General features: G+C 38.4%; 1 non-coding gene and 1 pseudogene across 1 annotated transcript; both read right to left on the bottom strand.

The window, feature by feature from the left end:
- Positions 1 to 34,517: 34,517 nt before the first annotated feature.
- LOC129403490 (uncharacterized) lies at positions 34,518 to 179,546 on the bottom strand (annotated as a pseudogene).
- Positions 179,547 to 242,112: 62,566 nt separating this feature from the next.
- Positions 242,113 to 242,273, bottom strand: LOC129403705 (U1 spliceosomal RNA). The gene has a single exon (XR_008629402.1). It is a non-coding gene; the product is annotated as a U1 spliceosomal RNA (small nuclear RNA).
- Positions 242,274 to 277,977: the final 35,704 nt, after the last annotated feature.

Below are 277,977 nucleotides of genomic sequence, written 5' to 3'. Positions count from 1 at the left end.
CCTTCCTTCCTTCCTTCCTTCCTTCCTCCTCTCTCTCTCTCTTTCTTTCTTTCTTTCTTTCTTTCTTTCTTTCTTTCTTTCTTTCTTTCTTTCTTTCTTTTTCTCTCTCTCCCTTTCTTTCTTTCTTTCTTTCTTTCTTTCTTTCTTTCTTTCTTTCTTTCTTTCTTTCTTTCTTTCTTTCTTTCTTCTTTCTTTCTTCTTTCTTTCTATTTCTTTCTTTCTTCCTTCCTCCCTTTCTCCCTCCCTCCCTCCCTCTCCCTTCCTTCCTTCCTTCCTTCCTTCCTTCCTCTCTCTCTCTCTTCTTTCTTTCTTTCTTTCTTTCTTTCTTTCTTTCTTTCTTTCTTTCTTTCTTTCTTTCTTTCTTTCTTTCTTTCTTTCTTTCTCTTTCTTTCTTCTCTTTCTTTCTTTCTTTCTTTCTTTCTTCTTTCTTTCTTTCTTTCTTTCTTTCTTTCTTTCTTTCTTTCTTTCTTTCTTTCTATTTCTTTCTTTCTTCCTTCCTCCCTTTCTCCCTCCCTCCCTCTCCCTTCCTTCCTTCCTTCCTTCCTCTCTCTCTCTCTCTTTCTTTCTTTCTTTCTTTCTTTCTTTCTTTCTTTCTTTCTTTCTTTCTTTCTTTCTTTCTTTCTATTTCTTTCTTTCTTCCTTCCTCCCTTTCTCCCTCCCTCCCTCCCTCTCCCTTCCTTCCTTCCTTCCTTCCTTCTTCCTTCCTTCCTCTCTCTCTCTCTCTTTCTTTCTTTCTTTCTTTCTTTCTTTTCTTTCTTTCTTTCTTTCTTTCTTTCTTTCTTTCTTTCTTTTCTTTCTTTCTTTCTTTCTTTCTTTCTTTCTTTCTTTCTCTTTCTTTCTTTCTTTCTTTCTTTCTTTCTTTCTTTCTTTCTTTCTTTCTTTCTTTCTTTTTCTCTCTCTCCCTTTCTTTCTTTTTCTCTCTCTCCCTTTCTTTCTTTCTTTCTTTCTTTCTTTCTTTCTTTCTTTCTTTCTTTCTTTCTTTCTTTCTTTCTTCCTTTCTTTCTTCCTCTCTTTTCTGTCTGTCTCTCTTTCCTTTGGGGCATTATGGTTTGCAATACAGATACTGAAAGGTTATCATGTATACCCCTTTACCTACTTTCAACACTCAGTTCTTGTCCAGTGATCATTTCTAACTACTGTCAAAGTGCTCCCTTCCTATCTTAATTTCCCTTTTGCCCCTCCCCCACACACACACTTGTGGCAAGCTTCCAACCATTGACCAGTCTTCCCAGCTCTCGTTTTACAGGGCCTTGGATATTAGTCTCATACTATTTTTAGTATCCCATAAAGATTTTATTTATTCTGTATCTGTCCCTATCCTTTTGATGAATTTTACTCAGCATGATATTCTCCATGTTCATCCATTTATAAACAAATTTCATGACTTTATTTTTCCTAATTTAGCCATTTATGCTGTGTCAACCAGTTTCTTCCTTGTTAGGAAATTCTTCCTGCATAAAATATGAAGGTAAACCTATTTTTCACCTTTTGCTGATTAAAGATAAGAAAATATTTGTGACCATATAGTCATGATTATTATTCATGCTCCTCATTCACCTTTAGTTTCCTTTAGTTTACAAAATAATCCCAAATTCATTTACTTTATCTGATTGACATAACTATTTTGTTTTACCTTATCTTAATGATCTTTGACCTTCTTAATTTTTTTTAAAACAAAGGTTTATAACTAAAAAGGAATTTATCACAAAGCTGAAGAATAACACGAGAAAGTAGGTTGCTGAACTCATAGGCTAACATTCTTTCTTCCCCCCACTTCAATCTGTTTTCCCTTTGTTCATAGAACGACATCTGGTGTTTCTAAAATGCAAAGCCGAGGCAGGTAAGAGTTTTTTGTTGTGTGGGTAAAGGAGAGAAAGTGGTTGGTAGGAAAATGGTTAACTGTTTTATTATTTTAAAGCTTTGGATTAAAATCAAAACCATGATGGCTTTTTCCATCGTTCTTGAGACAAGCATTTTCTACTCTATGATTCTTCACAGAAGCAGGGCGTGTGAACCCAGCTGGGGTTGTTGTCCGGCTGGTGTAGATTCAGGGTATCTCATGACATAAAAAGCAGTCATTCTTGTCTCATAGGATTGTGGAAGTCAGAGAGTCATCAGTTCTTCTGGCTTTAACTCATGTTCCATGAGTGTATCCAATGCCACGGACAAAAAAATCCTCTTCACCTCATTCAACACCTGCTCTGTAACTTTACTCATAATAATAACAGAGCCAACACATATTGAGTGCTTAAAAATGTTTTATGTATTTCACAAAGACTGAGTGATTATTAAGAAACAAAGTATAAATAAAATAAATGTGGTGCATTTAGTATATTGTGTATATATCTATATAATGTTTGTATATAAATATATATATATATTTATTGACATAAAATATTATTGACATAAACTTATATAAATACATACAAACCTATATATGTAGAATAGGTGTAGCACAAAATAAAATAAAATTAACTGATAATGCAATGTTGATGTGATTGTTATTATTTTCTTCATACTTCTCTTTATTTTCAAATTGTCTGAACTAAGAATATAGGACTTAGTTATTTCATTAAAAAAAAATCAAAGGGTCATGGAATAGGGGTGATGGGCAAGCTGGTGATGGAGGGGTAACTGTTTATGCCAAGACCATGATATAGCAAAACCATTGTAAACACATTACCTTAATTATCATAAACTTTAAACACAATTAAAAATAATGATAAATGAAGCATTAACTGGGGCCAAATAACAATAGTGAAAATAAAATGGAGGGATCTTAAAGAAGGAGCAATATTATTTTTGTTATTCGAATTTATGCTCACAGTGTCATTCAAGACTTAGGATTTTTCTTGTGATTTTCAATATCAATTTTTTGGCTCAATAAATTGGAAAGAGTCTCTTAAAAATAAGAAAAACACAAGAGAAATATAGATTTCAACTACACAAAACATTTTAAGGTTTAAAAATTTGTTATGTGTATTGTCTCTCATGTATATATGTCCTATTAGACTATCTAGGAAGATCATGAGGTAAATTTTGTTTTAGAAACTCTCTGTGAAATATATGTAAATATGTTTGAATGATGGAAAATGACAACTTCAGTAATAGATAATTCCAGGGCCTATTATTAAGTGAGGTAGCTGTATTTGTGCAGTGTAGAGCTAGGGAAATAATAATGTGACCAGTGATAAGGAAACTAATTTTATGAACCAGGCCATAACAGTTTCATATATATTTTTAATGTAGATAGTTATTATGTTGGTCCATCACTTAAATATTTTAGATTTTTTTGTTTTGAGTAACACAAATTGGTTAGTCTAAATTTTAAGAAGTTCTTCATTATCAGTGTTTGAAATTCTAGTATAAATTCCACCTCTAAAAAAAAATCTTAGAACAGTAACAAGAATTATGTAGAACCATAGATAAAAGAGAAACAAAAGCTCTTTTAAAACTAAGAAACAAATAAATATAAAGAGTTCCAAGAGTAACTCCTCTTACATTTAAAAAAAAAAACACTTCTCAGTTTTCAGTGAAAATAACTCTTAGGGATTTTTATATTATTGTTTCTTATATTAAAAATTATTTGCTGTAGGCTTTTCTCCCTATTATTAAAAATACCTCAAGTCAGAAGGGTCTGTATAGCTATTTGTCAGTTTGAAGTGATAAGAGAAAAAACTTTAAAGGCATAATTTTAGGGGAGAGCATCCTGGAGGGTAAAATGGGTGGGAGGCACCCAGAGTTGAAAGGTCAGTGATTCAAATTCTTAAAATCAAAGCATATGCAAGGTACTAAGTATGGAGATAGCCTAAGAAGAATGTGTACATTCTTTCCCCGTGTTAAATCCATCTGTAGGCCAAGAGTGTTTAACTTTCTATCTGCAGGCCACGTGTTTTCTATAAGTCTGAGACTCAAACATCTACTTATGCATTTGGCACTTCTACTTGGATATCTCACAGGCCTCTCAAGTTTAATATGTCTAAAACAGAGCCCTTAACTTCCCCCTCAAGCCTGGCTCTCTTCAGCCGTTTCCATCTCTGTAATGGCACCGCCATTGACCCAGTTACCAAAGCCAGAAGGCTAAGAGTCATTTTGACTCCTCCCTTTCCCTCATCCCCAACATCCAATTCATCAGCAAGCCCTGTCAATTCTTTCTCCAAAATATACCTCATCCTCATGTATTTTCTCAGTCTTGAAAACTCCCACTCTATCGAAATCACCATCATGTTTTACTCAGACTTATGCAATAGCCTCAAGATTGCTTTCTTCATTTCCATTCCTGCCCCTATAATTTATTGTCCACATGAAAGCCAGTGGGGTCTTTGAATGGTCTGCTTAATTCTAAAAAAAAAAATCTTTCCTACTACACATTGGTGCCTCCTACCTTGCATTGTCAGGCTTATTCTCCTCTACATCTTGTTACTGACTATGTTTTGAAATATACAGGAGATTTAGCTTCTACTTAAGTCTTGCAAATCACCCACCTAATTTAAGCTACAAGTCCTTCCTTTACTTTTCATTTGCCTCAAGTATTGTTACCTAACACTGGATCAGGTCTTATGATGCTTTCTTTTACTATCAGCATTCTACTTACATTCTACTTCATCCAAGATCTTTATTATGACTATCCTATGGAGAGATGGACCTTTTTCTCATTCTGTATCAAGACACCCTCTAATTTTCTTGAAGTAGTGATAACAGGTAATTATTGAAAATTATTGATTTGTTTGTGAGTAACCAGCCTCTTTTACTTGAATGTGGGTTCTCAGAAAACTGGACCTTTGTTTTCTTTGTGAAAGTCATACTCCCATATAACATATGGCTCATAAAAGTAATTAATATCCTTGAGATAGATTTGTGGACTTGCATCACATCCAGTGGAAAACTTAAAACACAATTTGACCACTGCTATATCACAGACTAAAGATTAATGATTTCAGACTAAAGATTAATGATTAGTAACTGCTTTGCAAATTGATCTTGGATGCATGACTGTTAGAGAGTTAAGCCGAATAAAATCTTGTCCATTAATCTATTACCAGACCACTATGTGTTGACAATGCTTTCTTTGGATTAAATTGGATCCCAAATAAGTGTTTCCTAGTATTTCACAGGCATTTTACTATATTAGTTATAGGTCCAGTGTTCTGATATTAAAATTTCTGGGTCAATATGGATGCATCCACTATCTCTTGTGTAGAATATAAAACATAATTTCTAAATCTTCCCAAAATCATTTGTATGAATTTAGCATTCCATGTCTATTTATCTCTCACAAGTTCTCATGTGTAAAATAATACAGGGGAAGGGTATTTGGAAATAATTTTTCCTCAGATCCTGCCAACTTTAATATTTTCTAATTCCAGAAGAAAAATTCATGTACAATTAACCACAGTACAAGTTTGGTACACTAAAATATTGGACCTTGTTGTATGTGTGTATGTTCTCCAATTTGGAGGCATTTACACATGCCATCTGTACTTGTGATTTTTTTTTGTTTTGGGTTAATTGCTTTATATGAAAATACAATCCATAGGTATAATTATAATTATAATTTTTAATTAAAACTAAATGTATTAATCATATGAATCTAATAATAAGTTTAGCCTTAAGCTCTGATATAATAAAACAGAACTAAATATCATATTAAATATGAATTAAAATTTTAACTCTTTATAATCAAAATGGAAGGAATTGGAAAGTTTTTGAACATCAATTTCTTCAGAAGCAATATATATAAGCAATATGTATATAATCCTATGTCTGTCTCTCACTGTATATATATATAGTGAGAGTAATCTTATGTCTATCTCTCACTGTATATATATATATATATATATATAGTGATATACAGACATAGGATTTATTGTTCAATTGGCAGATCCAGAAACTGGATAATTAGCAAGCCAAAGAAAACTCAGAGTTATTGCTAGACTGAACAGCTAATGCAAAAAAAAAAAAAAAAAACCAGAATGAAATTTAGAGAGGAGAGAGACAGAAAGAGTCAGAGACAAAGAGAGTCAAAGTGAAGAATGGGAAAGAAGCAAAGACAGATTATTTCTGGTATATTGTTGATGGTAGAGGTCCCTGACTTTGTATATAAAACACATAAGTGTTCATAAGAACTTCAGAAAAATGTGAAAATTAAGAATAAGCCATTTATTGCAACCTGGAAACAATATTCAAACATTTACTCAATAAACAACCAAGATTTACATTAAAACTAATTCATATGAAAAGTATTATAAGATATTGGAAAGTTTCATTGTTAATGCAGCTGTTTAGAAGATCCACATATTCAAATTGCTGCTACCTATGTGGCTGCCTCCCATATATTTAGCAGGAAGGGGATCATTTGAAGAAATAGATAAAGGATAGATACATAGCATAGAATAGTATAGAATAGCTATAGGAACCTTTGCAGGAAATGGCTCAATTTTGAGTGAATTGTTTCCTTCTCATCCTTATATTATGGTGCAAACAAGATTGGCTTGTGTGGCTTTTATCCATTGCATTAACATACTTAAAGCTTTAAAAAGTATGAGAACCTGAAGCTTGCTTCAGTCTGGTAAGTAGTTTCAAGCTAACTTTGCATATTCTCCATGCAAAATGTTTAGCTGTGTTTATTAGCACACACCGATCAATTCCCTCTGGCTCAATACTTTTTTTTACCCAATACTCCTATCTATTGAGCATGCATGGTAGTCTTTGCCAATGATGTAGACTGTAAGGATAGAACTAACTTTTAAGCTCCATTGAATTAGATAATGTCAGATATAGAAAAGAAGAGTTGTACTACAATAGAATTTCCAAAGTTGCACACGGTATATATAATAATTATAAATAATAACTCTTCACTGAAACATTATTTTCCTATGTTTGTCCATAAGTACCCCCTGAAAAACATAGTCAAAAATAAGGTTTTTTCTTGCATGTGTTCTTCCATTTCTGCTTCTTCACAGTAAGCTGGATTCTAAATCTCAACTTAACTGCCAAACCCTTGGCCCTGTTAATATTTTCTGTCTGGTAAGTTATATTCATCAGAGTGAAATGAATTTGAAAACCTTTCTAAATGATCTTTGGAAGAAAACAGCTCCTGGCAATTAAAAAAGAATAATTTGCAATCATCATATATTGACTACAATTGGTCATAATATTTACAAATAACCATAGAAACACATGACTAACAGGATCTACACAGTTACTTCCAAAACCTTTTCCAGCACCAGGGGAATCACATCACACTTATAATCTGAAATGTCAGGTGATGGCAAATATTACTTAGAAGAAGATAGAGAAGAGACCTGCTGGATTAATTATTTAATGCGGTTACCTTTAGCCTTGCCACACTCACACAATGTCCTGATGACCGATAATAGATGGTCTCAAGTCAATCCAACTATGTTCACTTAATTGTGAAGAGGGAGTAGACATATGCAAACTATAATTACTCTCTATTCCAGCTATATGGTACTGGAGGCAACCTGTACACTTGAAATGGAAACCATTTATTTAGCCTAAAAATGAATGGAGGAATTGAAATCAAGATATCTTGTGAAGCCACATCACTAAAGAGTTGTGGAGTTAAGTGCTTGACCTGGGACCAGCGCTTTATGAAAATGATACTTTTGCCTAATTAGGATGGCTTAAGAAGTCACATAGGGAAATATATCGCCCTTGCATTACTTACCCAAGAATAACTTCCAGATCCTGGAAGTAAGAATGGTCTGGAACTGGATAGTAATAAATGCGAATCTGCTTTTCAATATGAGTTGCCTAAAAGCATGTCTATTTTTGTTCCCTAAAACTATGTTTACTGATCCAATTTCTGTTTACTCAACAAATTTCTATCAACTTATTTGTATCCTGAGTTCCAAAGTAAGTTACAATGGACAACTAGGATGGTCCTGGCTTAAATATGTGCGGGATTATTATAAGTTTAACAACTGACCTCAACAATTGTCCTTAATTTAAGACATTATTACAAAAACTAGAAGCAGTATTAGTAGACTGTATTTGGTGTAAATTAGTCTCTTCATATATTTCTTGTTCTTGTTTTGGGGGTCACATCCGACAGTGCTCAGGGGCCACTCCCAGTGATGTTAAGGGAATTATCAGGTGCTGGGTATCACTTCAACATCGAAAGAAGTCTCCAAGACCTGAGGTATTTTTGACAGAATAGAATGATCATGTTAGAAATCTTTATTATTTCTTTATTTTAATCTTTTATGACAACATAATTCTCTGTGAGGTTAATAAAACCTCACATAAATAAAGCCATAGACAAGTCCTCTGTATTTCAGATGATAAAATGGAAATAGGGGTTTACACTTATAATCTGAAATGTCAGGTGATGGCAATTATTACTTAGAAAAAGATAGAGAAGAGACCTGCTGGATTAATTATTTAATGCGGTTACCTTGCAGGCAGCCTCACCACACTCACACACTGCCCTGACGATGTGGATAGGGGTTCTGAATTTGGAAGTCATGTACTTCTAAGATTGCATGGAGTAGGCACTAAAAAAACACTCAAAAAATTAAAGAAAATGGATCCTCACCCTGGCTTTGAGGATGATTTCCTTGGAATGTGTGAATGGGAAGCATCTTGCAATGTATCCAGAATTCAGATGTGCTTTTTTTCTCAAAGTCCCACACTGCACATTAGAAGCAATGCTGAGGGCAAGTTATATATTACAGGGTCTAAGTCACTTGTGTTTCATACAGTTGATTCCAGTTTTATCCCTACCACTGGAAATGGTCCCCTAACATTGCCAGAAATGATCCCTGGGCACAGCTAGGCCAGGACTTAGGGCCTGAACATGTCAGAATGTGATCCCAAAACAAAGCAAATTAAGAGCAAATTAAGAGTAATGCTGTGTTTCTCTTATTGCTTCTTAACTGGAAAATGGGTTTTGAGATACTAGAAACCACACATATGTGACTATATGTCATAAAATATACAACTTTTGTGCACTTACATTTCTCCATTATAAAAATATGAGTATGAATCTCACAACTTTGATAGAGACTTTGATATTGCATGTTATTTAGTCTGAAATATATATGAAATTCTCAACAAATTTTGTTATGAATCTTCCAGAACAGGCCCTCAAAATTATCATTATCTAAATCTTGATTCTCTTGGACCTTATCAAGGAAACAGCAAAATTCTTGTACTTTTAAATTCGTTTTAGAAAAACATTTATCAAGGAAGACTTTTTGTCTGCAATTACTCCTTTATGGGCGGTTTAGAATCAACTAAATCATTCAGTTCATTAGACCAATCTTGTTCATGATAAACCACAGAACTTGGATCTGATATATTTTAACAGTACAATAAATAAAAAAATTAATTCCCCTGAAAACATGAGTAAGTCCAATTTGCACGCAAGAGAAGGATTTGGGTGGATCTTCATTTTGAGAAGTCAATTGAAATGCAGGAGATACATATTTAACCATATTTACCCTACCCAGTGAGATTTTATTAGTTTTAATGGTAGAAATTGCCTCACAAACTACACATTGGCCACATTATTCCAGGATTTTGGGTTTAGAGCTAACACTATATCTTAATAGGCTTAGTGCGTGTTCCATGCAGGAATCATGCACTGAATTCCCAACACTCCGTGGTGTCCTGAGAACACTGATTAAGGAGCCCCAAAGCTCTGCCAAGTGAGTTCAAATCCCGAAACCGAAAATCAATACAAAAATCTGTGTTTTTGCATTTTATTTTGCTCTTGTAAAAGAAGACACATTTTACAGGAATTTTAGATTCACATCAAAATTGAGCAGAAAGTGCCAGAATTTCCCACATGTTCCCTACCACTGAATATGCATGCGTGTCCTTGATATCAAAATACCCATGGGAATTGTAGCTTGTTGCACTTGATTAATCTACACTGATCCATTATCACTTAAGTCTATAGTTACATTATAGTTCCCTTTTGGCATAACATGTCTTCTGTATTTTGATATATGTATAATGACATATACATATATATGTATATATGTATGTATATATATTTGATATTTAAAATGACATTGCAGTATCATACAGAGCATGATTTACTATCTTCAAAATTGTTTTTCACTGCCTATTCATTCCTCCCTCTTTTCTTTTTTGAATTACACTAAAATTTATTTTCAGAAACAAAAGCAGGTCGGGGTAGGGTGGGGTGTGCAGCATATAAATTTGCTTATTGTCTCACATATCACTGTTTGAATTCCTCCCTCTTTCAACTTCTGGCAACCTCTGTACCTTCTTGTCTTCATAGTTTTAACGTTTCAGAATATCATGTATTTGGAATCATATGTCATGAAACTTTGTCAAAATGTATTCTTGAATAGAATGTGTATTAGGTCTATGCCATATTTTTTCATGGTTTGATTGCTAATTTATCTAAGGATTAAATAATAAATTATTATCTGAGTTCAACAATTTGCTTATTTGTTCAGTTACTTGAGCACATGTTGGTTGCTTTCTTGTTTGGGAAACTATGAAAAAAGAAGCTGTAAATATCGATGTACAAGTATGTGTACATATGTCTTCAACACAATTGGAAAAGTGTCAAGAATTTTTGCTCATATATTTATAAAGAAACTGCTTACTTTTGTAAGAAACTGCTAAATTTATTCTAACGTTTCTGTACTATTTTTTTTCTACCTGTGATGGATGATAGCACAGCGGGTAGAGCATTTGCCTTGCACTCAGCCAACCCGGGTTTGATTCCTCCGTTCCTCTCAGAGAGCCTGGCAAGCTACTGAGAGTATCTGGCCCACAAAGCAGAGCCTGGTAAGCTACCCGTGGAGTATTCAATATGCCAAAAATAGTAACAAGTCTCACAATGGAGACGTTACTGGTGCCCGCTCGATCAAACCAATGAACAACTGGACAACAGTGCTATAGTGCTACAGTGATGGATAAGAGTTTCTACTAACCACTCCATGTATTCCCTAGGGTTTGATGTTTTCAGTACTCTTAATTTGGACTATTTTAATTGCTCTTTGAAAAATTTAAAATAACATTATTAATTTTACAATTTTTCAGTTTTAAGAGGTCTTTGTTCATTTAAAATATCCCTTATCTGTTTCTTACAGAAAACTCTCTGACTCACCTCATTCTTTTGACAGTCTTCAACACAGTAGAAAATGTTGGTTTCAGTGAAGTTTGCTTTATAAATTATTTATTTCATTAACTGTGCCTTTACTGGTGGTGGGTGTGGTGTTGGAATGATGTATGCATAAAATTTATTTTGTATTGTAAATCATGGCTCCTCAATAAACATGGAAAAACACTATCTATATATTTAAGTATATACCTAAGTTTAATTTTGCTTTTTATTCTAAGGGACAAATAGTTTAATTTATATTAAAACATATGAGTCACTGTGCCAATAGGAACTGTGGTAAGGAGGCTGGATTCATTTCTTGCACATCCAACAGAATAATAGATTTATAAATCTAAGTCTCTAGAACAGACAATGAAGGTGCAGTCTCATGAGAAGAGGTGCTGGACATTGTTGGAGATGGCAAGACAACTGTAGTACTTTTAGGCAGTCAACCCTGGTTGGATCTCCAGCACCACATGGTCCCCAAGTTATTGCCTTGGAAGACCCCAAGCATTGCAGGGGTCGTCAGAGTAGCTTCTGGGAATCACAAGGTACAAGCAATATCACACCTCTGGGCCTTAGCACTGAGCCTCCAGTCCAGCAGGCTGATCACTGGAGGATCCTCAAGCCTCCTGAGCACAGTTGGGGCATAGCTCTTTGCCCCCAAAAAAGAAATCCAAAGAAATCCATAGCATGATTTCATCTGGTATACCATGTAGACACTATGACTCAATAATGGGAAAGGCCTTGTGAAATGTAATATTTCTTGATGAATACTTACTACCTGGCAAATGCATGTGTGAGAGTAATGCACATAGTCAGGTATGAAAACAGACTTTTCTCTGGGGTGTATTGGGATACTGAGGAGTATAAATCCATGACTGAGTGCCAGGGGAGGGGCAAGTGCAGATGCTACCACTCAAAACAAGCAAGGGACCAGAACTGAAGGGTAAAGCAGAAAAAGAAAAAGCAAAGCCAAAATTAGAAGAAGAAGGAAATGCAAAAAGCCAAAACAGAAATAAATATTAATTGCAAAAAATCATTGCAAGATACTTATGATAAACTATAGTTGCTTGTACAAAAGAGTCTAATTGACAAACTTTTGGCTAGCCTTATAAAGCAAAGAGGAGTAAAAATATTCTAATAAATATAATCTATAATCAAAAATAAAAAAGGATAAATTACAGAAGATAGGTGCAGAAATACAAGGACAATAAAGGCTACTACTTGACAAAATTTAGTATTTTATAAGACATAGAGGTTTTAGAAAAATATCCATCCTATCTAGATTGTACCAAGAAGATATAGAAAACTGGCATTGACTGGTCACAAATACAGCAATTTAAATAGTAGTTAAAAAATCGCCCAGAAAAAAAAAAGGTGCAAGAAGGACTATATGACTTTATGAGTAAAGTTCAAATAAATTGAGCCTATTAGTCTTACGGAGCGGGTGGGCTCCAGCTTCCCTCCCCGCCCTGAGCAGAGCTCCCTAGGCCAAAGACTTCTGAAGCCTAGCCACAGCCATGCTGAAGGCCCCTCTCCACACGTTCAGACAAGCCTCACACATGAAAGTACTGGCAGAGGAACCCAGGTGTGTGGGACCCGGGGTAGAGACCTCCAAGCCTGCTTGGATCAGGACTTGGGCTCTTCCGCACAGATTTCCCATGTTCTCGTAGCTAGGCGGTCACACCCAGGGACTGCCCCTGGCGCCGTGTAATCCCACCAACAGCCAATATCCAGAGATTTAAAACCAAGCTCCTGGAAGCAGCCACAAGACATATTATAGCCTACTTCTCCCTCTGGGAGAATCTGCCAAACTACCGAGAATTTCCTGCCCATGTGGGAGAGCCTTGCAAACTCCTCATGGTGTATTCATATGCCCAAACCAGTAACAATGCTGGGTCTCATTCCCCTTACCCTGAAAGAGCCTCCAATGTGGCATCATTGGGAAGGATGAGTAAAGAAAGGCTTCTAAAATCTCAAGGCCAAGACAAATGGAGATGTTACTGAGACCGCTCGAGAAATTCAACGATCAATGGGATGATGATGATGATAATTATATTAGTCTTAAATTCCTCAAACATATCAAAGAACAGATAATAACTCCAAATAAATTTTAAGAGACCCAACTTACCCCACTATTGAAACCAGGTGAGAATAGTTCACACACACACACACACACACACGGAGACATACACATAGAGTCACATGTATATGCACACACATGCATTACAGACCAGTATCTTTGATGAACATAGCATTGTAGCACTGTCCTCCCCTTGTTCATTGATTTGCTCGAGCAGGCCCCAGTAATATCTCCGTTGTGAGACTTGTTAAATTTGTAAAATTTAACATTTTACATGTGTTACTTCACATATGTTGTCATAGAAATAACTTGTAAAATTTCTTAGCAAATTCTAGAAAAATGAACTAAATAATATGTTTAAAATATCACAAACCATGAATAAGTAGGAATTATTCAAGAATTTGTCCAAATTTGTGATTTCTTCAAATTGCTTAAGTGTGACACACTATATTAAGAAAGAATGTAGCACTGTTATCCCGTTGTTCATCAATTTGCTCAAGCAGGCAGGCACCAATAACGTCTCCATTGTGAGATTTGTTACTGTTTTGGCATATCAAATACACCATGGGTAGCTTGCCAGGCTCTGCTGGGCGGGCGGGATACTCTCGGTAGCTTGCTGGGCTCTCCGAGAGGGACAGAGGAATCAAACCCGGCTCTAATACAAAGAAAATATTTGATAAGATTTAGCACCTGAAAAATTTATATACATAATCATGTTTTATTTGAAAAATGTAAATAAAAATATAATGAGAGAGCACCTACCTTTAGGAGTAGTTAACATCTAAAATGCACTACAACAAAAATTAATGAATAAAGAATTGGTTTACATACACACTGGACTATTATTCAAGTATAAAATAAAAGTTTTTTATTTTCCATAAACTAAAAGAAAACCAGGGAGTTATGCTCTGTGAAATAAACATTTCAAAAGGCAAATATTAGGTTATTTCACATATGTTGTCATAAAAATAACCAAAAGTGATAAATGTTCAAAACATAATAAGAATAGTGCCTGGAAAGAACATTGACAAGAACACTAAGGTTGCCAGAGGGGAAGATAGTAGGATGAGAAAAAATTGTATGGGATTTGAAAGAGGTCCTTGGAATTGATGTATTTTTCTGTTACAAAAGAAAGAAGGGCTGGAGAGTGAGTACTGTAGATTAGCTTGCATGTATCCTACCTGGGTTTGATCTCTGGCACCACAAATGACTCCTTGAGAAGCAGAAGGAGCAATCTGTGAGCACAGAGTCAAATAAAACCCAAGCATTTCTGGGTACCGTGCCTCAAAAATAACAAAAAATAAGGCACATCAAACATTTTGAGTTGTTTGGGGGTCTGTGTCTAGATTAATTGCTGTTATTATTTGTATGTAGATGTCCAGTTGTTCCATCAGCATTTATTATAAAAGCTATAATTTCTGTATTGTATTGTCTTTATTCCTTTGCCAAAAGTTTAGTTCACTATATTTATGTGGATCTATTTCTAGGCTCTCTATTATTTTCTCTTGATCTGTTTCTTTGTTCTTTCACCAAATCTCTGCTGTCTTGTTTATTGTAGTTTTAAAGAATTTCTTGAAGTTGAGTACTTTCCTGATTTCCATTTTTGTGTGTGTGTGCGATCAGGATAATAAGTCATATCAATGCTAGTTCTAGCTAGGATGTATTTAGGGGAATTTCTTGCATAGAACCCAGCCCAGGAAAATTGAAGGAAAACCTATAGCTAGGAGTGAGACCATAAGGACAGGCTAAGTGGCCGAGCACATGTCCAACACATCTTATTTTGTTCTTTTCCTGAAAAATTCTATCCTAGCTATTTCTGTCCTTTGAATCTTTGTGTTAACTTTAGAGTAAAGTTGTCAGTATTATGAGAAACGTAGTATAGGAGTAAAAGTACTTGTCTTGCATGTGGCCGACACCAGTCTAATCTCTGACTAACATGGTCGGGGGAGGGAGAGAGTACATGGATTAAAACACTGGCACTGGGTGTGGCATATTTCTGTTAGGTCTGTGAAATCAGTGCTGGAAGTGATCTCTGAACATAGAGCCTACAATAAGCCCTGGGAATAATCCTATGTGTCTGCTTCCCCCAAGATGCTTGTCAATATACATAAAAAACACAAAAGGCTTTTGGGATTATGCTGTATCTGTAATAAGATGGAAAACAGACCACTTGACAAATTGAGTCTTCCTTTACAGAAACATAGAATATGTCTTCATTTACTTCCTTCAGATATTTTCCATTAAAATGTTGTGGTTTTCCTCATTTATACACAGTCCATAATTTTAGACATACTAAAATTAATATAATTTATGATAATATAATATTAATTGGGGTGGAGTGATAGCACAGCGGTAGGGCATTTGTCTTTCACGCAGCCAACCCATGTTCAATTTCTCCATTCCTCTCAGAGAGCCTGGCAAGCTACTGAGAGTATCGAGCCTGCACGGCAGAGCCTGGCAAGCTACCTGTGGCGTATTGGATATGCCAAAAACAGTAACAATAAGTCTCACAATGAGATTCATTACTGGTGCCCACTCGAACAAATCGATGAGCAATGGGATGACAGTGACAGTGACAGTGATTTATTATTTTTTATATTTATGTTCTCATTTGTTTTATTTTTAAAAAATTTATTAGTGAATCACCATGAGGTACAGTTACAAACTTAAGAACCTTCATGTTTGCATTTCAGTCATACAGTGACTGTTTACCTATCCCTTCACCACTGCCCATTCATCTCCAGCAATGATCCCAGTATCCCTCCTACCACCCCCACCCCATCCCCCACCACCCCACCCTGCCTCTTTGCAGCAGGGCATTTCCCTTTGTTCTCTCCTTTTGGGTGTTGAAGTTTGCAATAGAGGTATTGAGTAGTTGGGAGGATTCATTCAGGTTGAAAGATGTGTGCAGAAAGTAGACTATAAAGTAAACTATAGACCGAACATGAACATGAATTTTTTAATTTTAGTTCCACAGAACAAAGATGGAATATAAGAAAATTACTTTTAATATATTAATCCAGAATCATGTTATCTTTCTGTAGTTACTTCTAGGAGTATTAATTTTTGTTATTTCTTTTGCATTTTCTTCATAGACAATTGCAACATTTGCATACAGAAACATCTTTATTCCTTCTTCTTAATCAGTCTGTCTTTATCTTTTTTCTTCTATTGCAGAGTCAAAACTTCATGAATGGAACCAAAAAGAAGTGGTGAGATGAGCCATCCTTGCCTTTTATCTTAGAAGACAAATATCATTTTGTTACCACCATTGTATTAGTTGCATGCTTTGTGAATTTTTCTTTTATCAAGTTGTGGGAATTTCTCCCTCTATTCCTAACTCAGAAAGTTAATGAGAATGCATCTTATTATGAGACTGCGTTTTATATCAAATCATTAAGTGCTTTTCGTATGTTACCAGTTACTATCTCAACATTTTCTTTCATGTTAGCTGCTTTTGTAAAATCTTACCATCAGTATATCACTTTCCACATTAAGAGGTAATCTTTGGAAACGTTCTTGTGAATTGCAGAGCGCATGTGTGGTTGGAACAAGGCCGTGAGTTAAATGCCTGGCATGGAAGCCCACTGAAACATACTGGATGGAGCCTCTGTGATTCTCAAGTCTCACAGTACCTGGCCCTTATAAAGGTGTCTTCAGATATCACCGATTTATCTGCTTCTTTTTAAAGGAATATTTCTAGAACTCATTGCCTATGATTGCTTTCATCTCTTATTTGACTATGTCTCCTCCCCACACCCTTGAGACATCTCTTGTTGAAGTCACCAGTAACCTCCACCTTGTTGAACACCGGGTTCATTTATCTTTAATCTCTTTGACCTCTTTGAAGCACTTAACCCAGTGAATTATTGTATTTTCTGATTTAATCTTAGTGTTTATGAATCAGTAGCAGATACCACATTTCCAAGTATGAGAGCAAAATTTTGTGTTGTCTTTTTTCCTGGTGTAGACTGATACCTGTCATGTGCATGCTCTGTAGAACAGCACAGTAGCACTGTCATCCTGCTGTTCATCGATTTGCTTGAGTGGACACCAGTAATGCCTCCATTGTGAGACTTGTTACTGTTTTTGGCATATCGAATGCGCCATGGGTAGCTTGCCAGGCTCTGCCATGCAGGTGGGATACTCTCGGTAGCTTGCACGGCTCTCCGAGCTGGATGGAGGCAGTTAACCCGGATTGGCTGTATGCAAGGCAAACATCCTACCCACTATGCCCACTATGCTATATCGCCAGTCCAGCATATTTTATTAAATGAATGAATTTTCTAGAGTATGGTTGCAGAAACTATTGTCTGCTTACTGTGCTTTATTTCACGTAGAAAATAATTTCTAGGCTTCTCATGAGAAAGTTTACTATAACATTTTCTTTACCCAGTAAATGAGAAAGAAATTTTACTTACACGGGATGTCTGAGTATTTGAACTACGTTAAAAGAATTATACTATACATGATGCCAAAATACACAGAAAAGATGAAATTGCATGTTTGCTGAAATCTGCATGGAGTTGGGGTGGGGGGAGCATGCTAAGTATATGATTTGCCACTATGAAGCCAATCAGTTGGGCATGTTCAACTTCTTTCCAGTAAGGGCTGGTTGTATGAAATAAGACACCCCAAAACACGTGGAGACAAACACACAAGGACTGTCTGACCTTAAGGGTTGCTTGGGCAGCCATCCGTGAGCTCATAGGCTGGCAATTTATTTAATACAGCATCCCTCCCCCTTGGAAAGCTAGAATTAGGTAAAGGTATGCTGAAAGTCAGTAAAGAAACAAACATGATAACCTCTCAGTACCTGTGATTGGCAGCCAAAATGCCCAAAAGGAGAGAAAAAAGATAAAGTGCCTGCCACAGAAGTAGGTTGTGTGTGTGTGGGGGGGGGGGGTCGGAGACGGGAAACTGGGGACATTGATGATGGGAAATGAACACTGATGGAGGGATGGGTGTTGGAACAGTGTATGACTGAAACTCAACCATGAACAGCTTTGTAACTGTGTATCTACAGTATTTCAATGAACAAAACAAAACAAATACAATCTCCCCTCCCTCAGGCTTCAGTCACATGAGCCATTGTTTAAGCTGACAGAGACATTAGAGCAGTTAGTAGACGCACAGAAATGTAAGAGGCACATTTAGATCTGAGGGTGAGATGTTTCTTATAGCCAAGTAGCCAGAGCCCTTAAAATAGAAAGTGGTGACAATTTCCTATTGAAGTTCTGCCTGTGTTTCCCTCTGCTTCTGAAAGACCCAAACTGCTTTATTCTATCCTTTCCTAGGTGTGTTTGCTTGCACACAGCATATTCTGGCCCTAAACCGTTTTGCCCAGAGGACTATATAGACCTTGGAGTTTTTAATTAGGAGACAATTTGCCACAGCTAAGTGGAGTTAAGGAAAAAGGTGATCACTGATTTCACTCATGGGCAGAATATAAAGAAACAGGTTGTTGATGTAATTCTGTAAAGTGGCAAATGCCATATGTGGATGTAGATTGTTTCTCACCAAGTGTGGTGATAATTAGGTGGCTAGCACATAATCCATTATTTTCCATTTCTTCTTAAAATTGTAACTGTATGTAAAGGTATATACCTCTGTGTGCCTTGACTTTATAAGCAAAACCTACTAATTCAACATACGGACTTAAACTCTAAGTAGAATTATGATTTGTCATGGCATGATTAAAAAGGTAATAATGATATCCTATTCAGAAAAGAAATAATAGATAATAAAGACTGGAGAGATAGTACAGAGGGTAAGGTACTAGTCTCTCATGTGAATGGACCCAGATTCAATCTCTGACAACACTTAATTTTCCACCCCAAGCATCACCAGGAGTGTCCTGGACACCTAACCATACCTCCTTCGTCCCTAAAAAGTATAGACAATGTATTTAGTATCAGGTGAACTAACTTCAGGATCAGTTCTTGGTGGTAATGACACATGGATTGTCAAAATAGGCATTTGTGACAACAAAAGGTGAATGAAAAGAATAACTATTGAGATATATATCTTCTATTAAGAATACCTTTATAGGGGCTAGAGTGATAGCACAGCAGGTAGAGCATTTGCCTTACACTCGGCTGACCCAGGTTTGATTCCCAGCATCCCATATAGTCCCCTGAGCATTGTCAGGAGTAATTCCTGAGTGCATGAGCCAGGAGTAACCTCTCTGCATTGCTGTGTGGGACCCAAACAGCCCCCCCAAAAAAGGAATACCTTTGTAGGATAAAGAAGAATTTTATCTGCCAAACAATTTTTTAATAGATTTGACAAAAATATAATGAATATGCTTTATAGCAAAGACTTAGATACCATAATAAATCATTTAAATTTTAAAACATGGATATAAAGCAAAAGATAGTTACAAGATGGTGTGACTCATGCAGGGAATATAAATTATCAAAGCAAAGGCTGTTGAAATACAATAAAAATGCCCTTTAGATTCTAAGAAAAATGTGGTGGTTAAGAGGCAAGAGGGAGGGTGTGGGAGGACCATAGAGGGACTCAACTGCATAGTGTGATGGTAATCAGAGCTTTGGTGACAGGTGGATCGAACATATACAGACATTGAATGATAAAACTGCATTCCAGAAGTTATATAGTATTTCAAACCAATGGTAAATAATAAGATTTAATAAAGTCTGCTAATATATTCAAAATTATACTAAATATATTCAATTATGATTGATTTCATTAAAAGGCAGACCCTCAGCCCATTTCTAAGGGTAGGATGTGGATACTAAGAGGAGTAGCACTGTAGCACTGTAGCACTGTCGTCCTGTTGTTCATCGGTTTGCTCGAGCGGGCACCAGTAATGTTTTCATTGTGAGACTTGTTGTTACTGTTTTTGGCATATTGAATATGCCATGGGTAGCTTGCCAGGCTTGCTATGGGGGTAGGATACTCTCGGTAGCTTGCTGGTCTCTCTGAGAGGGACAGAAGAATAGAACCAGGATCGGCTACGTGTAAAGCAAACACCCTAGAAGCAAAAGAGATAGTATGGCAGATAAGCAGCTTCCCTTGACCATGGTCAAGCTGGGTTTGATCTCTGGGACAATGTCAGGACTGATCCCTGAGTGCATAGCGAGCAGTGAGAGTCCAAATGTAGATTCAAAAAAAAAAATCATGCCACAGAGGGGTAAAGAGTCAATTTGATTGTAGCAATTTTTAACATTGCTCCTTCAGACTTTGTGGTTTAACCTTTATGTAACAGCATAATATAATCACAATTTCTTCCTCTTTTTTGTTTAAACAATTTATTCCATGCAAACTCTGTTCTCCTAGTCTTGATATTGTTGTTTGTTTCTGTCTTTTTGCACAAATGGTTGTCCATGCAGTTTCCTCTAAGATGTTCTTCTTCGCTTCCTAAATTCATCAAAACCTAAATGAAATGTGCTGAGAAGCATTCCCTGTGTATGACCCTGTGCGCCCTGTCCCATGCTAAAAAACAAACCAAAAGTATGGTTAGTTTCACTTCATCTAGCCACTAGGCTCTGAGCAATTAGAATCTAGAAAATAACATGCCTATTTTCAAATAAAAGGAGGTGGTAGAAATGATAGCTTCCAGTTCTACCACGTTGCTGCAAACTGCATGATTTCATCATGAAATGTAACTGTCTGGGACAAAATTTCCACTTGTTTTAATATTTTATAAAAGAGAAGAGGACTGGAGAGATAGTAGGGCCTGTAAGATACTTGTCTTTCAAGCAACCATCATAGGTTCCATTCCTAGCACTACATATGGTCCACCAAGCCCCACCAACAGTGATCTCTGAACACACTTGGGCAGTGTGGCGGGGGGGGGTGGAGGGAGAGGGGAAAAAGAAGGTGGAGGAGAAGGAGAAGAAGAAAATCAGCAAAAAGATACATGTACATATTTGAATAGTCAGCAATTGATAGTACCTCTGTAAGGTATATATATATATATATATATATATATATATATATATATATATATAAAGATAGTCACTAGAAACTTTGATTCACTAACATTTTCATTTTACTGGCAAACATGACATGTAAGCATGCAAACTTTGTCATTGTGGGTTTTCTAAAGAACTTCATTAAATATTCAAAATATACTATCAAAATTAAACAGGGTTATAAATAATACAAAGCAATTGACAGGCATTCAGAAAACATATTAACAATTCCTTTTCTTTTTTCAAAGCAAAGGAAAGAAAATAATTTAAGTCCTATAATTTAACCTTGAATTTGTGAATTTAATGCAATAAATGTTATTTCATTGGAGTATCATCTTCTATCTGACTCACACGCCCATAAAAGCACAAAGTAAAGCATCTCAACCTCTGACACCAGCAATTTGAAAAAAACACTCTTCAGCTGTTATGACAGCCTCCGTCTGAGGTGTGTGTCTTGGTTCCCAGATGGTTGGCCAAACATAACCTGCAAACCCAAACCCTCTGCCTCACTTTTCTGACATCTGGAGATATGCTGATGTTTGATGTCCCGACCCAATCCATCAAAGGCCTTGTACAGAAAACCACCTGTCTATGCTATTGTCTGTGTAGAATTAAAGTGCACAGCACTTTGGCCAAAATAATTTGGCAGATTCAGGAGCAAGAAAGAAGAAAAATGATGGTAGCTTCAAAGTGACCTAAACCCACCCTATGCCTTGTTTTGACATGGCTCAGCTATGCAGGGGCCACCTCGGATCTTCTGGAGACCCAAATCGACCCTCTCGATGGCTCTATGAAAGTGATTTACATGAAGTAGAGGAATATCACAATACCAGTTCTGTGGTCAAAGTGAAGGGAATTTTAACCTTCGTACTGTGGGTTTGGTTTGTCAATTATACAAAGAAGCTCCCAACAGTGTACTTGCCCTTCAAATATTAAACACTTGGCAATCTTCCACATCCTGTGGTGTAGAGATCTTTCTTTTGATTTGAAAAGCAGTATCATAGTTGAGTTTCCACTGAATTGACTTTCAGCAGCCTTTGAATTTCTTAGAGTTGAATGAAAATATGTTTTACCAGGTGTTTTCCAAACAAGCTCACTCAGGAGCCTGCCAAAAGAGTTGGGAACTAATTTGTTAATATGTACAATCATGACTGGACTCACCAAATTCCAAGAAAAATAATAATAAAGATATGAAATTATAAAAGATCTGTATGAGGCCAATTATTTATATTTTTATGAGAACACATTAAACCTGTATCCAAAACTTAAAAGAAGCAAAGCTTTATTCACTTAAAATATACCAGATAATGGAACTCGGGGGAATAGGATTTTTTTTTGAGCACTCTTTCTGGTAGAATAAAAAATAACAAGAATTACCTTTCATGGGTTCACGCTTAAAGCAGCTTGCTAAAAATGGAAGAAATCAGTAAGAGCCTTCTGTTCTAGCTCTTTGAGACAGAGGTAAGTATTGGCAGGGCTCCAAAACCTCTTTCTATTCAATACCTATTTTCATGACAATTTGTTTGTTGGCCCTAGTGTACAGGTACACAAAAAGTATGTGAATCAAATGTTTGTCAGTACTAAATAATGAAGAACTTTATTTTAAAACATTTTATTTATTTAACTTTTTAATTAAATCACTGGTGAGATAGATCACTACAAAGCTGTTCATGATTGGATTTTAGTCATACAGTATTCCAACACCCATCATTCCATCCTTCCACCAGTGTACATTTCCAAGCACCAGTGTCCCTAGGTTCCCTCCCATCACCCCTCACCCTCAGCCTGCCTTTATGACAAGCACTTTTCCTCTCTCTCTCTCTCTCTCTCTCTCTCTCTCTCTCTCTCTCTCTCTCTCTCTCTCTCTCTTTCTCTCCATTTGGGCATTGAGGTTTGCAATATTGATACTGAAAGGTTATCAAGAATATCCCTTACCTACTTTTAAGCCTCAGATCTTGTCTAGAGTGATCATTTCCAGCTATTATTGTCATAACCGGCTCTTCTCCTCTATCTTACCTACCTTCAGACCCCCATCCACTTGTAATTGGTTCCAACCATTGACCAGTCCTCCTAATCCCTTTTTCCCTGACCATGGATATTATTCTCTGACTATATATATATTTTTATATACCACAAATGAATGCAGTCATTCTATATCTGTCACTTTCCTTCTGACTCATTTCACTTAGCATGATACTCTATGATCATATCCATTTATAGATGAATTTTGTGACTTTGTTTTCTTGACAGCTGCATAGTATTTCATTGTGTTAATGTGGCATAGTTTCTTTATCCATTCGAGTGGTTTTGGGCACGCAGGTTTTTAAACGTAATTTAAAGATTGCTTTCAACTTCCACATTCAGTGAAACAATCCCATGTGTCATCAAGACCCATAGTTTCAGAAGCTAGGGCAAAGAGCATCACATTAATTAATGATGATTTTTGTGGTGAACATTTGAAGAAGAGTAAAGCAGAAGAATTGGCTACAGGGAGAATTTAGATCTATTTAGTTCTATACCCTGAAGCAAGGGTATGCATTTCTTAAGACAGTCCTTTAAAGATAACCTAGTTGGGATGAGTGGGCAGCTACATTTCTTTTTTTTTTTTGGTTTATTATTTTTTTATTAATGAATCACCGTGTGGGTACAGATTTACATATTTTCGTGCTTGTGTTTCGTCATACAATGCTCGAGTACCCATCCCTCCACCAGTGCCCATGCTCCTCCACAGATGACCCCAGCATACCTTCCACCCCCCTCCTACCCACCCGCCACACCACCCCGCCTCTGTGGCAGGGCATTCCCTTTTGTTCTCTCTCTCTCCTTTTGAGTGTTGTGGTTTGCAGTGGAGGAATTGGGTGGCCATCGTGTTCAATCTATAGTCTGCTTTCAGCACGCCTCTCCCATCCCAAGCGGGTACTCCAACCACACTTTAGTTGGTGTTGGGCAGCTACATTTCTATAATACCTTCTTGAAAAGTCTTGGATCAGTCTTAGGGGAAAGACAGTCTTCAGCAAAAGTCATCCTCAAGGAAGGTTGAAATAAAGGTGAATTTTTATTGTACTCCCAGTAAATGTAGTAAATGTAGCTATTTATTTCTATAGGGAATATTTGGGCATTAAATGGTCTATCACACTACCTGATTAATTTAATCTTTTTCTAGAAAGATACATTTCTAAATCATAGTTGCCATCTTATATACCAAAGTATAAAGTGATGATCAACGTACCATATTCACAGGTCATTTTTCTTTTTCTGTTTACAAAGTCATATTGATTTGAGTCTTTTACCATATATTATTTTTGGTGTATTCATTGAATTTAGCATACGGGCTAAGATTGGGGATGCTTTCAGCAAGGTCCCTCTCTTCAGGGTGCTCACAAAATATGTGATTAATCAAACCAATAAAACCCTAAAATAAAGCAAGTGTTAGCATGTTTTAAAAAGCTTATGTGTCTGCTGTTTATCTTCTATATAAAGATCTTAACCTTTATCAATTTCAGACTCTGGGTTTTTTCTTTTGAGTAACTCTGGATACCACATTTCAAACAGAACCTGCTGGACTTCTGCCAACGTCCCCACTGTTTCATACAAAATGCTCTGATTTCACATATGGAATTATGTGAGATAATTAAAAGGGTGGCATTTACCTTGAGAACTTTATTATTAAGGAGATTCTATCTCAAAATATCAATATTTTCCCCATAAATTTTGTAGCACATCATCTTTCCATTTCTCTGAATATTAATTAATTTTAGTGCTAGTGATAGCACAGTGATAGGGTGTTTGCCTTGCATGTGGCTGACCTGGGTTAGATTCCTCCATCCCTCTCAAAGAGCCTGGCAAGCTACCAAGAGTATCCCGCCCACATGGCAGAGCTTGGCAAGCTACCCATGGCGTATTCGATATGCCAAAAGCAGTAACAATGGAGACGTTACTGGTGCCCACTCAAGCAAATCAATGAACAACAGGATGACAGTGCTACAGTGCTATTAATTAATTTTAATTCTTAAAAATTCTTGAAGGTTAAATAGCTTTTAATTATAGACATTGAAAGTTAACTACCTGTATATATGTATTTGGTAAAAACAAACTATCCCCAAGATGGCTTTAATTGATAAAAGAAACTAATCGTAGTTTCTAATTCTATGGAAATATTTTAAATATTAAAGGCAATCCTTTCTATTCTTTACTGTTTTGTGATATGTGTCTATAACAGAATTAAATGAAAAAGTTTGAAAAGCAATCAATATTATCCTACTCTGGATCATTTAATTAATAGGTCAATTTTGTGGCAAAAAATATTTGTAATTCTCATAACATTAATCACCTGTGTTGGAATATAGCTCTAACATTTTAGACTTAACATTGTTTTGTCCTTTCTCCCTTGCCACAGGTAGCTTAAGTTTATCAGGCTATACACGTCACAGTGCTCCAGAGACACTCCCGTTTCTTTGTTTATTGGAATATAGCTCTAAAAATGTTTAGACTTACCATGGGTTTGTACGTTCTTGCTAGTTGTAAGGAGTTTAGGTTTACTGAGTAATACCCATTACAGTGCACCTGAGACACCCCCATTCCTCTGTGTTTATCTGCAACCTCTTTCTTTGTGCTCTGATTTCCCAACCAGTCAATCAACTGTATCCCCTAATCAGACTTTGTTAACTTGAAGGTCAGATCCTTCTAAGGACCTTGGACTTGTATTCATAAGTGAAATATTGCCTTTCTCTTCTCCTTATGTCCTTTTACTTCAGAGCTATGTCCTTTTTGTATAGACACAGGAAGACAGTTAATACTATGCTTTTGTAACTTGGGAGTTAATTGACTCCAAATAATATTCATTTCTGTGCATCTGTTTTCTCAACTGAAGCCTCGGTTTCCCTTAGTTCCTAACACCCAAAAGCAGGGTCCTGATGAGGGACTGGATGGACCCAGGGTAAGCTGTGAGCTACCCTAGCCAAGCCAAATGGGCCAGGCCAAAGTGCCATAATATTTTACTATAAGTTAAGAGCATGATCATGAACAAATTCTGCCATGATACAAAGAGTAACAACTAGATTAGGACCCTGCTACGGTTAAGAAACACTAATCTGGCCTGAACACTGTAGTCTGAAATCTATAGCGAGATATCCCCAGGACGGCCACCCCATAAGCTTAATGTATCTCTTCCTGTGTCCATAGAAAATGACTAATATTATTAAGAAGTAGAATTAAGATGAATGTTTATATGATTATTGGACTAAGGGAAGGAGAAATGCACCCACAGATGGTATTTCACGCTTAGGTGGATCGTCTTGCTGAATGAGAATATGTCCTAGAATAAGTTTCCCCTGAGGGTAGGACTTTACATCTGTTGATTGGATGACTACATCTATGTGTAATCTCCAACCCCTCATGCTTTGTGGTATAATTAAGGCTATTAGAGTGGGCAAGGGGAGAATCAGGAGATGGAGGATGGAAAAGAATGTAGGAACAGGATTCTAGAGAGGAGGAATGAAGGAAAGGAATTTCGGGGAAGGAGAATTAGGAGAGAACAGAGATGAAAATGGAGTAAACTGAAATTGATACCAACTAGCCTGGCCCTGTCCCCTCCTTCATCTGCCCATTGCCATCGGTCGCCCTGAGGTGGGGAAAGCAGTGCAAGACCACTGAATGCAAGTGGAAAGAGAGTCGAGACCCTCGTATTTAAATTTTTTGAATACACACCTGCTACAATTCACTCATTCAATTTCTATTTCAGCCGAATGAGTGGAATGATGGATCTAAGTCACGTGATTCAAAGTCTCTGCTCTGTTTTTATGCCCAGGTACTGGCTCACGGGTTTGTGCGATAATGGTGTAAGAATGTCAAATGTCATTATAAAAAACAAGAGACATGATAATAAAACTAAAATTTTTCACAGACACTGCTCTGGTTACTAGTGCTGTGTGATACCTCCAAAGCTATCAACTTTAAAAGCTATTATTTTTCATGATTCTTTTAGGAAGTTGGGCAGAACTCAATGAGGATGATGTTTTTACTGCTCCACATTGTCTGGGGGTGACTTGAAAATTTTGGGACACAAATCACCTGGAGGCACCTTTTCCTCATGCCTGAATAAGAATAGACTGGAGACACTGTAGAGCAACTGCCTATAGAGGCTATTTGTTGAGTCTTCTTAAATGAGGAGTTTCTGTACTTTATTGTAAAAATATAGCAGCATTTATTTATGATTCAATTGATAATTTTTGTTTCACACTATTAATAAAGACAATATGAACATCTGTCTATAAGTCTTAGAAAATCACTCATAAAGCCATTGGTATAACATAGGCAGTCAAAAGCAAAATTCCAAAGAAAAAAATAGATCTTATATGGTACAATGCTGCAAAGCTATATTGTCATGTGAGGGGATTTCTGTGATATTCCTCAGCTGGCATGAAGACCAGAGAAGCTGGAGACTTTTTTAAAAAACTGATAAACGTTATTTCCTGAGGAATGAGAAAAACACTATGAACTAGATAAATATTTTGAATTATTGCCTCTTGCTAATCAAGGTGAGATTATGCAATTCTATTTCTGTGATGCCCAGCTGCTCAAATTTTCAAGTGAACTAGATGAAATAAACCAGATACTTCATGAAATTGATTACAATCTGGACTATTTTACAAGGGTTGCAATTTCACCTAAGTACCATATAAGTGGTTTGTTTAAACATCTGAACTATATTTTATGAGTTAGATTTCTTCTGTAATTAGGAGGGAGACAGAGCCATTAAGACGTGCTCTTTGGCACTGTCACCAATATTTCCATTAGTTTGTCAAATTAAAAATTATACAATGCTATTAAAATGGTTGTTTGTATTAAACTAGTTTCTCTACAATGTAAACAAATGAACTTTATTTCTGCTAATAAAAGTTTCAGGAATATCAATGTAAGACATTGATTCTTCAGGTGTGGTCCCAGAACTAAAATCATCAACTTCATTTGAGAAATTGTTAGAAATGAATTCTTGAATTCCACTTTAAACCTTTTGAATAAGAAACCTAGGAATGGACATCAAGTATTTTGCATTTTAATATGATCTTCTAGACTTGGATAAACACTGAGGTTTGGGAACCACTGTTGTAACTGATTGTTTTTTGATCCTATCTATGTGTTGGATGTACAAGTGGGCCTTCAGAAAATATGGAGACGCTTCTCAGGGATTCCTATTGGATGATTCAAGGTCATGCAGGAATTGGATTTCTGAAATTCCCTGAAATAGTGTGTGGCCAAGGTTAAGAAAAATTCCTATCACAGAACTGAAAAAAAACACATTCTAGATTTAATAACTGCTGATTGCAGGTGTAATTTGAGCTGAGAGCTATCATGTGCATTTTGAGATAGGTCACTGAGATTGTTACTGTTTTCATCTGAGTCAAATTAAGAAAATTTAGTGTGTTCAGAAAGTAAATATAATTTTGTTTTTAGAAGTGGCTTCTTTGTCTTAGGTTAGTATAAAACTCTTCAGTAAATAATTGGTTCATTGTTATATATGAGTAGAATATTACACGAGCTATATCATTAAATGGAGAATATGCTAGAAATCAGAATCAATTCTAAATCCATCCCAGGTACAGAAAGTGTAGATGGGATGATTGTTTTTTAGAGCGAAATAATGAAATAAGCCTCTATTATCTACAAATTACTTCTATATTATTATTTTGGAGTCATTCTTGGCAGTGCTCAAAGCTTACTCCTGATCCTGTGTTCAGGGGTCACTCCTGGTGGTGCTTGGGGAACCATATGAGTTTAAACCCAGTATAGCAGGGGTCAGCCTCATGGAAGGCAAGCACTGTAACTCTTTTACTATCCCACTGACATTAATTATTAATTTTAAGAGCAAACTCAAATAGTGAAATCCATGTTGCCATTGTGTTATAATGCTATTTACTTATGGGTCTCAATGGGAATAAGAAGTCAGAGACACTGATAAATAAGTAATGGATGAAGGATCATTCTCTGGACAAAATGCTGATTTTTACATATTGGTGAAGACACACAACTGTTAGTTATTTGAATAAAAGGGAAAAATCATCAAACAAAGGGTATGCTAATCTTTATAATGGCTCTGTTACTAATGTCAAAAAGAAGTGTTAAAACCAAACAAGAAGGATTGTGAGCAGGTATTATGGAAACAGTTTTTCTATAATATATTATAGAAAAAAACATATATATATATATACACATATATATATATATATATGTTCTGTTGTGCTGGAGCAGAGAGTCTCTTGCCCTCATACCTGGCTGTCTTCCCAGGGTCCCCTTGGAGGGGATGGGCTTCAGCTTCCCTCCCTGCCCCGAGCAGAGCTCCCACGGCTGAAGACCTCCGGAACCTTAGCCACAACCATGCTCAAGGCCCCTCTCCACACGTTCAGACAAGCCTCACACATGAAGGTACTGGCAAGCAGAGGAACCCAGGTGTGTGGGACCCGGGGCTGAAACCTCCAAGCCTGCTCAGATGGAGACTGGGCCTCTTCTGCCCAGATTTCCCATTTTCCAGTAGCTCGGCGGCCACAACCAGGGACCCCTTGCTGTGTAATCTCACCAACAGCCAACACCCAGAGACTTAAAACCAAGCTCCCAGAAGAGCGGCTTTGTGGCCGCTCAACATCTTATAGCCAGGCAAGCTACTGAGAGTTTCCTGCCCACAAAGGAGAGCCTCACAAACTCCCCATGGTGTATTCATATGCCAAAACCAGTAACAATGATGGGTCTCATCCCCCTGACCCTGAAAGAGCCTCCAATGCAGCATCGTTGGGAAGGACAAGTAAAGAGAGGCTCCTAAAATCTCAGGGCTAGGACGAATGGAGATGTTACTGAGACTGTTCGAGAAATTCAACGATCAAAGGGATGATGATGATGATGATGATGATGATGATGATGATGATGATGTGCTGTAGTGATAGCACAGCTGGTAGGCATTTGCTTTGCACACAGCCAATACAGGTTTTATTCCTCTGCCCCTCTCAGAGAGCCTGGCAAGCTACTGAGAGTATCTCACCCGCACATCAGAGCCTAGCAAGCTACCCATGGCATATTTGATATGCTAAAACCAGTAACAACAAGCCTCACAATGGACTTGCCTGCTCAAGCAAATTGATGATCGATGGGATTGCAGTAATATAGTGATGTTCTGTTGAATAATTTTGGATCTCCTCTATCACTGTCAGAAAACTATAAGCAATAAATTGTACTAACATTCTGTCAGCTAAAGCATCTCAATCTTTATAACAATAAACTTTGCTAAGACTGACAATCAATTTGGTTCTCCTTTCTCTCTTTTTGTCTACACTGATCATAGTCAACTCTGTGAAGACTCCCTTAAGATTTGAGGTGATAGAGTTTGTAAAAAATAAATTGAATGCCATAACCCAGTTCATTACAGGGTATTCTAAATCTTCTGTAAATATTGGCAATCTAATGTAGATCTTAACCAAAATGTGAATCATGATCAAGATGACACACTAACAAACACCCATTAATTTCTCTCTACTCGGAGGTTTACTAGTAAATATTGACATGAAGACAAGCCTTTAACAGTTTCAGCTCTTTTTTTTCTGTCACACTCGGTGATGCACAGGGCTTACTACTGGCTTTGCACTCAAGAATTACGCCTGGCAATGTTTCGGGGACCATATAACCCTGGTCAACTGTGTGCAAGGCAAATGCCCTACCCGCTGTACTATCGCTCCAGCCCCACAGTTTCAGCTCTTCTTATTAGAATTTCAGTCATGAGAAAGAAGATTCATCTAGACAAATTTTCATATTTATATAATCTAATCAATTATATGATCATGAAAATAGTAGTGATTATTCTAGTTATGTAAGCGGATTTCAGCTGCCTATGATTATTCTGGTTTTCAGAGATATGATTTCTTATTCCAAAATAGTTTAATGGCAATAGTGTAGAAATGTAGAGATAATGCTAATATGCTTGTACTTCAAATATGCATTAAATATGTACCATTTAAAATTTATTATAATCTTAGTGTACTATATCTAAACTCTCAGAGAACTTTATCCATGCTTACCCAGGAATTGTCGCTTCATTATACTTCCTGTCCCAATTGTCCCAATTTTTCAGGGTGTTAGTTCCTTATAGTAAAGATATTCTAATCAGCCTAGGTATCGTAATGGCAATGAGGTATCAGAGCGCATCGTACCAGTGAGAATAACCTACATAAAAAAAATAAAAGAAACCCATCTAGAAACAGTAAGTGACTACAAATATGTGGCAAAAGAGAAAGGAGTTCTTACAGCTGGCAAGACTAATATTTGGTTCAGCTTCTGTAAAAAATGGTTTAGAGATTTCCCCAAAATAATTAAGAATAGAGCTTCCCTTTGATCCTGCAATTTCACTCCTAGTCAAATACCTCAAACACCAAATTATAAATCTAAAGGGACACATGCACACTTATGTTAATTGCGACTTTAATTATTGTAGCCAAATCTGGTGGGGGAAAACAACTGACAAAAACATGAATAAAGACATTGTGCCAATATGACCCAATGGAATAGCATTCAGCCAGGAGAAAAGATAAAATCATGAAGTTGGTATAATTTGGATAGAACTGGAGGGTCCTGCTAAGTGAAGTGAGTTAGAAAGAAAGGTAAAAATATTGAGTGATTTCATTCATTTACAGATTATAAGGAAACAAAACAGGGATTAGACAATTCCCAGTGGAAACTATTCTGAGAGATAGTCAGTTGAACTGTAAATATGTTGGTGATGAGAAGGTAGTATGGGAAGGGATATAAGGGTAAAGGCTGAGGAACCCAGCACTCTGTAGGGTGTAATGAAGCACAATGAAGTAAGCATGGTGTAGTGATTATCAACAGATAAAATAATAATATTATTCTCAGTCAGTCAGTCACAGTCATCCCGTTGCTCATCCATTAGCTTGAGCGGGCACCAGTAATGTCTCCATTGTGAGACTTGTTTTTATTGTTTTTGGCATATCAAATACACCATGGGTAACTTGCCAGGCTCTGCTGTGCGGGCGGGATAGGATACTCTCCGTAGCTTGCCGCGCTCTCGAGAGGGGCGGAGGAATCAAACACGGGTTGGCTGCGTGCAAGGCGAACGCCCTACCGCTGTGCTATCGCTCCAGCCCAATATTCTTCTATTGTTAAAAATATTTAGCTGAAACAACAAAATTTAAAATGTGCCTCTTAAGATGGGAGTTTGGGTTGTTGGGGGTAGGGAGGTCGGGAGAACCTGGGGAAACTGGTGGAAAGATATTGACACTAGCGGTGGACTGGTGCAAGTACATCATATGCCTGGAACTCAACTATGAGTAACTTGGTAAATCATGGTCCTTTAATAAAAAGAATTATAAATCCCTAGATTATGCAACTTGACCCCAGTTTGATCCTTGGCATTGCATAACATATGGTCCTCTGAGCATGGCTGGGAGTGACACTTGAGCACGGAGTCAAGAGTAAACTCTGAGCACCACTGAGTATGAGCACTCCAAATAAAAATAAATTAATGAATCACTAAAATAAATAAAAAGAAATTGTTATAATCAAATCAAACAAGATCTATTTTCCATTAACAATAAGAAAATATTCCAGAGTGACCTCAGACTATAAACATTTGTAGGTTTCCTGAAGAGAGCTCATTTGAAGATACTATTCTAAGTTACAGAAGAAAAATACTGAATATTTTACTGCTTTTATGACAAATTAGGAACTGAGGAGGCCCATGTTTTTGTCACATGAGTCCCACTAAGAGAGTGGTTAACCCAGGCCTTATTTTAATTCTGATTGTGTAGCATGTCTAGTGGGTAGTTTCACTGATATTTGAAAGGGAAAATCTAGCCATTTTTGTGTCCAACATCACCCAAACCACCAACAGTAATGTTATAAGACTCTGGATGCAATTTATTTTAAATGAGGAAAGTCCTGATATTTTAACATATAGCTTTCATTCTTTCCTGACATTGTCAGAAAGAAAAACACGGGCCCTGGGAACCCTTGTTTCCTTCTTCCTACCAGTAACTGGGTGGTCTGGCCCAGAGCATTTGTTAAACATTATTGGAGGTGATTGGACGAGGATAGACACTTCTTGGCAGGATCAGGAATTAGGTAGTGGTAGCTGCCATATCCTTTCAGTGAAAATGGTCATATGTATCTTCATTTAAGTTTTTTTGTGATGATGCTTCAAGAGGACAAGATTCTCTCAGATAATGAGGAATGATTTCTGGAAAAAAGTACCTCTTGTTTGGTATCACTTATTGTATTTTTGGCCCCACCATTTTTCCCATTGAGAGAAATGAGGCATGTATCTTTGGGTGCTATGTAAATTTTACTTCTTATGTATTACTGTATCACTGTCATCTCGTTGTTCATCGATTTGCTTGAGTGGGCACCAGTAATGTCTTCATTTGTCCCTGTTGCGTGTTAGTATAGCTCAATGGTGTCGGCTCGCTCCAGGAAAATGAAGAGCATGTTGTTGTTACTGTTTTGGGCATGTCAAGTAAGTCATGTATGTCACGGGTAGCTTGCCAGGCTCTGGGTTGCTCTGTCGGTTCCCTCATGAATGAGGTTCATCCGAGTGTGTGGAGAGTGGCCTTGAGCATGGCTGTGACTGGATTCTGGAGGCTTTTGGCTGCCAGGGCTCTGCTAGGGGCGGGGAGAGAAACTCAACCAGTCCCACTCCGAGGGGCCCTCAGTGAAGACAGCCTGGCACAGGGGCAGGAGATTCTGCGTTGCTCTCATCAGGCAGCTTTGTTTTAGAGTCTCTGGATCTTGGCCGTTGATGAGATTACATGGTGCTGGGGGTAGTTTGAGGGCGTGGCTGCCAAGCTACTGGTAGAAGGAGTAATAACTGAGAACTTTGTTCATCTCTGGAGAGAGGCCCTGAACAGATTCCAAAGGAGGTCTGAAGAGGACCAAAAGAAATAGAATCAAACAAACCCAACACTTAGAGTAACCAAAATATTAAAACCAAAAGACACAGACAGATTACTTAAAGCAGCAAGAAGGAAGAGACACAAACACTAGGGAAAACACATGGGCTGGCCTCTTCAAAGCAGTGACAGACACTCTTCCGTAGAGCACAGGGAGCTTTCTCTTTGATACGGCATGTATGAATTAGGGCCTAATTCCAACACACAGAAATATGCAAGTAGAGAAGACTACAGAGCCTGCAAAAAGCCTCCTAGAAACAATATATCAATACAACAAAGTATCTGGCTACAAACCCCACACACAAAACTCCCAGTCTGATAGACCAAAAAATGAATCAAAGGTGAAATCCATCAAGGAGATTGTCCTACTTAAAGTAGTATTCAAGGCCATAGCGACAGCCCAGGACCCCCGCCCCCGACGCAGGAGCCCCCAAGTGGGGCTACGGCACCATGGCCTCTTCGAAGCGCCCTGCTCGCTGGCCCTCCAGGAACCGCACCCAGTCTGTTCCCTGGGGGAAGCACTGTGGGGTCTCACTAGTTTGCCTGATGGACATCTATGAGGACAAAAAGTAATCATCGTCTTTGCCCTTCCCTAAGGATATCCAATCTACTAACATCCTGCCCATATTGCAGGCTTTTTAAGTTATGAATTTATTATAGTATTATAGTAACTTGTGGATATACTTATTTTTACTTTTTAACTTTCAATCCAAATGTCTGGCCTCCAAGAGTGGGGTTTACGCTTGTATATTCTAGTAATTCCAGCATAGGACAAAAAAGTGCCCAAGAAGAGATTGCCCTTTTGAAATCTAAAAATCATTCTGCTTCTAAGTACTCACATGCTTTTTTAGCATAGCTAAAATAACTTTATATGTGACTGCAAGTGTAATTCCCATTAAAGCCATAGGCATGTGGCCTATTATAGCTAAGACATAAAAAAGAGATTATTTGGGAAAACTTTATAGTAGAAGATCAAAGTGTATCTAATCCTTTTGTTCCCAGCTCAGAACTTTTGCAAAATCAATACTTCTGTAGACAGAAACCCTGTTCTCAAAATGTTCTACATTAGTCATTCTCAAAGTATTTCAGACAGTCATCTCTATAGCCTGTGAACTTGTTATACATGAATTATTGGTCCACACTTAGATCAATAGACTTAGAAAATGTAAGACTAGATCCTAGAAATCTTTGATTCATAAAGTTCTTAAAAAGCACAGGAAAGCTTGGAAATCCTTACTTTGCATAATAGAGGTGAGAGTGAGGGTTGAGGGAGAGTATGCAAGGAAGTCTCTTTGTATATGAATCAGTAGCCACTCCCATTTTAGGGAAATAGCCTATTTAATAGGGTAGGAGGGGCTGGGGTAGCACTCACTGGTTCTATAATGAAGAGAATTTAGCTACTGAAACAGCTGTCTGTTATTAAGCTAGGCCTCAAGGGAGAGGGAAAGGATTCACAACCAGGCATCCATAGTCATCTCTCATAAATGTTTCCTACTTTGTTCTAATTTATTATTTTTTCACATGTGTGGAAAATGATGTGCAGGTAGATGTAAAACTTTCTAGGGCACCCAGATCAGAGACAGTAAAGTACTAACTCAAATCTATGTAGTGCCACTGTAGGTCAGTGGTTCTCATACTTGGTCAGTAAGTACTGTGCCCCATTTTAAAGTTAGCCCTAGACCATGGCAAGGTCTCTGTCTTCCCTATTAACCCTTCAAGAGATGTTGATACACTCTTGAGTTTGTGACTGACAATAGTTCTCAGTCTTCACTGGGAATACAAAGAAGCACAGGGCTAGGTTATACCCCCAATAATGATATTAGAGACTATATCTGGGGTCTTGACATTCACATTTCTCAAAACTCCCAGTGATAGATTAGATTATTGCTCTCTACTTTATTATTATTTTTTATTTTCTTTTCATAAAATTGCTCACAATAACGTATTACATTCAATATTTTAACACCAGTACAACCACCATTACACCTTCCCACCACCATTATTTTGAATTTTCCCCACCACCATTCAAAACTGCTATAAAGGCAGATTCTAGGTAATTTATTTTGTATTACTTGTTATGAATAGCATAAGATGTTGTGCACCTAGAATTCTAAAATTTTAGATAATTAATGTCTGGAGTCTTGCATGTGGCCTACCCGGATTTGATTCCTCCTCCCCTCTCGGAATGCCTGGCAAGCTACCGAGAGTATCCCGCCCACACGGCAGAGCCTGGCAAGCTACCTGTGGCATATTCGATATGCCAACAATAGTAACAAAAAGTCTCATGATGGAGACATTACTGGTGCCGCTTGAGCAAATTGATGAGCAACAGGATGACAGTGATACAGTGATACAGAATGTCTGGAGAAATCTCTGCAGCGAGCTGCTTGGTTCCAAGATTCTTTTGTGTATCTCTGGATCATGGCCGTTAATGAGCTTAAATAGCAGCTATAGGAACTTTGTGGGCATGACATGCAGGGTCCCATAGGGATGGGGAGATGAGAAGGACCGGCCGTTCCCTATCTTTTGAAGCCTGGAGTTTGCCAACACTGATCCTGTGTACCTGTGCTTTTCATTGGTTCTGGTTTTCAGTGGCCACCTGGATTCCTAGGGGGCAGGTGGGGGGACAATGCCTTCTCCCATCTGAAGCACCTCAGTTAAATTGGCCTGGCACAAGGACCGGAGGCATCTCTGCAGCAAGCTGCTTGGTTCCAAGATGCTTTGTTTTTCGATCTGTACTTTAGAGTTCATGGTCCTAACCAACAGGAGAAAGTTACCTGCTAGTAAATTGCAAACAACCTTGAACCATATCTGGCAGGTTATCAGACTTGATTAATGTTTGCAAATTGGCAGTATTCTGACGATGCTATACTTTCCAAGATTCTCTTTACTTAGCAAAGTTTTAAAATTCTCAGTATTTTATTCTTCCTGTTCATTTGGAAAAAATTCTTTTTCTTTTTGGGTCACACCCGGTGATACACAGGGGTTATTCCTGGCTCTTCACTCAGGAATTACCCCAGCAGTGCTAAGGGGACCATATGGGATGCTGGGAATTGAACCTGGGTCGGCCGCATGCAAGGAAAATGCCCTACCCGCTGTGCTATCACTCCAGCCCCAATTTGAAAAATTTTTAATTGAATCACATGAGATACACAGTTATAAAGCTGTTCGTGATCAGGTATCAGCCATACAATGTTCCAACAACTCCCTATCCCTCAACCAGTGTACATTTACCACCACCAATAAAATTCTCTGTCTTACTCTAAATACTGCTCACAGCCTCTTCTTTTAAGTCCTCTGGCTATATCTGGAGTGCTTTGGACTCAGAGCTTTCTCATTACTCCCTGGACATTGAGGATTCATTATTGCTACCAGGCAGAGTCTACCTTATTCAGCTGTTTCTTTCAACAATTTATTAAAATCTCTTTCTTTCTTTCTTTCTTTCTTTCTTTCTTTCTTTCTTTCTTTCTTTCTTTCTTTCTTTCTTTCTTTCTTTCTTTCTTTCTTTCTTTCTTTCTTTCTTTCTTTCTTTCTTTCTTTCTTTCTTTCTTCTTCCTTCCTTCCTCCCTCCCTCCCTCCCACCCTCCCTTCCTTCCTTCCTTCCTTCCTTCCTTCCTTCCTTCCTTCCTTCCTTCCTTCCTTCCTTCCTTCCTTCCTTCCTTCCTTCCTTCCTTCCTTCCTTCCTTCCTTTGCTCTTCCTCCTCCTTCTTCTTCTTCTTCTTCCTCTTCCTCCTCCTCTTCTTCTTCTACTTCTTCTTCTTCTTTTTCTTCTTCTTCTTCTTCTTCTTCTTCTTCTTCTTCTTCTTTTTCTTCTTCTTCCTCTTCTTCTTCTTCTTCTTCTTCTTCTTCTTCTTCTTCTTCTTCTTCTTCTTCTTCTTCTTCTTCTTCTTCTTCTTCTTCTTCTTCTTCTTCTTCCTCTTCTTCTTCCCCTTCTTCTTCTTCTTCTCTAGCTTTTCGAGTGATCTTTTTTGAAAAAAGGTATTTAAATTTTTTTCATTTAAAAACCATAGCTTGGAAAAAGGGGTTATAATGTCATTCAAATTTTATGGTATCAGTGTGCAAAATTATTTTGTTTATTTTTGGTTTGGGGGCCATACTTGTCTGTGTTTAGGACTTACTCCTGGCTCTCCACTGAAGTATTATTCCAGGTGGGACTTGGGGGACTAACCATATGGGGGGCTGGGAATTGAATCCAGGTTGGCCACATGCAAGGCAAGTGCCCTACCTACTGGACCCTCTCTCAACCTCAGACATGCAAAATCATTGCATCCCACCACCAGATTGCCACGACTCTCCATCAATCACTATATCAGTTTTGCTTCAATATTTTACCCCATAGTTTGAGACAAATCCTGCTTCGTTCAGTACAATGTCATATAGTAAAAAAATCCCAGAGACAACCACTGAGCTGACCTGAAAAAGGAGTTAATTATATGTCTGCTGAAGTAATGTCTCCTAAGGTGTTAATGACTGATTCTGTCAGGTGTGTAACTTTTCCAGTGATTTTTTTTTTTTTTTGCATTTAACCAAAGCTGCCCAGGGCGACCAGGCAGAGTGTCTTACTTGCACAGACCACTCTGACCTTTCAGAAAGGGCAAACTCCCCACAGCGCTCTTTAATCTCACTTACTTGTAACTGCACCCAGCTTCATGCCACAGCAGACCCTATTGTTCTCCTTTTCCCACCATCAAAGGGGACTCAAGGACAGAGCAGGTGTCTTACTTTTCCTGGCAGCTCCAGAGGCTCCACCTGCAGCCCCGTGAATCTGCCTCTCGCCTGTATAAATGTTTTTCGTTTTCTTCTTGCCAATTTCTGAGAGGGCTTGCCCTGGATTTGGAAATGATGGGGATTAAAGACTGAGTTTCCAAATCAAACACCTGAATTGGCACTTGATTCTTAATTACCCATTGGTTCTCAAAATAGCCCAGGAACTCCACCAAACAGAAACGGGAAATGAGCTTACACAGGCTACCGGATGGATGCTATTTGAAGGCGTGCTTTCAAAATTTCACTCTGGTTTTAAAGATCTTTTACTTGGAAGGAGGCAAGTACTTGGCACTATTATATTTTAATGAGGAAATAATGGTAGAGTGTTGGTGTTTTGCAAGAGCATTTATTTTACTGGAGTGTTCACACTCATCTCAAACTGACATATTTTCTAAACTTGACGGGTGTCATTTAAAGATCAATGCTTCATTTCAAACATTTTGCATAATGGATTACTTCTCTGATTTGCGAACTGTCCATATTTTTATTGTGCATAAAAATCACCTGAGAACATAATAAATAAACACTGGTATGCCAGGCCTCACAACATGGTCTTTGGTAAGAATTAGTCACCTGCATTAAAACACTATCATTATCACTATCATCCCTTTGATCCTCAATTTGCTTGAGCAGCCCCAGTAACTTCACCATTCATCCTAGCCCTGAGATTTTAGCAGCCTCTCTTTACTTGTCCTTCTGTATGGCGCCCCATTAGAGGCTCTTTCAGGGTCAGGAGAATGAGAGCCATCATTGTATTTGGCATATAAATATGCCACGGGGAGCTTGCCAGGCTCTCCCATGTGGGCAGGAAAACTTCGGTAGCTTGCCAGGTTCTCCGAGAGGGAGAACTGGGCTATAAAATATCCATAAATGTCCATGGGCTATAAAGTATAAAATGGACATTAAAACAAACAAACAAAAACTATGCTGGTAAGCTTGTGACAGTCAAGGCAAAACTCCTATAACAGAAATAAACAAATTTGAAATTAATCTAATAATAAAGATAATGGGAATTTTAGTTTGCCTTAGTCTCATTTATTGCAAGAAAAAAACCCACCTCTTTTATTTTATTTATTTATTTATTTATTTATTTATTTTTCATTTTGGGTACATTATGCAGCTTTCAAGCAGTCCTGGATTTCTGTTTTTGGGTTATTCCTGATGACGCTCAGTAGATCAAGTGCTCTGGAGTACCAGGGCTCTAACCTGAATCTCTTGCAACATATCCTTTGAGCAATCTCTATGGTGTCCTAGTCACTTTTTTTAACTTGTCATCTACAGTCTTACTTTTTATGTCAATGTAAATAACATTTTCATAATATTGGGGAAGCTGTAAAATGGGCATGCATTTGTATTTTAGATTAGAAATTAAAGAAAAGCATTCAAGATTTCTGATTTATAATAAGGAGAATGAACATGAACTAAAATGTTCAAGGATAAGGCCAACAGAAATAAAAGTATTATTTTATTTCACAAAAAGATTAATGAAAATTATAAGTGCTAGACATTGCATTTTGTCTCTTGAACATCAAACAATAGATGCTATGCACCCAAGTTAAGATCCTTTTGTTACAAACAAAAGAATTCATTTCTGCTAACTCAAGATAAATGAAATGTAATAAGAGAAGTTATAGTATGAAGGAAAATACCAAAGAAGTAGAAGCAAAACAGAATCAGCTGGAACAAAATCGGACATTCCAGTGAACAAAAGCTTAATATGCAATCGGTTTTTTGGAGGAAGATTATCTTGAGAGAGATGGAAAGACTCCAGTTATTCATTTTTTTCAGACTTTCACTAATCATTTTAAAGGACAAAGTCCCAAGACAGAAAATCTAGTTTGTGCAGCTTAAGTAATATGCTTACAAGCTCGGCAGGGAAGGCCAGGCACCTTGATTTATAGTTTCTTCAGGACTGAATGTAATGAGGAGTAATAATCTCCCAGAAGACTGTTACTAAAAGGAGGTGGAAAGGATGCTGGCCAGCCAAAAAAATAATCCTTCTGCAGACTCTTATTAAACAATTTTAGCTAGATATATAAGATGTGATGTTTAAGAGCGTGATACTTTGGCCCAGTCTTTCTCATTTATTCCTACACAAGACTGGAGATGTAAATTCTGTTATTTTAAGTTTAGATGGATAGTCTACAAATTAATGCACATAGTCATTCAATCAACTAAGGTTACAGAGTTGACAAATGTCAATTCAAAGGTGTAAACTGAAAGCTGTCAGACTGTCACCACACACTCTCCCTCTTACTGACACCTAAGAAGTCTGAGAACATTAATATGAAAGAGCACCTGTGAAAGATGATAGGTTTCAAGGGAGGAAAAATCACTTTCTCTGGAGAAATTGCAAAGACCTTGAGACAGGGTGGGATTTCTAGAAACACAGTGAGCCAAAGGAAGCCAAAAAAAGGTAACTGCATTTAAGAGAGCAAGAAGAGAATGAGTCAGAGATTAGAGGCCGTTCAGAAGAGTCAGTTGTGGAAATACTGTCGTTTAGGTAGGATTCATAGACTTGAATTTATTTGCTGTGGCGATTTACCACAATAAGCCAGTTGGCTTGGCACCTTTGACCTCTGGTCCTGTAGGTACAATTGATTGCAAAGAATGAGACTGTCCAGGTCACAAGGTAGCCTTGCCTGTCTGGAACAAAGGGAGAGGCTGGCAATTTATTGAATACAATTTCTGCTCTTTCACCTTGGCTCACTGCGTCCAGATATGTGACAATATATTTATTGTTCATGATAACAGGTATATTAAGAACAGTTAGCAGGTACAGTAAGAGCAAAGACTAGGATATTTATATAGCTGTGCCCATAGGATGAAAAGCAATCAATCAGCAGGCACCTTTAATGTGCAGTATTATTGTCATGATAATTCTCTATTCTATTGTAGCAAGACTTTTTTCTGCCTGCACCATATTTGCAGACCTCATTACCTAAACTAAGCTAGGATGATTATATCTAAAGGACTACCTTGGTCTGGGAGGTTTCTTTTTTTTTTTTTTTTTGGCCTTTTGGGTCACACCCAGAGATTCACAGGGCTTACTTCTGGCTCATGCACTTAGGAATTACTCGTGGCAGTGTTCAGGGGACCATATGGGATACTGGGAATTGAACCTGGGTCAGACGCGTGCCAGGCAAAGGCGCTACCTGCTGTACTATCGCTCCAGCCCCAGGGAGGTTTTCTTAAGGGGACTATTTTTCACAATTTACTCAGTGGTAGGAAAAAGCCTAGAATGTTTTATCAGAGCCAAAGGAGAGAAATATGAGTAAATCTGTGTTTAAGCAAAACAGTCTGGGGGCCAGAGAGAGAGCATAGAGGTTAAGGTGCATAACTTGCATACAGCTCACAGGTGGCCTAAGCAATGTTGTGTCCTTCCGCCCTTGCATTCAGTCCCTAGCCCAATTGTCCAAGAATCACCAACAGGGGTACTTTCTGATCATGGTTTAGGAGCCCACCCACCACCCATTCCTGCAGAGAAAAGAAAAATAAAGAGAAGTCTGTTTCTGTGTATAGAATCAGTAGAGGTGTGAGTTTTTTGAGAGAGAAATGAGAAGGCCATGTGGTTTCGAAGGTGAAAGATGAAACCAGTGGAAGTCTGCTGGGTAGCTGTCAGTGAGTGGCATAGTGCTGAACGATTTTAGCTACTAGTTAAATTTTGGTGGTGGTGGTGGTAAGCATGAGAAAAATGTCACAGTTTTGCATCAAGGAGGCAAGCTGATGGTGATGGTGAAACAGTGTGGGGGAAGAAAAGAGAGTCAGGAGAATGAGTTCTTTTGATTGGTCAGTCTAAATTCCATATGTCAAAAGGTATCCAATCAAAATAGATAATGGGATTGTAGGTGGTGAGAGAGAGTAGAAAATAAAAGAAGGCCCCCATAATATAAAAGTCAGGCTCTTCCTCACTTTCTTTACATACTATTCCCAGAATAAAAGATAACTTGTACGCCCAGAGTAAGATAGCGCTTGTATGTGCAGAAAAATAGCAGAAAAAGGTAGGACTCTTACACAGAGACATTAGGATAGCAGGGATCTCTAGTACATATGATGTCATGAGACTAAGGAAAGTTAGGATGACAGGGAACCAGTGGGGTACAGTTCAAGAGAGGTTCATTGACAAGATTTCAGACTAGGAAAGTATATACTGTCTAGAGAACGGTGTTGGGACAAGATGATGTCATCATCCACTGGAGGTGAGCAGCTGGAAGGGATAGGTCTTAGAATGTCATACAATGAACCAGGTATCCAGAGACAAGATGAGTGATGTTGTACGTGGGTAAAAATGAGATGTCTGGACATGGGAGAGGCACCTGAACCCAGTTCCTTGAATTTAAATTTCTTAAACTTCTGAGTTCTGTACACAAATCTTTCATACAATTCTCAAGAATTCAAAAGTGCATGAAAAACCCACCACTCTCCCCTTAACTATGTATAGCATGCATAGCCAGGCAGAGGAACATGGAACATGACCGGGGTGTGTGTTGGGGGGGGCGGGGAAAGTATGAAACTGCCTAACATCTTTTCATCTTTCATAAACGGGAGACTGGCAGACTGGAGAGTATTGCGTGGCCTAGGATTGAAGAGGAGAAGTTAGCTGTGTAGAAATGATTCTTAAAGATCTTCTAGGAATCAGAGGAAGTGAGCTGGAAAGTGCATAAGGTTGAAAAATGACAGAAGTTTTCTACTTCAGTATTGAAATGTTTCTTAACATTAACATGACCAGACTGTACACATAAGACAAGTCAGAGCTAATTGAGGGTCAATTTAAAAATATATAAAAATCACTCTACTTTTTTAAGCAGTCACAAAAATATATTGTTTTGGCTTGACATATATCAGACAATTTCCACACATACTTCTCTTTATCTTAGCCCATTATTTTTTTATGTGCAAATGGGATAGATGAGATGGAAGAATTTTAATTATCTTCTTTACTACTAGCAGGTAGTTACTACAGATTAGTACAACAGTAGAGCTGGAAAATGCGCCATTGTTTCCTATTAGTTAATGACCTAGTTTCAGAAATGTGAAAAAGATATTTTTCTGTATTCTGACTTGGACAATGTAAGAAATGCTGGAGATAGCATCAGAAATGTGGCTGAGGTCAATGGAATTGTTCAGAAACTTGTAAAGTTGTCCATGAAATAAAGAAACACCCATGTTTCATCTCTGATTCCTCAGGTACTTGTGCTGCTTTTACTTGGAAATAAATGTAGAATACTCATATGTCTGCCTTAAAAATTAGATGGCCGGTTTTTTAAATTTTGGGAAGTTAAAATTATGTTTGCAAATTAAATATAGACTTAACACTAGTTGCCATTAACCAGGAACTAGGAGGATGCAAAGCTAGATCAAGGACATTCTGAGCTCCAAAGCCATACCCAGTAGGGAAGGCCTGTTATAGTTAGACTTTACTTTTGAAGTTAGAATCAAAATGGTTGAAAGTTCTAATGGGCAATGATACCTTAAACATTTAGACTACCTAATTTACCAGTAAAAAGGAATTTCTAGAAGTACCTCTCAGGTAACATGATGGCAAAGTGTGCAGGGGCAAAGTCTGTAATTGCATGATCACAGCTTGGTCTTTAAGTCAAGGACTTAAGAATGTAAACTTCACAAGTGCTTACAGGTTTTCCTCTCTGTTAGAGTCACTGTTTATTTGTTGTCATTGTCAATGTATTATATTATATCTCTTGGCATTTGGTGAGAGTCAGTGCCCCTTTGGCACAGAAGCACGATGACAGCCACTTGTGACTCTGCTAGGCAGATGAAAAGTCAACTGCATAACTCTTACCAACACTGGTCACTTTTCCCATCCTTCTCACACACACATAGGGCAGGAAAATAAACAAGAGCTTTCAAATGTTTAACAGTTACCTCCCCAAGCTTATCCCATAGTGCCAGGTGGCCAACGGAAGCCCTCTGTCGCTGCTTTGTCCTTCACCAAGTCGGAAGTTGTAAGGGATCATTGACAGTGCACCATTTTGAGAAGAATGCTGCATTGTCCAAGTCAGCCTGAACTTCTGTTGTTTGGAAATTTGTTTCCCCTGGACTTGTACGAATAAAAATTTGCATGATTTGTCTAAGCTTAGTTGCATAATTCTTTTCATCGGGAATCCACCAGTCATGGGAAATTTTCCTGCTAATACCTTTAGACAGTTTGGATTGAATGCAGTGAGCTAGATCGAGGTATTCTTCTTCCATGGGTCAGTTAGGTTTTTAATAATTCCCCAGCAGGTTAGGTTCTAGTTAACTAGATCCCCCGGAGGTGCTCTTTGTTAGGAAGAACTGTCTTCTGATATATTTCAAAATGATTCATTCCTACCCTTTTCCCTGCCCTCTTTTCAAACAGGAAGCATATTTTCTGTGATATTTAATTAGGAATCTGGAACCTGGTAAAACTCCTGGACATAAATGCCTCAATATTCTGTGAGGCTTTCAATGCTGATTCTCTGCAGAGTTTTTTGACACATGTTTATCTATTCTGAGTCTTCAACAACAGCACATGAGGAGTTGAACTTGACTTCGGTGAAAATAATGCAGTGCAGTCGCATGGTGATTTTCAGTGATGCATACCTGAATAATATAACGTCTTAATGTTTTACTTCTGTATAGAAGACATTTTTAAATTATGGTCCAGCGCTTTATCTCAGCACTGGATCCTGAGATGATTCCTGCTTCTCAGATTATGTTTTGGTAAATTGCTAATTATCCTATTTGCCAAATCTGGAGGTAGAAACTTGACTTTCCCTCTCTTATGGATCCAAAGAATTATAGGGGTTTTTATTGTTATTGTTTTTGTTGTTTTCCAGTCTGTCTGTTCAGCTGTTTACTTAGCAGGATGGAGTGAAAACTTCTAAGCTCCTTATATATGAAATCAGAATCTAAAAGCATCAACAATGATGTTTAGAAATGTTTAGAATGTTTATTTTAAAATAATTATAGGTATACCCAAAAAATGAAAAAGATACTGGTTTCTCTGTATCAGTCACCCAGTTCTACTGACATCTTACCAGTAAAAGTTTATCAAACATTCAAGGGGGAAATGCCCTCTAAAATAGAAATATTAACTAAATTCCCAGAGTCCCAGTGAATGGACATCAGTAGATTACAATCTTCATGAGACCATTACTAACCTAATTTATATTTTTGCTTTTATTTTTTTTTTATTTTGGGGGTCAAAAATGGGAAGTGCTTAGGGCTTAGTTCTTACTCTGTGCTCAGGGATGACTATTGACAAAGTTTGAGGAACCATCGCAGTGGCTGAGATTGAGCTCTTACTGGCCTTGAGCAAGGCAAGCACCCTACCCACTGTGCTACAGATCCAGCCCACATGCGCTCTCTTTAGATCAATAACTGATAAAAAAAGTGCAACCTGGGGGAACTACAGGCCATTCTTTTATTTAAATTTTTTTAAAAGGTACTTTATTTTTTCAAAATATTTAAAGATTTATTATCTGATTTTAGAAATGCAATGTATCAGAAGCAGTTTAAGAATCAGGGATAGGGGCTGGAGCGATAGCACGGCGGGTAGGGCGTTTGCCTTGCACGCGGCTGACCCGGGTTCTATTCCCAGCATCCCATATGGTCCCCTGAGCACTGCCAGGGGTAATTCCTGAGTGTAAAGCCAGGAGTAACCCCTGTGCATCGCCACGTGTGACCCAAAAAGAGCAAAAAAAAAAAGAATCAGGGATAGTTAAAATTTTTTTAATTGATGAATGTAATTTACCACATTAAATGATTAAAGTGGAAATTATATTATATATTATATTATCATTATAAAAATTTACAATTAAATTTAAATCAAGATACAAACTTTTAGTAAGAAATAAAAGGGAACTTTCTTAGTCTGATTAAATGCAACTCCTTAAATTAATTGCAAATATGCCATAATAAAATATAAAAAGCTTTTTTTGTGATAACAGGAAGAGACAAAATCTTTTCTTTTATATTCTAATATGCCACCTTCAAAAGAGAATTCTATTTTCGGACTCTTGGGCATTTTCCTTCAGGGAAGATCCAAAAATCAATGGACAGTATTCAAAAGTAGGCCTGCCAACAGGAGTTTCCTATGAAGAAATCCATTGTCTTTTAAAGGAAAGGGTTTGACCAAAAATGCAATGACCTAATCCAACTATTTTAAAGGACTTAATTGTATGTTTTGTTCTATTTGCATTGGATGGTAACTATGAAATTAAAGATGATGCATTTTGTTAATGTTGAAATTTGGCTCCCTGATGATTAATGTAATGCCTCATATTCCAGTCACATTGATTGCCTTCATCATTGTCCATCTCATTTTTCATGCATTAATTACAACATAAATTTGTATATTTTTAGTGGGCTGCCATTTTCTACACAAGACTAAGTTGTTGAGAAAACATTTCAGGGAACTTTCTGCTTTTTATCATTTATCATCATATATTTGTATCATTGAGTAAAAGTGATTAAGATTTTAATTTTCTATTATTTTATCTAAAATCTGGAACAATTCCTATATACTCAAGGCTAAGAGTAAACTTTCCCACATTTTGTGACTTTGTTCTTATTTCCTTGTCTATTTAATTTTGTTGTGACAATTTAATTTTGATATTTGAGTATGAGAGGTCAACAATGAACTTTTCCCCTAGAGTTTTGTAAACAGACTGTTTGAATAATATGCACTATTTTAAGAGGGCTCCTTTTTTGGGTTACTAAAGCATGAATTACTGGGAAACTCTTTTTATTTCTCAGAAGCAATTCTTTATGGATGAGTCCCATGTCTTATTTATAGATTATTTAAGCTTTCCTAGTTTTTTCTTAAGAGCATACTCACACTGTCACATTTTTATACTCATCATCTTCAACATGATGTTTCTTTTTTCTTTGTTGATTGTGTTTTTTCTCAGAATCCACATCACATCTCTTAAGTGACAGACAGTGCTATTTCCTAGGTGCCATATCAGACAAATAGAAGTAATTGAAGACCTTCTCAGTCATAGAGGATATGTTAGGATTTTTTAAAATTCATGTTTCCTGGACATTGACAGTGGACTCTACCTCTTTGTGTTTTTCTTCTGAAAGTTTCCATACATAAAAGAGTAAGGAGAGTTCTGGAGAAACAGCATAGGGAATAGCTCTTGCTTTGCCTGTGACTAGATTTTGGTTGCAATCCATGGACCACATGGTCCCACCGCTCTGCCAGTGTTAACGTCTGAGAACAGAGCCAGGATGGGCTCCTAATACCAAAAAACAAACATAAAAATTATAATAAAGTATAATCTTTCACCCCATATGTTTAAATAATAGGATACCAAACAGGTAAGTATATTGGTAGCAGTTTACTTCCAAGAAGACAGGAATGATTGTTTCTATTTCAATAGAATGTGTGTATGGAACCTAATCCCAAACTTGATATGTAGTTAGGTTTTGAGACATTTGCAGGGAATGAATAATAGGGGGAATAAGTGAGGATCTCAAAATATTCACATCTCTACCCAATAATGTTCCTTACTAACTACAGACACACCAGGACTGTGACAGGTCAAATACCATCCCTACCCATTAATTTTCCACTTCATCCTCAACCCCAGCAATGCTTCTCAGTTTGAGTCATTAGTGAGACGCCCTAGAGAGCACTGCAGGAGATTTGTTCATCGATAACTCATTAAATCTCTGCCACAGTCCCCTCCGTTGATTCCTGTTGCTTGGCAGTGTTGGATATTGCAGAGAGACATGCACAGGTTCTGGATAGAGATGAAAAGAATTGCTTTGGGGTTCTTGTTATGACGTGATTTATAAACATCTTGGTTTTGGAAAAAATAGAAACCCTCAGTTTTTAGATTATTTTTGTAAATCATTAACTGCTTTTATAGCAAAAGAGATGCTTATTGGTTCACTAATGAAAATAAAATAAAACTGAAATATGCACATAAAGATTTAAAAATACTCTATAAATCAATCAGTAAGGTAAAAGGAGGAGAGTAACTGATTTTTAATTAAATTTTTTAAAAAGAAATGTCATTTATGACTGGAGAGATAGTATAGCATGTAAGACACTTGTTTTGCACACAACTGACAGGGTTTCATTTAGGGCACCACATGTGGTCTCCTGAGCCCCATAAGAAGTGATTTTTGAGCTTAGAGCCAAGAGAAATCCCTGATCACCACTGGGGGTGGTCCCCTAAATACCCATGATTATACAAAAATGTCTCAGTCATAAAAGGTTGTAAGGGGAAAAAGTTTAAGATACTGAACACACACACATACATATGTACCAAAGTATATGTTAATCTATGCATATAGTTGTAAAATGTATATATATGTACCTGCATTTTTATAAAATTAAAATATCCATTTTAAATGATTTCAGTTACAGAACTGGGTATATAAATTTAATTTTAAGTTTAATTAATTAAAAGTTAAAAATATAAGGTTTCAATGACACTCTATTGTTCAAAGATTGTGCTGCTACATAGAGATTTTCTATTCTATTTTGCTTATTTTGTTGTTATTCTTGTTGTCTGGGGAGATTTGTTATTTTGGGGGGACGAACTCATTCTTGATCAGGTGCTACCCCAACTCTGTGTGTGGTATTGCTCCAGGCAGTTCTCAGGAGATAATGTGATATCAGAAATTGAATTTGGGCCCCTTTTATGCAATTGAAGTTGAGCCCTTTTTTTGCAAAGCATGTGGTAAGCATGTAAAAAGATTATAAAATATTTTGGATCTCTCTTTTTTATGTTGTTTTGTTTACAAATTTCAAAAACTGCTTAGAACAGCTATAGTAATCCAATGCAATTGAACTTCACTTATCCATATCTTTGCCACTATTTTAATGGTTTTCTATATTTGAATATATATATAAAGTAGAATAAGTCATATGAAAACCACTAGAGAACCAATAAACTCAATGTATTTTTACAACTCAAAAAAAATTGATCCAAGATAAATTTTGGTTTGTGCAAAAAGCATAGTGCATAGAACTGTTCTGACCTTGTAAAGAAATAAAGTAAATAGGGCATCTGTAGGGTTTTGTTTTACATTGCAACTCCAATTGGCTCTTAATTAGAGTGCTAATCACTTTTAAAAGATGGATGGGAAATAGTCTCAAAATGCACAATGCTACCCAATTTATATCTTTTAAATGGTAGATTTTTAAGAGAAAGTATTGCTGTCATTTGAGTAAAATCATACTTTTATTCAGTCATCAGCTTCATTCAGCATCATTCAAGAGGAAGTCCATGAAATTCAAATGTCTTTGTGAAAATTCTAACACATTTCTAATCTGAGTTTCTATCTAATAGACATTAGCATAGTAATAGTTTAGTCAGAACTGTTCAGATAAAAACCACTGGAAAATTAATAGTTCATGCTGATAAATCCTACATAAATATTAAAAACTTTTTGATAATTTTTTAATTTTTCAATCATCATGAAGTACAGTTCACAACATTTTTCATTATTAAATTTCAAGCATACAATATTCCAAGTCCAGTCCTTTCACCATTGTTTATTTCCCCTACCATTTTCTTCAGTTCCCTACCTGTCCCCTAGTCCACTTCTAGAGAAGAGGTGGACATCTTCTCCTCCACTATTTTTCTAGTGTTTTCTTCCCTAATTTATCTCTCCACCCCACCTCCATTCCAGTGGCAATTTTCCTACTGAAGAACAATTTTTCTGCTCTATATTTCTGTTGTCTTTTGGGTTTTGTTATTCCTTAAAAAAATTTTTCTTTATATCTTACACATGAGAGAGTTCACTCTGTGTCTATACCTCTCCCTCTCCCTAACATCATTAACATAATACTCTCCAGAACCATCCATATAGCAGCAAATTGCATGTGCTCATCTTCTCTTATGGCCGAATGATATTCCATTGGGAATCTGCATCATAGTTTCTTTATCCAGTCCTTGAGCACTGTGCTGCTTCCATATTTTGACTATTGTGAGTAGTGCTGCAATGAACATAGGGGTACCAATGTCTTTTATGGCTTGTGCTTTTGGACCTTTGATATCAGATTGGAATCCATTAGGTACATAGAGTAAAATATTGGCTGAATTCTCTGACATTGATATCTGAAGCATCTTTAGGGGTTATATGCCACTGAACAAGCAAGTGGAAACAATGATAAACAAAAAAGACTTTGTTAAATTAAAAAGCTAAGGAAAAAAAGAAAAAGAAAGAAAACCAATGATTAGATAGAAAGATATCCCACAGACTGGGAAGGACTTTTTGCCCACTTCTCATCTGACATAATTCTTAAATCTCTGGCCAGTTTGCAATTTGTAAATGTACAAACTCTAGTTCTTGTTTGATAACTAAATGGGACCTTTAAAATCTCTGCTAGGTGGAACCAGCCCCTCTCCCCACCCTGACGCGGCCCCGAGTTGCCACCCACAAACTGCTCCTCCGGCTCCTGAACAGCCATGATCCCAGAGGCACACAAACCAATTTCAGAACCCAGCGGCTATTGGCAGAAATTCCTACAGACTTATTACTAAAATATCAAAAGTCCAAAATCATATGCTCTTCATAGCCAACAATAGAAAACAAATTATCTACTAATGCCTTTTTGGCAGATCTGATTGTTGGGGAAAATTCCAAATAAAATTGGTGGTTCTTTTATCAAAATATTGAATGTAATCAAAGTGGAGAGAGAGTAAAGTGTAAATCATCTGCCAGACAGGCAGGGAGAAGGGTGGGATGGGGGCATACTGGGGTTTTTGGTGGTGGAAAATATGCACTGGTTAAGGGATGGGTGTTTGATCATTGTATGACTGAGACTTAAACTGGAAAGTTTGTAATTTTTCTCATGGTGATTCAATAAATAAATTTGAAAAATAGAAGAGTTCAACCTCAAAAAATTAATATCTGCTATACATATCTATGTTCCTTCATCAAACATAAGATCCTGCTCTATGCCTTTTATGTCCTCCATTTTTCTTTCTGTTTGAACTCTGAATTTGTTTTGTTTATGATAATATAAAACTTTCTAGTTGTATAATATCAAACTCAAAATTTTAGTCAGAATTATTATAATACATACAAGTATATACAAGTACATATTTCTCTGTCTCTCATTTCTTCTCTAAACACATTTACCCCTCTTGTTCCACAGGCCTGCCTGTTAGCTGTTCCTTAATATCTCAGATTTTCCTATATTATTTACTCTGACTTGTTTTTTTGCCTGGAGTGTTCTTTCCAGTTATCTGAATGCCTCTTTTTCTTACCTCCTTAATGCCTTTTCTCCAAATGTCATCTTCTCAGAGTTTCCTATTATGGTGACCCTTGTTAAAATGGCAATTACCACCCTAATCTTAATATTTACATTCACTCTTATGATTGTTTCTCTCTAGAAGATACATTAATTTTTTTTATTGGTTTCAACATAAGCAAGGTCAAGGATTGGAGAATTATTAAAGGGTTTAAGGCAAACGTCTTGCATGCTGCTGATGTTGGTCCAATCCTCTGGAGCACCCTGTCCTCCAAGCATTAGAGGAGAAGTTATGGAGGCACCTGAATATACAACACTGGTCTGGGTAATTCCCAGTACCCATGAGCCAACTTGGAAGAACCCCCCAAGAAGAATATAACTTCTGTAAGTCTATTTGTTCAAGAGTCTCTTGCCCGCACGCCTGGCTGTCTTCCCCGGGGCCCCTCAGTGGGGATGGGCTCCAGCTCCCCTCCCCACCCCGAGTAGAGCTCCCGGTGATCTAAAACCTCCAGAACCTAGCCACAGTCATGCTCAAGGCCCCTCTCCACATGTTTGGACAAGCCTCATGCATGAAGGTACTGGCAGAGGAACGCAGGTGTGTGTAATCCCATCAACAGCCAACATCCAGAGACTTAAAACCAAGCTCCCGGAAGTGATATCTTATAACCTACTTCTCCCTCTGGGAGAAACTGGCAAGATACTGAGAGTTTCCTGCCCACGTGGGAGAGCCTCGAAATCTTCCCACCGTGTATTCATATGCCAAAGCCAGTAACAAGCTGGATCTCATTCCCCTGACCCTGAAAGAGCCTCCAGTGTGGCATCGTTAAGAAGGCCCAGTAAAGAGAGGCTTCTAAAATCTCATGGATAGGACAAATGGAGAGGTTGCTGAGACCGCTCGAGAAATTCAATGATCAACGAGATGATGATGATGATGATGATGATGATGATGATGAAGTCTATTTGTTCTTAACTCTATTACTCAATAATATGTCAATAGTTTCTATTATATAGCAGACATCCAGAACATACCTGTAGAGCAAACAAATGAATTGAAAATGTGTAACTATTTTTTTAAAAGGTAAAAAGAATTGTAAAAGTTATCAGGGAATATTTAACCACTAATAAATTGAATTCTATGGAAAATTGTATGAGGAATTATAAGGGACTGGAAGGCCATATAATAGAAATTTGATTTATGAGTTGTAATTTTTTTTAAGAACATCAGGCTTCAAAGGGTATTGAGGCTCACAGGGATCTTTTTCAGGATTTTTAGCAAGTTCTGTATCGAAAACAATTTCCTACTGCAGCCTGGAAAATTAATGTCCCCAGCCATGGATTTCTTGGTAAAAAATTTGCAATGGGTACAAGCATAGATGATTGGAGAAAGAAACTATGAAAAATATACACAATGGAATATACTCACCTATAAGAAAACATAAAGTCATGAAATTTGCTGCTACATGGAGGGACTTGGAAAGTATCATGATGAGGTAAGTTATTCAGAAGAAGAGAGAACAACACAGAACAATATCTCATATGCAGGACATAAAGAAATATAACAGTGAAATAATAAATACTCAAAAGTAATGGAATCAGAGAATATGAGAACTAGTATTCAGTAGGAAACATGTCACTTGAGGGGGTAACGTCTATGGTGGAGGTAAGTGTAAAAGGGAAAGAGGAGATGGCACTGAAAGATGGTAAAATGTTATGTATGAAACCCTATCGGCAATAGTGCTGTAAACCACTATCTGTTGTGCACTGTGGTTGATATATTATATATGTATGTATAATATATGTGTTATATATATATGTGTGTGGTATATATACATACATATATATCTATGTATATGCAACAAGCAGCAAACTAGTGGGTGGAAGGCAAATGGTGTTGGATGGGGCATTGGTGAAGGGAAGTATACACTGGTGATGGGATTGGTGTTGAATTGTTGTAACATTGTATGCCTTGAAACCCAATTACTAATAATTTTGGAATATCACAATGATTAAAATATAAAAATAAATTAAAAAATTAAATTTGCATGGGAAATATTGGGGATGGATGATAGATTGGGATGCTTCTAGTGTCTTATGTAGGGCCATAAGGATTGATTCAGAGGAGTGAACCAGTTTAGATTTGTGTTTTGACATTAGGCATCTGATTATGAGTGGGACTAGGGACGAGTGAACACTTTAAAAAGGAATGATGTGAAAGCTGAGTTTAATAATGTTGCAGCAGAGGAAGAGAACTCATGTAAAGATTTGGGTCTATCTACTCCCACGAAAAGGAGATGTATTTCTCTTAAGTGGTCCAGGATTCTACAGAAGGTAGACTAAATGTTCTGACATCAGTAAGAAAATTAACCTGAAGCAAAATGTTTATTAGACACACATACAAGTGTAGGAAGGTTCCAGAGGAGAGGCAGCTGCCAGTGGTAGGCAGCAAATATCTTAGTTTTCTTCTTAAACTGTTGAGAAAGTTCATATTTTTTCTCTGGAGAAGCAGGTATATTCTTTCTCTCTCTCTCTCTCTCTCTCTCTCTCTCTCTCTCTCTCTCTCTCTCTCTCTCTCTCTCTTTCTCTCTCTCTCCCTCCCTCCCTCCCTCCCTCCCTTCCTCCCACCTCCCAACTCTTACTTCACTTAATAAAAAAGTAAATGAATATGAATAAGTCAAATGAAGTATTAAAGAAAATTTGATGTGTCCTCTAAGTGATGAAGCTGAAATATCTTACTTTTCTGGAGTAAATGCTCTCAAGTTGCTCTGCTTTGTTCTGCTCTCCTGTCCTCCCCCCCTTCTTCCTTCCTTCCTTCCTTCCTTCCTTCCTTCCTTCCTTCCTTCCTTCCTTCCTTCCTTCCTTCCTTCCTTCCTTCCTTCCTTCCTTCCTTCCTTCCTTCCCCTCTCCTTCTTTCTCTCTTTGTTCTTTCTTTTCTTTCTTCTCTTTTCATATTTCTCTTCTTTTACCTTCTTTCTTTGTTATCCCACATGAAAAGCAGGCACTATCTCCCTGGACCGTCTTCTTTCTGCAGCCATACTTACATATCACTAAAAACAATTTTAACTAAAAGTAATCAATTTATTATTCTTCATTCACTAAAATATAAAACAGTTGAGGGCTATAATTCATTGTATATGGACTTTGGTAGAGGATATAAAGCACCTTAATAACTTTCGTGGTAGTGGGGTGCATAACTGCACAATACCATAAGTTTAACATGTTGTAACTTGTTTCCTAATCTATGGTAAAAGAAAAAATAATACAGAACAGAAAGCAAAGTAGATTCCTGGTTGTTTTCAGGTACCTAATTGCCTCTTTTCTATCTATCCCACAGCTTCTGCTTAACCTGAAAACAACTTTAAAGGATCACTGGAGACCCTTCCACTGACCGTTTGATTCCTGCTTTCCTCTTTCTAGAAATCTATGTTTAAAATAACCAGGGAATGTACATTTTGAAGCTTTGAAAGTAACTGAAGTAGGTGACAAAATGAACGTTGAGTACTTTGAAAGGACAGATGTCATTGGAAACAGTGTCTCTTTGTTCTACAACTCTTACTCAATTACATATGTTTGCTATGAGAATACATCTTGCCCACTAGTGGTTTCCAGGCATTCTTAATTGATGCCCAAATAAAATAGCTCCCAGCCCCAAGGAAAGATAAATGTTTTTATAAGACACAGCATGATGCACTTACACAGAATTTCTATCTTCCCAATTAAATGTTTTTCAGTCTCTCTCTTAGAAAGTGCAAGACACAATTGAAATATCACAATGTACATAGTACTGTAAGTTTTTCAGTGAAATGGTAACTAAAGGCCATGAATTGTACTGCTGTCACAGATAAATTTTAAAGATATTTTAGAACATAAGCAGATAGCTGAAAAGCCATAGAATATATTATTTCATTAAACAAAGACAATTGTGTCACATTTCCTAAAAGTGATATTATCATCATAAAGTTTCTTTTGATAATACATGGGTGGATTTTAATGTATTTTAAACAAAAGGGTGGTCAACACTGTTTCAATGTGGGATATATTCAACACTAAATTGAATCACTCCTATCCTTTGTCATGCCACTTATGTTTGCCTTAAGAATATTGCTGAAGGAAGAAATACTGGTTACTCCCATTGTCCTGGAATTTCTCCAAAATGTTTTCCAGGCCCCACTTTGAAGAGTTGATTTATAAAATCTGATTGTCATTTTACTTAATATAGAATGAAAAGAATCTATGTCAAAAGTTAAATCCAAATAGAAACCTTCATGGGGTTTTTGGTAAAACCTGGGAGGTTTGTCAAAGTCACAGAAATGCATATGAACTCGCCCTCAAATATTTCTTAAATAATTAGGACTAAGGATGTTCCTTAATTTTACAAACTAATCATGGATACATTTATCTAAAATCTAAACTGTACAGAATTTTGCTCATAAGACAGGTTATTTGTTGACTTTATAACTTACCTCTGAGATAGTAGTTGGTGATTAGCAGTAGCTTAAAAATCATTTCTGAGTAATAATAAGTACACGTAAGAGGATAATCCAAGAATATTTTTAAATCAATAGCTGATACTAGGAGAACTACCGTTCAATTTATTTCTGACACTTACATATCTGCATTATCCTTTTTTAAATTTCCTATTGGTGGGGTTGGGAGTTTCCCATATGTTCACGAGATCCCAGGCCCGCCCAGTATTTCTCAGCCAAAGGAATAGATGTGCGAAAGATATGAATTCTTTCTCCAGAGAAAACATGAAGATGACCCAAGGGCACATAAAAACTCAACTTCAGAAGCCAGGGCGATTGTGCAGTGGGTAGGCATTTCCCTCACATGTGGCCGACTCTGGTTTGATCCTCAGTACTCCATCATAATCCGAGTACCGCAAGGAGCAATTTGTGAGTGCAGAGCATTGCTGGGTGTGACCCATAAAGCAAAACACACACATACAATAAAACACCCAAATAAATAAATAACCCACCCCCAAAAGTCCTCAACTTTAGTTACTATTAGAAAAATGTTCATCAAAATCACAGTGATCTATTACCTCATATGTTCAAGAATTATGTAAATGAAAAATATTGAAAGTAAGTAATGCTGTGAGGCTTTAGAGAAAAAGGCATTTGACACTTCTCTCAGGAATGTATATTGATATAACTTTTATAAAAAAATGCTTTGGATAATTATTTTTTTTAACTATAAATAGAAATGTCAAATAAGCCAGCAGTATAGCTTTAAAGCATTTCACTGACAACACTAATTTGAAAGGCTATTTGTACTCCTAAATTCATAACTGCACAAGTGGAATTATGTTTATTGTTTGTTTGGCAACATCTGGTTGTGCTCAGGGCTTACTTCTGGCTCTGCACTCAGGGTCACTCCCAGGACACTTGATGGACAATATGGAATGTCAGGGATTGAACCTGTGTTGGATGAAAGCACAAGTACTCTACTCTACTGATGTCTTCAGCAAGAAGTAGAATTATGGAGTCATCCTAAAGGCTTATCGCAGATCACTGAAAGAAGTGATTTATACTCAATGGAATATTACCTCCCAACTCATAAAAGATGACACTGGTCTTTTAATGACAGCACTGGTTCTTTCATGATAATATTTAGTGAAATACATAAAAATGAAAGATGATGATTGCTTACATTTATCTTCAATACACATAATGCAAACGAACTGGTAGAAAACAACAGAAATGACCCTTAGATTGAAAAACTATGGTGGTTACAGGAAAGCGGAAGGAGGAGGAGAGGAATGAGTAGAATTGAATGTTTTGATAGCGTGGTCCCACTAGTGAGTCTGCTATGATATGTACAGATAAAGTGATGTGAGCTTAAAATTAAAAAAAAATTATAGACGAAATATTGATATTTTAATTTTAAAAGTAACCAGTATGTAGTGAAGATGTTAGAAAGCAAAAAATAATCATAAACCTCTGAATTTTTGGAAAAGCAAATAAATATTACCTTGCAACTACACTGAAAAAGTTTTCTTTGATGTTACAAAATCCATTGTTGAAAAAATATTTCTTCTTTGATTCTCTGCAAAGCTTAAGGTTATAATGTGTTAATGTGCATGTCATTTGCTGTTCTTCCAAATAATAAGGGTACTATATTTCACAAAATATGAGTGATTGCTTTTTAGCTTCCTGAATTAATATCTGTTTTTATAAGGAATAGTATTTTCCTCTGTGTATGTGTTTAACAATTTTTCTATAAATTTTCACACGTTCACTAACATGATCATTTGTGACTGGTGATATATTTTAGGGGCTAAGGCACTTGCCTTGCAAGCATCTATCCCAGGTTTGGTCCCTGGCACTACATATGGTACCCGGAGCACTGCCAGGAGATCTCTGAGCACGAATCAAGGCCCTGAGTACCTGTTTGGTGAAGTCCAAAAACATAACTAAACAAATTTGGATGTAGAATTGATCTTAAAAAAAATAACATTATCACTATTAAACATTGACTATTTACAAAAGTTTTATCTTTTTAAATGTTTAACTCAAATATACTTTTGTTGTGAAATTCTAATTTTAATTCAATATTATCTAAATATGTAACCTGAGCACATTTTATTTTTGAAGATATTATAAGAATTATTACTTAATGATAGTTGAATTGGCATTTATTTCCATTAGATGAGCATGTATGTGGTGTGCATATGTAGCTATTATAAACTTATTTTAAACTTATTAAATTTATCTTTCCAACAAATTTATCTTCCTTTCCTATCTTCCTCTTAACATATCTTTTCTTCTAGTATTGAGAAATATAAATCTTTTTCAATTTACTTTAATTATATCAATATCATTTTAATCTTATTACATATTTTGAATATTCTTTAAAATTCTAGGCTATGGGGCTACAGAAACAGTATGGGTTTAACAAACTTTCTATAAATGTTTGCATGTCCACTTAAAATAGTAATAAAAATTAAGTGAAACCCTGATGGGTGTGATTTCTGAGCTCAGTGGCAGGAGCCAGTCCCAAATCACCTGGTGTGCTCCCATTTTGCACACACACACACACACACACACACACACACACACGAATGTTAAAATTCAAGGATATTGCTGGAGCAATAGCACAGCGGGTAGGGCATTTGCTTGCACTGGTTGGATTCCTCTCTCTCTGTCTTTCTGTCTCTCTGTCTCTCTGTCTCTGTTTCTGTCTCTGTCTCTGTCTCTCTGTCTGTCTGTCTGTCTGTCTGTCTCTCTCTCTCTCTCTCTCTCTCTCTCTCTCTCTCTCTCTCTCTAAGAGCCTGACAAGCTACCGAGAGAGTATCCTGCCTGCAGGGCAGAGCCTGGCAAGCTACCCATGGTGTATTTGGTATGCCAAAAACAGTAACAACAAGTGTTTTCTTTGTTAATGTTGTGCTGATGATAATTCTTTACATAATGGCCCCCTGAGAGGCTCTGAGGGATTAAGCTAGGACTTGCTCTTCTTCTCCCCTGTTTTCCTTCAACCAGTGACAGAAAGTATAAATGTGAGTTGTGTAAAGTGTGCTTAGTAGAGCTAGCACTGATCAAACAGAGGTGGGCCTGCTAAGATGTCAGATGTCAGATATGAAACTGATGGGACACAGCTGGAAGGAGGGGAATATGTTTCTGATTCCCCCAGGATGTCAGCCAGGAGCTTAACTTCACCTGGGGATTGGAGGAACAAGCAGAGGTCGGGAGATGTGGAGTTGGGTCTGCTGGAATATATAAATAATTTTTTTTGCCTTTTTTTTTGGGGGGGTCACACCCGGCGATGCACAGGGGTTATTTCTGGCTCTGCACTCAGGAATTACCCCTGGCGGTGCTCAGGGGACCATATGGGATGCCTGGGTTGGCCGCATGCAAGGCAAAAGCCCTACCTGTTGTGCTATCACTCCAGCCCCTATAAATAAATTTTAATGTCTCCCTTCCTTCCTTCCTTCCTTCCTTCCTTCCTTCCTTCCTTCCTTCCTTCCTTCCTTCCTTCCTTCCTTCCTTCCTTCCTTCCTTCCTTCCTTCCTTCCTTCCTTCCTTCCTTCCTCCCTCCCTCCCTCCCTTCCTTCCTTCCTTCCTTCCTTCCTTCCTTCCTTCCTTCCTTCCATCCATCCTCAAGCTACTACTCTATTTATAGTAAAATAAAATAAAATTATAATTTTTTAGAGAGTTTAAAAATTATAGTATGGTATTTTCCTTCTGGACTGGAGCGATAGCACAGCAGGTAGGGCATTTGCCTTGCACGTGGCAGACCTGGGTTTAATTCCTCCGTTCCTCTCGGGAAAGCCCCACAAGCTACCGATAGTATCTCGCCCGCATGGCAGAGCCTGGCAAGCTCCCCGTGGCATATTCAATATGCCAAAAACAGTAGCAACAAGTCTCACAATGGAGACTTTACTGGTGCCTGCTCCAGCATAATCAATGAACAATGGTACGACAGTGCTACAGTGCTATAGTGTCATGTTTTATAGTTTTATTTCATACCATGCTATGGAAGAAACTTCTATTTATAATTTAATAGCTCTTATTTTACATTTTTTCCACAAAGTAGGTAGATTACTATCTTTTTGTTTAAACATAAAATTAACTTCATTGTTTGACATAAATATTTTGACAATTAACAATTTGTCGGTTGTAGTGATAGTAGAGTTGATAAGACTCTTGCCTTGCCTGTGGCTGACCTAGGTTTGGTCTCAGGATCACAGTCCCCTGAACCTTGCCAGGAGTTATCCCTTAACACAGAACCAAGATTAAGCCCTATGCACCTACAGGTGTGGCCCCCAAAGCAAAGCAGAGCAAAACAAAACAAAAAATTAGCAACCCTATTTTAAAACACTCGAACTTCATATTTGAAACTTTATTCAGGGTAGGAATTTAAAATAACTGATTATTGTTACTCTTTGTTTTTAAGAGTTCATTTTTATCTTTATCCAGTGTTGCAGGTCTATGTTTTCCTTCCAATTCTTCAATAAGAAATTTGTCCCTCTATCACTGTGCCTGTGCATTTTGAATGAATCTCTGGGCTCAACCTTCCAAATATCACCTATTGCTTTTTGTGGAATATAGTTCATTGTTTATTTCACTTTTTTTGTTGGATTGTGGTGATTTTTATTTGCATAAGTCATTACAATTAGTAGGCTCTGTGTTTCATAAATATTAAGTTGATACTAAATTTGGATAAGATATTTCTCAAGGAAGAGTACTTTATAGTTAATATATGCTGTAATACCTTCATTAAGAAATCACTACTAGTTGGAATGTTGTCTGCTACATTCCCTACAAAAATTTGGAGAGAACTCCAAAAACTAAGAATAGAACTCTCATATGACTCATTGATCTCACTATGTAATATCTACCAAGACACAAAAACATTAATTGAAAATCTATATCCATACCTATTCTCATTGCAACACTTCAACAGTAGCAGTATATGAAAACAACCCAAGTGTTTTAAGATAAAGAAGTGGTAATATTGTTGTGATATATATATATGTGTATATATACATATACATATATATATATGCAGTGTAGTAGTGCACAGTCACAAGGAATGATGAAATCATGAAATTTCCTGCAACTTGGATGGAAATGGAAGATTTCATTTTAAATGAAGTCAGAAGCATAAGGATAAATACCAGAAGTTTTCACTGATCTGTGGTATATAGAATAACATACCTAGGAAATGAATAGTATCAAAAATTGGCAAAACATTGACACAATATTACAGAAACAGAAATGCCAAGGAAGATAATTGAGGAGACTCAAGTAGAGAAGGTTTAGAAGTAACATAGGAGTGGCTCTCCCCATTGATCGCCTCCGGGTGTTCAGGGGGTCGGTCCCTGGCGACTCGCCCAGCCCGAGTGGCATGGGCCATGGGGCAGACGGAGGAGGAAATGAGGGCTAAGCCGGTTGATTGATCAGTTGCCATTTATTCCATTCACTTCTATCTCTTTCTCTTTCTCTCTGCTTCTCTCCCGGCTCTCGATCTCCCCTTACCCCTCTTCCAGCCTAGTTAAATGCCCCCAGCATGATGGGTTGGGGCTTACACATAGGTGTGGTCACAGTCAATAAGGTTAAAGTTCTTTCGCTCAGGGGATGCTGCTTCTAGGACAGATTGTCTTTCAGCAGGACAAACCATCAAAGGGCAGAGTTTCTTTCTCCCATGAGTTTCTTTCTCCTCCTCTCGTCCAGCAAACATATAATATTATTATAATATTATAAGCATTCATAATATTAATCATTTTGTATGGAATAGGATGGAGCGATAGCACAGCAGTAGGGCATTCACCTTTCACATGGCCGACCCGTGTTTGATTCCTCTGCCCCTCTCGGAGATCCCAGCAAGCTACCGAGAGTATGGTGCCCGCACGGCAGAGCCTGGCAAGCTACCCATGCGTATTGGATATGCCAAAAACAGTAAGAATAAGTCTCTCAATCAGAGACGTTACTGGTGCCCTCTCGAACAAATCGGTGAGCAATGGGATGACAGTGAAATGGAATAGTAAGAGATGCATTAAGCTTATAGAATTGCTCTCCTGGGGCCATCTTGATCTCAGACTATAGTGCTCAGGCCAGATTAGTCTTTTCTATCCCTAGCAGGGTCCTAGTCTCGTTGTACTTTTGGATCATGACAGCATTTGCCCATGATCAAGCTCTTAAATTAAGAATTAGGCACTTTGGCCAGGCCCATCTCGATGCCAGGGTAGCACATAACTCACCGCTTGCCCTGGGTCCATCCCGTCCATCTTTGGGACCCTGCTTTTGGGGTGCTAGGAACTGAGGGCAACTGAGGCTTAAGCAGAGAAAGCAGATGCGCTGGAATGAATAATATTTGAAGCCAATTAAATCCAAGTTGCAAAAGCATATTTTCTTCTTGTGTCTCTATTCAAAAGACATAAGGAGAGGAGAAAGGCAATACATGAATACAAGTGAAATATTCTTAGAAGGATCTGACCTTACAAAGTAACAGAGTCTGGCTATGGGAAATGGTGAAAGACGGGTTTGGGAAAAGAGCAGAGAAGTTATAGATAAGCACAAAATAATGGGAGTGACTCGGGAGCACTGTGATGGGTGTAACCCAAAAAACCTAAGCCCCTGTAGCAAGGGAGAAAGGACAAGCCAATGTTATCCTACACCCTACTATAATTTACTATGTAAATTATGGTGTCAAAATAAAAATTAAATTACAAAAGACTTATATTTAATGTCTATATTTAGCATATGCCATTGAATTTTATGCAGAATGAATTATAAAGTATAGTCTATGATAATATAAAATGTCTGAAAATGGAAAGTTATATATTATTTGGATTATGAAAGTAAAAATAATACTCAGAAACTTATAGCTATACCTTTTATACTTTCTTCAAATATCTAATAAGGATTTAATATCCATGAGAATAGTGAATAATCTCTGAGTTTCCACTGTGCAGTGAAGTAGCTCAGACAATCCAACTGCTTTCTGCCCAGATTCCCTGACAACCTGCATCTTTGAGTGAATTTCTCAAAACTGTACATGAAGTTTGTCTTCCTTTTACTGATTATATTTAATTTTATTATTGGGTTTAATATAAAAATTACTTCAGCTGAATGTAACATACCTTAAATAACAATAGCAATAGATTGATTTCTGTTTTCCTTTCATAAGTTAACAAATGAATACTAAATGGGAAGTATATATTTCCAAGATTTAAGTAGGATTAGACTTCTAGATAATAGTCTTTTTATACACAGGAAAGGAAATTCAGGGTCCTAACAAAGATGCTTTTGCAAAAAATGCTTCAAGTCTAAATTGGACATGAACATTTGAGTATTTAATGATGTAGCTAACCCTTAGTTGGAATTCTTCTTTATAGTGATCTTTCTTGACTATTGAGCCCATATTAGATATTGTTGTCATAAGCAGTGGCTATCTGATCTGAAAGATTAGGTTTTGATTCTTTGCCAAGTACTGGCTAGAGGGCTTTATTCAGCAAACTTTTTCACTGCCTGCTTCTTACAAAGGTTAAAAACTGTCTTACATCATTATACATATTGGATACAAAAAAGAAAAACTTATGCAATTTGTGAAGCAAACTCTCACAGAGGAAATACTGATGAAATTTATTTATTATTATCAGATATAGTAACACTGTACATTAGACATTGAGTTGGTCATTAGTAGAAATAACATCTATCTAAAATGTGGCATTCGATAACAGATGACTGGTTAAAGAAACTTAGGTACGTCTATACAATGGAATACTATGCAGCTGTTAGAAAAGATGAAGTCATGAACTTTGCATATAAGTGGATCAACATAGAAAGTATCATGCTAAGTGAAATGAGTCAGAAAGAGAGAGATAGACCTAGAAATATTGCACTCATCTGTGGAATATAAAATAACAGAGTAGGAGACTATCACTCAAGAATAGTAGAAATAAGTACCAGGAGGTTGGCTCCATGGATTGGAAGCTGGCCTCACGTGCTGGGGGGAAAGGCAGCTCAGATAGAGAAGGGAACACCAAGTAAAATGCGGTTGGAAATCCCATGTAGGAAGAGAGATGCATGCTGAAGTAGAATAGAGACTAACATGATGGCCACTCAATACCCCTATAGCAAACCACAACACCCAAGAGGAGAGAGAGAACAAAAGGGGATACCCTGCCACAGAGGTGGGGTAGGATGGAGAAGGATGGGATTGGGGGATGGGAGGGATACTGGGTTCATTGATGGTGGAGAATGGGCACTGGTGGAGGGGTGGGCTCTTGAACATTGTGTGAGGGAAACACAGCACAAAAATGTGTAAATCTGTAATTGTACCCTCACAGTGACTCACTAATTAAAAAATAAATATATTTTTAAAATGTGGCATTGAGAATAGTTGTCTTATTTTGTCCATTTTTACATTTTAATTAATATCCATCTTGTATTCAGTGAAATGAAGACAATCAGCAACTTCCTAGAAACCTAATATAAGAAAATGCATGGCTCTATCTTGTTACTGAGAATTTCCAAACATAAAAAAAAATTTCTAAATCTAAATCTTTCTTTCCATTTGAACAAAATGGGGTATCTTAAAAAGTACAATGTCTGTTTTCTCTAGATCAAAATGCTCCACATTCTGTGGGAGTGACAGAAACACAAGTATTTCTTTGTCTTCAAGTGAATATAGTGTGATTGTTTGTCACTGAAATTTGTGGAAATGACTATTCTAACAAATACCATATAATCTGAAATTTAGTATCCTTATTTACAGAATGACTGCATATGCATCAAAAAAAAAGCAGAGTTTTAGAATGAAGTGAGGTATGCAGACAAAGTTATGAATATAATATAACTATTGGATCATAAAAATCAATTTAGTTTTATGCAGTAAATTTTCTTTCAATTAGTAGCTTAAATTTCTTGAATTCATTGAGAAATAATTGCACATTTTTTAAAATCAAATGTTTTGATTAATTTTCAGTAAGTGAGAAACAGTAGTGTCAAAATTACATTGAAAACTCCAGATTTAATTTTTCCCAAATTATATTTGTTAGTAAAAGCAGTAGAAATGATCAAATTTAAACAGTGGTTTATATACTCTTATATAGATTTATTAGAGTAATATCTTATTATAATACAATATTGGCACTAGGGTTCTGAAAAAGTTTTTTGTTGAAAGTCTTGCCAAATGAGAGAGAGTTTTTTTCTCATTTTTTAAAATTTGTTTTGTGGCTAGTGGTGCCCCACAATCTCCACAAATGCCCTGAACTGTAATTTGAAGAAAATATATACCCATAAAACATGCTTAAAAATATTTAAATATAAGGAATAACTGCCATTTCTTTTCTAAACAAGACATCCCTCATTATTTTCTATATATACATGTGTGTGTTACCTGTTTATGATGCATTGCATAGACAAGAAAGTAGTACCCAGACTGCTTAGAACCACTCAGGGAGTGAATTATGAGTACTGCTAAGGATTTATGACATAGCATCTTTAAAGAATCTTTTAATATTTTGTAGGACATTAATCTAAGACCAACATAGCATCTCAGGAGATAATGCTTTAAAATTGTTATAATTACCCCAAGAATTATTTACTTCTATGTTTTCATTTATATAAATAGAAAGGGTTTGATTCAATGGCATTTGAATTAAAACACTTCAAACATTGTATCTCATATATATTTTGAGAGAAAGGATATGGAGTTACAATACACCACTGATGAGGGGCATGTTAAAATAAATATCCTTTCACAAATATTTCCAAAAGTGTCAAAATCAGAGTATGAAAGGGAACTACTGAAAAAGAACTATTTTGTTTTGAAAAGATAAACAAATAAAGCTGTTGATAGATTCCGGTTGCAGGATCTACAAGTGCCAAGATGTCATACTTTTGAGTTTCCTTTAGACCCAGCATATTCACAGTCTAAAAATATCAATATGGGTTTTAATTGAAAAATTTACATTATAATATTAGAGGGATTTTTATAATATGCACATTTTTTGTGAAATTACAGTGAAATAATTTTCAAAAGGACTTAGCATTTCTGGCATGGGTTTTGCTATTTCTGAGACCATAAGATGGGCTTTGTATAGTTAGCAAAGGATGGTATAAGACATCTCACCACATTAATGTTACCTTTAACTGCAATATGTAAAAGGTATTAAAATATATTCTGCTTCAAGTAATCTATAATCATATACAAAGTGATATACACAAAACATGTCTTATCCCAAAGACTTCTTTTGCAAAATTCTATAGCAATACTTATTGTTGTAATATCTCTTTTGAAAGCAATATGCTGTTATCTTGAGAAAAAAAAACCTTTCCTATCCTTATGGGACAACAATTATCTAAGAACCATGCAGTGCAGGAAATATCATCTTGGGAACGATAGAGCTGGCCTGCACCATCAGCAAATATTCCTCCAGAAAATAGGTTCTCAAAAAAATCTGCTTTCTCACTTAGAGATTGTCTCCTCTTCCCACCCTCCCCCCCTTTTTTTTTATAGTGGACAGTCTCAAACCAGGTTATTCTTTATGTTTTCATCTCATTCTATAGTACAAAGCCATGGTGGGCTCACTTTTCAGACACTGTGGGATGATGTTCAAGACTCGACACATAATCAACCGTAAGACTGGCGCCCTAGCCTACAGAGTAGAAATTCACTTTGAAAAGGGATATCATAAACCTGGTTATGAGAATCACATTCAGGCACACATCTATAAAACACAACCTCTGCCCTCAGGGCTGACATTTGAACTATAATACTTTTGTATGAGAAATTATTCTCTGTTGTCCAAATGTGTTTCCGAAATTGAGCTGTGGAAAATTGGTGAACCTTTTCGTGTAGGATTGCATTTTCAGAAAACCAGGCTTTCTTGAGTTCAGTTTCATTCACTCTCATCTTTAAATTTTTAAAATTAGAAATTTAGGTTTAAAAGGAGAATATGAGTCTGTGTCATGTTAATGTTTACTTTCACTCTAAGAGGTCATTTATAGTCTTCCAGGTTCAAATAATCTTAAAGTCAATCATGTTGAGATTATATTTTATTTTTATTGTTCCTCATACTTCATAACCAATTTTCTTGCTTATCACCTAATATATGCTAAGCATGATCTTAGAGAGGAAACAACTTATTTTTTTCTAGTATTGTATCTTATTATTCAAAATGGAGTCATGTTATTTGGGAATAGGTGGGTGGTAGTTATGGTTTCCTCCTGGCTCTGTGCTCAAGGGTCACTCCTTGGAAGCTCAGTGCTGAAAAGAGAATCAGGATTGGCGATGTGCAATGCAAGCACCCTGCCTGCTGTACTATCTCTCTGACCCAAGATGGAACTATGTCATGATTTATAATTAAAATAAGTTAAATAACAAAGCTATTTTTGGTGTATCCTGATGAGAATTGTACAATTAATCTCTAAGTAAATCCATGGATTATCATATGCCCCCTGTGCTTCTTGGTTTGTGTGGCAAGAATAAAAATGCTATACAAGTTAAATTTGAGTTAAAGATGCTTCTTCTCATAAACAATTTGCTCCATCTCAGTAATGACCAATTTTTTACTGTACAAAGTAAATATAAGAGTTGGTAAGGCAGAACACTTTGGGAAGCATCAGAAATACAACACATCCTTCAAAAATATTGTTTTTTAGTTTTATATTTTTTGTTTATTTAGTTAGTTTTAAGATTAGGGCCATATCCATCTATGCTCAGTGCTTAGTTTTGGCTCTGTATTCAAGGATCACTCGTGGGGCTGATGGGCTGATGGGACTGTGTCAGTTTATAGCACACAGGCAACTCCCTTAGCCCCTGCACAATCCTTTTGTCCTCTCAAAATCATTTTTGACTAAAAAAATTGCAGATGTTTAAATAAATCCCAGGTTTTTTTAACTGTGGGCATTAAATGTAGGAATCATAAAAAATGTTAAACATTTATTTTAATATAAATTTGTGATTTATTATCATTAAAAGTTTGACTTGTAGATCTGCTTTGTATAATTCTATGCCTGAGGTCTGGTGAAAACTTACTGGTGAAAAGTGGTTGCAAGTAGAAAAGTTTATGAGGCTTCTGATCTCCGTCATGTTTTCAAGGAATCGATTTTATTAAATGTCACCCTGTGTCTGTGACTCCATCAATGGCTTATTTGCAGGAAGTATGGCCTTACTGGAGACTTGATTATTAAATTTGCAAGGTTCAGTGTCCCTAGATAGCAAAAAGAATAGCAAAAGTACAAAAATTTGAGCTCTTCATTTTCTTGATTTATGATGATGTAAAGTTTTAAAAAGGAAGAAGTCACAAGTATAGATTTTCAGTGATGTAGCTAGTAATAGTAGGGGCCTTTCCATCTGCCTTTAACCTCACCATTGTTTGGTCCTATGACCCAGCTTCCTGCAATCTGAGAACTTTCTCTGGTGGAGTCTGAACCAGAGAAAGTTCTCAGATAGCAGGAAATTAATGTTTACCCCTCAATAATATAAAGATAGAAACTTTGTGATCCACTGAATGCAACACTTTGGCAGTGCAATTTATGTATACTATCTCCTGGTTCCCTGTCATCTGGATGAAACTTCACTTAACCACACTGAACTTTTTCTTTTGGATAAACTGTTCATTATCTGCTGCCTTTCCTTCCATGTTTCACATCTACTGTTTCCTGGGATCACTTCACAGTGGAGCTTTTTTCTCAGACTGCTGGTATATATTCATCAAGATAAGACATCTCCATGTCCAAAAAGGTTCTGGAGGTTTAAGTCTCAATAAATTTTGATGATCTTTTTCCAGCCATAAATAAATTTCAATTCCTCACATACTCTATTCAACCTGATTGATTCTCAGGATTTAGACAGTACCTCCATTTACCAGACCACATTTCACCTTTACAATAATTAGTAATTAATGTCTACACTTTGTATGTGTGTAGAAAGTAATTGCTCAGAATAGCTTCCTTTGACATTCCAGTTGTGACTGATTTCCATTTTTGTATAACTCTTATCTATTAATCTTAATAGTATCTATAATATTTTATAACTATAGGATCAATATTTGGCTATCTAAACCCAAGGATACTGTAGAACTCTAAGAAGCCAAGACTTATTTCTGTTCACTCAGTATGTTTCCCTTAACTCCTGGTAAAGTACTTGTTAACTGCTTATTAGATAAATAAATTTTATAACAACTATCTTGGTTTTGTGTGTATGTATACATTGTGTGAGAGAGACAAAGAGACAATATATCTGATATTTACTTATTCATTTAATTTTGTATAACTGTACTTTCAGAAATTTTATTTAAGAGCCCTTTCCTCTAAGGGAAAAAAGAATCCTAGGACCATAATTCTCATAAAAGCTGGGTAGAAGTAGATCTCTGCAAAATCAGAAATTCTTATGTTCTAGAGTTTTTTTTGAGAAGGTTATTCCATGGACATAAGGACTGGTAAGTACTATTACAATAGCTATGATGTGCTGTTGGAAAATTGAGAAAGAAATGACCCAGATATTTGTTGCCAATGAGACTACAGTTCATAAGTTCAGTTTCAGGAGAAATCTGACTGGGTTTTAGCACTAGAGACCAAAATTCCTTTAATTTTTTTCTGATCCTGTTCAGACATTTTTATTTAAGGGTTCAGTTACCTTTTGTGACTTCCACTTCAGGATTGTTCAGTGCTCATTTTACTCTCTATATGAGAATTTATCTAGATCAGAATTGTACTTTCTAAGAATTTCCATCGTCCACTGAACTGTTCCTGGGCATGATTCTGTCTTTGGTACAGATGATATCAAACATAAATTGTTAAAAAGGACAATGAAAAAATGGATGCTGGACTATTCTGGAATCTGTGAAATCAGACAATGAAATAAAATTTGTATACAATTACACACAAAAAACCTGAATAAAATTAGTTGATCTAAAATGTGAATCAAAATGCATCATAAACGAAAGTTTTTCCAAAATTTTCAGCCATGTTCTGTTCTCTTTGGAAAGTGTATTTAGATCTCCCTAGAACAGAGAAAGCGTAGATTCTCCCAACTGACCCTCCAAGGTGCTGTATAGGACAATATTAAGCAACACAGCCCATGCAAATGAGAGGCAATGCCCCTCTTCCTCAACTTTGAGAGATTTATATGAGACGCTTCTTAACAATTGGGATGAAACAATTAACCTTTGCCAGACCTAGTCCCAGAAATCTTCAAATGTCTTAAATGGAATAACAAAATTGTTTCCTATTTTTCTATTTTGCTTGAACAATAACCTCATTCTCAACTTTGTTTTGTGGCTGTTGACATAATCCTTGTTCTCTGAGCAGTTGTCTACAATCAGCTGTGTCAATTAAGTGAATCACTCCCCCAGCTTGGTAGTCAGAAATGCTGGAGCAATTTTGGAATGAGCCCCTGGGGAAGGAATCAGATGTACAAATGGAATTATAATAATATCAGTGGAGAGGATACCTGGTTTCCCCCCCCCCTCTCTCTTTGTTTCCTAGAGCAAAAGGAACCTTAGGGGAACTGAACACCTGGTGAAATGGTTTGTTCAAATTCATCTGGTAATTCTTTTTTTCATTCCTGTAGGGGAATTAGCAAAGTGCTAAAGGTTTTAAAGAATTCAGATGAAAAGACATCTGTTCCCCGGGCTTTGTTCAATCTCAATTTAAGGATGGCTTTGGAGATTTCCTATTCCCTAATTAATTCCTCTAGATGATCTTGTGGGGTTAGCTCAATTTATTTTTTTAAAGATGGAAAAAATGCTCCCATCAATTAGTCCATTGTTATGCTGTGACTGAGATGGAAATAGATTTTTTGCCAAATGGAGTGCAGAGCTGAGAGATGTCTGTGTTTGCAGTGGCCAGGTGTCCTTTGTCATTAGGCCTGGCTTTGATGTGAGCACCATTCTCTGGGTCTTTGAGATAATTGGTGAGAAAGCACTAGGCCTTGAAGGAATCTGAGTAATATTGAGCCTAAAGCACTAAGGCAGGGAAACAAAAGCATTGAATAGGAGTCATATTATAAAGAACATAATTGTTCCAACAACTTTTTTTTTTATTACCATGGGTAATGCATTTCAGTGGAAGGCTCCCCAGTCTGGTTGTCTAGGATTGAGTTTTTAGAGTGAACAAGGCCTATGGGAACAACTACAGGGTTGAAGGGAAGAGGAAGAAAGTGAAACCAGAGAAAAGAGGTGTTTTGGGAGCACCCACTCAGTATGGAAGCTATGGCTTGGCAGTGTGTGATTGTGTAAATGTGAGAAAAATCTCCCTGCTTAAATTCTGTCAGCTTTCAGATTTGAATGCCAAAGTATGTCTTGTGCAGACATCTCCACTTAAGGAGAAAAACAAAAAGTTTGATATTTGGAAGCCAGATTGACAGTCCAAGGAGGTTGGGTGTTTACCTTGTATGTGGCCGACCCAGGTTAAGTATCTGGTGCTACATATAGTCTCCCAAAACTCCACCGGGATTGATCCCTGAGCACAGAGCCAGGAGTGAGCTCTGAGCATGGATGAATATAAACCAAAATAAAAACAACAACAGCAACAAAAAGTTTGATGTTCTCAATTCCATTGGGTGTGGAAAATGAGCACTCTAAGGTCATTATGAAAAGGACATTGGAAGAATTGTATTTTCTTAAAAAGATATCTGGGGGTATTGAGTTTTGAATATTAACTAATTGGTTTTTCTCTTCTAATGTTTCTGTTTCCAAATGTATGGGTAATTTTGTAGAAGAGTCATATCTGATAAACTTAGATCATAGGATCCTTGCCATGTAGTTTATACGTTGATGTTTAGCTTTGTGAATGATGCAGTGTAGTGGAGGATAATGGCAGCTTAGTCAGAGGGTGGTGTTGGGGAAATTCTCCTCAGTCCTGATATATTGTAGAAGGAGAAAAGAATCTATTGAGGAACAAATTGTCAGCTGCCCGAGCAATACCTTGAACTTTCAGTCTCAGATTCTGCAGGTTGTGTTTGCTTGGGTAGCACTGTAGCGATGTCATCCTGTTGCATCCTGTTGTTCATAGATTTCTTGAGTGGGCACCAGTAACATCTCCATTGTAAGACTTGTTGTTACTGTTTTTGGCATATTGAATACACCACAGTAGCTTGCCAGGCTCTGCCGTGTGGGCGGGATACTCTCGGTAGCTTGCCGGGGATAGCTAAGGGAAATAAAAATAAAGACTTATCACACATTTTCTATTTGGGACTTTGGTATCTAGTGATTAAATAAGGGCACAAATAAAAATCTCTTGGTCTAGAGAGTAAAAAATAAATTCACGTTTCACCTCAATCCCTCAACCCTTTCTCTATTTATTTTTTATGTTACTCAGGGTAAATTACACTACTGTGATTAAGGACAATGTGTATTAGTTTCTCTTCAAAAATTTTCTCGTACATAGACACCACTGTTTCTAATATATTTCTCACAACGTATTTAATACAACAATTGTATTTCTCTCTCTTTACCCTATTTAACCTCTGTTTCTTATACATAGGGAAAGATTTATCAAATAAATGTGAAAATTAATAAAAGGAATAAATATTTAGAGGAATGAGAGAAATGCAAAAGGAAGGAAAGAAGGGAAGTGAAATGAAGGGGAGAGGAAAGGAGTAGAGGAGAGAAGAAAGGTGAGGAGAGAATAAAGAAGAGAAATGAAAGAGGGAATTTGAAATGATTGAAGAAGAGGAAAGGGGAGGAGAAGCAGGGAGAAGAAAAGAAAGAAGAGAAAGGAGAGGAGAGGAGAGGAGAGGAGAGGAGAGGAGAGGAGAGGAGAGGAGAGGAGAGGAGAGGAGAGGAGAGGAGAGGAGAGGAGAGGAGAGGGGAGGAGAGGAGAGGAGAGGAGAGAGGAGAGGAGAGGAGAGGAGAGGAGAGGAGAGGGGAGGAGAGGAGAGGGGAGGGGAGGGGAGTAGAGGAGAGGAGAGGGGAGGGGAGGGGAGGGGAGGAGAGGGGAGGAGAGGAGAGGGGAGGAGAGGAGAGGGGAGGGGAGGAGAGGGGAGGGGAGTGGAGGAGAGGGGAGGGGAGTGGAGGAGAGGAGAGGGGAGGGGAGGGGAGGGGAGGGGAGGAGAGGAGAGGAGAGGGGAGGGGAGGGGAGGGGAGGAGAGGAGAGGAGAGGAGAGGAGAGGAGAGGAGAGGAGAGGAGAGGAGAGGAGAGGAGAGGAGAGGAGAGGAGAGGAGAGGAGAGGAGAGGAGAGGAGAGGAGAGGAGAGGAGAGGAGAGGAGAGGAGAGGAGAGGAGAGGAGAGGGAATGGGAGGAACTGGGAAGTGAGAGGAGCGGGGAGGGGAGGGAAGGGAGGAAAGGGGTGGGGAGAGGAGAAGTTATGCTGTTTGTTGGTAGTCCTTTGCAATACAGGAGGACTACACAATGATAATAGGGATCCATATAGGATAATACATATAATACATATAGGACCACATAATTACAGTAACCAATAGACCCAATTTACTTGAGACTGAGAAGTTGCTCAGGACATGAGTCACTGAGTGCTAAGCATGATGGAGTTGGTCATCTTAGGTGGAATGGAAGTGTAACAGGCCAAATTCAATAATGAGAAATTGAATCAGAAAGCAATGAGCTGTTTGTTTGGAAGAGTGGGTTAAGAAACTCCAACCACCAGTTATGAAAACATTTCTTGATTCTTACAGGAGAATTATGGTAAATCCTTTAAGAATAGAAGGAAGAATCATTTTCCATGGATGGGAACTCAACAATAAACAAGAAACTCTCTTAACTTCTAGGCATAGAATAATTTTCACCTAAAAGTAATGGCCAGCCGTTTGTAGGAGTGCCAGGATACTATCCAGGTCATGTAAGGTAGGCAGTACCTGAGAGGTTAGTCCCAAATCATTACTATTTCATGAGAAATTGCCAAAGACTAACTCCAAATAAGCAGATATGTTGATGAAGCTGAATAATAGCTGCCTCCTGATTTCTGTTGCTGCTTTGGAGTGACCAAATTAACACACACTTTCCCCTTCCCCCATTGACTTTTTAGTTTATTTATTTGCTTTTGACATCATCATTACAAAAATCCTTGCCACAATCATTAGCACCTAAATACAAAACTTTTGCGGATAAAATAAAAACTGATTTCAAAGAATTTTGACCTTCCCTAAAAGGGTACTGGGAAGCAGTAGTATTGTATGCATCTGACATCAGCAGTTAAAAATCCACAGATCAACTGAAATGAGATGAATTTCAGTTCTGTTTATTTCTTTTTTATGAATGTTATGTTAATTTTGAAAAGGGGTTTCCAAGCTTGTGATGATATCATCAAGTGCATGAAGGGGAAAAGCCTAACATTAAAACACATAGAATGATCTTGAATTATCATTAGTGTGAAAGGCAGGCCTCTGATCTGTTTCAACTGCTCTTGTTGGCAACCAGTCCTGATATATATTCTTTTTCAATATTGAAAAGCTGATAGAGCAGGGAAAATCCAGATTCTTTTTTCTAAGCCCTTGGCCTCATGACAAGCTATATTAGACATGGCCTTGTGGTGAGGGGATTAAAATATTACTAGCTTTGTTTTGAAACTGTGACAGAGTATGTTTTTGGAATCTTCCTGAGGTGGTTTGGGCCCTCAGCTTGCCTGGTAACCACAGCTTCTGGACAAATCCAGCTCAGAGTTTGGGAATTTCCAGTGGCTATTAACAGGGGCCTTGGTTTATGTAATTGTTTCTTGCTGCCTGCAGGTGACTGGACTTTCTTTAATCAGGAAAAATTATTTTACACTTCACTTCTAGGTAGCAAAATTGGAGGGAATTTCTGAGACCAGAGTGTATCCAACTTTAATGCACACACGGATATTGATAAATACTTAATTTCAGAGTGTGGTTTGATGCTATTAGTTCACAGTCCTTGCCTTGCCTTGCAAGGACTTAGCGAAAAATCCTCTGTGTTTATGACAGGAGAAAACTCTCTGCTCTCAGTCACTCAGAACTTTTTCATAAAAAAAGTTCTTGGGATCCAGTGCAGCAATCAATCCCAAAGAGGGCAAAAAGCTTCAGTTTAATAGTCTCATCTGAATTTACAGTTTATGAAAAATCATGTCGAGATTTTCTTTATTTATGAGTTTGTGGTTCTTTTATGCATTTGGTTGTTTCTTTTTCTTAGTTCAATTGGGAAGTGTTAATACTTCCCAAAGTATTTACATAAAAAATGATTTCTTTAGCAATGTTTGCTGTTTTTGCTTACCACTATGCAGAGAAAATGTTGATATTTACCAAGGTGTAGCTCATGGGATATCTGACTTGACCTAGCAATGAGATTATGCACAAGACATTCATTATATGCCCTCAGATTAAATGTAAAGGGTGGATCTTATTCAGGGAAACTCATTTCTCTTGAATAAGTTTTTAAATATATGTAGCTACCATTAAGAAAATAAATGTATCTTATTTAAAATTTTATACCTCTCAGAGAGCCTGGTAAGCTACCTGTGGCATAGTTGATATGCCAAAAACAGTAATGATAGGTCTTTTTCTCCTGACCCTGAAAGACTCTCCAATTGTTGGGAAAGACGAGTAAGGAGAGGCTGCTAAAATCTCAGGGCTGAGAGCAATAGAGACATTACTGGTGCCCACTCGAGTAAATTGAAGAACAACGGAATGACAGTGATGAGAGTGATGACTTTTAATTTATAAATTTATAAAAAACACTTTCAATTGATTAATTTTATAAATATAAACTGATTGTTAGAGGAGGAAAATATATATGGAATACTTTTGAGTAAAAAGGTGACTGATTGTACAGTGAACAATACTGTGAACAAGGTACTTGCCTTGCATATAACAGACGTAGGTTCAATGGCTGGTGTCCTATGTGGTCCCTGAGAGCACTGCCAGGAGTGCTCCTTAAGTGCAGAGACGAGAGTAATCCTTGAACACTGCTGGGTGTGACAACCATCTCCCAAGCAAAAGAAAACAAAAGACTTTTGAATGAAAAGCAGAAGCCTTCAGTTGTGAAGGATTTGTTACACAAATAAATCTCACAATATACTGTGTGAAAAAAGTAAGTTTCTGAAGAGCTACATGTAGACCTTCAAACACCTTATCATTTTAGACATCATTCTTCGATAGAGAGAGTCTCTTGCCCGGACACCTGGCTGTCCTCCCCTGGGCCCCTGGGAGGGGATGGGCACAGCTTCCCTCCCCACCCCGAGCAGAGCTCCTGGTGGCTGAAGACCACCGGAACCTAGCTACAGCCATGCTCGAGGCCCCTGCCACATGTTCGGATGGGCTTCATGCGTGAAGGTACCGGCAGAGGAACCCAAGTGTGTGTAATCCCATCAACGGCCAACATCCAGAGACTTAAAAGTGAGCTCCCAGAAGCTATATTTTGTAGCCTACTTCTCCTTCTGGGAGAAACTGGTAATCCTCTGAGAGTTTCCTGCCCACATGGGACAGCCTTGCAAGCTTCCCATGGTGTATTCATATGCTAAATGCAGTAACAAGCTGGATCCCAGTCCCCTGACCCTGAATGAGTCTCCAGTGCGACATCATAGGGAGGGCTGAGCTGAGAGAGACTTCTAAGATCTCAGGGAAAGGACGAATGGAGAGGCTACTGAGCCCGCTCGAGAAATCGATGAATAACGGGATTTTGTGATTCGTGATTCTTCTATATTTCCAGTGTAGCTCATTTGTTCCTACAAATTGAAACCTGTCCAATATTACTAAATTTAAATGAATCATTTCATGTGAACTTTCACCTGCCTTATTAACTGTGATGTTTGGTAGCAGCTTCTAATATTAAAATTTTTCTTTGCATATAGAAGAATGATTCTTAGCGAAGCTTATTGCTATGTATCTGTGTGGTTGTTAAACAGAAGATAAAGGAGCACTCACACCAGTCATTATTTGCATATAAAATAAAAACCTTGCAATAATGAGTGCTTTGTACTAACCAAAATAGAAAACTGAAGGGAACAGAGAACAGAGGATGGTGTAATTGTGAATGTAACGTGATAAACCTACATGAGTGTCTAATGAATGTGTTACTTTATTAATTACTGTATAAATTTTATACCTTTGCCGTAAGAAAGCCGTCAATTTCCATTTTTAAGTTATTTTGTCATCAAATCACAATCCGTTTCTTGCTTTTCCATGACTCCAACTGCTAGCTAAACAACAGGAGAGTTGAATCATAAAAGAAAAGTTAAAAAAAAAGAACAACTTTTATTTGTTTGAAGGAAATTTTTTCCATGTGTCCCTGCTTCTTCCTTTTGCTAATTTGGGTCATGTGCTTTTGCTTTAGTCATCTGTCCCAGGCAAAGAATGGCCAGGCCCCTCCTCCTCTCACCACAGAGAGGTCTGGAGGTCTACAAGCAGTAACTGAAGACTGCAGGACTCACCACATCCTACAAAACAGAAAAAAAAGAAAACGTAATAGCTGCTTTAGGCAGAGAGGTTCCACTGGAATTTGAGGCCAAGAACACAAAGTAAGCCAAGAACAAAAAGGTCTGTGAGGCAGTGAGTTGAGTGAAGGAGATGGGGGCAGGTAGGTGGGAAGAGTAAGACAGAATCAATATCAAGAGTGTGGAGAATGAACTTGGAGAAAGCAAGAGAGATCCTTAGTGGAGTAACAGAGGACTGGATTCCAGAAGAAACAGAGATCACCTTATTTTGAAGCTATTACAACTTCATGTGTTAGATGAACAGAAGGACTGTGCTTCAAAGTTTACCTCAGTTTTTAGCTAACATATCTAAGTCATACTCCCTTAAAGCTTAAGAGAAATAAAAGATTCCCTTATTATTTTCTGCTTTGACATTAAGAAAACTGAAAAATGGTTTTTTGGAAGCCATGTGTACTCTTGTACTAACTCTCCTCAATGATTAATCCCTGTAGGCCTTGTGCAACGTTTACTGTTTTTGCTACTTATTTGGCAGTGATTCAGGGTACATGGCCTTGGATGTCATTTGTACAGTTTTCTGCATTATTACTTTGTTTTATTAGCCTTCTATGAATTTTGTTCTATTATCTTTATTTTGGCTTTCTTTTTGACTAGGGGAGTTTGTTTGAAAACATACCTATATGTTCTTCATAAAGTATACTGCAAAATGGTATTGTATTGTCAAAAGCTTAAGGCTACAAAATCATAACTCACTTCTAAGAACAGGAAAAGGACTGAGCCCTGTAAGAACTTTGACTATCTTGAAGCCACAATGTTATACAGTGAATCCACACGTGAATACTCCAATTGGCATTTCTATCAGAGATCTGAGCTCTTCCTCTGCAGACACGATCTGTGCATGAAGATGCTGCTCTGGTCCTAGTTCTAGTCCCATTTTTCAGTGTCATCTTAGCTGAGGGTCCACACATCAAAGCATAAAGACCATTTACAGCTGTCACACTTCTCTATGATCATAGTGAAATGGATGTGGTTTTGCAATACTGTATTTTAGAGAGTTATATACAATAAAAGATGAATGAACGAATTACCAAAGGTTATATTTGCCTTAGTCTTCCAGATTGTTTCAGCCAATTAGAATTAGGGGCAGATTAGAGATTAGGGTAGAGGACAAATCAGTGAACAAGATAATGAGAATAAGAATTGATTTATCTGATTCCTTTTTTTCCTCTCCAGAGGTATCCTGGGCAATATCAGTGGGACTCCTCTGCTTATACCAACTCGGGTTTGATCAGGTATCTCTGTGTATTAGGCAATATCATGTGTAACTGTGTCTTTTTTATGGGTTCAGCTCCTGCCAGACAGTTCTTGAAATTATTTTCGAGACTGCCTGGAGGTGGCATGTTCGATTATGTGTTTGTGCTTACCACCTCCTCCTCTATGATTCTAAAAGTACTAATGACTTTCTGCCATTACTAATGTCTGAGTTGCTCTATTGTACCTCAATTTGACTTTCAGCTTTTCCTTTGAACTATATATTAATATTAAAATTATTCTGTTAAAGAAGCTATTCTCTTGACTGTACCTTGGTCAACACAATTTATACTGCTTTATATTCCCAACCAGGCACAAGAAGTATGCCACAGAATTGAACTGAGTGCTTTTGTATGGGGAGTCTATAGGAAAGCCATTTGATTTATGAAGTAGGATTGAACATTTCTTTATGGTATCACATTGATCCATTGTAATTCTCTGAAAGTTTAATATCTCATCTAATTATAGCAGAACATATACTTTTATATGATTTTTATAGGAGTTTCCACCTAGTTGTTTAATTCCTTTGTATGGAAGAGGAATAGATTGTTAAATACTTTTAGTGAGTTTTTAATTTGTAATTTTATTTAAGCCATTTTATGCTAAAAAGTGTATGCTTTCATTTAATCTTTTTTTCTTTTTGGGTCACACCTGGTGATGCACAGGGATTACTCCTGGCTCATGCACTCAGGAATTACTCCTGGCGGTGCTGGGGAGACCATATGGGATGCCGGGGATTGAACCCAGGTCGACCACAAGCAAGGCAAATACCCTACCTGCTGTGCTATTGCTCCGGTTCCTCACATTTAATTTTTAAGGGATGAAAATATAATGCTTTATTAGGTAAAAGAAAAACATTACTTTGAAATGTTTTATAAAATTCCTAGAACATATGCAATAAAAGTGTCCCCATATTTCTATATTCCTTTTATATCATTTTAAGACAGGTATTGAGATTCATGAACACTGCATTCTTTCTAACCTCAACATGTTACCTAAGCATGACAGGAGACTAAATGAGTCATGCTAGTAACAGAAAGGAAATATCTTCTTTTTAATTCTATACAATTTAGTTTGCCCTAGTAGGCTGTAGCCATTGCTCTGTAACCAGTGCTGTGTAATCACACCTGAATCAATATTCATTTTAGTAAGTGAAGTTCATATCACAAAATGAAAGCAGTAGGCTCACCCATCATATCACTCGAGCATAAATGTTCTAATCCATTCACTTTAAGTGCTGGATTTCTTGTTCCTTCCTAGGCATCTCATTCCTCTTATTTATTTATTTATTTATTTGTTTATTTTTGATTTATTTTTAAATCAGTGATCACTAATTCATTCCTTGTTAATGCTGATGAAGATCCTAACTCCTAGGAGGAAGGATGATGAGTTGCATATTGCTTTACAATAGCTGGGTGAATTATACTCAGCTTACAATTGCTGTATCCTGTCCTCATTGCCACATAGCCATGATACTAAAGTAAAAGAGGGAGCTGCATAAAGATACCTCAACTCAGATTTGGTCAGAAGCCTTCATTGAAGAGGACAACATGATCAGTCTCTGTCAAGGATTATCAAACACAGAAAGCATAATGTGATTAATTTTATTTTCAGGCTTCGAGAAGTCTCCTTTCTGAGAACACAAATAGCACGGCTTTCAGTTTCCTGATTCATCTGTTTCTGGGTGATTGGGAAGTTTTGGTCAATCAATTCAGTGTAAGTGACAAGAGCTGTCAGTTTAGATGCTGTAGAAATGTGATTTAATATGCTTGTGAAGCATTATTTGGACTTCTCATCAGCTTGCTCACACACTATGATTCATATGTGATGTCATTATAATGTTTATGATACAGGTCACTATTATCCTGTTGCTCATCGATTTGTTTGAGCGGGCACCAGTAATGTCTCTCATTGAGAGATTTATTGTTATTGTTTTTGGCATATCCAATACGCACGGGTAGCTTGCCAGGCTCTGCCGTGCAGGCTCCATACCCTCAGTAGGTTGCCGGGCTCTCTGAGAGGGGCGGAGGAATCAAACACCAGTCAGCCGCGTGAAAAGCGAAAGCCCAACAGCTGTGCTATCGCTCCCCGCTATGATACAGGTAACATATGTATCAGAACACTAACTTTTCCCATAAATATTACCTATATCATTCATGTGCACCCATAGTAAAAAAGTTCAAAATTAGAATTTTAAATATATTTGTCATTTAAAATTAGCATCTAAAATAGATTTCAAATTATATTTACTACTTATGGAAATATCTGAATGTTGTGTTATTAGAACAAAAGTTTCATCTGATGTAATAAAAGAATTGTTTCCATTGAAATTGATAAAAATATTTTAGATGTCAGAAAAAATACAGTAAGAATGAGAACTATAACTTCAGCTTATTTGTGTAGCACTGTAGCACTGTCGTCCTGTTGTTCATCGATTTGCTCGAGCAGGCACCAGTAACATCTCTGTTGTGAGTCTTGTTGTTACTGTTTTTGGCATATCGAATACGCTACATAGCTTGCCAGGCTCTCCCATGCGGGAAGGATGTTCTTGGTAGCTTGCCGGGCTCTCCAAAAGGTACGGAGGAATTGAACCCGGGTCAGCAGCAAATGCCCTACCCGAGGTGGCTATTGCTCCAGTTCAGTCTGATCGTCTTTTCACTGACCCAGTGAGTTGGGCGGGGGGGGGGGAGTGAGGGGGGTGAGCCCCAAGGGGCTCTCGCTTCTACAATAATCACAATCACGATCACAAAATCCCATTAATCATTTTTCGAGCGGGCTCAGTAACCTCTCCATTCGTCCTTTCCCTGAGATCTTAGAAGTTTCTCTCAACTTGGCCCTCCCAAAGATGTTGCACTGGAGATTCTTTCAGAGTCAGGGGAATGAAATCCACCTTGTTACTGAATTTAGCATATGAATACACCATGTGAAGCTTGCAAGGCTGTCCCATGTGGGCAGGAAACTCTCAGAAGTTTGCCAGTTTCTCCCAGAGGGAGATTTAGGCTACAAGATATCACGCGACCACTTTGTGGCCACACACTTCTGGGAGCTTGCTTTTAAGTCTTTAGATGTTGGTCGTTGATGAGATTGCACACACCTGGGTTCCTCTGCCGGTACCTTCATGCATGAGGCCTGTCCATACGTGTGGAGAGGGGCCTCAAGCATTGCTGTAGCTAGGTTCCGGTGGTCTTCAGCTGCCTGGAGCTCTGCTCAGGGTAGGGAGGGAAGCTGGAGCCCATCCCCTCCAAGGGGCCCCAGGAAAGACAGCCAGGTGTGCATGCAAGAGACTCTCTGCAACAATAATAATTTTTATATTTTAAATCTTAGGCATCATAAATGGTTTAAGGTCTATTTCAGTTTTTGGTTTGGGGAGCCATGTTTGGTAATAGTAAGGGCTTCTAGCTCTATGCTCAGGGATCATTGCTGGCAGGGCTCTGGGCTCTAGGAGGTACCAGGGATTGAACCCAGATCAGCTTCATGCAAGGGAAGCACATTACCACTGTACCATTTCTCTGACCCCAGATTATTTTGTGGGGCATATTTTAGATTTACATATAGTTTTATTTTTCATTGAATAGAGTATCAGCTCAAGAGTTGAATGGTTTACTTTAAACCACTTAAAAAAAATCTAGGTATGTGATTTGAGAAACTCTGAAACTTTTACTTTGTAACTTAAAGTTTTTGACAAGCATTACAGAAGGAAAAGTATAATACACCTAGCATGATGTTGTCATTGTTACTGTCACTGTCATCTCGTTGCTCATAGATTTGCTCAAGTGGGCACCATTTATGTCTCTTATTGTGAGACTTATTGTTACTGCTTTTGGCATATCAAATATGCCATGGGTACCTTGCCAGGCTCTGCCATGCGGTGGGGATACTCTTGATAGCTTGCCAGGCTCTCCGAGAGGGACGGAAGAAACAAACATGGGTTGGCCGAGTGCAAGATGAACACCCTACCGCTGTGCTATCACTCCAGCCCAGCATGATGTTAGGTCATAAAAATCATTTATATATTTATTGTTGCTTTGTTCTTCCTATATTATCAGGGTACGAAAATATGTTTAGCACATTTTTAAAATTCTGGGTTGTAGAATGAGAACTATTTCTTACAAATATTAAGTTTGTTATCAAATAATAAAAATTCCCTCACACTAATGCCACCCCCTGAGAAAAGTTATATAGACTCTCTGGGATTAATTGAGCAAAAACAGACTTATCTGAGACTTTTCATTTAGAAAATTGCGATAAACTCACCTAGAGGCAAACACATTATCATTGGGTTTTGGGTGGGCAAAAGCACAGAGCGCTACAAATATCTCTGTATTGATAAAAACTGAGACCCTACTGGCAGGGCAGTATTGGTTAATGACGGGTGTGCAGTAGAATCCTGCTCAACTTAAAATCATCATTTGCCTCATAATTATATGAAAAATCACACTGCTGATGTTTATCACATTTTCTATCTATGTGATAGATGATTATGTACGTCCCTTGTATGTTCTTCAGTTGCTCCTCTTTCTCCCTCATAAGTCTCTACGATTTTCTCTGAAAAACTTTAAAATATGTAAAAGCTGTTATGTTATCCTGTCTCCACTCAGCATAAAATCAGATCTTCATGTTCTGTTTTGAAGCCTGTTCTACAGGCTGTGCTGATTACATGCATCATGTCTTAGCTTAAGTTGTTTTCTTGCCCATAAAGTCACTCTTTTCTATTCAGTCATTCCTGTTTTTTTTGAATGACACATGGCAGTGACTTCACTAAAACTTCTCTTCTCTTGGGTGAAGTTCTTTTGGGTGAAATAACAGTATTGATTATATTTCTTCCATAGGTGTGAACCACTGTTCTCATAGCTTGTGGTTTAGCAGCTGGCCAGATATGGGGTCTTCAATTAAAATTGAACTGGTGACATTTCTGGGGACTTACACTTATTCAAGCAACAAATGCAAAAAAAAAGTAGCTATATAAGTAGCTATATAACATTCCTATTTATTCCTTATAGATTTATTTTGCTGATCATTTAATAATGCTTATATATCACCATATTTTTAAATTATACACCAATAAATCAGAAAATCTCTGAAGTTGAGGCTCAAACTTAAAAAGTATAGAACAAATGCACCTAGATAAGATCCAGAGTTGCCCTGCGCAAAACGGACCCTCTGCTCCTAAAGACTATGATCCGAGAGGTCTTCTAACCCATTTTGGCATCCAGAGCGACTTCTTACAGAAATGCATCTAGACTGTGAACTGAGCTAAAATATCAGAAATCCAAAATCCCATAGAGCTCATAGAGTCTTCATTCTCAGCAATGAAAAGAAATTATTAAATGATGCCTTTTCAGCAGGCCTGATTGTTGGGGGGAAATTCCAAACAATAATAGTGAGTTCTCTATTGAAATATTGAATGTATTAAAAGTATAGAGAAAATAAAGTGAAGATCAATAGCTACTTAGGTGGGTGGTGGGTGGGAGGGGGGTATATTGGAGTTCTTGGTGGTGGAACATGTGCACTGGTGAAGGGATTGGAGTTTAATCATTATATGACTGAGACTTAAACCTGAAAGCTTCGTATTTTTTTCACGGTGATTCAATAAAATAAAAATTTAAAAATAAATAAATAAAAAGTATAGAACAAAACAGGAAACAGTGAAACAAATTTATATGTATATGTCCCATATTTAAGAAATTTAAGAAATGTTAATATTTAGTCACTTTCATCTTGCTTAAATAAGAGAATTAAGGTCTTGAGGACTGTTTCCACTATTCCCTCTAATGTCCATTATTTAGAAGCAAAAATTTCAATGAATTCAGAGTACATCTTTTCTATACATGTGTTCATATTCTTCCTTTTATATGTTCATCATTTATTTGTAAATGATGCATATTATTTTCCTTTAAAATTTTACATATATACATCCATTCTGAATATATAATCTTACTAATATATTTTTCAATGAGAGAAGTGTTGCCATTTATTCCATGTGATGCTTATAGATCACATACATGCATAGACATAAATATATATACAACATTCATATGCTTTGTTAAGCATTTTATAATACTGTGATATTTCAATTCTATTTTTATTCATTCTGTTTTAGTGGGTGTTTTTTGGAAAAGTAAGAGACTTAGTAAGCACATTTTTACAACATTCATCTGAATACAAAGATGTTTTATATATATATGATGAAAAATAGATGTGGTAACAGATACTCTTATCTAAGTATTTCAATTATTTCACACCAGTCAATGCCTCAACAGTATGTCTTTTTCAAAAGTGTTAAACTGCAAAATGTTAGTTTCATAAGAATGTAGAAGGAAATAGTCTCCAAATTTTCTCAAAGTATGGTTCTTTCTAAAATGTTATTTATAAAACATTCTTTGTAGATGAGTAACATTTGATCTTTTTTAAATTCCACAGATATTACTTTCTCCAAAGAGACACCTGACAAATTTATATTCTATTCATTTTCTTTAACCTACATTAAACACTTTTGGTGAGCTACAACCGGCAGTGTTCAGGGCTTACTCCTGGCTCTGTACTCAATGATAACTTCTGATGAGGCTCAGAGACCATTTGGGATGCAGGGAATTGAACCCATGTTGTCCATATGGAATGCAAGCTTCCCACCGGTTGTACTCTTTCTCTAGCCCCTAATATGTCTTAAACATTGGAGTTGAAAGTACTAATTACAAATTTATGATTCAAAACTTTTAAATATTGTCAGTACATATAATTTCAGCCACTGTCACTGTCAATCACTGTCATCCCAATGCTCATTGACTTGCTCGAGCGGGCATCAAAAACGTCTTCACTGTGAGACTTGTTATTGTTTTTGGCATATCCAATATGCCACGGATAGCTTGCCAGGCTCTGCCAGGCAGGCAAGATACTCTTGGTAGCTTGCCAGGCTCTCTGAGAGGGCCAGAAGAACCGAACTCGGGTCAGCTGTGTGCAAGGCAAATGCCCTGCTGCTGTGCTATCACTCCAGCCCTTATATAATTTCATTAACTTAAAATATGCAAAACAGGCAAAAATAGGTAATATAGAATATCTACTTAATACCTGAAATAGGTTGAAATATAAATTATTATGCATATCACTATCACAGTATCACTATCATCCCATTGATCATCGATTTGCTCAAGCAGGCACCAGTAACATCTCCATTGTGAGACTTGTTGTTATTGTTTTTGGCATATTGAAAATGCCACGGGTAGCTCGCCAGGCTCTACAAAATGTTTTGATTTAAATAAGCACTATTTAAGACTTATCACACATTTGATACTGATTAGGCTATTTTTCAAACACAATGACATTAAATTCTTATAATATGCTATCACCATTTCAACTCTAAAAAACTCAGGCACAGAGAGAAAAATAATTTGCTCAAGATCACAGTTAAATGAGTTGAGAATTGAACTAAAAACCGCACCTCTTCCTTCATCCTTGAGTTATGCTGGTTAAAAACATACCTGTAGAGCAATCACAACAGCATGAACTCAGTGTGTTGATGAAGATATGCCAGGCTTTTAGAGACCATTGAACTTTCCTCATATGCTATTTCTATAAATAAGAAAATGTTGAACAAGAGGAAATGCTTAAATTCACTTAAGAATGATTTGCCTTGAGTTTGAGCCAGCATTTTGTAGAAATTGGAGTCAGTATTAAGGCTGGTACCATTTCTTTCTATGAGGTTCGGATGTGACCATTCTTGGGGCCAGAGTGTGGATAACAGACTTCAATTGCATTAATTCTAAACATAAGGTTTTTTTAAGCAATGTCATCTTGGTGTGTTCAGGTTTGGGCATGAATCCTAATTTTTCCCCTAATACTTAACATTTTTTTTAGTTTCAACCATAAATTCTACTATAAAAATTTTCATAGAATTTCTTTTTCTGATGAAATTCTTGAGTGTATTCTTTTTTTAAAAACCAAACTTGATTTTTAGGAAAAACTAAAATTGTTTTACCTAAAACAATACATTCCTTGAATTGTCTTACATTCTCTAAGACTTACTTTTATAGTTAATTTTCTATTTCCCCTAAATATTATGATTTTCAAGAAATTTTATATGCATATAAATATGGCTGTTATAAATGTCACCTACATTTACACATGCATGTATACAGATTAGACAGAGAGATAGAAAAGAACGAATCCCTGTGACTACTTCGTAGATGTACTTCTTTTCTCCATATGACATAGAGTTTCTGAAATAACATAGTTCTTTAGACCCAGCTACATTTGTGGCAACATCATCTGTACATTGTAAAATAATTGAACTGCAATTGTTTGTGGTAGTTCTGTCTGCCTTTGTAATATTACATTTGGGCTACATTACATCTGGTTACCATACAAGCTGTTGGCTGGTGAATGTGTTGTTTATTGTATCAGGAGGCAACTTGCCCAGAGCACGTATCTACTAGTTTATCAAAATAGAAAGAAAGCTTAATAAAGTAGTTTAATTTTAAACTTTTTAAAATGTAGTGAATGTTTCCGTTCATATATTATAAATATTTAGTCATTAAGTGAATGGGGATTGTCATTTATGGTTAACTTTAATGGCAAAGATAAGATTAGTGTTTAAGAGCTAATGGCAGATTGTTTCCCCCTAAACCTTGCAAAAACAATAGGCTATTTCTAAGATTAAATTTGTTGTAATTTTTTTTGAGCCTCCCACATGTTTAAAAGAGCAGGATCTCATCCTGGCGGTTCTTAGCCAATATGGCTGGTGGTCTAATGTGAGGGTCTAGCCTGTGTTGTTACTCAGTCTGGCAGAACCAGAGTTTATCTGGACCACCCCACTGGGATGCTCAGGTTCTCTAGCACTGGGCTACATCAATGACGCTTGGGGAACCATGCCATGCTGTGATTAAACCAGAATTGACTGCATGCAAGTCATATTTTTAAACTCTTATGTTATCTCTCTAGTATGTAGCTGTGTTCTTTCATTCTTGTTTTATTTTGTTTTGTTTTTGGTGGTGGGAGCAGTCACACCCGAGGTGTTTAGGGCTTTTTTCCTGGTTGTTTCTGGCTCTGCTTTCAGGGGCACTCTTAGTGGCGCAAAACTAGAATTAGCCATATGCAAAACCAGTACTATATCTGGATATCAGCCGTAGTCCCTGCATATTTTACAATATATTTGAAAAGTGCCCTTTGTTGAATAGCAGAAGATTATATATTGTGCAATGTTAATTTACTAAAACTGTACTCATATTTTTCCATAGCACAACATGTGGTCTCTCCATACATACACCACGTACACTTGAAAAATGTAGTTATTTACTTGTTGTCAGGCAAACCGTACTATCCTAATCAACTATCTAACAACAAAAGTTACAAATGTTATTTTTTCTAATATTTTATTTTTTGTTTTGGGGTCACACCCAGTGTTCATTAGAGTTTACTCGTGGCTCTATCCACAGAGATTACTCCTTGTGCTGCTCAGTTCTCAGTGTGTGATTCGGTAATATAAGCCAGGCTGGCTGCATGCAAGGCAAGCATCCCACCCATTGTATTATTCAGCCGTACAAAACTATTCTTATCTGCAAAATTCTTACTTTTTTCTGTATGTAGATACACTGAAAACAAAATTCATTTATTAGTTTTATTTTCCTTTTAAGCTCTGTCAATTTTGTTTTAGGAATTTGAGTCTCCATAATTGGTTTCATGGAATTCAGAAATTTCCTTAATTTAGCGTAATGCATATGTTTGTATCCATTTTATCTCCACTGATGTGTTATTTCCTCTACATATTTACTACATTTCCAAGTAATATTTTTAAAATACACAATGTACATCTTTGAAATATACTTTAGATTATATTATACTACTTCAGTTTAATATTTGAACTTAACATTAAATTTCTAGAATTATCTTGTCCCATTTCATATGACTTGCCATTCATTTCATTTCTTATTCATTTCTTATAAAACTTATAAGGTTATAAATTTTAAAATATATTTTTATTATCTTTCTTTAAATGGTAGTTAGCATTTACTTTTTCCAATGGAAAATATCTTAGTAAATATTTTAGGTTCTGCAGGTCATATTGGCTCATTAAAACTATCTTATTATATTGTTGTTTTAGGAAAGCAGTCATAAGGAATTAAAAAAAATGTGACTGTATTCCAAAAAAATTTATTTATAAAACTTGTCAGGATTCATATTTAGCCAGTATTCTATATATTGCTGAGTCCTGCTTTAAAAGATCTGTTTTATCAATTCTATAGTGAGAAATGGAATTAGACATTTATAGTCAACTTAATGTAACATTAATTCATTATATATTATTAATGGGACATTAGTTGACAATAATTCATGCCTGAAAGTTATATTAAATATGATATTGCTTCAGTTAAATCTGTTGGGCCTGAGACAATTGTGCAAGTTTTAAGGTATTTGGCCTTATATGTTCCAGACCCCAGTTTGATGCCGGCACCTATAGGTCCCAGAGTACAGGAAGATATATAAAACTAGAACTTTCATATGACTTAGCAATTATACTTCTTTCTATAAAACCCCCCGAACACAAACACATTAATTTAAAGGATACATGAACGTCTATATTCATTACAGTGCTAATTACAAAGCCAAAGAATGAAAACAACCCAATTGTTCAATGACTGTTAAGTTTAAGTATAAACACAATGGAGGACTATGAGAGAAGATGAAAATTCTGGGAAACTTGGATGGAAGTGGAAGATATTAGGATAGTTGAAGTAAGTCGTTGGTGGAAGAATTAATAGGGGGCATTCATACCCATTTGGTATCTGGAAAAACAAAAAAGGTAGTAGTATCAAACAATGACAAACCCGTGGCCTAGGATTGTAAAACTGAGATTATCACAGCTTTGTGCAGCTTTGTGGGAAGAGGGGAGTGAAAGATGCATTAGAAGTAAAATGAAAACAGTGGTAAGAATCTCATGTAGTTTGATGGTGGTGAGGTGCAGTAATTGTGTACATTAAGACTATACACATTAATGCTATTATAAACATGTAACATGAGTTATAATAATTTTTAAAAAGCTAAAGGAAAAATTAAATGCTAATTTTTGCTTCAAGGTGTTATTTATTTAGTAAAATGCCAATGACTTTTGTAGGGCTCAAGTCATTTTTAGTTAAAACAAACAACTTGACAGAGTGAATTGAAGTAGCGTTCCCCAAACTCACAGAGAAATGGAATATATAATTAAAATACAGAGAGGCTGACCCAAGAAACCTCTTCTTCTCCCTCAATATCTTTTATTTCTGTGCTTGATTTTCAGTATAGTCTTCCAACTGTTATCACATCCCCCAAGTGTCAACAACCTCCCAATTGTTCTTAGAATCACTTCCAATGCCCCCTACATACTTATCAGACTCATTTAAATTTATTTTTATTTTTATTTATTTTTTGCTTTTTGGCGATGCACAGGGGTCACTCTTGACTCTGCACTCAGGAATTATCCCTGGCAGTGCTCAGGGGACCATATGGGATGCTGGGAATTGAACCCGGGTCGGCCACGTGCAAGGCAAACGCCCTACCCGCTGGGCTATCCCTCCAGCCCCTCATTTAAAAATTTTAATTATTATACTTTAACACACATATTATAGTAATGTTAGCATTAGGTTTTCACATGTATACTTAACTCACCTCTATTCCATTAAAGCATACAAGGTCACCTAAGTTACCAAGAGTTCGCCACCCCACCACTTCCCTCAATTCTTTCTGTAATTTGGGCCTAGGCATTTGCTCATATTGATACCTTCCTTTCTCTTGTATTGCTATTCTAAATTATACAGATTATGTGAGAACACCCAGTGTTTTCTTTTCTTTCTCTAACTTATTTTGCTTGTTTCATTCAAGTTGCAGCAATCTGCATGATTTCATCCTTCCTTGTAGCTGCGTAGCATTCCACTGTGTATACATGCCCAAACTTTTATATCCACTCATCTTTGTTGGAGATTTGGATATTTCCAAATATTCCTAGATAATAACTAGATATTGCTTTCATATCTAGTTTTTGTAGCAAAAGCTGTAATTAACATAGGTGTGCATATTAATACATTTTGATCTCAAAAAATCTTTTAGTTTCTTTTTGTTTCTTCTCTTAATTTCAACCTGAGCTTTGTGGTTTTCTTTTAATCTTTGATTTTATTGTAAAAACTTCACTTATTTTACTATCATCTTTATTTACTATCATCTTTATTCTAAAGCCCTCACTTATTTTCCTATCATTTTTGTCTTCATTGTTTGTATTGAGAGATTTTTCTTCTGGTCTTTTTCTATAAGTCACTGATTTTTATGAACACTGCATTTGCTGTGGATCACACAGATTATATATTACATGTGAATAGAATGTTTTTGAAAATCTAGATTTTGTTGTTTATCTTTAAACATGTTGAACTTCATACAAGAAGACAATTAAATAACTTGATACTCCAATCAGTCCTTTTCATCCTTATTTCTAAGATTTTTTGGGGGGGCAACTCTATCACTTGTCATCATGCTGCTTTAGTTTTACAACTGAGATTAATATTTCAGGCTTTCTACTAAATGTAGCAAGTTTTCACTGAGGTTGTTATACTCTAAATGGCTAGAACTTGAATATCCTCTCCCCTTCCTGAATGCTTGGAATTCTTTCCTAGTATCCATATGTGCCATATAAATATTGTCCCATTGATATGAATCTAACTATTAAGACATGGGCTCAAAAACAAACTCTGTATTTGGTACCTAGGTATATGTAGTAGGCTGCTCCTCAGAGCCAAGTTATCTTATCTTTCAGCACTGTCTTTCACTTTGTTTGGGGCCATCTACCAATACTTGAACTCTGCAGTGCTGTAGGGAAATCTCTGACATGCCATTAGGCCAAAAAATGGGGAAGTACAGGACACAAATCCTAGATTTTACTTCTTTGTTTTGGGTCCATACTCAGTGATGTTCAGGCCTTGCTCTTGGCTTTGCACTCAAGAATCATTCCTGGCAGGCTCAGGGGATGGTATGGGGTACAAGGGATTGAACCCAAGCTGGCCACATGCAAAGCAAATTCCCAACCAACTGTAGTATCTCTCTGGTCCCAGTGGTTTTACCATTTTCTCTTCCATTAGTCATGTGCTGCTAGTTATTCTATTAAATGAGCAAGCCTGTTCTTTTATGTATTCTCTCTAGTTGTTTCTACTAGGAGAACAAGTTCCAAATATTCTAATATGACAAGCTGCAATTATCTGTGTTCTACTGTGAATATCAGGTTCCTATCCAAAAGATTTGAATTAACTGTGATTTGTAAATTCTGTCATAGTTATTTTCTTTATTTCTTTGTTTTCATGCCAATATGAATTTCATAGGACTGTTTACATTTATATAATTAGAGGTAAACTATTTTGTTCATTTGATCTTGGTGAAAAATTTTATCATTTGACTCAAGAACTTAAACCAAATTTATTTTTAAATTTGCACCTCAAACACTTAAAAGTAAAATGTAAAATTGGAGTAATACTATATTTTTTGCTGTGTTTAAATAGTGGACCCCTTGATTTAAAAAAATGTCTTTAAAGAGAGAGAAGCATTGTTATTTAGATGATGTTATGCTATTATATAGCCAGTAAGCAAAAATTTTTAAATGTGATCCTTTCCTAAGACAGTTTGATTCTTAATAACTCTCCTCTTGTTCTCTTAGAAAAAAAATAATTTAAACATGACATTACTATCCTTTAACTTCATGTAGAAAAGTAAAGTTCATATTGGCTCTTGACTAACATATTTTTCTCTTCACTGAATGCTTTGTTGGTCGTTTTAGCTCCCAATTTGTTTCATGACCTGTAAAATTGTCATTTTCAACATCTTGACAGCCACAGCTTATGGTCATAATGATGTGGCCTGCCTCTTGCTTTGACTATGCACAGATCATATGTCCATCATTGGAAGTATACAAAATGTGGTCTAACCACAAATGAAACTTCCAAGACAAAAATCACAAATAGAGATGCTCTAATTTAGAATTACAAGATATCTGTACCATCTGTGAATGCAGCATTTGCCAAAGATAATTAACTGGGAAATACATGGCTTTCCTTTTGAACTTCTCTATTAAAATAATCATAACATTGAGGTTATTGAACCACAAAATATATTTTAAAATAGTGTTGATTATAGTTCTGCTGGTTTTCAGTATATTATTTTCTTCTGTGATTATAGCCTAAACATTTTTACGCTCTCTATAAAATAACAAAATACAGATTGTTAAACATCTTCTTGGTAAATGACACCAAAACTAGTTATGAACATGATGGTATTTATATATTACTCTGCTTTTATACACTTAAAATGTAATCAATATGCTATTCCATAAGTTATAAATATTAATTATTAATAATTAGCAGTCTTTCTTGAAACAATGGCTTAAAGAATTACATAGTGATTGGTTGCTTTGCAACCATGTATTTATCATCAATTTCAAAGTAGTTTAATTAACATTGGGGCAAGGAAGGGAGACACTTATACAAAGCATAAATTCTACATTTCTTCACAGTTACTGAAATAGGAACCAGAGAGACAAGAAACCTTTGAGGTCTTTAGCCCTCAGACATTTTACATGTATACATAAAGTTAAAATGCATTTTAAGTTAAAACGAGCAGGTGAGGTGGTAAATGGGTATTTTACATTTTAGAGATTAACACATTTCGTAAATATCATATTGCATGCCTACTTCAATATAATTCCTAATATGAACATGCTCTCAAACTTTTACCTGTGGATTAGAGAATTTTTGTGGAAGTCCAGGTTTCCAGTGTAGAAGTTAAAATATAAAACTATTTGGATACTTTGGGGAGAGTAAAAGGAACTGTTTAACTTCATCTATATCTCTGCTTCCATAAGTGTCATAGCTCAAGGCCAAGAGAAAATTTCTTGGTTTGCAATTTTTCCTCATGGAAACCAAACTTCCCTACTCATGAGGGACGCCACCTTCCCACATCTAAAGTACTAAATTATGGTTTGCTGATAACTGAGGTCAGGTAGAAACTGGAAGAAGAGCAGACTGGGCTCGTCTAGGACATTGGAGGGCTACTGTCTTAGCAGCCTACAGGTCACAGATTCTATGAAAAATCCATTAGTGAGCTACTGGGGATGCTTTAGCTGTGGACATTCTCACTAACCCATAAGTACCCTCAGCATTCTGCATATCTAATCTATATATCACCATATATAGATTAGATATATATGGTGTTAAAACAACCTAACTCCATGGCTGTTCACCTGAACATGCTTGTAAAAGTTGAGAATGATCTGTGGCATACAGCTAGTTAGTGTGTGAAGCTTGAATATAAGGGAGACACCGCAAACCAGAGCTTTAGTACTTTCCTGGAGAAAGCAAATGGGAGGCTGCCAGCACTTGACCTGGTGTAGTGTAGGATTAAAATAAGGTGTACACATTTATGGATTCTGCCACAAGAGGGGACAAAAGAGAACAAGAGGGATGGAGTATAAGGAGAAGGCAGGAGACATTCTCAGAACCCTAGCAGGATTTTTGAAAGGAATTTATCTTCCCAAGTCAGTCAGTAAAAATTTCAGGAGGTGACTGCTACATCAGACATGAAAAAAAACGTGAAAAAGTTAAAAGGACATGAAAGAACAAGGATGCATTATGCCACAATAGTGTCACAATAATGTTCTAGTAACATATCAAATACATGAAAGTTTTTGATGTAACTGACAAATCAAATGAACTGTTTAAAGGAAGTTTAATTGTAGGAGAAAATGATAGGAATGATTTAATAAGATAATGATTATTACAAATTAAAGGTACTGGATTTACAAAATTATAAAAGGCACTGGAGTGATAGCACAGCAGGTAGGACATTTGCCTTGCACGCGGCCAACCTGGGTTCAATTCCTCCATCCCTCTCAGAGAGTTTGGCAAGCTACTGAGAGTACCCCACCCACATGGCAGAGCCTGGCAAGTGATGTATTCAATATGCCAAAAACAGTAACAACAAGTCTCACAATGGAGACCTTACTGGTGCCCACGTGAGTAAATTGATGAACAACAGGGCGACAGTGCTACAGGGCTACAAATTAATAAGTTTCATGTACACATATGTAATTCAATTAATAAAGTGAAAAGTGCAAAGAAGTTGCATTCGTGACTTTGGGATGTGATCATCTTCATCATGTGGTTGGTCCCCTAAGCATGGCCAAAAGTGACTGTACAGAAAACATAATGGGAGAAGCCCCTAAGCACCACTGGTTTGGTCCCTAAGTCCCTCAAAAAAGTAAAAGCAAGATTCAAAAGGAGCATAGCAAAAGCAGAATTGATGCAATTAAAAACTAGTTTTAATACCATTACCTGACATTCTATTTATTTCTTGACTATACAACTTAAAGTCATTCTAGAAAATAAAAAATCAAATATTCTCCTGTAGCTAAGTGATTTAACTACAAAATTCTGTACAAAGATCTATACATAAAACAATTTTGTAGTCTCAGTTTGGGGTCTCTAAAAACCATTTAGTGGATGCTGTTTATTTTCAAAAAGAAAATTATTCACTTGGGCAGTAAGGATAGTGCAGTTGGTAGGACTCTTGTCTTGCATTGTGGACATCCCAGATTCTAACTCCGGCAATCTATATGGTTCCTTGCGTGTATCAGGAGTAATTCCTGAGCATAGAGCTAGGAGAAATTCTTGAGCACATCCAGGTGTGCATCCCCCATCAAAAAAATTTAAAAAAAAATAAGAGGGGGAATAAACAGAAAAAGATTCTCTTTAAATAATCTGAGCATCATTGGATAGGTTTTACAAAATTATTTTGTGCTTATTATTGCAAGCACAAAAGTTTCACATAATTACAATACTAGACTTTTATTTTTGCTATTTGTCTATTAACTGAGCAGAAATTCTCTTCAAAACATTTTTTTCATTTATTTTATTTTTTTTTCATTTTTTTTATTGAATCAACATGTGGAAAGTTACAAAGCTTTCAGGTTTAAGTCTCAGTTATACAATGCTCGAACACCCATCCCTTCACCAGTGCACATATTCCACCACCAAGAATCGAAGTATACCTCCCCCCATCCTCCCACCTCTCAGCCCCCCACCCCATCTTTGTAGCTGATAAATTTCACTTTACTTTCACTTTACTTTGATTACATTCAATATTTCAACAAAAAACTCACTATTATTGTTTGGAGTTTCTCCCCCAAAAGTCAGACCTGCTGAAAAGGAAGCATTTGATAATTTGTTTTCCATTGCTGAGAATGAAGAGATATGAGGTCCTACGGCCACTATCATGGCTGCAAGGTTTTGGATTTCTGTATTTTAGTATTTTAGTAACTAAGTCCAGAGAAATTTCTGCCAGAAATTTCATCAATGGAAGCTTGTTCCTCTCTGCTACTTTATATTCCACATATGAGTGCAATCTTTCTATGTCTGTCTCTTTATTTCTGACTTATTTCACTCAACATGATACTTTCCATGTTGATCCACTTATATGCAAATTTTATGACTTCATCTTTTCTAATAGCTGCATAGTATTCCATTGTGTAGATGTAGCAAAGGTTCTTTAACCAGTCGTCTGTTTTTGGGCACTCTGGTTTTTTCCAGATTTTGGCTATTGTAAACAGTGCTGCAATGAACATAGAAATGCAGATGTTATTTCTACTATACCTTTTTGCCTCTCCAGGATAGATTCCCAGAAGTGGTATTGCTGCGTCAAATAGAAGCTAAATTTCTAATTTTTTGAGAACCGTTCATATTGTTTTCCAAAAGGGCTGAACCAATCAACATTCCCACCAGCAGTGAAGGAGAGTCCCTTTCTCCCCACATCCATGCCAACACCGGTTGCTTTTCTTCTTTTGGACGTGGGCCAGTCTGTGTGGTGTGAGATATCTCGTTGTTTTGATCTGCATCTCCCTGATGATTAGTTATGTTGAACATTTTCTCATGTGCCTCTCAGCCATTTGGATTTCTTCTTTGGGAAAGTTTCTGTTCATTTTATCACCCCATATTTTGATCGGGTCAGCAGTTTTTTTTCTTGTGGAGTTCAACCAGTGCATTGTATATCCTTGATATCAACCCTTTATCGGATGGGTGCTGAGTAAATATCCTCTCCCATTATGTAGATTGTCTTTGTATTTTGGTCACTGTTTCTTTTGAGTTGCAGAAGCTTCTTAGTTTGAGATAGTCCCATTTATTTATCTCTGTTTTCACTTGCTTGGCCAGTGGCATGTCATCTTTCAAGATACCGTTGGCTTCAATGTCGTGGAGGGTTTTGCCGGCCTTGTCTTCAATGCACCTTAGGGATTCTGGTCTGGTGTTGAGGTCTTTAATCCATTTTGATCTCACTTTTGTACATGGTGAAGGTCGAGATCTAAGGCCATTTTTTTTTCCAGTTTTGCCAGCACAATTTGTTAAACAAGCTTTTCTTGCTCCACTTCATATTTCTTGCTCCTTATCAAGGATTAGATGATTATATATTTGGGGGGGGTGTCAGAGTATTCAACCCTGTTCCATTGCTCTGAAACTCTGCCTTTGTTCCAGTACCATGCTGTTTTAATTACTACCACTTTGTATAGTAAAGTTGGAAGTTGGGGAGGTTGATTCCTCCCATTTTCTTTTTCCCAAGAATTGCTTTAGCTATTTGTGGGGGCTTATTGTTCCATATGAATTTCAGGAGTGATTGCTCCATTTCTTTGAAGAATATCAAGGGTATCCTTATGGGGATTGCATTGAATTTGTTCAATGCTTTGGGAAGTATTGCCATTTTGACAATATTAATTCTTCCAGTCCATGAGCAGGGGATATCTTTCCATTTCCTCGTGTCCTCTTTTATTTCCTGAAGTAGCATTTTGTAGTTTTCATTATACAAATCCTTTACCTCCTTAGTTAAGCTGATTCCGAGGTACTTGATTTTTTGAGGCACAATTGTGAATGGGATTGCTTTTATCATGTTGTTTTCTTCTCTCTCATTATTTGCATACAGGAAAGCCACCGACTTTTGGGTATTGATTTTATAGCCTGCAACTTTACTATATACGTCTACTGTTTCTAAGAGTTTCTAGGTAGAGGTTTTAGTGTTCCCTAAGTATAGTATCATATCATCTGCAAATAGTGAGAGCTTGATTTCTTCCTTTCCTACCTGAATGCCCTTAATATCTTTTTCTTGCCTAATCGCTATTGCAAGTACTTCCAGTACTATATTGAACAGAAGTGGAGAGAGAGGGCATCCTTGTCTTGTCCCTGTTCTTAGAGGGAAGGCTCTTAGTTTTTTCCCATTGAGGATGATGCTTGCCATAGGCTTGTGATAAACGGCTTTGAGTATATTGAGGAAGGTCCCTTCTATACCCATTTTGGCGAGAGTTTTCATCATAACCGGGTGCTGGATCTTGTCAAATGCTTTCTCTGCATCTATTGATATGATTATATGATTTTTATCTTTTATTTTGTTGATATGATGGATTATGTTGATGGATTTCCGAATGTTAAACCATCCTTGCATCCCCGGGATGAATCCCACTTGGTCGTGTTGTATGTTGTATGATCTTTTTGATGAGTTGTTGAATTCTAATTGCTAATATTTTGTTGAGAATTTTCGCATCTGTATTCTTCAGGGATACTGGCCTGTAGTTTTCTTTTTTTGTGGTGTCTTTGTTTGCTTCTGGTATTAGGGAGATATGAGCCTCATAAAAACTGTTTGGGAGGGTTTCTGTTTCTTCAATTTCCTGGAAAATCTTGAGAAGAACTGGCATTAAGTCCTCTTTAAATGTTTGGAAGAATTCGCTAGTGAATTCATCTGGACCTGGGCTTTTGTTTTTGGGAATACTTTTGATTACAGTTTCGATTACCTTGATATTAATAGGACTATTCAGGTACTCCTGGTCTTCTTGGTTCAGCCTTGGGAGATTATAGGAATTCAGGAATTTATCCATTTCTTCTAGGTTCTCTTGTTTTGTGGCATACAGATTTTCAAAGTAGTCTCTGATGATCTTTTGAATTTCTTTGGTTTCTGTTGTGATGTCCCCCTTTTCATTTCTGATTTGGCTTATAAGGGTTCTCTCTCTCTCTCTCTTTCTTTGTGAGTCTCGATAGTGGTTTATCAATTTTGTTTATTTTCTCAAAGAACCAGCTCTTGGTTTCATTGATTGTCTTTTGGGTTTCCATGTCATTGATTTCTGCTCTAAGTTTTATTATCTCTTTCCTTCTGCCTGGTTTGTACTCCTTTTTTGTCCTTTTCTAAGGTCTTGAGCTGTGAAGTCAAGTTATTTATGTGGGCCCTTTCTTCCTTCCTGACATATGCTTGCAGAGCTATAAATTTTCTCCTTAATACGGATTTAGCTGCGCCCCACAGGTTCTGGTAGCTCATGTCTTCATTCTCATTTGTTTCCAGGTACCTTTTGATATCTTCCTTGATTTCCTTCCTGACCCACTCATTGTTCAACATCAAGTTGTTTAATTTTCAGGTGTTTGATTTGGTTTTCTGCATCTGTACATGATTATCTTCTATCTTCAGTGCATCTGAAAAGATAGCTGATACAATGTCTATCTTGCTGAATCTCTTGAGTTATGTTGTGTGGCCCAGCGCATGGTCTACTCAGGAAAATGTTCCATGTGCACTGGAAAATAATGTGTATTCTTTTTTGGGGGATATAAAGCCCTGTAAAGATCTATTAGCCCTCGCTTTTCTATTTCTTCCTTCAAAGCCAGTATTTCCTTGGTGAATTTTAATCTTCTTGATCTGTCCAGAGGTGATAGGGCGGTGTTGAAGTCTCCAACTACTATTGTGTTGCTTGCAATGTTTTTCTTATAGTCTGTTAGCAGCTGTTGTAGGTATTTAGCTGGTCCCTCATAAGGTGCATACACGTTTAGGAGTGTGATTTCTTCCTGCTGTACATATTCCTTGATTAATAAAAAATAGCCTTCACTATCCCTTCTAATCTTTATCAACCTAATGTCTGTGTTGTCCAATACTAGTAAGGCCACACCAGCTTTTTTGAGGGAGTTGTTTGCTTGTTGGATTGTTTTCCATCCTTTGACTTTGACCCTGTGTTTGTTCTGGCTATTTAGATGTGTTTCTTGCAAGCAGCAGAATGTTGGGTTCAGTCTCTTAATCCATTTTGCCACTCTGTGTCTCTTAATTGGTGAATTAAGACCATTGACATTGAGAGAGACTGTCATGGGGTTTTGTGCCATCTTTCTGTAAGGGTTTGTTGTGCTTGTAGGGGTTTTTCTTGTCTTACAGTAGCCCCTTTAGTCCTTCTTTCAGGTTTGGCTTTGAGTCTATGAAGTTCCTGAGTTGTTGTTTATCCGCAAAATAGTTTCTTCAAGTTTGAATGAGAGTTTGGCTGGATAAAATATTCTTGGTGAAGAGTTCATTTTATTGAGTTTTTTCACTATATCCCATCACTGCCTTCGGGCTTGGAGGGTTTCCTTTGATAGGTCTGCTGTGAATCTAAGGGGTGCTCCTTTGAATGTGATTTCCTTCTTCGACCTTGCTGCTTGCAGTATTGTGTATCTATCCATTACGTCCATCATCCTAACTATGATATGTCTTGGAGTTTTTCTTTTAGGGTCTCTTTTAGCTGGCACCCTTCTGGCTCCTTAAATTTGGATGTCTGCAGTCTCCAGCTCTGGGAACTTTTCAGCAATGATTTTTTTGACCTTGGCTTTTTCATTGGGGTTGGTTACCTGTCCTTCTGGTACTCCGATGATTCTAATGTTTTTCCTCTTGAAATCATCCACTAGGATTCTGATTCTCCATAGAGCTATTTTGAGGTCTCTCCCCATTGATTGTTTTTGCCTGTAGTCTTCCTGCAGCTCATCTTTGAGCTCACTGATTCTGTCTTCGGCTGTACCCATTCATTTGTTGAGGGCACCCACTGAGTTTTTTAATTCATCTACTGAATCCTTTATTTGTGACATTTCCTTTTGTAGGTTTTTTATTTATGCTCTCATTTCTTCCCGTAATTCTGTCAGGTCCTTCCTTAACTTGTCAATCTTTCCATTGAGTTCATTGAACATCTCCAGGATTTCAACTCTGAATTCTTTATTGGAGAGCTCAAGTTTGTAGGAAATGCCTATTGAGGCATCTGGACTCCTTTCATAGTCCTCTCCTTGTGGCGGGGATTTGCGCTATTTCTTCATATTGTTGTGGTGGCATGGAAAAGGCATTCAAGTTCACCTCTGGTTGCGGAAAAAGGATTCTGAATGATCTTCGTCAGTGGTGGTCAATTTCTTCTGTAACCCCTCTAGAACATGTCTCTCTCTGATGTTCCTCTATTCTTTACCTTAGGCTTCAAGTGATGCTTTTTGAGAATGGGCTCCTTTACCTTTTGCTTGAAGAGCTGATCATATTCATTGATACTTTAGAAACTTGGAATTAGCTAGCAACCTATTGGCGAACTATTTTGGGGACAGCTAAGATAATACTCGGGGACATAGGTGATGAACACTAAGATGTACAGAATAATTGCTTGGGAGGCCATGCCCACTTTTGTTGAGGCCACGCCCACTGCTGCAATGTGGCTGGGTGCCTGTAGGGAGGGAGCAAACCTGCATGACGGTGCTGGAGGGTGGCGAAGGGCTAGGTGGGCAGTGCTCAAGCAGAGTGGGAGTCAGGGTTCGAGAGGAGCCGGCAGAGGGTTTGGAGGGGGGAAGGTGCAGGCGCAGATGACATGGCACTCGTTTCTGTCCACTAACCTGCAAAAGGGTCCAAAAATTTTTAATTAAACAAAAAGTTGTGAAATCTAGGTATTGGGACATGCAAAATCTACAACAGAAAATCTACTTTAAGAATAGAAGAGAAGGGAGTAAAGAGATGACAATAAAATTGTAAAATAAAACTGAACTTAGGAAGGGAGAGCTACTGCTAGAAATACATTGACCAGGGTAGCAGAAAGAAGGGGGAAAATGATAGGAAGTCTTTACAACTGGTCAAGGCAATTTGAAATTCAAGAACAAGAAAGACCCTATGAAAAAAATCTATAGCACAATTGACACAGAGTTAATCAGAGAAGTGTACAGATGAATATTGGGATAGTTATGAAGGATAACCAACACAAAAGCAAAGCTCTTATGGCCAGAGATACTTTTGAGTTCTCCAGTATCAGTAAGTATATAAAGGACAACCACACCAAATTTAGTAAGATGAAGAAGTTTTTGATATCTTTATAAGTGGAATTTGTAGGGTCATGGCTTACTTCACGGCATTGAATACTTACATGGTAGATCTGAGTATAGTACGGCAGAGCAAAAACAGGATTGTCAATAAAATCATTCTATAGTTTAAGAAAACTATATTTAAGAGAGTTAACATTTTTGATCATTGTTATTGCAAGTTGGTATAAGTTTCTCTGTATATGGAATCTAGACTAGAAATAGTTACTTTCTGGGTTACTAGGACTTTCTCTAAATTATGTTTAATGATTCTAAAGTCAAATATAAGAAGCTTTGCACCGGGGACTCTTGTTCTTAGGACATGTCCTCTTTAAACCTAATTGACATACCTGAGAGAATCACACTATATGTATAATCAGCAGATGGTTGTTCTAGCCAGCCTTCCATATTGTCAACACTAATCCATATCAATACAGCTCGTATAGCTCATAGTTTACAAAACATTGAAATTATTAGGGGTACAGACTCAGAAAGTATTCTATATCTACAATCCATTGTCTTCATTTTTCTAGTTCTTCAAAAGATTAACGTTCATAGTAAAGCATTATAAGCATTAAACATTGCATTTTATTGAGGATGGGGGTTTTAAACATGGTTATACTACCAAATAATCCAGACCATTACTTGCTATAATCAGCTCAATTGGTATGTGCCACTGAAGTCCATCTTCAAAGTGAAGGACTGAAAAAACAAAAGAAATTCGTGCAGTTATCTCATAGGTAAATTCATTAGAAAAACTGACAAAAATTATTTCTTTTATCACTAATTGCAGAAATAACCTGAGGATCTGATTGCAGATTAATATCTTATTAATATGAAAAGATAAATTATATTTGATTCAAATTAATTATTGCTACACTTTTAGTAGTGTGGATTTAGAGAACAATTTGAAGACAAGTTCAAGTTTAATAAAAAAACTTTAGTTTTATTCCTGAATGCAAAGAAGCTCACTAATAGGGAAATAATTCAATTATTTTTATTAGTTGACTCTTGTTGTATTAGGTCATTTCCAATAATCATCTGATGGTTTATATGCTCATAGAATTTGGTGAAGCACCTAACCATCAAAGCGTTTTACAACATCATACTAAAATTATATACCCTGTCTCCACTTCAATTTTCTCTTAATGGCTGGGAGTTACATTAAATTCAAATTATAGATATTTTATATTTTTGAGTTATTTTTCCTTATATTTTCATATGTACTCTTGCATAACCCCTGTTGTTTTGCAGAAATATTTTGAACCAGGAAACTTGAGATTCAATTAATGTTTATAAATCATCAAGATGATTTGTAGAAAACTAGGGAACTGTTTATTACTACATATGTATATACACATATAAACACATATATATGTGTATATATATACACACATATCTATGCATGAGGCAATGATCATAGAGCTGATATGGTTGGTGATTATAAATCAATGTGAAATGAACTCTTACATTGATGGTCTATTTCAGATATAAAGTAATCAAATTAAAAATGCAAATTAAATAAACTTTTGTGAAATTTAATGTGTTATTTGTTCTTTCTCTGCTGCCTAGCGATAAACATACCATCACTTTATTTTTCATCTATAAAAATGGTAAATCTGAGACGGGCACTTCAAAATGTTGGAATAAAAATTTCGACCACCTCCTCCCACAGTCATGGCCAATTTACAACAAAACAAAGATTAATCTGCATGGTTAGGTGCTGAACCCCGAACAAACAGAGCTTCCTCAGCAAGAGATGAAGAGGCAGAAACCAGGCACTGTAGCACTGTCGTCCCATTGTTCATCGATTAGCTCAAGCAGGTACCAGTAACGTCTCCATTTTGAGACTTGTTGTTACTGTTTTTGGCATATCGAATACCGCAGGGGTAGCTTGCCAGGCTCTGCCATGTGGGTGGGACACTCTTGGTAGCTTGCCAGGCTCTCTAAGAGGGACCGAGGAATCGGATCCAGGTCAGCTGCGTGCAAGGCAAATGCCTTACCTGCTGTGGCTATGCTATCACTCCAGTTCATAAAGCATAGACAGATCAATTTCATAGTCAAAGAAGAAATTTCACTTTAGTGACAACTGGGCATACTCATAGAGATCATTAAGGTGCCGAACTTTTCCCTGGAGACGGATAAAGGTTGTTCTTAATATTCCCGCCACCAAATTCTATGATCTATCATAGGAGAAACAGTTCTTACCACTGAAACTTCTGCACTGAAGTCCAGAAGGAAGAGAACATGAGAAATAAAAAGAGAAAAACAGGGACTAAAAAACATCCATGATAAACCTACAAGCTGATTCATTTGCCTTAGGGATGAGAGCAGTAACACCGTACCTGACCAGAGGAAAAAGAATTTCATATAATCTACTCGTAGCATTTCCTGATAGTAGAAAGAGGTCAGAGACATTGGCGAATGACATCTTGGCAAAATTTTATAATCTCGCTGATTGCTTCCACATTGGAACCCACCTATCCTCCATAGACAGAAAAAAATTTCAGTCAGTGCACCTCTCCTACCTGGGAAGAAGCCCAGCTAGCTGGTAGCAGAGATAACAACTATTAAGAAGCTTATGCAGGCTGACAACCATGTTTGGATCAGACTGTCTACTGGTGAGCAAAGCAGTCAACATCCTGTTGACTTTCCAAAGGCCAGTGAACTGCCTAGAGGGTCCTGCTTCCTGCTGTACATCCTGCTAGCTCCATGTCTGTCAGACACACTCTGAGCTCTCCGTTCTCTGCAACACCCTCTGGTTTGTAGCCTTAGTTGTGTAGGGATCCACCCATGTTTGTGGCCCATGTTTCAAAACAAGAGATACCAAGGGCCACCATCCCTGCAGTGACTATGTTCCCAACTTTTGAAGAATACCCAGTGATTAGGGTCTCAACTCCTCATTAAAAACGCTCTGTGAATGAGGCCCAAGAATTATCATCCTCACTGCCTGCCTCAGAGATATGGGTCAACTACTAGGACCATTTTGCACTTGCAATCACAGCTTCCTAACAACTCTCTCCTGTTTGGTGGCCCCCAAACAAAGTCCACTCTCCCCATGAGCTCAGTCTCCCCTCATTTTGGCAGTTCCAGTCCTTCACAAGATTCTCTGCACTTGAGGCCCAAGCCACATTCCCTGACTGCTTCTCTAGCCATGTAAAAAAAATCTGCATTCCCTGAATTTCTAAGGCTCTGACAAGGCTCACTACAACCATGGCCCCAATGGAGAACCAACTGGAAACAGATAATGTAATGCCCTAGGAGATGCCTTTCCTTCCCAATCTCACAGGCTTTTCTTCCCCATGGAGATAAGATTAGTTAGGACAGGGGTTGGGGGTAGTGTAGGAATTAAGGTGCTTGTCTTGCAGGCAGCAAACCTGATCGACCCAGGTACAATCTCTGACATGCATATAGTCTCCCAGCAGCACCAGCGTGATCCCTATGGAGTCAGAAATGAGTCCTGAACACTAATATGTTCAAAAATAAAAAACAAAGAGGGTGGAGGTTGTGGGAACTAGTTGAGACTAAATATTTCTGGGGGAAATTATGACTAGAAGTTCCTAATGCTCAACCAGTTAAATACCAACTTTTCCCTCACCAAACCTTAGAAGACTTCAGGATATTTGCTGGGTATAAATTTCACAACCATCAGAGCATAGGCTGTCCAGTTTTTGCCTAACCCTGAGAGAAGATCTTGGCTTGAAATTCCCGGTGAGATCAGAGCCAGGTTGCAACTAAGAAATCATTATTGTCGAGGTTTCTGAGAATTGTGGCCGATGGAATCTACCTCCAAGAAACAAGAATTACAGAACTTCTCATAAACTGAGCTGTACAGAACCTGGAGAGCTTTTTTTATTGGCAAAATACAAGAGCAACTTTTGCACTATTCATCTGATCTACCCCTCCTCTACCCTGTAGTCTGGGATCTTGGCTCATCATCCCACAGTGGCCCTTAGATTCAGTTACCCAGTGAGATTGTAAGGTTCCAGCCAATGCAACAGAAATCCCAGCATCTGAAGCTTAGTCATAGCCAATACTCTATGTTGCCATTTCAACTAATAGATAAATTAGAAAGTTAAGAGAAAAAAAAAAAAAAGAAAGTTAAGAGATAAATTAGAAAAACAATGCACTGTAGCACTGTTGACCAGTTCATTGATTTGATCAAGCAGGTACCAGTAACAACTCCATTGTGAGACTTGTTGTTAATGTTTTTGGCATATTGAATATGCCAAGGGTAGCTTGCCAGGCTTTGCCGTGTGGGCAGGATACTCTGGATAGCTTGCCAGGCTCTTGAAGCCGGGTCGGCTGTGTACAAGGCCCTAGGAAAACAATAGAAGAACAAAATAAGAAGCTCAGCAAGAGTATGAGAAGTGTCCAAACAGAAATCACAGAGCTTAATGTGGCAGTTGAAAATAAAAACAACTGATTGGTTCAATAGATGAAGGCATAAGGATGAAAATTTAAGAAGTAAGCTGGAAGACAGAACAGTAGAAAATATCAAGAGAAGCCAGCAAAAAGAAAAAATAAACTTTAAAAAATGATGTCATTTTCAGAGACTTATGTGACAACACCGAGTCCCTTCATATAGTACCCCAGAAAGAGAAGAGGGAAGAAATTATATTCAAATAATTAGTGAGAGGAGACACCTCCAAACCGAGTAAGCATAAAGATATTCAGATCTAGGAAACTCTTAAGTGTCTCAAGCAAAATGAAGTCAAATCAATATATTCAGAGACATATCATAATGAAGATGATAAAATTGTAAAACAGATGGAATGGAAAGGCAGCAAGATAAAAGTATTGCAGAAAGATAGACATCTACCTAGTAATGAGCTTTCAGGAAATAACAAAACCTAAGTAGTAACCCAAAGGCATGAAAGCCACATCCCTTTGAGATGCAAAACCTGAGCTCTTTGAAAACTGAGACACTGACGCACCACCCAGAGGCACAAAGAGGCCCCGTCCAGAAAAGCACAATCCCTTGACCCTTGGTAAAAGAAGCCACAGAAAAATCTGAAGGTCATGACGAGAGAGAGAGAGAGAGAGAGAGAGAGAGAGAGAGAGAGAGAGAGAGAGAGAGAGAGAGAGAGAGAGAGAGAGAGAGAGAACACATTACTAGTCTTACCTTGTGAAAAGACTTGTGGCAATTTACATAATATCCTTCCAAAAGCCATTGCCTACTTTCCTTCTAAACCTGTGTTTTCTCTTAAACACTTGTCCCCCTCCCCCTTTTCTCTCCTCTGCTTTTCCCCTTCTGGAGAAGCCCAGGTTCTTTCTTGAACACCTTACCCTGACAATCCCCACCTCCTAGACACCACTCCCCCCATACACACACTCCATAGCTCTACATTTCTTTCTGTATATATATATACACACACATAAATATATATACATAAATATATATATATATATTTTGCTTCACTATTTCACCTTCTCCTGTCTTTCTTTCTGCAAGAAAAGCAATGGATCTAAATGCCTGTGCAGAGCTTAGGACTGACTTGCCTTTCCTGCAAAGAGCAACTCCTTGCTCTTCTGAGTTCACAGATTATTGAAAACTCAGGTAGTGGGATTCTGTTCCCCATGCAGTGCCGAACAAATGAGCTTCAGGAGCATCTGGATGGGAATCTCTTGGGGCTGGTGGGTCTTGAACATCTGTGAGGTGTAGGTGTGCTGGGAGCCCACTTGACCAGTCCTCATACATGCCATGACTTTCCTTCAAGTGACCAAGGTGAGTTGGGTGGGGTGAAGAGGTGGAGGCTCTCTTTTCTAGATACTTCCTTTGATCCCCACTTTTTCAGCCACCTGCAAACAAATGCAATGAGTAATATTAGGGATTCTTACTTTAATATTTGCCAGCAGATTTCTCAGTAGAAACAATTCAGGACAGAAGGGAATATCATGATCTACTCAATAAGTTCTCAATAAGAAAAACCTCCAGTTAAGAGCGTATTATCCATTGAGATCATCTTTCATGGCTGAATTAGTGATAAAGAGCTTTACAGGCAAAATGTGAAAAGAATTTATCTCTATTAAATCTGCTTTGCAGAAATTACTAAAGATAATTCTGTAGAATAAAAACAAACCCCACCTATTAATAGTAAGACATCAGAAATATAAGATAAAAAAGAGGAAGTGCAGAATAATGGAAAAATCTTAGAAAAGAACTTGAGATTAACTTGCTTTTAATTTAAAATTGACTATAAACTTAGAAACTTCTGTGTAAACTTCAAGGTAACCACAGAACAAAAATAACTAAAATATATAAACAAGAAAAGAAAAAAAGAAAACCTAGACACCACATGAAAGCTAGACCTCAAAGAAAAAAATAACAAAAATGTAATAAATAATTTTATTTTAGTAGTTTCCCTAAAAATCAATGAACTCAATTTTCCAATGAGAAAGGATAGAGTATCTGGATGAATAAGAAAGCATATGAGGAACTTTTACTGCCTATAGAAAATACATTTGAAATTCAAATATAAGAATAGACAATAAGCAAAGAGTAATCTAAAGGCAGGACAGTCATACTTATTGGATTATACCCTTGAAGATAAAAATAAAAATCACAAGTAATATAAAAGACATTTAATAATATTAGTTGCAGACATATAAATGGAGGGTAGGGTGGCTGGTATTGAGGAGTTTTTTTTTCTCTTTTTCTTTTTTTTGGGGGGGGGCAAGAAATCACCTGGTTCTCAATATACCAGACACCTGAAGGCCACATTGCATTGAGATGCAAATACTTGATTCTTTAGAGATGGAGAAAATGAGGCACCTCATAGATATTGAAAGTGAGACAGCACTCACAGAAGGATGAAACCCTCCCTCTCAGTAAAGAAGAAGGTTTAATAGAATCTGAAGGCCAAGATAAGAACATAATAGGCCTACTTCCTATCTTTTTTATCGAGATGCTTAATAAAATGAATATTTAAGCTGATGCAATGTACAGAGAGTAGGGCACTTATCTTGCATGTAGCCTACCAGGGTTCAACCCCTGGCATTCCATATGGTCCCCTGAACCGTCCCACAAAATGAAATATTCAAAAAGCTGAGCTGAGGGATAAAAATAGGAATCAGAAGGAATATTATTTAGGAGAAAGTTCTGTTTTATTGATTCTGGCATTTCACAAACATAATGCCTTACTTTGGTACCATAAATGCATTTCCCTAGTTTTTATTTTATTATTAATTCTTTTAATAGGAGGTTTTACCTGGAGTTGCTCAAGGGCTACTCCTGGTATGGTGCTCAAAGGGCAATTAAAATATATATAAATATATATATATATATTAGGCCTATCTAGAGTCCAAAGCTTTTCCTCTGTGGCAATATTCAGATAAACTTTTATGCATGCAGTTATGTCCAAGCCAAGGCAGTTTGAAAATTTCCCACCTAAAAGCGAACTTTGTAAAGGCATGAGGAGCCCATCTCCACCCTAGAGTTTGGCCTGTATCTCAACTTAAGTTGTATACTCTCAGCTTTTTCCTCCGCTGGAGAAGACCGTATTCTCTTTTAAATACATTTCTCTTTATCTCACCCCTTACATTTCTATAGATAAATTTCTTTAAATCGAATTATTTTACTGCACTTGTTTGTCTTCTGAAATTCTTTGCTGTGAGGAAAGGTAATGTTCCTGAAAAACTGGCAGATTTTAGTGCAAAGAATAGTTCTCTAATCAAATTCGAGTCTAGAGTTCCCCTCTAATTCAGGGAATTGGAATCAGTTCCTGTGCTGTGAAGACAAAGAGGACTTCAGGAACAGCTTGACAGTAGAATATCTGTGTGCCAATAAATGGGAATGTTTGGGAGAAATAGAAGATTTCTTAGAATAATGAAGTCTTCCTAAATTCAATCAGGAGGAAATAGAAAACCTGAACAGAAAAATTGTATGCAAAAAAAATTGAAGCAATAATAAAACATCAGTCCCCCCAAAAGCGCTAAGGACCAAAAGTCTTGACTAGTGAAATATGTAAAATTTTCAAAGAGAAACGAATACCTGTCCTACTCAAACTCTTCCAATAAATCAGAGGGGGATATACTCTAAAACAAAGTCAATGAACTCAGTACCATTGTAATCCCCCAAAGCAGGTAAGTATAGCACACACGTGTGTGAGCACACACACACACACACACACACACACACACACACACACACACACACACCACAAACAAACCCCCCAAAATGAAAACTACAGGGCATTATTACCTGAAAGAAAAATGAAGTAAAAATCCTCAACAAAATATTGGCAAAGCAATATAAATACCACAGCTAAGGTATTATCTATTGTGATCAGGTAAGGTTTATTCCTGAAGTGTATGAGTGCTTCAATAAATGAAAACCATGAAAGCAATAGACCACATAAAGAGGAAAGATGAAAATTACAGGATCCAACAATAAATAGCACTATCGTCCCATTGTTCATCAATTTGCTTGAGTGGGCACCACTATCATGTCCATTGTGAGACATGTTGCTACTGTTTTTGGCATACGGAATATGCCAAGGGTAGCTTGCCAGGCTCTGCATGGGGGTGGGATACTCTCCGTAGTTTGCGGGGCTCTCTGAGAGGGATGGAGGAATCAAACCCCAGTCTGCCGCATGCAAGGCAAATACCCTGCCCTCTGTGCTATTTCTCCAGTACTACAATAAATACTGAAAAGTATTTCAAAAAAATCAATATATATTTTTTAATTAAAAAGTAGGATGAAGGGGCCGAAGCGATAGCACAGTGGGTGGGGTGTTTGCCTTGCATGCGGCCGACCTGGGTTCAATCCCTGGCATCCTATATGGTTTCCCAAGCACTGCCAGGAGTAATTTCCTAGTGCAAAGCTAGGAGTAACCCCTGAGCATTGCTGGGTGTGACCCAAAGGGCAAAATAATAAGTAGGATAAAAAAGAATATACCTCATTACACGTGTTGCCTGTAGATCAGTATAGTGGTGAACAGGGAGGTCAACTTGAGAAAAGAGAATTTCCGCCCCTCTGCTCTACCCAACAGATCAGGAAAATACCTGGCTTGGGTCAGAACTGAGGAAAGTCTGTCCTAACCTCAGCGCAAGCATTTTTCCTCACAGAAAATAATTTCAGAAGGATGCAAATAAACAAGATAATTTTTTTCTTAAAAAAAAAAAAACTTGCTTAGAAAGATGGGAGAGGAAAGGAAGAGGGGAATACATATTCAAGAGAGAACATGGGCTTCTCCAGAGCAGAAATGAGCAAGTAGGGAAACAGAGACAAACATGCAAGCATGTTCAAGGGAAGAACCTGGGCTTGAAGAACAAGGCCTGAATGATTTTCGGTGGAACCTTTATGCGCTTCTTCCAAATGTTTTCTCCTGGAGTTTTGCATATATAAAAGTAAATCCGGCGTTATAGCAAGAAAGTTTTGCACTATTGCTGTTTTTTTTTTCCATAATCACATCCCTTGCACTGTAGGTGGTCCTTTTATAATATCACAGATTCTTCTGTGACTTCTCCTTTTCTTAAGGATTCACTCTTGTATGTGTGAAGACTTGGAGTTTTGCATCTTGATGATGCCTCAGTTTCTTCTCCCCAAAGAGATCATGACTTGTATGCCCAAGGGATGTGTTCTTTGTGCCGCTGGCAATCTCTTTCTATATTTTATTATTTCTGAAAGTAGCTCTCCCCTGTGTGTTGGCCTGCATCATAATGAAGCCTATATATTGCAAATTCACAGCTAGTATCATATTCTATGGTGAAATTCTAGTAGATTTTCTCTAAGATATAGAGAAATAGGAGATAGATTTTCATTTTAACAACTAATTTTGAAAGTTTTATAAAGGGTGGGGGCTGGAGCAATAGCACAGCCGTAGAGCATTCGCCTTTCACGGGACTGACCCGTGTTTAATTCCTCTGCCCTCTCAGAGAGCCTGGCAAACTACCGAGAGTATCGAGCTTGGCAAGCTACCCTTGGCATATTGGATATGCCAAAAACAGTAACAATAAGTCTCACAATGAGAGATGTTACTGGTACCCGCTCGAACAAATCAATGAGCAACGGGATGACAGTGACAGTGACCTATACAGGGTAATTAGTAAAAAAAAATGAAATACAAATAAAAAATGAACAAGTAGCATAATTGTTATTTGTGGAAGATATAATAATATACATAGAGAACTCTAAAGAACCCACAAAATTACTTGGAATAATCAACTACAAAAACTACCTAGAATAATTTATTAGCAATTAATCAATCCAGTAGGTAGCAGCACATGCACACAAAGATGAATACACATAAAGCATTTACATTTATATGTGCAAACAATTAATTGAAGAAAAAGAATTCAAGAAAAAATAATCTCATTATTAATTGCATCAACAGACAGCTGCCATCATGTTGATTCATCCACCAGCCCTGCTCTGATGATTCGAAAATAAATCTCCCAGAAGATTCAAGCTAAGCTGCTAAAATTCGTGGAGCTGAAAAAGTCCCTGCAGTTGAAAAATCTGGGGAATCCTCAGGAGTCTGCCAGGCTAAGTATCCAGCCTGCCGAAGCCATGGCAGTGCACATACACTATTGCTGCAGCCATGCCAAGGATCAACTCCACCTCTTCACTATATTATCTGCAGAACACTAATCTGCAAATAATCTCAGCTACCCTAGTGCCCTGGACTGGAGCACAGCGGGTAGGGCATTTGCCTTGCATGCAGCTAACCTGGGTTGATTCCTCCATCTCTCTCAGAGAGCCTGGCAAGCTACCGAGAGTATCCCGCCCACATGGCAGAGCCTGGCAAGCTACCCATAGCACATTCGATATGCCAAAAACAGTAACAAGTCTCACAATGGAAACGTTACTGGTGCCCGCTCTAGCAAATGGATAAACAATGGGGCAACAGTGCTACAGTGTTATCTTAGTGCCCAGGCTAAGAACTCTGGTGTCTTATTGGAGTGGGATTGGGAAGCCTTCCTCTAAATCCAATATTTATGGAAGTGTCAGCAGCCATGTCAACTCATTGGCCCAGACCATAGGAAGTATTGAGACCTCAGGATATAATTTGTCAATACTGAAACTCCAGGAACCATCTAGTATAGTGGATAGGGCATTTGATTTGCACACAGCTGACCTGAGTTCAATTCCTAGCATTCTATGTGGTTCCTTATGTACCTCCAGAAGTAATTCTTTAGCACAAAGCCAGGAGTAACCCCTGGGTATCACCAGGTGTGACCCAAATCCACCGTTCCTATGAAAGTACTGAAATTCTAGTAGGAACACACCAAATTAGATAGGAAAGTTAACATAGAACTCTACTAAATTCAACAAGTAGAAACAATAATACAGAAGGTTCAAGTAGCAACCAACAACTTAGTAAATTCTTATAAAAAGGACTAATCACAAGAGAAAACAATTTTCTCATAAAAATTGATTTTGTTTATACTTATTGATTTTAATATTGGAAATTTGTTTTCTAACCAATTTCAACTGTAGAAAGTATCAATAGTTGTGACTTTTGTTTAAATTAAAATAAATTTTAAGAGTCGGGGCCCATGCTCGGCTCCGGCCGGCCGGGTTTTCGGCCCCGGGGCCCATGCCCCTGCAGAGCCGGTGGATGTGGAACAAGCGGGAACCAGAGACAGCTTTAGGAATTGGGGTTCCAGCAAGTGCTTGCAGCCATGTATGGAGACTATGAACTAACTTTAGCTACTGCTGTTCCAGGAAAAATGATTCATTTTGAAACTTAAATCTTCGAGGACTTAATTACTTAATTAATTACTTAAGTAATTATACTTAATTACTATAATACAGAAATTGTAAAGCGGCCGCGCGACATTTTATCTCTTCATTCTCATCAATGGAAAACTTATTATCAAATATTTCCCTATTAATAGAGCTGTATTCTTAGGGGATAAATTCCAACAAAAATAGTGAGTCTGTTTTGAAACTCTAACAGCAATAGTGAGTTATGTGGTGAAATCTGAAATGTAATCAAGGTAAAGAGAAAAGGAAGTGAAATTATCACTCACCTACGGGGTGGGTTGGGGGTTGAGGGGTGGGATGTATACTGTTTTTTTTTCTTTTGTCTGTTTGTCTGTTTTGTTTTTGCTTTTGTTTTTGTTTTTATTGTTGGTGGAATATGGGCACTGGTTAAGGGATGGGTGCTTGAGGATTGTGTAACTAAGATATAAGCCTGAGAACTTTGTAACTTTCCACTTGGTGATTCAATAAAATAAATTAAAAAAAATAAATAAATAAAATAAATTTTAAAAATTTGGATAATAAATAAATACAAAAGAAAAAATTTAAAAATGTTAAAAATACAATAGCATCAACAAGAATAATATATTTGGTAGCAAATCTACAAATGAGGTCAATGACATTAACACTAAAATTCTAATGAGTTCCTAAAATAAATAAAATATAAGACAATGAAAAAACTTTTTGTTAAAGAAATAACTTTATCAAAATGGCCATCTTACCTAAGGTAACCTACAGATTCAATGCCTATCTATATTCCAAAGCATTTGTAAGTCTATAGAATGAATACTGCTAAAATTTGTATGGAACTATAAAGCTGTACAAATAACTAAGGAAATTTTGAGAAAAATAAGACATCACATGCTCTGACTTTAAATCATATTATATATTTGTAGAATTAAAACTGTGGTGATACTAGAATAAAATTCTCATACCCATGAAGCAGAAATGACAGCTCAGAAACAAACCTTAAATGAAATGACAATTAATTTATGACAAAGGAGTAAAAAAGATCTAAGGGAGGGAAGAAATTTGTTTAGCCACATGGAAAGAAATGATACTGGACCACAATGCACACCATACCCAAAAGTTAATTAGTAATTAATTAAAGACCTTGATGTCAGACTTGAATCCCTAAAATACATCAAGAAAAACATCAGCAGTATTCTTCATGATATTGACTTTAGGTATCTGTAGGGATTTGATTTGACAGATGAATAAAACAAACCAAAGTAAAAACAAATAAAAGAATTGGAATTACATCCAAAATGCTGCTTTGAAAGAATTAAGGCATAAATAAGATACTCTACTAGTGGAAGGGGAAAATACTTGCATTCATGTATCTGACAAGTGCTAGATATAGAAAGCTTTCACAAAATTTATGACAGCAAAGAAAAAAATCAATAGACTCATCAAAAATGAGAAGTTAAGTTGAACGAATATTTCTCCAAAGATATACAAATTATAAACTAGAGTATGAAAATGGGTTAATTATCATTGATTTTAATGGAAACAAGTTCAAACAAGACCTAAAAAATGAGACATAGCAAAAGGGCTGAAAAAAAAAGAACACTGCTGGTGGAAATGTGGTAAAAAAAAACAACACTATTCACAGATGGTGGAAAGAAAATCCTGTTCAGCTTCAATGGAAGCTAGTACAAAGACGTCTTAAAAATTTTAAAATAGAGTTACCATATTATCTAGTAGTTCCAATCCTTGGCATCTATCCCAAGAACACAAAATTACTAATCTGAAAAGATGTATGTACTTTGGGTCATTGAAATACTGTTTACAATAGTCAAGATTTGCAAAGAACCTAAGTATGTTTGCAACAGATGAGTGGATAAATAAATTGTAGCATATATACACAACAAAACACAAGTCAGCTATAGGAAAAGATGAAATACAATTCAGTACACCTGGATAGAACTAGAAAGAGTCGTGTTAAACTAAGTCAGGAGAAAGATAAAAATACAGTATGATGATCTCACTAATAAGTGAAATATAAATAACTAAATCAGGTCAATAGAAAATAGACAATGGAATAAAATGCAAGGCTCCTAATAAAATACAGTTTATGAAGGGGAGATGATGGAGAGGAGATAAGAAGTGCAGAAGTATCTAGGGACAGTGATGGAGAGTGTGGTGCAATAATATTGTATATCCGGGGCCAGAGTGATAGGACCAGAAGAAAGGGTGCTTGCCTTGCATGCAGCCAACCCAGGTTTGATCTCCGTCATCCTATATGGTTTCCTAAGCAGTGCCAAGAGTAATTCCTGAGTGCAGGACCAGGAATAACCCTGAACATCTCCTGGTGTGCTCCCCCACAAATTAAAAACAAACAAAAATAATATTGTATACTGGAAACATAATTAGCAATGTTATTATAAAACGTGTTAGATCAATTAAAAATAAAATAAATTAATATGTAAAAATGTTATGCTTAAAAGTGATGTTGGAAAATGTGGATGATCACAGGCTAAAAGAAATGAGACTATATGATATATATAACATGATACACAGATATTTATTCAACTGGATTAAGGATTGGATATTAGGCCCAAGCCTGTAAAATATACAAAAGGATATAAAGTAACTCACTTCAGGACCTCAACATCAAAGATGTATTTTGCAACTTGTCTTCAATAGAAATGTAATGAAAAGGAAACATCAATAACCGGACTACGTTAAATAAAAAAGCTTCAACACAGCAAAAGAAACCAAGTCAAAAACAGACAGCCAGGAGTTGGAGCAATAGCACAGCAGGTAGGGTATTTGCCTTGCACGTGGCCGACCCGGGTTCAATTCCCAGCATCCCATATAGTCACCCCCCCTCCCCGAGCACCACCAGGAGTAATTCCTGAGTGCAGAGTCAGGAGTAACCCCTGTGCATCACTGGATGTGACCCAAAAAGCAAAACAAAACAAAACAAAACAAATAAACAAGCAAACAAACAAAACAGGCAGCCAATCATTTGAGAGAAGATATTTGCACATCATAGGTTTGACAAAAGATTAATATCAGAATATGTAAATAACAGCGCATGAACAAAACAGCAAGCATCTTTGTAATAAGTATCCAAAAGGACATAGATGCACTGTTTTGGGAAGTGTAAATTGGTTTAGCCTCTGGAAAATGACATACAGATCTCTTAAAAACACAAATGAAAATTACATATGATCCAGTAATATCAGAGGGATATAAAAACAATAATTTGAAAGTATATTTGCACTTCCATGTTGATAACAGTATTATTCATGATAACCAAAATATAGACTCTACAAAAATGTCTATTCACAACTGGATAAAGAAGCATTTTGTATATATGGCCAGTGAAAAAATATTCTGCTTTTGAGAAAAGGTGAAATCATGCCTTTGGGATAAAATGGATTGGAGATTGGAGTCATAATTCTAAACAAATTTAGAAAGCTAGAGTGAAATAAGAATAAATAAAGAAGAAGAAAAGAATTTATGGATATTTTATTCATATGTAGCATATAAATAATTAAAACAAACTAGCAGAAAACAATCAAATACTTAGATATAGTGGAAAATGGTTTTGAAATATATAAAATATTGTGTATGAAATATATAAAATATATGAAAAATATAGTGAAAATATAGATCTTAAGAAAATGGTAAGGAGGGTGGGAAGAATAAGTGAGCAGAAAGAACTTTTTGGTGTTGGGATGACATTGAAATTTTTTTTGAGGGTGGTAAGTGTTATCCACATATAAAGATATGGAAGTGATCCTCTGAAACTCTGCAATATTTCAAACTAATGATTAATCAATAATAAAATTTCATAAAAGAAATTGGTAGTTACCTTAGAGCACTTAGGAACTCAAATGGAATAAAAAGCATAGGGAATCTATACAAATGAAGATAGTAAACAGGCAACTCATGAAAAAGCAAAATACAGAAGTGAAAGACATAGTAAAAAAAAACTATAAAATGTTGTTAAAAGAAAGAAAACACACAACAAAGGATATATGTTCAGTACTCATGGATTAGAAGAATTCATTTATGGTAGTTGGGAGAATTAAGTATTTCTAAAATAAGCATTCTACCCAAAGCAATCTGAATATCCAATAAAATCCCTTTCCACATTTCTATGGCACTCTTTAAGGAAAAAAGAGTTAACTTAAATCTGTACTGAACACAAGCTACCCAAAACAGGAATAGCAGTATTGAGATAAAGATTATATTCATCATCTTCCCCAACTTTAAAACGCAGTACAAAATTATAGTAATAAGTATAGCATGCTATTGGAATAAAAATATTCATATTGGTGAGTAGAATAAAATTGATATTTCATACATATATAGGCACTTAAATTATGATAAAGAAGCCAAGACCATGAAACTTAGAAGGGAAATTCCTTTTAACAAATAGTGCTGGTAATAAAACTGGACATTCACTTGTGTAAGACTGAAAAACAATTCCACTAGTTCACACGTATACAGAAATTAATTAAGAATGGATTAATGACTTGAGTATAAAACCTTAAACCTTAAAGTATGTAGAATAAAACAGTGGTAAAGCATTTCATGATATTGTTTTCAATAATGGATTTGGGATCTAAACTCCAACAGCAAGACAAGAAAAGCAAATGCAATGTATCTAAAAGCAAAGAGGAAATGTCTCCAAGATTTCTGAAACTTGGATCATCTGAGAGTATCATGTTAAGGAAAAGAAGTCAAAATAAGGACAGGGGGCTGGAGTGATAGCACAGCGGGTAGTATGTTTGCCTTACATGTGACCAACCCAGGTTCGATTCCTAGCGTCCCATAAGGTCCCCTAAGCATCGCCTAGAGTAATTCCTGAGTGCAGAGCCAGGAGTAACCCCTGTGCATCACCAGTTGTGACCCAAAAAGAAAAAAATAAGAAGGACAAATTATTTGATAATCACACTCATCTGTAATAAGGAGCCAGACATATTTAGAACAGTGACAAAGTTCTTGCTTTGAATTATAACCAAGCAGTAGGGGAGGTAAGGAGAAGAATGAAAATGGGAACAGAGGTGACATAGGGTCAGTGGTACAGAATCATGAGCATTTTGGTGGTGGTGGTGGTGGGGAGAGTGGTTTCATAATGTGCAACAATACCATCAGCTTTAACATTATGGAAAACATATTATCTAAGCTAAAATTTAAAACAAATGAAAGAAAAGACTTGAAGAAGATGAGAGGAGTACAATAGTCATCAAATAACTATTTCAGCTAATTCCATATTTATCAAGAAACCAGATGCAAACTATTTTTATTTCTATAATGACCAATCATAAAAAGAATTATGTTGGAGAAAAAGAAAGTCTTGATGTGGGGAAAAAAGGGTCAATAATTCTGAAATCTTATTTTTTGAAGAAGACGAATAGCATCATTTAAGGAAAATAAATTAATAAATAGCATATATCCTAGACAGGTATTTTTTACCAAATGCAACACCTAAGAACTCAACAGTACTTTAAAGTTTTGACATCATAATAAAGCAAAAAGACAAGTAAAAGTAGCTGGAAAGTTTGAAAGAACAAGAGACTTTTCATAATATGTCTCTAAAAATTGACCAAGATATGGCAACTCATCTTCACAGTGTCTCTCTCTGAGATTTTATTAAAAATAAACCTCTTCACTAGTTCGAAGTCCAAATGCGCTTCTGTTAAAATCCCCTACCACATAAAACCCCCAACAGAATTCACTGCTGTCAATGGTTTCCTGTCCGAATTCTGTGTAAATTAACAGCTTGATGTTCTAAGACTGAGTTAAGTGGTCTGTTTCAGACAGGGAAGAATTTATGGCATGAAATACAAATGCTTAAGTAATCATAAAAGTATTCCATTTTCTGAAGCTGACTTTGCGTTAACACAAGGCCAATCCTAGAGCTCACCAGGTCTTCCCATGTAATCAGGAAGAAATGTGTTCTTTATCACAGAAGAGCAGAGAGAAGTTTGTCGTCTTTTGCACAGAAAGGATCTTGTGATAGGATGGAGGAGGAGGTTAAACAAACAATAGATGTGTAAATGTCATTGCAGGGTATACATCTGTAAACCATTCTCTTCTGAAATGTTGGAAAGATTGCAATATAAATACTGCTCCATCACATGTTTTCCTTTTGTCTAGTTCTTCTGTTGTCTGGAGTCTCGTGACATGAAATGTACACCAAGAAACAGCATCCCCTATGAACCACAGTGGGAGAATATTATACTCTTCTGTGGCCCTGCTTGCTCTATTTTTGCCCCCGGGTGTTTTCTTCTGCAGGTGCCAGGTCTGGTTCAGGGATGAAACTTAAAGTGGAAATCAAATCAATTGCATACACAGGTGGTTAGACTAGAATGTGTTTGAATCTAAAAACCAGAAAAATGCTTTAGGTTAGAGTGTTTCCAGAGAGTAGTAGGAAAAATCTTCAGGGTGAAATGATGCCAGTATAAACAGTCATGAGCTACTTCAAACGCAATTGACCCTTTCACCGCTCCCTCATTTCACACACTTAATTTGCTATTTTGCAGGTTTAACACAAAGCAGAAAAAAAAAACCCTGAATATTTTGAGAACAAAGGAGCATCAGTTATGCAGTCTGGGCATGAAACTTAAAAATGACAAAATTCCTTGCTCAGATTTTAAAACTATGTAAACATATATGATACCTGCATATGTATACTATGTATCTCTATAAGCAGTTGTAATGTTCCAAATTCAAGCAGTATGGGTTAGTCAGGATTCCCAAACCAGTGAGTTAAAGACAATTGGAAGTGATATAGCCTGTGGTATACACAAAAGGCCAGACACTACCAAAATAAAACTGTGAAGTCAATGTTGTCAGTTATTTTTTTATAAGAAGAAACCTTATATCTGAATCTGAATATTGCATATATGTGTAATTTTCTGAGATCTTGTTGCTTAATTTAACTCTCAGACAGCCAGAATGAAATCATATACCTGTGAGTGTATTAAACGCTCTTTATAGTTTTTATGTCTCACCCACCAGGCTCTGACTGATTAAGAGTTGAATGGGCAAGCTAATAGTTGCAACAAATTTTCTCATTATAAACTAGGTTTTTGTTTCTTAGTAAAACTCCAACTTATTATCTTTCTAAGAAGAAGGAGCATTTCTTTTAATAGAGTTGATATTTATAATAGAGTCTAAAGTTAATTATACATTTCAGAAAAAGAAGTTTTAAAAAATATTATTCTTGAAATCTTGGTAACCTTGACCACAGAAATTTTTTGTGAAGTGGTAATAAAATTTGAAGGGAGCTTAATACGGTAATTCAGGGAGCAGATTACCAGCATGTGAATTTGCAATTATTTGTGCTGATCTTGAACATAGCCATAATATTTGATCCTCAAAAGGGCATATTCATTTAAAAATAAGATGTTGCGATGAGGGCAATCTAGGCTATCTAGCACAATGCAACATTTCTGTTCAAAAGAGAATACTAATAATTTGATAAGAATTGCTTGATTGAATAGGTACTTCAATTGGACTCCCTCAACCCCACCAGACACAAGTACAAGGGCAGATGATCAGACATCAGGACTGATTCAGAAATCTGATAGATATGAATGGAATCCACAGCATAAAGAGCTGTAGATTTCTGTAACATGAGTTCTGCTTCTAGAGCCGCTCTTCTATTTCACTGGATTAGCTTCTTCACTCTTAATTTGAAACAAAAGAAAGTTAGTGTTGCATATATTAGAATATCTGGAGTATCCAGTCACATACACTTAGAGCATTATCAAGGTATTTGAAAGAAGTGCTAGTTTGATTGAAGACTAGATTTAGGAATTGATTCCATAAAATGCTGGGGTAGGGGCTGGAGCAATAGCACAGTGGGTAGGGCACTTGCCTTGCATGCAGCTAACCCAGGTTCGATTCCCAGCATCATATATGGTCTGCACAGCCAGGGAGTAATTCCTGAGTAAACCAGGAGCAACCCCTGTGCATTGCTGGGTGTGACCCAAATAGCGGAAAGAAAAGAAAGAAAAGAAAGAAAGAAAGAAAGAAAGAAAGAAAGAAAGAAAGAAAGAAAGAAAGAAAGAAAGAAAGAAAGAAAGAAAGAAAGAAAGAAAGAAAGAAAGAAAGAAAGAAAGAAAGAAAGAAAGAAAGAGAAAGAAAGAAAGAGAGAGAAAGAAAGAAAGAAAGAAAGAGAGAGAGAGAGAGAAAGAAAGAAAGAGAGAGAAAGAAAGAAAGAAAGAAAAGAAAGAAAGAAAGGAAGGAAGGAAAGAAAGAAAGGAAAGAGAGAGTGAAAGAAAGAAAGAAAGAAAGAAAGAAAGAAAGAAAGAAAGAAAGAAAGAAAGAAAGAAAGAAAGAAAGAAAGGAAAGAGAGAGTGAAAGAAAGAAAGAAAGAAAGAGAGAAAGAAAGAAAGAGAGAGAGAAAGAAAGAGAGAAAGAAAGAAAGAAAGAAAGAAAGAAAGAAAGAAAGAAAGAAAGAAAGAAAGAAAGAAAGAAAGAAAGAAAGAAAGAAAGAAAGAAAGAAAAAAGATGCTGGGGTAGGTTTGTCTGAAAGAATATTTAATTGCAAAGTCTAAAGATAGTGTAAAAATTTTATTCTAATATGACCAAGGTACTAACCATAACTTAGGATTTTTAATCTATATAATAAGTCTTGTGAATATAGATAGAGGCAGTACCTGGACAATTTTTTTTCCACCTTCACATAATGTTCTTACTTCTCAAGTACCTGAAAGTATCATGACTGTTCTTTATTTTGCAGAGTATCTCCTGACATCTATTTAGAGGTCACCAAGAAAATGTATGTGAATGGAAAAAATAACCAGCACACATGGAGAATGGAAATGATAACTAGCAGAAATTTCAAGATTTTTTTTCCATCTGCAAAGATCGACTTCTACCATCAAATAGATTCTGTTACGTACCTCTCATTGGCTCCTGATGACTTGTCTTTGTTTAGGTTTAAGGAAATATGGCAAGAGTTACTAAATTTGCAAGAGGACCTCTGGGACATAGGTCTCAGATTTCTGTTATCTATAAATATTTATCAACCATATGTAAGGCTTGGTGGAGTATGTGACTCTAGCAAAGGACACTGGCATTGTATGTAAACTCCAAAGTAGAAGGAAAACACATCAAGTTCACTCATGGCAAGGCAGATAAAAGTACTTCAGGAAGTGCAATGGTAGATGCTTCGTAAAAACACCCAGGGATATAGATAATGAAGTTAAATCTCCTTGAAATAACTGGGAAAAGAATGTGATAAAACATTGGAAAAAGTTATACATGAGCAATTGTTTTTCAGACTGGTAGTGCCTCTAATGGCCTTGCCTGCCCTACCTTATTTTAACTATATTGGATTTCTCTAGGGGACAGCCTTGTATTGCCTCACGGATAGCCATAGGCTCTGTATTATCCTCCCCCTAGAGTCACTCCATATGTTGTAGGACTTATCGCAATACTTTGTTACTATTAGTATTATTCCCTGTTCTTGAAAACACATCTTTACAGAATCTTGGTGAAATAAATATTAAAAAAAAGAAGAAGAACAAAATAATCCCTGGCATCTTGTGAAATCTTGCTTGCATGTGAGGTTTTGGTATGGGTATGAATGAGTGTTTGTATGTGTCTGTGCATGAGTACTTATGAGAGGGGTGAGTTAAGAGGATAATTTTCTAACTTCAGAACCAATACTTTCTAGCTTTTTTCCTTCACTTGGTGCTTCTTTTATATTCTAATCATACATACATGAACTTCATTCCATCCTTGTAAAGATTAAGATACTCTCCATTAAGATTATCTAATGCAAACAAGATTGTGTTCAAATATCTATTTTCAGAACAAGGGATATAGTATGGAGATTGAGGCAGCTGTTTTGTATGTAGCTAACCCTAGATCAATCCCTTATATCACACATCTTTTAGAGCATCATCAAGCATAGCTCTGGAGGCCCTCAAATACCATAGGATGTGGCTCTGGTCTTCCCAATATCCATATTCTCTGACCCAATTCAGTTGACTGAGAATCACTGGGAGTGGTTCCCAGATACTATTTGGGAGACCAGTACCAAAAAATCAAATATGTGCTTCTATATTTATTAGGTCTTAAAAAAGATACTTCTCTGTGATGCATATCAAAGCATAGCTTAGAAAATGGTGAGAGGTTATTTATGTTCAAATGTATAATCAAAAGGACAAAAAATAGGTATTTCTAGTGAAAATAGAAAAATAAGAGCATCACCAAATCAAAAACAAAAAAACCCACACTAGTGAAAAAAAAATTCAGCGTCCAATAAGTTTAACATTTTTAAGTTATCATTACAGTGGTTGTTTGGCAGTGAGCAAATAGGCCACAGTAGTTCAAGTTTCTGGCTTTGAGCTGGCTGGTCCCTGTCACGAATGTCACAGTTTCAATTGACATCTTTTCAATCCTTTCAAAGCCCCCAAAATGTCTAGTCAACATTTTTTTTTCACTGTTTTGTGTTTCACTGCAAGTGCCCAAGATTGGGTGCTGCTTGGGCTGTGAAGTTTGAAGGATTATCCAAGTCACCAGCAACGTTCTTGGATATCTCTAGGACAACAACCAGAAGTTCTGGGTACAGCGTTGGCAGGGGGGACCACACGGTGCCAAGATTGAACTGGAGGGACCCCATGGTGCAGAACTGAACTTGCATTTGGCAGATGTAATACATGTGCCTTAACCCTTATATTATTTCTCCAACCCTGATATAGAGCATAAAGGAATTGTTTCAATTTCACAAACCCTAGGAAACATTCTCACATATTTCCCATAGCCTGGCAAAGAGAACCTAAGTTCCTTCCTACAGCACTCCCTGTAAAGTTGAAACTAGCAATCATTTAAAAGATGTCAGTCTAAGCAAAGCTCTTTAATAACAGTGCTATTTGCTCAAGAAAATCATCAAAAATTATCAAAATATCCTGGCCTTTGATGAATTATTTATGAATCTATTTTCAATTTTCATTATCCTCTTCCTGGCTGGAGTGATAGCACAGTGGGTAGGGTGTGTTTGCCTTGCACACAACCGACCCGAGTTTGATTCCTTCACCCCTCTCAGAGAGCCCGGCAAGCTACCGACAGTATCTTACCCACCTGGCAGAGCCTGACAAGCCATCCGTGGCATATTCGATATGCCAAAAACAGTAACAACAAGTCTCACTTGGAGACGTTATTGGTGCCCACTTGAGCAAATCGATGAGCAACAAACAGTATGACAGTGACATGACATTATCCTCTTCCTACTCTGTGAGAAGATCATTTTAATAGCATATTAGAATGAAATCCATAAAGAGCAAATTGCACACATCATCCCAAAAAAACCTACATTAGAATCTCTTAATCAGTCACTTAACTATAAAATTCCCCTTCATAAGCATGGAACTCAATAGTTTTCCATTCTCTGCCCCAGAATGGGATGCATGTCACTGCCAACATTATTGCTAACATCTCAACAGAACACAATGCAACATATAGCCAAAAGTTTTGATCACATTAGCACTGTAGAACTGTAGTCCCTTCATTATCTATCTCTCTAGGTGTTTTTACACCAGTAACATCTCCATTATGCGACTTGTTGTTACTGTTTTTGGCATATCGAATACGCCACGGTAGCTTGCCAGGCTCTGCTATGCAGGAAGGATACTCTCGATAGCTTTCCGGGCTCTCTGAGAGGGACGGAGGAATCAAACCCGGGTCAGCCACATGCAAGTCAAACGCCCTACCACTGTGCTATGATCACATTACTAGACAAAATAATTGGTCCTAAAATGTTGCCTGTTTTTCTTTTTTGTCATTTACTGACAGTCAGTGGGGGAGAAATGACATAAGTTTGAAAGTTTAATAAGTTATAAATATTTTGCCTCTCAAATGCATTGCATATTGTTGTTTTTTGATGTGTAGCCTTGATATTCTCGAAGTTCAAAGTTTGAGGTTCTTAAAGTTCAAAGTTCAAGCTTCTCTTGCAAAAGACATTTCTCTTATCCAGGAATAGTCAATAAGATTTAATTTTATTTTCTAAACTTGTTTTATTTGTTTCAATATTTTTCTTTTCCTTTTCTTCTTCCTTCCATCTTTCCTTAATCCTCTACCTCCCCCATTCTTTCTTACTTTTATTTTGATTATGGAAGAAAGCACTTAAAAAAGATTCCTGTAAGAATCACTATTAATAATGTATGGTTATGAAAGAAGTCTTTCCTTTCTTGGACCCAATTCAAGTTTTCATTTTCATTGCTGATTACTTAAGGCTCTGCTTCTGATATGTTTTTGAAAAAAGAAAAAAACTATACAAAGGGAATTTTCTTTGGTTTTTAATGCTGCTTTTCTTGCTATTTCAACAATGTAGGACAGAGGACTCAGTGAAATACGGTTATTTTCTTTCAGTATTGTGATAGCATTCATTCAGTTACAGAGGCCTGAACAATACTGTCAGAAGCTCAAGACTGCGTGGTTAACATGCATTGAGCACTGAACTGACTATCTTACATGGGATGCACAAGACATATTGGTATTAACTTGCTTAAAAATAACACCTGTCCCATTTGACATATAAGGAATTTTATACCTAACCTAGAGAGCTAAAGTATTTTCTAAGAAGCTAAATTATAAATTTGTATCATAGAAAGATTTTGTGTCTATATATCTCTTATATATTGGTTTTTGTTTTAAAATATTAGTAAAGTTATTAGTTGAGGAAACATTTAAGTAAAGATGTACCTGGAGGGCAACAAAATTTGAATAGATTTACTTTGCTTACAAATGATAGATATTTTAGCATATCAACCCTAATAAGTTTCTGAAACATTAAACAAAGACAAGAAGATGAGGGGCCAAAGAGATAGTACAGTGCATATGGCATTTGCCTTGCAAGAGAATGACCCAAGTTCAATGTCTGGCATCCCATTTGATCCCCCAGCACCTCCAGGAGTAATTCCTCAGTGCAAAACCAGGAGTAACACCCTGAGCATCACCGGACTTGATCCAAAAAGCCAAAAAAAAAAAAAAAACCAGAAAAACCAAAAACAAAAGGACAGGAAGGTGATGTAAGTTTCAAGTATTTGTTGGAGGATCTGATGATTCAGATTCTTTTCTTTTTCACTTCAGTAGGGATTCAGCTAATGTTCGCTCACTAATTCTATTTAAAAATAAAAGGGGCTCAGTGCTCAGTTTGCATAATTGTTGATTTTGGAAATAAAGCCACCTCTCATTGTGTTGAGTGCACAAGGTGTTTGTGAAAACTAAAGCATTCTGAACTATGCATGCTATTTGGGGGGAAATTAAAGCTATTTAGATTACAATGATTGTTTTTCCCCACACCTGGCGATGCTCAGGGCTTACTCCTGGCTTTGCAATCAGGAATTACACCTGTTGGTGCTTGGGGAACCATATGGGATGCCTAGGATCAAACCTAGATTTTACTCATTCAATTCAAATTCTACTCACTGTACTATACTCTGGCCCCTAGAGTACAATGATTTTGCTTCACTTAGGAGACACTCTGCAGTCCTTTAACAATTTTTCCTTTCCTAAGGCTGTATGCTCAGAATGGAAGAAAAGAGGAATTGTTCATTTTCACTTATCAACATATGAACACCTTTCAAAGTTCTCCAAAGAAGTCTAAAGAAGACCCAAATCAGAAGTTAATGAGTTGTATTTATGAAAACGTATTATTTTGTGAAAATGAACCGTGCTATTGTTGTAACAACAGCTGCAGGTGGGTAAAATCTTTATCTCAATAATCAATTTTGTCAAAGGAAGTAGGGGATTTGTTCATTGAAAACTATAAGGTGCTTTTGAAATAACACATGAAGTCATAAAGAAATGTGTTCTTTGCTCATGAATTGTAAGAATTAACCTTTCTGAAATGGTCATCTTACTAAGAGCAATAAATAGATTGGCTGCAATCCCTACCAACATTTCAGTGGCACTTTCGAAGAGAATGAAATATATATTTACTGGATTTTGTATAGAAACATAAGAGACTGACTAAGAGGTAGTAATTTGAGAAAAAAATAAAACATGGGGCTCAGCTTCATCTTAAACCATAAAACTATAATAATTAAAAGTGATATCATCATCATCCCATTGATCGTTGATTTTCTCAAGTGGTCTCAGTAATGTCTCCATTTGTCCTAACCCTGAGATTTTAGAAGCCTCTCTTTACTTGTCCTTCTCAATGGTACCGTATTGGAGGCTCTTTCAGAGTCAGGGGAATGAGACCCATCATTGTTACTGGTTTGGGCATATGAATATGCCATGGGGAGCTTGCCAGGTTCTCCCATGTGTCAAAAGTGATATAGGAATAAAAAAGAACTTAAGATAGAGGGAATAGAATCGAATCCTCAGAAATACATCCTCATATATATGGGTAACTTGGTTGTTAGAGCCAAAATTAGAAAATAAATAGTATGACAAATTGGCAAATGAGTCAACAATATTTAGTTATACCTTTGAGGATTTGACACCAATGCCAAGAGAAGCAAAATCATAAATAGCAGCACACCCTGTGCACAAACTGGAGTGATCCCTGAGCAGAGAGTCAGGAGTGTGCCTGGAGCACAGCTAGGTGAGCCTCAACCCCCACCCAAAGTAAAAACTAAAGAGACTACCCCCCGCCAGAAAAGTATTCAGATGACCAACAGTCACATAAAAAAATTGCTTCTATTCTCTTATTAGTCAGAGAAGTGCAAGTCAAAATTACAATGAAATATTACAGCACACCCATGAGAATGATCTGTACTAAAAGGCCCAGAGAAACGTGTGGAAAAGGGTGTGGAGAAAATGGAACTCTCATACATTGTTGGTCAGAATGTCAACTCCTTCAGTCTCCATGGGAAATAGTATGGAAGCTTCTCAAAATATTAAAAATAGATATGCCATCTGATCTAGTATTCCTCTTCATAGGGCTCAATCTGAAGAATACAGGAACACTAAACTAAAATTTTATATGTACACTTATGTTCATTACAGATATCTTTCCAATAACCTAGATGTGGAAACAGTCAAACTGCCCTGATGAATGGAAAATAGATGTGGCATGTATTCATAATAGACTACTACTCAACTATAAAGAAAACAGATGAGATATTGCCATTTATGACATATGGATGGAACTAGAGGCGTGCATGTTAAGTCAGCTAAAACATAAAGGGACAAATACGGGGTGACTTCACTCATGTGAAATATAAATAATCAAAGCAAGGAAACAGAACAGTATGAGAGAAACCTTTGGGTTCTGACAGAAATGCGTTTTCTGAAAGTGGGACAGGGAAGGTGTTGAAAGAACAGAGAGGTCAAGTGAGCTGTGGTGGAAGAATTTTGACTGCTAGTGGTGTGGGGTGCGTAGTAGTATACATTTGAAAATGTATTAATCTGTAGTCCTAAAACAAGTACAGTATTGTAAATCAATATTTTTTTTAATTTTTTATTGAGTCACCATGTGGAAAGTTACAAAGTTTTCAGGTTTAAATCTCAGTTATACAATGCTCGAATACCCATCCCTTCACCAGAGCTCATATTCCACCACCAAGAATCCCAGTATAGCTCCACCCCGCCCCCCATAACCCCTAACCCCCCCACACCCCTAGCCCCCCCTTAGCCCCCCCACCTGTGTAACTAATAAATTTCACTTTACTTTCACTTTGATTGCATACAATATTTCAACAAAACTCACTATTATTGTTTGGAGAGTCTCTCCCCTAAAGTCAGACCTGCTGAAAAGGAAGCATTAGATAATTTGTTTTCCATTGCTGAGGATGAAGAGGTATGAGATCAAGTGACCACACTTAGCGGCCTCTCAGTTCTGGGTTTCTGTATTTTAGTATTTTAGTAACTAAGTCCAGAGAGATATCTGCCAGAAGTTGCATCGTTGCCAACTTGTACTTCTCAGTTACATTATATTCCACATATGAGTGCAATCTTTCTATGTCTGTCTCTTTCTTTCTGACTCATTTCACTCAACATGATACTTTCCATGTTGATCCACATCCCAAAAAACAAAAGCAACCGGTGTTGGCGTGGATGCGGGGAGAAAGGGACTCTTCTTCACTGCTGGTGGGAATGCCGACTGGTTCAGCCCTTTTGGAAAACAATATGGACGATTCTCAAAAAATTAGAAATTGAGCTTCTATTTGACCCAGCAATACCACTCCTGGGAATATATCCCGGAGAGGCAAAACGGTATAGTAGAGATGGCATATGTATTTCTATGTTCATTGCAGCACTGTTTACAATAGCCAGAATCTGGAAAAAACCAGAGTGCCCCAAAACAGATGACTGGTTAAAGAAACTCTGGTACATCTACACAATGGAATACTATGTAGCTGTCAGAAAACATGAAGTCATGAAATTTGCACATAAATGTAAATCAATATTATGTCAATAAAAACCTAAAAAATTTAAAAAAACATATTTAACATAAATGAGATAAAACTAAGGCAATTTTCTTTTGGGTTAAAAATCTTATTTGGGGCTGGAGCAATAGCACAGCAGATTGGGTGTTTGCCTTGCATGCGGCCAACCTGGGTTTGATTCCCAGCATCCCATATGGTCCCCTGTTCACTGCCAGAAGTAATTCCTGAGTGCAGAGCCAGGAATAACCCCTGGGTTATTCCCAAAATGGAATAATCCCTTGGGTTATACCCAAAACATTTTGGGTAATTCCCAAAATATTCCCAAAATTCCCAAAATTACGGATGTGACCCAAAATGAAAAAAATAAAAGAGTTATTTGGAACGACATTGTTTTATCTAAAAAACAAATACAAACAAAACAAAACAAAAAACTGAGCAAAGGAGATACTATTAGCAGAGGAATATAGAGGAAACTTCTTCAAGATTAATTGATAGACAAACAATATATGTAAGTATAGAAAGTGGGGTTTTTCCTTTGGTTTATTTTTTGTTTTGACCAGTATCAATTTCTGCAACAGAGCTATAGTTTAAGTGTCCTAAATGGGAAGCACCAAAGTAATGTAGTGACTTGTTAAGAATTCACATTATTTAGCCTCACTCCAGTCCCTTGGCATTTTAATAAGATTCTAAAATGAATTAATATGTATACTTTAGGAAGTATTGACTTAGGATATTCAAAGAGTATCCTCAAAGGAAATTATAAATAATATATAAAATGCTGTTAGAAGTTTTTAAAATTGGTTAGTTTAACATTTGGTTGAGAAAACTAGTCATAAAGTGTCTGGATCTGGTATTTCTGAATAATTTTTCCCCAATATAAGAGCAAAATATGTTTCACTCTACCGTGTACCGTATTGACAGTCTTCAATGCCTCAATGCCAGAATATCATATTTAAGGTGTAAATAAACCTTAAGAACTTAAAACAAGTATGATTATGTCAATATATGACAACATTCTAAGATATAGATCTCAGTTTCCTCACTTGCCAGTCTCTTCACTTGGATATTAAAAATACTGAAGATTTGTACTTAAATGAAAAAAAAGTATATTTTTATGATATTGAAATGGCAGAGCAAGACAGTTTTCTTTTTAATGTTAAAAAAATATTGTTTCCTGTGCTTTATGGTGGTGGGTGGTAATATTAGTTCCTGTGTATTGTGGTGGTGAATAATACTCTATGTTAACACATAAATATGTTGTACATACATGTTAATACTATTGTAATTACATTACCTAAACTAAATAATAAAACACATTTTAAAAAGTAATATGATTAAAAGGTTAAATTAAAGTGATTGACAATTTAATACAAAAGTCTTGTTAGAAAACATTTCTCTTCCCCTGGTTAAAATATTAGTCTTGCTGTTGGAAGAAGTGCTATTTTTGTACATTTTAATTTGAGTAGAGCTGGTTACCTAGGCTGGGTGTCTCCTTCAAGTTCAAGAAATTCCATATTATGTCTTGACCTTTTGGAATAGAGAATAATGAAGCAGCATATACTAGACTACACCCAGTTCTGCAAAATCTTTTAGACACAAAGAAGAATAACTACAGGTCATGACCTCAGGAACTGGATGTATGTGATAAGAAATGTCTGGTGGGTGGAATCCTGAACATGCACAGAGGGACAGAAAGATACTACTTTGCAGGACTGAGTGATGTGTGGAAGAGGAAAGTGAAATATTTTAATAATGTTTCTCTTGCTTTCTTGCAGTTTTAATGTTTTACATTTACTAATTTACATTTACAATTTCAGCCCAATGACTTCATTAATATTCCAGATAATTAATTTTCATTGCAAATTATTTTCTTATGTAAATGCAAAATTTTCCCCCAAAATAATTTTTTTCCTTAATTTGAATTTCCAACTTTGAATAGATGGACTCTATGATTGGTTTTTCAGTCTAAATTGCTTTAAGTCATCATTTTGAGAGACTATGTTCTCTATGTGAGTTAATATTAGAGAAAAAGCAAAACTGAGTTATTTTTAACTCCTAAATAAAATTTTATTTTAAATGAGAGATAATATATAGTATAGTATTTTATATATAGTACTTTATATATACTATAGTACTTTATACATACATACATACACATGCATATATACATATATATGTAATATAGTACTTTAAGTATATTTTCTTCTATAAATTTCCTTTGCATTAGAAGAATTACTATTATCTTCTGGTAGTTTTATTAAATAAAAAGGAAATCATCATAAAAGCAAACACAAAAACAGAATCCTGAAATTCATGTGTTTTCCTGCTTTATTTCAGAAAAGAGCAATTGAACTAAGATAGATATTAATTTACTAGTTGTCCATACAATCCTTAACAGAACTTAAAGGAATTCAGGAAGGTTTTGTTTGAAAAGAAACAATCTCATTGGGATATAAATAAAAGTCTTTAAGAAAGCTTTATTCAAAGGAGACAGTTCGAGAAATAAATTAGAATTTCATCATAAAGAATGGGCCAATTCTTCACAGAAGAGGGGAATTCACTTATTATGTCCACTAGTTCAATCCTTTACAAAAGTCTGTTTCTGGATCAATTTACATAGGAAGGTTTCTAATTAATTTTTGTAAAATTAGGATAAAAAGGGTTAAGTTTGTGTGTATGTGATATCCTAAATTGTTTATACTCACACACGCCTTTTAAAAAATTAATCGGTAGTACATGAAATCAAACATTAAAGTAAATTGTTTTATTTTTGCCTACTCAGAAGGTCTGGTGAAAAAGTTAGGGGATGATTTTTATTTTTTATGTGCTACAGTAAAACAAAAGACTGGAATTTAGAACATTAAAAAAATTAAATAATTTCTGTATTTACATATGTTTTAGAGACAGTTGACCTGAACAAGGAGGACTATGTTTAAATTTAGATTTTATAATTGTTAAAAATAAGAAATTTTTTTTATAATTCTTTAAAATAAGAATTTTAAAATAAGAATTATAAAATTCTTATTTTATAATTCTTAAAAATAAGAAACAGCATTCACATGAGCAAATATAATAGTTTTGATATGTTTATGCTGCAAGAATAGAGAAAAACATTTGAGTAATATGTAAATAGGGCCAGATATTGTTTGTTCCAGGTGTTGCTTGAAACCTGCTTGTTTCAACTAATAGCAGCAGTGACAATAATTGTATACTTCTCAATTTTAAAAGTTTGAGGAGACACCTTAGATCATTGTCTCATTGACCTTACCAGCCTCAGAGAAAGGGAGCGATGCCAAAGAAGAGCTACTAAACCCCTTTAAAAATGGGGCAAGCTATTTTGACAGAGTTTAAGAGACTGTCCTCTGTTCCTGGAACAGGATCAGAACTTGGAATTGGGGCATATGTGTCGTGTCTGACTTTTGCCACCACTATTAGGGAGTTCCACCAGTTCCACAGAAACCAACATGGAGGGAATAAAATCTTACCAAAATCTTTATTACCTCCTTCTGATTTCTGATAAATTGTTTTCATTAAATTTATAAGTGTTGTTCACAAAAAAGATTGAAGTTCACAATGAAAAAGACAATATACATTTTGAGTACTTTCTAAGCTGTTTTCCCAAATGTTTTCAACTATAAGAAGTCTTTGGAAACATAAAATTTCAAACCTCAAGTTTGTTATATGTTACCTGGGATAAATTGTGACCTAGAATAAATTGTATAGATTCTTTGAGCCTAGATTGTTTATTTTTTTAATTTAAGTTGAGCATATGGAAATAGAAATAGATACAATGGAACTTGACCTAAAGAGGTACTAAGTAAATACAGAGTCCATCTCCTCACTCCTTCTTTCTTCCTCATTTAATAATGGTAAATACAAAGGGGATAAACCAAACAGATATACAAAACCTGATAAAAAATTAAAAATCGAACTTCAAAAGCAGGACTTAATTTTTTAATTTGGCTTTGGGTTACCTCAGCACATGACAGAAAATTTCATACTTGGGAATTATGACAAAATTGACACATAAAAATGCTTTCCTTAACTATAATTTCCGTGCTCAGTCTCCCTTCCCACCATACATCTTTTCATATCTGGTACCCATATACCAGTCCTGTTTTACAACCTTATTGCCATCACAATCCTCTTTTCATAAATACTGCCCCCATTCTTACTGTATATTATTAGCATTAATGGTAGCAGTTATAATTTGACTATATCAACAGATGTTATCTAATTAAATTTTTCAATATGAAAGTTCAGTATTTACAATATTTTCTAAGTACATAATTAGGAAAAATTTAAACATTCAGAAATATTCCAAAAGTAAAAACGTTTTCCTATACATTGCAGTTTAAAGACATACCATATTTAATTTAACTCTCAAAAAGGATTGTTTTGTGTGTTAACTATATTCTGTGGAACCTGATCATAATGAACTCTAATTGTATTTTTATTTATTTGAATTTACAATGCTTCTTTCAATGGTTTGTGAATAAAGCAAAAGGCTCTCATCACATCCACTTCTTATTTTCTAAAAACTCTGGGTACTCAGAAAAAATTATAATTTTTATTAAGGTTTTACACACTCAAGGGTGAATAAAGAATCTCTCAACCCATCTGAGGGAACATAGAACTTAATAAAATCAGTTTGTCATTCACTGACATGAATCTGTTATTAGGGATGTAGTATGGTTGCATTAGATAAGATATTTCTGCCTCCCTTGAGATAAATATGTCTTCTGTATCATACTGTGATGGTATATGTATAACACAGTGGGTAGGGCGTTTGCCTTGCATGGGGGCAACCGGGGTTCAATTCCTCCGCTCCTCTCAGAGAGCTTGGCAAGCTACTGAGAGTATTCTGCCAGAATGGCAGAACCTGGCAAGCTACCCATGGTGTATTTGATATGCCAAAAACAGTAACAACAAATCTCACAATGGAGATGTTACTGGTGCCCACTTGGCAAATCAATGAGCAATGGGATGACAGTGATGCAGTGATACAGTGATATATATATATATGTACATATTTATTTAACTACATACTGATATTCTTTGTATTCCTAAATTATTGTTACAAGTGGCTTTGTTGTTCATATGTGGTAAGTTAAACATGAGGCAAAGACTCTGAAAAATAAAAAAAAATTAAAAAATAGGTGACCTGAAAATAAGGGTCTTCTAAAAGTTTAAGCGGCACAGTCATTTATTTGAATAAGTTGTGGCTTGGAGAGATAAGTAAATATTTGTCAACACAAATCACCAATCAAGGCAACAGGAAAGTCTCAGGTATTTCCTAAAACAAGGTTTGCCCTGATCTGAATGTCCAAAAGCATTTTGCTTACATGTGAATCAGAGTTTAGGCTTCCTTTGAGACCATGTTGATCTGGCCCTACCAGCACAGCTGCAGTCTTCTAAAGATGTACTGAAGAGTTATCCTACATATCTGATGAACCACAGGATGTCAACAAGACACACCCATTGTCCCACATTTGGCAAGCGCTTAAAAAAAAGAATGTAGCAATGAGCTTGGGGCAAGCCAAACCAACCATAGTAATAGACTCTTCCAAATGGGTGCGGCCAAGGGGATCACATTGAAAAAGAACAGGCCCTAGGATAAATCTGTATTAAAGAAAAGCAAAGCAGGGCTTAACTGTCACAAAGAATGGAAAGGAGCTATAGACTCTTTCATCTTCCCCAGGGTTTGAGAGGGTGTTGACTACACAATATTGTTCTAACCTCAAGCTTTTTCCTTGAATTGAGAATCTGAAGAGTGAGGGGAGGTGGTTTAAGCTCATGTTGACTATACCACACCTCAAAATCCAGAATAGGGTGAGGTTCCTAAGTTGTAACTTAAGAAAAAAGACCCAAATAACCTTCAATTTGGACTCAGAAGAAAGAAAAGGTCGTTTCCCATAGTTCCTATTTATTTTGGTACACAAAAGAAATAGCAATAGACGCCACTTTTCCTCTGAACATATGTTATTCATTTATCCCCATGTTATAGGGACACAAGCACCCGATATGAACACATATTTGACCTATGGGTTGAGGCTCAAATTACATGAAAGCTCTATGATACATGATATACTTGTAAGTACATGTATAGATACATGTGAACACAAATGTAAACATAATTTTATTCCACATCCATTGCTGCAGGATAAAGGACTATATAGTTTGGCCCCACATGTCCACAGGTTCTACATCTGCCAGTTCAACCATCCCCACGTGGAAAATATTGTTAGGCCTCACATACTTGCAGTATCTATACTGAACATTCACAGACTTTCCCCTTTATAACTATTCCTTACACAATATAGCGTAGCAACTATTAAAATACCACTTATTGGCCCTGAGAGATAGTATAGCGGGTAGGGCACTTGTGTTGTAGGGCGAATGACAGGTTCAAAATCTGCATCCCATATTGTCTCCTGAGACCACCAGGAGTTATTCCTGAGTGCAATGTCAGAATACCTGAGCACCATCTGAGCACCACCTGGCGTGCCCCCCCACACAAAACAAAACAAAACAAAAAGTGATAACATTTATAGTGTAAGAGGTATTATAAAAAATTCTAGATTACAGCCCCTGCGTCCCGTGCCCGCCCGCGGCAGCGGGACAGCTTGGAGCACCCCCTCCCCGCCAGGCAGGTCCCAGTCATTCGCCCACCGCGCCTGATCCCGCCCTCCCGTGTCCGACAGGTATATTGGCTCTTCCCCTTGGAGACCCTGTGCCACCTGGAAAAGCGCCCCCTGCGTCCCGTGCCCGCCCGCGGCAGCGGGACAGCTCGGAGCACCCCCTCCCCGCCTGGCAGGTCCCAGTCATTCGCCCACCGCGCCTGATCCCGCCCTCCCGTGTCCGACAGGTATATTGGCTCTTCCCCTTGGAGACCCTGTGCCACCTGGAAAAGCGCCCCCTGCGTCCCGTGCCCGCCCGCGGCAGCGGAACAGCTCGGAGCACCCCCTCCCCGCCGGGCAGGTCCCAGTCATTCGCCCACCGCGCCTGATCCCGCCCTCCCGTGTCCGACAGGTATATTGGCTCTTCCCCTTGGAGACCCTGTGCCACCTGGAAAAGCGCCCCCTGCGTCCCGTGCCCGCCCGCGGCAGCGGGACAGCTCGGAGCACCCCCTCCCCGCCGGGCAGGTCCCAGTCATTCGCCCACCGCGCCTGATCCCGCCCTCCCGTGTCCGACAGGTATATTGGCTCTTCCCCTTGGAGACCCTGTGCCACCTGGAAAAGCGCCCCCTGCGTCCCGTGCCCGCCCGCGGCAGCGGGACAGCTCGGAGCACCCCCTCCCCGCCGGGCAGGTCCCAGTCATTCGCCCACCGCGCCTGATCCCGCCCTCCCGTGTCCGACAGGTATATTGGCTCTTCCCCTTGGAGACCCTGTGCCACCTGGAAAAGCGCCCCCTGCGTCCCGTGCCCGCCCGCGGCAGCGGGACAGCTCGGAGCACCCCCTCCCCGCCGGGCAGGTCCCAGTCATTCGCCCACCGCGCCTGATCCCGCCCTCCCGTGTCCGACAGGTATATTGGCTCTTCCCCTTGGAGACCCTGTGCCACCTGGAAAAGCGCCCCCTGCGTCCCGTGCCCGCCCGCGGCAGCGGGACAGCTCGGAGCACCCCCTCCCCGCCGGGCAGGTCCCAGTCATTCGCCCACCGCGCCTGATCCCGCCCTCCCGTGTCCGACAGGTATATTGGCTCTTCCCCTTGGAGACCCTGTGCCACCTGGAAAAGCGCCCCCTGCGTCCCGTGCCCGCCCGCGGCAGCGGGACAGCTCGGAGCACCCCCTCCCCGCCGGGCAGGTCCCAGTCATTCGCCCACCGCGCCTGATCCCGCCCTCCCGTGTCCGACAGGTATATTGGCTCTTCCCCTTGGAGACCCTGTGCCACCTGGAAAAGCGCCCCCTGCGTCCCGTGCCCGCCCGCGGCAGCGGGACAGCTCGGAGCACCCCCTCCCCGCCGGGCAGGTCCCAGTCATTCGCCCACCGCGCCTGATCCCGCCCTCCCGTGTCCGACAGGTATATTGGCTCTTCCCCTTGGAGACCCTGTGCCACCTGGAAAAGCGCCCCCTGCGTCCCGTGCCCGCCCGCGGCAGCGGGACAGCTCGGAGCACCCCCTCCCCGCCAGGCAGGTCCCAGTCATTCGCCCACCGCGCCTGATCCCGCCCTCCCGTGTCCGACAGGTATATTGGCTCTTCCCCTTGGAGACCCTGTGCCACCTGGAAAAGCGCCCCCTGCGTCCCGTGCCCGCCCGCGGCAGCGGGACAGCTCGGAGCACCCCCTCCCCGCCGGGCAGGTCCCAGTCATTCGCCCACCGCGCCTGATCCCGCCCTCCCGTGTCCGACAGGTATATTGGCTCTTCCCCTTGGAGACCCTGTGCCACCTGGAAAAGCGCCCCCTGCGTCCCGTGCCCGCCCGCGGCAGCGGGACAGCTCGGAGCACCCCCTCCCCGCCGGGCAGGTCCCAGTCATTCGCCCACCGCGCCTGATCCCGCCCTCCCGTGTCCGACAGGTATATTGGCTCTTCCCCTTGGAGACCCTGTGCCACCTGGAAAAGCGCCCCCTGCGTCCCGTGCCCGCCCGCGGCAGCGGGACAGCTCGGAGCACCCCCTCCCCGCCGGGCAGGTCCCAGTCATTCGCCCACCGCGCCTGATCCCGCCCTCCCGTGTCCGACAGGTATATTGGCTCTTCCCCTTGGAGACCCTGTGCCACCTGGAAAAGCGCCCCCTGCGTCCCGTGCCCGCCCGCGGCAGCGGGACAGCTCGGAGCACCCCCTCCCCGCCGGGCAGGTCCCAGTCATTCGCCCACCGCGCCTGATCCCGCCCTCCCGTGTCCGACAGGTATATTGGCTCTTCCCCTTGGAGACCCTGTGCCACCTGGAAAAGCGCCCCCTGCGTCCCGTGCCCGCCCGCGGCAGCGGGACAGCTCGGAGCACCCCCTCCCCGCCGGGCAGGTCCCAGTCATTCGCCCACCGCGCCTGATCCCGCCCTCCCGTGTCCGACAGGTATATTGGCTCTTCCCCTTGGAGACCCTGTGCCACCTGGAAAAGCGCCCCCTGCGTCCCGTGCCCGCCCGCGGCAGCGGGACAGCTCGGAGCACCCCCTCCCCGCCGGGCAGGTCCCAGTCATTCGCCCACCGCGCCTGATCCCGCCCTCCCGTGTCCGACAGGTATATTGGCTCTTCCCCTTGGAGACCCTGTGCCACCTGGAAAAGCGCCCCCTGCGTCCCGTGCCCGCCCGCGGCAGCGGGACAGCTCGGAGCACCCCCTCCCCGCCGGGCAGGTCCCAGTCATTCGCCCACCGCGCCTGATCCCGCCCTCCCGTGTCCGACAGGTATATTGGCTCTTCCCCTTGGAGACCCTGTGCCACCTGGAAAAGCGCCCCCTGCGTCCCGTGCCCGCCCGCGGCAGCGGGACAGCTCGGAGCACCCCCTCCCCGCCGGGCAGGTCCCAGTCATTCGCCCACCGCGCCTGATCCCGCCCTCCCGTGTCCGACAGGTATATTGGCTCTTCCCCTTGGAGACCCTGTGCCACCTGGAAAAGCGCCCCCTGCGTCCCGTGCCCGCCCGCGGCAGCGGGACAGCTCGGAGCACCCCCTCCCCGCCGGGCAGGTCCCAGTCATTCGCCCACCGCGCCTGATCCCGCCCTCCCGTGTCCGACAGGTATATTGGCTCTTCCCCTTGGAGACCCTGTGCCACCTGGAAAAGCGCCCCCTGCGTCCCGTGCCCGCCCGCGGCAGCGGGACAGCTCGGAGCACCCCCTCCCCGCCGGGCAGGTCCCAGTCATTCGCCCACCGCGCCTGATCCCGCCCTCCCGTGTCCGACAGGTATATTGGCTCTTCCCCTTGGAGACCCTGTGCCACCTGGAAAAGCGCCCCCTGCGTCCCGTGCCCGCCCGCGGCAGCGGGACAGCTCGGAGCACCCCCTCCCCGCCGGGCAGGTCCCAGTCATTCGCCCACCGCGCCTGATCCCGCCCTCCCGTGTCCGACAGGTATATTGGCTCTTCCCCTTGGAGACCCTGTGCCACCTGGAAAAGCGCCCCCTGCGTCCCGTGCCCGCCCGCGGCAGCGGGACAGCTCGGAGCACCCCCTCCCCGCCGGGCAGGTCCCAGTCATTCGCCCACCGCGCCTGATCCCGCCCTCCCGTGTCCGACAGGTATATTGGCTCTTCCCCTTGGAGACCCTGTGCCACCTGGAAAAGCGCCCCCTGCGTCCCGTGCCCGCCCGCGGCAGCGGGACAGCTCGGAGCACCCCCTCCCCGCCGGGCAGGTCCCAGTCATTCGCCCACCGCGCCTGATCCCGCCCTCCCGTGTCCGACAGGTATATTGGCTCTTCCCCTTGGAGACCCTGTGCCACCTGGAAAAGCGCCCCCTGCGTCCCGTGCCCGCCCGCGGCAGCGGGACAGCTCGGAGCACCCCCTCCCCGCCGGGCAGGTCCCAGTCATTCGCCCACCGCGCCTGATCCCGCCCTCCCGTGTCCGACAGGTATATTGGCTCTTCCCCTTGGAGACCCTGTGCCACCTGGAAAAGCGCCCCCTGCGTCCCGTGCCCGCCCGCGGCAGCGGGACAGCTCGGAGCACCCCCTCCCCGCCGGGCAGGTCCCAGTCATTCGCCCACCGCGCCTGATCCCGCCCTCCCGTGTCCGACAGGTATATTGGCTCTTCCCCTTGGAGACCCTGTGCCACCTGGAAAAGCGCCCCCTGCGTCCCGTGCCCGCCCGCGGCAGCGGGACAGCTCGGAGCACCCCCTCCCCGCCGGGCAGGTCCCAGTCATTCGCCCACCGCGCCTGATCCCGCCCTCCCGTGTCCGACAGGTATATTGGCTCTTCCCCTTGGAGACCCTGTGCCACCTGGAAAAGCGCCCCCTGCGTCCCGTGCCCGCCCGCGGCAGCGGGACAGCTCGGAGCACCCCCTCCCCGCCGGGCAGGTCCCAGTCATTCGCCCACCGCGCCTGATCCCGCCCTCCCGTGTCCGACAGGTATATTGGCTCTTCCCCTTGGAGACCCTGTGCCACCTGGAAAAGCGCCCCCTGCGTCCCGTGCCCGCCCGCGGCAGCGGGACAGCTCGGAGCACCCCCTCCCCGCCGGGCAGGTCCCAGTCATTCGCCCACCGCGCCTGATCCCGCCCTCCCGTGTCCGACAGGTATATTGGCTCTTCCCCTTGGAGACCCTGTGCCACCTGGAAAAGCGCCCCCTGCGTCCCGTGCCCGCCCGCGGCAGCGGGACAGCTCGGAGCACCCCCTCCCCGCCGGGCAGGTCCCAGTCATTCGCCCACCGCGCCTGATCCCGCCCTCCCGTGTCCGACAGGTATATTGGCTCTTCCCCTTGGAGACCCTGTGCCACCTGGAAAAGCGCCCCCTGCGTCCCGTGCCCGCCCGCGGCAGCGGGACAGCTCGGAGCACCCCCTCCCCGCCGGGCAGGTCCCAGTCATTCGCCCACCGCGCCTGATCCCGCCCTCCCGTGTCCGACAGGTATATTGGCTCTTCCCCTTGGAGACCCTGTGCCACCTGGAAAAGCGCCCCCTGCGTCCCGTGCCCGCCCGCGGCAGCGGGACAGCTCGGAGCACCCCCTCCCCGCCGGGCAGGTCCCAGTCATTCGCCCACCGCGCCTGATCCCGCCCTCCCGTGTCCGACAGGTATATTGGCTCTTCCCCTTGGAGACCCTGTGCCACCTGGAAAAGCGCCCCCTGCGTCCCGTGCCCGCCCGCGGCAGCGGGACAGCTCGGAGCACCCCCTCCCCGCCGGGCAGGTCCCAGTCATTCGCCCACCGCGCCTGATCCCGCCCTCCCGTGTCCGACAGGTATATTGGCTCTTCCCCTTGGAGACCCTGTGCCACCTGGAAAAGCGCCCCCTGCGTCCCGTGCCCGCCCGCGGCAGCGGGACAGCTCGGAGCACCCCCTCCCCGCCGGGCAGGTCCCAGTCATTCGCCCACCGCGCCTGATCCCGCCCTCCCGTGTCCGACAGGTATATTGGCTCTTCCCCTTGGAGACCCTGTGCCACCTGGAAAAGCGCCCCCTGCGTCCCGTGCCCGCCCGCGGCAGCGGGACAGCTCGGAGCACCCCCTCCCCGCCGGGCAGGTCCCAGTCATTCGCCCACCGCGCCTGATCCCGCCCTCCCGTGTCCGACAGGTATATTGGCTCTTCCCCTTGGAGACCCTGTGCCACCTGGAAAAGCGCCCCCTGCGTCCCGTGCCCGCCCGCGGCAGCGGGACAGCTCGGAGCACCCCCTCCCCGCCGGGCAGGTCCCAGTCATTCGCCCACCGCGCCTGATCCCGCCCTCCCGTGTCCGACAGGTATATTGGCTCTTCCCCTTGGAGACCCTGTGCCACCTGGAAAAGCGCCCCCTGCGTCCCGTGCCCGCCCGCGGCAGCGGGACAGCTCGGAGCACCCCCTCCCCGCCGGGCAGGTCCCAGTCATTCGCCCACCGCGCCTGATCCCGCCCTCCCGTGTCCGACAGGTATATTGGCTCTTCCCCTTGGAGACCCTGTGCCACCTGGAAAAGCGCCCCCTGCGTCCCGTGCCCGCCCGCGGCAGCGGGACAGCTCGGAGCACCCCCTCCCCGCCGGGCAGGTCCCAGTCATTCGCCCACCGCGCCTGATCCCGCCCTCCCGTGTCCGACAGGTATATTGGCTCTTCCCCTTGGAGACCCTGTGCCACCTGGAAAAGCGCCCCCTGCGTCCCGTGCCCGCCCGCGGCAGCGGGACAGCTCGGAGCACCCCCTCCCCGCCGGGCAGGTCCCAGTCATTCGCCCACCGCGCCTGATCCCGCCCTCCCGTGTCCGACAGGTATATTGGCTCTTCCCCTTGGAGACCCTGTGCCACCTGGAAAAGCGCCCCCTGCGTCCCGTGCCCGCCCGCGGCAGCGGGACAGCTCGGAGCACCCCCTCCCCGCCGGGCAGGTCCCAGTCATTCGCCCACCGCGCCTGATCCCGCCCTCCCGTGTCCGACAGGTATATTGGCTCTTCCCCTTGGAGACCCTGTGCCACCTGGAAAAGCGCCCCCTGCGTCCCGTGCCCGCCCGCGGCAGCGGGACAGCTCGGAGCACCCCCTCCCCGCCGGGCAGGTCCCAGTCATTCGCCCACCGCGCCTGATCCCGCCCTCCCGTGTCCGACAGGTATATTGGCTCTTCCCCTTGGAGACCCTGTGCCACCTGGAAAAGCGCCCCCTGCGTCCCGTGCCCGCCCGCGGCAGCGGGACAGCTCGGAGCACCCCCTCCCCGCCGGGCAGGTCCCAGTCATTCGCCCACCGCGCCTGATCCCGCCCTCCCGTGTCCGACAGGTATATTGGCTCTTCCCCTTGGAGACCCTGTGCCACCTGGAAAAGCGCCCCCTGCGTCCCGTGCCCGCCCGCGGCAGCGGGACAGCTCGGAGCACCCCCTCCCCGCCGGGCAGGTCCCAGTCATTCGCCCACCGCGCCTGATCCCGCCCTCCCGTGTCCGACAGGTATATTGGCTCTTCCCCTTGGAGACCCTGTGCCACCTGGAAAAGCGCCCCCTGCGTCCCGTGCCCGCCCGCGGCAGCGGGACAGCTCGGAGCACCCCCTCCCCGCCGGGCAGGTCCCAGTCATTCGCCCACCGCGCCTGATCCCGCCCTCCCGTGTCCGACAGGTATATTGGCTCTTCCCCTTGGAGACCCTGTGCCACCTGGAAAAGCGCCCCCTGCGTCCCGTGCCCGCCCGCGGCAGCGGGACAGCTCGGAGCACCCCCTCCCCGCCGGGCAGGTCCCAGTCATTCGCCCACCGCGCCTGATCCCGCCCTCCTGTGTCCGAAAAGGTTAGGGGCGTGTCCTGTCATTTGGGGGCGTGGCCTTAAAAGTGGGCGTGGCCTGTTTCCAGAGCGGCGGCCGCTAACGCGGCCGCAGATATTTTTCTTGCCATTCCACGCATTGTCCTTTGACTACAATTGATTGAACCCATTTCTCCGAAGAACTCCCTCATCATCTTAGTTACTATATGTTGATACTCAACTAACCTAGCCTATCCTAACTTCACAAAAACTGTCAATGAACACATCAACTTGCACGGAAAAGTACTTTGTCAAAAGAGCATAACCAAAAATCTTTAGTCGAGGTTCCTCCCAAGTTAACGAGAGCTCCAGATAGTAAAGCCCATAACAACATGAAGAAACTGAGAAAATCCCCACCACTAGGAGAGAGCCAAGAAAATATCTCACTAACCTCAGCAGCGACCTCCCAGAAATACACCCTCCTCTCAGATAGAGAATTCAGAGAGGAAATTGTCAGGATGATTCATGAACTCAACACAACTATGGAACGAACATCCAATAAATTAAGGGAGGATATGGATGCCGCGTTGGAACACTCCACCAAGATAATCCAGGAAGAAATGAGAGCAGAAATTTCAAAGCTACGAACAGAAGTCACACAACTAAAAGAATCAGTAGATGAAATGAAAATCTCCGTAGGAGCCCTCAATAGTAGAATGACTACAGCCGAAGACAGAATCAGTGAACTTGAAGATGAGCTGCACAAAGCATATAGACAACAGCAAATAATGGCAAAAGACCTCAAAATGGCTCTAGAGCGAGTTAGAGTCCTAGGGGACGACCTCAGGAGAAACAACATAAGAATCATGGGAGTGCCGGAACCACACGGAACCAATCCCAATGAAAAAAACACCATTAAAGACATCATTGCTAAAAAATTCCCAGAGCTAGAGAATGTGGACATCCAGATACAAGGAGTCCGAAGGGTGCCAGCTAAAAGGGACCCAAATAGAAAATCCCCAAGGCATATCATAGTCAGAATGATGGATGCCGTGGATAGAGACACAATACTGCAAGCAGCAAGATCAAAGAAGGAGATCATATACAAAGGCGCACCCCTTAGATTCACAGCAGACCTATCAGAAGAAACCCTCCAAGCCCGAAGACAATGGTGGGATATAGTGAAAAAACTTCATGAAATGAATGCCTCACCAAGAATACTCTACCCGGCTAAACTCTCAGTTAAACTTGAAGGAACCATACATTATTTCATGGACAAGCAACAGCTCAGGAACTTCATAGACTCAAGACCAAATTTAAAAGAAGGACTCAAAGGGCTACTATAAGACACGGAAAAAGACCTATAAGAACAACAAACCCTACAGAAAAATGGCACAAAATCCAATGACAATAATCTCTCTTAATGTTAACGGGCTAAATGCACCAATCAAGAGGCATAGAGTGGCAAAATGGATTCGGAAACTAAACCCAACCTTCTGCTGCCTACAAGAAACACATCTGAATAGCCGAAACAAACACAGACTAAAAATCAAAGGATGGAAAACGATCCTGCAAGCAAACAGCCCCCTCAAAAAAAAAGCAGGGGTGGCCATACTAGTATCCGATAGCATTGATTTCAGGCTGAAAAAGATCAGAAGGGACAGCAAAGGTCATTTTATATTCATCAAGGGATATGTGCAACAGGAAGAAATCACACTCCTAAATGTATACGCACCTAATGAACGACCAGCGAAATACTTAAAAGAACTCCTAACAGAATTTAAGGAGGACATAACTAGCACCACGATAGTAGTTGGAGATTTCAACACTGCCTTATCACCTCTGGATAGATCGACAAGAACAACACTCAGCAAGGAAACGAAGGCCCTGAAGGAAGAAATGGAGGAGACAGGGCTAATAGACCTATACAGGGCTATATACCCCCAAAAGAAAGAATACACATTCTTTTCCAGTGCACACGGAACATTTTCCAAAATAGACCATGTTCTGGGCCACAAGTTATACCTTAATAGAATTGGAAAGATAGAAATTGTATCAACTATCTTTTCAGACCATGATGCACTGAAGATGGAAGTTAATCATGCACAGACTCGGAGAACCAAATCAAACACTTGGAAATTAAACAACTCACTATTGAACAATGAGTGGGTCACGGAGGAAATCAAGAAAGAAATTAAGAGATACCTCGAAACAAATGAGAATGAAGACACAAGCTACCAGAACCTATGGGACGCAGCTAAAGCTGTGTTAAGGGGAAAATTTATAGCTCTGCAAGCCTTCCTCAGAAAGGAAGAAAGGGCCTATATAGATAGTTTGACTTCGCAGCTCAAGATCTTAGAAGAGGACCAGCAAAAGGAACCCAAACCAGATCGAAGGAAAGAAATAATAAAACTTAGAGCAGAAATTAACGATATGGAAACCCGAAAAACAATCCATAAGATCAATGAAACAAAGAGCTGGTTCTTCGAGAAAATAAATAAGATTGATAAACCGCTAGCAAGACTCACAAAGAAAGAAAGAGAGAAAACCCTAATAAACCGAATCAGAAATGAAAAGGGGGACATCACAACAGAAACCAAGGAGATTCAAAGGATCATCAGAGACTACTTTGAAAGTCTGTATGCCACAAAACAAGAGAACCTAAAAGAAATGGATGAATTCCTTGACTCCTACAACCTCCCAAGACTGAGCCAAGAAGACGTGAAATACCTGAATAGGCCCATAAATATCAAGGAAATCGAAACGGTAATCAAAAGTCTCCCCAAAAACAAAAGCCCAGGTCCAGACGGATTCACTGGCGAATTCTTCCAAACATTCAAAGAAGACTTGTTGCCAGTTCTCCTTAAGCTTTTCCAGGAAATCGAAAAGACAGGAACCCTTCCGAACAGTTTCTATGAGGCACATATCTCCCTAATACCAAAAGCAAACAAAGACACCACTAACAAAGAAAACTATAGACCAATATCCTTGATGAATACCGATGCGAAGATTCTCAACAAAATACTAGCAAATAGAATCCAACAACTCATCAAAAAGATCATACACCATGACCAAGTGGGATTCATCCCAGGGATGCAAGGTTGGTTTAACATTCGGAAATCAATCAACATAATCCATCACATCAACAAAAGTAAAGATAAAAACCATATGATCATATCCATAGATGCAGAAAAAGCATTTGACAAGATCCAACACCCATTCATGATAAAAACTCTCACCAAAATGGGTTTTGGAGGAACTTTTCTCAAGATAGTCAAAGCCATCTACCATGAACCTATGGCGAGCATTATCATCAATGGAGAAAAACTAAGGGCTTTTCCTCTGAGATCGGGGACAAGACAAGGATGTCCACTCTCACCACTTCTCTTTAATATAGTACTGGAAGTATTAGCAATAGCCATCAGGCAAGAAAAAGATATTAAGGGGATTCAGATTGGAAAGGAAGAAATCAAGCTCTCACTATTCGCAGACGATATGATACTATACCTAGAGAAACCTAAAAGCTCTAGTAAGAAACTCTTAGAAACAATTGACCTATACAGTAAAGTCGCAGGCTATAAAATCAATACCCAAAAATCCATGGCCTTCCTATATGCAAACAATGAGACAGAGGAAAGGGACATGAAAAAAGCAATCCCATTCACAATTGTGCCCCAGAAAATCAAATACCTTGGAATCAGCTTAACTAAAGAAGTAAAGGACCTCTACAAAGAAAACTATAAAACGCTACTTCATGAAATAAAAGAGGACATGAGGAAATGGAAAAATATCCCCTGCTCATGGATAGGGAGAATAAACATTGTCAAAATGGCAATACTCCCCAAAGCATTATACAGATTTAACGCGATCCCTATGGGGATACCCATGGCATTCTTCAAAGAAGCGGAGCAAGCAATCCTGAAATTTATATGGAACAATAAACGCCCACGGATAGCTAAAACAATTCTTGGGAAAAAGATGATGGGAGGCATCACCCTTCCCAACCTTAAACTCTACTACAAAGCGGTAACAATTAAAACAGCATGGTACTGGAACAAAAGCAGAACTGCAGACCAATGGAACAGGGTGGAATATCCCCACACACAACCTCAAATGTATGATCATCTAATCTTTGATAAAGGTGCAAGAGATGTGAAGTGGAGCAAGGAAAGTCTCTTTAACAAATGGTGCTGGCACAACTGGACAACCACATGCAAAAAAATGGGCTTAGAACTCGATCTATCACCATGCACAAAAGTCAGATCAAAATGGATTAAAGACCTCAACATCAGACCACAAACCATAAGGTACATTGAAGACAAGGTAGGCAAAACCCTCCAGGATATTGAAGATAAAGGTATCTTCAAAGATGACACGGAACTAAGCAATCTAGTAAAAACAGAGATCAACAAATGGGACTACATTAAACTAAAAAGCTTCTGCACCGCAAAAGAAACAGCGACCAGAATACAAAGACTATCTACAGAATGGGAAAGGATATTTACACAATACCCATCAGATAAGGGGTTGATATCAAGGGTATATAAAGCACTGGTTGAACTCTACAAGAAGAAAACATCCAACCCCATCAAAAAATGGGGCGAAGAAATGAACAGAAACTTTACCAAGGAAGAGATACGAATGGCCAAAAGACACATGAAAAAGTGCTCTACATCACTAATCGTCAGAGAGATGCAGATCAAAACAACCATGAGATACCACCTCACACCACAGAGGCTAGCACACATCCAAAAGAACAAAAGCAACCGCTGTTGGAGAGGATGTGGGGAGAAAGGGACCCTTCTACACTGCTGGTGGGAATGCCGGCTAGTTCAGCCCTTTTGGAAAACAGTATGGACGACTCTCAAAAAACTTGAGGTTGAGCTCCCATTTGACCCAGCAATACCACTGCTGGGAATATATCCCAGAAAAGCCAAAAAGTATAGTCGAAGTGACATATGCACTTATATGTTCACCGCAGCACTGTTTACAATAGCCAGAATCTGGAAAAAACCCGAGTGCCCTAGAACAGATGACTGGTTGAAGAAACTCTGGTACATATATACAATGGAATACTATGCAGCTGTTAGAAAAAATGAGGTCATGACGTTTGCATATAAGTGGATCTACATGGAAAGTATCATGCTAAGTGAAATGAGTCAGAAAGAGAGAGACAGACATAGAAAGATTGCACTCATCTCTGGAATATAGAATAATAGACTATAAGACGAACACCCAAGAATAGTAGAAATAAGTACCAGGAGGTTGTCACCATGGCTTGGAGGCTGTTCTCTCACTCTGGGCAACTCAGAGAAGGGAACAGCAAGTAAAATGTGGTTGTTGGTCATGCGGGGGAAAGATGATGCGGGCCAAATATAGACTAGAGACTGAACGCAATGGCCACTCAACACCTTTATTGCAAACCACAACACCTAACCAGAGAGAGAGAACAAAAGGGAATTCCCTGCCATAGTGGCAGGGTGGGGTGGGGGGAGACGGGACTGGGAAGGGGGGGTGGGATGTTGGGTTTACTGGTGGTGGAGAATGGGCACTGGTGAAGGGATAGGTTATCAAACTCTGTAAGGGAGAAACATGAGCACAAAAATGTATAAATCTGTAACTGTACCCTCACGTTGACTCACTAATTAAAAATAAACTATAAAAAAAAATTCTAGATTACTTAATGCATATGAAAGAATGTGCGTAGGCAATATATAAATAATATACCTTTTATACACTGGATTGAGTATCCAAACATTTTGGTATTTGTAGATGCCCTGAAACAAATACCTCGTGGATATCCATGGCTGAACACATATGGTCACTGAAAAAATGATAACCTTACAAAAGATTATATAATATAAATATAGACTGTGAGCAAAATGCTCAAAGTTTATCCATAGTTTTGGAAAACTTTTTTTAAACACTGAAGCAGTTTTTTCTTTTTTTTTCCATTTTAAATTCTAGTACAAATTTATAGTGCTTTGAAGGAAAAATAGATGAATACAAGTGAGTATGTCTAGTAAGTCCATATTATCTACTTCATCTCCCTCAATGGTCTTAACATAAATCTAAAGTGATTCTACCTACCATCATCTTTGTCATTCACTTAGTTTGTGGGTTTAATATATTTTCTTCCAAGATGTTCTAGTCATTCTTTTCTTTTTCATTTAAACTATCAGAAACCAATTCAGCTACAGACCTTCAACCATTCATTTCAGCATACAATTAGATATCCAAACAGATATCCAATTACCTTGGTTACCCAAACTTCAATCTTTCAGTTGGTTGTTTAAGAATTAGGTGCTTAAACCACTTACCGGAACATGTTAATCCCCAATGTGAAAATGTCTTTCATTTCATAATTTTGTATAATACCTTTTAATATTCTTAACCTGGCTTTCAAAGTCCCTTATTATTTGCTTTTACGACAATAGTACAGACCTTCTCTCTATAAACCTCTAACTTATGCCCCACATAACATCACTCTACTCTGTACGCTCAGTTCCTCCTGAACACAAAATTTTCATTTCTGTCGAGTTCTACTTCTTTTTGCGAAAGAATGTCATATTCTGATTTTTAAAAAATGATTCAAATTTTTAGTCCCAGATAATGCTGAATTCTCAGAAGACTCATAACTATACTAGCCCTCATTAGCCTGTTTTTATATCATTTACCTATTGCACATGTATATTGTCTTTAGTTATTCACTGTTGTTTCATATGGCATTTTATAAACATTTATAAAAATAAAATCCTGCTAATTACAAAAAGTAGTAAGGAAACATTCTTAGTAATAGTAAGATTTTGGTATTACTATTACTATTACTATTATGGGACACCAAGGATCAAACCTAAGTCCTCACACATGGTAGAAATTGCTTTGCCACTAAGAAATTAGCCTTGACCAAAAGGATAATTTTGTGCAAATAAATTTTCCCATTAACAACTAAAAACAATTAGTATAATTCCATGTAGTTGATGAATATTTAATATGGAGTAATTTTTAAATTACTATAAATAGAATATTTTTTAAATAATATTTATTGAATAGTCTCAAATTTAGATTTTACCTGATAAAATATGTTTCCTATTTAGAAGCAATATACTGAAGAAATTGTGCTTTTTCTCCCCACTGTTTTTATGGAATTTGCTAAGAGTTTTCCTTTGTGGTTGTATAAGTTTCTCACTTGGAAGCACTCTCAATGCTGTCATTCCACTGAAGTGGAAACTCTGTTTCAGAAAACATTATTTAATCATGATTACACTAAATCTGACCTTGACACTAGCCTTATGTAATTCCCAAACAAATCCATGCTTGAATCATAAAACTGAACTTAAATCTAATTTTTGCCTAGGTCTATCCCTAGATTTAAAGTAAACTCAAGTCTAAACTTCAAACCTAACCCTAAGCCTAGCCCAGGCTCCAGGCAAAATCCTAATACAGTCTTAACATTATCCATATTCTAGCCCAAGATTTAGTTCCATCACAAATTTTACTCAAAAGGAATGATAATCCATTCCTTTGTCCCATATCTAATCATAGTCCTACCTGTAATACTAATTCTAGTACTAATCTTGACCCTAAGGCTCATATTCACATTATTATACTAATATATAATTAGAAACAGTAGCTTTACAAAGAGAAGTATAGATAATAAAGAGAGCATGGATATACATATGTATATACACGTGCATGTTATAAATACTTAGTAGCAAAAATATTTTTAAAATAATCACCATTGTATCTCAATAAATGTCTAAATTTCAAAAAAAGTCAAAAGAATACATCTTTTTTTATAAAAATGTAATGGCTATTTCCTAAATAGATTTTTGAATTTCCTAACAAATGCATTAACAAAAACTGCTTTCCCACATTTAAGGATCTGGGGGTTGGCTACATCAAGTGAGATGAATTTAGATTAGCAATCCTTATTCTCTATTGAAATGACAAAAAAAATAGTGAGAAATATTAGAGGGATACCATAATGGGTTGAATGATGGATCCCTAGAAGATCAGTGCATGTCAAAATCTGGAACCCATGCATATAATCTCATTTTGAAGAAGAGTTTCTGTAGACATAATTAAGGTGAAGATATCAAGATGAAATCATCTTAAATCCAATAACAACTGTTCTCATAAGAAACAGAAGACAGACCAAGGGAAGAATAGTTAGAAATGTGACCATTGGGAACAAAGATTGGTGTCCTGCAGCTGTAAGGAAAACTAAAAGCCACCAGCAGTCTGAAGATTAAAAAACAAACAAACAAATTTTTCCCTAGAGTGTTCAGACTGAGTCTGTCTCGGCTGATACCTTGGGTTTGGGATTTGAACTCTTAGAGTTATATGAATAACTTTGGATTGATCTTGAAGTTATCATGTTCCTGACAATTTGTTACACAGCTCTAAGAAATGAATAGAGACACGTCATGCTGTGGTTACCTGCAAAAGACTGTGATTTTTTTTTTAGATTAAAAATTCCAGTAAAACCATTAGACAAATAAAGTGTAAATCAGAAATGAGGTTGCTAACTAGCTTTCTCAAAATTTTGTTCTTCCCCAAGACTTTCACATGAAGCAGAGTATTTAACTTTTCCAATCTTACCACGTATTTATGAACTGTACATGCTACTATTGAGACAAAACTAAAAACCAAATTACTGCTTTTGAGTAATCTACAGATCACAAGAGAAATAAGTGAGTAATTAGGTAAGTTCTAAAGGATAATATAGGCAAATAAGATTGGAACCCAGGCAGTCTTGTCTATTGGAAGAGCGCGAGTGTGTGTGTGTGTGTGTGTGTGTGTGTGTGTGTGTGTGTGTTTATGTTTGTGTGCAGGGGCAGAAGGACATGGCTAGGACTGATAATGTTGCAGAGAAGTCAAAGCAAAAGAGCAAAGTCTTTCGAATGCTACATTCTCAAAAGATGGCTAATAACATATAATTTGATTCAAATATTTTCTCTTTATTAAAATTTTAATATTTATTCTTTTATACAGTTATCTTTTGATATATTAAAGTCTACATTTTAAATCATCAATCCTGAAAAAAAGAGATTTAAGACAGTGTGATTGACTTCCACCACCCCCCCACCACCTTACTGATTCTTCATGAGTGTTGAAGAACAAAGTAAATTATAACACTGTTTAAATTTTAGAATTGCAGAGTGAATTATTTGATAGCTATGGCTTCCCCAATGTCTTTTCATAAACTTTAATGTCTGATGAAGCAATATTATGGTCATAAGAATATTGTCACACAGCTCTAAGTAACACAATCACTGTATCTGCCATGGAACCCTAGAGTGATGTTCAAGGGTCTCTCTTAGGTGACTCCTCTTTATCTTTGTCATATTTCCTAATGTCATAAACACATGCAGAGAATGTGTTTTTCACTACTTTTTTGCCATTTTACATGGATCCCTGATTTTATATATTAAACTATCTTGCAATCGCTCCTCATATTTGAGGAAATAATTTGTTTTTTTAACTCAAAGCTTATCTCCCCCATCTTTCCTAGACTCTCTTTTTAAAAATTTATCTATGTATTGCTTACCATCATAGAAGGAAGAGATAACTTTCCTTTTTATTTATTATTACTTTTTGCTTTCCTATGGGATGCTGAGAATCAAACCCGTGTTGGCCCCGTTCAAGGCAAACACCTACCTGCTGTGCTATTGCTCCAGCCCATGGGGAAGCCATAGCTAGCATATACTTCACTCTGCAATTCTAAAATTTAATCAGTGCTATAATTTACCTTGTCTGTCCTTCAACACTCATGAAGAATCACTATGGGGGGGAGTCAATCACATTGTCTTAAAATGGAACTATAGCACAGTGGGAATAATGTACAAGAAACATAAGCCTTGTCTAAGGTCTGTAAAATACCCAAGTAAAATGTGCAGTCAATTTACAGTAGTGGATTCTTTTCTCTTCTTTCTAAGTAACTTTTCTGAAGTATACCATCAATAGAAAGTATAATGACTTACTCAGAAGGAAGTGAAATAACTGAACATTAGAAATCAAAAGGGATGCTTATATTCTGGAAATAAATACTAGGAATCAGAATATAATTAATTACACAATAAAAGAAATAATTATATTTACCATTTTTGGAGATAGTGCACATATGCACTTTTGAACAGAATAGCAGCTTTAGGTTATTTGTATCATTAATTTTCAAACTTAGTTCTGTACTTTTTGTTAACCAAGATCTTATGTGCACAAATTTGTAAAATTAGTGAGAGAAAAGCTGTTTTGGTGAAGTGACAGTTAAATAGTTTGGGTCATAGGACAACAACTCCTTGCATTTTTTTCAGGTGAGAAGAGTAATGGAAACTATTAAATGTGTTGGCAGAGGTTAAAAAAAAAGGATTTAACAGTAAGCATATGAGAGCTGTTATAATGATTATGTAGACCCCAATATCTGTGAGCGAGAGAAAGGGCATAAGTCCCTTGTTGAAGGGTCTCAGATGTCAAACACGGAGGAAGTATTTCACAAAGCAAGGCAGGGTTATTTTAATTTTTCTTTAGAGCGAAGATGTAATTGAATAGAAGCGACAGGTTTACAGACCAATGTGTAGGAGATCTCGAAAACACGTTTTTTATTGTCATAACTAAGGGACAGGTTCTGTTTTTGGAGGGCTCGAGTTTGGATGACAGCAGGAGATGCTGAGACCTCTCCTGTGTGGTCTCTGTAGCCAGGGTTACTCCTTGAGGAGTTCAGGGCAACAGACAGGTTCAAACACAGACCTCGAGCATGCAAAGCATGTGCTCAGCTCTTTGAACAGTCTCTCTGGTCTAGCAATTTCTGCTTTAATTGGGTACATGGTAAAAACATAGGGAATGACAATTTTTTTTAGTAAATAAGAAAGGGGGGAGAAGTTTTAGTAAAAGACTTGTCTGCAAGCCTCCAAACTTTCAGGGCTTTTAGATTATTTTACATAGAGTCCATACTGGGACTTTTTTCTCAAGCCCATGTTCTCTCCTGAACACATATCTCTCCCCTCTCTGCTTTCTATCCACTCTGGAGAAGCCCAGTTCTCTTTGAACGCACATTCTTCTCTTTCTTTCCTCTCAAGTCTTTCTAAGCAAATTTCATTCAATGAAAACTATCTTGCTGACCTAAAAAAATAAGTAAGTAAGTAAGTAAGTAAATAAATAAATAAATAAATAAATAAATAAATAAATAAATAAGAAGAGTTTGTGCTGGATCAGAGCATCAGGGGGAGGTCAATTCTGAGTCTTGGAATAGTCTGGTTCTGATGTTTTCCAGTTTTAGTGGCCTTAGGTGATATTCATTCCATCACAGTGGGATTTTGTTACCAACAATGAAACACCAATCTTTATAGCTTTCAGTATAAAGAACTTGCAGTGGCATGAACACCTTTCAGTGGAATATAAGAGAGAGGTGTGACAGAGTACAGGGTTTCATCTTTTTAAGGTGAACACATCCTGGAGAGCTGACATAGAGCACTGTATCTATAGTTGATAAAATTTCATTGTGTACTTGGAATTTGTTCAGAGAGTAGATGTGAAGTATTTCTATTGCACTTTTGTGACACACACACAAAAAAGAAAAATGCAGCAAGATGTGATTCGATAAGTGTGTGAAATTATTTGCAATTACCTCACAATGTATTGCATATCACAACATCAACTTCTATGTCTCATATATATGTGTGTTTTTATTTTTCAGTTATATGTCAGTAAAGTTGGACAGGAGAAAAAGAGGTGCTAGAGAATATCAATTTTCAAATTCATCGACATCTATATAAATGCATGGAAGAAAATAATATCTCCATACTACTCTGGTTTCTAAAACCATTTGAAAATAAGAAGCAAAAAAGGACTGCAAGTGCTCCAAAGTGCCAAAAAGACTATTTTCAGAAGAAAGAGATATAAGATGCACAAATCAAAAAAAAAAAACACACACACACAAATAAAGCAGTGAAAACATGAAGCATAAAATACCATAAAATCATAAAATAAATTTGTTTTAGCATTAAACCATAAAATAAATACACTGGTAAAAGGAAAATATATTCCCAAGTTAAATAATCAGAACTTTCTTAAAGTTTTTGAAGTGCATTTAGAATTGCATAAATGAAAAGTAAAATGAAAGGTGAATATATAGAAAAAGGACAAAGCAAAAATATCAACAGGGAAAGCTATATCTAACAAGCCTGAATTCAAGTGATAAGGATGGTCATTCAAAAATAAAAATGAAGGGCTAGACAGATGGTACTGAATATAAGGCTCTTGTGCATGTAGCTGACCTGGGTTCAATCCCGTAACACTACCTAGAGTCCCCATAGAGTCCCCTGAGGCCCTCCATGACTGATCCCTGAAAAGTGCCATGATTGGGCCCTCAACTCAAGCCAGGTTTGGCCACCAAACCAAATAAGTAAGTAAATAAAAAAAATACATCATGTTTTAAAAGTTAAAATTACAACAATTATAATGAATGTGTATCATATTTTTAATAAAACAACCCAGGTCAGCCATGTGCTAAGCAAGCGCCCTACTTGCTGTACTGTCATTCTAGCCTGACCCTCGATTTTTTAAATAACACGGGAAATTTTTTAAATAGTAGTAAACTTTTATATACCTTATTTAGATCAAAAAGACGTTTTGATTTTCAAGCTACCGAGAGTATCCCACCCACACGGCAGAGCCTGGCAAGCTACCCGTGGCATATTCGATATGCCAAAACAGTAACAAGTCTCACAATGGAGACATTACTGGTGCCCGCTCAAGCAAATCGATGAACAATGGGATGACAGTGCTACTAAAAAATGATTATCACTGGGATGGGGTCTAAAGACCTGGGAAGTCAGAAAGCCTTAGATGTCAGATCTGATTAATTGAAGTGCCATGTTTTATAAGATATACCAATATCTTATATAATATAAAAAAGAAGTTGTCACTTAAATGACTTTACATTATTTTTATAATCATTATTATGATTTTACTTCAGATTATTGAAATATAAAAATTTGGGATTCATGAAAATTTGTTTTTGTATCTTTTTGTTATTGCCAATCTTTGCAAACTGCTATGTGGATGGATCTGGAGAGTATCCTGTTAAGTGACATTAGTCGGGTGGAGAGGGACAGACACAGAATGATCCCTCTCACATGTGGGACAAGAAGAAACTTCATAAGGGAATAACAAATTCCCAAGAGCAATAGAAACAGAGAGCAGGAGAAATGGTCTCCAGAAAGAAGCTTGCCACTGGTATGGGGGATAGGGAACAGGCTCAGGAAAGGGAACATGAGGACAACAGGAGAGGGGAAATGTGTCTGCCATAGCAGTGACTAGTATGGTGGGGGTCCAGGGGCGGGGGTTGGGGGAGGAAAATTGGGCACGTTGGCAGAAGGAAGTGAACATTGGTGAAGGGACTTGTGTTGGAAAATAGTGCATGTGAAATTTAATAATGAATAACTGCAATTGTAAGTTATGATGATTCAATTAAAAATAATAATAATGGTCAAACCAGTGGTCTGGGGGCCTAGAGACACTAGTGGTAGTCAGGTTCTGCAGATTTGTCTCCAAGTTCCTGCCAATAGTGACGTCTGAGGCCCAATATTCTTAGGGAACCGTGGAGTACATAAAATTCAGTGCCTCAAGCATGATGAACGTGATCTGCTATTTATTTCTTCATCCTATATTTCTTTTTGTTAAGAAAAATTTAAACTTTTCTTACTACTGCTAGATAAAATATAGATAATACAGAGCCTCCTCCAGCTGTTTTCATTAAAACATTGTTTTCTTGTATCCTCAAATTTTTATTTCAAAGAGAAGTTGCTGATGGAACTTAGACCTACTTTCTCTTTATCTGGCTTCCTATGTCTTTTGATATTTGTGGTCCTTACAGAGGAAGTTTCCTGGTTTTCTGGCTATTCAGGACATCGCTTGGTTTTGTTTTCTGTCTCAATCAAATTTCAGCTCTGAACCCAGGAGTAAAGAAAAAGGAAGAAAAATTCAAGAGGCAGAAATAGCAACTCTTGCAGTCCTGAGATGATTTGAAGAGTATGAGCTTTCTTTTGATAGGTTACAGAAAGAGGACATTAGACTACATGATCATCCATGTAAACAAACTCAAACCTAAGACTTATGTTTTTGAAACTGAAATATGAAGGACAGCTAGTGACACACAGCCAACAAGACTTTAAGTTATATCCAAAAAATGATTTCTATTGTTTCTATACTTTTTCTGTAGAAGCCTTCTTCTCTGGTTCCCATTGTTGAAGGAATTGTACCCAATTTTATGTGCACATAAAAGACTCAAATGCATCTTCCTGTCCTTCATTTCGAACCAAACATTCTAGTGCTTGGAGTTCTTACCAGCTCATTGTGGTACAGGGGGAGTATTGGTGCAGAATAGAACCTAAACTCCTGCAATGCAAAGCATGTGCTCCAATCCTTTGAACTATTTCTCTGGTTCCCAATTTTAAGTGCATTTTTGTTTAAATAAACTTTTCAAAATTTTAATATGCCTTGATTTATTTTCTACCACGTTTAAGGCATGACTTCATGACAAAATCCACATTGGGAAGCAGCATTTTGATTATAGTATGGAAAATCAGAAAAAAAAAGAAATAGAAGACAGATACTTGAAGTCAAGCTTTCAGTTTTAATGTCGGTGACATTAAAACTTTTTTAAAGCTCTTTTAAGAGTTTTAATGTCATTCCTACACTTTTAAGTAGGAATAACCTTATAAATAGGAGGAATCAAAAATTTTATTTTAAGGAATTCTATTTAAAGGAGTCTAAATAACTGAAATGGAAACTCATTTCTCATGGATGAGAGTAATAGATGATAGTAATTATAAAGAATTATCACAGAAGGATTTTATGATCTTCAGAATTCCCTTCTATGAAACACTAAACAAAATTGGTATTTCTTTTGTCATGGGAAAGAGTTTATTGATGAAACATTCAGTAACTGTCCTGAAGAACACAAAATCACTAAGTTTATGCCACAAATGAGGTGCTCATGTTAATCTTTAAAATGAAGGATCAAATGAATGGGATTAAGAACCAAATTTAAAAAGATCTGGACAATGGGAATATTGTATGGTTAGTGGGCAGCAACTGACTGACAAGAAAGGAAGTGAGAATTTTTTGTGCAAAAAATCTAAATTTTCTGTTACCTGTTCAACTGTATAAAAATAGTCTATTCAGGAGATAGTAGAAGTCTCCCAGAATATCAGATTAAAAAGAAAGGAAAAGGAAAAGGCAGTGAAGGAAAGTAGATAGTGATAGAGGTATAGGATGGAAACAGTGCTCTTTATGTTTTTTAAAAGAGCAGACACAAATGAAATCCTACTTTTTCTTTTTCTTCCTTTTGCAACATATCCCACCCCCGACTATTGCTTATATAATCATTGTTTATAAACCTTGCCTTACATTTGTCGTCATGATCTGGGTTTAATCCAGAAGAAAGAGAGGAGGAAATGATGACTTTTCTTTTAAAATGTTCCTTACTAAATACAGGAACTGTCCCAAATTTCTGGGAAACAAGCTCCCCATGAATTCAGGCTCTATTTTTGAAAAGTCAAAAGGAATCCAGGCAGGCAAGTGGAGTTTAGATAAGCATCCGGATTTCAGGGTGGTTATCTGAAGCCCTGCCTGTCATTGCATTTCACAGCAATAAAAGAACATCTCCTCTTAGGTTCTAAATCAGTGGAGAAGCATCAATGGATGTCTCAGCTTGTTTTTTTGCCCAAATCACTTCAATTTTCCCCAGCTTTGCACTTTGGTCCAAGAGTATGGATATCAGTGTGTGATCAGTACTTCCCATCCTCTTTGTAGATGTATTGCTTCCTACCCGCTTAACTGATCCTTGAAATAGAGGTCAGGATAAAAAGGTGCCCTTGTTTTTCATAAAGGGTATTTTAATGGCTAGTGTTCCAGATGCTGAGAAACTGAAAGAATAATGGAAATTATTTGGAAAAGAAGGTGAGAAACTTCTTATCTTCAGGTATCATTGCATTTGCTCTCTGCTTCAAGAAAGTTAATGGAAACAGGTAAAGCTGTTCCTTGATCTTTGAGCAGTTACATAGTTATACCTTGAATGAAAATCCCAGTTTTTGATATCCACCTACTTATGTATTTCCTATGTGTATGATAGAGGCCAATGAAAATAAATAGAAATCTATTGCCCATTCATTTGGAACATCAACAGAAAGTTGCCACTTAACATTTCAGTGCAATAGCCCAGGGAGGCAGTGACACTCCAGTTTTGTCCCTTTGCATTTTCCCCACAAATTGGAATTTTGAGTGTCTTCTCTGAAATACACATTTATACAATACTGAAAATGTTGGGGGAAATGAGTGAAGACTGAAGATAGATTTGCAGGTCCTTGTTGAATTTAATGTTGTTAAATAAGGAAGAACTAGAGGATGAAGAAAAGAAACATCAGCTGTAATCAATATGAAAGCTGTACTTTCATATTACAAATTGTTATATGTACAATTTGTTACACATATTGTACTTATCTTTGGTAAGTGCCTGTGCTGATGATAAGAACTGCTGTCGTCTCTTGTGCTAGAAGGGTGGGACTATATATCACCATTATGTATGGGCAGGATGTTGAAAGCTGTACAGGAACACAATGTCAGTGATAAGATCTAAAAATGCTTTTTTCATTACTTCTCAAGTCCTTCCCCACCCCCACCCCCAATATGTCCCTGGAGATAACTTGTGTGGTGGACTTCTCATTAAGGGTTTGACTGATTTCTTTCAACTGTGTCTCTCCATTGTTTTGATAACTAAGATCTATATCTTGCTTCTTCAGTGGTTTTCTTCATTCTTCTAACGGTGGTTAATATTCTAATGCTATTAAGACCCGATGGTCCAAACAGAAATTCTAATCCAAATGATCCACAAGTGAGCTTTATCCAGAAATCAAAGAAACTCTGAAGTTCTATGAAAAACTGTTTATCCACATTTGAGCATTTTCTTGAAAACAAGCTTATATAACATTTATCACAAACTTTCAGATATTCAGAGCCCCTCAAATATAAGGACCACAAGCCTAACTACTCTTTTGCATGATTTCCGCATCTTCATTGTAAAGGCTTTTTTTAAAAAAACATAAATTAAATGAAGTCCTTTATTTAGACACCATGGTTTACAAAGTTGCTCAAAATACAGTTGCTACAGACATCCAATGTTTCAGCACTAGTCAACCCACCACCAGAGTGAACTTCCCTCTACCACTGTCCCCATTTTTCAAATCACTTCCTCCAAACCTGCCCCTTAGCAGATACAATATTATTTTATTTATTTATTTATTATTTTTAATAATGTAAGAGTATTGCTATTTATTCAGCCATTGATTAAGCTGATTGAATTGGACATGAACTCCACTGTAATGGCTTTTTTGGCTTTAAGCCAATACATCCTTATGAAGAAACAGGTTTTTTTGGGGTTGTAAATAGGTAAACTTATTTCCCTCACTGACCCAGATACTTTATAGAGGGAGGCGAACCTTGTTATTGTATTAGCACTGTCGGGCTTTTCCCCCATGCAGAGAATTATTCTTTATTTAACTCTGAAGTTTTGCTCACAAAAATGAAAATGACCAACACCTAATGACTACTTATGCTGGCTACACAAGATCGTCTTCTAAATTTTAGGAGGGGCCAAATCTATAGTTCAATTTATAGGTCAGAAGCCTCCAGCTGGAGAAGCATAACTCAAGCTAAGAACACATCATTGCCTACTTCCTGCTACTTCCCCATCTGCTCCCCTCATTCCCCTTTTGAGAGATCATCTCAGCCACTATCTAAGAATTTGCTTTCATAAAATCCAAACCAAAAGTCCTTGTTCTTAAGCCATTCAGCTAATTTAAGGTAGATGATGGAGTCATAGAGACACTGTTCAACTAAAGGTCATTACATAGGATCATTAGCCTCAAATTGGTTACATAAGTAGAAACTTATATCTTATATATATGTGTGTGTGTGTTTTGTGTACTTAAATATTCAAATTTACTGATTTTTATCTTTATCTCTAAATGAAGTTAATTTATTTGACCTAAGTTGACAAGGAATGAAATTATTAGCTGTCAATATTTAATTTATCAAATTGGAGACATCATACAGTGGATAATGCACTTGTCCTGCATACAGCCACCCCAGGTTTGATCCCTGGCACACCATATGTTCACTTGAACCCCTCAAAGTGTGGTCCCTGAACACGAGCTATGGGTAATTTCTGAGCACTGCAAGGTGTGCCGTTGCAAATGAAAACAATAGAAACCATTTAATTTATTATATTGACTTCTTGAGTTTATCCATTTCTTCAGTCTTCTACTTTTGAAAGCATTTTAAGCTATGTTTTGTTCATAAATGTTATGTTTTATTTTATGACCTGAAGATACTGTGCCTCATCCATTTCTGTTACCAGAAGTTTTCTTAAGTATAATATTGTAAATTTGATCATGATGGAAGCCTGAAAACAATCATCTATTTCATATGATCAGAGTACTTTAACCTGGCATCTAAAAATCTTTATGTAACATAAAATTCCCCAAGAGTTAAGTCTAGAGATTGCATAAAAATGTAGTGTGCTTTTATTATTTGTTGGTATTTCTTCTACGTAGGATTTAATATACTTCAGAATATTAAAGTAGTTTCAGTATTGTATAAATCATTAACCGAAAGTGTACTCATTTGAACTTTGCTTGACAATATGAAGTAAATAAAATGTAATCCCCTTAAAACACCTAAAGGTTAAAATGCTTTTGGCACTTAATTAGTGTTAATTATCATGGTTGTAATTTCCGTACATTATTTTATGTCACAGAATTTGTGCATGGAATATTGGCTTCTTGCCTTCATTGTCTTTGGGATGTGGAAACTATTAGAAAGCATTGCTTATGTAAGGAAAACCTACCCTGATGTTTTAGGAATTTTAGGAGGTTATGAATAATATAAGTTGAATCAGGAAATGAGCAATCATATGGCTCATTTTTCTAATTCCTACTTTTTCTAAATATAAAACTAAAAACTTTGCATATTATCTTTGTCATAGCATTTTCTGTGTGATTAAAACTGTTTACTGAATACTCACAGAGGTAAGATGATGTAGTTGGTCTTTCCTGGTGAAAGGAAGAATATTTTTAATAAACACATAAAAGAGACTAGTTCTGAATTCATAGTTTAAAGTTTATCTTCAAAGAGTTATAGAAATAGAATATCCATCATAGTTCTTTCAGTTGATCCAGTTGTAATTTCTAACACCTTAAGTCACGTGGCTAGATCTAATGAAATCAATATGTCTTCTTTATTTATACAAAGAAGAAATGTTTACCACACATGAAATTTGCTCAAAATGTAAGAATAAGGCTTCTTTCTGTTAACATAGGTATCAATCTTGAAGAGTCCTCAACTGAGATCAGGTCCTGTCAGTATGATTTCTACACCTAGCAGGACACCAACCATCTACTTCTAGTTTCTATAAAGTTTCTCTGTACTTTCAAAGTTCTGAATTTTTGGTACCTTTTAAATACATCCAGAATATAAAATCAAATGACAATTAAGTAAAGATGGATATGAGGGTGATTAAATATATGTCTTTAAATTGTATTTTAAACAATTTGTCTAAATATTGATAATCTCAAGTCTCATCTTGGAGCAAGTCCAAAGAAAAGAATCAAACATTTGGTTCTATTTTATCTTGATTCCCCAGTGACACAAAGTTGTTGTAGATGCTTATTAGTGCCATATCAAGGTTCCATTTCTTCTGGTTTGCCATTTGTTCTGAGAGTTTGTTGTTCAGGCTACTATTCTTTTTATCAAAATATTCCCTCAAGCAATGGGAGTGGTTACACCCAGCTATGCATGGCAAATTAGAATCCCATTGGAGAATATGATGGTCATCAGTTAAAGAATTAAAAAGTTACAAGAGTCTTACTCATTTTTTTTTCTTCTGGGTCATAACCAGATGGGATGCAGGAGATCAATCTTGAGTTGGCCATGTGCAAAGCAAGTGCCCTACCTGCTGTACTATTGCTCTGGCCCCACCTGACCCTTCTGACTTAGGTGTAATCAAACCTTTGCTATTCCAGAGCTTTTTTGGCATATGATCAGATTGAATATGGAAACTTTGATTGAATACTTTTTTATTTTCCTCCGTTTCTATTATTCACTTACAGATATTTTATAACCACACTGGTTTCACAATAATCCTCCCCACTCATAGACAAAATTCCTTTCCACCGTGCCCCATACTATGTTTTTCTCTGGGTCTAACTGTCTGTCTCTCTCAAACACACACACAGACACACACAGACACACATAGACACATGTGCGCAGATTCATTCAGTGGCTAATGAAAGTAATCTACTTCCCTTTCTCTTTTGTAAGCTGTGTAGGCTTAAGGAATTAATTAATTATAACAACATTTCCCCCTTAACTTTCACTGTATAACTGTCATACCATTGTTCATTGATTTACTCAAGCGAGCGCCAGTAATGTCTCCATTCATCCCAGTCCTGAGATTTTAGCGGCCTCTCCTTACTTGTCTTTCCCAACGATTGGAGGCTTCTTTAAGGTCAGGGGAATGAGACCTGTTACTGTTTTTTGGCATATCAAATATGCCATGGGGAGCTTACCAGGCTCTATCATTGGGCGGGGTACTCTCAGTAGCTTGCTGGGCTCTCTGAGAGGCATATATATTTATTTTCCTCTATGATGATGTGTTGCACGGCTGCTTTGCGGCTGTGCGGTTCAGGAACATGTTCACTCATGTGTGAGGCTCCGCCTGAGTGTGTGGAAAACGGCCTGGAGCATGGTGGTGGTTGGGTAGTTGAGGTCGGCTGCCAGTGCTGGGTCCCTTGGGACAGGAAGGGCTCTCACCCACCCCCCTCTGAGGTGCCCTGCGTGAAACAGCCTGGCGCAGAGTCTGGTGGCATGGCTACAGGGGCCTCATTTTATTCTTCCTTCCAGGGGAAGCAACTGTGAGTTCTGGAGGGTGCTGGTAGGAGGTAGCTTATGGGTATGACCCTGGGTCGCCGGAGACTGGGGGGGAGCAGGCAGAGGTTCTCTGCTCCCGGGTCCCCTTGAGCCCAGAGTCTGAGATCACAAAGTTCCTCATTACCTGCATTCCATGGGACTTCGCTCATGCATGAGGCTTGGCCCAAGCATGTGTAAAGTGGCCTGGAGTGTGGCGGCAGTTGGGTAGTGGAGATAAGCTGCTGGGACTGGGTCCCTCAGGGTGGGGAGGGTCTCACCCGCCCCCGCCCTTTACTTTAATAATAAAACTATTATTATTATTTTCTTTGAGGATCTGAACTGAAATATGGGACGCCATCCCTCTAACCTAGGAACAGGGCTCTCTTGGATAATATTTTAGGCTTTTTTTGTTTATTTTTGGGCCACACCTGGTGATGCTCAGGAATTGATTACTCCTGACTCTGTTCTCGGGAATTGCCCTTGGTGGTGTATGAGACTTTATAGGATGCCAGATATCAAAATCGAGTTGGCTAGTAGCAAGGCAAGCTGTACTGTCTCTCTAAATCCAACACATGAATATTTTAGATCAAATCTGCCAATACATTTGAATGTCAGAAAACAAAATAAAGCTCTAGAAACAGGGAATACCAAACTAGAATAGCAAAATTTCAAGCTGGTGTAGTCTGATAACTTTAGACACTTATGGTTCCACTATAGTTAGTATAATTTTGAAGTAGAATTTCAATGATATCAGGCATCCAGCTGAATTGAAAGCAAAAGAACTGAGTACCAGCTATCAGAATAAGCAGTTAAGCAACAAGTATGTAAAGGCTTACCTTTAACCACTTATTGAAATTTAGCAAGGTGCTAAAGCCAGAGAAAGCACAGGTTACCCTGTTCCAAACCCCCCATGGAACAGCACATGAATTGAAGCAGAACTGGGGAGGTGAGATTTTCTCACTACCAAGGGAGCCCCAAACCCCTACTATGAAGTGGGGAGAGGGTGAATGGGCAATACTAAGAATGAGACATTGTTGGGAAAACTGACTTGAATCAGAGTGAGCAAAGCACTTTCATCTCCCAATTCTGTTCCCCCACCCCCACTCATGAAGACGCTGCACAAGATCTCGAGAAGGAAATGAAGGTGTTATGTAAGAATTAAAAATCTGTGAAATCGCTTCCTGTTGAGAAACCTGAGACATTGACTGCCAGGCAGGTGCATACCTTTCTTTATAGGTCTGATAAGAAAGTGAAGGCTTCTCAGTTGTGTAAGTTGGACCTGAAGAGCCACACACAGGTTTTATGACTTTTTGTACACACATAGTGATGTGTACTGGGCTAACTTCCGGCTCCGTGCTCAAGGATCGTTCCTGGCAATGCTCGGAGAATCATGTGTGGTGCTCTCTATTGCATCATGGTCGGCATCATGCAAAACAAGCATCTCACCTACTTTACATTATATTTCTGGCCCCCATATAGGTGTTTTTGATGAGAAACTGGATTCCCAAATGCAGAAATATAAGAGGAGCTAATCTGTTCTTGTGATCCGCAGAAGACATATATCAGGCAGTGAGATCATTGCAGTCAGCTAAGATTCTGGAACACTAAAAGTTATACACTTGGTCAAAACTGAAATTACCTCGAGAGCACAACAATAGCAGAACAATGCAAGAAATTTTTAACTTTATCTACTTTTGAAAAAAAAAAGATAAACCTCCCTTTGCTTGGATCTTTATATGAACAAAATCTTTCATGAAAAATGAGGGGCCCAAGACTATCTGTGGGTTTGGAATACTGTGGGTTTAATTCATATTATTTAATATTAAAAGTGAGTTCCATCTACCCTCAAGTTAGAGTCCAACAAACAAATGGAAAAAAAGAATCAAAAGGCGCTTTGTAACAAAACTTACAGAAATTAGAGAAATTTAGCACCTTGAATTTCCTTAGAAAATATTAGATAGCCCAGGTAAATCCGGAGCCGCTGAGCGAGAATCGGACCCTCTGCGCCTAAAGACTTTGATTCCAAAGATGTAACACATTCGGGCATCCAGCGCAGCATCCGATAGCGATGCACTGGGACACCGAACTGGGCTACAACTCTGTGCTGCCGGGGGTGGATTTTTTTTTCCTCCCCACCCTGTCTTCCTGCATGGAAAGCGGCCGCCTGGCGGCACCCACGTGGCAGGCGCCATCTTCTGTGACTCCAAACCCACAGGTATTCGGTTTTTACTTTGGGGGCTCCCAGGAACTCAGGGGAAGGGGGCATAACCGGCACGCCCTCGGCCCAGATAAATCCGGAGCCGCTGAGCGCGAATCGGACCCTCTGCGCCTAAAGACTTTGAATTTAGAGACTTCTTACAGCAATGCACTGGAACTGTGAGCTGGGCTATGTAATTTCTGGCAGAATTTTCCCTGGACTTTATACAGAAATCCAAAACCGCGTGACTTAACATTTATAATTGTCAGCAATGTGAAACGGTTCCATTTGAACAGGTCTGACTTGGGGGGGAAACTCCAAATAATAACAGTAAGTTTTTGTTGAAATATTGAAGGTTTTTAATGTAGCAGCCACCTCTGGACTGTGAACTAAGCAAAAGCCCCACGCTGGACGACGTGGCGTGGCGTACACCATACTATGAGGCGCAGGAAAGGGGATGAGGGGGGAAAAGAGAAAAAAAAAGGGAAAAGGAAAAAGAAAAAAAAAAGAGAAAGAGAGAGTTATATACTTGTAGCAGTGGGGCTACATATCTCTTCATTTTCAGCAATGAAAAACTAATTATCAAATGTAGTAGGTCTGTCTCTCTTGGTTGGAAACTCCAACAACTATAGTGAGTTTTGTGTTGAATTATGGAATGTAATCAAGGTAAAGAAAAAATGAAGTGAAATTCATTAGTTATACAGTAGGGGGTGGGGGTGGGAGCGGGGGGTATACTGGGGTTTCTGGTGGTGGAATGTGGGCACTGGTGAAGGGATGGGTGTTTGAATATTGTATAACTGACATATACACCTGAGAACTTTGTAACTTTCCACATGGTGATTTAATAAAAATTAAAAAATATTAAAAAAAAGAAAATATTAGACAATCTACTATGCAAATAAATTTATAATGTAAAGACACAAGTGACAGAAACAATCTACTGTTACGTATATTCACAGAATAGTCATAAAATAATTATGCACATAACAAAGAAATTGTACAAATATTGATAAAATAATTATTATAAGATTTTAGAAAGCAGAGAAGATAAAATTAAAGGAAGAAATAACAATTAAAACAATGGCAACAAACATAGTCTGACCAATGATAAAAAATTGTTAAAATAATATTTGAAAAAATCTAAAGAGAATATATGAAAGTACATTGTTATCAAAAGAATAATAAAATCCATATAAAATACTAAATCTTATTTGAGAATACAAATTCAACATATAAAAATCAACATACAACAATATAAAAATCATTATTTCTATATAGTAGCCCATATCAACAAGAACATTTAATATATTTAAGAATGAGTTCATGTAGTATTATATGAGAAAAAACAGGAGTTTTATAAGAATGAAATAAAATATTCCTATGAATAAAATTATTAAATTTGATGCTTAAATGAAAGAGATACAATGGTTATGAGTAAGATTTTATGTTAATTTCAATACAACAATATATAAGTATATTTAAAATTAAACAGTCAAAATATTAATTGTTAAAATCATGCACATACTGCAATTTTATAAACCTCACACAAAAGTTTAAATTTTTAGATTCTAAAACTAGCATTGAACAAATATAGTTTGTAAAATAACAAAATAGTTACCAAATATGAACACCAGTACTTAAACAGCATGAATTAGAATTAGCAATGGATATATGTGACACTGATATAGATGCACCCCCTCCGCTTCGCTGATGGCATTGTTCTCATAACACCAAACATTAGCCAAGCGGCACAAATGCTGGCCGACTTCAACCACGAGTGAGGAAAGGTCGGATTGCAGCTGAATCTCAACAAGACGATGCTCATGAAAAACAAACTAGCCTCTGAAACTCCATTTGCTCTCAATGGAACGAACATCTCTGAATGCAGCAGATATGTGTACCTGGGTCGAGAAATCAATATGAGGAACGACTTGGTGCCAGAACTGTGCAGGAGAAAGAGAGCAGCGTGGAATGCCTGCAAGAGCGTCGAAGAAGTGGATAAGAGAATGAAGAAACTCCGACTCCGGGCACATCTTTTTGATTCCACCATTCTTCCTGCACTAACATATGCCTCAGAGACCTGGGCCCTATGCAAACAGGATGAGAACGCTATTAGGGTATCCCAAAGAGGAATCAAAAGAGCTACGCTAGGAGTATCACATCTCACTCAAGTGAGAGAAGGAATCCAGAGTTCCGACCTCCATCAATGGTCAAGAATCACGGATGCTGTCTCATTTGCCAAGGCATCAAAAATCAGATGGGCCGGTCATGTAATGCAATTCAGAGATGACCGCTGGACTAGAGCTGTTACGGACTAGATTCCATGGGACATCAGAAGACCGCATGGCTGCCCACCCACTAGGTGGGGAGATTTCTTCGTCAAATCTCTGAATGAACAATTTGAGGCTCTTCCTGTTCCTGGAGTAAGGAAATATCATTGGACTGCACTAGCACTCAACAGGGACAAATGGAAATGTTACTGGTGCCCACTTGAGCAAATTGAAGATCAACAGGATGACAAGTGATACAAGTGAATGGAAACTTTACTAAATTTAAAATGGACATATGTGAATATTTACTCTAGTCCAGAGTGAACTTATACAAATCATCAATAGCAGAATGAACTGCATCTATTAACATTAAACTACTAATCTATATGATATAAAACAAAATCCCAAAGTTTCAGATTGAGTAAGTTCTGAACAGGAAAAGAAACATTGAACTTTTAAAAGATTCTATGAGAGTCCCTGATGGCTACAAACTAGAGTTTTATACACAATACAGCATGCACAAATCATAAAAGAAATTAACAATAAATTGATCATATTAAAATGAATAAAATATGTTGAAGCAAAATAATACCAGGGACAAGTCAAGATCCACAAACTGGGAGAAGACGTTAACCATGAACATAACCACAGATGTCTTATTAGCCAAAATACATAGAACTTTCAACCAAAACTATGAGAAAAATATAATCTGATAGAAAATGAGCAAGACATGGATAAGCAAGTCTAAAGAGAAAACCAAATGCTACAGATAAACATGGAAAATGTTACTAAGTCTCAACAACAAAAATAAATACATATTAGTTCAATAATAATATCTGCATAATAATTGTCATAAAACTAAAATAAATAAAATATTTTAAGTCTAATATCTTCAAAGATACAATGGAATGCAATATGCATTAATTAAGAAGCCTGTGACAATTTCAGGGGAATGAGAAATTTATGACCACAGTGATTTTACGATGGAATTACAATGTACCATAGAATTATAATGGAATTCCAGTGGAATTGCAATGAAAATTCAATTTGTTAACTCTTGTTAATTCTTCAGTCAAGGCAATGTGTTTCTGGTCATTTAAATATTGATAAGGTCATGTAAAGGATTTGATACTGCTCATCTAGAAGCTCAATTCTGTTTAAAGACTGGAGAGAATTCTCAGTGTCCTAGAGAAGAAGTCACAACTTAAAAGGACTTCGTAATTGTTCTATTCACAGGTAATTAGGACTCAGTCTGGAAACACCCAGCTACAGAGAACACTAGGAATTGCAGTTAAGGTTTCAGCTCAGAAAGGAACAGAAATGGGAATTAGTGAGTATCCCTTATTCCCTTGATGCCCAATAAAGCACAGGCATTTCTGAAGATAATATACATTAATATACAGCCAATTTGCAGAAAGTTTATAATAAAGTTGTGATGATATATTTCCTTCTGAACTATAACTCAAATTTAAAATCTAGCTGAGGAAAACTTTCTGTACATGATGATTTTTAAAAATGTTTCTTTTAATAACATTGAAAATTTTGATAGATGAAAGTGACCTAGTTTTGTTTGTTTGAAGAAGGAAGAGTAAATTGGGATTCATGAACACAATGAAATATTAGAGTGTAGTTGAAATAATTTGGGGTAGGTTTGAGCCACATATGGCGATGCTTAGGGCCTACACCTATCACCTATTTCTGTGCTCAGGGATCACTCCTGATGATTCCGGGAACCATATGGGATTCTGGGATTGAGCCTGGGTCAGTCACATGCAAAGCAAATGTCCTCTCCTTTGTATATTTTATCCCTAAAATAAAAAATTAAAACCATGCATATCTGCATAGTTATTTGTGAAAATGTTAATTAAATTAATACAATAAGTGACAAAGAAAAGAAAGTGCAAGTCCATACATCATTAAAATTTTTTAATTTAAATTCAAACATTTAAATTTCACTGAACAAATAATTCTTACTGTTCTTGGATATAAAATATAGTATAAAATATTAAATAGAGCCTACAGGAATAGGACAATGGGCAAGGTCTCCCAGATTCCTGTATGGTCTCCTGAGTCCTGCCAGTATTATCCCTAAATAGAAACAGAAGTTTGCCCTTAGCATCTATGGATATGCTCCCCTGTGTAAAAACACGAAAAGAAAATGAAAGTGCGGGCACCACACCGGGGAGGTTGATGGTGATGATGAGGCAGGCGAAGGAAGGAATGGAGCCAGGCTGGTTGGTCTCAGTTGCAGTTTATTCCATTCCCATCTCCATTCTCCTCTGATTCTCCTCCTGCTTCTTCCTCCCCCATGCTACTTCATACTCCTTCTCCTCTGGATCTGGATCTTGGTCTATCTTCTCCAGATCTCACTCTGGGACTCGCACTGGAACTGGCCAGGGACAGGTCCCGGGACTAGCCCTGGAACTTACAGCACTCGCCCCAACCCACTCTCACAGCCTAGTTAAATCCCCCAGAATGAGGGGTTGGGGCTTACACATAGGTGTGGTCGAAATTTGTAGGGAGCCATCTTACAGAGTTTGGCTCTTATCGTCTAGTCAAGCGGAGGCTGCTTGGGATTCCTGTGATCTTATCATTTCACCATTTGTTTCACTAGCCAAAGGCCATGCCTGATCTACATTCTACTACTGTTCCTATGCGGGTCCAAGCATGCATACCAACCCCCTCCCACCAAGAGGTATAAGTATTGTAACTGCTGTGAATAAACTCTTTTTTTCTCTCTCCTCCTCCTTCTGGCTCTGCGTCTGTTCATTCGGTTACGTCCCCTCCTTAGCCCCACGAAGTGTCCTCCCTGCGGGACAGGACGGGACCCCACAGAAATTGATAGGGTTAAAGTTCTTTCCCTTAGGGGATGCTCCTTCTAGGACAGATACTCTTTCAGCAGGACACCTGCCCAAGAGCGGAATCCCATGGGTGTGTTTCTCCTCTCCTTGTCCAACTAACATATAAGCATTCATATTATTAATCATTTTGTATGGACATAGCAAGAGATGCATTAAGCTTATAGAATTGCTCTCCAGGGGTCATCTCCATCTCAGACTACAGTGCTCAGGCCAGATTAGTCTTTCCTATCCCTAGCAGGGTCCTAGTCTTGTCGTTGATTTTGGATCATGACATGACATGTCCATGACCATGCTCTTAACATATAGTTAAGCATTAGGCGCTTTGGCCAGGCCCATCTTGATGCCAGGGTAGCACATTACTCACTGCTTGCCCTGGGTCCGTCCCGTCCCTCATCGGGACCCTGCTTTTGGGGGTGCTAGAACGTATGGGCAGCTGAGGCTTAAGTCAAGAAAGCAGATGCCCGGGAGTGAATAATATTTGAAGCCAATTAAATCCCATGTTACAAAAGCATATTAACAACTGTCTTTCTTTGTCCATACAAAAAGGACATTGTTTTAAAGTAAACTATCCAAAAGACAGGAGAGAAGAAAGACAGTATTAACTTACAATACAAGTACACTGTCCTAGCAAGGTCTGACCTTACAAATTAACAGAGTTTGATTAGAGGAAGAGCAGATAAACTGGTAGAAGTGGTTACAGATAAACAAAGGAATGGAAGTGACTTGGGAGCATTTTGATGGGTGTGACTGATATACCTAAACTCCTAGTGGCAAGGGGAGCAGGACATACCAATGTAGTCTAGAATAGTTTAGAGATTATTACCAGATAAGCCCAAACTCTGTGGCAAGGGAGAAAGGACAAACCAATGATATCCTACACTCCCCTTGGCCCTCCCCCCAAAAAAAAATCAGAAAAATTTTATGCAACTTTAGAAGTATACATAAGTGACAGATCAATAGTACAGTGGGTAGGGATTGCACACAGCTGACCCACATTCGATCCCCGAAATCCCATATGGTCCCTGGAGCCAGTCAGGAGTGATCTTTGAGCACAGAGCCAGGAATAAGCCCTGAACACCATCAGGTGTGGACCCCAAACCAATCTGTTAGGGGCTGGAGAGATAGCACAGCGAGTAGGGCATTTGCCCTGCACGAGGCCGACTGGGTTTGATTCCCAGCATCCCATATGGTCCTCCGAGTGCAGAGCCAGGAGTAAACCCTGTGCATCACCAGGTGTGATCCAAAAAACAAACAAACAGACCAATCTGTTAGGAATGAACTGACTAGAAAGGCTTAGTAGTTGATTTGATTATTTTTTGGAAGAAAAAAAAAGGAAGCTAAGCAATAGCTCAAAGAGGCAGAATGCATGCTTTGCATATTGGAGCCAGGGCTTTAGCCCTTGAAACTGCATGGTCCCTAGAGAGGAGGAGAGGAGTAACCTACATGTATTATGTCTGGAACTGCAACCAGCAAGCATTATGCTCAACTTTCCTAGGTATTGAAAATATTGTTATATGTTAACTCTTGCTTGTCTGTGTAGAATTGCTCTTTATTTGTTCCCCTGTGTGTATATCTGAAATATATCACTGTCACTGTCGCTGTCATCCCGTGTTTATCGATTTGCTCAAGTGGGCACCAGTAACGTCTCCATTGTGAGACTTGTTACTGTTTTTGGCATATTGAATACGCCATGGGTAGCTTGCCAGGCTCTGCTGTGCAGGCAAGATATTCTCGGTAGCTTGCTGGGCTCTCTGAGATGGACTGAGTAATCAAACCTGGTTGGCTACGTGCAAAGCAAACACCTTACCCGCTATGCTATAGCTCCAGTCCACTGAAATATATAATAATATATTATATTTAAATATATAATATATAATTTTATTACATATAATGATAATAAATATACTATTATATTATCTCTGAAATATGTCACTTGTATCACTTGTCATCCTATTGTTCAGCGATTTGTTTGAGTGGGCGCCAGTAATGTCTCCATTAGTCCCTGTCTCAGTAGTGTAGTCCAATGGCGTCTGCTCTCTCCAGGAACACAAAGACCCTCAAACCGTTTATTTAGGGTCTTGACGAAGAAGTCTGACCATCTCGTAAGTGGACAGCCATGCAGTCTTTTACCGTTCCGTGGAATCCAGTTGGTAACAGATCCAGTGAGTGATCATCTTTAAATTGCATTATGTGTCTGGCCCATCTGATTTTCGACACTTTCACAAACTAGACAGTGTCCCTGATTCTTGATCATTGATGGAGGTCAGAACTACAGATTCCTTCTCTCACTTGAGTGAGACGTGATACTCCAAACATAGCTTTCGATTCCTCTATGGGATATGCTAATAGCGTTCTCATCCTGTTTTCGTAGGGTCTCTGAGGTGTATGTTAGTACAGGAGGAATGATGAAGTCTAAAAGATGTGCCTGAGGCTAGAGATTCTTGGTCCTCTTAACCACTTCTTCAACACTCTTGAAGGCATTCCATGCTTCTCTCTTCCTCCTGCACAGTTCAGGTGCCAAGTCATTTGTCATGGTGAGTTCTTGACCTAGGTACACATAACTGCTGCATTCAGAGATGTTTGTTCCATTGAGGGCAAATGGAACATCAGGAACTAGTCCCTTTCTCATGAACATTGTCTGGGTGAGATTCAGCTGCAGTCTGACCTTTCCACACTCACAGTCAAAGTCGGCCAGCATTCATTCCGCTTGACTTTTTTTGTGTTATTAGAACGATGTCATCAGCAAAGTGGAGGTGGTGTAGTTGCTGACCATCTATCTTCATTCCCGTTCCTTGCCATTCCAGTCATCACATGATGTTCTTGAGGGTGGCATTGAAGAGTTTTGGTGAAATAGTGTCACTCTGCTGGACTCTCGTTGATGAAGTGGTCGATGATCACTTCCTTTTAGAATAGTGAGATCCTGGGGGTGAATCCATAATACAGCTCATGGAGGATCCTGATGTACCGAGTTTGAACGCCCTGTTTGGCTAGGGCTTTGATGACCACTTCAGTTTCAACAGAATCAAAGGTCTTCTTTAAATCAATGAACATTTGACAGAGCAGCATCTTGAACTCTCACAAAACCTCAATGAGCTTGGTCACCATGTGGATATGGTTGATTGTGCTGAATCTTTTTCAGAACCCGGCTTGCTCGCATGGTTGTCCTTCATTTAATGTTCTGCCAATCCTATTCAGGATGACTTGAGTGAATAACTTGTAGACAACAGACCACAGGCAGATCGGGCGATAATTGCCAATGTCATGGATGTCTCCCTTCTTGTACAACAGGACAGTCCTGCTGGTTTTCCATTGGAACAAAAATTGTACTCAGACAGGTAGCGTGTTGAAGAGCCGAGTCAGTGTATTGAGGAGTACTGGCGGCAGGTTCTTCAGGTGTTCAAGTCTGACCTTGTCTGGACTGGGTGCTGTATGCTTCTATACTGGCGAAGTAACCTGTTGGATTTCAGAAGGGAGAACACCGGGAATGACATATCCATCCTGCAGAATTTGGTATGTGGGCAAGGTGGATGTGGCTATCAAAGAGATCTGAGTAGAATTCGTGGATAAGCTTTTCCATTGCCCTTCTGGAAGATGTGATAGATCCATCAGGACATCGGAGAGCAGTCATCTTGGTCTTATTATTGGTGAAGAACAGGCAAGTGTTGTAAATACTTTCCCGGCTTCTGCCACATCGGCCAACACTGCTGATATCTCTTTGAGGCCTTCCTTTATTGCTTCTCTGCACAGCTTTTCAAGCTCTGACATTAGCTTGTGATTGCCTGAGGCTTGCTCACACCAGACCACATTGGCGTATGAGCTTGAGATTTTCCAAAGACAGGTGACTTTTTTTTGTCTTTCTCTCTTTCTGCATTCCTTGCACAATTATGAAGTTGCTGAACCATGCTGAAATATATAATAAAATATTATCTCTGAAATATATAATGGGCTGGAGCGATAACGCAGCAGGTAGGGCATTTGCCTTACATGTGGCTGACCCGGGTTTAATTCCTCTGTCCCTCTTGGAGAGCCCGGCAAGCTACTCAGAGTATCCAGCCTGCACAGCAGAGCGTGGCAAGCTCCCTGTGGCTTATTCAATATGCCAAAATCAGTAACAACAAGTCTCACAATGGAGACGTTACTGGTACCCGCTCGAGCAAATCGATAAACAATGGGACTACAGTGCTACTACTACTACTGAAATATATAATAATAATAAAATTTAAAATATAAAATGAAAAATTTTGTACAGTGGGATAATTGTGGTGAGAAATGTACACTGGTGAAGGAATGGATATTGGAACATTGTGTGACAGAAATGCAATCATGGACAAACTTTGGAACTCTTCATCCCACAGTGATTTTATTAAAAAATTAAAATATGTATATCGAAAAATAAGTTTATCACCGGGTATTTTTACAAATTTTTAAAACTTTTCACATTAACAAACAGATAGTGGTGCCATAATTGTTTGATTTCAGTCTAAAGGAAGGGCTATTAGCAAATAAATTTTTAAGAATATATTATCTGGAAAACCTTAAAATGCCATTAGTTGCAATAGCCTTTAATTGGTAAAGTTCACCTTTTAATTGATAAATGACTCCCCCACACCTCCTAGAATAAAGTTAGAAGTACAAAGAAAAATGCCTAAGTGCCAATATTCAGCAATGAAACATGCTTAACCTTCTTAACAACTCTATCCTACCACTTTTTCTTTATAATATTATCGTTAGTTTTTTACAAATCACTGTTCTCAGGATTCTATGTGATTCTGGTGATATATTCCTAAAATTTTAACATCATCAATTTTTCTATTCTATTTCTTAAAAATTCACTCAGATTTATTTACATTTTCTTAAGGTTGGAAGTTCTAGTTGTTTATTATTATTATTATTATTATTATTATTATTATTATTATTATTACTATTATTATTTGGGGGGTTGGATCGATAGTACAGCAGGCAGAGCATTTACCTTGCACGTGGCTGACCTGGGTTTGATTCCTCTGCCCCTCTCAGAGAGCCAGGCAAGCTACGGAGAGTATCCCACCTGCCATAGCAGAGCCTGACAAGCTACCCGTGGCATATTTGATATGCCAGAAGCAGTGACAGCAAGTCTCATAGTGGAGACGTTACTGGTGCCCGCTCGACCAAATCGATGAGCAACAGAGTGACAGTGATTACTTTGGGTTGAGAGCTACACCCAGCATGTTCAAGAACTATTTCTGCTTCCTTCTTCAGGGATCACCGTGAGCAGTACTCAGAGGGCCATGTGTGGTATTGGGACTAACTAAGATCGGCTACATGCTAAGCAAGTGCCTTTATTTATTTATCATGTAATAATGTGATTTCTACTGAATGAGTCATGACCTTTTAAAGTTTTTAAATAATTAAGATTTCTGGGACTGAAGCCATTAAACAAACAAGAGAAGAAAAAAATGAAATTCTGTAAGAAACCATGTGGGCCCAGACAAATTAATTGAATGCTTCCTGTATGTGAAACATTAACAAATACATGATTATATTTAATTAAATATGGATATACTAACATATGGTCGACAATAATATAAAGATAATAGTGATATTCAATGTAGAATATTTTTAAGGTTTTAAGTGATTTAATATTTATAAAGAGCAAGTACTATATAAAACATCAAGTAAGTATAAATATTAATTAAATCAGTGCTTGATACAGAGCCTGATTTCTCTTGGTCTAGAATCCTGTTCCTGATAAGTTTAAAACTTTCCAATATTGATAATTCAGAGCAAAGATGACTTATGATATAATGTGAAAATAATTTATACCAACTCAATCTCTAGCTGGGCAGAGTTTTGGATCTCCTTATTACCCGAAGACTGAAAAACAGATCTCTTATTGGCAGATGACTTGAACAACTACAGAAGAATACCATAAAAATGAAAAATAGCAGCTTATTCCTAAAAAGAAGATTGTGTAAATAAAAAGATACTTTATTATGTATGTGTTAACTCAAAATCTTTTCTCTACATGCTGTAGTCTGTATTCAATGTTGTGTTTCTTATGTATATCTGAATATTATAGATAATACATTATCATCTATAATATATGAATATGTCTTTGGGTATCACTTGTAGTCCCGTTGATCTTCGATTTGCTTGAGCGGGCACCAGGAACATCTCCATTTGTCCCTGTCATGAGCTAGTGTAGCCCAATGATACCTGCTCACTCCAGGAACAGAAAGAGCTTCAAATTGTTCATTAGAGATTTGATGAAGAAATCTGACCATCTAGTTGGAGGGCAGCCATGAGATCTTCTGACGTCCCGTGGAATCTAGTCTGTAACAGCTCGAGTCCAAGGGTCGTCTCTGAATCGCATTACATGACCAGCCCATCTGATTTTTGATGCCTTGGCAAACGAGACAGCATCCCTGATTTTTGACCGTCGACGGAGGTCAGAACTCCAGATTCCTTCTCTCACTTGAGTGAGACATGATATTCCCAGCATAGCTCTTTCGATTCCTCTTTGGGATATCCTAATAACATTCTCATCCTGCTTGCGTAGGGCCCAGGTCTCTGAGGCATATGTTAGTGCAGGAGGAATGGTGGAATAAAAAAGATGTGCCCAGAGTCAGAGGTTCTTCATTCTCTTAACCACCTCTTCGACGCTCTTGAATGCATTCCATGCTGCTCTCTTTCTCCTGCTCAGTTCTGGCACCAAGTCATTCCTCATGTTGATTTCTTGACCCAGGTACACATAGCTGCTGCATTCAGAGATATTCATTCCATTGAGAGCAAATGGAGCTTCAGGGACCAGTTCATTTCTCATAAACATGGTCTTGTTGAGATTCAGCTGCAATCCAACCTTTCCACACTCGCGGTTGAAGTCAGCCAGCATTTGTGCCGCTTGGCTAATGTTTGGCATTATGAGAACAATGTCATCAGCGAAGTGGAGGTGGTGAAATTGCCGACCGTCTATCTTCACTCCCATTCCTTCCCATTCCAGTCATCACATGATTTTCTCAAGGGCGGCACTGAAGAGTTTCGGTGAAATGGTATCACCTTGCCGCATCCCTCTCTTTACATTAATGATTACTTCCTTGTAGAATGGTGAGATCCTGATGCTGAATCCACAATACAGCTCTCGGAGGATTTTGATATACTGAGTTTGAACACCCTGTTTGGTCAGAGCTTCGATGACCGCCTCAGTCTCAACAGAATCAAAGGCCTTCTTTAAGTTGATGAACGTTAGACAGAGCAGCATCTTGAACTCTCGCGAAACTTCAATGAATTTGGTCGCTGTGTGAATATGGTCTATGGTGCTGAATCCTCTTCGGAACCTGGCTTGCTCGCATGGTTGTCCTTCGTCTAGTGTTCTGCCTATTCTATTCAGGATGACAGGAGTGAACAACTTGTAGACGATAGACAACAGGCAGATTGTTGCCGATGTCGTGGATGTCTCCCTTCTTGTACAACAGAACGGTCCTACTGGTTTTCCACTGGGATGGAACCTTGCATTCAGACAGGTAGAGTGTGAAGAGTCGGGCCAGTGTACTGATGAGTACTGGCGGCAGATTCTTCAGGTGTTCGGGTCTGACCTTGTTTGGACCAGGTGCTGTTCGCGTCTCTACCAGCGAAATGGCGTGTCGGATTTCAGAAGGGAGAACATTGGGAACGCATATCCATCCTGCAGAATTTGGTATAAATTCCATAAAACACTTAATACCTATTATTCCCATACCATATTTGATAGGGTTAAAATTTAGTAACACCTCTAAGGGCGATTGGAGGCTGCCTTAAAAGCCTACGTCCCTTTGAGAGAGCCCTGCAAGCTACCGAGAGTATTGAGCCTGCACGGCAGAGCCTAGCAAGCTACCCGTCGCATACTCGATATGCCAACAACAGTAACAATAATTGGCCTCATTCACCTGTCATCGAAAGAGCCCCCAATACGGCAGTGTTAAGAAAGATGAGCAAAGAGAGGCTGAAAAAACCTTGGGGACGAACTAGACTGCAAAACGGAGAAAGACTAAGATGATTGTACTTTCAACGCACGATCACTGGCATCAGAAGCATCCATCGAGGACCTGATGGTGCAAGCACAGAAGATCAAGTGCGGCATCATTGATCTGACCGAAATGAGGAGACATCAATCACATCACACCATTTTCGACACTGGAGAAGAATTTTTCCTTGGAACATGCGACTACAGAGGCTTTGGTGGCGTTGGTGTCCTTGTCAACATGAACTTGGCCATGAGCATTGATTCATTCGAAGGCCTAACAACCCGAATTGGACAATTACGCTTGAATAGATGTGGCTTACTGCCTGCAGTTTCTATCTTCATCGCCTACGCATCAACTTCCAATTACGATGAAGAAGAAATTAAGAAGTTCTACATAGAACTGGAGAAGTTCTATAAAGAAGAACACACCTTCTACAAGATCATTGTTGGTGATTTTAATGCCAAGATAGGTCCGAGAAGATCGCCCGAATAACTCCACTTTGGGACACATGGCCTAGAATGGAACGATCAGGGTGAGAGACTATCTGAGTTCATCATGTTGACCAAGACCATCCATGGTAACTCACTGTTCCAGAAGGCCAAATCTAAACACTGGACATGGGAGTCTCCCGGTGGACAGTTCCACAATGAAATTGACCACATCATATTCAATCGAAGGTTTTGCCTGACCGATGTTGCTGTTGTCCCAAAATTCCAAACAGGATCGGACCACCGTCTCCTTCATGCAAAATTCTACTTCACAGAGCAGGGAGAAAAGTCTGCAAAATTTAAGTCTAAGAAGACAACTCCCAGAATGACCACCAACTGGGAGCTCTTTGGCACTATTGCAGCAATGTGGGAAGATGCTGTCCTTGACAACATCGACGAGGAATATGATCGACTGGTTCAGCACCTCCATGACTGCGAAGAATGCCGAGAGTGAGAAAGCCAGAAACAGACGCCTGTCTTCAGAAACTCTTGAGCTCATTCGTCAATGTGGTTTGGCTCGAGCCTCAGGCAACCACAAGCTAACGTCCAAGCTCACAAAGCTGTGCAGAGATGCGATAAAGGAAGACCTCAAAGAGAGAAGAGCAGCAGTGTTCGCCAGTGCAGCAGAAGCCGGGAAAAGTATTCGCAACACTCTCCTGTCCTTTGCCAACTACAGGACCAAGATGACTGCCCTCCGACGTCCCGATGGATCTATCACATCCTCCAGAAAGGCAGTAGAGAAAATTATTCACGACTTCTACTCGGATCTCTTTGACAGCCATGTCCACCTGCCCACATGTCTTTGGGTATATAATTAAATTATATATAATAAAATCACCTGAATTTGATACATTTAAATACATTTTTAGTTTTTATGTTTGAGAAATCTTGATTTTGGAATGGTTGCATACTTACAAAAATATTCAAAAATAGAACTTTTGTTTACTCTGCACCACTTCCCCTATGGTTTATTATTACTATTATACTGTCACCTTCTACTGACTTATGTGTGCAAGTTTTGCATGGATATAAATTTTCAAATCAGTAGGGTGAATATCTAACTGTACAATTGCTGGATTGTGTGTTAGACTCTCTGAAGGGGGCTCTTCCCTTTTACTCTCTCTGGCAGTGAATAAAGACTTTTGTTTCTTCATTTCCATGCCAATGTTTGGTGCTGTTAAAATATTCCTTTTTGGGTCCAGAGTAATAGTACAGTGGTAGAGAATTTGTCTTGCATAGGGCAACCCAGGTTTGACCCCTGACAACCCATGTGGTTCCTCAGTAAGCCCTGAGCATTGCTGGGTGTGGCCTCAAAATATATATATAAAAAAAAACTTGTTAATTTTAACCTTTTAAAGATGTATGTCATGGAATTTCATTATTGTTTTCATTTTAATTTCACTAATGACATGTGATGTTAAGCATATTTTAGTGTATTACTAATTGCTATTGTATTTTTGAGGTCTTTCATCCACTTCTTAGTTATTTTTTTATTGCTGAGATTTGTATGTTCCCTGTTTAATCTGGAAGAAATATTATCATATAAAATCTTTGCAAATGTTTTCTCACAAACTTGGCTTGTCTTTTCAATCTTATGTCTTTAATAGAATTTTAATTTTAATAGTATCTAGTTTAAACTTTTATTCCTTTCAAGGGTCTTTTTTTATATGTGGCAATTTATTATTAAACCAAGGGCCATAGACTTTTTCATTTTATATTCTTTAGACTTTTGATTCATTGTTTACTTTTTTTGCCAAGTGTGAGTCTGAGTTTATGATTTTTACTTTATTTTGTGTCTGTTAGAATGTTTTAAAACTTTTGAAAATGTTACTATTATTCACGAATTGACTTACAGCCTTTGTTAAAAGTTGTTTGTATTTGTGAGTGTCTGATTTTTCTCTCTCTTCTGTTGCATTAATCAGTAATTTTGTTTTGTGTTGGTACTGTACTACCTTGATTAGAATATATTTATGTTGGCTTGATATCAGGTAATGTTACTCTTCCAGCCTTGAATTTCATATTATGTTGGTTAGTTGAGAATTTTCACTTTCAATATGAATTTTATAGTTCACAAGTTCTGACATAAAGAGTTCTTGTATTTTTATTGGTTTTACATTAAACATGTATATTAAGCCAGAAAGAATTGATATCTTAATAATGCAAGGGTGTCTAGATAATCACAACATTGATTTTGATACTCTGTAATTTAATTTGTCAGTGTGCTATAATCTATGTAAAATATACATCTTGTATATAATTTTGTTAACCATTTTCATACTACTTTAAAAATATTTTAAAATATAATTTGTATTCCATACAATTCACTAATTTGAAGTTCAACTTCAATACATTTAGTGTACTTACAGATTCTGAAGCCTTAACAACAATCAATATTAAAAGATTTTAAAGATCTCAAAAAAATTCTACATTTACATTGACAGTCATTATTTACTTCTTACACTATTTTAGACAAATGCTACTTGTGTTTCTACATACCAACCTATTTTGTTTAGGTGATGAAAGCAGATCCATTAGATACTGTTTATTCTGTTGTTTTGCTTTATATAACCCATATGGATATTTGTCCTACTCTCTCTGATGTATTACATTTAGCATGAATCTATCTCCATTCACTTTGTATCAAAAAAGATAAATTTAATTTTTGTGATAGATAAGTCATAATAATCTATTGTGTACTGTAACTTCTTTATCCACTTGTCTATCATTGAAGAGTTAGATTGGTTCCAGGTCTTGCCTATTATAAATAGTGCTGCGGTGATCATAGGAATGTACATATCCTTCCACATGAAATATTTTGTGTTCTTGGTATCAATATCAAGAAATGAAATTTCTAGTCATGAGACAGTTCTATTTTTAAGGGTTTTTTGGTGAATTTTTCATACTGTTTTCCATACAGGTAGAACCAGATGACAATCTACCAATCATAACTTCTCTAGTACTAGTTGAAGACCTTCTTATTGATTTTATATCTGGATGAACTGTGCAATGATAAGAATGGGGACATAAAGCTTCCAACTATTGTGGTAACTACTATTGTAACAGTAGTTATAACTATGTGTTGTAACCCCTATGTGTTGTCATTAATGTGTCTTTTCAGAATTATTAGTAGATGCTTCATGAGCCCTGCTGTACTTCATTTGGTTTAAACAATTAATAAGAATTAAGTCCCTCAATTGATTCTTCAATCAGTATTTATGTCCATAGTTACCTCCTACTACTTTTTTTAGTTTGGATGCTATTTTATCTAATGCAATACAGTCATTATTAATTTTTTGATATACAATTTGCCAGTACTTTTTTTTACCAAATCAGCAGGAGATTCGCAGTTACAAAGTTGTTCCTGATATGGTTTCAGTCATATAAAGTTCCAACACCCGTCCCTTCACCAGTGTAATATTTCCTTCCACCAATGTCCCCAGTTTCCAAGTGCCTGTCATAGACACAGGCTGGGGTTAGGGTGGGGTGGGAGAAAAATTGCTGATACTATTGTCTTCAGCATGGAGCTGTGCGTATTGTGACTGCTTCCTTTAATGTCTCTTACCAGAAATATGTGGTTTGCTTAAAAATAGAACAAATTATCCTGCATATATCTACTAAGCCCCTTTCTTCCATTTCTTCCCTCAAATAAAGCACAGTAGAAATTACATCTGCACCTATATGCCCATTGCAGCACTGTTTACAATACCCAAAACCTGGAAACAACCCAAGTGCCCTAGAACAGATGACTGGTTAAAGAAACTTTGGTACATCTATACAATGGAATACTATGCAGCAGTAAGGAGAGATGAAGTCATGAAATTTGCCTGTAAGTGGATAGACATGGAGAATATCAATGTTAGGGCAGGACTTCCCTGGGCAGGGCCAAAGACAATGAAAACCATCTATTTTCCACTCAGGCCTATGCTATCTGCTTTCTCCAAGAGGAATGTGCAGGATCCTGAGCTATGACCATATAAGGGTATAATCTAAACAGATAGTCTCCCGGTCCCAGCTCAGCCCTCGGACCTGTGCAGGCACTTATGCAATTGTGACCTGTAAATCTATAGGCTGGACAAGCAGATGGGCCTAATGGGATTGGAGGGAGAGTCATGTCGAATTATGAACTAATTGGCTAGGGAATGCATGGGCTTTTGCACTTTTGCCTTAATGGCCCACATGGACCTAAGTAACCCTGCACCCTGGGTCAGGGCCTTGCCTCACACATGGAACCTGTGTGTTGCTGTGTGTGTGTGCACGACCCTGGCTAGCCAGCTTAATAAACTATCTGCTTGCTAATTGCATTCCTGTGTGGTCCCTATCTTCAGTCGGATATCCAGAATTGTGCCCTAACATTATACTAAGTGAAATGAGTCAGAAAGAGAGGGACAGACATAGAAGGACTGCACTCATTTTTGGAGTATAAAATAACATAACATGACACTGACACCCAAGGACAGTAGATACAAAGGCCAGGAAGATTGCGTCATAGCTGGAAGCCTGCTTCATGAGTGGGCGGGGAGAGTACAGCTGGTGAAGAGGAGGGCAAGTTAAGAGTCAAGAACTGAAGGGCAGGTTAAGGGTTAACCGCTGAAGTTGCCCTTTGTAACTACTTGACTGCTTTGAAAGATGTCTTCAGGACCTTCCCCTGGGCAGGACTCTGTCACCAAATGGGCCAACAAACTGCCCCTAGGAACTGTAAACAAACATCTGCTCATACGGTCAACAAATGTTGAAATTAGCATATTAAGTGAAATAGGTGTGGTTTTCCCTTTTGTATGGTTTTCCTATTGATCCAATACCTGTGATTTTCTTTGATATGTATGATTCTCCTTTGATTCAATACATGTAATTTTCCCCCAATATGTGTGATCCCCTTTGATATATAGATGTGATTCCCTTTGATATGTGAGATTTTCATTTGTCAACAAATGTTTAGATATGCAAATTAAGTGACCTATGTGATTCCCTTTTGATATGTGAGATTTTCATTTCTCCCCCAAAAGGGTATAAAAACAGCTAGCTTTTTGAGTTCGGGGCCTTCAGTTATGCCACGCTATTGAGGCACAATTGAAGGTCCCAATATAGCTATATTGGCTTAAATAAACCCCATGCATTTGCAGAAAGAGTTGTCTTGGTTTTGTTCTTTTGTCTCTCCGAGCCTCCCCTGGGCAGAGATCTGCCGCCCCTAACACTGGAATAGAGAAAGTATCACTAAGCAAATGATGGTTGGAGGAATCGGTCAGGATGGGAGATGTGTGCCAAAAGTAGATAAAGGAGCAAGTATGATAACCTCTCAGTATCTGCATCTCAAACCATAAAGCCCAAAGAGAGTATGGGGAATATTGTCTACCTTCAGGCAGGGGGAGGGTAGGAAAGTGGGGGTATACTGGGGAATATTGGCGGTGGGGAATGTGCACTGATGGAGGAATGGGTGTTTTATCATTGTGTGTTGGGGATGGACTGAGCTATCAGGGCGAGCCCATGTACACTATACTATATATAGGAACATTTCCCCCCTTCAAGTTGCCTTCAGAAAATAATTTCAGTATATTGAAAGGGGCAGTGTTCCTTTTCTCACAGAAACTTGGCTGGTGTTTGACATGCAAATCTCAGGTGCTAGCCAGGCTTGAACTTTGACATTGTAGATTCCAGGCTCTGGCCCAGCCTAATCTTTGGGATGTAGATTTCAGGTGCTGCTGAGTTTGTAATTGAAATGTAGATTTCATGTGGCAGCCCAGCCTTGTCTTTGGGATGTAAATCCAAGTGCTTTTAGTTTTGGTTTTGTATCTTCTTTCCAAGGCCCAAATTACTGGCCTGCAGATGCAAGGAAACAATGCATGTTCTACTGCTTCAATGTTCTTTCTATAACTTCTTTTGATGCCTTTGGTGATGTCACTGTATTGCACCCTTTAGAGGTACTATGATCAATAAAAGGAGATCACGGGGCTCTCTACATTTGTCTAAGAGTCAGAGAGAACCTAGACCCTCCATGACATACATTTCTTTCGTGTTCCTTGTCTCAGTGCCTCCGACCACATGAATGTTCAAGCAAAAATTGTGTGATTGTAAGTCAAACATGAAAGCTTGTAACTATATCTCATGGTGATTCAATACAAAAAAAATTAGGACAAACTATTGCACACATAATTTGGAGGAATTTTTACATAACTATATTGCATGAAAAAAAGTCACTCACAATGTTTCCATAGCTTATCATATTTATAAAATGATGTAATTATAGGAATAAAAAAGGAAGATTGTTTCCAGGTGGTAGGACTTTAGAGAGAATGGATATGTAAAAGTAGTGCTGCAAGTTGTAACATGAGATAAAACAGTTCAGCATCTATCTTGTAATGGTAGTTTCACAAAGCTACATATTCAATAAAAATGCATAAAACAGTACATACTTAATGTATGAGTAACATCAAACTTGAAAAATATGTGTGATTGCACTAATGTTAATTACATTCTAATAATGTTGGGAAAAATCCTAGATGAAGGGTAGTGCAGGACTCACAGGAACTTTCTATGCTTGTGTATTAGCTTCCTGTTGCCCTACAGTTATATTCAAGAAAATAGATTAAAACAATACATTTTTGTAACAAAAATATTATAAAAAGGCACTATAAAGAATTTCTTAATACTTTTCTAATATTAAAGATGAAACTTTTGTTAAGCTGTAGCTAAATTTAAAATATACCTATAAAATTTGTCATTTTTATGTTAATTCAAACGACATGAATATTATTAGGAAATGGTCACTGCTACTAAGTGATCTTGTAGAACAGATAAAAAATAATTTTAACATTTTTATTTAAAAAAATTTTTAAGTTTATACTTTTGGAAGTGTCTCTGAAGCAATGTTTACAAGGCTCTAAGGCCACTACAAGGAGTAACTAACCTGACTTTGTGGACCTCAGTGCTTTAGTTCTGTGTTTGAGGGTCCCTATGTTTCTGGGAAGAAGTCCAAGGAAAATTATTTTCTCAAATTTAGAGTCAACAATGTGGCATTTTGGGGGGGGTCAGTCTCTGCCTTATCTCTTCTTTAACAAAGTCAAAGAATATAGGAGGTATATTTATTGAATTCTGAAAGTTAGTATCCAGAAAAATAAGAAGGAGGAGGAGAAGGAGGAGGAGGAAGAGGAGGAGGAGAAAGAAGTGGAAAAGAAAGAGAAGGAAGACAAGGAAGAGAAGGAGAAAAGGAGGAGGAAGAAGAGGAGGAGCAAGAGATATGAGAGGAGGAGGAGGAAGAAGGGGATGAGAGGGAGGAAGAGGAAAAGGAGGAGGAGAAGAGAAGGAGGAAAATAAACATTTGTTTTAGCTTTAAAGACAAATTTTGCACCTTTACTCATCAAGGCTGACCAGGGCTGCACAGTTTTGGCCTTCCAGCATTCAGCACCATGGCCAGAGCACTATATGCTAAAAAAAATTAAGTTTGGGGGAAATTATAAGCAGGGGGTTCACAGGCAAGGGTCTACTAATACTAGCATTCTGAAGTGCAAAATGTGACCCCCCCAGGTAATTTAAATGTAACTCACTGTGTTACATTTGCACTTATAAACCTAAACGTTATGTGCTCTAGAAAATGCCCTTCACTTTCTTTTGGCAAATAGAATTGGTCTAGTGTAGAAAATGTTGAGGGGCTAGTATAGTTCTCCAGTACCTTCGAAGGGTTCTTCTCATTATTAAGAAGACTATTTGTACCATGTATTTCACAATGTAGAATTATCTAGTAATTAGAGTTTTTTTTTTTTAATTGAATCAGGTGAGAACAGTTACAAAGCTTTCCAGTTTAAGTCTCGGTTATACAATGATCAAACACCCACCCTTCGCCAATGCACATTTTCCACCACCAAGAACCCCAGAATAACCCCCATTCCACTCCTCCCCTGTCTGTTTGGCAGAGATTTCTACTTTACTCTCTCTCCAATTTGATCACATTCAATATTTCAACAAAAGAACCACCATTATTATTTGGAGTTTTCCCCAATAATCAGACCTGCCCTAAAAGGCATAATTAGATAATTTGTTTTCTATTACTGATTCTGAAGAGCATATGATAATTTTGGATTTCTGATATTTTAGTAATAAGTCTGTAGGGATTTCTGCCAAAAGCTGCTGGGTTCCGAGATTGGTTTGTGTGTCCCTGGGATCATGGTCATTCGGGAGCTGGAGGAGCAGTTCATGGGTGGCAACGAGACTCAGGGTCTCGTCAGGGCAGGGAGAAGGGCCGGTTCCACCCCCCATCCCATGAGACCTCACATGTCTCATCATTGCAGTCTCATACCTGGCTCTCCAATAGGCTCTGAAAGATGGCAGCCACCATGCCACCACTGGGGGTGGGAGGAAGACAGAAGGGACAAACACCCTTCCCCACCTGGGATGGCACAGTGCTGTAGTTTAATGCACAGTCCAGATGCATTCTTCCAAAAACTGCTGGGTTCTGAGACAGGTTTGTGTACCTCTGGGATCATGACTGTTCAGGAGCCAGAGGAGCAGTTTGTCTAGTTAGAGAAATTTATCGTGTCTATTTTGTATAAGTCAAAGTGATAGATACCTATTTATATAAACAAGCACTGATTCGGTTCAAGCATGAAGCATGTTCCTTCTCATATTGAGCTGTTTATTTATTACTGTACAAAATTGTATCTTTTCTAAACATTGCATATAATATTAAACCTTAGTAGTTAAAAAGTATGAGATGAACTAAATTTTAATGGTATAAATATTGATTCATTTCCAACCCCTCTTACAGAATTAGATTTGTTTTCCTTTAGGTAAATGATTCCACTTTAACTTTATTTATTTTACATGGGACACATTATGCTGCTCATCTCTGAGTTGGGCATGTGTCCCAGGTCTGGCAATATGAGTCACAGTGGTAGACAAAAACATATGGTTGAAGATGGCCAGTGCTAATAACGATTATAGATTATTCAATTATTAGTCCAATTTTTCCTACTGAATAAGAGAAATCTCACTAACAAATGAATCAATGTAAAATAGAGAGATTAGATTTTTCTAAAAGAAGTTGTTATTAGCTGATTTATTACTTCCAATTTGCTATTAGCTATTGTAGTTATTTAGGCCTTACATTTCCTGTTGGGATTGAGTTTAAAGGAGGTTTACTGCCTTTGTGATGAAAACATTCTCAGCTAAAATAAATTATCCCTTGCTTTTACAATTAAGAATAAGAAGAGCAGGAAAATGATAAAATTTACCTTAATTCCTGTCACTAATATTTATAGTAGCAAAACTGGGATAATACTTGGTATAATATAGTGTGCTGTCTAATAATGTTCATAGTAATTTTTCTTAGCTAGATAAAATGATTAAGATAGGCAATAATTTGCTGAACACATTACTGCATTTCTAGCTATGGTCATGAAACACTTGCCCAATTTCATCAAATTCTGTCATCAATTTAGTATAATTATTATAATTGGTACAGCAGTTTATTTGGATTCACAGTGTGATGACAACAGTTTCCAAATAGCCTTGTTATTGTGCAGTCTTATGCCATTTGTTATTATTATGGTGTAATTATAGTATATTAGATACTTTATTTTATTATTTGTGATTTATTAACATTAATAAAGTAATGAAAAATAGTGAACATATTTTAATTGGTATGTATTTCATTCCTGTTACATGTGTGAGTGGCTAGTGAGATATTACTGGGTTTTAGTTAAATGTAAGTATAACTAATTATTATATTTGAACATTCATACCATATAATAAGGGGCCACTACACAAGAAGGCGCACATCTTTTGCAATTAGTTCTAGGTGTTAGTATTTTAACTGGCAGGAGACAAGCTAGCTGAATTAGGGAGAATCTGTGTCAATATTCTATGATTATGGTAAAATCAATACCAAACCTCGGATCAAGCTCTTTAACTTTAACAGATTCTTTTAAACCCAAACCCATTCTTACTCCTTTCTCCAGATCACCCAGTCACCTCAATATTGGTCCCCTACGGAACTCAAAATCTTGAAACTTATGCCATTCTCAAGGGTAAACATACTTCATACACAGCTGCACCAAGGTTTTCACCAGCTTGAATTCCTGGGCTCTGATGCCTAGGCCACTGGAACTTGATAATCAGTGTTCCTAGTCATTCACAATCTAGTAAAACTTGACAAAAAACTGCCACAGAGCAATTGTGATTGTGCACTCCTACTTACCACCAACGCATGCTAAAACATAGTACACAGATGTGCTGAGTCACCTATGAGATAGAACGGTTAATCGCAGCTAAGCAGTGCCTCAGGCCTTGCCAAACACTTACAATGACATACCCACAGGAAGCTACTCAGGTCTACTTAATCTTAGCACTACAGTCTGGCAAGACATGAATACATGCTGTGGACCAATAGAATTTGTGAACACCAGACAACCTCTGCAAGAAAGACTAAATTGTCTTGCAGAAAGAAAAACAAAATAAACCAAGCAACACTTGGAAGGAGTAAGATACTTAAAACACATAAAATAAAATGTGATAAAGGACAGTAAAAATGGGCTGCTTTAGAAATATTTTTATTTATTTGCAATAAAATGTAATATAGTCTTAGAAGTCCAGATGCAAAATTCATGGGAATCTCAAAACAACACAAATTTAAAATAAATTAACAACAATAGATGACTATAACCTGGTCATGCAAAAGAAGCACTGTAGCAATGTCATCCCGTTGTTCATTGATTTGCTCGAGCAGGCACCAGTAACGTCTCTATTGTGAGACTTGTTGTTACTGTTTTTGGCATGTTGAATACGCCACAGGTAGCTTGCCAGGCTCTGCTGTGTGGGCAGGATACTCTTGGTAGCTTGCCGGGCTCTCCAAGAGGGACAGTGGAATCGAACACGGGTCTGCCTCATGCAAGGCAAATGCCCTACCTGCTGTGCTATCGCTCCAGTCTATACATAGAAAAGAAAGATATTAAAACTTCATAGGAAGGAATTAAGGGAGATTCAAAGAAATAAACAACATAAATATCCCAAATCTTCATGGAAATGACAATAAATTTCTTTTTATCAATATTACCATGGGATGTAGATGGTTTTAAATCAATAATCAAAAAACCGAGTTGTCAAATGTATAATGACACAAAATATGAATTTTGTTTTTATAGATCTTCTATTTATAGAAGACCCACATGAACTTCTATAAGAGTCTCAAGATTAAAGGGTAGGAAATGATTGAACAAGCAAATGTCTGCATTTAAAAAGCAGTGATTATCATATTTTAATCAGATGATTTTCATTTCCAACTAAAAATATAATGAAACAAAAGCAATCAATAATGATTAAGGGGTCAGTATAGCAGAAGAACATACAAATTAACACATTTTCATCTATATTAGGACATCAAGTATATAAAACAACCAATAACAATCTGTAGAGAGAGCAATGACACTCCATACACACACACACACACACACACACACACACTCACACACACATTCTTACCTAGCATACATGTAATCTTTTTCCTAATAGACTGTGCTCTATGAAAAAAAATTTAAATGCCAGTATTGTTCGTGAACACTAAAATTACATCAAGTGTCACTTCAGAAAGTATAAATAAACCATAAAAGTAAAGGCTTAAAATTAAAATATCTGAAAGCTGAAGAGTATGCTATTGATTAACCATGGTTTCAATGAAGAAATCAAAGAAGAATATTTATTTCAATCATCAAAAAAAAAGGAGAATGTAACCAGAAGGTATCAGAACAAAGAGGAATAGTGCAAGAATATCAACAGGTAAGATTGTAGCAGTGCAGTTTATATCAGAAATCAAGAAAAAACTCAAATTGAATTGAAATATTAAGCAACTTATAAAAATAAAACAAATGAAACTGAAAGTCAATAGAGGAAAATCAAATAATTAGATACAGAGCAGAAATATGAAAAATAAAATTATAAAACAAAACAAAGAGGTCTTTTAAAAGAATAAACATGGTTTAAAAAACCTTAAGCTATGCTCACAAGAGATTAGAAGAGAAAAATACCAGTTAATCAGATAACAAAGGGGAAAGCTTTCAACAGGTACTGGAGAAATGAAAAAAAATATTAAGAAACTACTTACAACTTTATGCCACTAAATGGAGAAGATAGACAATGTGGACAAATACTTAGAATCAAACAAACCTTCCAACTTTAAATGATTCAGGTTAAATAGAAAGTGTACAGGTTAATTACAAGTAGAAAAACTGAAATAGTAATCAATATTTCTCTCAAATCTAAACCCATGTTCTATTGGATGATGATGATGATTATGATGAATTATCACCATTCCTTCTACCAAAGTTTGGAAAGAATTTTAGAGGACAATATAACTTTTAGTCTATAGGTTGCAGTTCCTAGCTCCTTGTGGATTCTGTAGGTTCTTATTCATGACGCTCTTCCTCTTGAACTAGATTACTTTTTAATTGTATGATGTTTATTTTTCTTGGAAAATTATTGTCTGAGAATTATGTTTTGTTGGGGGCTAAATCCAAAGTAGTAGTGCTCAGGGTCTTGTGCTCAGGAACCATTCCTGGTAGGTTTAGGGGGTCACATGAGGTGGCAGAGATTTAGACTGTCAGCTGAGTGTAAGACAAGTATCTCACCCACTGTACTATCACTCTGGCCCCATCTGAAAATGATCTAAGGTCAAGGATGCTAGAGCATATCTTTTTTTAAAAATTTTTATTGAATCACCATGTGGAAAGTTACAAAGTTCTCAGGTTTATGTCTCAGTTACACAATATTCAAACTCCTATCCCTTCACCAGTGCCCATATTCCACCACCAAAAACCCCAGTATACCCCTTGCCCTCACCCCCCACCCCCGACTGTATAACTGATGAATTTTCACTACATTTTCTCTTTACCTTGATTACGTTCCATATTTCAACACAAAACTCACTATTGTTGTTGGAGTTTCCACCCAAGAAAGACAGCCCTACTACCAAGGAAGCATTTGATAATTAGTTTTCCATTGCTGAGAATGGAGAGATATGTAGCCCCACTGCTCCAAGTACATAACTCTTTTTTTTCCTCTTTCCTTTTCCTTTTATTTCCCCCCTCATCCCCCTTCCTGCGCCTCATAGTATGGCGGAGGCCATGCCGCGTTTCTCCCTGAAAATGGAAAACAACCGGGAAAGAGGGATATTTCCTCTTTTCGGCCGGCGTGGGGCTGTTGCTTAGTTCACAGTCCAGAGAATTGGCTGCTACATTAATAACCTTCAATATTTCAACAAAAACTCACTGTTATTATTTGGAGTCTCCCCCCCCCAAGTCAGACCTGTTCAAAAGGAACTGTTTCACATTGCTGACAATTATAGATGTTAAGTCGCCTGGATGCGACAGCGTCTGCGTGGTTTTGGGTTTCTGTATAAAGTCCAGGGAAAATTCTGCCAGAAATTGCAGAGCCCAGCTCACAGTCCCAGTGCATTGCTGTAAGAAGTCTCTGGAATCAAAGTCTTTAGGCGCAGAGGGTCCTTTTCACTCTCAGCAGCTCCGAATTTATCTGGGCTGAGGGCGTGCCGGTTACACCCACTTCCCGTGATTCCCTAGGAGTCCCAAGTGTAAAAACCGAATACCTCTGGGTTAGGAGTCTTAGAAGATGGCGCCTGCCATGTGGATTCTGCCACCGCCGCTGCCATTTTCCGTACAGGAAGACAGGGTGGGGAGGAAAGACCCACCTCTGGGCAGCACAGAGTTGCAGCCCAGTTCGCAGTCCCAGTGCATTGCTATTAGAAGCTGCGCTGGATGCCCAAATGTGTTAGGTCTCTGGAATCAAAGTCTTTAGGTGCAGAGGGTCCGTTTCACTCTCAGCAGTAGAGCCTATCTTTAAGATGATCTGGTCCTTGTGCTTTGTGGCCTCTTTAGGGTTGGTGACAAAGAAATTTCTTCAAATTATGCCTTTTGTTTTATTACTTTCTGAAAATTTCTTTATAGCCCCCTTCTTCACCCTTACCCATCCACCCCTATCTTTCTGCCTACTTCAAAACTGTGACAAACTAATGTCCTAGGTTGAAAGTCAGAACTCAGGGTTGGAGCAACAGTACAGCGGGTAGGGCATTTGCCTTGCAAGCGGCCAACCCGGGTTCGATTCCCAGCATCCCATATGTCCCCCGAGCACAACCAGGAGTGATCCCTGAGTGCATGATCCAGGAGTAACCCCTGTGCATTGCCGGGTGTGACCAAAAAAACAAAAAACCCGAAAAAGAAAGTCAGAACTCAATCACCATCATGCTCACAGCCGCTCTCCACACACTCGGATGAGCCTCACCCATGAGTGAATCTGCAGAAAAACCCATCTGTCCTTTAAAACTGTGGTTATCTGAAATAAAAGGAGACCCCTTATAAATATTCAAAATGAACTATGACAGGGAAGAGACATAGTACAGGGTTTAAGGTTCTTGTCTTCCACCAGGCCAACTATGGTTTGATCCCTGGCACCATACAGGGTTCACCTGATCATTGCCAAGAGTATTCTTGACGACAGAACCAAGAGTAAAACCTGAAAAAGCACAGGTATGTGTGGTGAGTGGGTCTTCAAGCATATAGCTTACAGTCAAACATTCGCATAAACATGTTGAGAAAGCCATTTCTCAAGAAACAGAGGACTGGGACATTTTTACAAGAGCAGAAGGGTTAGCCAACAGGAACAGACAGACAGGACTTGACATTATTGGGGTAGGCTTGTGGTTTAATGATCAGCCTTCTGGATATCTATTGTTATCTCCCCTAGCTGCCCTTGTGCCATTAATTACTTTTAGTTTTGCCTTAGGCCATGATGCAAGTAAATTGAAACCTAAGCATAAATAAGTACTGTGGAGTTACAATAAAGTAGCTTTTGCTCACCGCTCACTTCTGAGTGTGTGTGTGTGTGTGTGTGTGTGTGTGTGTGTGTGTGTGTTTGTCTCCCCTCTCCCTATCACTCTCGCACCCTCTTCTTATGAACCCTGTTATGTGGCTCTGCAGGTCGGGACAGGTATGGGTTAAAGACAAAAACTAAATTAGTAAATAAATAAGTGATGAGTCCTAGATTAAACTCTCTCTTTCTCTCTGTCTCTTCCTCTCTCCCTCTCTCTCTCTCTCTCTCTCTCTCTCTCTCTCTCTCTCTCTCTCTCTCTCTTTCTCGATATTAATTTGCTTCATCATGATCAGCACAATTTGAGATTAGTATTGGTCAGTGTAATGGCTTAGATTATTTATGTCACTTGTCCCATTCCAGTTCATTGACTCGGATAGCTTATTTTGTTATAAAGGACAGCAAAAATAAGAAAATAAAGAAAAGAATGAATACACCAACAACATTTTAAACTATTACTTGGGCTCTTACTCTATAGTTTTTCTCCAATTGCTTCAGCAGACATAGGAACATTCTCTAACAAACTAGAGAACTCTCTGTGCACTTAGCAGGGGTATAACTTCATTTTTATGATCCAGACAGAGCTCCGGTGGCAAGCCATAATCATCCAAGTGGTTTCATAACTCGTCTACTGCATTGGAATCAGCTGTACCTCACTTCCATGTCTTTTTGGTCCAATCCAAGAAAAGTCCCCTTGGTAAGAATCTTGCTAATGCATCTTTTTTTTATTTTAATTTTGCTTTTCTCTAATAATTCAGTCAGGTTTTACTAGACCAGACAAGCAGGAGATGAGTTTTCCACAACCCTTTATTCTTGCCAGGAAATCTCTGGGCTTGGCTATATTTCTGTCTTTTGGTGCTAATTCTGTAGCTTCTGTTTTTTATTTCAACTGGATGAATTCCTCCAATGTCATGTCTGTGACCTCAGTGAGCTCATGTAAGTCCATCAAATATAACCAAGACACAGGTTTGTAACTTGCTTAGTGCCCTGCTTCCAAAATATCCACGTTAGAGCTTCCATGTTCCTCTACAGGTATAAGCCACTGTGAGGGAAAATATCATCCTTATTTTAATACTGTATATTAATAAATTTGTCCAAGTGAACTTACAATTCAGTGGACATACTAGAATGTCCAATATCAGACACTAAGATGATGCAATTTAGAGCCAGAATATAACTTATATTACTGTAATGATCATAATGATGTTGACAAATATTTAATTGGGAGGGTTGCAACAGATAATGCTCAAGGGCTACTCCTGGATCTCACCTCAAAAGTAACTCTGGTGATGCTCCGGCAACCATATGAGGTTCTGAAGCTTGAAACTGAAGTTGACCGCAAACAAGTATTATACTTGCGATACTACCTCTCTGGCCTCAAAATATTTAATATTTTAATCACAGTAATTTTATAACACCTAAGATTAAAAATGTTCAATCTTTAATTCAATTAAAAATTCAAATTCTTTAAATCTTCCTAGGAATCTAAAGGCCTTATTTGGCTTTTAAGCCCACTAGAATATTATCCCACTGGACAGCTAGCTCTTCGTCAGAAGTTGGTTTCCAAACCATATTATGCTTTTTGAAACAGGCTAGTCTACTTTAATTTGATAATTTCATCAAATGGATCCCAAGATTTCACTGAAAATCACATTTCTCTGGGCCAAAGATATAGAACAAGACTTAAGGCTTAGTAAATTTAAGTAGAAGTGGAAGGTTTTGAATAATACAATAAATTATTGATTACGGACACCAGGATTTTTTGGCAATTATATAATCTGTTTAAGACTAAGAAAGAAGGCTGTAGCTTCTATATTTGGTGGGGAATGTGTCATTGCTACGGGCCATGGCTGCTAGCAAACCATCTGAACATAAAGTAGAAAAGAATGAAGATAAATCGAATCAGAGGACAAGGGTTCAAACCAGAAGTTTGTTCAGCTGGGCAAAGAATTACTCATGTGTATGGGACAGCTCACAAGGACAAATGGGAGCCCATATTCATATATAAATGTATCAACCTTAACAGTGAGGTAAGTGGTTGCATTTGTTACACATAGCTTCAGTTTTTGATTTGGAACTCCAGAGACATATAATAAGAAATCCAAAGAGAGCTGGAGAAGTGTCAGATTGCATCATTGAGGTCAGCCACCTGACTAATGTGAGTTCCAGCAGTTACCTCTTGACTGGGCCGACTTTGCAAATTTCATACAAATTTTCCTAGAGTCAATCCTGACTTATAAAAAAAAAACTTCTAGGACTAGGCACTCTTCCTATGAAGTTCCTGCTTAGCTTGGTTGACACAGAGCAAAGTATCACACAGTGGAGAAGAGTAGCTATGTAGCACTGTTGCACTGTCCTCCCGTTGTTCATCAATTTTCTAGAGTAGGCACCAGTAACATCTCCCTTGTGAGACTTGTTGTTACTGTTTTTGGTATATCAAATACGCCATGGGTACTTGCCAGGCTTTGACGGGCAGGCGGGATACTCTCGATAGCTTGCCGGGTTCTCCGAGAGGGACAGAGGAATCAAACCTGGGTTGGCTGCGTGCAAGGCAAACGCCCTACCTGCTATGATATTGCCCCAATCCCACTCCAGTCTCCATTCATTTCACAATGGGGAAGTGAGAGTTGGAAACTATTAGAGTGCCAATGTTCAAGCCTCTCCTTTTATTTCGACAAAATGCCACCCTGTCCTTGGATGCCCAGTCTAGTGCATGACTTCCTATGTTGTGTCTGTTGCCTTCTGCTCATCTTCAGTGTATGATGATATGATGACCTGGAGAGATCTCTCACCCTTCTCTGTACAGTGAGCGCTGCTTTCCTCGTCTGAAATCTGCAGCTGGGACCCTGTCACCTTCATCTTCTTTCTGGAGATCACTTCTCTGGAAACTCTGTCACTGGGACTCTCTAAAACCCAACAACTCCTTTTCCCTTCAGTTTTTATTATATTCTGGCCATGGTCAAGTGAATATGGGTAAGATGCTTACTCACCTACCATCTACCTGGTCATAGGTAAGGTGAAACAGAGAGAGATTGAGAGAGAGAGAGAGAGAGAGAGAGAGAGAGAGAGAGACAGACAGACAGACAGAGACAGAGAGACAGAGAGAGGTTGAGAGAATGAGAGAGACTCATATTGCCTTGCATGATGGGGGTGGTCCTTTTATTTGCTGTTATCTCCCACCCCCAGCCGTCCCATTGTCTATTTGAGTGTCATTCAGTGAGCGAGATTTTAAGTGAACAGAGATTAACTAATCTACCTACTGTCACTCCTTTCACTCTCACGATATCAGTGGTCCATTTGGAGAAGTGTAGACCTCTACTCTTAATCAACATCTGTAGTGGCTTTCACCAAGAACTAGAGAGGACTTTTGGGCCATGGAACAAGTCCAAAATCTTTTCAAATTGGTCTAATTCAGTGTCAACATTTATATTATATTCTGGAAGTATAAGGGTCACTGCTTTTTTTGTTTGCTTCATTTGTTTTGAGGCCATCTGTTGGTACTCAGAGGACCATATGCGCAGTATCAGAGGTCAAACTGGGGATCACTGTTTGCAAGGCCAGTGCTTTAACTTCCATACTATCACTTTGGGTTCCTCGGACCACTACTTAATCTTAATTTAGGCAGGGTTTCTTTTATTTTTAATTGCCTTTTGTAATGCACTTATGAATATTTCTAAGCTAGTGGTTGCTTTCTCAATCTCTCTGTCTCATTGTTCCCTCAGTAGATACTGATCAGTCATTATCAAAATGCCAATACAGAAAAAAGCAGTGAAAGTGCAGGGACTATTCTGTGGCTTTGTAAGATAATTAGAACACCCTTGACTTCTATGCACTAGTGGTCAGTAGTACCATCACAATTTGAAAATTAAAAATAAATGCATAAACTTATAAACATTTCCTGGGGAAAGAGTTTTTAGTCTAGTAGCTATTTCATTTAGATAAAGTCAGACCTGCTGGAAAGGAAGCATTTGATAATTTGTTTTCCATTGCTGAGAATGAATAGATATGAGGTTGCGTGGCCACAATAGCGGCTGCGAGGTTTTGGATTTCTGTATTTTAGTATTTTAGTAACTAAGTCCAGAGAAATTTCTGCCAGTAGTTGCATTATTGCTATCTCGTACCTCTCTGCTACATTATATTCCACATATGAATGTAATCTTTCTATGTCTCTCTTTCTTTCTGACTCATTTCACTCAACATGATAGTTTCCATGTTGATCCACTTATATGCAAACTTCATGACTTCATCTTTTCTAACAGCTGCATAGTATTCCACTGTGTAGATGTACCAAAGTTTCTTTAACCAATCATCTGTTTTTGGGCACTCCATTTTTTTCCAGATTGTGGCTATTGTAAACAGTGCTGCAATGAACATAGAAATACAAATGTCATTTCTACTATACTTTTTTGCCTCTCCGGGATATATTCCCAGGAGTGGTATTGCTGGGTCAAATGGGGAGTTCAATTTCTAATTTTTTGAGAATCATCCATATTGTTTTCCAGAAGGGCTTACCAAGTCGGCATTCCCACAAGCAGTGAAGGAGAGTCCCTTTATCCCCACATCCTTGCCAACACTGGTTGCTTTTGTTTTTTTGGATGTTGGCCAGTCTCTGTGGTGTGAGATGGTATCTCATTGTTGTTTTGATCTGCATCTCCCTGATGATTAGTGATGTCAAGCTTTTTCTCATGTGCCTCTCAGCCATTTGGATTACTTCTTTGGGGAAGTTTCTGTTCATTTCATCACCCCATTTTTTGATCGGGTCGGTAGTTTTCTTCTTGTGGAGTTCAACCAGAGCCTTATATATCCTTGATATCAACCCCTTATCAGATGGGTAAATATATAAATATACATATAAATATGTAAATATATATCTATAAATATCCTTTCCCATTCTGTAGGCTGTTTTTGTACTTTGGTCACTGTAATCAAAAGTCTTCCCAAAAAACAAAAGCCCAGGTCCAGATGGATTCACTAGCAAATTTTTTCAAACATTTAAAGAGGTACCTTGTTCTATTCTGGAATACACATTCTTTTCCAGTGCACATGGAACATATTCCAGAATAGACCATGTTCTGGGCCACACAACATACCTCAACAGAATCAGGAAGATAGACATTGTATCAGCTATCTTTTCAGATTATGATGCACTGAAGATAGAACTTAATCGCACACAGATGCAGAAAACCAAATCAAACACCTGGAAATTAAAGAACTCAATGTTGAACAATGAGTGGGTCAGGAAGGAAATCAAGGAAAAAATTGTAAGGTACCTGGAAACAAATGAGAATGAAGACACAAGCTACCAGAACTGTGGGATGCAGCTAAAGCCGTGTTAAGTGGAAAATGTATAGCTCTGCAAGCTTTCCTCAGGAAGGAAGAAAGGGCCCACATAAATAACTTGACTTCACAGCTTAAGATTTTGGAAAAGAACCAACAAAAGGAGCCCAAATCAGGCTCAAGAAAGGAGATAATAAAACTTAGGGCAGAAATCAACTACATGGAAACCCAAAAGACAGTCCGAAAGATCAATGAAACCAAGAGCTGATCCTTCAAGAAAGTAAACAAGATTAATAAACCATTAGCAAGACTCACAAAGAAAGAGAGAGAGAGAACCCTTATAAACAGAATCAGAAATGAAAAGGGGGACATCACAACAGAAACCAAAGAAATTCAAAAGATTATCAGAGACTACTTTGAAAAGCTGTGTGCCACGAAACAAGAGAACCTAGAAGAAATGGATAAATTCCTGGATTCCTACAATCTCCCAAGACTGAACCAAGAAGACCAGGAATACCTGAACAGTCCTATTAATATCAAGGAAATAGTGTTTGTTTTTCAACCAGCTACAAAATATCTCATTTTTCCGAATTTCCTTACATTCTCTGAGAAATATTTTTTCCTTAGAACTCATCAATTATTACGGTAAGAATGTAGAATAAAGGTAGTGAAAATTTTATGGGATAATTTTATGCATGACATAAATTGTTCATTTAGATAATATTCAGAGAACTTAGAAGAGGTTCATAAACATAATAAATCATATTTGCATAAGGAGCCCTCTCTAAATAATTACCTCTCTCCTACATTAAATGATATAGGAATACTAGGTTCTCTCTCAGAGCCTGCTCAATTTCCCATATAGAATGGTACCATATTATATCAAATTACAAATTTGATATGGATCAAGTGAAAATGTCCAAAGGCATATTTCCTACCTAACAGTAAGAACATGCAAGTATTTTTAATATATGGGTCAAATATATAATAATAATCTAAAATAAAGAGAGGGGCTGGAGTGATAGCACAGCAGTAGGGCATTTGCCTTCCATGCATCCGACCCGGGTTCAATTCCTTTGTCCGTCTTGGAGAGCCTGGAAAGCTACTGAGAGTATCTCGCCCGCACGGCAGAGCCTGGAAAGCTACCCTTGGTATATTCGATATGCCAAAAACAGTAACAAGTCTCACAATGGAGACATTACTGGTGCCCGCCCCAGCAAATTGATGAGCAACAGATGACAGTCACAGTGAAATAAAAGAAATATTTTTTGCTTAAGCAAAAAATAAGATCATGAATTCAATATTACCTTATTTGAGAAAAATGACTATTAAAACATAATTAATGAAGATTCTTAGATTTGGGATTTGGATTAAAAGATGAGGAGGTGGGAGGGAAGGAAGAGAGTAAGAGAGAGAGTTTTTTTTTTATCTCTTAAAACACTTTGCCCTTAGGGGCCTGAGAAATAGTACAGTGGATTAGGCGTTTGCCTTGCACGAGGCTCACCTGGGTTCAACCCCCAACATCCCATTTGGCCCCCGAAGCACCACCAGGAGTAATTCCTGAGTGCAGAGCCAGGAGTAACCCCTGAGCATCACTGGTTGTGACACCCTGCAAAGCAAAACAAACAAACAAAAAATAACTTTGTCCATTAGGAGTTCCTTTGGTATTTTTGCCTTTACATATGATCCTCTGGTATTTATAGCTTGTCAATTACTTCCTCAAATCCTTTAAAATATCTACCACATGATCTAGGATGCACTGTTAATTTGGACTGCCTAATTATTGAACTTATGTTCCATCAATGTTCCCTTTGATAACTAAAATATCATTTTAGCCAAAATGATCTTTCAGATTCTATAAACTTTTTTATCTACTCTTTTCGCAAACTTTGTATCTACTTTTCATGTCATCTATAAATATCTCTATTTTAAAAATTGATTCATTGTATCCTAATTTCTTCAAAAATTAATATTTCCAGATTTCTTCTAAGAAAATGTGATTTATTGGTCTGAGATAAAGCACGGAACCCTGCATTTAATGGTAATCTGGAGAAAAGATAATGCAAACTGCCGACATATATTGAGGAGCCTTAACTTCAAATTCTTAATTAGTGCAACTGCAACTCCTATAAAAAAATATAGGAGATTCACCCTCATTTCTCTGGAAGTACACCCCAGGGAAAGTACTGCCTTGAATAATGAGCTTTATCTGGCAAGAAGTAGAAAGTTCAAGTAGGATTTAAAATCCTACCTAAATAGCATTTATATTGAGACTTTTGTCACCTGTAACTTCTTCAATTGGACTGGAGCAATAGCACATCGGGTAGGGATTTGCCTTGCATGTGGCCAACCTGGGTTTGATCTCTTGGAGAGGCTGGAAAGCTACCAAGAGTATCCTGCCTGCTCAGCAGAGCCTGGCAAGCTCGTGCCATATTCAATACGCCAAAGACAGTAACAACAAGTCTCACAATGGAGACGCTTGAGGAAATCGATGAACAATGGGATGACAGTGCAGTGCTACAGTGCTAACTACTTCAGTGAAAGATACCTTTTTTGTGTTGATCAAGCTCTTGCTTGTTCCTCAAAAAATAAGATCATTCTCTGAAATTTCTTCAAGAGTCTATTTGACGATTCTTATGGGAAGTTCATTAGATTTAAGGGAAGCATATTTTTTAAAGTCATATTAAGTGGTTGCCTAATCCTCATTCTTTAGTAGTTCAACTTTTGTCCTTCACTTGATATTGTAATTAAATATCTCTCTTTAATGAAGCCTCTTATATTTATTCCAAGCTACATTAGAAGTTTAGTTTTTTGTTTGGCTTGCTCATTTAGATCTCTATTATGAAATTGAAACCATAGTGATGAAATCTCTAATATAAACTCTAGCAAAGACCTTTCTGTCCTTTAGCTCCTTGGCCTCATTTCTTAAATATTTCAGCACAGCTCAGACCTCTATCCAAATAGTGGCTAAAGTATGCGTATAAGATTCAAATAGCTATTACACTAAGAAGCAAAGATCTTTAGCGCCTGTTTTGTAATTTTTAATATGCATGCGTATTTTCTTCAGGAAAGTTTTGAATTCTGTTAGCATGGTCATAATCTAGTATCATTTCCTATGTGTCAATTATAAATAATAATTATTTAAATGCCATGTACATACATATATATTTCTATATACACATGTAGTTACTACAGATGAAACCCTCCCCCAGAGTAAGCTATTGTCTAACATTAGGAAGAAGATTTGTAGATTTCATGAACTCACAAAGCAAGTCCTGTATTGAGAAAGGACACACAAACAGATGGCAGCAGGACAGGGCAGCCCAAGCTCAGGCTGCTTTTAAGAGTGATCAGCTTTTATGTTGTCACAATCAGCTTGATTATTTTGATTGTATCTGTATTTGATGTGGTCTATGTGGCCGATGAATACCTCAATCAGAAAAAATATTCAGTATAGGCTAAGGGGTCAGAGGAGAGAATGCTGGGAGACCCATCAGGATCTAGCACAGGTGTTATGTTGTGTCCTCTTCACACCACGTTGTCTGGTTTTGTCAAGTGATGGCAGCTGTGGGTTCAGCAGAAACATATATTGTAAGGAGGTACTCAGGCAAAGGGTCATTTGGTGCTGGTCAGGGGTAGAGGGTTTTAGACAATGGGACATATATATATCCATGCTAGAGTTTTAAACATATATATATATGTATATGTATATATATCCATGCTAGAGTTAAGAAATAATTTCCCTGTTACATAAAAGATTGAGTATTCAATATTACCAAGTTGGTATAGATGATGCAAAGGTAGTAGCAGAATTTTGACAAATGTTTGTCTCCAATGACAGAACCAATGGGATGATATGGATGAGCTAGAAAGTAGAAATTTCCATTTCTACTAATTTGGCAGGAAATGAATGGCAATGCAGTGATGAAAAGAAGCCTTAGGACATTTGTCTCAGCCATGATGGCTTTTCTGTTCAGTGGAAATTTATTAATTCAAGATTGTCTTCAAACCAACAGAGCAAGCTAAACGTAATAAAATGTGTTGCTGTCATTGTCATATCCTCTATCCTAATTGCCCTCCTCTATCCTAATTGCCCTCCTCTATCCTAATTGCCCTCCTCTATCCTAATTGCCCTCCCCCCTCTATTGTGGCAAGCTTCCATCTGTGGCCAATCCTCCTGTCCCTTGTTTCTACTGTCCTTGGGTAGTAGTCTCATACTATGTTTTATCACTCTGGACAAGAATTGAATGCTGAAAGTAGGTAAACTTTCTGCAAACCTGTACTGAAAATCTTAATAAACAAAGGGAGAGAGGAGGGAGAGAGAGAGAGAGAGAGAGAGAGAGAGAGAGAGAGAGAGAGAGAGAGAGAGAGACAAAGAGAGAGACAGACATAGATAGAGACAGAGATTGACAGAGAGACAGACAGAGAGATAGAGAGAGACAGAGAAGAGAAAGGAAAGAGAGAGAGAGAGAGAGAGAGTGAGAGAGAGAGAAGTGCCTGCCATAGAAACAGACTGGGGGTACGGGGAAAAGGAGGAAAACTAGGGACATTGGTGGTGGGAAGTGTACACTCTGAAGGGATGGGTGTTGGAATATTGCATAATTGAAACCCAAGCATGAGAAACTTTGTAACTATATGTATCTCATGATAGTTTAATAATAATAATAATAATAATAATAACAATAATACCAAAATGGGTAACTAGTGCCTGATCTTCCTTCTAGCTAAAATGTGACATGTATCTATACTTAAGCTTGTTTATTTCACACATTGTGTGACAGAAAGAAAAAGTCTTTCCCCATCCGATCTCATGTGCAGGCAAATCCTTCCACATTGGAGAAGGATATTGGCATGGACCCACTCCTGCAAGCTAGTCTTTACTTCATGGCAGGAGAAGTGTCTCTGCAGAGAATCCTGATAATCTGACTTGATTTTTCATTATGTTATAGATTTTAAAAGTAAGAAATATTATACATGATAAATGTTATACATAATAAAAAGGGTTTAAAGCCCTAGCACACAACAAAGATAGCCAAGTTGACTACAGGTCAAATGTGGGAGACTCTGAGTGTATCTCACTGTGAAGACATAGCTACACTCTCTTCCATGTACCAACTTGTCATGGCATTGTATCAGTGTTTACATTATTTATTACTTTCCCACTTCAGGTTCTGAAAGTCAAATATAAATATATATAAATTAAAATGGGCATGTCTACTGTCCGTATGTCTGAGTGACTTAACTGATGCCAACTCTAGTTTCCAGGTTTAAAAATTGCTATTTGTACAAAGAATTAAGTGAAATAAAGAGAAATTAATGAAACAGGTACATATTGGCTTGATTTATTTTTAAAAAGTCTATATTACTTTCTCCCTTATGGAGAAACTTGTATCATTTATATATTCTTTCCTTTAAGTGCTTAAACTATTATGTATGCAAGAAAATATTTTAAAAAGCGTATAACTCCAAATCTAGTAAATATCCTTTAAGCTTGCATCCTCCATCTACCCCCACAATCCTGCTACCCATACCCTTTTTAGTTACTATCTTACATAACACAGCCATGCTTCTAGACTTCTAGAAATGAATTCATAGTCTTAGAGGATGAAGGTACATCAAAGTGTTCCTTTACAGTTCCCAAATACTCCCACAAGGTAAATTTCTGAATTGGTAAATTAATAGTGTCAAAGCTGTGAAAAGAAACTTGAGATTTATGGCTACCTATTTCAGTACATGTGAAATAATTTTTTACTGTTACTGTCATCGAAGTCAAGAAAGGTTTTGAGTGTGTCTGGGATGGAAATTATTCTTGCTCTGGGGAGGAAGTACAGAATGTACCTTATGTAAAGCATTTTGCTTCCATTCTTACGCTTTGCTTTCTGCCAGAGTATAAGGGAGTTTGCCAATGAGAGTTTGGGGTACTGTCTAAATGGGTCAAAAAAAATTGGCATCAATAAACAAGAAGATTGGCGGTATTTGATCTAAACTTCATTTAAAAAGTTAAGAATCAATAAACTAGAAGCAGCTAATAATGGTTACATTTCCTGTGCATTTGCATTCAAATATAAAATTGTTCCAATTCCTTTTAGCCTTCAATTTTTTAGCAGCATGACAGGTAATTTGTATCATATGTCCACCAAGCATATGAATCTCTACAATGCCTTCTGGCTATGATTCAGTACTAAATAATGACATAATGTATATCATAATTTCAATTTTATGATCTCATAGAATAAATACCTTTTTAGTAACAAAAAACTAAAAAAATTACCTTATTGGAAGATTATTTTTCTGAACTAGCCAAACAGAACTTGAAACTAAATAAATTAGAATTTGTTAAATGCTCATTTACCTTATTTTAAATACAAAAATTGCAATACTTGAATAACCAATAAGTTTAAACAGTTGCAAAATAACTCAGTTTGATTATTGTATCACCACAATGTCAATACATCTATACATCAATGCTTTATGTAACTTCATAATTCACATTATCCTTGATTAATAGCTCTTTCCATTGGATTCAAAAACTCCAGAGATTTTAAATTGCAGTTTTAAGTTATAATTAGATCAATATATTAGAGAATTCCCCATTTGGTATGGAAGAGAATGCTTTGATTTCCTTAAATCAAGGAGTGAATTAGCATTGAGCATTTTAATAAAATCATTTATGAATAATACAGACCAACAAATCCTCATTCTGGAAAATTTTTAGGGACAAACTTGCTTGCAAGATTTACTTTTTCATGGAATTAGGGCTTTTTCTGGAAATGTGGGTGACTCCACCTCGCCCAAGGTTTTACTTGGCCATTCTATCTTTTAGCACTTCGGTTGTGAGAAGATTCTTCCCACTGTTGGAAAAAGAGTGCTCCCAATCAATGAAAGCACCCTTTCTGGTATACTGTCACCTCTGTTATGTTCGGGATCAATGCAATCTGACACACTGTTTCTCAATCTCAGGAGAGTCGTATTGCCAAACAGTTGAAAAGTGTAAGGGACGTCTGTGTAAAAAGAAAGAATGGAGTGGCTGTTTTGTCAAAGAGCTAGTCTTAGGTGACAATTCCTGTTGGGCTCTTAAAAGCTGTTCCTCTCTGGTCTTGTTATTGAATGTGAATGTGGGTCACGGGAGCAATGCCATCTTCCATTCACACAACTCAAAGCCAAAGTCTAGTTCCTTGTTTGTTTTCCACCTAAACAGCACAAATTGCTTTCTCTGCAGAGTGTAATTTCATTGAAACATTATATTCTGTTAGGTAAAGGTCTCCTAGTTTTCCTTTCCATTCATTCAGCAAGCACTTTCACCCAGGCACCATCTGGTAACAGGTAGTATAAGGGGAAATGAACTGAGTAATAAAAGTGGCTTACATTTATTGAGAGCTTATTATGGGCCACTTTCTAACCTCCTTACAAGCATTGAGTTATTTAGTATTTTCTGTGAGATAGGTATAGTTTATGTTCGTTTTATAGAAAAGAAAAGTCAGGCACACAGAATATTTAGTCAGTAGTCAAGCTGATTGTTGAACTCTGATGTTCTTCTGTTTTATACTAAGCCATGTAATAACTCTAGTATTAGGAATTAAAGGTTTATATATTGAGGGGTGGAGTGATAGCACAGCGGGTAGGGCGTTTGCCTTGCACTTGGCCAACCTGGGTTCGATTCCTGGCATCCTGTATGGTCCCCCAAGCACAGCCAGGAGTGATTCCTGAGTGCATGAGCCAGGAGTAACCCCTGTGCATTGTTGGGTGTGACCCAAAAAGAAAAAAAAATGTTTATATTTTGAAGAGATAGAAAAACTTTGATAAAGGGAATAATTTTTAATCTGACCACTGATTACAGTTCGAAGTACATTTGTAAGACTAATTTAGCTGTATATTTATGATATTATATTAGCACTTCTAGGCTTGGCATTAATGCCTGTTACACACTACATGTTTACATTCTTTCCAAATTCATATTTCAATTTAAAAACCCCCAATATGATGGTACTAGGAAGTGAATTTATAGTGAATAATTTATGAAGATGAATCCCTCATCAATTGAAATGGTGTCCTTATAAGCCTCCTATTTCTCTTCCTATGAAAATAAGTTAGCAATCTTCAGATTTAAGGAGGGACCTGATTGTGGACTTCTATCCTAAGAACTGTAAGAAGCAATTTCATATTGTTTATAAATAATGGAGTCTTGTATCACTTGTCATCCCATTGTTCGTTGATTTGTTGGAGCCAGAGCCAGTAACATCTCCATTTGTCCCTGTCGAGTGCTAGTGTAGCCCAATGGTATCTGCTCACTCCAGGAACACGAAGAGCTTCAAACTGTTTATTCAGGATCTTGACAAAGAAGTCTGACCATCTAGTAGGTGGGCAGCCACGCAGTCTTTTGACATTCCATGGAATCCAGCTGGTAACAGCTTTAGTCCAGAGGTCGTTTCTAAATCACATTACATGTCCAGCCCATCTGATATTCGACACCTTGGCAAACCAGACAGCATCCCTGATTCTTGATCTCACTTAAGTGAAATGTGATACTCCAAGCATAGCTCTTTTGATTCCTCTTTGGGATACCCAAATAGTGTTCTCATCCTGTTTTTGTAGGGCCCAGGTCTCTGAAGCGTATGTTAGTGCAGGAAGAACGGTGGAGTAGAAGAGATGTGCCCAGAGCCGGAGGTTCTTTGTCCTCTTAACAACTTCCTTGACGCTCTTGAAGGCGTTCCATGCTGCTCTCTTCCTCCTGCGCAGTTCAGGTGCCAGGTTGTATGTCATGTTGAGTTCCTGACCTAGGTACACATAATTGTTGTATTCAGAGACGTTCGTTCCATTGAGAGCAAATTGAATATCAGGAACTAATCTGTTTCTCATGAACATTGTCTTTGTGAGGTTGAGCTGCAGTCCGCCCTTCCCACACTTATGGTTGAAGTCGGACAACATTTGTGCCACTTGGCTAATATTTGGTGTTATGAGAACTATGTCATCAGCGAAGCGGAGGTGGTGTAGTTGCTGACTGACCATCTATCTTCACTCCTATTCCTTCCCATTCCAGTCGTCACATGATGTTCTCGAGGGTGGCACTGAAGATTTCCGTGAAATGGTGTTGCCCTGCCAAACCCCTCTCCTTACATTGATGATCACTTCTTTGTAGAATGGTGAGATCCTGGTGGTGAGTCAGTAATACAGCTCACGGAGGACCCTGATGTACTGAGTTTGAATGCCCTGTTTGGCTAGGGCTCCGATGACCGCTTCAGTTTCAACAGAATCTAAGGCCTTCTTTAAATCAATGAACATTAGACAGAGCAGCATCTTGAACTCTCACGAAACCTCAATGAGCTTTGTCACCATGTGGATATGGTTGATTGTGCTAAATCCTTTTCGAAACCCAGCTTGCTCACATGGTTGCTCTTCATCTAGTGTTCTGCCAATCCTATTCAGGATGACTCAAGCGAATAACTTGTAGACATTGGACAACAAGCAGATAGGGCGATAGTTGCCAATGTCATGGATGTCTCCCTTCTTGTACAACAGGACAGTCCTGCTGGTTTTCCATTGGGATGAAACCTTGCGTTCAGACAGGCAGCATGTGAAGAGCTGAGACAGTGTATCTTCAGGTGTTCGGGTCTGACCTTGTCTGGATCAGGTGCTGTACACTTCTTTAGCGATAAATTGTTGTGTCAGATTTTGAAAGAGAGAGCACTGGGAACAATATATCCATCCTGCAGAATTTCTATGTGGGCAGGTAGAAGTGGCTATCAAAGAGATCTGAGTAGAAATCATGGATAACCTTTTCCATTGCCCTCCTGGAAGATGTGATAGATCCATCAAGATATTGAAGGGCAGTCATCTTGGTCTTGTAGTTGGCGAAGAACAGGCAAGCATTGTGATTACTTTTCCCAGCTTCTGCTTCATCGGCCAACACTGCTGCTCTTCTCTCTTTGAGGTCTTCCTTTATTGCTTCTCTGGACAGCTTTGCGAGCTCAGACATTAGCTTGTGATTGCCTGAGGCTTGCTCACGCCAGACCATATTGGCGAATGAGCTTGAGAATTTCCGAAACAGGTGACTTTTTGTGGTTTTCTCTCTCTCTGCCCTACTTGCACAATCATGGAGGTTCTGAACCAATCAATCATATTCATCGTTGATGTTGTCAATGATGGAATCTTCCTATATTGCTGCAATAGTGCCAAAGAGCTCCCAGATGGTGGTCGTTCTGGGAGTTCTCTTCTTAGACTTTGCAGCCCTTTCTCCCTGCTCTGTGAAGTAGAATTTTGCACAAAGGAAACAGTGGTCTGATCCCATTTGGAAGTTTGGGACAACAGCAACATCAGTCAGGAAAAACTTTCGATTGAATATGATGTAGTCAATTTCGTTGTGGAACTGTCCAATGGGAGACTCCCATGTCCAGCATTTAGATTCGGCTTTCTGGAACTGTGAGATACCACGGATGGTCTTGGTCGACATGATGAACTCAGACAGTCTCTCACCCTGTTCTTTCCATTCTAGGCCGTGGGTCCCGATGTGGAGTTCTTCAGGTGACCTTATAGGTCCTATGTTGGTATTAAAATCACCAACAATGACCTTGTAGAAGGTGTGGTCTTCTTTATAGAACTTCTCCAGCTTCATGTAGAACTTCTAAATTTCTTCTTCATCATAGTTGGATGTTGGTGTTTAAATGACAAAAAAAAAAAACCTGCTGGCAATGAGCCACATCTATTCAAATGTAAGTATCCAATTCAGTTTGTTAGGTTGTTAATTGAGTCTATGATATTATAATATCATTCCACATTGCATGCTTTAAAATGAAAAATAATCACATGAGCAAGGCTTGGCAACATCAAAAAACTAATATGAATATAATGCTATAGGCAAAGCTTTAACTGTAAATTTCTAAAAGCTATAATTAAAGATGTCTTTGTGCAGGTTTCTAATCAGTGCTCTCACTATTGAAACCAGCTATAATTGAAAATCTATTACCTTTCTTTCTTTCTCTCTCTCTCTTTCTTTCTTTCTTTCTTTCTTTCTTTCTTTCTTTCTTTCTTTCTTTCTTTCTTTCTTTCTTTCTTTCTTTCTTTCTTTCCTCCTTTCTTTCTTTCTTTCTTTCTTTCTTTCTTTCTTTCTTTCTTTCTTTCTTTCTTTCTTTCTTTCTTTCTTTCTTTCTTTCTTTCTTTTTCTTTGTTCCTTTCTTTGTTCCTTTCTTTCTTTCTTTCTTTCTTTCTTTCTTTCTTTCTTTCTTTCTTTCTTTCTTTCTTTCTTTCTTTCTTTCTTTCTTTCTTTCTCTCTCTCTCTCTCTCTCTCTCTTCTTTCTTTCTTTCTTTCTTTCTTTCTTTCTTTCTTTCTTTCTTTCTTTCTTTCTTTCTTTCTTTCTCTCTTTTCACCTATGCTATACTGTCATTCTGCCAGGAAGAGGCAAAGTAAGCTTTAATTAACTTTTATGGTAAAAAAAACATATAACATATTGAGAAATTCAGTCACATTATTTAGGTCACAAAATTTGTATATTTGTATAAATTCTTGCTTCTTTTGAGACTAGGTCATCCTTTAAGATTTCTGTATGTAGATCAGCTCTCACAATGGAACTTCAGGGACTAAACTGGGTGACCTGAATTTAATGACAGTAACTAGAAGCCAGTTTATCAGGGACCTGGTGGCAGCATTCTACTCTCAAAGGCAATGTGGGGGTACTTGCCATGATGGACAATGGAATCAAAGCAGTAATCTAAATACTCTGTCTCTGCAGAGCAGTGGAGCTGGTTAGTTCATCACGGTGTTTTTAGAAATTAAAGTTAGAAAGCCTACAAAATTATTTTTGACTTATATAAGCAAAACATTTTAGGTTGAGTAAACAAAGTCCTATTTGAATCATAAAAAACAGAAGGCCGAGTTCTCTCTGTCAATTACCAAACTTCAGTCAGTTCATTAAATCAAACCTTTTGAAATATGTGGAATCTGCACCACTTTGAGGAAAGATCCCAGTACATTGTCAATACTTATAGTATAAATCTTTTTCTAAGACCTACCCAAAGGGATTTATGCTTTTACCAGGAAGGCTATTCATATAAGAATGGGAAATATCAGAACTTATAGTAACTCTTGGACAGGAACTCTGAACCCACATTGATTTGGGGACACACAAAACTTCTTTGTAACACACCAATCAGAATAGGGGATCCTAAGGCAATTATTAAGTTATTTCAACTCAGGTCTGCCTAGTGGCAGGTCCAGTGGGTCATGAACATATTAGTGGCTATTTTCTCTCTTTGAAAATGCACAACTGGCATAATAGATACACTTAGCATCTGATAGAATATCTCCAATGGTTTTAGATCTATGTAGCACAAAATATTATGATGGGCCAAGCAAAATCTAATTTCCTTTAACAAACTAACACATCTTGTGGTAACTGGTATGCAGTTACTTATGTACAAATGCTTTATTTTATATCATTATCCAGGAGAACCACCAGAAACAGCTTGCTTCTGTTGCCAAAGTCAGCCACACAAATTCCTTGCATATCTCAGGTGTATAGCAACTTTATTTTTTAACTTAGTACAAAGGAATCTTAGTGGCTTTTGCCTTCACAAACTATCACTCTATTTCATTGTATTGATGGCAGTAAACTCTAAAGAACACAGAACTTTGGACAATTTCAGAGTCAACAATGCTTGCCTCTGCTGGGTGAGAAGGAAAGGAGAAACTGAAATAAAACAGGGGAAAACAAATTAGTGAGTTAGTACAGGACAAAAATGCCAACACAGCACAAGTATGCAAACCAGAGTCTTATGAAGCACTTACAAAGTTGTTTTGTTTTTTTCTTTTTGGTTTGGGAGCCATACTCGGAAGTTCTCAGTGCTTATTAATGACTTTTGGCTCAGGTATACCTCCTGGAGGGACACAGAGGATGCTGGGTATTGAACACACATGGAAGGAAAGCACCCTACCCACTGTATATCTCTCCAACTCCCAGAGCATCAGTTTTATGCCAGCTCTACTAAGTTAAAATTAGACTTGGGCCCTCATGAATCCAACACAGTAGGTTGTCACTCCTGGAGTGAGCAGAGAGTACACATTCCTGTGGTAACTGATGCCTTCTAGGGTTGCCTTCTTAATTCTGCTCTAACCTCTCACTACTTGACTGCAAGAATCCGCTCTGGTGCCAAAATGGGTTAGGAGACCTCAGGATCACAGTCAATAGGCGCGGAGGGTCTGCTTCTCGTGCTGTGGCTCCGGTTCATCCCTGGGCGGAAGGCGCGCCGGGAACGCCCCCCCCCCTCCCAGGACGACCTACAGGCTACGTCACTAAAGAAAGTCCTACCTCCTGGTTGAGGGGTCTTCTCTCACTACTTGAGCTGGCATGATTGTATCCCATTCACCAGTTCACGCTGTGGTGCTAAATGTTTAGGCTTCTCACATAGTTCAGAATTACATGGAAACTCAAGAATCAAAATCAGGGGGCCTTGTTGACCACTAGAAACTGTGTGACAACACCTGGCCCAAATTAGAGCAGACATTCTTGAGCTGAGCACCACCCAGGAGGGTTGCTGTCTTGGTCCTACACAACAGGAATCACAGCCACATCCACTGGCAGATTCTCAGTGTCAGTCCCATCCTTCTGGTTCATGTTGTCATATAGTCTGAAGCTTATAGATACAGCCAGCTCAGACTCAAAGAAAGTTTCACCAAAGTGAGCACAGTTCACTTAATCTCCAACCCAACTTGTATGACATCAAACAAATAATCCAAAAAGAATCACTTTTGTGTCTTTTTATACTGTGACAGGAAGAAACTGAGAATTGGCAGTAGCCAGAGCTAATGGAGAGCATTTGTCTTAAGCCAGAGGTGGGAGTAGCCTTTGTAGAACAAAAATAAACAATGATGGGGCATTAATCCAGGTGGTAGAAGGTATCAGAGACCCTGAAATGATCTCCATTTATGACACTATTGTTAAGCAGAGTATTCTCACAGCGATACTATTAATTGAAAAAATCCTCCTGTGGCTACAAAGAGCAGCTAGCTGAATAGCACTCTTTGGTACACTTGATCATCCTCTCTAGTCACTGTCCAAGTCAGGTGGACTGGGATTCCACATCAACTGCAAGATGTCATTAACTATGAGCCCTAGGATATAATCATTACAAGGGATTCTATCCACCAGAAATCAGTATCCTCAAAGACCCTCACCTGGTATTGTAAATAGGAGCACAGGATTCTGTTAAGAGAAGTGGAAATCAAAGATCCCCTCTTAGCTCCCACAAAGCATCAGGAATAATAAAAAAGAATAAAGTCACATCAGTGAGTGGGGACAGAGCCTGGGAAAAGTCCTAAAGTACAGCAGAACTTTGGATGTTGCCTGAGGATAACTTCAGAGTAATATACTTTCAATGTTTACCGAACTTAAATATCATTGGAAGAAAGAATAAATAAACTTATAGAAACATTGATCTCAAAATTGAAAGATGCATTAAAAAAGAAGAAAGAATTTAAGAATATTGTTGTAGGGCACAGCAGTGAAATAGAAGTCAAAAATCAAGACATGACTTGAAAAACAGGCACATGAGAGTATCAGTCAAGTAGAGGCAATAGAATAGAGATTTTAAATAAATCATTTTAATATGTTTAATAGAAATAGTAAGATCAACAACCTCCAAATCATAGGAATTCCAGGCAGAGAGAGAATAGAGAAGAATGGCTGGGGGATGAGATAGTAGCTGAGAATTTCCCACACCTGAAGAGGAAGATTCATGCAATGACCCAGGAGGCCCAGAGGTGTCAAACAAAATAAACTTAAACAGAACAAAACCAAGATACATATAATAATAATGAAAATAACCAAAGAAATAGACTCCTTAATATGGCAAGAGAAAAAAATGCCTCAAGTGCAAATAAAATAGTTTGAAATTTATGCCAGAATACTCAAATGAAATTATACATGCAAGAGGGAATGAAATAATATACTTAAAGTACTAAAGAAGAATAGCCTTTAGTCAAGAAAACCTTGTAAGTTTATCATTCATACTTGAGGGAGTGATAAGAACATTCTGGAATGAGCTATAGTGCAGGAGTTAGGGCATTTGCCTTGTACATGATCAGCCCTTGTTCCACTCCCAGTACCATACATGGTCCCCCTACAACTGCCAGAAATGTTCCCTTGGCACAAAGCCAGGAAAACCCCTGAAAAACATTGGTCGTGGTCCAAACATAATAAAATAAAATTGTTTCAGATATACAAAAAATGGAGATGTTGAAGACAATTATTTAAATAAGCTACCCAAGAATACCAAAGGGCATCTGTAAAACAAATGTACACTGGCAAAAATACCATAAAAAAATGACAAAAAACTTTATCCCAATAGTTAGTCTAAATATGGATAAACTGAACTCTCTTATCAAAAGGTGCTGAGCGGCTGGATGGATCTGGAAACAAAATCCACTCTCTACTAAGCAGTAAAAGAAACACATTTAAACTCTACTGGTAAACAGGCTCAGGATGAGAATATGGAAGCCAGTAATACAGGCTAATGATAGAATAAACAAAAAACAAAAACACAGAAAAAATCAGGTATGACCATATTTGTATCAGAATAAATAATTTTTTGACTAAAAATAGTAATGAAATAAATGACATTACATACTGAAAAGGGTATTAGTACATGAAGAGGCCTTATCTCTTTTCAACATGCAAGCAGCAAAATTTAAAAAGCAACTTCTAATAGAGCTGATGACATACATTGATGGTTAAACAATAGAATACAGACTTTAATAGTTCATTCTCCTCACTGGACAAATAATCCAGATTGAACATCTGTAAGACAAGAACCCTAAATAAGAAATTGGAATAACCAGGACTAATAGACATGTTAAGAATCTTTCATCCCCCCAGTTTTTGCATATACATTCTTCTTCAGTGCCCATGGAATGTTTTCCAGGATAAACCATATGTTGTCTCCCAATCTGATTATTTTTGTAAAGTCTAAGAATAGAAATATTATCAGGTCACTTTTCAGAAAAAGTTTAGAAAAATTCCAATATTTTGAAAATACACCACATACTGTCAAGTAAATATTGGGTAAAAGAGAATAAGTAAAAATATTTCTTGGAATAAATAAGAATGAAGGAACAAACTATTAAAATGTACAGAGCACAAATAAAGCAGCACTAATGGTAAGTTCACAGCAATTGCTTTTTACATCAGGAAATAAACAAAAGTTTCAAATAAACACTACATCTTAGGAATTATAAAAAAAAGATGAATCCCAAAATAAGTTGAAGGAAGAAAATACTAAAAATCAGAGCAGAAATCAATGATGAAGAAATAAGGAAATTACAGAGAATAAGTAAAATCAGGTGCTTAGTTTTTGAAAGAATAAATAAGATAAGCATACTCTTAACTCATGAGGAAAAAAGAAAGAAAAATTAAATAATTAAGATTAGAGATGAAAAAGGAGAAATTGCATCAAAAACCTGAGACATATAAAAGAACATGAGAGATTGCTATGAACCCATGCTTGAAAACCCACAAGAAATAAATGGATTATTACAATCATGTTCTCATGCTCTCAAGACTGAATTAGAATAAAGAATAAAACCTAAATAAATGAATCAGGAGTGATAAAACTGAAACAGTAATTGAAAGTCTCTCCAATATAAAAGCCCAGGTCCAGATAGGTTCACAAGAGTTATAAACTGTCCTTAAAGAAAACTTTCTACATATATTCTACAGATATTCTACAGATATTCCCTTCCAAAATATCAAAGAGAAAATAAGTCTTCCTAGAAAATTCTATGCGGCTAATTTATCTCAATACAAAAGGCTTACAAATATATTGATAGCACTATATTGATAGTACACATGATACATCCTGTTGTTCATCGATTTGCTGGAGCGGGCACCAAGAATGACTCCATTGTTTTTTTGTTTTTTTTTTTTGTTTTTTGCTTTTTGGGTCACACCTGGCGATGCACAGGGGTTACTCCTGGCTCTGCACTCAGGAATCACTCCTGGAGGTGCTCAGCGGACTATATGGGATGCTGGGAATCGAACCCGGGTCGGCCGCATGCAAGGCAAATGCCCTACCCACTGTGCTATTGCACCAGCCCCAGGAATGACTCCATTGTGAGACTTGTTATTACAAAGATATTACTAAAATGAAAATATAGACTAATATCCTTGGTGAACATGGTCACAAAGATCCTCAACAAAACTTTAAAGATCCAAATCCAGCAACATATGAAATAATATACACCATGATAAGCTATAATTTATTCAAGGATGAAAGGATAGTTCAATGCAGACAAATTAATTAATAAAATACACCATTTCAATAAAAGTAAAGAAATGTTATGTATTTATATCAATTGATGCAGAGAGATTTTTATAGGACTCAACATACATTCATGCTAAAACCCTCAAGATAGAAATAAAGGAAAAATAACTCAAGATTATAATTGTTACAATAAGCACTCAGTCAGCATCAGACTCAGTGGTGGAACAATGGAAGCTTCATCTCTGTGATCAGGCACAGTGCAAGGATGTCAGAATTCTTCCCACTATTCAATAAAATTTTTTCAATAAAATTTTGGGAGACCTCACCACAGCAATTAAACAAGATAAAGAAATCAAATAGATCCTAAATTGGAAAAGAATTAAACTATCTCTAATTGTATAAGGCATGCTAATTTACATAGAGCACCCTAAAACACCATAATAATTTTTTTGGGAAACAAGCCAATACAGCAACAAAGCAGACTACAAAATAAATAAACAAAAATCAGCCATATTTCTATATGGAAATAATGAGCTTGAAAAGAGAAAAAAGCACAAAAGATAATCACTAGATTTCATGGTCACCAACTCCAGGGGGATCATACCATAAGACTCAGGTGAAAACCACAGCATTTTCTATATCCTAGTCTATCTAGCAAGGCACTTCCACCTACCTATTGGATCTACTTCCACTGCCACAAATGCATCACTGAAGTAGGACGAGAGTAGGAGAAAAAACACCCCTTTAACAAAAGAAATATCAGAAAATGTTAGGGCATATCTTTTTTTTTTTTTTTGGTGGAGGTGGGGGAGTTCTCAGTAGCAGTGTTCTGGTTTACCCAGACCCACTCCTAGCAATATTTGGTCAATACTGCTCAAATGCTGCAGTTTCAGTAGACCACCCTGGCAGTGTGGAGGAAACAATCAGTGTAAGAAATTGAACACAAAAACAACTGACAGTCAGGCATTGAACTAACTCCCCTGCCCATTGTGGGTATATTTACAAAACAGTATCATCAGGCAGTTCTCATTTTCGGATCAGAGGTATCTAGAGCTGGTGCAAAAAAATAACGTGGACTTTGACCTTTGTACTTCACTTATTGGACTGGAGTGATAGCACAGCGTGTAGGGCATTTGTCTTGCACATGGCCAACCCGGGTTCAATTCCTCTGTCCCTCTCAGAGAGCCCGGCAAGCTGCCAAGAATGTCACGCCCGCATGGCAGAGCCTGACAAGCTACCCATGGCATATTCGATATGCCAAAAACATTAACAGCAAGTCTCACAATGGAGACGTTATGGTGCCCTCTGGGCAAATCTATGAACAACAGGTCGGCAGTGCTAGTGTGCTACTTCACTTATTGTCTGTATGGCCTTAAAGAAATTAGTTAAAAGTTATGGCGAATACCTTCCTCTGAAAAGGGGAAGATTCATATTTATTTTGTAGCCAAATGTAGTCTAGTTGACAGGTGCTTCATTTTTAGGATACTTCATATTTTCTTCACTTTACTTTGCAATTTCCTCTATAATGCATAACTTAAAAACATGTGCAAATTTTATTTGGAGTTTTATTTTCCTTTAAAAGTACACTTAAGATTACCTTAATATATGTTCCACAAACTAAATATATATATGTGTATACATATACATATATATATACATATATATATATATTGCACTAAGAGGAAAATAAACCATGGGCCAAATGAATCAGCATTACTAGAGTAGTAAGTAATAATGTCTGGCATCTGTGATTTGTCTTATGTCCTTTGCTCTGCAGCATAAAGCAGATATGGTAGGTCAAAAAAAAAGTGCATTTTCAGAATTTGACTAACTCATGATCCCTGACCATTCTATTCTTTTTCATCTCTGAATCTGAGCTATCTGATGAAGAATCTTGATGTACTGAGCCCAAGAAGAACCTATTACTTGGAATTCACAAGAAAGCGTTTAACCAAATGAGCAAATCTAATTTAGAGAACAAGGGCATGTAGAAGACAAAAGCCAGGGTCTCACATGGAATAGCACCAAACCACCCATGTGGAAGTCATTTGAAGTTGAATTTTTCACATGAGAGGGGTAAAAACATTCTTATGCCACAGAGTTCCATAAAGCATGTCAGGCTCCTTCTTGCCCCAGCCTTTTACACATCTGTCAAGTGGAGAAGTTAACCTCTCCGCTGTTTTGATGAGAGAAAGATAAAAAAAAAAAAAAAATCAAAGTCGGGTGATTTTATAGAACACTGGCTGCTTGTGCACTTGGCTATCTCTCCACCCCTTTGGTGTGAAGATATCTCCAATTCAAAACAGATGTAACCCCCCTGGCACGACCCACTGAATATCACATTGCTGGGAGCTCCAGGGCGCCCTTCTGAAGCAGGGCCCTTACCTAAGTTTAGTCTCTCTACCTAACAACAAGTAGGGGGAGCCATATCAAGATTGTTCAAGAGCAACTGAAGGAGATAACAGGTAATCACACTTGATATTCTCTGAGACTTTCTGTCCTATATTTGCCCCTCCACTTCACGGCCATCATTATGCATGTCTCGTTGGCTGTTATATTGCCTCTTATTTTCCACCGTTCTTTAGAAAATTTAAGGGATAGTTACCTTTGCACACTCTAAATCCCAGGCCTGTAATTATCTGTTCTTTAGCGTAATGACCAATAAATGTTTACTTTACAACCTCTCTCTGAATGTGCCTCAGAGTCTTTTCTAAGTAAATGGAAATCTGCCTTGAGAACTGGAAAACAGTTTGTTCTATGCTAGGAGGAGAAAAAGGAAGTTGTGAGAAGGGCAGCGTATTTAAACAAGCAGGTTTTTAGAATAACTTAGGACTGATTCAGTTTCCATTAAGAATATCTAATTATAAGCAATTACCCTAAACTAATTTAATTCTATCCTCTTGAGCTTTATTAAAGCAACAAACTTAACCACATGAATTTTGTTAAATAGCCCCTTACACTCATGGCAAAGAAAAAATTAACAAGATTGATATGACTTGCATGGGAAAAATGGGGATTTAGAATAATTGAGCATTTTCTGAAGTATCCTCTCCCATTCCATTAGTGGTGAAATATAAGTAAATGTTTTAAAAAATGAGTTCACAGTAAAGAATTTAAGCAGATTAGCTCAATTTTCATAAATGGTCTCTGCCCTATTTAAGAAACATTGCCAGAAATAAGCAAACAGTTTGTTTCAGTATTAGACAAAATTTTAAATGTGTTGGAAATTAAATTATTAAAGTTAAATGCAGACAACTGACAAAAAGGTTATGAATTGATATTAATTTTCTCCTAGAGTACCTCAGAGGTTTTTAATGAGTAAAATGTTTTTTCATTAAGGATGAAAAATGAGTAGCATAATTTAGAGTGGGTGTTCTTGAAACACATCATAGGCAGTGCTCAGGGGCCCCAGGGTCCAGTGTCTTGGTATTTGACCCATCGGGCTGTGTATTTCATTACTCAGGTTCTGCCTTGCAGGGTTGCTTGGTACCACCAGGACCACCCCAGCTGCACTGGCATGTCATATAGATCGTAGGCTAGAACCCAGAACCTTTTGACCCCTGTACTCTCTACCTGGCCCATTTAGCACTTAAATGCCTCTATTACAAGCCACAACACCCATAAGGAGAGAGAAAGCAAAAGGGAATGCCCTGCCACAGAGGTGGGATGGGGGTGGTGGGAGGCATACTGGGATCACTGATGGTGAAGAGTGGGCACTGGTGGAGGGATGGGTACATGATCATTGCATGACTGAAATGTAAACATGAAAATTTGTAAGTCTGTAACTGTACCCCATGGCGATTCATTAAAAAATATATCTAAATTTTAAAAATTAAAATACAAAAAGCTCCACAGTTTTTCCTTCATATGAAATTTGTGTAATTGCAAGTATAGAGCCATATAAAACCAACTTTAGAGAGAAAACGTAGAAATAATTAATAATCCTATGTGAATACCATATGTTGATTTAGTACTCTTCAGATATTTTTATACTTCCTTAGCTTATTAACATTACATATTTCCTAGTCTATGTAATATGTTTCTGACTTATATATAAATGTAATCACATACTACATAATTTTATTGTGCATGATACTTTATACCTATATTTACATTTCTAATTCTCATTGTAATTTATTCCCATGTACAATTGCACTATAGAAATATATATTTTTTAAATCTTGTTCCTGCATGACCATTTCATGTTTGGGGTCATAAAATTCCATGCCCATTGGAAAACTTATGAACATAATTTTGTTAATATAAATACACCCAGGATCAGAATTGCTGCTTAGTTTTAGGGGGTATGCACTTATTTTCTTTAAGAAAATACTGTCAGTGATTTTCTAAATAACTATGGTGGTTTACATTTTTATTGAAAAAACATGAAAGAAACACAGTTTTCAACCTCTTTGAAATATTCAATATCAAATAATTATTTTTAACTAAGAAGAAAATAATTCCCTAAGTGTATTTTTTAAAGAAATATTTTATTGAATCACCGTGAAAAAAAGAATGAAAAAAATTACAAAGCTTTCAGGTTTAAGTCACAGTCGAATATTGATTAAACCCCCATCCCTTCCCCAGTGCACATGTTCCACCACCAAGAACCCCAATACACCCCCCTCCCACCCCACCCCCCATCTAAGTAGCTAATGATATTCCCTTTATTCTCTATAAACTTTGAGTACATTCCATATTTCCATACAGAACTCACTATTATTGATTGGAAATTTTCCCCAACAATCAGGCCTGCTGAATAGGCATCATCTAATCATTTCTCTTCATTGCTGAGAGTGCCGCGCGGTTTTGGGTTTCTAATATTTTAGCTCAGTTCACAGTCAAAATGGATGGCTGCAAGAATCCGCTCTGGTGCCAAAATGGGTTGGGAGACCTCAGGATCACAGTCTTTAGGCGCGGAGGGTCTGCTTCTTGTGCCGCGACTCCGGATCATCTCTGTATCTGTGCTCAGAGATCATACCTGGCAGGGCCTGGGGTACCACATGTAGTGCCAGGTACTGAATCTGCATCATCTACATGCAAGTCAAGCACCCAGCCTGCTGCACTATTGCTCAGATCCCTCCTTATGCTTCCTTGGTGTTATAACTTTAAACACTGTCTTTATGCCAGCATATTCTAAATTTATATGGTCAAAGGTAGTCCTCTTTTTTTTTTGGTTTAAATTTCTGTACTTCTATAAAATGCCTCAGTGAAAATTTGAAAAATGCCTTGTCAAAACAGAATCTCTGATATTCCCCTTGCCCCACTAAGTTTCCCTGTCTTAGGAATGAAATGGTTAAACCATTTATCCAAAGGTAAATCTAGATAAAATAAAAGTCATTTAGAACTCCCATTTTACAATGCTTAAATAAATAAATGGATCTATTGTAGTACTGTACTGTAGCACTGTCATCCTATTGTTCATCGATTTGCTCAAGCAAGCACCAGTAGCATCTCCATGGTGAGACTTGTTGTTACTGTTTTTGGCATATTGAATACGCCACGGGTAGCTTGCCAGGCTCTGCCTTGCTGGAGAGATACTCTCGGTTAGCTTGCCAGGCTCTCCCAGTGGGATGGAGGGATCGAACCCGGGTCGGCCGTATGCAAGGCAAACACCCTACCCACTGTACTATTGCTCCAGTGTATTGTATAATATTCTAAAATAAATCTTAAATTTACATACTTCTCAGTAATTATATTCTACCCAAACCACAATCATATCTCACCAACTGAAACCTAAGACCTCCTGCCATAGGACATTAGTTTAATTTACTGTTCTAGTCCCAGTAGTGTATACAGTATACAGGGTCTAAAGTTTTATAGGTAGGGGGCTGGAGTGATAGCATAGCGGGTAGGGCGTTTGCCTTGCACTTGGCCAACCCACCGGGGTTCGATTCCTAGCATCCCATATAGTCCCCCGAGCATCGCCAGGAGTAATTCTTGAGTGCATGAGCCAGGAGTAAGCCCTGTGCGTTGCTGGATGTGACCCCCCAAAAAATGTTTTGTAGGTAGTCAGAAATCAGGTGTAGTCAGTGTGCCTTGGACTGACATAAAAGTCCCTTGGACTTGTTTGGCTACTTATCATATGACTTGGTATTAAAAAGAATTTTATTTTGAAATTGTTCCCTGACATAGTTAGCAGGTAAAATCCATGATTATACTTTTATAGCACCATGCCTTATGAGCCTTTCTTTTCTAGATTTTCTTTTCCAGGTATACTTTTACACTATTTTCCATGACAAATGACTAATTAGAAGCATATGGACAGATTCACAATGGAATAAAACTTCTTTTGGCAACCCATTATTCTCACATATAGCCATTTGAGGGAAATAATAAGAATGAGTAAATTTCAAGGGGTTGGAAGAATAGTGCACCTTGCAGGGCTTTTGCTTTGCTACCTGGGTTTAATCCCTGGAATTCCATATCAAGCACCACCAGGAGTGATCCTTGAGCATCGACAGAACCAGGAGAAGGCCTTTGAGTACATCATGTCGTAGACTCAAAAAAACAAGAAAAAAATCCAAGAAGTGTTTTCCTATATTTCAAATACTAATTTTTAAATTTTAAATGTGTATTTCCAGTTTCTCCTACTATAGTACCATATTATAGCTAATTTGTGTTCTCCCCTTTCATTAAAAAATTGCAAAATTCTTATCTTTATCTGCCTTACATTTATATTTTATCCATCTTTGGTGAGTGTGAACATCATGTGTTTTTTTTGATGCATATTTTATCTTTCAGTCATTAAAATTTTTTCTCTGTTTTGAGGCTATGAGCATTTATTTTTCTATTGGTTTAATCATTGTATCCTTAGTGGCTTATAAGATCTCATTAATATTAGTGAAATTAATGTAATGTAAATTATATATGTTAAAGTTTTCTCAATCTGCATTCATTTATATTCTTTTGTAATGCATATTTACTCTTTTTGGAGGGTAGGTGGAGGTGAGGTGGTGGTAAGAGACAACCAAGCAGGTCTCAGGAGAAGACCTAGAGGTCCAATTGATAATTTTCCACTAATTTTCCATTCAATGAAAGACCCTTAGGCTGCAATGACACTTGGGCCTTCTGTAAGATACTAGGATCACTCTAGAGACCTTCAGGGCCACACCTGGAGGTACTTTGGAGGCTCCATGGTGATATCCAGAGCTGGTTAGGGATCATGTGATTCCGAGAACTTAACTCAGTTCTATGCAAGGCATGTCTTTACCTTATGCACTGTCTCTCAGCTCCCACTTTTATTCCTTTTTAAAATATCAAGTATTGTTCTGACAAGAACGTAAATCTTCATATGTTTTAGGGATAAAACTTTATTACATCATATTCTCCCCCACCAAAGGAGTGCCAATATCCCTCCATCATTGTCAATAAGACACTTTTATCCACCCTCCATCTCAGATAACCTCATTTGTGTTATCAGATTGTAAGGGTTTGTTTTAATTAAATGCTGTCTATTTCTTTCTTTTGTTTGCTTCCTTTTATACTACCTCTGGTGAGTGAGACCATTTGATTATTTTTTTTCCTTGTGACTCAATTTGCTTGTCATGATACCATCTAATTCCATCCATGTTGTTGCAAAAAAAAAAAAACCCAAAGTTTCATCTTTCTTATAACTGAGTAGTGTTCTATTGTGTATATTTGCCATATTTTTTTGTCTACACATTTCTCATTGGGGTGTTTACAATTATTTTAGCTATTTTAAGTAGTGCTATAATGAGCATAGAGGTGTATATACCTTTTTTGTTTGTGTTTTTATATTCATTTATAGATATGGAAGAATAGGATTTCTAGATTATATGTTAGTCCTATTTTTTGTTTTCGATCAATTTCCAGATTGCTTACTGTAGGGTTGAACTAGTATAAATTCCCACCAACAGTGAATGAGATTTTCTTTTTATTCACATCTCAATCCACATGTATTGCTTCTGGTGTTTTGTTTGCTTTTATTTTTGACTTTGCATTTACTCTTCCACTTTTATTTCTTTTTTATTGAGTAAGAGTCTGTGGTTTACAATACTATTACTAAAAATTTCTCATGCACATAATTCGAGCACCACACCCTCCACCAATGTATCCACCTCCCCTTCCCAACTATCTCAAAACTCTTCCCTCTCAGGTTCTATTTCTGTTTTTTCTTTAAAAGTAATTGAATCAACATGAATTACAAAGTCACAAATTTATTTGTGATTGAGCTTCAGGCATAAAATATTTGATCACCAGTCCCTTCCTTAATGTCTACTTCCCTCCACCAAAGGTCTCTAATAAAGGTCAATTTCACTGGTGTGAAGTGATCTTTCATTGTAATTTTGATTTGAATTTCTCTGGTATTCGTGATTATGAACATTTTATCATACACAATTATTATTTAATAAAATAGCTATTTGTTATGTTTTATGAATTGTCTAAAATCATTCAGGACTGTGAAAAAGCAATAATAAAGTGAATTAAACAAGAGTCAAAGCAAACAGTACTGTCCTCCTTCATGAGTTTGCATTGTAATTATGGGGAAAGATGGAGATTAAAATATATGGTATAAAATAAGTAATATCAGTAGAATATTATAAGGTTTATAATTTTATTTACATTATAAAAGATAAAAATTTTTAAAGTGTCATCAATAAGAGTTACAATTTTAAATTATTTCACTCACAGATTTTTTTTTGTACATGAGTGATTGAATTGTACAGATACTTGCAGTAATTGACTTTGTGATAAAATGAATATCGAGTACCAATATTATGGGGTAAAAACACACTTGAATGTTTGAGGAACAGATAAAGAGCCAGGACAGGTAGAATAGATTTAAAAGAAAGAATGAAATAGAACAAGAGATCTGAGAATTAGAAGATTAGGGGGAAACTTCAGCATGTAGAAAAGTACCGATAACATGGTATGATCAATCTAAAAATGTATGTATTTAATTGGAAGGAAATAATATGTCTTTGGAGATCTTTGAACCAAAAGAGATGGAGTCTGACTACACCATATTACACTGTATAACTGTAATATTACACTGTAATACTCTGATTTCTCATTTGAAAAATAGTTTTCAGGGAGTCAAGATTGAAATCAGGAAGGTTAGTGAGAAACAGTGAAATGTGGGGTGAATTGGGCCAATTCTTGGTAGATTCCAAAGGTGATATCAATAATATTTGCTGATTACACATGGTATATAAAGTAAACTGTTAGGTTATTAATAATTTTTAATTTAACTTAGGATTTGAGAAACCTAATGGAGTAGCCATGAAATGAGATGAGAAATGTGGACCAGAGCAGGTATTGGGAGAGGATCAGGAATCTCAATTTTGTTTATATCATTTGAACTTTCATTTAGATTTCTAGGTGGAGCTATTTACTGGATTTTTGGTCCTGTTGGAAGGCCATCAGTACATAAGTCATATTTATTGCCATGTTACTGAATGATAAAACCAAGTGGTGGTTGTAAATAGAAAAGAGAAAATGTTTTAGGGTTGAATCAGAAAGTATTCTGAATTTAAGGGTGAGGCAAATGAGGAAAACCTATTTATCAGATCAAGAAGGATCCTCCACAGAGTGGCAGATGCTCTTAGAGTGAAGTCTTAGATTCTGGAAAACAATATAGACATTCCTCTAAAAACCTAGAAATTGAGCTTCCATATGACCCCACAATACTGCTCCTGAGAATATATTCTAGGGACCCTAAAATACAACACAGAAAAGGCATCTGTACTCCTAAGTTCATTTCAGTGCTATTCATAATAGTCAGACTCTGGAAATAACACAAGTGCCTAAGAACATATGACTGTATAAATAAACTATGGCACATCTGCGCAATGGAACACCACAAAGTCATTAGGGAAAATGAAGTCATAAAATTTTTTTATATATGGGTGAACATGGAGAATGTCAAGCTGAATAAAATGAGTTGAGGGAGAGGAACAAACATAGAATTGTTACACCCATTTTTGGAAAATATATATGTGTATATATACATATATATATATATATATAAAATAAACACAGTATGGAAATAATACTTAAAGACAGTAGAAACAAGGAGAGGAAGACTGATCCGTTGTAGGAACTTGCCACAAAGGAGCGAAGGGAGTGCACAGAAGGGGAACACCATGAAAATGGTAGTTTAAAATGCTCACTCTGGGCAAGAACTGAGTGCTGAAGGAGGTAAAGTGATATGTGATACGCATAATATCTTTTCAGTAACAGTTTTGAGAACCACAGTGCCTTATATGAGAATGGGGAGGGGGAGGGAGAGAGAGAGAGAGAGAGAGAGAGAGAGAGAGAGAGAGAGAGAGAGAGAGAGAGAGAGAGAGAGAGAGAGAGAGAGAGAGAAGAAAAGTTCCTGCCATAGAGGGAGTAAGAGGGCAATATTGATGGTAGGAAATAGGAAATGTGCACTGGTGAAGAGATGTGTTGGAACATTGCATGACTGAAACTCAATCATGAACAACTTTGTAACTGTGTACATTACAGTGATTCAATTAAAAAAAATACCTGTCTCAAGTCCACTTTTAAAAAGAAAGTTACTCAAATACAGATAAATAAGCAGCTTATATGTTAGTTACATGTTACAGATGAACAACGATAGATCAAAGGCACGAATGGTATACTTGAGAATTTCCCTTAAGTGGAATAGTATAATTTATATATATTCTGAAGGACAGGAGAGGATTTATCTCTTATGGAGAAGCTTATGTTCTCTATCTGACGTGTATTTCTCTCCCTCACATTTCTCTAAGTAGGTTTCCTTATATAAAACTGCATGCCAAAAACCAAGACAGGAGTGAAAATTGGAAATAATATAGAAAATTGTAGCACTGTAGCACTGTCGTAGCACTGTTGTCCCATTGTTCATCGATTTGCTGGAGCAGGCACCAGTAATGTGAGACTTGCTGTTACTGTTTTTGGCATATTGAATACACCACGGATAGCTTGCCAGGCTCTACTGTGTGGGCGGGATACACTCGGTAGCTTGCCGGGCTCTCTGAGAGGAACGAGGAATTGAACCCGGGTTGGCCGCATGCAAGGCAAATGCCCTACTCACTGTGCTATCGCTCCAGTCCATATAGAATATTACTTGAGGATTTCTTTGCAAGTGCAGGAAGGGGAGTAAGGAAACCTGAGCTTAATAGAAATAAGGTAGGATTATGGAACCATTGTGATGGGGGTGGTGTGATATCACCATACACCTAAAGCATATGAACCAAACATTAATGCTCTTATAAACCGATATCACCTCAATAGAAAGTAAATGAAATACATAGGGGAAATAAAAGCATTAATATTGTTGAAAGTATCTACTAAAGAGGATAAATGACCTGAGAGTTCTGTTTGCCCCAGAAGGTAATCCTGAATTTGCTAATAATCAAAGGTAATAGTTCATTCTGAGACTGGCTCAATTTTATCACAATATGAAATCTTAGCTTCATAAGATGTGTACAGTTAGAAAAAGGGTATTAATTATAAAAGACTGGGATTTATTATTATTTTTTTCTACATTAGAAGGAGTATATGTAGAACTATCTTGATGAATCTGGGAACAAATTCTTTAATTCTGATAAATCTTTATTTTGGGGAGGGGAGGTTTGGGCTACAGCCAGTGATGCTTAGAGTTTACTCCTGGGTCTGTTCTCAGCAATCATGCCTGACAGTGCTCAGGGGACTATTTGCAGTACAGTGGATTAACTCTGAGTCAGGGGTAGTTAAGAAAAGCACCTTAACGTGCTATCCCTAATTTCTGAGCTATATTCTTTACCAAGAAGAGATCTCAGTATCTCCAGTAGAAGTGGTTTGGTCACACCTACAGAAGAATACAGAAATCTCTATTTCAGTGTCATCAACTTCCTAACATATAATGCTACTGGAATATTTAAAATATTCATTTGATGGCATTGTTATGTGAACATTCGTTCAGTCAGAGGTTCTGAGACAAGGATCCTGAAAGAAATTTATGTCATGGAGGGCCCAGGTTCTCTCAGACCTGTGACAAAGTTAGAGAGCCCCCAAATCTCCTTTTATTATCATCCTACAGTTCATAGTGACAGCACAGCAGGTAGGGTGTTTGCCTTGCACGCGGCTGACGCAGGTTCGATTCCTCCATCCCTCTCAGAGAGCCCGACAAGCTTCCGAGAGTATCCCACCTGCATAGCAGAGCCTGGAAAACTACCCGTGGCGTATTCGATATGCCAAAAAGAGTAACAACAAGTGTCACAATGGAGACATTACTGGTGCCCACTGGAGCAAATCGATGAACAACAGGATGACAGTGCTACAGTGCAGTGCTACAGTTCATACTCTAAATGGCTCAATACAGTGAGGTAATCAACAAATGAGTTACCGGAAGAACATGCAAAGCTGAAAGCTTTTCTGCATACTGAAAACAAACAAGCTAAGTACCTAGAATCTGCATACTGACAACAAACAGGCTAAGTAAGCAGCAGAGATCTACGATCAGAGGAAGAGTGACAATTTCAGTATACCGAAATTTATGAAATTATTTACTAAGGCAGCCAAAAGAAAAAGATGTTCAGTCTCATCCAAACCAGTCAGGACACACGCGAAATCTCGCCCATTTTCGTGGGTCCCTGTGTTCCTGCCAGTGTGCGGAGCAGTTTACATGGGCTCATCATGATAGCTCAGTCCAGCCCCAACATGGCATTAACCCTAAAAAATTTGAGGGAATTAAAATGATCTCCTTTGAGGGAGTTGCTATGCTGATTATTCTCAGGACATACCTACAAAAATTTTCTTTGCTTTCAGATCACTAACTAGATCCAACTTCTAGCAGGTCACTAATAGGTACAATGGATACAGCAGGTAACTAATAGGTACAATGTGATCAACTATAAACTATTTTACATTTCAAATTACTGCTTGAATTTTCAAAATATATACTTGAATAAATCTCAGAAGTATGTGTGGGATTGGATGCTAAGAATGTTGAGTTATAGCAAAAGGAACATAAAGTTTTAATAGGTTATATTTATTGACATACACTGCTAAGTAGAGGTTTAGCATTAGTAGTATTATGGCTTGTTGAATTAAAAATGTATGTGAGAGTTTAGTTGGTTGCTGAAAGTTGCCCTCTTGAAAAAAACTGTAATCATCTGCATCTCTATAGAGCACCTCATAATGGAAAATGTGGTTACTGAATTTAACACACTGAATGAAATAGATATAATGGATTCTAAGTTGGAAGGATCTAGGCAGTGGCACATAACAGTTGAATACAAGATGAACCTAATTATCATAACGAACAACAGAATCAAAAGGCTTTGTAAGAATCTATCTCAGATTAGAAGGGCCTATGTAGAACTATCTTGATGAATCTGGGAACAAGTCCTTTAATTCTAATAAATCTTTGGTTTTGGGGTGTGGATTTGAGCTACAGCTAGTGGTGCTCAGAGCTTACTCCTGGATCGTGCTCAGAAATCTAGAACATTAGCCGATCGATCATGGAGTTTCCTGAAGAAAAATAGGAAAATGTAAATTATTATCTGATTCATTTAAGCCCAAAAGCTTTATGTTTATATGAACAAAATCTAACCTGAATAGGAAAGTCAGAAAATCATAATCTTCTTCATAAATTCCCAGACCTGAGCAAATATACAACCCAGGATCACTTGATTGAAGAGAAGACTACCTCCTTGCTGAAGAACAGAGAAACCCAGATTTTTACCACCAAGAATTTATACTAGTAGTATTTTTCTTCCCCTTCGTCAGAAAAACCTATGCCTTTGACTAGGGTAACTGTACACTGGAGTAAAGGAAATAATTAAAACTTTGGGAGAATAATAAATATAAGCTATGTATTAACAATAATTCCAAGATACCCCAACTATAACAGTGGCATACATTTCAGACTAAAGACTTAAGAAGATCAGGTTGTCAACAGAGTTTTAGTTAAGGTCCATCTCACAGTAATGTTAGGGCAACATATCATCATGGTTATTTCCCCAAGTTCTGAAACAAATAATTGGAATAGACATACATAGCAGCTGGCAGAATCCCCACAATGGCTGTTGACCTGTGAAGGGAGGGCTATTATGATGGGAAAGGCCAAATGGAAGCTATTCTAACTACCTTTAAGTGGGATAATAGTAAACCCAAAGCAACACTGCATTCTTTGGGGTATTAAAGAGATTAGTGCCACAATCAAAAACTGTAAGACTCAGGGTTGGTGATTCCCACCACATCCCCTTTCAACTCTTCTATTTGGTCAGTGCGGAAGACAGATGGATCTTAAAGAATGACAGAGGATTATGGTAACCCTAACCATGTGGTGACTTCTATTGTAGCTGCTACACCATATGTGGTTCCATTGCTTGAACAGATTAACACATCCCCTGGTACCTAGTAAGAAGCTCTTGATGTGGCAAATGCCTTTTTCTCTATCCCTGTGTATAAGGACCCCCAGAAGCAGTTTGCTTCCAACTTCCAGTGCCAGCAACATATCTAAACTACCCTAACACAGGGCATATTAACTCTTATATCTATGCTATATTTCAATATTAGATATATAAATGCTTTTTCTTTCTACAAGTTACCACAGTGGCCCACTGCATTCATGTGTTAATGCTTATTGGACTTAGAGACCAAAAGGTGACGACAGCTCTTTAATTATTTGTCTTGCCAGATGATGATAAATAAATCTAAGATTCAGACCTACTATGTCACTGATATTTATTATGTAGATGTTTTGGACTTCAAGAAAGCCTGGATATTAAAAATATTATATGAAAACATAACGCAAATATCCATGACTCTTACTGCAGCTCCAAACACTTTATATCCCCTTTCAACCTGCACCATAAAGTTCCCTTTGATCCATTGACAAATCTTGAATCACTTGTAGTATCACTTGTAGTTCCGTTGATCTTCGATTTGCTGGAGCAGGTGCCAGTAACATCTCCATTTGTCCCTATCAGTGCTAGTTGCAGCCCAATGATATCTGCTTGCTCCAGGATCAGAAAGAACCTCAAATCGTTCATTCAGGGATTTCACGAAGAAATCTGACCATCTAGTTGGTGGGCGGCCATGAGGTCTTCTGACGTCCCGTGGAATCCAGTCAGTAACAGCTCTAGTCTAGCGGTCCTTTCTGAATTGCATTACATGACTGGCCCATCTGATTTTTGATGCCTTGGCAAATGAGACAGCATCCCTGATTTTTGACCGTCGACGGAGGTCAGAACTCCGGATTCCTTTTCTCACTTGAGTGAGACATGATATTCCCAGCATAGCTCTTTCGATTCCTCTTTGGGATATCCTAATAACATTCTCATCCTGCTTACATAGGGCCCAGGTCTCTGAGACATATGTTAGTGCAGGAAGAATGGTGGAATCAGAAAGATGTGCCCAGAGTAGGAGGTTCTTCATTCTCTTAACCACTTCTTCGACGCTCTTGAATGCATTCCATGCTGCTCTCTTCCTCCTGCGCAGTTCTGGCACCAAGATGTTCCTCATGTTGATTTCTCAACCCAGGTACACATAGCTGCTGCATTCGGAGATGTTCATTCCATTGAGAGCAAATGGAGCCTCAGAGACCAGTTCGTTTTTCACGAACATCGTTTTGTATCATCATGCATCATCATCATGCATTGTCATTACATTCAACTGCAATCCCACCTTTCCACACTCGTGGTCGAAGTCGGCCAGCATTTGTGCCGCTTGGCTAATGTTTGGTGTTATGAGAACAATGTCATCAGCGAAGCGGAGGTGGTGTAATTGCCGACTGTCTATCTTCACTCCTATTCCTTCACATTCCAGTTGTCGCATGATGTTCTCAAGGGCGGCACTGAAGAGTTTCAGTGAAATGGTATCACCCTACCGCACCCCTCTCTTTACATCAATGATCACTTCCTTGTAGAATGGTGAGATCCTGGTGGTGAATCCACAATACAGCTCGAGGAGGATTTTGATATACTGACTTTGGACGCCCTGTTTGGCCATTTGTTTTTTTCCAAACAAATCTTGAATCTGCACACAAAAAAATTTCAGTACAATATTAAGCATCACTTGGGGCTGGAGAGATAATACGATGCATGGGTAAGATCTTACTGTGCATTAGCCAACCAGGTTTGATCTCTGGTACTCTATATGGTCCCCCAATACAGGATCACAGTATCAGAAGTATACTGTGGTATCAGGAGTAACTTCTGAGATCCCCAGCTCTGGGCACACAGATAAAACAAAACAAAAATTATTAAACAGCACCAGCCCCAAATGGATCCTTAAGCATTATAGAATCTTTCTAAACATTCTTGAAATGTGCCTAAATAACAGTCACTGTCACTGTCATCCCATTGCTCATCGATTTGTTTGAGCAGGCACCAGTAACGTCTCTCATTGTGAGACTTATTTGTTACTGTTTTTGGCATATCCAATGCTCCACTGGTAGCTTGCCAGTCTCTGCCGTGCAGGCAAGATACTCTCGGTAGCATGCCAGGCTCTCCAAGAGTAGTGGAGGAATTGAACACAGGTCGGCCATGTGAAAGGTGAACGCCCTACCGCTAGGAAATACATTCAGTGGGGAAAATTTTAAGCAGCTTAAACTTGTTTTCTCTCAGAGACAGTGGCCAGTGGTTTGATTGTCTAACCAGTACAAGGAAGGAATATGATGTAAACGTTGATGATATGGAAGTCTGGGGAAGAATATACATACACTTCTCAGGGAAAAAAATGTCATGGGGGGGGCGCTGGAGCAATAGCACAGTGGGTAGGGTATTTGCCTTGCACACGGCCAACCCGGGTTCAATTCCCAGCATCCCATATGGTCCCCCCAGCACCACCAGGAGTAATTCCTGAGTGCAGAGCCAGGAGAAACTCCTGAGCATTGTTAGGTGTGACCCAAAAAGTGCCAAAAAAAAAAAAATCATGAGGTATGAGGTATGTGTGCTCATTTGAATGTTCACCAATGTGACCTCAAAAGAGAAACACTTTAATAGCTAAATGGAAGAGCTGGTGTTAGTACAGCAGGTAAGGCATTTGTCTTGCGCGATGTATACCTGAATTCTGTCCCTTGCATCACAAATGGTTCCCTGAGTACAGAGCAAGGAGTAAGCTGCTTAAGCACCTTCATGTGTGTCTCCAAAACAAAACAAAACAAAACAAAACTAAAATGAATTGGGTAACTGTTCCATTAAGTTAGAATTTGTTATCCCAATTATTAATCTATTTTCAATTATTCTAGTTATAAAATGTAATGAGAGCTAAAATTGAGTGGGAAGTCCTTAACTTAACAATAGCCCCAAGGTCTGACAGTCTAGGTTATTTTACATCAAAGGCAGTAACACTGTGCCCTTGCAAGAACAGAATAGGAAATTACTTTGACATTGACAACGCCTTAAATCTGCCTGCTGATAGTGGCTCTCAATGGTCACAGCTTTAAAAATGGTCTAGTCCTTGCTTTTAAAATACCTGCTAGATGTTTTAATGTACCTGTTAACAATGTTAAAATGGCTCACTTGTCTGAGCCAGGAAGCCAGGGATGGGGAGCTTAATTAGCGTTCAGTAAATGGCCAGAGTATTCTTGTTCAGAGCTCGATAATTTGCACCCTGGACATGCCAGAGTCTGTCTGATTCATTATTTAATACTGATCATGCTGGGCAGAGGTCAAAAGTGCCCATCCAGTTGGCTTTTTTTATGGTAAATTATCATAAATATTATCCATTTTAGCAGCAAGCGGTAAAATAAATTATTGGAAACAATGTAAATGTCTTACAATAGAGGACTGTTTGAATAAAATGAACATATCCACAAAATGCTATTTGCAAAAAAATATATATAGACAAGGCTCCAAGGAAATAAATATCCAAGGATAAAAATCTATGTTTTATTTTGGACTGTGAAGGTTAATAGTTTTCTTTACTACTTTCCTGTGTTTCTTAAGGCATATGTGTAATTTTTTAAAATCTTAAAAGAATCACATTATTTTAACTTTTAGAGGTCACTAATGCCAAGATAATAGCAATAGCAGAAGAAATTAGGGATATTTAGTTTGTTTATTAGTAGACTAGAATCTTGGGATCGTTTGGCTGATTATAACAGAAACCAAGAAAAGTAGGTAAAAGAAAAAATTAAACTTGAGTAAGTAAAAAGATGCTGATAAATACAAACAGAGACACATATACGTAATTAATTTTTCTGAGTAATAATGTTTAAGGTAATAATCACTAAATTTCCTTTATCTTGCATTTGTGATTTCAATGCCATAATAAAATAAAATTGCACATGCCTTTAAGGATTCTATGTAAATTTTTTATCATTATTTATAAGAGAAACTACAAAATCTCTCTGGGATGTGATTTCTATAAAATTTTTTTAAAATTGTAAAGATAATAATTTTCCATAAGGTTATAATAGAAATCTTGACTCTCATTTTATGTCATGTACGTTGATTTCATGCTGGCTGAAATATCATCCAAGTTTTCAGACATTTCTTTCTTGAAATCCTGCAGAGAACCCACGAAATCCATTCCCCAGACAGACCCCTGCCAGCATTTCAGATGTGTACCTCAGAACAAGCAATGCTTTACAGCGGTTTTAAGGTTTCAAAACCTTTTATAGAATTCAAAACATGAACAGAATATCAGAAATGTGTTTTAAATTAAAATAAAAATTGAAAAGCTTCAAGTCAAGTTACAATGAGTGGATTTCATTTTGAATGCAGAAAGATTTGCTCTAGCTATCATCAATGCAAGATACATAGTTAAATTGGAGCTTTTCTTTTCCTTAAGTATCACATCTTTTGATAAAAGAAACAGACCGTCTGGGATCGAATCCAAAATGGCAGCCATTATGTAGCAACTCCAAGGTGAACAGAAATTACTGAGAGTTTCTGCCTTAAAAAAAAAAAAATTGCCTCAGAGACCTCAACCTGTTCCAAAAGTGCCAATCAGAATTTAGTTGTAAATCAAGACAATTCATTTTTCCATGTAATGTGAAGAACATTTTTTCGTCCTTGTTTTTTTCCTTTGTCTCAAAATCTTCTCTGTGAATAATTTTATAAACTTTAGGTTTTTGAGGACACATAGTCAGAGTGAACAAACAAAATAGAGGTCTTTATCTGGGGAGCATTTGTTCAGAATAAATTGAACTTTGGGTAATGGGGAACAAGTGGCAGCTGGTGTTTTAGTGTGTCAGAAGAGTCGCATGCAAATAAAAATCTGCATGCAAATAAAAAAACTCTTCTGCCAATCACTTGAGTAAAATTTAGTGGACTTTTGTCAAGACAGTAACACACTACAGTAAAGATATGTTTGTCAAGAGAGTTGGCTGTGTTTGGTAAATATTCTAAAGGACTGACTTGAGAGGACACATCAACAAGGAATTGCTTAAGAGCAACCTATAGTCATAATAAAGAGCTCTGAAACCTATAGAAGAGTAGTTATTTCCATTTCAATCAAGAAATGATGAAACTAAGGTTCATCTTTAATGTCTATAATGTATTTGATGTGTGATAAAGTTATTAAAAATGTAGGATTAATTGTTTCTGATGTTTGTACTGATATATATAAATGCATTATAGATGAAGAATCATCTATTGTTAATTTGTTTCATAAATCTCATTTGTAACATTTTTTATAGATTTATCGTTTATCTAGATGTATCTCTTGCAGAGCTCTTTCCCTTATCAATATTTCCTAGCCTTTGCAAAGTCTGTTCTCTTCTCCCTCTCCTAACCTGCCTCTCAGAGGAAACCAGAGCTGAATAAGGTGATGGGCAACTTACAAGGAGGTTTTCATGTGTATGTTGGCTCTAGTTCATATGCATGGTCTGCTGAAAATATGCACTAAGTGTCCAGCTGATTTTCATCTTAGGTAATGATGGGATTTTCATCTCTAGTAACTAAGGAAACTGAACCAGAGGGCCAAATTAAAGTGCAGACTGGTGCTAAGAACTTTGGCCAAACCAGTGAAACTAGTGAAATCCCCATTCATCTGGAATCTGTATGCACAGCCTCAGTTCAAATAGAGGACACTGGTGAGGTATCAACAGAACACAGAGTGAGTGTGAGCTGGTTACTCCATAGCCATTGGGCTTCGAAAGAATAATATGAACTACTTCTCTGCAAAAACTTAGAAAAGTTGGGGAGAACGCACACTTTGCCCTAAGAACCATGGACTTCTGTTTCAGTTATGCTGATCAGTAAAGTTGATTTTGATGGATGGCTTAGCCAATCAATCTCAGATTCTTTCACTTGAAACCACTCCTTACTTAAGAAATATTCCAACTATATATATATGTATATATATATACACCCATATATATGTTCAGTTTAATCTATATCTACATTATTTATATTAAAACTACAAATTATGGAATTTTGAAGCTTCTGCAGTAGTATCCATTCATTGACTTAAGTTGGCATACATTAAGTGTATTCTAAACTTTTTAGCAATGTGAAAGATGATTTAGTGGATATAGAGATATACAAGGGTAAAGGATATCACTTCCTTTTTAAAAGTGGATTGATGGAGGATGGGGTCTTCAAAACAATTCTCAGGGAGTCTAGAAATAGTCTGCTTACCGGGCTACTTGGTTCACTGTTAGGGTCTAAAGATGAGAACTTACTCAGGTTCTATGGTTCTTGGACCATCAGGGCTACCATAATTGTTCTCTAGGGCCCTACAGGTTCAACAGTGTTTGGGGATTTCATGTGATGTCCGGATTTGAACTCAGTGCACCCCAGACCATGAGCTGTCTCACATGTGCTATCACTGTTTTTCTGTTTGTCATAACTTTTAAAGTCCAAAAGGAACATAGATAGGGAAATGTAAGAAGCAAGCAAATTATAATTGTTCTTGAAGTAAGAGTTACTCAGGAAGAATTTTTAGGAAGTACAGTTTAATTTTTACATGGAAATGTATGTGAGTACAGAAACAAAATGAAGGGAAGTATTTCAGGTCTATGTTTGAAGATCTGGAAAGAGAGACTATAGAAGGAGCTGAACAATGACAAGAAAGTTGAAAAGCAATCCTGAGCTTTTATATGGAATTATGCAGTGTCATGTCGTGCTATTTGGAAGCCAGAATCAATTCAGGACCTGGATCTTTTCTAATTGTGTGAACTAACTCTAGTTATTCATTTCTTCACTCTGGGAAAAAAATTTCTCCTTTTTTGTTAGAAAGTAGGAACACTGAATTAGATGTAGATGATAGTATCTATTTGGATTTGAATATGTAGTATTCAATGCCTTGCACAATGATAGAGAGGTAATTAAGAATTTTGAATCAGAAGAAATTAAATGGAAATAGCATTTCAAAAGATAACATTGCTTTGCTAGGTGTGTGTGTAATGAGAGTCTATTGCAACCTAGCTGTGAGTCAGGGCTCAGCAATTATTCCAACCATATTTATTGTTTTAGCCATTGGTAAAGAGAAACGAAAATATTTCCTCTGAGGTCAGTTCCCATCACATTTTGAAATCACAGACACCAAAGTAGCCCTGAGTCTTTCACATATTGTTCTTTTTGTCATTTGGTTTTTAAGTGAGGGTGTGCATTTCCTTACTCCTGGGAGGAATAAAACCTCACTAACACACAAAAAGAATTTAGGACAAATAGTTCCTATGGATGTTAACTCAAACAAGTCACATATTTCCAGTGTAACTTCCCAGGCATTGTAACCACTTGGCTTGAGTAAGAATAATATTAAGTAGAACACTTCCTAGCTCCTCAGAATTACGTTATTTGTCTGAGAGGGATACATCATGAGAGCCTGGATATCTTTGTTGTTGTTACTTCAAATTAGTTTTCAGTGTAAAAGTGACATATGTAGGTGACTATGTGGGAGACTATGTGACCAAAAAGAGCATTTGCATTGTGCTTTATATAGCAGAGTCTCATGAACTACCCCGTCACAAAATTTGGCGGTAGCTCAATATATAGTTCTGTTACTATACTGCTGTTCAATCACTCTGGAATTCCCAAATCTAGGAAAACAGAAGTCCTAAATGTGGCATCAGGATTACTCCATAAATTATTCCATAAATGGATAAAAATCAGTTTACTTGAATTTTCATCTTTCAGTGGAGAGAGATAATACGTATTTGCTGTGGTTGTAGGGAGTGTGGCATTTATTGACTTCTTTTCAACTAAACTCTATCCTCTACTCTGTGTATACTATATATAATAGCATGGCCAACACACCTGCATCCATTCATGGCTCTGAGTCAACTAAAGAGGAGACCCAGTCTATGTTATAAGATACAATTGGAGTGAGTTTCCCATCTAAGATCTGATAAGGCATATTCTTAAAATTATCCCTGGAGTTCATTTTTCCAATATATGTATTGGTTGACTCAGTTTCTTGATTTGATGATTTAGTGGAAATACAGTAAATATAGTGTGTCAATATATAATGTGTGTGCCTTTGCAAATAAATCTCATACCTGTCTGTTCACTAAAAAGAACTGTTTTATAACCCATTTACTTGCATTGTTCTATTACTCCTTACTTGCACTGTTCTATTTACTCCATTTATATCTTCCATCAGCTGTTAGATTTGCCACTCTCTCACCCAAGATCAAAAATTATCTCCTAAATATGTTAATTATTAGGTACTGGACAGCTTATCTTTTTTTCTTAGCTGTTCTTCTTTATTGATTAGGTCAACTTTTAACCAATACAAATCAAGCACAATTTCCTAACCTCTTATTATTAAACAAGAATGAGAGATCATTAACTCCTGGGAGAGCTTTCCTGTCAAACATCTCCAGCAGAACTTCTACCCATCTTTCCAGCTCTGCTACTGAGCCTATAATCCACTAGAGTGATGTCTTTATATAGTCACTTAGAGCTTATTTCCCATTTTCCCTATATTTTTTCTTCATTGTCTAAACTCCTAATAATAAAATATTCACGACTATAAAAATCTGTATACCTTCTAAGCTCTCCAGTTATCTTGTGAGGAAAATTAGTAAATTTGAGTATATAAATAGACTAGATATAAAATTAAATAGTTTCCAATAAATGTGGGTCTAGTATTGGGATACTTTTGGCAAATGAAAAAATTCCTTAGAGAAATAACAACCATATGATCCCTTAACATTGGTCTTCAGACCCTGATTGGCATCTGAACCAAATACACTCTCATCAACAAAGTTGCTGAGACAACTGGATATCTATTGGTGAAAGAATGAACTTGGATTTTTACTATATACCACATATATAAATTATTTCAAATCCATTAGCAACAAATATATGAGCCCAAACTATAAAACTCTTAAAACATAGGACAAAGTTTCATGACTTTAATTATTGAAATGTCCTTATTGTTCAAGAAACATATATTAAAATACTGTTAATGTTTATGCTTTTCATGTACAAAGTTGCTGTACTTCCAACATCATCCAAATCTTAAGACTCTCTGCCATTGTACTTATGTCACGTCTAGCCTGCGCTACTCCTTCCTACCATCCCACATGATATCACTCTTTGAAAATCTTAGTTAATTTGTTGAAGTCCAAAAGTTTGTTTTCATTTCTCATTGTCATCTACCTTTACTTGTCATTATACACCACATATGAGTGAGATTTTATGCATTTGCAATTCTCCCTCTTATTTTGATTAACATACCATCTCTAATTCCATTCAAGTAATATAAAAGGCAAGTGTTGCATCTTTTCTTATATCACTGTATCACTGTCATTCCATTGCTCATCAATTTGCTCGAGTGGGCACCAGTGACGTCTCCATTGTGAGACTTGTTACTGTTTTTGGCATATTGAATACACCACGGGTAGTTTGCCAGGATCTACTGTGCAGGTGAAATTTTCTCAGTAGCTTGCCAGGCTCTTCAAAAGAGATGGAGGAATTGAACCCAGGTCAGCCGTATGCAAGGCAAACACCCTACCCACTGTGCTATTGCTTCAGCCCATCTTTTCTTATAGCCAAGTAATATTTCCTTGTATGCATATTCCTTCTTCATTCCTTCCTTCCTGTCTTCATTTTTTGGGAGACAGTGAATGCAGTTCCTCACTACCATAAATTATGCAGTTGAGTTTCTCACATTTGGGGAAAGTGCAGAGGTCAGTACATCCGGAGTGCAATGGATAAGCATCACAATGTGAAAATCACCTTACTGATTGTGGTATCTCTCTTGCCAGATAAGTGTTGTGAAAAAAATTTTTGAGAGATACCAATAGTGGTGGTATAATATTGTGAATATAGTTCATGTCACTGACATGCATCCACAAAATTGGTTAATATAGGGCCAGAGCTATAGTACTGCAAGGAGCTTGCCTTGCACACAGACACATTTGATTCCCCATAGCATGTGGGTCCCTGAGCTCCACCAGCAGTGATTCTGTTTTTTTTTACCCATATATGTTTTTGTTTTGGCTTATACCTGGCAATACTCAGGTTTATTCCTGCCTCTGCACCTAGCAATTACTCCTGGAAGTACTGGGTGAACCTTAGGGGATGTTAGGTTTGGAACATGGGTGGGTTGCATGCAAGGTTTACTTCCTATCTGCTGTAACATGGATTTAGATCTTACACCAGGAGTGATTATTGAGAGCAGAGCCAGGCGTAAGCCCGTGCACCACCATATATGGACCACAAACATACACAAAAATCAATAAAAATGGTTAATGTAGCATAAAACTAGTTTTGACATAGAAAAACTACTTTTAAAAAGTGTTATGCATATTGTGTTACTATAAAATTTTATGCTTTCTCTCAGCACAAGTGGAGAGATGTCCAACAGTCTTTTGCCCAAAAAGTAAGAATTCAAATGCTGCTACATATATTATCATATAAAGAGTGAATTTGAATTTTCTTAAAAATTTCTACTAATGCCCTGCTTCTATAGGAAAACTCTGATCCCCACAGCTGAGAAGTAATGTACAAGGTGGATACGGATATGGATATGAAATCAGAATGGAAAGGGTTTGGGCATCCACCTGATTTGTCATTTTCCAGTATTCACTTTGAATTTTGACCAATGTGTTATTTCTGTCAGTTTTATCATTTGTAGAATTAATCATGATACCTCCTCCCCCATAGTGCTGTTTTGAGGATTGAATTTGCTAGGAACGTAAATGCCTCCACCATTTGTCAGTATTATAAAAAATAAATTGAATTTATAACACAAGTGCTTTTACTTCTCAATTCTCTTCCACTACTCACCCCTGAGGCAGTACAAAATAGATAATTTTTTAAACTTTTGTAGTTTTCCTCTAGTGCCTTACTCTCTATTCTATCTCTGCAGTAAAAAAATAAAAATGTAATAAAAACTCAGCTTAAAAGGGTTACAATCATAGCCTTTGTTATAGCCTCACAATCCCACCTTTTACAGTGCACCTAATTCTCATTCATTTCTCTCTTTCAGAGACTCCTCATGAACTACATACAAAGATGATCATCCCTGTGCTGGGCATATGAGGAATTGGTAGAAGTGAACAAAACGATATTGAGCTTTTACTCAGTTTGGGTATCCTGGACTCCAGCTGTTACTTTGAGTTCTAGTTTTCATTCAACCCCAATAAAACAGATTAAAGAAATAATGAAGGAAAATTGAAGTCAGTTCCCACAGGGTTTAAAATAAATTTATGTACTGTTTGCCTCAGTATTTGAGGGGCTGAAAGAGAAGAGTTGGAAAGTGTATGTTCTGCTGAAACCTTAGCAGTGGTACATGCTACAAATTTTGTTTCCTTTACACCATATTATAAGTTCCTAACACTTTGCCATCTTGACTTATTACTGGGGGTTGAGACTTGGGTACAGTAAAAATGCTGAATTAATTAATTATAATCAGTGATACAGCAATGAATTCCATATGACACTGAGTTCTTTGGCAGAAACTTGGTCATGTGCAGATTTCACAACATTTACAGATTAGCCGTCAAACAATATAGCCTGTGTTTGTGCTCTAGCATCCCACTTTTGTGGTTCCAGCATTTCCAAAGAGGAATTTGTAGGACAATAGTGTAGCTATAGGGATCTTGAACCAATAGAGGCTAAGATTTAACTGGCCCTTGTTTCTTGTGCTCTGTCTTTATCCAGAATATCATCTCATGGAAGATAAAAAGCATGTGTGAGGGCATACATACACCAGCTTAACTGAAGCCCAAAGGTGAAATTTTCCCTGTCAGAACAGGAGATTTTTCAGGATGCATCCCTCTTGAAGCATCCTGGACACACTTTCCACTGACGAGTCTGAAGCTTTTCGATGTCCAAAAGATCATATGTCCGTGCACAAAGATGCCAGATAAATGGCAAGCAGACAAGTTTGCATAATCTTTATTACCTTTACCATAGTTCAGTGTAATTTCCCCAAATGTTTCATTTATTTTATTTTGGAGACTCTGACAGTTAGGATTTTGAAGTACAAGCCTGCATCTGTAATCCATTTATGAACTCTCTCCAGTGCAATTGTGAAGAGTGAGCAAGCAAGCGAATTAGAGAGAGAAAGAGAGAGAGAGAGAGAGAGAGAGAGAGAGAGAGAGAGAGGAGAGAAAGAGAGAAAAAAGTTGACCAGAGTTGGGGAGAGACTTTGTGGAGAGGGGGGATTATTTGGAGTTTAAAAAAAAAAGCACTGAAAAACAAGCAGAGGGGAGTTAGAGCACATCTGTTTTCATAAGAAATCATGGAACCTGGCCCTTTTTCAGTGGGGTATTTTACTACCACATGGCTTTAATCCTACATCTGGGCCTGTTGTTTTATGAAATATTTCCCACAGATGATGTCAATTATAATTTTTGTCCCGGTCGTCAATTTACGGACTCTTGGAATAAGACAAAATGAAACAACCAGAAAAAGAACAACTTATGTGGTCTACTCTCTGACAAAATTATAGCTGTGTGATACACATCTAAAATCAATAACTCTGCTAATGATTAGCAGAACACATTGCTTGGTTTATGAGCAGAGATGAGGCCTACACTGTGCACATGTTTGGCACAGGATTGCATTTTTTGTTTGCTGTGTATTTACCAGCAGATGTTCTGCCGTTTATTTAATACTTCTTCTATGAGCCAGTAGTAGGCCTGCGTCTGTGCGACATTTATAAGTCATCTGCCAGCAATACAGGTGGAATGCTTTCATGAAGTCTTTTTTAGTTCCTTTAGCAATGATGATCTATCAGAGAAATCAAAGATAATTCTTTATAGAGTTATATGGCTATTAAGACGTGGAACTCAGATCCAGTGTGTAAAGTTTAAGAAATTTGGATTCCAGCATATGGAATCAGAATCGCTTTTCAGAATCACTTTGAAAGAATCATTTTGTGGTGTTCAACTTTAGCAGCTGGTCTGAGGGCAAAAGGTTTTGCTGAAAAACAAAGAAACTCCATTAGTTCTGAGTAGACCCAAAGTTTTGACAGGCATGGTTTCTCTCTTAAAGGGACTCTTTCAATGCAAAGAGGTAAACAAAAATCTTCAAAATTACTTCAGCACTACAAGGTTTTATAGGAAGAAGTCATATTATTGTAGGTTTAAAAATTAGTGAAGAGGGAAACTTTAGAAAAGACAGTTGACATCTGGAACTGGAGAGATAGTAGAGCAGGTAAGCTGCCCTGAGTTAGATCCCTGGCATCTCATATGGTCTCCTGAGCATCACCAGGAGTGATTTTTGAGCATGGAGTCAGGAGTGAGTAATCCTTGAACATCACCAAGTGTGACTTCCCAAAATAAATAGCACTGTAGGACTGTCATCCCATTGTTCATCGATTTTCTCTAGCGGGCACCAGTAATGTCTCCATTGTGAGACTTGTTGTTACTGTTTTTGGCATATCGAATACCACATGGGTAGCTTGCCAGGCTCTGCCATGGGGGCGGGATACTCTCGGTAGCTTTCTGGGCTCCCTGAGAGGGATGAAGGAATCGAACCCGGATCGGCCATGTGCAAGGCAAATGCCCTACCTGCTGTGTTATCACTCCAGTCCTCCCAAAATAAATAAATAAATTTTAAAAATGATGAGCACGTTCTTAAAAAACAGAGAGAATACACTTCCTTTCTTCTACCAATGCCAGATTAACCTTATAGGGATAGCCAGAATTGTAGCTACTAAAGAATCTTAAAATAAAACATAATAAAATGAAACAGGAAAGAGCATCATTTTAAAGGTATTCTTAGTTAATCTGATTCATTAATCGTATCTGTTTTACTTTTATAATTTTTTTAATTTGATTTTTGAAATTAAATGTCTAAAGACTGAAGACGATGAGAATATCACAATATTTGATATTGATAAATGAATTTACAAACACAGATGATCTAATTACTTAACATAATTTACTAACTTTCCAATTTTCCAATTTACTAGCTTTATTTTGTGATCTTTGCTCTCCTAACTTTTCTCAGGGTATTGATACTTAATCCACAATTATCCTAGATTTTGCTTTCTAGAAAGGGTAGAGCCTGAGACTGAGATGGCATGGGATATTATTCAAATGTTCACAGAATAAATGGAATGAAGCAAGCAGAACACATCAGTAAAGGAACTGAATATAGAGGAGGCATCTTATAGCATCTGGCATCAGCCTGATTGCACTAGGAACTCTAATATATCTATTGTGTCATAGCTTTGTTCCCACCCTGAGCTAACAGCCATGCCTAAAATCTCCTCCTGCTTCATCATGGCTTAGGCAAAAGGAAAAGAGTTATCAGCCTTTTGCAGTTCCTTCAGACAACCTCTGAAGAAAGGGTACAAGACCTTGAAATGGGATCTGGGTGGGGCCCTAAGAGTGCCCATTCCAGTGACTGAACTTCCTAAGAGAGAAAGACCATACAAAAATAGAGCTATTGAAAACAATTTAACCCCAAAATTAACATTTTCAAAGTTGAATGAGTATTAAAGACTGTTTCTCCCCTTCTGTGTTCTAAGTACTTCCAAGGAGATCTAGCTAGAGAAGCTCTGATTTGATTTTAATAACCCACATACAGACTTAAACTTCTCATTGTGTTTGAACATTAATTTGTCCTTGCTTGTGGCAGATGTATTCCTAAATTATCAGTACCCCTGTATTGAAAATCAGGTTAGGATTTACAGCATGCCAGAAAGTATGAAATGATGGTTTCACTAAATCCTTTACAAGGAGAGCACCATACTTGGGGATCTTACTTATCTGTATTATGAAGAATAATATAGGACAAGGGAATGCAAGGGAGGGATACTTAGGTTATCCTTGATATTAGATTATAGAAATGATAACAGCAGGAAAGATGGGAGGTAACACAGGCAAGGCTTAGGGCCTCAGGCACGTTGATGGCATAGAGGTAAGGGGTAGAGATGAGGCATATGTCCATATATAAACCATAGAGCCAACAACACTGTAAGCATGAAACTCAATCTACAAAAGTATGCCCGCCAAGGAGGCAGGCATGCAGTGTGGCAAGACCTTGGGAACACTGGTGGAGGAAAGTTGACACTGGTGTTAGGTTTGGTGTTGAAACATTGTATGCCTGAATCTCTACTATAAATGATTTATAAATAATGGTGCCTTAATAACGAAATATTAAAATAAAAATTAAAATTGAAATATCCTAGGCAAAAGCAATAGTTTTGACTCAAAGTGGGAACAGCAAAATAAATGAGTTCAAGAGACCTGATCACTATTCTAAATCTTTAAATGAGGAAATTCCTATTTATCTGGTTATTAAACTTAGAAACTTAGCTTTCTATACTAAAAATTTATAGATATTCACTATTAGAACTATCACATTCTATTACTATGTGAGAACATAATTTCTCTATACCATGTCTATTTATTTGTGGATTTATTAATTGGGACTGGGATCATATCCTATGGTTCTCAGGTCTTATTCCTGGCTTTGTGTTATTTCTGAAGGTATTCAGTGGAGCAGGTGCAGTTTCAGGAATTGAACTGTGTTCATCTGCCTGCAAGACAAGTGCCTTGCCCCCTATACTATCTCTTCCACCCCCCACTTTTACTTTTGCTGTACATATTTTCAAAACAAATTCCTGCAAAGTTCTTCCATTGATGATCACTCCCTCACAATTTGCTTTTCTTAACACTGCATATTTATCCTTTATTCTTCAAGTGTGCATTGAATAAACACTATATTAAGCACAGAAGTAATTTTTTCTATCAAGTGTGAGAAATCCGATCCAGGATTCAATCAGACCACCACAATCTAACATAATAAAACCACAAGAGGTATTGGTTTAACGTTCTTCAGAAAAATAAACAACATTCTCATGCATTTACCTTCACTCTTATTATTGGTGATAAATAAGCAGGATATAGAAAAATGTTTAGGATTTTGCCGGGAGGAAAACAGGAGGAAGGTAGAAACAGTACATGTAGAGGCAATGAGACACACAAATGGTTCTTATGGGGAAGAGGAAGCAGAAAAACAAAATTTTTGTTTGTTTGGGGACCATACCCTGTGATGCTCAGGGCTTACTTCTGGCTCTGCACTCGGTATTAATTCCTGGCGGTACTTGGAGGACCATATAGATTGCCTGAGATAGAACCCAGGTTGGTTGTGTGCAAGCCAAATATTCTATTCTCTATACTATTGCTCTGGCACCAAAGAAAAATAGAACAATTATGAAAGAAATAATTGTGTCTTTTCAAAAGGCATAGGCCTTTTATATATTTCTTTCACAGGAAATAAGGAATAGCAAAGTCAACTCGCTTTCATATGATGGCCCTCAAGTTCTTTCTAGAATACTGGGAATTGGAAGACTTGAAAAATAAAATTTTATAAAGCACAAGCATGTCTATTTCTGATTTATCAGTACAAGAACATGGATGCTGCTAGACTCAGGTTTGAACCTTGGTATTTCATATGGTCTCCCAACCCCTCCAGGAGTGATCCTTAAGCAGACAGTTAGGAGTATGCCCTGAGCAGTATGAGTGTAGCTCTTTCTCCAAAATCAAATCCTCAAGAACAGAATTTAGTACTTATATAAAATAATCCCATGCTTCACAACACTAAAAGTTTGTGCCACTTTATCTTCTACAGAACTAAGTCCAGTGATGAAATAAAAAGAAAGCTGTTTGCTGAATCTCGGCTTCTGCAATAGCTATTGCGTGGAGATTTGTGGCTAATCCAGGGTTCAGCTATAAAGACAGAGGAAGACATGCCAGGTTTGGGGTATGTTTTTGTAATGTAAAATTAAAATTTCTGCAGGCTGATTGGATAAGGGGAGTAAGAGAGAAAGGATGGGAGTGTAAGGGCTATTTCCAGATTTCATTGTACACAGTGACTTGTGTAGTTGATCGTGGTAGCAAACATGAAACACAAGAGGGGGGAAAAGATGAGAGGCAGAAAATAGATATCATCTTTGAAATGTTGGAGTGGAATGATACTGAAATGCCCTAAGACTTATCTCTAATGGCTTTTGGAAAACAGAGAGATCGGTTCTGTTGGGTGTGATTTTTGTGAGGGCTCTCTGCTCCAGTAAAGCTTTCCGTTATTCTACAGGACTCCATACAGAGCTTTATTGTAGTCTTGCTATATTACATCATAATTATTTGCTTGGCAGCTCTTTCTCACACTTGGAAATGGATTATTTGCACACAGCACTTAACATAGTGCCTGTCAAGTGTCTCCAGAGGGGGGGAAATTCTATCTTCCACCTGTGGTCACATCATGTCTATTCATCCATGTTCTCAGCTTTAATTATAATAACACCATTCAGGGTATGTGCCTCTAGTCAGACTTCATGCAGCATCTGTCCTTTTTCAATGCCATAACATGTTTGAACACTTTTTGCTGTTTTGTTATAATGATTCTCCTTTGATCAATTATACCTCTTAAGAGTGAATTCTGAACCAACACTTCTTGGGTGAGCCATGGATAAGTCAAGCGTGATATTTGAAGTTGCATGAGATATTGCTATTCTCTCAAAGAAGATGATTGATCAACCATAGCATTTCACTAGTGTTCAACTTCTGGTTAGGTAGATACTAAGCCATCACCAGTGGTAACGTGCAGTTTTCTCTGAAAGTTCCCCTGACTCTCTTATGTGATTCAACTTGGGTAGCTGACTTTCAGAAACTTTGGCAAGACTTTCAAGTATATGAACAGAACGCTTCTCTTTAAATGAACTAGGGAGGTTTCTGTTTATCATAAATAAATTTTTATTAATATAAACCTCAAAGCTTTCCTTAAACTTTTCTGTTCCATTTGTATTCAACTTACAAGGGCTCCTCAAACTTTTTCTAAGAAAGGGTACTTTTGCTTCCTTATTGTCCATATGTCTGCACCATTTTATTCTCATCTCCCATACTTGGGATTTGCAAGTATATATATATATATATATATATGTACATATATATATGTACACATATACATAGAGAGAGTTTCTGCTATTTTTATAGACTTAACATTAAACATTATTTCTGAAATTTATCTCATCTTCAGGATTACATTAAATTTCCTTATGAATATAAATGTATGTAGATATTATTTATTTAATTTATGACTGTATTTAGCCTATTTGGTTATTAGATTGATGTCTTCTAGCCAACTCACCTATAATCTCAATGCAAACTGTGCTTACTAATTTATCCGACCAAAATTTATTTATTTATTTATTTATTTATTTATTTATTGCTTTTTGGGTCACACCTGGCAATGCACAGGGGTCTCTCCTAGCTCTGCACTCAGGAATTACCCCTGGCGGTGCTCAGGGGACCACATGGGATGCTGGGAATCGAACCCGGGTCAGCCAAGTGCAAGGCAAACAAACACCCTACCCGCTGTGTATTGTTCCAGCCCCCCAAAATTTATTTTTATATTATTATCATTGTCATTTTGGTTTGGGGATTATACTATCAGTATACAGGGCTTACTTCTAGCTCTCTACTAAGGGATCTTAGATAGTTTTATGCTTATGTAACTTATTATAAGTATAAAACATGTGTTTTATACATAAATACACATGTATATATGTATAATGGGTAAATTTATCATTAAGAATTAAACAGTTTGAAGCTTTGGCATATTTTTCCTATTTTATCCCTTATACTCATTTATTTTTATTATTAAATTTTTTTGTGGTGCTTGAGTCATACTCAGCAGAGCTCAGCTGTGTCCTGGCTTTGTCCTCAGGCATCACTCACGGCAGCTCTTGTGGGACCATATTCAATGCTTGGGATCGAACCAGTGTGACCCATGTGGAAGCAAAGTGCCTTAGACATTGTCCTAATTCTGGTCTGAAGCTTTGATATGTTGAGGTGTTTAAGGAATTCACACTTATTATTCCCACCTCTGGTCAGGCTATCAGACTAAAGGATTTGAAACCACAGAGTCAAGTTGGCCTTATAAGAATATGTCAAATTTTTCTAGGTTTTATTTAGAAAGATAAACCTATATAGTTAGATAATGTGCAGGATGAAATTATGAAGTATATGTGTAGAAAGGCTAAGGATGTGATTCAGTTGTGGAGCACTTGCCATGTATGTGTGAGGTCCTAAGTTTGATTCTTGACGTCATAAAAAAGAAAAGAAAAAAAGGAAGTATATTTGGAGGAAAATTACATGAAGGTCATTCCAGCTACTACAGAAATACCTTTTTAAAACAAATAATTTCCCTTCCTATACCTGTCTCCCTGCTCCCCTCAGTTTATCTATTCCACCACTACGGACTAGCTCTGGGAATATCTAATGAATCAGAGTATGTTATAAGTTTAGCCCTGCGCTTTTAAAATAGAAATTAATTAGTATAGTGCTAACTTATTAAAAAGTATTTCAACTCTTACACTGAATTACTTCTCAAGAATATCTATTAAGTGTGTACATGTGGTTATTTTTGTTTCTGTTATCACTACTACAAATACTTGGCTTACTCTCTAATAAAATGTGCAATTTATCTTACTATTGTCCTCCATAATAAAAAGTACCCAAGTAAATGATCTATATTTAAAGCTGGAGACTTTCCTAACCATAGAACATAACTGTATTTAACAGTAACAGAAATTACTTCCATCCAGTTTAGAATATCCCAAGAACTCTTAAGGTATGCAGTACTTATGTGAATTTAATAAAATTTTAGCCAATAATATCTCACTATGGTCAGGAAGTTTCTTAATTAGGTAAGGTGCCTTTGATAGCAGTTCTATTAAGAGAAATAAGAAATATTGTATATTGTTCTTGAGTAAACTTCATTGTTACTAACAATATTTTCCAGATATAATTTTACTGATGATAGATAGCATTAAGAACTTTGGGACACTGTATTTAAAACAAGAGGGGATAAGGCAGAGTGAAAATCATATAGTGATTTGTAAATATCCCATTTAGGGGGATCAGTTTGGTCATTCTTGGAATTTGCCACTTATCTTGAACTATTTAACAAATACCTTGGAATTGGCAAATCTAGATCTTAATTTGAGTGAGTGTTTTTCCCTCAATTTCTAAATCCAAGAGAGTCCTAGGAAAATTTAATCCATATGTTTCAGAATTGTTTACACTTAACTCATCAAAATGTTTTGTAAGAGTTCTTTGATGTTCTCAATGTCTTTTAAAACTGCTTTTCTTAGAAACAGAATTTTTCTGTTTTGTTTGTTTCTTTTCTCAGAGTAATCAATCTAGATGTTTAAAACAACAGAAGCCAACTTCAAACTCAAACAATTGGATTTAAACAGGTTCTGTATCTAAATTATGGCTCAGGGACTGGAGAGATAATACAGTAGGAAGAGCACTTTCCTTGCATTCTGCAGGTCCAAATTTAATCCCTAGCACCCTATATGAGATAAAACCAGGAAAGGTCCTTGGGCTGGAGCAATAGCACAGCAGGTAAGGCATTTGCCTTACACATGGCTGACCCTGGTCCATAAGAGGAGGAAAGTAGAGACTACTGAAGGAATTTTTTAAGGAAATACTTGAAACATAAAAGGCAGAGATTTATAATATTTATATCAAAATTAAGGGGAATAGAATTCACTGTTCAAAAAAACTTGAAATTGTACTGAGTTGGTAACCTCAGAAGAAGGTGCGTGGCTCCCTTAGGGGGTCATTTTGCACATTATGATTTCAAGTCAGTAGGTAGGGCATTTGCCTTGCATGTGCCCGACCTGGCTTCAATTCCTCCATCCCTCTCAGAGAGCTCAGTAAGCTACAGAGAGAATCCCGCCCGCACGGCAGAGCCTGGCAAGCTCCCTGTGGCGTATTAGATATGACCAAACAGTAACAATAACGTTCATTTCCCTGACCCTGAAAGAAGCCTCCAATCGTTGGGAAAGACAAGTAAGGAGAAGCTGCTTAAAATCTCAGGGCTGGGATGAATGGAGACATTACTGGTGCCTGCTCGAGTAAATCGATGAACAATGAAATGACAGTGATACAGTGATACAGTGAAATATATGCATTGTCTAATTGTACCAACACAGTATCATTTGGTATAATATACATGTGGAAATAAAATACAGTATTTATAACAGAGACAATTGACAAATGACCTGGCACCTGAACTGTACAAGAGGAAGAGAGCAGCGTGGAACACTTTCAAGAGCATTGAAGAAGTAGTTAAGTGGACAAAGAACCTCTGGCTCCAGGCACATCTTTCTGATTCCACCATTCTTCCTGCATTATATATATATATATATATATATATATATATATATATATATATATATATATATATATATGCCTCAGAGACCTGGGCCCTATGAAAGCAGACTGAAAACGCTACTTGGGTATCCCAAAGAGAAATCGAAATAGCTATGCTTGGATCACAGCTATCACGTTTCACTCAAGTGAGAGAAGTAATGCAGAGTTTCAAACTCTGTTGATGATCAAGAATCAGGGACACTCTCTTATTTGCCAAGGCGTCAAAAATCAGATGGGCCGGACACGTAATGTGATTTAGAGACAACTGCTGGGCTAGAGCTGTTACCAACTGGATTCCACGGGATGTCAAAAGACCTCATGGCTGCCCACCAATGAGATGGTCAGACTTCTTCGTCAAGACTCTGAATAAACATTTTGAGGCTCTTTGTGTTCCTGGAATGAGCAGATGCCATTGGGCTACACTAGCACGAGACAGTGACAAATAAAGATGTTATTGGTCCCTGCTCGAGCAAATCAATGAAAAACAGAATGAGAAATGACAAGTGACAAATGACAACAGAGACAATAAGTATATTGCTACAATTGTAATTTGTTATGAGAGCATTTTTTTATTTACTTTTTATCCTAAATTCTAGCAATGTAGTTTATCATAATATGCATTCAACCCAACTCTAACTTTGTAGATAATTTTATCTATTTAATTTCAAGGTAATAATATTTTACATACATGTTATATGGAAAATGTAGATTTTCCCATATTTGTCTACCATAAAATGATATTTCAGGGGGCCAGAGCGATAGCACAGCAAGTAGGGCATTTGCCTTGCATGCAGCAGGCCTGGGTTCGATCCCCGGCATCCCATATGGTCCCCCAAGCACCGCCAGGACTGATTCTTGAGTGCAGAGCCAGGAGTAACCCCTGAGCATTGCTGAGAGTGACCCAAAAAGGGGAAAAAAAAGATCTTTTAGGTAATTTGCCTATTTTTTCTCTTTAATTTTAGTTAGTAAAACTCAGTTACTGCTATGTAAATTATCAGTTCTCTGCACCTAACATATTGGGTGTTGATATGGATCTTATTGAGCTAAAACACATGAGTAAAAGTTAATTTATGTATTCATTGCTTATCACGTTCTATGAGTCCAGTGACGATTTTTTTGTTCTCAGGACTCTCATTATGAATCTTTTCCCATGACTTTTTCCCCATGTTTCCTAACTGACCCCAATTGGCATAATAATAAATATTTCAAATGTTGTTTTTAAAATATCAATCAGAAGTAAATAAGGAAGTTATCCCAATTTTACAGAGAATGACCACAAAACACAAAAAGGATGTTATTAGTACATAGTTGCACAGTAATTTAGACAGAGTTGGAACATGAATTTTGATCTTCTAAAGAAAATTTTCCTAATTAAACAAGTCTGTGTAAAATAATGAGGCCACTCAAAATTATTTTATTTTACTTTATTTATTTTGGGTTTGGAGGCTACATTAGACAGGGTTTAGTTGTCTCTCCCAGCAGTGTTCAGGGGAACACAGAGTGTCAGAGATCAAACTTAGATTTCCTGATTGTAAGAAATGTGTTTAGATATTAAGTTGTGTATGACTACACTTCCTCAAAAATATTTAAAATTAAAAATTATCTAGCACAGCAGGTAGGGCGTTTGCCTTGCACGAGGCCGACCCAGGTTCAATTTCTCCATCCCACTTTGAAAGCCCGGCAAGCTACCAAGAGTATCCCGCCTGCATGGAAGAGCCTGGCAAGCTACCCTAGGCATATTCGATATGCCAAAAACAGTAACAAGTCTCAGAATGGAGACATTACTGGTATCCACCCGATCAAATTGATGAACAATGGGAGGACAGTGCTACAGTGCTAGTTCCTAACTGAGCTACAAAAACATGATGTTTGAGAAAAGTTAGTGCTGGGAAAAAAATTAAAGTGTGTTGTTTTTATTTATTTCCATTTTACACAACTTTGTCTTGGCCCAATATCCCATGGAAGGAGTTAGTGATTGTGTGTATGTGTGCGTGTGTGTGTGTATGTATTGTGGTGTGTTTGTGTGTCTTAGCGCGAATTAAAATTTTTAGAAAGCAGAATTACTCAATTTAGTATCAGTCCCATTTATAATATCACACTAATTGAAGGGATCTGTGGTATATGTGGCAAAGTTGTCCTGTGTTTTTTCTTCCTGTTTCACTCACAAATTAGGGTTTTCCTATTTGGAAGCTGGTAGCAGCCATGTGTCTTTAACAAATCAGACTTAACAAGTATGAAGCCAGCAGAACCTCGAAAATCACTTGTGAGACTAAGATTGTTCTTATTGGGGGGAGGGGTGGTGAGTGGGGTCCTGGGTATATAACACTGCTTTTTAAAGCAATTGAAGAGCACCCTTTTTGTCTGATCTGTAACCCCAACCCTAGGATTGTTTTTTCTCTTTCTCTTTGGTGTGTGTCATCCTCTGTCATCATACTGAGACTGTATCTAGCGAGTCTGCTCAAGGATAAAGTATATGATAGATACGTTTGAGTTTCCTGAATCCTCCTAGGCAAAAACCAACTTATACTAGCTGATACCCAGTTTCTTTCCAAACTGAGTGAGCCTAGCCACGCTCAGCAAGAAGGAACAAGGATGAATATTTTTCCCTTGAAAATTTACCAATTTAGGGGCTGGAGGGATAGCACAGCAGGTAGGGCATTTGCCTTGTATCTGGCCAATCCAGGTTCAACTCCCAACATCCCATATGGTCCCCTGAGCACTGCTAGGGGTAGTTCTTGAGTGCAGAGCCAGGAGTAACCCCTATGCATTGCTGTGTGGCCCAAAAAGCAAAAAGAAAAAAAGAAAGAATATTTACCAATTTTATTAGAGTAGAGGACTTGTTCAAGAATAAAAGTGTTTGTTTATCATTTACATAATGATTTAGGCTTTTTGGTAGTCACATTTGAAACTGCTCCTGAGCCTTCTGTCTTTAAAAAAAAATTTTTTTTTAATTTTATTGAATCACCGTGAGATAGTTACAAGCTTTCATGTTTGGGTTACAATCTCACAATGATCAAACACCCATCCTTCCACCAGTGCACATTCCCCACCACAAATATCCCAGGTATAACCCCCCTTCCAACCCTCCCCCTGCCTCCACGGCAGACAATATTCCCCATATTCTCTCTCTACTTTTGGGCATTATAGCTTGCAACACAAACACTGAGAGGTCATCATATTTGGTCCATTATCTGCTTTTGGCATGCATCTTCCATCCCAACTAATTCCTCCAGCCATCATTTTCTTAATGATCCCTTCTCTATTCCATCTGCCTTCCCCCCTCTGCTCATGAAGCAGGCTTCCAGCTATGGGGCAATCCCCCTGGCCCTTGTATCTACTGTCCTTGGGTGTCAGCCTCATGTGATGTTATTCTATACTCCACAAATGAGTGTAGTCCCTCTATGTCTGTCCCTCTCTTTCTGACTCATTTCACTTAGCATGAAACTCTCCATGTCTGTCCATTTATAAGCAAATTTCATTAGTTCATCTCTCCTAACAGCTACATAGTATTCCATTGTGTAGATGTGCCAAAGTTTCTTTAACCAGTCATCTGTCTTAGGGCACTCGGGTTGTTTTCAGATTTTGGCTATTATGAATAGTGCTGCAATGAATATATAGGTACAGATGTCATTTCTACTGTGCTCTTTTGCATCCTCAGGATATCTTCCCAGAAGTGGTATTACAGGGTCATATGGAAGCTCAATTTCTAGTTTTTGAAGGACTGTCCATATTGTTTTCCAGAAAGGCTGGATCAGTCGGCATTCCCACCAACAGCAAAGGAACGTCCCTTTTTCCCCCACATCCACATCAGCACTGGTTGCTTTTGTTCTTTTGAATGTGTGCCAGTCTCTGTGGTGTGAGATGATATCTCATTGTTTGATTTGCATCTCCCTGATGACTAGCGATGTGGAGCAATTTTTCATGTGCTTTTTGGCCATTTGTATTTCTTTTCTGAGGAAACTTCTGCTCATTTCTTCTCCCCATTTTTTGATGGGCTTGGAGGGTTTTTTTCTTGTACAATTCTACTAGTGTCTTGTATATCCTGGATATTAATCCCTTATCAGATGGGTATTGGGTAAATATTCTTTCCCATTCTGTGGGCTCTTTCTGTATTTTGGTCACTGTTTCTTTTGAAGTGCAGAAGCTTCTTAGTTTGATGTAGTCCCATGACCTCATTGCATGCTTTCATTACTACACTGGATGAAGAATAAATGGAAAACGGATGAGGATCAGGAAAGTTAAAATTGGCTCATCATGGAATGGCATGTCATTAAGAAAGGAAAGATGTAAAATAGATTTTGATCTCATTATTTTTATTTATTTATTTATTTATTGAGCCAGCATGAATCAATGTGAGATACAGTTACAAAGCTTTTGTATTTGAGTTTCAGTCATACAATGATCGAATAGCTATCCCTCCACCAGTGCACATTCTTCACCACTAATGTCCCCAGTATAATCATCCCCCTTTCAACCCTACCCCTGCCTCTATGGTAGGCAATTTCATCCTTACTCCCTCTCTACTTTTGGGCATTATGGTTTGCAATATAGATACAGAGAGGATATCACGTTTGGTCCTTTATCTACTTTCAGCGCATATCTCCCATTCGAACAATTCCTCCAACCATCATTGACTTAGTCATCCAATCGCTATTCCAGTTGCCTTCTCCCCCAGCTCATGAGACAGGTTTCCACCTATGGACCAATATTTCTGGCCCTTGTATCTACTGTACTTGGATGTCAGTCTCACATTACGTTATTTTATATTCCACAAATGAGTGCAGTCATTCTATGTCTGTCCTTCTCTTCCTAACTCATTTCACTTAACATGATACTCTTCATAACCATCCACTTATAAGCAAATTTCATGACTTCATCTTTCCTAATAGCTGCATCGTCTTCCATTGTGTAGATGTACCAAAGTTCCTTTAACTAGTCTTCTGTTCTTGGGCACTCGGGTTGTTTCCAGATTTGGGCTATTGTGAACAGTGCTGCAATGAACATACAGGTACAGATGTCATTTCTTCTGTACTTTTCTGCACCCTCGTGATATATTCCCAGAAGTGGTGTTGCAGGGTCATATGGAAGCTCAACTTTTAGTTTTTGAAGAAATTCCCATATTGTTTTCCAAAAAGGCTGAAGCAGTCTCCATTCCCATCAACAGTAAACGAGCATCCTTTTCTCCCCATATCCATGCCAACACTGGTTTATTTTGTTTTTTTGGGTGTGTGCCAGTCTCTGAGGTGTGAGAGGATATCTCATTGTTGTTTTGATTTGCATCTTCCTGATGATTAGGGATGTAGAGCATTTTTTCATGTGTTTTTGGACTTTCAAATTTCTTTTTTGAGGAAGCTTCTGTTCATTTCCTCTCCTTATTTTTTGATAGGGTTGGAGGTCTTTCTTGTACAATCCTACTAGTGTCTTGTATATCCTGGATATTGATCCCATTAATTTATAGAAAACAACTATTGTCAATAAAGACTGCTGAAGCACATACATTCCTATGTTGCAGGGAGATAGGAGGGTAGAAAAACCCAGAAATGTAGATTAACAAAGGTCATCGTGTTTCCCAACTAAAGCAGCCTGATGAAGGGATTTCAGAAACTCACTAAGATGGAGAAACAATGGCTGCAAGAATGGTTAGACCTCAGAAAGAAGTTCCAGCAGGACCAAAGGTCATGATAAGAACATAAAAGAAGATGACTAATAGCCCCAAACTCTTCCAATTGAAACCACCCTAAGAATGAAGTTTATCTGCACAGAAACTGTCAGGTGGGCTCAGTTTTAGAGAATTAAAACCTAAATTTACAAAGACTAACAGGATGCATAACTTTATGTTGGGGACAACCAGCTTCATCTTGAGGATTTCCCTTATCTCTGCTTCTCAAATTGTGATGTAGAAGCCCATACTCTTCCTTAAAAAATGCTTCTTCTCTTTATGTCCCCTAATAGTCCTTGAATAAATATTTTTTACATCACTCTTTGTCTCGTTTAGTGAAAATCTGGGAACCTGGGCAGAGACAAGACCTGTTTTTTTTTTTTCTTTTCTTCAGAGAACAATTCCTTGCTCTATGCTGAGATTATAGATCTTTTGGAAACCAGATAGTGGGGACAAAGTCCCATGGCAGAAAGATCAAGTAGAACTGGGTTACAGCTTGACAACTACCTAGTATTGCTTATAGGAAGCTAGAGCCCATGACACAGAGCTGCTAATTGCAGATTTTGCTGGTTCTAAATTCACCCCCACTCCTGTTCCCAGGTACTTCCCTGGGAGATCAAAGTGAGCTGAACTTGAAGGAGATAGTACTCTCCCTTTCTCAAGGACATTATGCCCCTTGCTCCCTACTTCACTTGTTACCTGCAATATATTAAGCGTAAGAGTCAGCTGACCTGAAATTATTTATAAGACATTTAAAAGACATACTTGACTCCCCTTTGTTTTGGGACTATAACTGACAGTGCTCAGGACTTCTGGCTCTGGGGATCACTCCTGGAAGGCTTGGAGGACCATATGAGATTTGAGAACTGTACCCAGGTCTGCAGAATGTAAGACAAGTACCTTATTTGCTATACTACTGCTCTGGCCTAGAGACTTAAATCTACTGGGGAACCACTGTCGGGCTCCTGGGTGTCCTGGTGAGACACCCTGGCAAACTGGAGTATGATACACGACCCCCACTCCCTCACCCCTGGAGTCCCAGACTTACTACCTAAAGGAGAGGGAGTGGGTAGGGGAGAAGCCTCTGCCCTGGCACCTCTGCTCACCGCGGGATTCCTGCTGCCCTCAGCCACCGAGAAATAAACCCAGAAAGAAAGCTGCAGGGGCTGGAGCGATAGCACAGCGGGTAGGGCGTTTGCCTTGCACGCGGCCGACCCGGGTTCTGATCCCAGCATCCCATATGGTCCCCTGAGCACCGCCAGCGGTAATTCCTGAGTGAAGAGCCAGGAGTAACCCCTGTGCATCGCCGGGTGTGACCCCCCCAAAAAAAGAAAGCTGCAGATGGGGGAGTCTGGTGGTCAAGCAGTCTCCGTTTATTGGTTCTTACACAGGGGTATTTATACATACAGTCGGGGGTACTCCACACATACATCACCTTTACCATGTCGGACTCAATACAGATGTCAGTTAATGATTTACATATCCTGCTCTTAGGGTCTGGTTATCAGTACCAGTATGGGTACATGGTCACTGTCCCGTCCCTCATCCTCAACCAGAGTGCCTACATGTGGGGAGTGCTGGAGTGAGCCCCTGGGCCTTTGTAAACAGGGCCTGCTCTTGCTTCCAGGGGCAGGGGATTTGTTCCAAGTCTCAGGCTGGCTGCTGAGACACCAACAACCCACTACCTCAACCTACAACACATACACATACAAATATGATTTTAAAAAAATGCAATGGTCTGCTTTTTTACTGTGCTCACCTTACTAACCAGGTCACATGCTATGAAATTATTACCTTTGATCTCATAGTGAGGCTGATGATGCAGGGTTTCCTCCATCACTGATTAGTCAGTTCCTTAGTGACCTATAACAAGTGACCCATTATACATACTATAATTTTTTTCTTCTCAACCTCTTGTTAAAAATATTTGAAATAAGTTGCAAACTGCAATTTATATCTACAAATTAAAATTTCCAATCTCCTTTGTCAAAATAAAGATACTGGGAGTCCGAAACACAGAATACAGTTTAGTTTCTTTAATTCAGCTTTAGGATTTTCAAAATATCCTTATACTCATGTGTTTTTAAAAGAGTTACTATTTCAATTCTACTGGAATATACTCTTTTATTGAATGTTTTATGGAAAGTGTTGCCATCTAAAGTCTTAGAATTTATTCATTTTCACAAAAATTTTCAGTAAAATGCTTACTTTTTCAAGTTCACAATTGCTAAAGAACATCTTTCACTTAGAAGTTTTGTGTGCTAGAACCATTTTTACTTTTATAAATTAGTGGGGAGAAACATTTCTCTGTCATGAGGCAAGATCTTATCAGTGACTAAAATGCCCTGTGATCAAGTTTATATTTGAGGCTAGAGAACAAAAGGTATCATGGAACTGCCTGCCAGAGTAGTGAACAGCTACATCAATCAACTCCTTTAGTTGCCTTACACTGTTTTAAATATTTGAGCACAAGAGCAATTGTGCAATAAGCACTTTTTACATATGCACCTCTATGAAAATCTCTCTCGTTAAATTTACTGTATCTTCTATTTTTGTTAAAAACATTGGCTTTTCTGGAGAGATAGCACAGGAGTTAAAAAAAAGGGATTTAGTTGCCTCGCATGCTGCTGATACCAGTTTTATCCCTGGACTTGAGCACAGAACCAGAGCCAACCCAAACACTACTAGGCTATAGTAGAATCAAGAAAACATTTACACCAGGATGGAGATTGTGATCCAGATCCATGACCATGGCTCAGGCCACATGAAGGGGTAGTTACTTGTTGTTTCAGTTGACAGACAGACTTAATGGACATCTCATGTGTCAAGGAGTGTCTACTGCCAAACAGGTTAGTGAAGTTCTTCTGCCTCATTCTTGAGTCATCTACAGAAATCTCATCTTCCTAGTTGATATTATGAAGCAGATAATCACTTACGGTTAAAATTCTTGACTTACTGTATCCATTACCTGTGGCATACTTGATATGCCAAAAACAGTAACAATGACAGTCCTCATTTCCCTGACCCTGAAAGAGCCCCCAATATGCCATTGGGCTACACTAGCACATGGCAGGGACAAGTGGAGGTGTTACTGGCACCCGCTTGAGCAAATTGATGAATAAGTGATGACAGTGATACAGTGATACGGTGATACTGTATCCATAAGCATAATAAAAATGGTTGGTAAACATCATTCAGTGTTGGTGTGCATTATTACCTGCAATAGTAACTACAAGAATGAGAGTATAAATTTAAGCTTCAAATTTAGGTTTCACTTTATGTTTACCCTTATTTTTCAGCACTTTATTAATTACCTATTATAGGAAAAAACTTTGCTCTCTTTATTACTTTTATTTTTTTTATTTTTATTTTTTTTTTTTGCTTTTTTGGGTCACATCCGGCAATGCATGGGGCTACTCCTGGCTTTGCACTCAGGAATCACCCCTGGCATTGCTCAGGGGACCATATGGGATGCTGGGAATTGAACCCGGGTCGGCCACGTGCAAGGCAAACGCCCTACCCACTGTGCTATCACTCCAGCCCCTCTTTATTACTTTTAATGTAATTATACACGTCCTATACGCATCACATAGCAAACTTCTGAAACAACCAAGGGACTAAGGGAAGTTATTCATGGCATTCTGATAGGGTTACTTTTCTTTGGTATAAAAAGTTTTTATTATCATTTAACTTGAAGAGCACTATGGTTTCCATTTCAACAGGACATGGCAGATTCCTTGTCACATCAGCTTTATTTCTGGGCTACTTATTAACATCACAACTGATTCACTTATATTTTGTTTTAATTCTAAATCTATTATATCCTGTTGCGTGAACGTTCGTGCGGTCGGAGGCGCTGAGATAAGGAACGCCGAAGAAATATGTCTCATGGAGGACCAAAGCTCGCTATGGCTCTTGGCAAAGGCAGAGGGCCTCGTGGATCTCCTTTCATTGATCATGGTACCGCTAAAGGGCGCAATAGGTGACATCACCAAAAGCATCAAAAGATGTTACAGGAAGAACATTGAGGCAACATTATTTCCTTGTATCTGCAGGCCAGTAATCTAGGCCTCTGGAAAGAAGATACAAAACCAAAACCAAAACTTTCCTTGGGCTAAAAGCACTTGGATTTACATCCCAAAGACAAGGCTGGGCTGCCACAGGAAATCTACATGTCAGTTACAAACCAGGCAGCACCTGAAACCTACATCCCAAAGACTAGGCTGGGCCAGAGCCTGCATTTTGCAATCTCAAAGGTCAGGCCTGGCTAGCACCTGAGATCTGCATGTCAAAGACCAGCCAGGCTTTTGTGAGAAAAGAAAAAACTGCTTCTTTCAATATACTGAAATTATTTTCTGAAGGCAGCTTGTAGGGGGAAAATGTTCCTGTCTGTAGTACAGTCTAGGTGGGCTCGCCCTGGTAGCTCAGTCCATTCCTAACAATATCCTAATATTATAGAGATGCCAGTGCATTGGTTTTGCTATTGAAATAACATTCATGATTAGATATACAGCAATTAACATGGTATCCTGCTCAGAGATCTTTGGCCAGATCTAGTTTTTGTGGTTTGATTTTAAGGGACTGCTCTTGGGCAACTAACTGTGACTGTAAGAATGGAAGTAACCTACAGTGATCTTTACTGTTCAGAGTTCTCTGGGGTCACCTGCTGTGTTGGAAAAATTGAGGACTTGTTTGTCTCCTCTTTACTTCCTTACTGAAGTCTCCTTAGCAAAAAATCATAAGTGCTCAAATCTTTGGCCCCAAGATGAAATCTAAAACCATTGAAAAAAAACAGTCAAGTAATTTTGACAAGGAAATCTGTCACTGATACCCCATTTTTCCATGTGTTCATATTACCCACTCGTTCTTTTCAATGTTTTGGTGCATTTTCAGAATTAATATGAATAATTTTCCAGACACTTGGTGGATAGAATGTCTCTGTAATTTACAGTCTATTTTTTATATGATGTGCTTTTAACTGATCATGAAATTTCACAAATATAAACAACAACAGTAATAAATGGCCCGCTTGATTAAGATAGTATCACTGTAATTTGCCTAGGAAACATGATTTCAAACTTGAGTTCTTTTCCATTTTTTGTTTCAACTTGTGTGACAGTCTTGTGAGACTTGAATGCCAAAACTAATTAACTAATTTTGAACTATTGGAAAGGGAGACTTGGTTTAAAAACAGATTTTCAAGATCAGTGAAGAGGAAACCCAAGCACAGAACCAATTAAACCTCTTTCACACCATCTTCAGAAATAACATGGAAAGACGAAGCTAACAATCACCGGAACCAAAGTAGCCAATGGAAGGGTATGTCACAGATATGCGCTACAGCCAGCAGTCACCTAGGCACTTTGGAAGATTATTCAGAACAGATTCTATTCTATTCTATTCTATTCTACTTAATAGAGTCAATTTTGACTACTTCCTGACTGGTTCCTGAAGGAAACTGCATACAAATTTTAATACACAGCCTCCAAGGTATTACAGTTTCTTTCTATTGCAGCCTAAGTAAATTTACTTCTCTTCTTGACTGTAGTCTGATAATGCTATACATAGAAAGTCCTGGTCTTTTTCCATGCACATGGTCTCACTCAGACGTCTGTTTCCTAGGTACTAGGCTGGTTCTGTTCCACAATTTTCATACTAGTTCAGTTGCATGATGATTGATGACACACTGATCTGTTTGTTGTTGGAACTGTTTCACAGAGCTGGAGTCCAATGTTCTTTGCCCTTTTCACTTTTCCTTTGTGCTCTTGACACAGGCAAATGTGCAATTTGTTGTTTCTCCTTCTGCTCAGGGCAAGTATGGGAACAAAGAGAAGTTCCTGTCCATGCCCCCTTTTATGCACTATCTCCATCTTTAGTTATCTACATCATGTGGCTACATTTAATGTAGGCAAGATTTTGAATGACTAGTTGGATTTACTGGTACTCCTTCAGTTCCTCTTCTACCTATGTATCATGGTCATCAAATATATCTAGCTTAATAGAAATGGCTGCTTTCTTTGTGGAGAAAATTGTCTTACCAAATGGTAATCTTGGGATGTATAGAGAAAATTACTCTAGATTATCTATTTTCAGAGAATAAATTGGTGAACTTCGGCCATATGGAGCAGCATGCAAACAATCTCGGAGATCCATGGATAGGTCCTATCTTTTGGGAGTTGTCATTTGAAGTCACTGCAATTCAACCCCCTGCTTTACAACATGTTTTTCCACATAGTAACCTTAAGTGTGAACATAAAAAAGAGACATTTCCTTAATATTGATCTCCATCAGTCATCCTAATGAACCAATGTGTTTTGTTTCTTTCAGCAAAAGTCTCATAGAAAATATTAAAGAATTCATTATAGCATACCTCAAATTCTCTTTGACATCTGGGATCAATGAGCTGATTCATTAGTGAAAGAAAAGATAACAATAGTATAAAAGTTAAAATATTAGTTTCAAACATTTTCAACTCCTCTTACCTATAAGATCCACTTACCATAAGGTAACTTTGAAAAAATATTTTTAAAGAGAAGAAGAAACTGACATCATATTTAAAATTTTACTATTATAATACCTCATAAAAGAAGATATAGACAAGGAGAGAGAAAACTCGGAGTGCTGGAACACATGCATTGTATGAGGGAGGCCATGGTTCAATCTCTGGCACCACATGGTTCCCTGGGGACATCCAGAAGTCAATGTATAGCATGGAGCCAGATGTAGCCCTAGAGAAAGTTGGAAAGAAAGAAAGAAAGAAAGAAAGAAAGAAAGAAAGAAAGAAAGAAAGAAAGAAAGAAAGAAAGAAAGAAAGAAAGAAAGAAAGAAAGAAAGAAAGAAAGAAAGAAAGAAAGAAAGAAAGAAAGAAAGAAAGAAAGAAAGAAAGAAAGAAAGAAAGAGAGGAAGAGAGGAAGAGAGGAAGAGAGGAAGGGAGGGAGGATGGTAGGAAGTGAAGGAGAAATTGTTAGGGCGCAGATCGAGATCTCCCTATAATGACAAAGAGACTCCAGAGACTGCAAACAGCAATCAGAGTTTATTTTAAGACTGGCTAGCCAGGGTCCAGCCACCTACACGGACACACAGGTCCAGCAGGTTGGGCAAAAGACCCCGAGCTTCTCCAAAGGAGGTCTTATATAGGCCTTCCCCGGCCGTTACAGCAGAGCCTGCGCATTTCATAGCCAATAGATTTGTAATATTACAAACTTTCTTAACCAATCCATTTAAAAAGAAATCACTCCTTAACCTATGGTTGTAGAGTTCAGTATTCGTGCCAATATTCAGGAATGTCCGATTCTGGGGGCAGTCCTGGGTCTTGTGATATGGGTCTTGTGATATGGGTCTGGTTATCTGGTCTGACCACCACCCTTCTTGCGACCCGGGGTGCCTGTATTCAAATTCCTTGCTCAGGTGCAGAAAATCAAGTTATTCTGCCATGCGGGCTCCTGTAAAAAGAGTCTTGAGAAAGCTAAATTGATTCCTGTGGTCTGTTCTGGGCCAGTTCCTCACAGAAGGAAGAAGGAAAGATGGAAAAAGGAAGGAAGGGAGGGAAGAAGAAAAGAAGGGAGGGAGGGAAGGAGGGAGGGAAAGGGAGGAAGGGAATTACAAATTACCCAGGCAAAATTTAAGACCAAGACCTAATGGCAAGGCTAGACTGCCTTGGGAGGTAATGCAGAAACAAAAGTCTTGATATATGAGTGCTACAATGTTTCTGAATTTCTTTTTTTTTTATTTTTATTTTTTATTGAATCACTGTGAGATACAGTTACAAAGTTTTCATATTTGATTCACCACCAAAACCCCCCACATACCCCCCTCCCACTCCCCCTCTGCCTGTGTGGCAATTTTCACTTTACTCTTTTCTTACTTTGATTGCATTCAATTTTCAACAGGAATCTCACTATCATTATTTGGAGGTTTTCCTCCAACAGACATGTTGGATGGCATAATTAGATTGTATGTTTTCATTTTTTAGGAAAGGTCATGTCCCAGTCCCGCATCCCGGAGCCGTGTTAGTAGCTAATCGGTGTCGCCAGGGCTCCATCTGGAGAAGGCGTGCTTGGCTGTACCTCCTCAGTCTGGACCCCCGGTGTTGCTGGCCTGGTCTGGGGTCCGGAGCAGTCAAAGGCCTGCGTTGCTTACTGGAACGCCGGGGTTCTTCTCTGTTGAATGCGGCAAGATGGTGCCAAGGGCAGGTCGAGGATGTGACTTTTGGCGGTCGGGGCAAATTGGAGACTGGGCTGGCGCTGCCCCACTCCAGTGCCACCCCACAGTTTGGAGATGTCCCAGTCCTGCATCCCAGAGCCGTGTTAGTAGCTGCTCAGTGTCGCTGGGGCTCCATTGTTCCTGTATTTCTTGATAAACCTATTAATGGACTATTCTCTGCACAATATGCCCCAGCCTAAGGCAGCTTGAAGCCTTAGAACCAGCCTTTATGCCAATTCTGAGGTTGGTATCCTGGAGTTTCCTACACCACAACTCAAGTTGCATAACTTTTTATTTTCTACTTTATCTCGTGATTTGCCCACACTCAATATTCTGAGTATGTAACTATTCTCCTTACTTATAATGCTCCCTACACTGAGGTCATCTGCAGCCCAACTTTGTGAACTTAATCTTTTTTTTTTTTTTTTTGCAGCAATAGACCCTGGGATTGCCCATGTCTTTTTTTGGCTTTGTTTTGGGACCACACCCAGAAATGCTCTTGATTGTGTGCTCAGGGATCATTTTTCATGGGTTTGGGGGACCAATACCAGTACTGTGGATCTACTCTGTCTAACAAGTTCAAGATAGTACCTTAGCCACTACACTATCTCTCCAATCACAGCTTTTTAATGTACATTTCATTTGCTATTATCTTATTACTTTCTCTTTTGCTTTCTTTGGAGAATCTCACAATCACATTAAACTTAGTATGCTTCCTCAATAAAACTATTTTGCTTCACTTTGTCTTTTCGGATAATTTTTCATAAAATATGGATATGTATATATGCACATATACATACATATATTTTTTTCAACAACAAAAGACAAGAACCTAAACATAGGTAGAAATTTGGACTTACTTCTCTTTTCTTGGTGTTATAAGAGAGGAGAATGGGATGACATGTATTCTAGTTAAGACAATTGGTCATTATAAATTTTGCCAACATGAGAACTAGTTAGGTAGGTAATTAGAGTCAGAGGGAGCCCTATCTCTGTAGTGAAGTCCCCTTCTCTACAGAAGGTGTAATGAAGAAAACTCTTTCACTTCTCACCTGTGCCTGGGCTAAAGGCAAAACAGCAGCTCCCAGCCCAGGAAGTCTGAGGATGAAGCAAACCAAAAGAACGAAGAACAGTAGGGATATAGTCCTTAAGGAGCAGATCTCAGATTCCCCAGGGAAAAATTGGGTCAGAAAAAAATAGGTCAGGACTGGGGGCCTATCAGAATAGTGTGGGACTGTGACATCAGACTCTGGAAAGGTTAGCTTGGGGTTATCACAAATGCTATCATGTACAAGTGAAAGAGAGCAGCTTAGACACCAGAGGAAGACATAGAATTTTCTATGTAAAGTGCTGAAAAAGAAACTTTAGAAACATTGGGAGTTCTGTATGCGAGTTTTACAAACAAAATTCCAGGACTTCTCAGGTCAGAACCGGTTTCTTAGTAATACTGGGAACAGTCTAATCTTGCTTGAGATTGAGAACCATAGCTTCACTGAAGTTCGAGTGATGGGGCCAGTTCCTATGCAGTTGCATATCAAGTGGGCTGCAGGTACAGCCTGCAGTTGCCCTTGTGAGGTTGGTGAGATCCAACTGTCTATACTATGCAGGAGCTCATACAGATATTTACCAGTGTTTATTTCCCTAAATAGCCCCCAACAGCATTAACCATAACCTTATTTAATTTTGAACACTAAAGGCTGAGAACTCAGTGGTGTTAATTCATTCACCTTCTCTGCAAAATGTCTTGGATTAACTTCAACAAATGTTTAAAACATGATCTGTGTACTGGAGAAAGTTGTTTGTTTCTGCTTAAACCAACTTAAGCTGAAACCATATCAAAACTGACAAAGACAGATTTTTAAAGAGATGTCAAATTATCTACTATATTTCATGTGGCATGAAATTCTCCATTAAATGAGGACCCTTAGGGGCCAGCAAGGTCAGCAACCTTGCCTTGCACATGTAAGACCTGGGTTCAATCCCTGGTGCCCTATATAGCCTACCAGGAGTGATCCCTGAGCTAAGAAGAAAGTTTTGAGTACAGCTAGATGTGGCCCAGAAGCAAAAAGGAAGAAAAGCAAGAAAAACAAGCAAGAAAGCAGAAAAGCAAGCAAGCAAGCAAGCAAACGGTCAGAGGAATGGAAGACTCCAATGAAACAACATCATCGGATTTGAATTTTGTTTTTGTTTTGTTTTTGTTTTTGTTGTTGTTGTTTGTTTGTTTTGGTTTGTTTCATTTTGTTAGTAGTAGTTTGGAGTTATTTTGAAGACTCATGAAAAGCTATGATAGAACAAAGCATGAATTATTTATGGTAAATTAGGGGAATGCTAGAATGACATGTTCTTTCAGATTATTCTGCATCTTTCCTCTTCTGAGATAAGAATGTTCCACATGCCTCATGTTATATTATTCTATACTCCACAAGTGAGTGCAGTCCTTCTATGTCTATCCCTCTCTTTCTGACTCATTTCATTTAGCATGATACTCTCCATTTATTCATTTATAAGCAAATTTCATGATTTCATCTCTCCTAACAGTTGCATAGTATTCCATTGTATAGATGTACCAAAGTTTCTTTAACCAGTCATCTGTTCTAGGGCACTTGGGTTGTTTCCAGATTTTTGGCTATTATGAACAGTGCTGCAATGAACATATAGTACAGATGTTATTTCTTTGTGCTTTTTTGCATACTCGGAATATATCCCCAGAAGTGGTATTGTGGGGTCAGATAGAACCTCAATTTCTAGTTTTTGAAGGACTGTCCATATTGTTTTCCAGAAAGGCTGGTGTGCTGCAAGTAGGTAATGGACCAAACATGATGACCTCTCAGTGTTTGTGTGGCAAGCCATAATGCCCCAAAGTACAGAGAGAGTATGGGGAATATTGTCTGCCATGGAGGAAGGGGGAGTTGTGTGAAAGGGGATATTGGTGGTGGGGAATGTGCACTGGTGGAGGGATGGGTGTTTGATCATTATGTGATTGTTACCCAAACATGAAAGCTTGTAGCTATCTCACGGTAATTTAATAAATTTTAAAAAAGAAAAGAATGTTCCACATGCTTTAGATGATGGGATGGAGGGAGACCATCTTTCTCAGAGGATTCATGACTGCTTCAGAGGAGGGTGAGAGAGCGTAGACATGTCATTTCTCAAATTCCTTCAACTTAGTTAGAGTCTGGACTCAACCATCCCTCAAAGACAGAGAGCAGAGCTGACAATGCAAATCACATAAGCAAGGTTTATTTTTCCAGCACCCAGTGCAGTGGGTTTCAACAAGGACCCCAAGCACTAGGTTCAGAAATTCTTATACTTTCATTTTGGCAAGGAAGCATTATTCAGCAAATTTCTATTACCTATAAATATTTCCAGCCCACTCCCTGACAGTTACATGCCTGAGACCTAATCTTATTCCAAGGATGTAATTTTTGACAAAATCATCTGGTTCTTTTGCCTTTCTTGTTCCTGGAAGAGACCTAAGTCACTCAGAGCCAGTCATGGCAATTCTCTGGCTAAGTGGGTTCTAACAACTTGAAATAGTCAATATTCCAACGTATCCTAATTTTGCAGAGAGTCTCTTGCCCATGCACCTGGCTGTCTTCCCTAGGGGCCCCTTGGAGGGTGTGGGCTACAGTTTCCTTCCCTGCCCCAAGCAGAGCTCCCACAGCCAAAGACCTCTAAAGCCTAGCCACAGCCATGCTCAAGGCCCCTCTCCACATGTTCAGACGAGCCTCACGCATGAAGGTACTGGCAGAGAAACCCAGGTGTATGGGACCTGGGGCTGAGACCTCCAAGCCTGCTCGGATAGGGACTGAGCCTCTTCCATCCACATTTCCTACTTTCCACTAACTAGGCAGTCACACCCAGGGACTGCCCCCCAGCTTCGTGTAATCCCACCAAGAGACTTAAAACCAAGAGACTTAAAACCAAGCTCCCGGAAGCACACAGCTGCTACTTCTCCCTCCGGGAGAATCTGGCAAGCTACCGAGAGTTTCCTGCCCAAATGGGAGAGCCTTGCAAACTCCCCAGGGTGTATTCATATGCCAAAACCAGTAACAATGCTGGGTCACATTCCCCTGACCCTGAAAGAGCCTCCAATGCGGTATCTTGGGAAGGATGAGTAAAAAGAGTCTCCTAAAATCTCAGGGCTAGGACGAATGGAGATGTTACTGAGACCACTCAGAAATTTGAAAATCAACAGAATGATGATGATGATGATGATGATGATGATGATGATGATGATGATGATGATCCTAATTTGGAGGAGTATATTCTAGACATTTAACTTTGAAATGGTAATAGGAACCAAAGGACTGTAGGCAGGATGGGATTAAGAATCTGACCCTAAGAAAAGGAATTATTGATGATGGGATATCACTGTGAGGAACTGGCCCAGAGCAGACCTAACGAATTAGTTTAGCTTTCTCAAGATTCTTTTTACAGGAGCCTGCATTGCAGAATAACTTGTTTTTATGCCCCTGAGCAAGGAACTCGGATACAGGGCCCAGGTTGCAAGTCAAACCAGATAACCAGATGCCTCTTAGATGCCTCCTACAAAACCCATGCCACTAGACCCATTACTGCCCTAAAACTCAGGACATTCCTGAATATTGACATAAATGCTGATCTCTAAAACTATAGGCTAAGGAATGATGTCCTTCTAAATTGATTGGTTAGGAAAATGTGTATCATTACAAATCTATTGGCTGTGAAATGCGTGGGCTCTGCTGTAACGGCTGGTGAAGGCCTATATAAGATCTCCTTTGAAGAAGCTCGGGGCCTTGTTTTGCACACAGGATCTGCATGTCGCTGTGTGCATATGCACGACCCTGGCTAGCCTGCTTAATAAACTACCCGCTTGCTAATTGCATTTCTGTGTGGTCCTTGTCTACAGTCAGAGATCCAGAACCGTGCCCTAACAGTCACAATGGTGGGCATTGGTAGTGCCAAATAACCTGCGTGATCTAGATTCTGCCCATTTACTTAGGTCTGGACACCAGAAGATAATCATCTCAAGGCAAGTCCCCTTTTCACAGGCTCATTTTCTTTAAATTCAGTGAAAATGTTCACATGCCCCCACCCCTTTGTTACAAAGCTATATATACTAGAGGACAGTTCTATCTTTCTTTGGAATCCTGCATAAGGAAACCCAGACCTCCATAATAATGGAGCTTCCCTGCTTTCTTTTCTATTTCTTTCCCTTCTCTTAAAGTCTTTTCTGAATTCAGCAACTAAATAACTCGCTCCTTTCATTTTTTCACTGCTTGAGAATAAGAACTTGGGTGCTTGCACCTACTATAACAGCAGTTACCAGAGCTACAAAGTCCTGGATCTGAAATGTGCATCTTTCCTGATAACTTTCATAACTGGCACCTAGAATGAGTTTCAAAAAAAACCCCTCTCTTTCTCCACCACTCTCCTCTATGATGTTTACAAAACAAAGATGGTACAGTTACTGCCTCCCTCCTCAAGCAAAGTGGATTAAATGACAATTTGATCTCTACAATATCCTGCCTCTTTTTTTTAAGTAGATTCTCAAGGAGATCCAAAATAAGTGGCAGGCTTTCCTGAGGCAGTTGGGGGCTGGGGTGGAGTAGGAAGGGTACCTGGTACCTTCTGGTATTTACACTTGCCAGCAAAGGAACAGTCTTGATAAGAAAAGGCCCCTTCTTTGTTCTACTATTTCCAAGCATTGCATCACCGGTTCAGAAGCCACTGTCTGTGCCAGATAATTTGGGCAGAGGCAAAAATCAATACCAGGAATGGGTGCGCTGTGAGCATGCACTGTACGTACTGAGAGTAAAAATAAAGTTGGAAGAATAACCTTTTTGTGAACTACTGTGCGGTAATCCTCAGAAAGCCAGAAAGCCAGTATGGCTTCAATGGGCCTTTTATACTATTAAATGCTACCCCCCAACTGCCCTCCTCCAAACACAGTGACTGCTTGCTTAAGTTACCATTTTTAATGCAAATCATCATAATGGCTTGATAATTATTTCAATTGGCATTTATGAAGCCATTCAGTAAAAGAACAGCCAGAGCAAAACCCTAGCTAATCTTCCCATCTTTCATATCCTCTGGGTTTGAGGTGGAATAACATGAGAAAGCCCCAAAGCCAGAGGGTTTTTGAAGTTTATTCTTAATGGACCCAACTCTCCTTCCCTGTTACTCTATGAAGTGAATTCCGCCCAAGTTAAACAAAACAGCAAGAGCATAATATTTGTGGTGGCTTGAAAGAGAGGAGGCAATGACAAGCATCCCCTTCCTCCTCGGCTTAGCTTTCAGATTGGTTGGACAGCATTTTAGCAAGTTGTTGTTATTATTGAGAAAAAAATAATAAACATTTATTGAATGCTGTGATATGGTGAGTAATTGTGTTAAAAATATTTTGTCTAGGAGGATCTTTTTCAAAAAGCATCTATTTAGGGCTTTTTCCCCCCAGTAGAAGGTCACTTTTAACTTATTCATAGAACTCTTAATATACAATTTATTTCTATGAAGGCCTAGACAAAATAATAAAAATGCTCCTTAATCAGGATTCCACTTGCTTCTTTACCAGACTATGGCCCCGTCCCTGTCCTTAATGACTTAATGACATTTGGAAATAAAAAATATAAGCTCATGGCTGCCTCAGAGCAGGAAAGTATGGACAGAAGAACAGACCAAAAACAGACAGCTCACTGGCACATGCTCCATGAGGTAAAATGAGGATTGGGCTTGACATGTCACCCCATGAAGAAGCACCTGTACATGTACATGCCTCAGAGAATTTGTCTCAAGGCAAAACACTATGTAGTCCACACATTTTTTTTTTTTTAGGACAAGTTACTCAAGTTCTTTTAGTTTGTTTTTTGGACCACACTTGGTTGTGCTCCTGGTTTACTCCTAGCTCTGTGCTCAGGAATCACTCCTGATTAGCTGTGTAAGGGTGAAGGTGAGTTTTTCTCTGTGTGGGTGGGTTCTTGAGAATTGTGTATGATATTTAAACACAAAACTTGGAAGGTTAAGAAGTTAGAATGAAAGCACAGTTTTAAGCAAGTGAGCCTGGGTTCCTGCTCAATGTGTAAGCCTCTCCTTTTACTTGTGTACAGCATCACTCACTTTGTCTCACAATGTCCTGTCCAATGCGTGTCTTCCTAAATCCTATCCCTTGATATCTACTCACCTCCAATAGATGACCTGTTCTTCTCTTTCAGCCATTTTCTATCCAGTGTATGCCTTCTTAGTCTGAAATCTTGTCTGTGTCTCTTAGACTCTACCCCTGACATCTCAGATCCCCTTAGTTTCTAGCTATGGCCCCATGATGTGGGCAAGAACCCTGTGCCCTATTCCTGTCACTGGGTCTCTCTTGACTGTACCCAACGGTGTCATCTGGTCCTGGCTTTCCTTGTGTCTAGCCACTGCCATGAGACTTCAATGCTCAGCATCTTGTCACTGGCTTGGGTGTCCTAGCCCTGCCTGAATCTGATGCCTCCCCAGGTCTACAAGCCCTGACTGTATCTGTTATTTATCTGAGTACATAAGCCCTACCTGATCCTGCAGTACCCCTGTGTATATGTGGAGAGAGGGAGAATCTGGCTGGAGGCTTCCTTTTATCAGCTATTATCTCCTATCCCCAACAACTCCATTATTTTGGTTATTTTGGTTAAATCTTTATAGGCAAGATTTAAACTGACCAGCCAAATTCACCTGGTGCTCCACCCTTCCTTCACTTTCTCACTCCGGTGACCATAGGAGGTATCAGGAATTGAACCTAGAACCAGCTGCAGTCAAGGCAAACATTACAACCACTGTACTATTGATTACAAAAGCATTCCTCCCTTCACTCCATTCTCCTACCTCTTACCCCCACCCTCATCTCAGCACAACATCTTCCTCCCCCATGCCCTGGCCCCCAATGCCATCCATTATATGACTTACCTGACATTAAGGGCAACTGAGTCATGTTAGACCAGGTGCTACTGATCTTGGTGACGTTAGCCACTGATAGTGCCATGTGCCACAGTAAAATTTAATGAAGTACATGTACATCAGTGAGTCATACGCAGTTCCTGGAGCCCAGGGCAAAGTTTTTAAGCAGTGAATGAAGGAGTTAGATTAGAAGAATGATAGCACTGTAGCACTGTCATCCCGTTGTTCATCAATTTGCTCAAGTGGGCACCAGTAATGTCTCCATTGTGAGACTTGCTGTTACTGTTTTTGGCATATCATATATGCCACGGGTACCTTGCCAGGCTTTGCCATGCAGGTGAGATACTCTCGATAGCTCATCGGGCTCTCCAAGAGGGATGGAGGAATCGAACCCGGGTGGGCCACGTGCAAGGCAAATGCCCAACCTGCTGTGCTATGGTGCTTAAAATCCCCGTTCAACTTTTGGGAACCAACATTCTGTCTTGTGTTACTCTGCTGTATTGCTTTAAGTCTCCATCCCCGTCCATCTGCTAGATGGTCTTCCCAATAAAAGTGCTTTTCAAATAGTGTTAGTCTCTTGCAGATTTCTGAAGAGTGGTAGACTCGGATAGACTACCTGGCTTGAAAAGTAGGACCACACTTACTCTTCAAGTTATCAATGAGAGCTATTTAAAAAGGCAGGTCTCTGACCATTTCCTTGAGAAAAAAGACACTGACTAGTTCAGTAGGGGGAAAATCAATTAACAAATTGGGAAATTTCTGTAGGGGAGTCAAACTCTGCCACCTCAAAATGTATCTTTGGCAAAAGCTAAATTCATGGGTGAGGCCCAAAAGCAGGATGGAGGTGATTTTTGAAAGTTATTTACATGTACACTCTCAATGAGGCTGTGAAGTTGCCAGCAGGTAGGAGGGTTCTTGGCAATGCATTCAAAAGTAGTCATAAAACCTATATAAAATCTGAAAAGGAATATGTCTCACCATCTCCCACTTCCAAATTAAAGGCATCAGCTCAGAACTTTAATGAATGTACAGTAAAAGATGATTCAGGGGAAGAAAGACCATATTCTATTATTAGATTGATAAAATAGAGATCACCAATATTTTGCCTCTGATGAAATCCTAATAAAGAACTATTATCAACATAGAAAAAGGCCAAGTTTTGGGAGAGGGGATAGACTTGAACAAGGTCTGTAAAGCCTGCAGGATGGAAAGTAAGTATAGAGGATAAGGAGCCTTCCTTGAATAAAACACTGGTTCAACCCTTGGTCCTTTATATGGCCCCTTGAGCACCATGAGGAGTAGTTGTTGAGCTACTTCAGGAGCACTCCACTTTGGAATCACTCATACTCCTCTACTCTGGATGTGAAACTTCTGTTTAAGGTTTACTTCCTTTGGGGATTACCCACATGCAAATTTGGGCTATATCATCCTCCGTTCTCTTCTTGTGGTTCCCTCTTCTCTCTCTCTCTCTCTCTCTCTCTCTCTCTCTCTCTCTCTCTCTCTCTCTCTCTCTCTCTCTCTCGCTCGCTCTCTCTGTGTCTCTCTCTCTTCCTCTCCCTCTCTCTCCCCGCCCTCTCTTTCTCTCTCTATTTCTCTCTCTTTCTCATATGTCATCGTTCCTAAGTAAAAGTATTTTGTTCCATTATCTTATCCTGATTTCCCCCCCTACACCCACCCCTTTGGTTTAGGGGCTATATCCGGTAACGTGCCAGGGCTTAGTTGTGACTTGTGCTCAATTCCTGGAGAAACTTTTGGGACCATATACAGTGCCTGGGGATCAAACCAGGGCTGGTCTTGTGCAAGGCAAGCACCTTGCCTTTCCTGGAAGTTTTTAAGATGAGAATAGATAGCTAACTTGGGAAATCTGGGTGTAATTTATTTATTTTTTTTAATTTTTATTTTTTTAAAAATGTTATCACCATGTGGAAAGTTACAGAGTTCTCAGGTTTATGTCTCAGTTATACCGTATTCAAACACCATCCCTTCACCAGTGCCCATATTCCACCACCAAAATCCCCAGCCCCCCACCCCAACTGTATAACTGATGAATTTCACTTTATTTTCTCTTCACCTTGATTACGTTCCATATTTCAACACAAAACTCACTATTGTTGTGGGAGTTATATCCCCAAACAAGATAACCCTAATAAGGAGGCATTTGATAATTAGTTTTCCGTTAAAAGATTGTATGTTTTCAGGTTTTAGAAAAGGTCGCGCAGCTGCGTTAGTGGCTGCGCGGCTCGGATGTGTCCCAGTCCCGAATCCTGGAGCAGTGTTAGTTGCTGCTCAGTGTTGCCAGGGTTCCATCTGGAGAAGGTGTGCTGGCGGCACCTCCTCCTTCCGGCCCCCCGGTGTTGCTGGCCCCGATTCGGGTCCAGAGCATTGTCCGGGCCGCGTTGCTCACCAGAATGCCTGTCTGGGTGTAATTTAACATCCACACTGTGCAAGAGCTCCAGTAGGTTTTATCAGTCCTGCTTATTAAGTCTAGTCAAGCCCAGCAGGACAGTGTTAACACAGTATCA

The sequence above is a fragment of the Sorex araneus genome, chromosome 3 (assembly GCF_027595985.1).
Source record: "Sorex araneus isolate mSorAra2 chromosome 3, mSorAra2.pri, whole genome shotgun sequence".
Classification (NCBI taxonomy): Eukaryota; Metazoa; Chordata; class Mammalia; order Eulipotyphla; family Soricidae; genus Sorex; species Sorex araneus.
Note: the sequence above shows the minus strand (reverse complement) of the source record. Positions and strands in the feature narration are given on the sequence as shown.